General features: G+C 43.0%; 2 protein-coding genes and 1 long non-coding RNA gene across 4 annotated transcripts; 2 read left to right on the top strand and 1 right to left on the bottom strand.

Annotated features, from left to right (window-relative positions):
* Positions 1–95,471: 95,471 nt before the first annotated feature.
* On the top strand, positions 95,472–190,712 carry STAC (SH3 and cysteine rich domain). 2 transcript variants are annotated; one of them, XM_010946262.3, is made up of 11 exons: positions 95,472–95,909; positions 121,378–121,657; positions 148,838–148,938; positions 150,386–150,467; positions 151,574–151,689; positions 152,267–152,345; positions 165,187–165,251; positions 166,581–166,669; positions 182,304–182,355; positions 182,450–182,587; positions 189,000–190,712. In XM_010946262.3, the coding sequence occupies exons 1-11, from the start codon at positions 95,799–95,801 to the stop codon at positions 189,096–189,098; spliced, it is 1,212 nt and encodes a 403-aa protein (XP_010944564.1). In that variant the 5' UTR covers positions 95,472–95,798; the 3' UTR covers positions 189,099–190,712. The 2 variants fall into 2 exon arrangements, with proteins under 2 accessions (XP_010944564.1, XP_010944566.1); XM_010946264.3 differs by lacking the exon at positions 182,450–182,587 and having other exon boundaries at positions 95,475–95,909.
* On the top strand, positions 152,529–156,643 carry LOC141573799 (uncharacterized). Its single transcript, XR_012500105.1, has 2 exons — positions 152,529–153,991; positions 154,090–156,643. It is a non-coding gene; the product is annotated as an uncharacterized LOC141573799 (long non-coding RNA).
* Positions 190,713–235,604: 44,892 nt separating the features above from the next.
* DCLK3 (doublecortin like kinase 3) lies at positions 235,605–284,831 on the bottom strand. Its single transcript, XM_074345285.1, has 5 exons — positions 284,400–284,831; positions 258,927–260,788; positions 242,307–242,439; positions 238,585–238,752; positions 235,605–236,198 (listed from the first exon to the last, which is right to left on the bottom strand). The coding sequence occupies exons 1-5, from the start codon at positions 284,482–284,484 to the stop codon at positions 236,005–236,007; spliced, it is 2,442 nt and encodes an 813-aa protein (XP_074201386.1). The 5' UTR covers positions 284,485–284,831; the 3' UTR covers positions 235,605–236,004.
* Between the last annotated feature and the right edge of the window lie 3,527 nt (positions 284,832–288,358).

Below are 288,358 nucleotides of genomic sequence, written 5' to 3'. Positions count from 1 at the left end.
CTTAGTATCTTCAGTTTTTGTTCATTTTAGGTGTTCTGGTGGGTATGTAGTGGTATTCCATGGTGATTTTTTTTCCTGACTACAAATACAGTTGGGCACACTTTATTTATTTCTTGGCATTTAGACTTTGTCTTTGTTGAAATGCCTCTTGAAGACATTGACCTCTTCTGCTTTGTGGCCTGGCTTTTCCTCGTCGATCTGTAGATGTTCTTTACGTAGTCTGGACGCTGGTACTTTCTCAGTTATGCGTGGCAAACACCTCCCATCCTGTGCCTTGTCTTTTCAATGTTTTTGTTGCATCTTTAGAAAAATAGCTTTCAAGTGTTCTGTAGTTAAATTTATCATTTTTCGCTCATGATTAGAGCTTTCAGCATTTTCTTAAAAAGCCCTACTACATCTTGATGCCACAAAAACTTTTTTCTGTATTCTTTTGTGAAAGCCTTTCAGATATGTGTCTGCCATTAACCTGGAATTGATTTTCATGTATAGAGTAAAATAGGGAGTCCAAAATCTAAAGAGAATCAAGACCTTTATCATCCTGTTAAAAAATAAAAAGATGTTAAAATGTAAGCACCATTTATTCACCTCCCAACTCGTGTTTTTTTCTAATATTTTTTGTCTACTCTTATGATCCTCCCTCAACATCAGTATTACTACTCTATATATTTTATGTCATTTACATTTGCCCAGATATTTGCCACTTTTCTCTGCTTCTAATTCTTTTTGATTTTTCAGACTTTATATCTGTGTTCATTTTTCATCTACTTAAACTGCATCCTTTAGAATTTCCTTTCATGACAATATTCTAGGGACAAATTCCCTTGATCTTTGTTTATTATATGGATTTATGTTTGACTGCATTCAAACAGTATATTTTCTCTGGGTATAGAATTCTAGTTTTCACTTATTTTGTTTCAGCATTTTGGGGATACCTGTCCTGTGACTTCTGATTTTTGTAGCTAATGTTGAGACTCATTCAGCCAGTCCTTCCTCTGAAGACAGTCTGTCCAAGTTCTCTGCCTGCTATCAGTATATTCTCTTTGTTTTGTTTTGTTTTGTTTTACCATTTCAATGACATGTAACTAGGTATGGATTTCTTTTTTATTATACTTGGGTTTTGTTGTCTTTCAACAATTTGGAAAATCCCCAGCTATTCTTTCTGCAAATTTTGCCTTTTCTCTTTTCTTATTTTCATCTACATTTAGATTGCCAATAAAATGTCTGTTAGACACACTCATGGAATTTTTATTTTTCACACCCTCATTTGTATTTTTACCTTTTGCTTCTCCCATGATACAATCTGCATAACTTTTTTCTTTTTTTCCTGCCATCTCTTCCCATAGGCACAGCAAGACACTTCACTTTATTTTTTTTCACCTAAAATTTTTTGACACCTTTATTGTGGTCTGGTTCCTGTACAGTAAACTACACATATTTCAGATGTACAATTTGATGGATTTTGATAGATGCATAGATCGATGTGTATGCCAATGAAACCACTATCACAATCACAATAGCTAACATTTCCATCACTCCCCAAGAGGTGCAATTTCCGAACTCCCAGTTTATCACTTTCCACCCCCTTTACTGCTAGTAACCATAAGTTTGTTCTCTATATCTCTGAGTCTGTTTTGTAGATAAGTTCATTCATTTCCTTTTTTTCAGATTTCACATACAAGCGATATCATATGGCATTTTTCTTTCTCTTTCTGGCTTACTTCACTTAAATTGATAATCTCCAGGTCCATCCATCCTTGTTGCTGCATATGGCAGTATTTTTTATTTTTTATGGCTGAGTAGTATTTCACTGTGTGTGTGTGTGTGTGTGTGTGTGTGTGTGTGTGTGTGTGTGTGTGTGTGTACACCGACCAGATCTTATTTATCCAGTTACCTGTCAGTGAACATTGAGATATTTCCCTTTTTATTATTTCTGGTTTTGTCTACTTGGATAAGCTCTGTCATTTAGTTAACAGTATTATATAAAAGTTAATTTCCTGATTTTAATGGTTGTACTCTGATTATGAAAGATGTTAACTGTTAGGGGAAGCTGAGTGGAGATATATGGGGAGTCTCAGTTCCATTCCTGCAACTTTTCTGTAAGTCAAAAATTAGTTCAAAATAAGTTTTTTTTTAAAAGCAATATATCAGAAAGGATAGTAATTTGGCATATGTGATTTATGTTCTTCTAAAAATGATAAAAATGTACTGACCTAAAGAAGACAGCGGGTGCTCATTAGAAGTGTGAAATTCTTATTAATAATTCAATTCCATATGCAGAAACCATGCCCGCAATAGGAAATGGGGACGCAGACCAGTTACAGCATTCAAAAAATTCTATAATGAGAAAGCAAATGACTAAGACCAGAAACCTCTTTTTCACACTTTCCTAGGAAACGTAGAACCCAGGAGCTTCAGTCCCTGCAGTTTCTTCTCTTTATCATGTTTCCCCCACTTCTTGTTTTTTTTTCCTTTTATTAAACTATGAAATATCGTTAAATTGAAATTATCATGAATAACATTTTTTCCTAGTGCCAGTTAGGCCTCCTGTACAAAAATATTACCTTGCAAAATGCCAGATGAGCATAATCAAATTTCCCACTGAATCACTGCAGAGCAGAAAGGGTGTGCCCTCTCTCTTGTTACACGCAGCTGTCCGTCCCCTCTCTTGTTTCCTTTCTTGTGCTGTCATTTCTTTGGCTTGCTAATTCTGCCTAAATTCAGAGCAGAGTAGAGGACAGAAATAGTTGTTGGCACATCTCAAAGACCAGCACAGGTGAAGCATTCCTGACCTGTTTCCTGAACAACGCAGTCCGTGAACCTTAAAGTCAGGCCCTAGACTTTGTCCTCCTCCATCTACCTACTCTGTTTGGAGCTTTTAATTAGTGCCAGCCCTCACCTACCTGCGGCGTGGCTCACGCTGTCTCCAGTGGCATGTTTGCACATGCAGAAGAGGGATATGGGGAGCTTAGCAGAAGCCTGAGGTCTGAGATTAGCGTCTGATTTAAGAAAGTGAGTACATCTCACCCATTCATACACAGAGTCTGTGCACAGGGATGCACGCATGCGCACAGACACATGCTGGACCAGAGTGGCTTCCAGAGGGCTAACTTCCTTTCCAGAAGCCTCCATTTCAGGCTTCAGCTGAAAGCTGTGGCTCTGTAACACAGTGCGGATCTGGACCTCCTTTTGTCCCCTAAGGAGCATCCCACCTGCTCTGTAGACACTCAGGAGCCTGGCGCAGTCTGCCTCTCCTGCCTTATTGCCAGCGCTCTGAGCCATCTGAGAACCTGCTCATTCCTCTTAATCAGAAGCAATGACTTTCGAAAGAGTCTGATGGCACCAATTGATGAACTAAGTCAAGAGGGAGAAGCTCATCACGAAGGATGTGCCTTGTGCCTGTGTATTTATAGAAAGCTCTGCAGACAGGGAGAATACATTAACATTATTAAGCTAAATCTACCCCGGGGTTCTCAGTTCTTGTTAGCAGCAAATTCTCCCTTCACTGATCTATGTATTATTTTATAACAATCCATGCTGTATACATTTTAGTTTAAATTGTGTCCTGAAAGAGAATGTTTTCTCATGTTTCTTTCTGCTCTGAAAAATCTTGTTCTAGATTATGAGAGGAGGAAAGAAAATTACAAACAACTTAATGTGGGGATAGGGCCAGAGAAAAAGAGGAAGGTGCACCCTTTTCCTACGTAATAGGGTTTTGTAACGTTTGAAAATGCTACCTTGCAAAGGGCTGTTATAGGAACACAATTTAACAACTAGATATATGACAAGAAAGATGCAGACAAGGAAATAGAGACTAAAAACATTGTCAGTTATCTAAGACCACACAGAGAGTAACTAGTAACTGTAACAGCAGAACCCAGACCCGCCTCCCCATTCCTGCTCCTGAGTGTGATCTTCATCTTGAACAATAGCAAATTAGTTGTCTTTCAGTTCTCATTTCTCAAATATGAGACCTCTGGCACAAAAAGTTCTCAGTATAATCAAGTACTTATCCTGTGCTTACATTTCCATAATTCCTAATTAATTAATTAGAACAGTTTGCTTGCCTGAGTCACGACTGCATTGTGATTGGTTGATATGGTTCCAGTGTCTTTAATTTGCAGATTCCTCTTGCATCTTTTTTTTTATTCTTTTCAATGTATTTATTGAAAAGACCGGTTTGATACCCTATAGAATATACCACAGTCAGGATTTTGCTGATTGTACCACTGTGGTGGTCGTGTAATACTTTACTTGTCAATTTTGCTTAAATTTACAATTTTCATTAGAATTGGATTTGTCTTTTTTCCCCCTTACAGAGCTGCTTTATTGGTGATTTTATGCATTTTCATTCGGAGATTTTAGCAGTCCTTTTTCTAGGATCCCTTATGCATTATGGATTACTAAATGTTGATACTCCGTATTTCTGTCATTCTGTCTTCATTTATTAGCTGGATCACTTCTGATGCGCATCAGGACACGCTACCCAAAAATAGGGCAGCGCCTTGGCAAATTGAAATTGTCACCTTGACACACTTGAGTTGAAAAGAGACGGCAGAAGCAGGAGGGTCACTCTGACCTTCAACTACCTTTTGTCTTCTGAAACAGGTCATAAGATCCTCATGTGAAATGTGCCCTCCTTACACCCAGGAGAAATGAGCATCCTTCTGTCTGAGGACAAAGGGTTGCCCAGAAGAGTCCTAACAAACAGGACTTGCTACACTTACCTCATATTCTGTCACTTATCATATTTCTGCACAACTGTTCACGCCTCAAACCCAGCATGAAAGTACTCCAGTCTGATTCTTCAGTTCTTCATTTCATTATCAGGGCTGCATGACACATAAAAGTTATACTAAACAAACGTGGATGCTTTCCTCTTGTTAATCTGTCTTTGTCAGTTGAATTTTTCAGACTCAGCCTGGGACCCTTAGAGGGCCCAGGAAGACTTTTCCATCCTTATACTTCTAAAAGGAGAACTTGCCCTCATTAACCTAGTGACCTAGGGGTATAGTTCATAAAGAAGAGACAGAAGAAACGTTGGTTCTTTCCCTTTATTTATGAATTTTTCATATAAAGTTTCCTAGCAACTTCTAAAATTGGCCAGTGGTTTTTTATGTTTGAAATATCATTACAAACTCATGAATTTAAAAATATTGGATTGGTTTCAATTCCTTGTAGTCGTAATTCTTATTACCCATTCTTGGCCAGTCGGAGCCTGTTCATAGTGATTTTGAGACCTCTCCTCTTGAGAGTCTCTGAAAGCTTCCTTGCCTCCTAGTATGAAAAGATGTCCAGAACTTATCTTGTATGTTTCTCGCCCCAAAGCCGGAGTCAGCCAGGCTTAAACATTTTTTGGGTGTCCAGGGTGAATTTATGCCTCAGGAAGGTCAGTCACAACAGAGAGATCAAGTGTGAGGTGCACATGCAGTCACAGATTTCTGTGGGTTCTCCTCCAGTGAGAAAATGGAAATTCCTGGTGAGGGGTTAAGAGTCTCCTTAGATCCTCCTGTGGTCCTCCTGCAGCACCTTGAGAACCCAGGTCATGGTATTTGTAGGCATAAGTATCAACAGGCAGGTGGGCAGGGTAGAAACAGCTAGAAAACCCATCACTGAGGGCTCACAGCCCATGTCTGCAACTTCACCCCGTTTGCTTCCCATTCCCACTGCCCTTGCTAGAAAGCGTCTGCCCCCTGACCCAGTGCAGCCGCAATATTCCAGAAAAGTATTTCCATCCAGGAGTCTCCAACATTTCTACCTCTCCCGTAACTCTGTTTTTAATCTATTAATATACTCAGAATGGCTGTGGACCAAAATGGATGATAGCTAGAGTAGGACAGAGCTGTTGATGTTCCTGAGAAGGTGCTGGAGGCATGAACCTTGAATAAGAGAAAGCTGGTAAGATGACTTCTCCATCACACCCCTCTGCAGCTGCTGCCATAATTTCCAGCACAACAAAGTGTGAACTTTGGTATAAAATCCAACAAGTTTTGGACACATGCCAGCTCTCTGTGAAACAAATTTTGAACAGAAATAGGAGCCATCCTTCCATAAGACAGGGCAAGAGGGCTGAGTATAGAATCCCAAAGAGTCATATTAGGGCCAAATGACTCATTTGTGTTAAAGATATATGGTATTTAAATTGGTATTCTTCCCTGAAGACCAGTTTTTAAAAAATGAGTGTTTATTAGTAGACCAAAGTAGTGTATTCTTATCTAATATCTCTAAAAATAGAGAGAAAATATCAGACACCATTAACTAAGAATACATATATTTTTCCTGAAATGATTTGCATTTCAAATCTGTCTTCAAAATTGGGATTGGATAGGTGAGTAACCAGGTAACACAGAAGTACCCAGTTTTTTCCTTGATTTATGAATCTTTGCCTGGATGTCATATACTACTCCCTAGAGATACATTATGGAAAACCATGAGAGTCTCCTACTTGAAATTTAGCACTTATAAACAGTGTCTTATCTAGAAGGTCACCATCTGCAATTAAACATCATTTTAAAAGCCCAGAGGAAATGAAATGCTAAGTGTGACATTCTTTGGATCATGCTTCCAGTTTATTAAATTGCAGGAAATAGACATTCTCATTTTCCATTCATCTTTAGTTACTCTTTTTAAAGCTGCAAGAGTAATCAATTAGTGGGGCTTCATATTTTCTGGGCCAAATTTTTCCTTCCTTAATATCTATATTTGGAAATTTTGAATCAGTCTCCTTTTGGCCAAGATGTATATCATGAGTATGCAAAGGAGGGGAAAAGATGGGGAAAAGAAAGATATTGAACTTATGGTGATAATGAATTACTCATAGGGTAAAATAAGAAATTATACCCTAGATCTCACATTCATAAAAATAAATATCTAAATGGTAATAGTAAAATCTATAACATTTTAAAATAAAAATGTATTTGAGACATTAGATTAGGATTAAGTTCATTTGAAAAGGTTACCATAAAATGCAAACATCAACTTCTTATTCTGGTTGTAATCATGGTGAACTATTGAATTTACATGTCCGTTCACACTGTAAACAGTTATAAAATGTACAAAATGTATGATGCAGATGTTTGAAGGCATTGGAGAGCAAAAAGCATAGGGACTCTGATCCATGGGAAAAAGGAAACACACAGAATGAGCTTGGTGTTCACCTTAGCACTCTTCCTGGGGAAACTTGTAAAATCTCACACAGAGAAATGGATTCCAAACACAGAGCAGAAGCCTTCCTGATATAAGAAGTAGAGAGCAGACTTAGGGGCTGAAGTGGTTGCTGGAATTTCCAGGACAGGATATTGCTGCAAATGGCAACATTTCCTTCTTTTTTATGACTGAGTACTATTCCATTGTGTATATAAACCACATCTTTATCCATTCATCTCTTGATGGACATTTAGGTTGCCTCTGTATCTTGGCAATTGTAAATAATGCTGCTATGAACATTGGGGTGGGTGTATCTTTTTGAATTAGTGTTTTTGTTTTTTGAGGGTATATACCCAGGTGTGGCATTGCTGGGTCATATGGTAGTTCTATTTTTAGTTTTGGGAGAAGCCTCCATACTATTTTCCACAGTGGCTGCACCAATCCCCGTTTCCACCAACAATGTATGAGGGGTCCCTCTCCTCCGCACCCTCTCCAACCTTTGTTATCTGTGTTCTTTTTGATGATAGTCATTCTGCCAGGTGTGAGGTGGTATCTCATTGTGGTTCTGTTTTGCATTTCTTGATGATTACCAGTGTTAGCAGTATCTCCACTATACATTGAATTTGACCTGAAATGGCTTCTTAAAAATAAAACTATTCTTCTGGTTTTATCTACAACATGTAAAGGGCTTGGAAGTTGTCATTCTTGCCTTTACAACTCAAAAAAAGCTGAGCAAACTGGCTATCAATGGCTTTTTGTGGAATCATTGGAAAACTGAGGTCACAGGGCACGTGAAATCTGGAGGGACAAACAAATACAGAGAATCAAAGCCAAGATCAATCTACTGGAGATTTTTGAGCTATTGTAGTTCAATTTTAAGGGAATTAAGTTTGGCATTTCACAAGTTCCCTGTAATGGCCATTGATATTCTAAGTTGCTTTGGATCAGATCTGTCCATTTAGTTAGACATACACATAAGCAAGGACCATAGTTTCTAAACAGTAAAGTTGGCTGGAGTCCCTGTAGGCAGAGGGGGGGGTCCCTCAAAATACTTAGATAACTGGGATCCCATTTCCTAGAGGTTTTGCCTCTAGAGTAAAGAATAATTTCGAACAGCCTAAATAGCATACAGTTGCAAATAGTTCAATTTAAGCACTTTGCAAGTCAGTTCTAGTCGATCTTAGGGAGACAGTTTGATCCTAGAGGAGCCAGGCCAAAGACCTTTTTTTTTAGCCAGTCTCCAGAAGGCAGCCCTTGCAAATGAATGGGTCAAAGATTAGCCAGCTCAGGAGGAGCATGCCCTGTTCTGAAGGGACTAGGTCAAAGGCTAGCCAGTTCCAATGAAACAGTCTGATCTTATCAGACCTAAGTGCCAAGCGAGTGCTCATATATTAAGCAAGGCCTTAAGCAGAAAGACAAAACTTTTAAATAGATCCTGAATAAAGCCAAAAGAACTTCAAAGGTAAAGAGGGCATGAGCTTGCATCCAGGAGAAAGACAGACCCTTCAGACTCCAGGGTCAAGGAGAAAAGCAGTGGGTGGCAATGGTCTCAGTTGTGGGTTCTGCATCTGTTTGCTCCCCAGCCTCAGAGCCTTCAGGGGTCTTCTCTGATCCCCATATGAGCCAGCAAAATCTTGACCCAAAACAGACTATCAGGTAGTCCGCCAGCAAAGATGGGTTCATCCGGAATCAGCGAAGAATTACAATTCAGGGTCTGCAACCATGGTGTGTCATGTGCAAACCCCCACAGGGCAAAGAAAGGAGAACTCTTTTAAAGAGTGGAAAGGAAGGTGGGAGGGCTATAGTAAACGCAGAGTGCATGGCTTTCCGTTTGCTGAGTTATTGCCAAGAAAGGAGAGGAGTCTTTCTTTTTCCTGTTGGGCTCAGCTCTCTTTGCAGGGTGTGAGAGCTCCCCATTCTGGTCTCCTGACTGCCTAGTTTAGGGTTCTGTTTATGAAATTTTTACAGATGAGAATTGGAAGCATGTGTATGAACTCATGTTTAGCTTATTATAGACACAGATAGTTATAGGTGCATGCACAAGTTAGTTTAAACACATTAAGTTTTTGCTCTGCCAGCTGAGTGGGCCTAAAAAAAAAATCAACTCAGCAGCAAGTAGCATGTTAAGAACTAAGAACTTTTCCAAACATTATTCCCTGGTTAAAAGTATCAAGGATCGTTGAAAAATGGCTGATTCTAGGAGTGGGGCAAAAAATGTTCAAGGGGAGACCGGAGTGTCATATTTCTGTCTTTGCCCATGTCTTCCTTTATTTGTTCCTTTGCATGGGCCATGTATCCTATTCCTTTGTATGCTTTGTGTGTGTGTGTGTGTGTGTGTGTGTGTGTGTGTGTGTGTTTTAACTGAAAACTGGACGTTTGAATCTTATAATATGTTAACTCAAGAAATCAGCTTCTCCTCCACCTCCATGGTTTGCTGTCTTTTTGATTAGTGTCTCTGTGCTGGGGTTAGCCTGGGGTGAAGGCTTGAGATATTTTCAGGTCTTTTCTGATTCTGTGTCCTTCCAAAGGCATGCATAGTGGCTTTTAAATACTCCCTTGTTTTCGGTGTTTTTAAATAGCCGAGTCCTTAAATGTCTGACTTCCTAAAGAAGGGAGAGACAAAAGAAGAAAAACAGGTGCTGTTCCTTTAAATCCCCCAAGGGCACTTCAGCCAGTGAGGTTGGGGCAGTGGTGCTCAGCCTGTGTGCCTGAACCTGTGTGGTCAAAAGCAGCAGTCGGCACTTAGAATACAGAAGCTCGATATTTGGCCGGCAGGGTGCTTATTACCCTCCCTGGCTCCTGCAAGCCACACCAGAAATGGCATGGCTGCCTGCTTCGAGGCTGAGGTTGGAGCGTGGGTAACTGCTACCACACTGACCGTAATTAATGGCAATTTACTAGGCAAGCCTTCCCCTGGAAACTGCAGACACTCAGACAGACTCCAGATTTCCATAATAGTTACTTCAGTGTCTACCAGAACAATTGTCTTCTAGGTGTAGGGACCAATTCCTAGTACTCTTTGCTCTGTCATCTTCCCTGATGTCACCCCAGATAAGATTTTAAGCACTGTTAATAGCATGCTTTCAAGAGGAATCTCAAATATAAAATCAATAGGATTTCTTGATCCACATGCTATACAGAAGGATTAAGAAGAGATATCCCAATGTAAAAGCTCTTTTCTATCTTCTTCTACATTATTAATAAGGACCAACTAGAATTCAATACAGTGATCTTTTCTCCCATTTAATGATTTTCCTCATAATTTGCATTGGTATTAGTTAGCCTCAAGCCCCATTGCCCAGCCATTATCCCATATTGAGTTTCAATTTGAAATTAATTGTCCATCTGCCTTGGCTTGGTGTAATGGACTTCTCTTTTTACTGATACATGGAAAACAGATGTAAGGCAGACACAAGGCACCTATGTAACAGACTGAATCAAACCATTAAGAGAATTACTTCTGCTGTGTCCTTGAGCAGATGAGACAATCCATCATCTGACTGTGCAGTCAGGCTCTCACACCCCATCATCCTTAAATGGTGTACATGAATCAGAATGATAATCCAAAGATTAAATATTATATCCTCCAAGAGTCACTAACTTTATTCTCCTGCCTGGCTGGGGAGATAATGACCATACACCAGAGGCCAGGCTCATCCTGAACTCTAAATAAAGCACATCCTGAGGCTGGGCTCGATGCTAGATGTGCACCTTCACTCCGGATGAAATGTCAGAGAGGAAGGAACTGTTCATTCTGCTAAAAGCCATGGCTTAATTAGCACCTCTTCTTCACAAAAAAACCAAACCAAATATCAGAGATGATTTCTCTGAATGAACTTTTTTTTTTCTTCAAAAGACAGTAATTCAGATTGGGTTGCCTGTTAAGGTAACACTTGGCACAAACATGGGAATACAATGTTAATTGAAGTAATGAGTCACAAACCCACAGCTAACACCTAGGGAGACACAAACACAGATGTCCCCTGCCCTCTTCCTTTTCTTCCTGCCTCGTGCTTACACCCACAGCTGAGGAGGATGGTGAGCATTCTCACCAATGCAGTGTGAGTAGAAGGGGCTTAAGTTGTTTTTTGGAATCTTTTGCTTTGTTTTATTTTATGTGTGTATTTGGGTTTTCTTTAACGTACCCCAGAATTTCTCCAGAAATGACATTTGCCTCCGATCTCCTTTTGCTTATTATTCATCAGAATTATTTGAAGTGAAGAGGTCCTCATGCCTAAGTTGATACTGGCCACACTGACATAATGATTTGAGATAATAGAGAGACATAAGTGCAATAAGATAAAAAAAGACAAAAGAAAAGAGAAGTAAAAAGAAGCAAGAGAGAAGATTTATTTTTAAATTCAAGAAAAGGGCAAAACAAGAGTCAACAGAGGGTGAACTATGCTTTTGGTACTGAATCCTTTTGGTATCCTTTGGTACCTGAATTAGCATTTTCCCGGCACTGTTGGAATGAGACTTATTATTATTATTTATAAATAGTGTGCTGCCTTCTTGCTTTCTCAATCTGAATCGTGCTTAAAAATCCTGGAATTCCAGTTGCTCAATAAGCTCTTCCCATTCCCCTTTCCCCGCACATGCAGACAAGGAGGAAGTCGGTTTGCCCTTCACACTAGACTACAGTTATAAGCCGTGCTTTGAAAATCTGAAATTTAGTGACTGGTTGTTATGGGTTGAATCGTGTGCCCCTCTCCCCAGATCCAAATGCCCAAGCCCCAGCTACCTCAGAATGTGTCCTTGTTTGATCATAGTCTCTGCAAAGGAAATCAAGTTAAAGTAAGGTCATGAGGGTGGGCTCTCATCCGGTATGACGGGTGTCCCTTATAAAAGGGGAAGTCTGGAGACAGGTGGGCCCAAAGGGAGAACGTCGTGTGAAGATGAAGGCAGAGATTGGGGTGATAATTCTACAAGCCAACAAATGCCAAAGATTGCCAGCAGACCAGCCGAAGCCAGGAAAGAGGCATGGAAGGGATGCTCTCTCGCTTGGCCCCTGATAATCCGCTGCCTCACAAAGTACATTAATGAGCATTACAGAGACAAAGGTAGAGCTCAGACAGAAAGATAAATTGGCGTGTAAAATAAAGGGAGCAAATTTAAGTTATATGAGGGATTCCAAGTGTTGGAAACCCTAATATGGATAATTATTTGTAATTGTTTGCTCATGCTCCACCCTTGGTTTGCTTACTTGCCACGCTGGCTTTGGTCTCAGCTGTGTGGCTGTGAGCAGTGGAAAGCTTAAATGCATCTTATGGCTTGGCCGGGGACCTCTTGTACTTACCTTCCACCAAGAGCATCACTTGTCCAGAGAGTAGCTATTCCTTCAGCTTAGCTCCAACATGAGAAGATGTGTTTAAAATCTAGCAAGCTGGCCAAGCCTTGCCAAACTCCTCGGAATCCCAACTGACCATCAACTCTTAGGTAATGCAAGCAAGCAGGAAATTTCTGGAAGCCGCTAAGATTTGGGGAGACTTTGTTACGCAGTATAAGGGAGTCACAGAACAGTACCAGCAGTATCTCTGTTCTCATCTCTGATCTTAAGTATCATGGATCCTAAAATAAACCAAGGAAAATAGCTGTTAATACAGGTCTGTGTTCTACAAAGCACACAGATGAAAATAGGGACATCAAGACTTTTGCAGTGAAACACTCAAAGCAGAACTAGCAAGAGAAAAAAAAGTAAAGGCGAAGTCAAATAAGAATCAATATTTACTGAGGCCCTTCTTTGAAAAATCGACCATAATACCTTGTGGGAAGGAAATGGTTTTCAGTGCCTGTAATGTTTGACCTGAACCAGAACTCCTAGTAAACAGTCTACTACTCTGATTGGGTTTAGTAACAGGGAACTTGAAGATCTTTAAAATGTTTCTAGTAGTATGGACTTGGGCATCCAGATTGCTTATTATAAATAAACTTGGAATGTATAGTGTTGTGGGCCATGACTGGATGGACAATAAAAAGTAGTCACACAGATTTTTTTTTTCTCTGTGTGTGACTTAGGGAGAATGAATACTGAGAAACCAGACTCCGACTCAGGGAGATAGGTATTGTTCGTGCCGTCTGCTACGGCGAAGCCAGATCCTGACCCAGGGAAAAAGGCATCTTATAAAAGCTATGTCTGATGGTTTGAGGTCCCTCCAGAGAAGAATGTTGTTCAGGCTACTTCCTTGCTGTCTTCTTTTCATAGTTGGCAAAGTTTGTTGTTGAATAAGGTTTGTAAATCCCATGAGTCTGTCTTGCCAACTTAACCCTTGTGGTGATACCCCAATTGTAATGAGAAATTACTACATTTTACCTTGTGTCGGCCACTATGCTAAGTCTTTGATGGGCTATTTGAATAGTAGAGAGACAGGTGTTGTAAACTGGATGTTTGTGTGTCCCCAAAATGCATATGCTGAAATCCTAACCCCTAATGTGTTAGTAGGAGGAGGTAGGGCTTCTGGGATGTTCTTGGGTCAAGAGGGTGGAGACCTTGGGAGAGGGATTAGTGTCCTTGTAAAAGAGATTGCAGAGTGGTCCCTCACCGCTTCTACTAGGTGAGGACACAGTGAGAAATAGGCAGTTCGCAGCCTGGAAGAGAGCCCGCTGACTCACTGATCTGGGACTTCCATTGTCTAGAACTGTGAGAAATAAATTTCTGTCATTTTTGACTGCTTAGTCTGTTGCTCTTTGCTGTAGCAGCCACACTGAGACACCACGGCAGCAGGCAAGTTCAACCTTGTGCTCTGACAGAGGTCAGCAGAGGGTGCCAAGGAGACGGGGTGGGACAGGGAAAGGATTCACTTCATTCTGAATCTTTTTACATTTTAAAAAAATGGTTAGTCCCTCTCATACAGTCTTGTGATTAATGAAAATCTTGATTAACTTTTATTTAATTGCATTCCTTTTCTTAGTTTGTAAACTCTCAGGAGTCAAGAATTTGGGCTATTTACTTATCTTTGAATACTGCTAAATTTGCTAGTATAGCTGTCCGTTTCAGTTAGGTACTGCATGAAATATTTTATAAAGAAAGATGTAAAAGATATAGACGTTATTTAAATATTCAGCTTATAAGAATGTGAATAATTTGCTCTTCTTCAAAATTTAATGCCTTTGGCATAAAGCAGACAGAAATACACACATTATTTTACACATCTTTTATGTGTGCCACGCAGCCCTACAACATTTCTTCCAGCAGAATTCTACCTTATGTCCTTCTGCAAGGCTTGTTTAAAATATATAATTGATCCGGGGATGGGCACTCTTACTATATGACAGACTATAACTTCCAGAAAAAAAAGAAGGTACTTAAATAGGAGTAGAGATATTATTTCTTCCATTAGAGAAATGATACTCTGCATGTATCTAATATTGTGAACACACCATTGTCTAAGTCCAGCAGTGCAATTTCATATATTGAAAGAGCAGAGGTAGACACGGATATACTCAGCACTAGAAGATTAAGTGATGGAATGAAGTACATTTCTGGTAAGGACTTTCTCTAAATACGAGTAACTTTGCTGCACAGTGTTGGCCACTGAGATTTCCGTTTAGGTAGGACATTACAAGCATGATCTTTTACTTTTGGAAGAAGTCTGACTGGAACCCTGCTCCTTTTCTGTCTGTAAGTATAGCACCTGCTCATCACCTATGTGGTAAAAGCAGAGTTCTTTAAGTAGCCTGCAACTGGGGGTAATGTGGGATTATTTCCCTAGGAAGAGTGATGTGACGTTCGCCATCACTATAAATTCCCATTGGCTAGCCATTTCATTTTTTCCAAGGCTCCAGAATTCAAATATTTCTTACCAAATGCATGGTGTATCCTCTAATTAAGTTTACACGATCCAAAAATCTAAGATTTCTGCAGAGAAGAATGCATAAGATGCAAATGTTAATGCAAAATCTTAGAAATCTTAGTGGTATGTCCATAAAATAGAATACTATTCAGCAATAAAAAGGGATGAAGTGGTGATACATACTACACTCATGATCATCAAATACATTCTAAGTGAAGAAATCAGTTACAGATGACTATACTATACAGTGTATGATTCCATGTATATGAAATGGTCAGAATAGATAAATCTATAGAGACAGAAAGTAGACTAGTGGTTGCCTAGGATGTGTGTGGTAGGTGGAGGGAGAAGGAAGAGGTTGGAGAATGGTTACTAAAGTATTTCACAGGTAGTGAATTCAAGCATTATATAAAAACATGCTTCTTAGAACTAAATGAGATTTTTTATTTTCTGCCTCAGTTTCTCAACCAGTAAAATATAACCAGAGTAACTCTGTCTCAACTCAAGTTTGTGGTGCCATGAGAAAGAAAAGCTTCCTAACAAAGGAAGCTTTGTTATCATCAGTGAAGTTACAATTGATAAATTACAGACATGTTCATTCCCTTTGACCGCTCACTTCTAACCACACCTCCTCTCCCTCCCACAAAAGAAGAAAGAGAAGGAAAAAAAATGAAAATATCTTCACAAGAATAATATTCATCTTGAATAATGGCAGGTCAGATCCAGACACACATGGCTGTTTCTTTGCTTTTAATATTCCTGTTTATGGTTTAAGTTCTCTATTTTTGCTGATTACATGAATCATGTAAATTTATGTTGATTTTTCTATTCACGTTAAATGGAAATTTGCCAATTATTATCCTAACTCAGGTAAAATTCTTATTTCTCTTCTCTGTCATATTTTTAATCAGCCAATTCTGTATTAGTTACAAGTCTGCCCTCCTCTCTTCCTGTCTTCTCAGTAAACTTTCTACCAGTAGGATTAATTGAGGGCTTTTTAAAATTGAATTCAGCCCAAAAGAAACTGTAGTTTATTACCTGGACATCATGACTTCTTTAGAAATGTAGTTTCATTGGCTTCAGTAACCTGGTGAGACAAACCAAACGTTAGCAAAATATTTCCTGGAAGCTATCCTGCTCTTTTACCAAAAACAAATCTCATTTCTTTCTTTTTTTTTTTTTTTAATATCACCTATTTTGTAGTATTATGCAGCCATTAAGAGTACAACTCAAGCTTCAGGAAAAAAAACAAATGTTAGAGCTATTTTAGGGACAAATGTGCTGATACGGTGCACATAAACAGGTGATTATTTCCCACCTTTTACATGGCTACAAAATTTGAAGTGACCATATAAAGCATCACCATATGTCATTGAAAATATTAATTTTCAGGTCTTAACTATAAATATGACATGATATTAGAGGGAGAAGTATGTTAGAGTAGGCATTTTCTAAGATTTAAAGGCATTGGGATAAGTTTTTCTCTTACTTTGCAGTCTTTACTCATAATAGCAAAATAATGGAATTTCACCTTGTAAGAAGATGGAATCATAATAGAAGTAAAAATCACAAAGTCAGTTTTCAGCTGCCAATCTAGTTCAGTTATGTGATTTTTCTCTTTCAGAGAGAAATATAGTACCTTTCCATAAGTGTTTTCATTTTATTCTCTTTCAGAGATGCACAGTTTCAATCAACATACCAAACACCACTCAAATTACTGTCATTGCATCTGATTTTAAATTTTTACTTTTAACAATAGGACCTTAAACGTGTATAGAATTTTATAGATTTGAGTTCAATTTGATATCTAGTTTTTTCATTTGAACTATGCAGCATCTCTATGCTGAACTTGGTTGCAACATTGTTAATTACATTTTGAAAATGAGAGTTCTTTAAATATGGACTCTGCTGGATCCTGTAACACATGACCCAGAACTAAACTGAATGAAAGGGTCTGGGATCTGAACTTGAGATGAACAGAGATGGGACCAGTACAGCAAGCTGTGTAGGCAGAACAAGGCAACCAGAAAATGAAGTGATGGATGGCAAAGGAGCAGCCATGAACTTGGTGAACTCCATGGTGACCCAGGTGTAACACCATGTGTTCCCACAACCAACAGTCTAGCAGAGATAAGGAAACCACCTGTAAAGACGTAGGCAGGTAGCTCCCATCCAGAGATACATGAGGATAGTAACACAGCCGTGGGACCAGGATTACCCAAACTACTCCATCCTTGGAGACAACATACAAGAGGAACTGTGCTGCTACAAAAACAGATAACTCAGATGTAATGTTTGGGTTCCTGCCCCTGAGATACAAGCTCTCTCATTGGATTTGCTTCAGTAGGTTTTTATATGGTCCACCTGTCTCCAGGCATCTATCCTTCAACTCCAGTCTTCTGGTGGCAGGAAGAGGAATCATATGAAAGACCTTTAAGAGCTGGGTTCTGCCTGCTTTTCTCATTATCTGCATAGCCCTTGATATTCTAGTATCATTTCTTGTTGTAGGGTCTTCTTGTTATTCATTCCATCTGCTTGGAAAATGCTCTGCCTTCTTTTCTGCATGACAATATGTTGATCTTCTGTTCTAATATCACACTTTTTTTTATTTACCCAACAAAGATTTATTGAACATGCATGATAAGCACTATGTTAGAATCTGTGGATATAGAGATAAATAAACAGGGTCTTTGAATTCTGGAGATTCACAGCGAGACAGTGGGTATGTGCTTATAGTTACAGATAGCCACTAGAATTCAGTGTAATGTTGACATATTTGTTAAAGGATTGTTTTTAAAAGAAACTATAATCATAGCTCTCATACAAATATAAAATGAACATGCACCAAAGGTTGAAAAGATTGCATTTAACTCATTAATTCATGAGGGTACCAGTAAGATAAGATGTTATAAATGATTCAAAGGAGAATTCAAAGAATGTATGTAAATATATGTAAAAATGAATTTGCAAAAAGACGAAAATAGGTCTACCCACAGGGCAATATTCAATTCAGTTGCATTCCACCAAACACAATTAATTTGCATGTCTATGGACAAGAGTCAGTTGCATTATGATCAGTTTTCTACATTTTCTGGAGTTGTAGAATATCTCAAAGATAATGAAAAGCGGAAATGACCTCGATGGGTGAGCTGGACAAGACACACAATACTGTTTTCTTGCCCATTTCAAAGTTTTCCATAAATTTTGCTGACAGACTTGAGGCATATGAGAGGGTGATGGTCACAGAGATTATGTATGTGAATTTGCCCAGAGTTGGAGAAATTAAGAGGAAAGCTTCAGAGAATATTTGATGATTGCTACTGCAAATGGAATTTTTCCAGGTTAACGTGAGAATGAACGTGAGGTCTTGTTGTAAGACTGAGAAAGCAGTATAAACAAAGGCTTCAAGGTAGTAAAATGAACAGTTCTGAACATTGTTTCCTTGTGAGTGCTAGGGGACTAGAGTTCATGACCTCCCTCAGTCTGTTCAGGATTCTACACAGAACCCTGATAAAAGAATTCCTCTGAAATTGAGACAAGAGCAGTCAATGTCCCTTTCTTCTTAGATGGCTGGTTCTCAAAGTGCTGTCCAGAAACTTGTGCAAAGTGAAAATTCTTGGGCCTTAACCCACACCTAGTGAATGAGAAATTCTGAGAGTATGCCAGATAATTTGTGTTCTGACAAGCCTTCTGGCTGATTCTGACGTTCCTTTGAGTTTGAGAACCACTCCTAGAGAGGCAGGTAGCTACCTGAAGACCTGCTGGGAGATACTGCCTTGAGGAACTGGAAGAAAACCCTTCCACAGTTACACACCAAGAAGATACATACAAGAACAAATGTACATACAAATGCAAGTATGTATGTCTGCTTTCGGAAAACAGTTTATCTACATCTGTCCCTTTATTGCTTCCTCTGGTCTCTGAGAACAGATACTGTATCTTCTCTCAAACCCATGTAGGTCAAGCCCATGGTAGATACAGTGTGAGAAACATTTACTAAATGGCTGAGGAAATGACTTCCATGTGGCAGGACCCTGACACCAGGACACAGGATCAAGACTACAGTTGGGCCAGCAGAAAAGCTGATGTGAATAATGGATTAGAATGCCTCCAGTCCTCCAAGTCAACAGAGCAGTTCAGTTCCCAGTGGGAGAAGATGCCACTTACACGGGTGGAGGTTGGGATGCTGGATCCTGCCTCCCCCTGGAAATCAGAGCCTAATGTAAGGATTTGCCTGAACGTAATTTATGTTGGAAAGAGATTTGAAGGAAGTGCAATGGGAGACAGAGGAGAATGAAAGAGGGAAGGGAAAACCCTTGAACTGATCCTTGTCCCTTCCATGGGCACTAGAGTTGGACTGTGGCAGCACCCTGGAGGAACCCATGGGATACATTCCCAGTTGTCCACCAGCATTGTCCACATGAAAAAAGAAGTACTATCCTTTTGCTTTTATTTCCTTTGGTCAAGGTTTACCTCATGGGATGGAAGCTCACTCAAAATTGCAAGCTGTATGTGCAAAAGTGGGTGCCTTCAACGTTGCAGAGAAATCTTTGGACAGAAAGCCAGAAATACCAGATGCATCTGAGCCAAGGGGCTGTCAGGTTGCACCTTCAGGTAGCTGGCTGCAGCCGCGGTGGCTGGAATAAAAGGAGGGGCACAAGGAGTGCTCATTATATAGATATTTTATTCTTGACTGAAACCTTCCAAAGTGAGGATCATCCCACGTCCCCCCTCGGGGGAAACCAGTTGGCCCATCTCAGAAGATTCTGACGAAACAGGAGACCCCACTTTTGCCTTCAGCAGTCAGGAGAGGAGAAGGCAGGAAGGCAGTGTGGAGACTGAGTGGTCTCAGTTAACCCACATCAACTCTGGAATCCACAGCCTGAGCATTCCATCCTTGCCACTCCCTGGTTCCACATTCTTGAGAAAGTTTGATTTTCCCCAATCCTCGAGTTGTTCATGTAAAATTACAGTGATAATTTACTTATCAGTCTCATAAGCATGTTGGGAGATGGAAATAATATAATATTTATAAAAAGTATAAAAACAGTAACAACCAAACTAACATAAAAGCTGGTTATCATTAAGCATTTTTTTATGCACCAGTAACTGTGTTAAGTATCATATTCCTCAAAGCTGTACTGTGACTAGGTTATGTCAAACCCATTTTACAGATGAGGAAACTGAGACATAGGAGGCTAGGTAAGACACACACAGATACTCACATACTCACATACTTAGTAAGCAATCAAACAGATATTCAAACAAAGCTATCGGGCTTCAAGGCAAAGGTTTTTTAATAGCAGTTACTTTTTTCTTTCTTTTTCTTTTCCTTTTCTTTTCTTTCCTTTCCTTCCTTCCTTGTTTCTTTCTTTCTGTCTGTCTGTCTTTCTGTCTTTCCTTCTTTTCTTTCCTCACTCTGGGTAACAAATGGTTTACATAAAACAAGGCAGCAGAAGGAGGCAGAATGGCCATGACTCCCTGCTGCACAGGGACTCACAGCAGGTCTGTCACTTAGGCTTTCTATGGAAAACTAGCTCTGGATGACAAGGAAAAGGATGCTGCAGTAAAACTGCTCAATCTGTAGGGTCTATAGACTAGAGGGGAAGTGATGTAATTATAGTCTATCTGCCTAGTTCTTTTAAGACCACGTGTCACACAGCCAGCACCACCCAAAGCGACCTCCATACACTGTTCCTTCTCAGTTTGTCCTTTCCCTGTATCTCCCTGAGCATCCTGATTTTCCTGATTTTCTTACGTCTGATTTCATTTCTCATCTCCCCGTTTTGGGCCTTGCCTCAGCTTTCAAACCAGAGCATTGGCATAATTTGTTAACCTTCCTTCTATTATTTTCTTATGCTTCAGATTCCCCTTCCAGCCTCAGCACTTCACATAGGGTAAATGCCCCGCCAATTCTAACACAGCGTCTGGGACCATTAGACTCAGCTGAGCTACTTATTGTGCAAGAAAAATGCCTTAGTGGGTTGGATAAGCTCCAAATTTGATGGGGAAAATAGATTCTGATATCACACCTTTCTTCATGGGGTATGGTTTGGTACCTAAGAACATTCTTATTGAAGTTATAGTACTAAACTGTTAACCAGTCAATGGACAAAGCCCATCCAGATGTTCTTAAAAGTGCTTACCTGTGCATCAAAGTGTGGCGTTTTTATTTCTCATTTTCAGAACGATCGTTCAAGTGTGTACTTCCGGCCTGGAAATGTTGCTCTACAGGTGACTAAGTAGTGGTGAAGATAGTCGCATGGGCTGTCAAATTGAGAGTCACAACATTTCATTACCACCACTGATCTCTCTTTGAGAAGAGGAAATGGGCTAGGAGGGAGATCTAGCTACAGGTTTCCTCTAGGCCTTCCACATTTTGCTGGAGTGGCAGCCATGACCAAGAGATGATAAAGGTCTCATTTTTTTGCTTTTCCTGCTACTTTCTGTGGATTCAGGCTTGAGCAAATGGGTAAATTTACTTGGGATGATGAGAACCAGTTTTCCCAGTTGTTGTGAAGGGAGTTATAGTTAAGGAAAGAGGGCACATTGGAATATATTCCGTTGTGGTCTTGATCTGGGATTGACATAATCATAAAAATAAAGGTTTATAACTGATAGAGATATTTAGTAGCTCTGTTGCTTAGTAGATGAGACATAATGTTACATTATTAACTGAATATCCCTAGACCCTGGGCTCCTTGAATAAAAGGTTGATTCCTGGGATGGGGCAGAGAGAGTAAAAGATGAGTCTGAGATAGATTGTTGAGCCAGTGTATGCAAAAAAAAAAAAAAATCAAGGAAACATTAAAAAGGCATGGGGATCTAGAGTGAAGTGTTTCCCACTAGCTAAATCTGGAAAAATCTGAGCATCAAAATAAATTAAAGATAGTAATGGGTTATAACCCATTGAATAGGGTAAGAATGCATGAGTCTAAATAGATAGATAGATGGAAAGATGGATGGATGGATGGATAGATAGGTAGAGAAATGAGAAGGAACAGTTATTTTCCTAACTAATCAATATGGATGGAATGATAATGTTAGAAAATAATAAATGGTGGTAAATCTAGTCCATGAACATTTGATGACAAAGTATTTACATACTGTCAAAGTAACTACCCACAAATTAATGATGAAGGTGAAAAGAGTAATTTTGCAGTGGAGAAACTTAGCAAAAATGATTTTAGCCAAAAAATCAGTTCGTATGACCAATATCTGGCCAAACCCACATCATGTATCTTTTAATGTGATGCACTGAGAAGTGAGAATATCACTTCTAGGATATTCCAGCCTTTTTGCAAAACCTTAATCCAATGCTAAGGAAACACTAGACAAAACTCAAACTAAGTCAAAGGCATCAAAGTCAAGAAAGACAAAGGAAAGCTGAGAAACTGTTCTAGATTAAAGGAAATGAAAGACACTTCTGTCCTGAATGAAACGTGTGACCCGGAATTGGGTCCTGACCCTGAATGAGGTCCCAATCCAGGGGGAAAAAAAAAAAAGCTATAAAAGATATTATTGATACAATTGATAAAATTTGATGACAGACTGTGGATTAGATACTAGTATTGTATCAACAATAATTCTGATTTTGATCACTGTACCACATAAGAGAATATATATAAGTTATTTAAGAGAATGCCCTTGTGATTAGGGAACACACACTGAAATAACACACACAGAGGGGCTGTGTTTACCACTCCATCTCAAATGTCTCAGAAATCTGATGAGAGAGGGAAAGAGGGAGAAAGTAAACAATTTCTGAAGCTGTGTACAGGTTACATGTGATTTCCTTATACCACCTTGCAGTTTTTGTCCAAGTTTGAAATTGTATTACCAGCAAACAAACAAAGCAGAACATTTCCACCACCTGAAAGGGGACAGTTCCCTGTGAAAGAAGAAAACATGAATGGCTTTGAAATGGGAAGAACTGGGTAATGGGAAAGCAGACAAAGTAGAAAGTAACATTCTTTTATTACTAAAATAACGTAGCTCTTCTCAGCATAGCCATGACCTGAAGGGTTATTTCAAACTCCCCTAAAGGGAAAGAGTGTGTCTGGAACATCAAAACTCAGTCTTCAAATTTATATCTTCACAGGAAAACTGGAAGTCCTTTAAAAGTCCTTTTTTTCAGGCTCGTTGAGAGTTCCTAGTGCTCAGTATTTCCACTGAGATAAACACAAGATAAAACCCAAGTAGTCTGTGACAGTGATAATTGGGGAAGCCTTATCTTTACCTTGTGTTAATGGGCTGTCTTATTTAGCATGGCTGATGGGCAGGACTCAGTCCTGAAGTAGGTCAGTGAGAGAGGCAGTGTGATGGGAAGAATGGTCGGCAGGCCCCCTCCGCAAGTAAAGCTTGGTCCAGCATTCTTCTCTGCACTTCTTAGGGTCTTTACCATTTTGTGATAATTTGCCTTCTTTTCTTGCTAAGTGAAAGGGGGCTAAGATAACTGAGCACTCCTCACTATAGGCATTGCTTTATTTAATTCCCACAAGAACGCTGGGAGCTAATAGTTATCATCCTGTTTTACAGATGAAGAAACTGAGGTTCCACATGGGTCAGTGACTTTCCAATAATCACACATAAAATAAATGACAGTCTACCTAACTGCAGGATGCCCACTCTTTCCACCATATTGCCCTGCCTCTGCATAAAGATGTGCTACTTCTGGAGGGTGAAGCAGGGTCAGTCAGCCTCAGGAGCACCTTCTCTATTAGGAAGACTTCGTTGTAGGGGGATGAGAAGGTGTTGCGCATGTGTGCACTAGAAGGGCTGGAAGTGGTAGTTGGAGAGACTCAAAGGTAACACATAAAATTCTCTTCTGTTTTTGTTTCACCAGGCATCTCAGTTTTCTTGCCACCCACTTTAAATTTCTTAATAACCCAGCTGCCTATTCTTTTTGTTTTTATGTTTTGAAGAACTGTTACGGATCTGAGAGGCAGGATGAAAATCTTTGTTCCTTGTAAATATACATTTGGAAACTCCCTCGCTGGGAAGTAATCCCATGAAAGCAGTTATTGGGACACCCACGGTGCATGGGCTGGAGAGGATGTTAGTTCCACGTTCTCTGGGTCTGATACTGAATTTAAGAAATAGAGAATGTCTCTCGCCACACTCCATACCCATAATACCCCCCTCCCACACAACACACACATACACACACGCACATACACGCACAGACACATACAGACACACACACACAGTGAAAATAATATATAAAAGCTGACAGAACACAAACTCCAGAGTGTGATAGAAATAAATACAAGTCTCAGTTTCTCACTCACAATTATTGTGGCCTTGGGGAAATGACACCCACTTCAAGAATTTTCAGATAGGAGTCAAGAAGTGAGAAATTGGGATGTCACTGTTTCCTCAGAAGGATAACGCCTTGGGCTTCTCTTGTCAAATGGGAATGAAATATCATTCTTGTTATGTCAAGGGTTATGACATTCATATCAAACAATGGATATTAAAGTGCTTGGGATACTGTTAAATCACATTCAAATATAAAGAGTTGTTTACTAAGCAATATTTTCTACATCGTCAGTGAGTCACCTGATGCAGAGCAAAGGGTCAACCTCTATAAGATACAAAATAACTCACAGTACCTCTCTAGAGTGTAACAGCTCTCTCATTAGACTAATCCCCACAGGCAGGAACTCCATCCAGCATATCATAGGCATTCAACAAATAATAAATGTGTCTGGACACATAATTGGATGTGGAGGCCAAAAATTGTACCTTGCCGTGTTAGTTCTCCAAAGTCACATTCAAAACACCAGCCCCTGGCACAGTTCCTGACACAACACTACTGTCACCATTGATTTTGTGTCAATTTGGCTGCATCATGGTGCTCAGATACTTGGCCGGACATTAGTCTGGGTGTTTCTATGGAAGTTTATTTTGGGGTAAATTAACACTTAAGTCAGTAGACATTAAGTTAAGCAGGTTTCCCTCCACAACGTGGGTGGGCCTCATCCAATAAGTTGAAGGTCTTAAGAACAGAGATTGACTTCCTCAAGCAAGAAGGAATTCTGCCAGCAGACCGTCTTTGGATTCAAACTGTGACTTTTCCCTGGGCTGCCAATCTGCTGGTGTACCCTGCAGATTTTGGACTTAGCAATCACATAAGCCAATTCCTTAAAACACATCTCTCTCTATGTAAATACACATCTTGTTAATTCTGTTTCTCTGGAGAACCCTGACCAATACAACTATCAGTATTCAATAGAGATCAGTTTTTTAACCCCCCCAATTAATTACTCTTTAACTACAGAAATATTTTATTTAAAAAAAACTTTGTTTTCAAAATAGAAATTATTTCAAAAATGTTTCTGTATTTAATTATCCATTTCTTCCCAAATATTTATTGACTCTCTCTTCATTTAGTTATTTACCAATAAACGGATTGGAAGAAAAACTGCATAGAACAAATAGAGAGGCACACCCAAATTTAGCAATGGAGAGAGTCTAAAATACTGATGTATCACATATTCAAAAAATGGGCAGAGCTTCGTAGAATTATCCCTATTGTAATAAACACTGCTTGTTGAAAAGAGTGGCCATAAGGAAACATATTTCTCTGTAAAAATACTAGACTTAGAAAAATCAGTTGAGGTTGAATTCATTTAATTCTGCATCTAATGTAGAAAAATGGCAGTGAAATTCTGAAAGGAATGTGAAATTGCTCTACCTTCTAAGTATCTACGAGTAAAATAGGTGAAGACCAGGAGGAAAATTCAGTTTGACGCCGAGAGTAATTTTCACCTTTCTTTCCTTGAAAAACATACATGAAATGTTGTGTGTTGTCATGGAAACTGTAACATAAGAAACCCGTTTGTGAATGCTTGAAGTCAGGTGCAAGAATGTCTAATACAGGCTGTTTGTATTGTCTCATACAGAGTAGAAAAAGACTGATAATAATTTGGTATGTAACAATCTTTCTGTTTATTCTGCATCTTCCCTTAGTGAGAAGACTTGCACTTTTGTGCCTCTGTCAAGAGCTGATTGGAAGCTTGTGCCAGTGGGTAGGACTTGTTCCTCTTAGGCTTCAGTGTGGTGTCATCTGGTTAGGTCATTTTTGGTGGGAAATGATACAGTCACCTGGTAGATCTTCTGTGGGGCAGATTAGATTTCTAGTAGAAGGCTGTCTGGAAAGTATAAATGCTAGTGTTAGCATTCTAGAGCCAAGAGGGAAGAAAAGGCCTGAGAGTATTGAAATTTTAGTTGTGCACACATGCACGTGTTATTTGTATGCTAATTTGACTGGGTATATAGAGTTATATATTCAAAATCATTGTATCTCAGAATATTTGAAGATACTGCTTTTTTTTTCCTACTGTCTAAAATGGATACATGTCCAATGTCGATGTGATTCTTAATCTATTGATCATTTAAAAATTCTTTCTTTTCCTAACTTTCTGGAAGCTTTTGATTTCTCCGGTCTAAACTTTGACCTAAATATATACTGGAGTGTACCTTTTATTTCTGAATTCTTCATTTTGATTATCTCTCAGTTGTCCTTAATCTAGGCATCCATTCTCTTTTTTTCTTTGCCAAAGCAATTTTCTTTCATTATTTATTTGAATATTTTCACCTTCCTATATCTCTTTTACTGATTGAACTCCCACCACACAGATACAGGAACTCATAAATACGTCTACTATGTTTTGTAATTTTTTCTTTGCATATTACTTATTTCTTTTATCTTTGCTACATTTGATCATTTTTTTAGTTTGATAATCCAGATTTATAGTTCATTTCTTTAACTGTGACAGTTATTTATACTCATAACATTCTGGGGTTTTGCCCATCTCCTGAGCTCATTTTGATTTATTACAGTTGATTGATTCTGGAGCAACACAGGTTGGAACTGCGCAGATGCACACATATTCAGATTATTTTCAAGGGTTATTAATATATTACAGTACTACACAATCTGCAGCTTTTTGAACCCATGGATGTGGGGCCGTGAAATGGGGAAAACACAGATCAGGAGGAATTGCATATGTGGAGGATTGACTCTTAAGTCACACATGGATTTCCATCGCATACAACATAAATGCCCCAACCCCCATGCTGTTCAAGAGTCAACTGTAATCATATTTTTATATATATTTTTTTACATTTTTTATTGAGTTGTAGTCACTTTACAATGTGTCAACATATTTTTTATTTTTAAGATTTTAATGGGTTCTTATTGTTTATGGATGATTTGCTATATTTTAATCATTCCAAGAATACAGTTATACTTACTTTAAGTCTTCTGCTGTATTAATTCTGTTTATTGAAGACTAACATATTTTTGTACAGTTTACTGTATGCCAATTACACATCAATAAAGCTGTCATTTTGGCATTTTCAAGGGGGAGGATGAGGCTTCCTCTAGCCCGTTTCCAACTCTCACAGCCTTCCTCCTTTCTATCTTGGGTCCCTATTTCCCAGCCTTTTCTTGGATCACTCTTATTCCTGCTTCTGTCATAGTGTACCAGCAGTCACTTCCATAATGCACACTGCAGGCTTACAAATGCTGTTGTGCATAAATAATACTTGGAAATATCTTTAACAACTGCAGTAAGATGTGGAAAATCTGTCATTTCTGTTGGTGACAAGGTCAGGGATGCTGTAATACTACTATGGTTTGTTGCTTATCTTCAGAAATGGAAGAAATGGCAAATTTTAGTTAGAAGTTAGAAAATAAAAATGTTTCTTTTTCCCATCTAAATTCAAAAATCTCCTGAATTCTGTTTCATGTAGGGAGTTACTTTGCCCTATATGGTTTAGCAAAAACATTGCTATACATTCAGCTGTATATTTGGGTTTTAGTTATTCAAATGAGCATCACTGAGGGCATATGAATCACCTGAAATTAAGTTAGGGGCTCAGAGCTGCAAGGTAAGTAATGTGGTACCATCTGAAATAAACTTGTAGTCCAGTAGAGTAAGAAAAGCTCACAAATTACTGCAAGGAAACATTAGAGATACTATAGGGAAAAAAATATATCCAGTACAGAGAAGGCACAAATGGGGGGAAAGTCAAATGGGCCAAGTCCCATAAACAGAGGCGTATCACCAGGCAGATTTTTGGGTGATGGGTAGGAAAGAGCCATCCAAGCAGAGGGCATTTTATGGCCCAAAATACTGAGATATAAAAGAGCTCCAAAAGAGTTGATCCTTTAACATGGCTTGACATCTAGCATGAGGTCACTCTTGCCAAAGTTATATTGTATAGAGATGCTTAAATATGGCCAGCCTCGTTGTAGACACTCTTTATTCCAAAAGAATTCTTTGGGTATTTGTCTATTCCACACAAGTGTGTGAAATTTTTGTATATTTGTTGAATGAATGAATGAATGAATGGGGTATACTTGAACCCTGTAGCGGCTGGGGTAATGCCTAACCGTTTTCACAAGAACCACCAGGTGGCAGATATTTAGTCTAAGAATGTAGTTCACTGTGAGGAAAACTCAGATGATGAAATGTATAATAGCTTTTGTTTTCTTGATCCTAACTGTCTGAGTTCATTAAATTCAAAGGGATTTTGTGAGGAAAAGAACGGGGGGGTATTTTTAGCCCTTTTGGCCTAGAAAAAATAACTGTTTATTGCATTGGCTTATGAAATTGAATTTGAAAGAGACAGTAACAAATACTCTTCTCTCAGCAAAAAAATATAGTAATAATAAAAAGAGGATTTTTTCCAGGCTAAGTCACCCCTCTGTAGGGATTTCTCCTCGTCACTCTCCAAAATCAGTGAAAGAGGGATTCCAGCCATGAAAGTCATATTGTTATGTATTATTGGAGGAAATAATGTGCACAAGAATGGCACAGCACAATGATGCCTTTCTGTTTTCGCCACATGGAAATCAAGCCCCATTTACCGTAAGACAAGCCCCACAGTCATATACAGAAGAAAGGAGGTGTCTGAAGTCACAGTGTTCCAAACACATAGTGGACAAATCCACGAGCCCTTACATGCGTGTGTGCATTTGATTCTGGGTGTGATGCCTTAAATGGGACATTGAGAAAGAGAGAGAGAGGTCACCCGAAGGAGATTATCCAGAATAGAAACCAGGTCATACAGGGAACAGCTTCAGGAAATGAAGGAGCTCAGTTGAGACTTGTGACGTAGGAGCCGTCAAGGGCTCGCGTGGGGATGTCAGACAAACTACTTTTCTCAGAATTAGGACAGTTGAGTTACAGAGAGATGAAACTCTGCTTTAAAAAGGGAAGGATTTTATCACAACCGGGGCAAACCGACTAGGGAATCTCTGAGGTTTCCTCAACAGACTGTTCAAGTAGAGGCTCAAGTGTAATTAAGTGCATGAAAATTCAGACCATTTGCCTCCAGAGACCACACTCTCAGAAACAAGGAGAAACACGTGAGGACACAGTGCCCAGCGCCTGGGTCATATGAGGACATGTTCAGTAAATAGTACTTTTTGTCTGTCCTTTTCCTTCCAGTTATTACCTGAAGTTTATCACATAACTTCATTTTTGCTTTGAAAAAGGAATCTTAGTTTATTTATCCACCTAACTCTTTGTACCTGCCTATGATAAAGAAGATAATACTTAATATTCACGTGTTGGCGTCAGTACATGATGTGAAGTACTTGCCCATGTAAAGACCTGGGAGGTGGGAACATCCTTTAAGCACGTTCCAGAAGCAGCAAGAGGGGCGGCGTGGGGCGAGTGCAGTGAGAAGGGAGGCGGCACAAGATAGAAAATTCCCGGGGCCAGACTGTGGAGGGCCTTCTAGATCCTGGCAAGAAGTTTGGGTCAACTTCTGAGCAGGCGGTAGAGCAACTAGAGGATTCTAAGAAAAGGAGTAATATCTGATTCCTCCTAGGAAATCTTGACCCTGGTGTCATGTAGAGAAATGTCGGTGGGAGGAAAGGCAAAAAATCCAGTGAGGAGGTTGCTCTTGGAAAGATCCAGTGATCAGCAGGCAATATTACATTGAAGTCATGAGGAGTTTCTGATGTATTCAGCCTTCTGAGTGACTTACTATAATACTCATACTTTTTTGTAAATCCTAGGTATCTAAGGGTTTCTGTATTTTCAGGGTATTCTGAGAAGGTTTACTGAGGCTAATTCTGAGTCAAACATTGTTCTTGTTTTAGCTGTTGTTGTTAGGCCTTTGCCCTAATTCTCCTTCTATTGACAGACAGGTTTTCTGGTGACAGAAAACCAGGGGGCAAGCGTTTAACTTTCAGTCCAACCACCGTTTGCCGGGGGACCTTGATCATTATCTCTGAGCCACTTTGGGTCAGAGTCTCTTTATCCAAGAACGAGTGAGGTCAACATAGGTTCATCCGGCTCTGAAATTATATCATTGTTTAGATCATAGATGTAATTAGAGTGTGGCCTCCATTAACTTTGCCATTTATTATTCAGAAAGAAAAAGTAATCGACCATGAGCCCAGCGACCTAAATATTGGTTCTACGTTAGTGCTGACTTCAAATAATTTTCATTTCCTTTATCGCACTTACTCGTTGTTAACTCCTCTGTTACAACGTCTGTTCCTTGAGAGCAAGGACCTCCAGCCTCTGAAAGAGCGCTTAGAATGCAGCAGATGTTCAGCACATCTGTGTTGAATGGATGGGTGAGTGAATGATTCGCCTCCTTGGTGGGGATTTCTGTGCACTAGTAGGTGCAGCAACTCAACAGACTGATGTGCATCAGGTTTTGTTCATGAATTGTGGTAGAGAAGTCCTTTTCACAGGTTTTAAAGTCATAGGCTCCTCTGTTTATAATTTAAATCATGCATTAAAAAATATAAAAACCTGGCTCTGGTTGAAGAAGGGATGGAAAGCCCAGAGTTTTGCTCAAATGCCTTTGTTTCCTAAATCCTTCATAAGCAACCACTGAGGTAACTCTGTAAACAGTTTGAAAACTGCAGAAGACTTTGACGACCAAGATCTTTGCAATTTCATAGGAACTGGAGTTGATTAAACCTCCTTACTTGTTAGCTCAGTCCTATGCCTACAATCCCATTCAACAGCTTAGTCTTTGCGTATTATCTCCAGGGAAAGGAACTTTCACCTAATATTTGAATACGTCTATTAGAAAATACTGCCTTTATCTGACCGAAATCTATCTCCCTGGGCTGCATTCAACCCCGAGGCATCTGGACAATCAGTTGGTTCCCCTTTCCCCAGGACAACGTTTTAACAGTTGGAAGGAAACTTGTCTCATCCTGCCCCCTGTCTAGGATGAATATTCCCCAGTTCTTTTTGTTTTAATAATGATCTAGCATCCTCAGGGTCTCCCAAACTTTCACAGTCAAAAGTTTTCATCTCTTATTCAGCCACAGTTGGACAAGGTGTCATGGGAGAATTGGTGCCTAGATTAAAAAGAAGTTATCCCGGCAAGAGCTCATTGTGCGCATGTCGCAGGACCTTGCATATGGCAGCCCTCCGCTCAAGGGTACGTCTTTGGCTCTTTTCCTCTGAAACGCATCGCAGACACCATCTTCCCTGGGCAGTCTTCTCAGCCCTGGCACTTGGGGTTCTAGCTCAGCTGGTCCTTCTCTAAACTCTCATAGTCTCATCCTATTATTTGCATCAGTGCACTTGGATCATTTACTCACTGATCTGTCCAACTCACTACTCTAAGACCTACTAAGGAGCAAAGACCGTGTCTTTTGTATCATTGTCCCCTGAGCCTGAACAGCTGTGTAAGAATGAGTGAACGAGTGAACAAAGAGCATAAGAGTGGACTGGCTCTCACGTCATGCTTCTCAGCAACATTCTCAGGGGAATTTTAATTTTAATTTTAATAGGAACTGAAAAAAAGGTTAGCATTGAATTTTCTGAAGAGACAAATTACAGTAAACACTACCCTCTGTAGTAATGCAGAAACTTTCTTTTTCTAAATGATAGATAGAGAGATTTCGTACAATAGGGACTAGACTGGTGTCTAATTCCTATGGCCATTTCTGAGGGATTCAGATGTCCTGAGCTTAAGAGCACTTGAAGAATATATTACTCTTGGCGGCCCTGTGTTATTACTCTCCCAAGAAAGATTCATCCCTTCCATTTTCATCCTGCTTTTAAATCAGGTCTATGGGGTTGAAGGAAAACAATCTATATTCCTTTGTAAGTGGTTGTAGAATGCACGTTATAAACGGTTGCATTGCTTCTTTGAGGAGGATGGAGTTCATCCCTTCTCCTACTGCCTAAAGGCTCGCTCTGTTTTACAGCTTATATACTCCGGGACTAGCTCATGTGACAGACAGTCACCAAAACCTTCAAGTGAGGTTACATCTATGCAGCCCAGAGAAAGAGGACTTAACATTCTCTCCTCTTAGTAATTAAAAAGGAGAAGATTTGGAGACCAGATCCTGAGAAGAATGACTTGAGTCTACTGTCAGTCTACAAATACAGATCTGCTTCTTCTAGGATTATGATGGCTATATATTTATACATAGATACATAGGTATGATATATTTATGATATAGATTTTTTTTAAGTATTTACTCATCATCTACTTCTTAGCTAGCATTTTTTTTCTATCAGTGAACACAGTGTCCTTAGCTGAGCCTCCCCTTCAGTGTCTGCCACAGCACTTTTCACCTACTTGATTCTCAGCAAACGTGGGTTTGAAATGATCTGCAAAACCTCCTGTGACCTAGGAATCCAGGAAGTACCTGATTTTTTTTAACATTGAAGTTTTCTAAGGGATCGAGGTCCCTGTCCCCAGTTTTATCTACATTCTTCAGACACTCATTTGCAACACACTTTTGCTTCCATTTTGCTGCATGCTGGTTAGTGACAGCTGCACATAAAACAGCTCAGAGACCAGGAGGGTAGAGGGGAATGGCCGTCACCTCTCGTTCGTGTGCATTACTGACATTATCCTTCTGCATCTGAGCATGAGCTATAATCCTTGCTTGTTCAAACGTATGAAATATCCCATTTCCTTTAGTCCCACTGGTTTCTTGTGACTTGCTGTGTCATTTAACTAAGTGAGTGACATCTGTGTCTGTGCTACCATAAAATAATGTCAGTGGTGAGACTCCTTACTCTTTTGGAATGAACTAATATGTTTGTGTAATTACTTGTGAATGTTCTGTATGTATGAATGTTTGTGTGTGTGAGAGCACTTTTGTTTGTGTGCATCGGTCAGTGCATGAGAATAGCTATAAAAAGAACCCTAGAATTTGGAAATAAGTACCAAAATAAAAAAATCAACAAGCAAGGGATCAAAGCAGAAATATGCAAAGTCACCTTAAAGAGATAAAATGATTCCAGGGCCAGCAAGATTTGACATCATCCTGAGTGAGGGTATAAATAACATCTCAAAGTACAGGATCCAAGAAGAAGCAACTGGCTAGACTAAGAAACACTGGGGAGAAGAGGAAAGTTAGGGAGGCAAATATTGTAGTGTCCATTCAGCCTTCTCTAAGGCACATGGGTGTCCTGGAGACAATGATGACAGAATCCTCTGCTCGGTAAAAATACCTCGGTCATAAGGATCACAACTCTTGCTTACACACCATAGTAACCAAACCAAACAATCTTCCAGCCACAAAGCTGGTTTTCCAAGAACCTCCACACCAGGAAGAAAGACAGCCTGGACTGAGGACATAAGTAGACCCAACGCTGCACATGGATCACACACAAGCTCATACAACACCGTGCGCACACAGAGCAAGACGGCACGTTAGTTTACACACGCATATCCTGTGTATCACGTGAGCTTACTTGGTATGTGCATCGAGGTGACTCCTCCAGAAGTCAGATCAGTTCTGAGGCACTGAAAAGCCTGAGCCTAGAGAGATGTACCCAAAGGCCAGAGAGTGGAGAAAACTGAGAATATGGTCAAAAGAGTGATGGAGGCAACAGCCTCAGTGTTTCAGGATGGATAGATAGATAAGAGTATTTTACAGGAGAAGGTGTAAAACAGAAGTTAGAGAGATGGCGGTGGCAGGGTTAGATGAGGTTAAAGGGCAGAGGACATGGGAGAAACTCAGTGGGCAGGCTGAAATGACTGGAAATTGTGATTAGAAACTGAGAAATCTAAATTTATGGTTTAGAGGCAAAAGAGCAGATTCCAGTGATTGCAAGGTTCAGGATGTGGTCGTGGGAGATCACTGAGTATGAACTCAAGATGTTGTTTGAGTCATTCATTCAGATATCTGTCATCTTAGATCATAGCAGGAAGAGAGATAGACAGGAAGACTATGAATGCAATGCCAAATCCTTCAAAAATGGTAGGGGGTGGTAAACTTGGTCTGAAATAGGGATCCACCTTGGTCTCCCTCCTGCTCCCCATCCCCAGTGAATTCTGCATCAGGGCCCTTTCATCTCACGGAGTATATGCAGAAATTTACCTTCAAGTCTTTGAGGGTGGAAAGGCTGCCCAGCACAAGGACACCCGCCGGCTTTGGTTGACTGCTCCTTCTGTGTCTAGCACTGTGTCTGGCTTTGTTGAGTATAGAAGCAACTAGCCCACTCCCTGCACTCTGGCAAGGACGCCACACTAGCCTGTGGAGAAAACCAATCGAATGGTAACCACAAGTGCTGGGTGTAAGTCTAATAGCAGGTCATGAAAGGAAGCCAAACAGCTCGAGCAGTGAAGAGCAAATAGCTGGACCTTGGAGTAAAATGGGTAGGAAAAATGGGCTTGTAGTAGCCAATAAAGGAGGTGAGAGCTTTATCTGAGGGAGGAGTACGTGTCTTTCCCATACCAGGGATATTGCGAAACCTACCCAGAATGAGGCCAGTGGTCTACATTGGAGAGCATGTGATGGGGAGGAAGTTCACTCCTCCAGGGTCGGCCGCGCTCCAACACGTGGAGCCAGAGCACTGTTTTTGAGCCTGTCTTTCATAGTGCCAGTTCCCACCAAGAACTTTCAGAAAATAGAGGCAGCGCTCTTCCCACGCCTGCGCAGACCCTGTCGTGGATGCAGGCGGTGCCTGACCCAGATGCTGTCACCTGGCCTGGGCACACCCTGCCAGCTGTGCCGGTGTCAGCTGCCCCTGGCTCCCGGCTGCCCCTTCCTCAGGAGAGTCCCCCGGGGTGCCCGAGCAGGACTGCCCTCCCAGGGCTCTGTGTTTCCTTCTACCCTTTTCCTTGTGCTTCAAGCAGACAGAGGCCAATGACGAACTGGTATACGGCCGAGCCCCCTTGTCTCAGGGTGAACCTGGGCAGGTGGGCAGTTTGAGTTCCTCAAGGGATCCATCTGAAGCTGATCTCTAGCCAGGACTGCACCCTTGCTTGCTTCCTTTTCCCACCCTGTCCTGCTTTCCTCCCTGCCTCACTGGCTTCTCCTGTAAGCTCTCTCCCAAGAAATCCCTTGCAGATGACTCTCCTTATCAATCTCTCCTTGAAAGTCCAACCTAAGACATGGACAGATCCACATTTTACAACCAGGAAGAGTGCTCCTATGTAAAAACTGAGAACTCCATTCGAATATCTTGATTTTTAAATATTATTTTTGGGCAAATTGTGGTTGATGGTATCCAGATCAGCCCGCAACCGCTTCCTGGTCTCAGGCAAGATCATTTTTCTTGGCTTCAGGCTTTCTGTCTCGGTCAAGTGTCCAAATCTGTCTCTGTATTCCTTAGGTTCAGACCCATTTCTTAGCCATTCTCGCACCCTTGGCTGTGACATCTTCATGTGGGTTATCTCTTGGGTGGCTAACCCACTTTGGCCTCATGCTCTCTATTTTCATGTATCTCTTTGAATATCTAAATTGTACCCTAGACCAGAGGTCTAGATTACCTGCTTGCCCAAATAAGGGTTTCAGGATATTTTTTTCCTCATGACTTCGTTCTGTGCCTCTCACCACTCCTGTCCCCCGTCCTTTGGCTGAGCTGCAGCCTCAGTGCCCTGCCTCTGAACAAAGGACTCCCGAGCCCTGGCAGGTCAGGCTCAGAGCCCTGAGCCCCGCACTCCTCAGCATCGCTTGCCGGACATGCCCGCACCTAGAATGAGAGCCTCAGCTCTCAGTGGAGTTGATGGCCCTGTGGTCCCCTCCCCCCTCCTCACAAGGCAGTCATAGCACTCTCACTGGAATTCAAAGCCATGATAGCCACAGCCTCTCTCAAGTCCACTCTCTTGCCACCATCTTGCTCCGGGAATATCACTGGGCACCCGAAGCCAGGCCCCAGCGAGAAAAAGTTCCACTGGCTCCCGCAGTCAGCTCTTCCCATATTTTGATTCAGCCCTTTCCCTTTGAGACTGGATGATGATTCTCAGTTTGGCTTCTTGGCCTTGCCTTCATATTTCTCCACATCCCTTCCTGCCCAGCCCTCCAGTCCTCCTTGGGAGTAACAAGCCTCCATGAAAGTAGAGACAGTTTCAATTCTTTCCCCTTATCTTCACCGTTTTTTTCTTTTTCTCCTCCTCCATGCACTTGCACAACCCCCCTGCCCCTACTTTTAGAACCTGCCGGCAGAGTCTGCAGCTGGTTTTTCAGTCTCAATTGTTGACTTACACTTTCCTGATCTGAGATTCAGTGGATTCCCAAAATACTTTTCATTAATTAAAAAAAAAATTTTTTTTTCAAAAATAAAAATTCTTGAAAAATCAGGCAGAGAAACTTTGACTACAATTCTAAACAACGTAATAACATTTAAGAGTTTGAGCTCTGAAATCAAGTGGCCAGGGTTCCCACCCTATCTCTTTGATACCCTAGCTTAGGGTCTCCGCTTGCTTCTCTGTAAAATGGGGATAATAATAGAATCTTCTTCAAAAGAGTGTTGTATGGGTAAACGGATACATTACATAAACATCATTTAGAATATAAGCCAGAAATACAGTCAGCCTCAGTAATGATGTAGAAAGATTTTGATTTTCTTTTCTGTTTTTCAGAGCCATGCATGTAGTCATTACTCAAAAACTATATCTGTCTGTCTATCTGTCTATCTGTCTATCTTCCTTCCTTTCTTCCTTCCTTCCCTCCCTCCCTCCCTTATAAATTCATTCAACAATAATAAAGGGGCATCTGTTCTATTCAAAGCAACCCACTAGGATTTAGGCATAAGATAAATGCATAAAAAGGCAGATCTGACCCCTGTCCTCAAACAGCTTATAATCTTGGTGCAGAGGAAGGGAAGGCAGATGTGAAAGATATCTTTTCACACATTGAAATAAATGAATCAGCCGAGTTGCAGTTAATTCAGAGGAACCCAAGCCTAAACTCAAGAAAGGCTTCATCATAGGGAAGGGTGGAGTGAGGAAGGAAATCGTCAAGGGGGATCCCCAGGGCTCTAACTTTCCCAAAATGAAATAGAAATCTACGGTTTTTTTTAGTTTTAATGATGGTATAATAGGCAGGACCAAAGACAGCAGAGCCTATTAAAAGTTTTAGGTGTTTATTCCAACTCAGAGAACTTCAGTTGGCCCCTTGAGCTACATAACTCATCAGCTCTGGTTATTGCCATAGCCTGTGTCCCATAACTACTCCGCTTTTAATTTGTGTACAAAGCCCAGGGGGGCAGGAGGAGCAGCTGCTCCCTCAGACAGAAGCCCTCAAAGAGAAGCACAGATCAGAGAACAGCAGAGATGGGAGGGGTGGAAGTCTGCAGAAGGCTGCCTCGTAGGTGTTGAAGGCTCAGCCTCACCCTGGTGACTGCAATAACAGTCATTGTGTCCAAGGTAACTAACTCGTCCGGGATGCCTCCAGGCAGTCCAGGTGTGTGGAGAACAGACCTCTGAGGAAAAAGAAACAATGCCTCCCAAATTAGGACAGAACTCTGGAATCTGGGAGGACAAGTTGGAAAAATGTATCGAATCTTAAGAGCGTTTTGTTTTCACAGAGCAGAATTCTATTTCATACCCTCCCTCTTAAAGAAAATCATAACTTTCTGTGGACCTGGGTAAGGAATGAAAACCAAACGGGGGCATCACATTCAGGAATCAGGTTGTGTGCAGCACATACACCCGGAACCAGTCGTCCCATCCTGCCTGCCCAGGTTTGGGGTCGAACTGCTGGAGCGTCTCTGAGACACACATCTAGATAATCCACAAAAGACAAATCCTAAATCAAGAAGAAAGGAGTGGTAAAAGGTGGTTCTCTGTGAAAACAAAAATGAACTTTGATTTATGTAAGCTTCGACGAAGCATTTTTATGTTCTTTCAATACTAGCTTCCTCGTGCAATTAACATAGAAATTGATAGGCAAGGCATTGATTCTTAGCAGCGTTTCAGGGCCTTAGCTAATATGAAGAGCAAGATTTATCTGAACAAATAATGTAACCCCTGTCCTTAGTTCCACTGCAGAAAGAAACAAAAGAAAAAGGCACAAGTTGTTTACTCTGTAGGGCACAGCCAAGAGAGACTTCAGAGCAGAGATTCACAAAGGAGCCTCCCATAGGAACTAAATGTTTCCTGGGGCCACTGCTAAAATACAATACAGGGTTGTTTTGTTTTGTTGTAGTTTTCTCAAACCTACAGAAGAAATTGGTCATTATTTTTAATCTAATTTTCCTGTTAGAAATTTTCTTTAAATGTTAACATTTGATACCATAATCAGTACTATAATGAGTGTAAAATGGTATCTGCTTTTGCAGAAATTTATATATTTGGTTATGTTACATTTAATCTATTGATATTTCACATTACCTGTCAAAGAGCTCCCAGATGTTCTGTCCCCTGATGAAATTTGATTTCTCAATTTGTTAGGAATCAGAAGGGATTCCCAGATGAATCTCATTTTTTGGCAACAAATATTCCTTTATGCTAGCTCTAATTGCTAGCACCTAGTTAGCACTTAACTAGATGCCATGCTGACTGGTTGAATCCCCGTGTTAACCCCATAAAGCAAGTATATTTTTCATGTGAGAAACTGAGGGTCAACAAGTTCACTGACATGTGTAGAGTCGTTGCTGGGACGTGCCTGAGCCAATGCTGTCTGGCCCCAAAGCCTAGACTTGTAGCCACAATGTCAAAACAGAGGTGGAGTAAATGCTATGGATGGTTTGAAAGCCTGTCAGGGCTCAGCCTCTAGACTGTTGGTCTTACTCACTATTGAAACCTCATCACCTAAATCAGTGCCAGACTTACAGTGTTTGTTGAGTAAATGTATGAATCAGGAAATAGCCCATCAGTGTGGGGATTGTGTAGTAAAGCAGAGGCCAGAGTTAAAAAAACAAAAAACAAAAAAAAAACCTGGGAATCAGATTTGCTTGATTTCACATCAGACAGAGAGTTAGGCCAACAGGACACAAATAACATCCAATCCTATATCTGTGATTGCTTTGCCTCAAGTTGGCCTTCCTAACATATCTGCAGCTAGCTCTTTATTTTCCACACACACCCCTTATGAATTAAGACATAGATTCTTGGAACACCACTGACTTGGGATGGGCTCGCTAGAAGCGGAGCCTGAGACAGGGATTCAGATGCAAATGATTTATTGAGGAATAGCTCTCAAAAGAAATCTGTAAGAAAAGTAAGGAAGAAGGATAATGGAGGGGAAGGAGAGAAACTGAGCTCAGATGTGGTCTCTGGAAACTCTACGTTTGACCTCTCCCGAGGGAGGCTGTGGAGCGTAAATCACACTGCATAGGTGTCCCTGCCTAGAAGGAAAGGGCTGGCCTTCTGCACATCCATATCAGTCAGTCACTGACTACAGAAAAGAGATGCATAATCTCCTGTTACAGGTGCTCCCAGACTTGGGGGAAGAGGCAGCTTCAACCGCCAACACTAATGGGAGTTGGAGGAACGAGTTGTCACTAGGGAAGCTTGACTGGGCACCGGTAGTTTCCACTCCAACTCTTCTGGAGACTTGATTACTCCTTTCCTTTCTGTCCATAAAAGAGCAAGCATTATTGATTCAGTAAAATGCAGTGATCTCCTATCTGTGCCAGGTCTTTGTTTTATGCCAAGTTTACAAAAATGAATAAGCCATTGTCTCTTCTGTACATGGCTAATGGCAATGCCCTGTCTAAGTCAGATTGTAAGGAAGAACATATGTACACAGGAGAGTTTCAGCTGAAGAGACTGTAAGGTAAATTAGGCCGAGGTAGAAGGGTGACTTGCAGGGTGATGACAGCTTTGGAACAGAGGGTCAGGGACTTCCTTCCAGGGGAGAGACTATTTGAGCAGAGACTGAATTGAACAACAGAAGAAAATAAGCCACATGATTACTGTCCTCCACTGTACCTGGGCCCTGATAGCAAAAGAGGGAGTGAGGAGACATGAGAGTGCACAGGTTAAGTGGGGGCCGGGTGTGAGGGCACAGTCGATCACAGATGCTTTCCAGGCACAACCCACAGCAGTGTGGCATGCGTTTTATATTTTTTTTCCATGCTAACATTAATGTAGGTTAACTAATGATTTATAATTTAGTATACAGTATGACTTTTTACTTTGTTTCCATTTTCCACTGAACATCTTTATAATATACCCTGTCTCCATTCATTGTACTTAAATGTTGCTTCTCGTTTCTGCATGAAAGGGTAAATAGGTTATAAGCTAGAAGTGCATGTGCAGAATCCAAATCCCGTCAAATGTTACTTTTCCCAACTTGTTGCAGGTTTGCTTGATGTTGGTATCAACATTTTATAAATATATATAAACACATGCATGCAAATACATGCGTATACATATGCAGATACCAGAGCCTCAGTGCACTTACACTGCTCGGCTCCCTGTTCATTCTTTAATGCTTTGAAGTTTATATCAACCAGTTACCATAATTATTTCAAGGAAGCACAGTTAAGCTCAGCAGATTGTTTTTTGGTAGACCGTGCGAGTCATTTGTCAGGTTGAATTTGCTTGTTCTTTACGTGATAACATTTCTTGTTCAGGGATGTCCCGGGGTTTGGTGACTCAAAGGACCATTCTGGAAATGAAATTTGGGCTCCAAGTAACCCACAATAAAGAAGTCAAAATTGGCAATTAAAAAACAAGAAACTAAGCATTTGTGTTCCAGAACCTTAATGAGTTTTAACCTGTGGCCTCAAAGACCTGCTGTGTTCTAATGAAAATTTTAAAACCCAACTTCTATTAGTGAAAAATTAGAAAAAATTGAAGCCCTGTGTACTGGAATTTAGCTCTGAGGAACACACCAAGGTTCCAGTTATGAATAGAGTGGCATTTGCAATTTGCAATGCACTATTTCAGAAAACACAGAATTCATGGAGTAACCTATAATATTTCTGACAAAGAGCGTTTACCAAAGAACATTTTTCTTCCTTAAAACCACCCGAGAGACTTCTTTAACAATAAAGTTTAAAAAGTACATACTGAGTGATTAAATTCTTAAAACATTCCCAACGGTTCACCCAGAAGATTTTAATTTTCTTAACCACATTGTCCAGTCCCATATTTTTCTCATTGCTTATTTTATTGAGAGTTATATTTTGTTTAATTTGTGTTCTAGAGATAAGAATTTCCTAAGCAGGGGTCTTTGGATTCCTGAAGAGGATTGTGGGTCTATACTCCAGCCTCAATGATATTTTAAGTTATGTTTTGTAAACATTTGAAAGTATTAAGCATTTTATTACTGCTTTCCCTATGGTCTAACTCTCCGCACACTATTTATGTGCCTCAGTTGATGGTTGAGCACCTTTTTAATAGTGATCTGTCAAAGAAAAAAGAGAGAGACAGGCTTCATCCTTCAGAGATGCTTTCAAGCTACATGAAGGCAAACAGGGAGATTGCAAACTTGGGGAGAAATTCCACAGTACTTGTATGAGAACTGAGTCATCACTCAGCCCCCAAGAATGAAAAACCCTTGACCTGAAAAAAAAAAACAAAACAAAAACAAAAAACCAACCATACATAGCAGCGTGGCCCAAGTTCATTCTATGTGTGGCAGTGTGGTTTCTACAAAACCATGTTTCCCATCACTTTCAATTAATGTTCACTTTATGTATTTTAACTTGTAGGTTTCTTTTCACTTAATTTGGGTTTTATATGAACAAAGCTGCCATTTTAAGGAGAATTAAAACTTTAACTTCAACTTGTTTAAACTCTTGCAGGTAACATTGTAATAAACCATTTTATATCAACCTGAAGGGTCTAAAATCTAAAATACTTTGCTTTCCACCAGAGGAGTCTCTGCACTCCTTTGGGCTTAGAAGCCCTGCTCCTCCAGATGTGCCTTGTTAACTAAGCTAGATTTGAGCTTCTCAGGGACAAGCCCTTGTCCCTTGGTGTTGCTCCGGTCAAAGCTGTGCAACATGCTTGTTAAGTTACCGAGGAATGAATGAGACATATTCCTAAAACAGTGTTATTTAATATTCTTGTGTACCTAAGTGCTACTTCCTGGTGATGCGAGAAAACGGATGTCGGGTGTGAGGAGGGCGGCGTCCCAGGTCTCGGCTGAGCCCTTGCGATGTGCCCTGCCTAGTGTGGGTCCTTGGCTTTGCACAGGAAAGAATTCAAGTGCGAGCCACAGTTGAGTAAAGGTAGATTTATTTAGAGAGATACACACTGCATAGAGTGTAAGGCAAGAGAAAGGCAAGAATGGAGGTGTGGGAATTGGGTGCTTAGGTTAAAGTAAAAGTAGATACACACTCCATCAACAGAGTGCGGGCTGTCTCCAAAGAGGAGGGAGTGACAAAGGGCCACTAGGCGTGGTGTTGTCGGTTTTTACGGGCTCAGTAGCTTCACATGCCTTCAGGTGGGACCATTCCAACTGCCCTGGGGAAGGGGCTGAGATTCCCAGGAATTGGGCCACCACCCATTCTTTGGCCTTTTGCGGTTAGCCTTGGGACCATCATGGCACCTGCTGGCATGTTACTGATCACGCTGTTACAGTGAGCATATAATGAAGCTCAAGGTGGACTAGAAGTCAAACCTCTTAATCTTTAAGGCCAACTAGGAGTTGAATCTTCCACCATTTTGGTGAATCTTCCACCATTTTGGTGTTAAATTGCTGTCGTTCCTTGAGTGGCTGTGCCCTGCCCCCTTCCCTCCTGTCTTACTGGGACCTGAATTAATACCCCTGTGGGAGATGCTGCTCTCCCATCATGTTCTTCCAGTGGGGACGTATGTGCTTGTCTTAGCAAATACGGAGGTGAGAGAAAATTCAGAATAAATCATCTCGAATATATAGCCTTTTTAGATCGAATTTGTCCTCCATAGAAAACTTATTAATTAAAGACCTAACTTATTAGACATGCATTGAGTCCATGGGAGTAAAATTCCAAAAGTCAAAAGACACATTCTTACATTCTTGGGGTTTTTTTCTGGAAAATAATGTGAATTTGTATCCCACTTGGCTTCATTGTCACGGCCCCAACTCCCAAAGGAAGTGCTATATTTTGAAATTGCAAAACCTCCGATTCCAAAGTCCTGACACAAAAAGAAATTTCCATGTAGAGAACTGAAACCCACCAATTAAGTACAGGCACAGCATAAAAATAGCTTTTAAATCTCAGATATTATGCTGTAATGGAATATGCTAAAAACATTTCCAGAAAGTGAAATAAAAGCATTAGTTACTGAAATCTTTTTTTTTTTTTTTGGTTGGGGGGTGCAGTAAAGGTAGATTTATTTAGCGAGATAGATGCACACAGAGGGGTGGCAGAGGGGCGGTTACAGTAAAGGTTAAAGTAAAGGTAGATGCACTCCATAGTGGGCTGTCTCAGAAGGCGAGAGAGAGTGTGGTGTTGCTAGTTTTTATGTGCTAACAGGTGAGAGGATTATTCCAACTACTTTGGGGAAGGGGTGGGGATTTCCAGGAATTGGGCCACCGCCCCTTTCTTTGACCTTCCATGCTTAGCTCTGGGACTGTCATGGCACTTGTGGGTGTGTCGTTTACCATGCTAGTACTTTACACTGTGTATAATGTAGCTCAAGGTCAACTGGAGGTCGAATCTCCCACCATCGATGGCCTCAGGGTCTATTGGGAGTTGACTTTTCCACCATCTTGGTGCTGACTGCTGTGCCTGTCATTCTTTTAATGGCTGTGTCCTACCCCCTTCCCTCCTGACTCATTCACGCCTCAGAGATTTTACCTCCATAATCTTATGGGGGTGTAGAGGGGCAAGGGTCCATCTTCCATAGCTACTTTAGGGCTGAGTAGGGGCGTTGACCCTGCCTATCAGGGAGCAAAAATCTCTGAGTGCCTAATCTAGGGGCCCCAGGGACAGGATAGCTAGTTACTGAAATCTTAAGGAAGCTAATTGATAATATGATGGAATAGAAGTAAAACTTTAAATCATGAGATGCAGTAGTCCCATGCATCAAGCTTCATTGGGGAATTTTGAATAAATTTTTGTAATTACAAAGTTATCCCTGTTATCTTCTGAGACATCAATAAAGGCTTTGAGAGACGTACTTTAATGATTTCAGAAGCCCACTACTCCCTATATATAAACTTGCTGATACGAAATAAGCTAGCATCAGTGAGTTCTTTCTCAGTAACTAGGTTCTCGTTCTGAAATCCCTGATCTATTGATCAGAAATTTAAGTGCTGATTTTGCTTTTTGTATTTGGGTGGGGTTTTCCAGCTATTTCCATATAGTTTATTATAATAAGTGTATAATTCTTTTTATATAATGTAAAATATCACAAACATTCAAATAATGCAGAATCAGATAATGTAAAAGGTATAGTCCCTGGCTCTTAGAAAGCTGACTTATTTGGAGATAATTGTAAATATCATAGGTGAGAAGCAGGATGGGGAGATACGAAATCCCCTCGTCACACTGTTCCCAGTGGGCTTCCTGCCCCCACCCCCCGCTGCCAACTCCCTGTCCCAGGAGGCGCTGGTTAGTCTCCCTGTTCTCACCCTCATTTGTTCTGCATTCCTGAGAGTCGTCATCTCTGGCATAGATATCAAGGGGCGGCACCACTGGTCCTGGGAAGGAGTTCGGGGAAGGACCAAATGCATTTGGATGGCTCAGGGTGCTGCTTGGGGAGAGGAAGGCTGTTCAGTCAGGTGGTCCACGCAGCAGCACAGACCCTGGGTTTCTAACATAAGGCTGTACCGAGGGGGGAGGTAGAAGCCCTTCTCATTTTCTCTTGCTTTGATGGGCTGTTCATTTAGAGATGCTTAGGAACGAGTGAACTTCCTGCATTCCCCAGTTCCCTTGGGAAACTTTGACAAGAAGGTATTCCATTGCTGAACGTGATCCTTCATGACCAGTTCATTGCAAGGTTTTACTTTTGTATGCATACGTGTTCTCACCAGTATATCGATGGGAAGACTGTTGCTAAAGATTGCAGGTGAGGCATTCAGAGCTTTAGGGATTATGCGTTGCTTTCTCCTGTTCCCTCCACTGGGGCCGAAAACTATGAACTAGAGGAAGGGCAATTACTTGGGATGCCTCTATGCCGAAGACACAAACGTCCTCCATGGCCTTTCTGTTGGTTCATTGTATGTTTTCTGACAATTCTTCTGGCATTGAGTATGATTTCTCTAAAGGCTTCAAATGGAAGGTTTTCCATCTCAGACCACCTACAGCCTTTTGTAATGATAGCATCTCACTTGTACGCTTCAGGTAGGAATGTTCCTCCAGGCGTGGATGGATGAACTCCGTCATAAGGAGTTCAGGGTCCTCCTCCATCAGCATCCACCCATGATTCTGAGCAAGAGTGACCCGGCAGACCAGCCACCCCCCCTGCCACTCCAATTCCCTTTTCCCTTTCCCACTGCCTCCCCTCCCCTTCCCCCACAGCTCTGAGCAAGGATGGGCAGGAAACAGAAGGGAGGACCAGGAGAGGAGGATGCCATTGCCAACATCCAAGATGAAAGCAGGTCTCCAAAGAAGTTACTTGCTAGAATGCATTTCATTTATTATAGAAATAAAAGGCAAAACAGCAAAAGAAAATTCTTGAAACAGCAACATAGGTACAGACTGCCAGTTTTAACTTTTTCTTCTTGTTCATTTTTAGTCTTCTAAATATGCTGACACAATTTTTAGAGCACTATTAACGTTAGCTCATTCTTTCCGATCCTGCTTTAGTCACCTAAATATTACATTTTAGGTAATTTTTCATGAAGCTCTGTCATCTTTATAAGGATTAATTTAAATGTCAGGACAATAATTCATCAAGAGCCTGTTCCAAGGGTAATCTACCATTTGCCCTTGTTTGGAGATATCCAATTTTGTCTTATTTTCATGCATTATAAATAGGGCCATAAATGATATACTCATGTGTAAGTAACATTCTTACAGTTTCTCGAATTTTTTTTAGGTTCCCTGGAGCAAAACTCTTGGGTCAAAGGAATGAATATTTTTATAACTATTGGAATGGGTTGTCAAATTGCTTTCTAACACTGCTCCGGTTCTTGCACACTGTGGGGTCATTTCAGCAAACGCCAAGTACTTATTTTTCATGAGTGAGTTCTTAAAGAGTCTAAGAGATTCTTAAAATCCAGATTTGTATGTCTATGTCTTGTTTAGACGAATGTGTGCATGTCCTCCGTCACCTTATACCATGCTGTCCACCATTCCCCTACCTGCTTAGCTGCACTGGGCTGCTCTCGGCGCCTAGAACTAGCCTTATTCTGAGCCCAGGGTCTGTGCACTGGCTCCCTCCTGCGTAGAATTCTTCCCTCTCCCCACCTCCTTTCTTCCCATAATTCAGGGCTCAGGTCAAATGTCTCCTCCTTTCCAAAGCAACCTCCTCTGTCTGCCTTGGCTGAGGCCACCTGCCTCCTCTTGAATCTCTCCATCCGGTCACCCGATTTTAATGTCTTCCTGGCATTCATCACTTCCCGTGATTCCAATGTCCACAGGAACAACGCTTATCATCTGTCCTCCGCAGTGAGAACGTAACGTAGAGAAACTTTGTTCCCTGCTGATCGCCCGCAGCCTAACACAGCGCCTGGCACGCAGTAGGCACCCCACAGACATCTGCTGCTTGAGAGCCCAGTTGTAACTCATTTATTGCATCACAGGGGACGAAAATTGTTAACTATTTTTTCAACCTTTCCAAATAATTTTTTTTTAATGAATCACCGACAAATTATTTGCGGCCCTGCCTGTAATAAATGTATAGCATTCATCTAGCTTTAGCTCTTGGTGCCAAGCACTCCAGTTTTCTGCTGCAAGGTGCTCTGTCTCCACCTCGCAGATTTCCTGCTGCCAGGGAGAAGGCGGACATCTACCATGACCTCATCTGAAGGGCAAGCGGGTTCTTGCCTGATTTTTTTTCCTCACCAGTTCTGTGGGGCTTTTAAATAGCCACACCTTCCCATAATTGTTAAGGGAGGAGCCATGGAATTCATGGGGCTTCTTTCTCAGGGACCTATTTGGAGATTAATCAAAGCTCTGCTTTCGTTTCATTTGTGCTGATTCCTACCCATCTCCTTTGCTATTACAACAGCCTGCAGAAATAGCCCTGCACATAAATTATGCATCAAGTCTTTAAATAGCCTGGACTTTTCTCTTTTCCTGCCCCACCTCCACCCAAGGAGAAAGACTGCATTGCTTTTATGAAGTACCTGTTGTCCCTGCTTTTAGACTTTTTTTCCTTGCACTAGGTAATTTTCTTTTCTGAAAGAAACTGATGTTTGATGAGAATCTTTGTTCAAAACAATACACACACACACACACACACACACTAGTGAAATATGTTTTTAAAATAAAAGTAGAAAGCCACACTCAAAATTAAGACAAGACCTTTTGCTAGTGCCAGAAAGTTAGAGACAAAACCTTTCAGTTATGAGTGAAACTAAAATCGTATGGTCTGTCAGAGTAACCAAACCAGAGACAGGCCTTAGAGGCTGGGTCTTTATTTTTAAAAAATTACAGTCCTCAGGGAGGCAGTAGGGCTGTGAGAGTCAAGGCCCTGACTCCGTGAGCTTCCTGCATAAATAAACCTGGGAGCCACGCAGTGTGTTCTCATCTGTGAAAGCTCCCATGATCAACCCTAGGATAGGACTCAGAGGCTGGCAAGGTCCTTGGGACATGGGTAGAAATAGAGCAAGGAGCAAGAAAGCAAAGTTTCTAGACTGTATCCTGGGATAGTGGGGACCCCAAATCTCCAAAACCTTTGTGTGGAAACACAAAGTAAGAGAGTGATGCAAAACTTGTCCAAAACCAGTGAACCACAAAGGCCAGAAGAGAAATAACTCAGAATAGAACTCAGACATCCCAGTGGGAGTGTCTCCACAAGCTGAAACCCACGTAAGACCTGCACAGGAGAGGCTTCCTGTTGAGAATGAGCTCACACACGAAGATAAGGAAGTTCCTGAGCAGCAGTTGTCAGAGCTACCCCGATGGGAGGCAGCATACTTAGAGATTGGAAAATAGCACAATCCGAAAAGGTGCGACTCGATTCAGTAAGAAAGGCAGTGGGGCTGGCAGGTGGGGCAGTGGGAGGGCCAACGATTAGAGAGACAAAGGCAGAACAAGTGTGCACATGCACAGGTGTTGTGTTCATCTGCATGGAGTGGAAGAACCAATAGGTGAGTTTTTGGGTGCAAGATAGTTCACAAAGATAACAGCATTTGTGTCACTCAACAGTAACCAAATGTAAGTTTCTTAAAGTTCCCATTCACAATCAAGAAGCATGAGATACTTGGGGACATATCTAATAAAAGATAAGCGTGACTTAGTGGAGAAATTGCCCAATGTTACTGTAGGAGATAAAGGATAAACGGAGATACATGAGTAAATAGAAGGGCAGGCTGTGTTCATGAATGAAATGACTCAGTATGTTAAAGACATAAATTCTCCCCAAATTCATCCCTATAGTCAATATCACTGGTTCTAAAAGTCACAGGGCAGAGTTATCCAGGAGCAGCAACTGAAGGTTAAAAAATGAAGCAAAAAGCAAAAATATCAAAATTTACGCTAAAGACATAGTAACTAAAACATTATAGTGCTGACGGAGGAATAGTTGAAAGGACCTGGCTCAGTACGTCTAAGTTGCTAGCCCAGTAACAAAATCAGTCATCAGGGGAATGCGGTGTGTGTGGGGCAACTCACATATGGAATCTAAGAGGGTACAAAGAAGGCTTTATTTTATTAGTCAAGTTTTATGTCTTACTTGAAAATATGCAAAAATATAACAAAAAGTTTGATTTCTGAATGCCAAACAGTAGATTATAGGTATTTTTTATACATAGCTTTTCCTAGTAGGATTTTATAAAGAAACAGGTAATATTTTCACTCCAGTTCTCTCTTTATTAAAGCTGGCAGGTAGGAGAATCTATCGACCAACAAATTGAATGCATGAAATAAATAAATTAACATTATTACATGCAGGAGAGCGAATGTGTATTAAGAATTTCGTGTCTTCCTGGGACTAGGCCAGATGTAATGAATGCATTAGAGGAAGCCTGGATATCAGTGAGGCAGAAGAAGGACCACAGTATTTCAGCGGGTGTGGTTCTGGGTTAATAAACCCTGCTCTCGGGGTTTATGCACAAATCTCTGTTACTTCTCTAGATAAAGCCCGAAAGGGCAGTTTGTAGCAGAAAAAAATTTCATGCTTGGTTTTTCTGTTAAGATTTTTTTTGTAAGATTTTTTTAAACAACTAGATAAACCGAATTGCAGAGCCTGAATGTGATTGTTTATACTTATGGAAGAACATAGACAGGAAAACAGAAGTTCAACTTGGAATCAAGCAGGAAAAGAGGTAACTTGTGGGTGCAACCATCCGATTGAGTACATTTTAAAATACACCCTAGATGAGATTTTCAAAGTCTATGGGAACTGTTCAGATAAATACTTAATGCTTTCTTATTTTAGAACCAAATGATCTTAATGGCAGTGGTAAAGCAGAGGAATGTTACGGGTAGAAAAAAAATCACATTCTCTATATTTATATGTGTGTATATTTTACATATATATGAGTATGTGTGTAGGGGAGGTATTTAATTTAGCTGAACTGAGAAACTGTGGTTCAGAGACTTTTTACATAGTGTTTAGCATAGCAAACAGCAATGGACTGACTTGCTAGAAAGGAAAAGGCCGGGCCACGTTTTCAAATGCTTTTTCATCAGAATCAGAGATGTTTAGTGAAATTCAGTGGGTCTAAACCCAAATATCCCACATGGCTGCCTTTTCTTAGCAAGTTTATGCTGCCTATTGGGTTCTGGAAGGAATCTATTGAGAACCACAGACCCGGAAGCAGGGCGGTCAGTTGGCTGCAGGCAGAGCTTGCCTGGCTGGCCCTGGCCTCACTCATCCTGTCTGGGCAAGGCTCTGCTCAACGCCGCTCCTCTGTGAAGCTCTCTCTTCCGTGTTTGTGTGAGGTTTCAGATGGTTCCTCCCACTTGTCCTTCTGTCTCCTTCATCCCATCCTTAGCTTTGTCTCCCTCTTCCTTTCATTAGCCATCTTTGATCAGTTTGCTGCTGGTTTTCATCACCTCCTTTTAAGGGCAGATTTCTCTCCTGACCTCCCAACACCTATATCTAGTTGCCCAGAGATGGGGGTACCCCTCTGAGAAGGTCACGGTGGTCAGACATGGTGATGAACCAGTGTAGAGGGACCTGACGGGCCACTGTTTCTCCTTGCCCTCTCCCTGCTCTATGTCCAGCTCTTCTTCCCAATGGTGGTCCTACAGACCAACAGCAGCCCCAAGTCCAACACAGGGCCCTGGGCTTCAGGCCCACCGAGGAGATGCTTCCCCGGAGGCGGGCTTCCACACACTTCTCCACATGCACACGATATCTAGAAATTTCTAGCAGACTCTGATCCACATGCAGTAGTACCTCTGGGTGACTTGGTGCTCCGCCCCTCTCATCTCACCCCCTCCACTTCCAGATTGCAGCTTCGCTGCCTGACTCAGGTAAAGGCTGATTCCTATCGGAAGTGCCATCTCCCTGTGATGCATGAGACGGCACTCCTGAGCGAACCCTGAAGGATGCACAGATTCCAACCTGCTCCTCCTCCCTTCCTGGCCGGAGGAAATGGCCACACTCTCTTCCCCTTTACTTCCTCTTTACTTCCCTCACTTCCGGTCAGGCACAGACACTCTTGTAGGCTTGTTTCCTTCTTCTTCCACTCTTCTTCTGCCTCCTTAGCTGAAAAAACCTTCATCATGTCTAAATCTGATCTTCCTCCTCTGCTTAGCCCTCTCAGGGGGACATTGTTTCATATCCCTCACACCTTAAATTCACAAGACGTTCGATCCACGTCATCTGACTCTTCAATGCCAATATTATGTGAAATAGCCACTCCTCATGTTTTTAGAGACTCAGCCAATTTACCCCCCTCCCTCCTGTTCCGAATGACTTCTAGTCAGTTTCTTCATCCACTGAAGAGCTGGTCACCTGGTTTACAGCACCCAGCCTCTTCCCTGGTCCTGCCATCACCCTCACATCACCCTGGGTGACTTTTGCCAACCTAGATGACACGTGCAAGCACCTGGCTTCTCACTTCCTCCAGTGATGTCCCCTCTGCTTCCTCATCTGCTCCACATCCCCTTGGCCATAGGCTGGACCTCTTCATGACCTCAACTCAACCTTCAAATCCTGAATGATAATGCACCAGGCTTCCAGCTCTAACTCTCAGTTTAAGTCTTCAGGAGTTCCTTAAACTCATTGCACTAACCACTTTTATAATTTCTTCCATCTCTCTCAAGCCCTCTCTACCTTCACTTAATTCCCTATCAGCTTAGACTTGAGGCCCACCACTTCACCCACCATCTTACAAGTGTCATTAACTCCTTCACCCCCTGACCTTGAGTCACACCTCCCAGCGTGATCCTTGTCTCCATGGCAGTGTCTGTACACGGGCTGTGGATTGAGGCTGCAGAAAATCATGCCACCACTCAGGGGTTTCTAAATTCAAATTTCTCAGGTCACAGCTGTAAGCTGCTTTCCCCTTGATTCCCCTACTCCACTCCATTTTTCTTCTCTGCACGGCAGCTCCTCCAGCCTCCCCCACCGTCACATCTCCTACCTCAGCACCCATCTTCTCACTATCCACCTACTTCTCAGAGAAACTCAACGCGAAGCACTTTAATTCCCTGCCAACCCCCCGTGAGCCTAGGCGAGCACTGAGCTGGGCACTGGGAATAAAAGGAAGTAAAACAGCGCCTTGGGTGAGTGGACGGAGCTGGGGTCTTACAGTGGAACAGGCTTGGGTTCCGTCTGCTCCAGCTCCGTCACAGCCTTGAACTGCAGAATGGTTATGGATAATGCTGACCTCTTAGGGTCCTGGCGTGGATTAAGCTAAAGGAGACAACGTAGGAAACTGCCCATCACCGCAGGTCATTATTAGACATTTCCCTGTGTTCTTGCCCCGGAGGAACGCAGAGGCTAATGTGAGAGGCAGAGCTGCCGAAACAACCACCCGCGGTGTGAGAAGTGCGTCCTAGAGGCAGGACCACGGCCCTGGGAACCCGGGGCTGGGAGCAGCTCCCTCTGGCCAGCTCGGTTCCAGGAGGGCATCCAGGTGCGCGTCTGGTAACATAGATTTTCTTTTATCTCCCTAAACTGTGACACACACGCACTGTTGATCTCTTTGGGTTTGAGACAAAATTTCAGGAAAGGTAAGAAAAGCCTGCCGTCTGCCATTCTAAGATTTATAGGGAGTTGCTATAGGAGTCAGTTCAGTGCATGTCAGCCTCTTCTTCAAACAGCTAGGACATGATTAAAGCAACTTGTTATTAGAGGACGAGCTGCTGGTCCCGCTCACATCCTCAGAGCTGCCCTGCAGGAAGCCCGTCTCGATGGTAATTCGTGAGGAGGAAATGCACTTACAAGCGGCAGCCTTGTTTGTGAATAGGGCTCTCCGTCTGACGGAGGACTGTGCCGCTCCACTCAAGTAAACATTTTGAGAAGCGTGACTAGTGTTTTTAAAGGAACTGATGCAAATCCGATGTCTTCCTATTTGTCTGACTTCTCACAGGGCTCCATGCGCCCAGCCTTGCCCAGTTCGCTCCTGGGATGGGAACTGTGAACCTCTCCCAGGACAGGCTCTGTGGGAGGTACAGATGGTGACCTGAAGCCACTCCCGCCCTCGGGGACCACACCGCCATTGTGCAGTGTGGTAGATTTCATTTTTAGTAGATTTCAAATCTCTTATTTGGAACCTCAGTAAAACTGATTTAAATCTAGAAAACATAACAAAAAATAGTGATTCTGCTTGAAGCAAGGGAGGAAGACCTGGAGCCACCCGCTTTGGAACACAGTTTGAAGGAAACAGGTCTGATGAGTGAGGTTGAAGAAGCTGCCTGACTTTTGGAACAAAATTTGAAGCGCCATCAGCATGGTCACCCTAATTCTGCTGTTGACAGGAAATAATCAAGACAGTCTCATCTCCCGCATCCATCCCTGCAGACACTGTCCTTTCTGTTCAAGTACACCTACCTCCATAGCAGGGGGTGGGGCTGCTAGACTATATGAAAACTGTCCATTCAACTTCCTTTGACTTTTAAAGTTTGAAAGTTCACTCTTTTTTCACTTTACTTTTCTGTCTCTTTCAATCCACATGTGACCCCTGGATTTATAACTCCACTCTGTGGAGACACATCCACATCCCTTCATTCCGATGCTCCTGTCTGGGGCCCCTGAGGACTTCCCTTACTCTCTTGTTACATCATGTGCATCGCGCCTGCTGCCTTGGAATTGCCCTGACTTGTTAATGTGTGTGTGGTATAAACCCAGCTCAGTTGCAGGCTCCTTGAAGAAGTCTTGAATGTACTCTTGTTTTCTGTCTTTCCTTGCACATAAACTCACAGAGGTAGCAGCTGACCGTCCATCCAGCCACATCACCCCCTCTGGGAAGGCATCCCAGCTCCCCCTTCTCTGATCAGACCTGCCGTGGGTACTACTCTATTCCGTTGTTGCGACTTCTGCCTTCGCATGGAGTAAATCTTATTTTGTCTTCCTTTGCCTTCCAAGGGCAGAGACTTGTTAGCCATCCCTGCATCCCCTGTTCATCACACAGGACCAGCCATGGGAGCTTGGTAGATATTTGGTGGCACAAAGACATCCGAGAAGTCTCCAGTTTTCCACACTGGTTTCTCCCAAGATCCCTGCTGTCACAGACTTGAGGATGTATTCAGGTCCATCCATCCTGTCACTTCTGAGTTACACTTGGAGCAAAAGAATCTTTGGCAAGACTCCAAGCCTGGGGTCTTCCTCTTTTGTGAACAGCACAGGGTCTCCCACTGAAGGCCTTGCCTTCTTGGAGGGACTGTCACCTCATCTAGGGTGACCAACCATCTGAGTTTGCCAGAGACTTCCGTGGGTTTTAAAACTAATTCTCCCATATTCTGGGAAACTGGACCTCTAACTTATCTTTCTCCTTCGGAAAAAATGCTTTAATTATATTTAGCCATTATTACAAAGGCAACAACTCAGGAACAGCCAAGTGGGTTGGTGCTCAGGGCAGGGAACGGGGGGTGGGAAGAGTCGTGGAACATCCACACCCACTCTGGACGCGCTGACCTCCTAGCGCCTGAGTGGGTTCACCAGCTCTCCCCGTCTGTGTCAGCCTACCTTGTCTGTCATAGTTTGAGCTGGGGAAGAGGGCTGCCGTTCTCTCTTGTCTTTCTACCTGCCTGTCTCTTACCACACCGCCCAGGGGACCAAGCACAAGCCCTCCAGTCATACTCATTAGGAAGAGCCAGTGACACCGACAGCATTGCTTTTGTCCTGCCGAGACCCCTACGGCAGAGGAACACAAATGCGGGTCACCCATCCAGAGCCCACAACGGAGGGAAACTACGGGAAGGAAAAGAATCTAATGAACCTGCCACTTACGCAGTCCAGTTAGCACAAGGCCTGGCACAGGGTAACCCGTAACAATCATTATTATTCCCGTGCGCCAGATGCAGTCATGGCTAAATGACACAGGGTTCTTGCCCTTAGTGGCCTCACACTTGAGTAAGAGAGACCAGCAAGGAAAGAGATGAGTGTGTGCATTTTAAGTTAGATCTGACTTGAGGCATTAGAAAACGTACCTGGGCAGCTATGTGTGAGGAGCACAAAATTTGGGGGAGTGAAGAAAAATTAATAGAAGGTAGAAGACCTGCAGGGAGTGGCGGGAGGTCACTTGAGACCATCTGTGGAGCAGCGTGCCTCTCGGTCTGTGGATGTTCAGATTTTGTGCTTTGTCCTCAGGGACAGCTCCTGCTTAACGTCCTTACGTTGTTTCTGATGGACTTCTAAATTTTCTTTGTGGCTCAAATGAGGTTCTGCTGCCTGTCTAGAAGTGAAATAGGAGGTTATTTCTCTAGATGCTCATTTTGTTGTTTTCAGAATGTGTTTTCGAGTTTGGGGACCACTCATCATGTATAGCTAACAGGCACAAGGTTTTAAAAGTGGTTGGCACTTGTCTAATTAGGTCAGTAAACAAATATACTAAAAGAAAAATGCTGCCTGTACAAGCTTTTGCTAGCTGTGCATCTAAAGGTAGCCCTGGAGACCCCCTTGCATTAATCAGATTCATCAGGGGGTCTACACTCTCTTCATGGTCGGTAGACTTTTTCAGTGTCCAACTTCAGGCAAGAATGTAGGAACCTGTGGCTAATACATTATGTCACAATGTAGCATATCAAAATAGAGATTTCTTTTTCCATTTGGACGATATACTCACTGAAGCTCTGCTTGGTGCTGTTTTCCAAATGTTTGTTTCTCAGATTTAGGGAATTCTGTTTGTCACAGCATTGCTGAGAAGAGTGAAAATTGGCAATAGCTCAGATGGAAACCGTAGGCTGATGGTTGATCCGTAGGATACAGTGTAGCCATTCAGCCTCTAGACCTGTGCAAACACTGACCCAGGAAAAGCCGTGGGTAGGATGATACATACTTTAGGAACCTCGTTTTGAATGCATATATGATTAGCAATAAGGATGGACTGTTAACAGTGTTAACGTAGCTTGTATCCGAGTTATGGGAATATGATTTTTTTTCCTGAATACTGGTAAATTACTGGCAGATGAGTAACTAGCCTAATTAAAACTAAGTAAACTCATATGAACTTGAAGATGGAAATTATTTTCCAATATAGCAGAGATTAGCTACTGACTGTAGTGCCCAGTGGGTCAGGAGAGTGACTCAGCACGGCAGGAAGTGCTGGAATAGGGCTCATCAGCCCCAGTGGGACCCTGGGGACCCAGTTCTGCTCCCTCATTTCACGGCGGGGGAACTACAGCCCTTCGAGCCAAATGTCTCACTCTAAGCCCTGCCGTTCATTAGTGCAGTAACCAGGTTTCCTGACTCACATTTAAATAGCTTCCACATGCCTCACCGTCTTGATGAGAATTGCTCACTCAAGTCCATCAGCTCTGTGCTTCTCACACAGCTAGACACTCTGACACACACACAGTAATTTTTAAATGCAGTCACTATTCACAAATAAAAGGGTGGAAAGATTTCAGAAATTGCTGATAGCAGCCAGATTTGGCTTGCTAGGCTGACATGTCTGGGGTTGGGCTGGGACAGTGGAGTGACCGGATCTGCTCTCCACACGGTTTCTCATCCTCCAGCAGGACAGTCCAGGCTTGTTCCTGTGGCTCTATGAACAGTGACTAGACAGCCATTTAAAAAAAAAAAAAAAAAGGTGAAATCTCATCATTGGCAGCAACATGGATGGAACTTGAGGGTATTGTGCTAAGTGAAATCAGTCAGAGAAAGACAAACGTATGTGGAATATAAAAAACCAAGCACAATGAACAATCAGATCAACAACAACAAAAACCACATAGATACAGAGAAGAGAGTAGTGGTCACCATCAGGAAGGGAGTGGGGGAGGGTGAAATGAATAAAAGGGGTTAACTGTATGGTGACAGATGGAAACTAAAGTTTTGGTGGAGAGCAGGCTGTAAGATATGCAGAGGTAGAAATATAATGTTGTACATAAGAAACTTATATAATGTTATAAACCACTGTTATTAGCTCAATAACATAAATCTTTAAAAAAAAAAAAAAGGTGGGGGATGAGTTTTCTCACAATGAAAGGGAAGGCTGAACAGCTGCAGAAATTTAACAAAGCCTGCACCAAACTATGGCTGGGAAATGTGTGCATGAAATTGTCATAAGAGCATTGATTATAACTCAGAAGATTCTCAGAAGTTAAAAGAATGAGGACCAGATCTCTAAGACTCTTTCCAGCTATATAATTCTATTTTAAAAATAAAGTCTTAGCCAAACAAAGCAAACAAGACAAAACAGAAAAGAAAAAAAAAAAAAAAAAGAACAGTTAAGTGGAAATGTAAGACTTCTTGAGGACCAGGCATGAGACTGGTGCACAGCCGTTTTCACCACGTTGCTAGTCAGAGTCAATGACAAGGTCAACCCAGATTCAAGGGATAAGGAAGAGATCCTGCTTCTTGATGGGAGGAACAAAGAATCCCGGCCATGTTTATGATCTGTTACAGTTGCGTGAGGAAAGCGATCAGTTCCAACGAGAATACCTAGGGCAACCCTGTGTTCTTCAGGGTACCCAGACTCTAAAGGTGAGCCTGCGTGTGAAGATGGGCCAATTAAGCAGCAGAAATTAATTAAGGCCCAGACTTGGGCAGAACAAGGCCAGAACTGAGGCCCCACGCCATGATTCTTCACCACTCAGCTCAGAGAACAGCTCTTCCAAGTTGTTATTCATATGCCCAAACCAAATATTATCAAGTACCTTCCTTTAAGCTTCCCCAGCAACATACAAGTCATCTGCGATAGTCCTTATCTGACTTTTCTATGTAGTAAAGTCGTTTTTCTGCTTTGATCACCAGGTCTAAATTTAGGCTACTTGAGGACAGGCACTACAGGTTGTCAATCAATACGTCTCGTAAGCATCGAGCACGTTAGAATACGCTTGCTGCACTTTAAGACATTTGCATGGATATTTATAACTAAATTCAGTCTAGTTTTTCTACTGTTGTCGTATCTTTGGCAGACTTTTTAAAGAATGTATATCTGCCTGATAAAAATCATTTGGAAATGCTTTTTCTTTTTTGTAGGATGAAAAATTCAAATATCACTGGAATTATTTCTTCCTTAAAAGTATAGTATAATTCTCTTTTGAAACCACCTGTATTTTTAGAGCAAGGTAGTCTTTGACACCTTTATTTTTCTTCAATAATGAACTTGTTTAAATTTTCTGTCTTCACTGGGGTTAGTTCTAGTAATTTATATTTTTCTAGACAATCATCCTCTTCTTTTAGCCTCTCAAATGTATTGTGTAAGTAAGTCTCATAGTCTCCAGTGATTCTTTTAATTTATTTCTCCTGTTTCTATGTTGATTTACCCTTTATTATTGCAAATTCTGCATATTTGTGTATTTTCTCTCTTTTCTTTATTTTAAATTTAATTAACAGATGGTTCTCATTTTTTTTTTCCCACCAGGGGAAGTAATTAGATTTTTTGTTGTTGTTGTTCTAGATTTTATTATTTTTCCAGAAGAATCAAATCTTGTATTTACATTTTAGCCTTCCCACATTTCTACTTTTTAATGTAATTTTTCTCTTTAATAAAACATTTAATTGTAGAATGTAGTACTCATACAGAAAGGTGAAAGGGACATAAAATAGAAATGTATAACTTTATGAACTATCATGCAGTTAAAACTTACACAGTCATTAGTCAAGAAATCAGACATTTCCAGAAACCCTGAGGCCCCAGACGTGACCCTTCCCATTTCAACATCATTCCTTCCTACTGACTTCTTTAGTCATTCCTCACTTTTCTTTATAATTTTAGCACTTATGTTGGCAACTTAAATCCTATAATTTAAGTTTATTTTGGAATTTTACATAGATGGTGTCACACAGTGTGTGTACTTAGATTATTTGATATAGCTGTTAGAAGTAACAAAGACTGTTACTTCTGTTGCTAAATAATATTCCATTATGTGAATGCATTAATGCTTATTTACTTTTGTCTTTTAATGAGATTATTAATCTTTCCAAGTTTTTACTATTACAAACAATGCTGTGAAGTGTCGTCTTCTAACCGTACCACAATGCAAACCCCTGTGCAGAGTTCCTTAATCCCTGGGTCCATAGGTAGAATTCAGAGTCCATGAACTTGAATGGCAAAATATATTACATCTTTTTTTTCACTAACTTCTACCTAAAACGCAGCATTTTCTTCTATTACAAGTGTAAACAGAAGAAAAACAATACCTACAACCTGTAACTTTGTCACAAGTAGCTTTGTAATTTTGTCATTGATAAAAATAGCGTATTTTATATCCTGTTGTGGTTGCAGATATCTAGAAATATCATTTTCACTCTTCACTAGTTTGAAATTATGATAGTTATTAGACCAACTACTTGTTAATAAAGATGTTAATAAAGATGGACAATTTTTACTGTAGGACAAATGTATTGTTTTAGTATTTAACAGCTATATTCTGATGCAATTGTTTGACTTTATGAATCTCATATATTTAATTTTATATATTTTTTTAAATTTCAGTTATTATGAGAAAGGGTCCCTAAGCTTCACCAGACTGCCAAGGGTACATGGCACAAAAAAATGGGTTGCTCCATGGTACATTAGCTAGGAGGAGAATGTGTATCAGTCAGGGATGAACTAGGCTAAACTCTGGTAACAAGCAACTCCCAGATCCTCAGTGCTTTAAACAGCAGAGGTTTATTTTCTCACTCGTTCTGCCTCTCCACGTGTCTGTCTTGGGTTAATGGGGGAGCTAGAGGTAGGATGCTAGAGTTCCCAACATCTGAAGAAAGACTGGTTCTTATTCCAAGGGAAATGGAATATGGCAAATTATGCATTGGACCTTAAAGGTGTCCATGCAGAAATGAGTCACACATACTGCTTTTGCTCACGTTTAATTGCTCAAAGTAAATTACATAACCATAACTATGTTAAAGAGATGGAAACAAGAATGTCATCAGGTGTCTTAGAATATTAGAAGAATTTGGAATTTTTTTCCCCTTGTGTGGTGTTTAGATAAGACTGCAGAGTATACTTCCATGTATAACACCTTCTAAAACGTGCATATTTACTGATAAAAAGGCGTCAGCGCCAGCTAGGACATGAGATATTCCGATAAAGACAATAATGTGTGTTATAACCACAATGCTGAAAGATACAACTTCTACAGTAGAAAACCCTTCTGTAAACTTCCTTCATTAGAATTCCTGAAAGATCACCGACTCTCCCTTCATCTTTGAACTACTCTGACTTCTGACAGTCTGACTCCTTTAAGTATGTGGTCAGCAAGTCAGTCTTCCTCTGTATTGTACTTAACCTCACATGTAAGACTTAAGTTTTATTCTGTACCATAAAGACAGATAGTTGAATGAATGTGTAGATATATCAACTGGGAATGGGTCAAAGAGTTCTGCAAATGAAGACTGTGGACAAATGATTATTTTAAAAATTGGTGAGATTAATTCTGACTCTGAGAAAGACAGTGTCATAAGGACCAGATATACATAGATAAATACTGCTGCCTGGCACAATTGAAAATTAAAAATAAATGAACAGGCAAAATAACTAAAACAACAGTTCTTAAGACACTTTTCAGGTAACGTAAAACAGCAATCCTTTAAAGATGGGAAACAAATTAGTGGAGTCCAGCAACTGCCTCAGTTTCCTACCTTGAGAAAGTGTCCAGTCCATGGTGTCGGGAGAATGTAGGCAGCGAAAAGCAGTCTCTTTAAGTTGAGCAGATGGACCTGATACTCAGGGAGGGCAGGGCAGCTAGAGTTTTCAGGGTAGTCACGGAGAGACAGCTGCACAGGCTGTTGTGACGGTTCCTGTCACCTGTTCAGCAGAGATCAGCACAGGAGTGTGAGGAGATGACCAGAGACTGAGGAAGAACCATCAGAGGAAAGTGGGTTAGAAAGAAGCCCCCAGTCAAGACTAGAAAAGCTCTTGATTCTCAAAACAGTAGGCAGAAGGTTCTCTCGCCCTGGTGGTGGGGAACAGTTAGTCCTAGACTAAATGCTGCTTTGGCCCCAGATAACAAATCCTAAAAGTAAGACACAAAAGGATCAAACTGTTTCTAAGTAAGATAATTGTGTCCCGGGACAAAGTTTATGATTATTTATGGAAATACAAAAATGTCCAGTACCCAGCAAGGGAAAATTCAGAATGGTCTGCATCAGTTCTAAGGCTACCAGACGGTCAAATAAACAGGAAAATATGACTCATAATGAGGGGGAAAATCACACAGTTGCAGCTAACCTGGACCTGACAAGGATGTTAGAAACAGCAGGCAAGGAAATCAAAACAATTATTTAACTGAACCCAAGATGTTCAAAAAGGTAAGAAGATACACAGTAAGTATAAAAGGATCCAAGTCTGACTTCTAGAAATGAAAAGTACCATGGCTGAGATGAACAAATGCACTGAATAGGTTTAATGGAAGAGTTGGTATTGCAGGGAAAAAAGACTGGTAAAGTCTAAGAAACAGCAATACCAGCTATGCAAAGGAAACAGAGAGAAAACATCCAAAAGTGGAAATAACTGCAGTAAGTTCTGTAGCCACTTCGAGCAGTATAAAATATACAGAAGGAAGAGATAGAGGAAAGGAAAAATTATGAGAACTGATTTTTTTTCTGTATTTGATGAAAACTATGAAGTTAAAGGCCCAAAAAGCTCAATAAACTCCAAACAGGAAAAAATAAATGATACCAAAGCACATAGTAATTAAATTGCTGAGAACAGTGATAAAGAGAACATTTTAAAAGAAACCAGAACAAAAAGACATGTTTCTACATAGAGGAGCAAAGATGAGAATGACAGCAGATGTCTTGCTGGGAACTGACGGGGAGAATAATAGCTCCCCAGAGAAGTCCGTGCTGTCGTCCCCGGAGCCTGTGACTGTGTTCCTTTGCAGTGACAGAAGTGACTTTGCAGAAGTGATTAAGATTGGGACCCTGATACAGAGTAGCCTGGTGAATCCAGGTGGGCCCAGTCTAACAACATGAATCCTTAAAATCAGAGACACTTTCCTGACCGTAATGAGAAATGTGAAGTGACTACACACACGCGCACGCACGCACGCACGCACGCGCGCACACGCGCACACACACACACACACACACACCCCAGACTGAATAACCAATCTAAATGTGAACGTCTACTTTCGGAAAAAAGAGTCAGAAGATCTCTTCCTGACCTTGACACTGATCATAAAAGAAAAAAATAAATAAACCTATGTTAGCCATAACAGCCCCAACTGAGAGATAAAAAGACAACACACAATGGAAGACAGGAAAAGAGGAAGAAAAAGAGAAAGTTGCAACAAGTGAGTCCAAATATCCAAAATAAAGAAGGAAAAACATGGCAAGGAAAAGACAGGCTAATACAAAATCAGGCAGAGAACTTAGTTCTCAAAGGAAAATATGCAAATAGCCAAGAACCATACGAAAAGCTGCTGAATTTCATTAGTCATAAAGGAAATGCAAATTAAGATAGCAAAGAGATAACACCACACATACGCGCGCGCACGCGCGCACACACACACACACACACACACACACTACAATGGCTAAAATAGAGACTGAGAATATCAAAATGTTTTGCAATAATGTTAAACAACTGGAATTCTCAGACATTGTTAGAGATTTAATTGAGAAAATCATTTTGAAGAACACTGTCACATATATTAAAATGAAATAAATGCATATTATAACCAGCAATTCCACTCCTAGATCCATTCCTAACCAAAATGCATAGTTTGCATGTTAGAAGCCATGTGCAAAAATGTTCAGCAAGGCACTACTCTTAATAGCCCAAAGCTGGTAACTACCTAGACGCCAGTCAACTGATGATAAACGTGATATATTTACATAATGGAATGTCATACAGCAATGAAAATGAAGACTCTACAACTCGGTACAACAATACCAATAATTCTTACAAACAAAATTTATGAAAGAAAACGGACATAAAAAGTGTGCGTGGCCTGGTTCAATTTATAGAAAGTGCAAAATTAGCCAATACTGATCTGTGCGGTTGGGAATCGGGAGAGTATTATACTTGGAAGCAGTGGGATCTTGCCTGGAAGAAAGCACAAGATGGGTTTCCGGTGCTGGCAACCTTCTCTCTCTTGATCTGGGTGCCAGCTTGCATGGGTGTGTTCATTTTTTTTTGAAAATTTGATCAACTGTGCACTTACAATATGTATATATACATTTTTCAATGTATTCTTTAAAAAGTTTTTCAAAATAAGTTGAAATCCTTTTCCAATTTTAGATTTTCTCTGTTGAATTGTCACTATGTTTTCATTTTTTCCAAGTATAAGGCAACAGATTTTATATCTTTCATGCTGTACAGACAAGCAGGTCTTCAAAAAGGCAACATTTCTCCCATAGTCTCTGTAACTAGATAATCTCTCATTCCACAAGCAACCCACAGAAAACCCCATAACTTGAATAGGGATTTTTTTTTTTTTAGTTGTATGGATAGTTTATTTTCTTGCTTCAGCTCTGCAAGAGCTTGCTACCACACAGCTGTGCTAAAGCAAGGAGAACGTGCCTTATCTGCTCCGTAAACACAGACAAAACTAACACAGCCGATGTTCAAGCATCACCAGAAGTGTGGTGAGCAAGAAATTTAACTGTAAAAATATGAAGTAAAATAGGAATGTACATGAAATTCTTCTCGGGGTTGACTAAAGAAAAAGAAAAGTGATTTTGTTCAAACAGACTTTTAACTGAGGACATATTTTGTCTAAGTTATTTTGGTGAAGAGGTATTGTCGGATGTTGGTGGCTCTCAGCTGTCCCCAGGGCTTCCTCCACATTGTCCCACCTTGGCCTCCCAGGAGAACTGCTGTGGTCACATCCACTGTTTTATTTTGACATTACCATTATTTTCTTAATATTATGTAATTGAATGTTTAATCACATATTAGATAAAATATCATCTATGAGTGCATTTCCTACCTGTCCAAATTCTTAGCCCCTTTCCAACAATTCGTAGAAAATATTATGTTAATTCTTAGGATTTCCTGCATCTTTGCACACAGTAGTAAGGTCTACATTATGGTGTTCCCATGTAATTTCTGGATTTTATAATTAGTTAGGGTTTTATTTGTTCTTCAGTTCATAACCCATTTGTTTATGAATAATTGGGAAAAAATGGATTTTGTCAGTGGGCAGCAGAATTGTGTGTGTGTGGTATGTGTGTATCTACTTTGTTAAAAACATTATATAAACTTTCCTGACTTTTTTGTCTTTCTATCACAGACAGAGATTTGTGGTAATGTCCAAAATTATAATGGTAGTCTTGTTAATTTATCATTACTGATGGCTTTTCTTTTACAGATTGACATAATTTTACTTAGAAGGATTAATTCTGTTTTAGTATTATTACAGATTTGATTATTTATATATGAAGTTATAGTTTCAAAAATAAAATTCTAATTTGACTAAGATTTCAAAGGTGAAACCAAATTATTAACATATTTATAAGGAAAATAGCTAAAGATAATTTGATCTTTTTTAGGCCTCTCTTTTTTTATAGGTACATTGTGTATTTACTCATTTATTTGCAAGTTGAGGTAAACAATACCAAGATTCTGAATTGAAATATTAATACAGGGAAACCAAATAAAAGGGAGAGAAGTGAGGGAAGTCAATTGTAGGCGAGCAAACAGAAGGCTCCCAGCTGAAAGGCTAGTGTAGGGGAAGAGAGATTCAGGGACGCTCTTTTGCCTCCATCGCTCTCCCGACTTCACATGCCCAGCAGTGCCCCAAATTCTTCTAACACCCATCAAGATGGGCTCCCCCTGGTCAGAGACTTCAGCCAGCAGTCCACAGTCCCGGCCTGTGCTCCTCTCATATGCTCGGGTACCCACCTTCCTCTAGGAAGGTCGCCGGCTCTGACACAGCCATCAGTGGTACCGCACACTCATGTAGGCATCTTGGATTGAAAATGTCTGGTCGCTGCTTCACCAATCACCCTGGTTACATCTTAGCCATTTTCTCACTGTGCATCCCCTGTTCTGTATCAACCCATCTCCACCCTCATGTAGCTACATATTACAGGAACACAGACACTGTCCCTTTAGGGCAATAAAAAACCTAATGAACATCATATCACTGTGAATAGCAGGTGTCTGAAAGCTTCCATATTAACCTTCAAGTTGGGGAACAAATTGGAGAAAGAGAGTGTCACCGGCTTTTGTTATACTCCACTGCAAACTGAAAAGTGCATTTGCTGAAAGCAAGCTGCCACCACTTATGAAAAGTTATCAGGGCTCCAAGTCCAATTAGAGAGGGGGAAAAAAAATCAATAATGATTCACTTCCTTGTTAGAAGAATTGATTTTCCTGATAAAGTTCACAATATTCTTAGAGTTTGTCTTAATCATTTTCTGGCAAAATGGCACAGCTCCAAGTCTCCCAGATTGTGTAGTTAAATTGAGATCAGTGGTCTGACAATGCAGGGAGTTACAAATCCATCTCATCAAAGAGGAAAACATCCCTTGGACAGAAGGTGAGCAAAAATACCAGCCCATCATCCCACTCTTGCCAAATATTTGTATGTTTGTTTTATCTCTTTAGAAAATCTAGGTAAGGACTGTGATCTTCCAGTTTTCACTCAGACCTGAATATCAAAATGGGTATCTGGTTTCGTTTTTCTTGTTTTGATAAATAAAACTGTGCCCTTGGGTTTAGAAGCCTTCAGTCTGTGTTCTAGCTCTCTCTTGCTGGCCTCATGACCTTGAGAAAAATCATTGCACTTCCCTGAATTGTTCTTCATCTTTAAAAAGAGATTGGATTTGCCTGTGTGTGTGCTCAGTGCATATGTGGCTGTCAAACAGTTATGTGTAATTCAGCAATTGCAGATAATTTTTTGTATTGAACTACAGCTGCTTTACAGTCTTCTGTTAACTTCTGATGTACAGCATAGTGATTCAGTTTATATATATATATATATATATATATATATATATATATATATATATATATATATATATATATATATTCCTTTTCATATTCATTTTTTATAGACCATTACACGGTTTTGAATACAGTTCCCTGTGCTATACAGTAGGACCTTGTTGTTTATCTATTTTATATATAGTAGTATCTGCAACTCTTGAACTCCCAGTTTATCCCTCCACCCCCACCCTTTTTCCCCTTGGTAACCATAAATTTGTTTTCTATGTCTTTGGGTCTGTCTCTGTTTTGTAGTTGAGTTCATTTGTGTCCCATTATTTTTTCAGATTCCACATATGAGTGATATCATATGGTATTTTTCTTTCTTTCTGACTTATCTCACTTAGTATGATGATCTCTTGGTCCATCCACATTGCTGCAAATGGCATTATTTTATTCTTTTTATGGCTGAGTAGTATTCCATTGTATGTGTGCACACACACATATATATGTGTATATACATTCTGCATCTTCTTTATCCAGTCATCAGTCGATGGAGGTTGCTTCCATGTCTTGGCTGTTGTAAACAGTGCTCCTGTGAACACTGGGGTGCATATATCTTTTCAAATTAGAGTTTCCTCTAGATATATGCCCAGAAATGGGCTTTCTGGATCATAGTGTAACTCTATTTTCAGTTTTTTAAGGAATCTCCATACTATTTTTCATAGTGGCTGCACCAAACTACATTCCCACCAACAGTGTAGGAGGGTCCCCTTTTCTCCACACTCTCTCCAGCACTTATTGTTGATGGACTTTTGAATGATGGCATTCTGACTGGTGTGAGGCAATATCTCATTGTAGCTTTGATTTGCATTTCTCTCATAACTAGCGATATTGGACATTTTTTCATGTGCCTATTGGCTTTCTGGATGTCTTCATTGTAGAATTGCTTGTTTAGGTCTTCTGCCCATTTTTGAATTGGGTTGGTTGCTTTTTTTTGTTTTTGAGTAGTATGAGCTATTTGTATATTCTGGTCAGTTGCATCATTTGCAAATATTTTCTCCCATTCCATACGTTGTCTTTTCGTTTTGAACATGGTCAGTCTCAATTTCCTTCTCTATAAAATCAGGCTCATGATTTTAGCCCAGTACCTACCACAAAGCAGTCTTGTGATGTGTCAGTTTCCTCTCTTAGTGTCCCAGTGAGGACCCCAGGGGACGCATTGCAAATGCACTCCAGCGATTTGTTTTGCAGTGGAGACCACAAGACAACTGAAAAGTGAGGAGCAGACCAGTCCCCAGCCTCTTTCCTGCAGTTTATTCACAACACTTTTCAGGTCTGCATGACTGGAAAATAGTACATTTCAGAGAGATCATTTGATGTACCCTTTCCTTTTAAACAATTATCTGGCTATACATATGCTTCTCACTGGAAACTTGCTTCAGTTCTGGACCTCCAGCAGCCCCACTCAGAGGAAAGACCCTGGAGAACATTGGTGGAGCATCCCCACAAGTTGGGAAGAGGTGGCAGGTGGGGCCCAGCTGGTGAGCGGCCTCCTTACTGCTTAAACATGCCCAATGGTGAGATGGTCACCCTGGCTCTGTCCAAACCTGCTCAGTCCTGAAAACTCAAAGAACACAAGCAGACAGCTTGGTCTGATCACTGAGTTCAAGTACTCTTTTTTTTTTTTTTAATTAAAGTATAGTCAGTTTACAATGTTGTGTTAATTTCTGGTGTACAGCGTAATATTTCAGTCATATATATACATACATATATCCGTTTTCATATTCTTTTTCATTATAGGTTACTACAAGATATTGAATATAGTTCCCTGTGCGATACAGAAGAAACTTGTTATTCTATATATATTACTTAGTATCTGTAAATTTCAAACTCTCAATTTATCCCTTCCCACCGCCTTCCCCACCTAGTAACCATAAGTTTGTTCTCTATGTCCGTGAGTCTGTTTCTGTTTTGTAAATAAGTTCATTTGTGTCTTTTTTTATATTCCATATATGAGTGATATTATGTGGTGTTTTTCTTTCTCTTTCTGTGAGCTCAAGTGTTCTTATGCTTTCCCTAGTCCCGTCCTTTGTAGCTTTATCCCTGCAGCGTCAGAAAACATAAGTGAGGTGGGTGCCAAGAATTTAAGATCTTTTGGGCCTCACTGATCTGGGTGTCCATTTCTCTCCCCACATTCAGGGAGTTTTTAGCCATCATTGCTTTAAATATGCTTTCTGGCCCTTTCTCCTTCTCTTCTCCTTCTGGGATTTCCATAATGTGAATTTTCATTCTTTTCATTGTGCCCCATAATTCCCATAGTGTTTCTGTACTCTTTATTTTAATTCTTTTTCCTTTTTGCTCCTCCGGGTAATTTCCAGTGTCCTTTTCTCTAGGTCATTGATTCTATCTCCTGTGTGGTCAAGTCTACTTTTGAAAGTCTATGAAATTCTTCAGTTAAGTTATTATATTTTTCAACTCAAGGATTTGTTTCGTGGTTTTGGTTTGTTTCTTGGTGGTTGTTGGACTTCTGGCATTGTTTTCCTAATTTTGTTTAGTTGCTTGCCTGTTTTCTCGTAGTTCACTAAACTTCCCTAAGAGAATTATTCTGCTTTGACAGTTCATAGGTCTCCATTTCTTTAGAGTCAGTTTTAGAGATTTATTAGTTTCCTTTGACGGTGTTGTATTTACCTGATTTTTCATGATCCTTAATTCCTTTTGTTGCTGTCGGCACATATGGTGGGCTCCTCTTCCAGACTTTACAGGTTTGCTTTGGCAGAGACAGTTCCTCACCAGTCAGCTCAGTGTGGGCGTCTAGGTGTGTCTGATGATAACGTCTTTGGGCAGGTGGGGTCTGCTATGATAGTCTGTTTTGAGGCAAGACAGTTGTTCAAGCTCTGAATACAGGAATGAAGTGGGGATGCCACTGGCTGAGAACAGTTGGATAGGATGGTTGACTTGATTTCCTGCCCAAGTGAGGCCGTCGGATGGACTGCCTGGTTGCCCAGATTATCCGGTCAGGCTTACTAGATGTTCAGAACTGGGTACTCTGTTTTGTAGCAGATGGGGCTGTGAAGAAGCTTCCCTGCCCTGGCAGGGCAGCGGAATGGGACCTGGGGCGTGTGCAGCTCTTTGTCTGCGGACCTGAATGAGGCCAGAGTGTGCACTGACTTCCCTGGGGTGAGGCTGTCAGTCTGGCTGTGCAGCTGGGGGAGGCCACAGGCTGTGGTGTGATCTCCGCTCAGGTACCGTTGCACGTGGGGTGGGGAATGGGCTAGGCAGCTTCCCGTGCGCTCCGGTCAGCCTTCTTGGTCAGACAGGGTAAAGGCTGCATGCAGCAATGAGTGGGGCTGTGAGCCAGGCTCCCTGTCTGGGCACAGCAGGAGGAGCAGCTCTGAAGCCCGTAAGGCTCTGTGCTTGCTGTCTTAACTCAGGCCAACGCGCCCCACACTCCCCGACCAAACAGGCTCACTAGCTTTGCTCTGCCCGTCCGTCACTTAGCTCACGTGCCCCCGGGCCACACAGCGTCCAGGGGTTGTCACCAGCCCTTCCGGTCAGGTGGGCCCAGAAGACACTCTCCTCAGCAGTAGGGCTGTGACTCAGCTCCTGGCATGGGCACTAGGGGAAGGGCCACTTCAAGCTACTCTCAATTTCCCAGGTAGGCTCTCTGGTTGGGAGGGGCCAGGAGCTACCCTCAGCCTTGGCTATGAATTAATCCCCCTGCTTTTGCATACAGTGGAAATGCTGTGCCCCTGGTACTGCCTTTGCTCTGCAAGATACTGATTCTTCCTGCCCATCTCTTGACTCAAGTGCTGCTGGGCTGCATGGCTTCCAGGAGTTTTTCCAGCCCTTCTGGTCAGATGGAGCCAGATGACTCTGTCCACAGCAGATGAGTCTGTGATTCAGCTCTTTGTCTAGGCTTGGGCAAACCGGGCTCCAGGGCTGGCAGACCTCCTCATTTCCCCTTCCAGCATGACTGAGATAACTTTAATTCATGTTTAAGGTCTCAACTCAAATGTTGCTTCCACCCGGCCTCTTCTGACCTTAAACTAAATAATCCCCTGTGGTATTTAGCGTAAATCTAGGTGGTATTTAGCATAAATCTAGCTGCTATTAAAACAAATAGACTTTGACATAAAGATGGTTCAAACCAGGTAGAATTATGTATCTCGCTCATGTAGCAGTCCAAGGCAGGGTAATTCAAGTACAAGGGCTGGTGTGGTCGCTAAGTTCTTCAACACAGGGCTTCCAAGATCACTGTGATAATCACTGACAGCCTGCTGGATCAGGGGAAGAGCACAGAGAAGCCTATATGGGAAGTTTTATGAGCCAAACCCAGAGTTGGCACACGCCCCACCTTCTCGCATTGCGTTGTCAGTCACGGGGCCATGCCTCGGTGCAGGGCAGTCGGGGAGATGGAGTCCAGCTGCCTTCCCAGGAAGAGGAGAATGTGGAATTTGGCAAGAAGGTAGCAGATTGTGCCACGAGGCTCCCTTCTCCTCCCTCTCCATTACATGCCCCTATAGCATGTGACATGCTCTCCGTGACACTTGGGAAGTCCATGAAAGTGGGCACGGGGTCTGCCCTTCCCCCACTGTATCCCTGCAAGCCTGGCATATCACGGACTATCAGTAAAAATGATACTGAACTAGGTGAAGTCGCTGCTTGGTTTGTTGTAAAATGTCTAATGGCAGCAAGTTCGGGGAAAAGCCTTTGAGGCACACCTCTGACGGATGGGTGGTTCCGCAGAGCCTCTCCCGCAGGTTAGCAGAATGCTATTACACAGCCCTTGCAGGTTTTTCCAGCTTGCTTCTTCCCACTTGTCTTAGGCCTTGTTAGGTAATTTCGATGTCTTGCCAGGGGAACACTTGTAGAACAATGTGTTTTATGGGCTCTGAGGTCATGCAGCCTGTGGAAACTTGGGGGAGGAGGGGAGACACACACACAGACCTCCACTTAGGCTCAGCAGAAAGCTTGGTCATGCGCGTTAATGAATGACAGACCTTCCGTTGTCCCGGCGAGGCACACATTTGTTCAGCATCTACTGCTGTGTGCCAGGCACTGGGTCCAGAGCCAAGGACACAAAGATGATTACTTCCTTTGAGGAGCTTGTAGACTTGCAAGGGGTTCACAGTCAGCTTGTTTTGGAAATATCCCTTCGGCAGTTTTCAGAAGAATGAGCAGGACAAGAGAAGGAAAAACCATCTGGGAGACGATTTGAATAGTCCAGGCAAGAGATGACGTCCTAGGTGGTTCTCTTTCACAGCTGTCTCTTTTTTTTTAACGTTTAGGGGTACAGAGGGTGGGGGTGGTAACGGAAGAGTGAGGGATGGGATTGAAAGAAGACAGTATTGCCCTTCACCTGCGGTGCTTCAGCTCGGATGACCCCCACCCCTTTCCAATCCTTTCAAATAAAGAATTCTGCCACTGAAATTAAGAAGAATTGGGATCATGGGAGGAGAGTATAGCGCAGTGGTAGAGCGCATGCTTATCATGCACAAGGTCCTGGGTTCCATCCCCAGTACCTCTGTTAAAAAATATGTATTTATATGTGTGTGTGTGTGTGTGTGTGTGTTGTTTTTTCTTTTTTGAAAAGAATTGGGATCCCAACCATGTCAGAGACGGAAGTTGGACAATCTTCCCTGGCGTCCTCCATCCTTAGGCTCCACTTTACTTCTTCCGAGTGTGGTTCTGGAGAAAGGGGCTGGAAAGCCCACTCCAGGGTGCATGCGTTCCATCATCTGTCAAGCAGAGCCGTCCTTTTGCTGGGTCTTTGTTGCTCTCAGGCTCTGAACTAAAAATAGACTTTCCAAAGAAAGCTCCCTTTAGGTGGTCCTACCAAGGCAATTTACATTATCAGCTCCCAGCTTCGAGACTAATTTGGAACACTCCTGCATTTGATGGCTTCCATTTTTTTTTTTCAAGGCTGACTGCTTTTTCATAACAGATTCCAAGGAAGGGCTCACCCCAGAGATCTCAAATCTTAAGGCAGGAATCAGGACAGGAGGTGGAGGTGAGGTGAGCATAGTTGAGGTGTCAGGTAAACTCCAGCTGGATTCTCTGCACAGGGGTATCAAACTCTTCTGCCCATTTCTTTTTTCTAGGTTAAGGTTTAAAATATCTGCCCACATCATCACACTCCTCTAGGCTTTGTACTAAACCCAGTAACTCTGTGAGGTCACAATTCCCTTTTAGTGTACATGGGGTGACCAGTCGGTGTTGACCCCACCAGAGTGACCCCTGTCTGTGACATGGCTCTACTCTCATTGTCTGATCTCTGTTACCAAAGGGCGTGTGTATAACCTGTCTCATTGTAAAATAAGCTTTCAAAGAAAATTCGACTGTCTAGGCATTTTGACAACCTCCTGGGATGACTTTAAGCTAAAGATGAGGAAATGAAAACTCAAGAGAGTTCATTGACTTGTCCGAGTTCAAACTTGCCCACATTTCCAGCATCAGAGTACGAGAAACAAAACTGAAAATTATTTTGGTGACTCTCAACATCTATTTGGTCATGTGTCTTCCATTCAGAAACAAGACATTCCTCACCATCTATTAAAATGTCTAGTTTTGTCCTCCATTTACTGATTCAGCAGTGACAGACTAGTGTGTTTGTCAGGCATGTAGTCCCGTTTGTTGTTACTGTTTTGTTTTATTTCATTTATTGTGTATAAGTTCTGCATAATTTCATAAAGTCTGTGTCTTAATATTTTTGAAAAAGTATTCTTGCTGTTTGAATGGGGCCTTGTTTGCATTGTATTCCTCATTTATTACATGTAGAGAGGAAACTTGTTGCCAGTTCCACTTTAATTTTCTAACCAGCCATCCAGTTGAGCTGTCTAATGAGTTTTGATAGTCTTTAAGTTAGTTCCCTGTGCCTTTCAGGTAGACAGCTATGCCATCTGAAAATAACGATACTAAACTTAAATTTGTTCCTACATCTCTCTCTCCCTCTTATTACATCCTTCTCCTTTTCTCTGACCTAACTGCCTTCCTTAATTGGACCAAATAAGAAACTGTAGGATTAAATTTCATTCATTCTTCAGTCTGCAATTGAATCCATTTTTTGGAAGTACCTTTGGTCTTGTCGATGCTCCTTAAGTAGGATAATTTAAAGGGGGGGGTAGGTAATTTACAGAGAGACTATTTACAAAGCTATAAAGAGATCCGAAGGGGTCGGTCACAAGGACGGTACAGAACCTGGAAGGAGAGTCCTATAGAATAAGCCTCTTTGCAAGGAGGGGTGGGCTGCTGTCAGAGAACAAAGCCAGCCCCAGGTGATCCCACATAGAGGGAGGCAGGAAAGTAAATATTTTGAACTCCATCCCCTGCCTCCTGCCAGTCTCCTACTAGAGTGGAACTCCCCAGTGGTGGAAGTCAGCCATAAACCAGGTGGGATGAAAGGAAGGTTGCCAGATTTAGCAGATTAAAACTGCAGGACACACAGGTACATTCCCGTTTCAGATAAACAACAAATGACTTCTTAGTATAAGTATATCCCAAATACTTCATAAGACATACTAAAATTTTCTTTGTTGTTTATCTGAAGTTCAGATTTTAACTCTGCACCCTGTATTTTATCTGGCAATCCTAGATGACTCATCATCGATGGATTCCATATAGGTCAGCCTTCCTGAGCAGAGAGCAGGGTGGAACATGCCAGCGACAGGGGACAGTGGCCTTAGAGAGGCAAATGCAAGATAGACTGACACACCCATTGGCTCACCTCTTTTGCCCCAGCACACCCAGGATTTGTTCTTGTGTAGAAAAGTTGGGAACTCTAGCATGGGGAATACATGAGATCACAAAAACTACCTTATCTTCGTTAGTGAATGTCAAGTAGGTCAGCCCTCTCTGAAACCAGCCTCCAGAACTGCGAGAAATCAATTTCTGTTGTTTAAAAGCTACCCGGCTCTGTGTTTGTTACAGCAGCTCATGCAGACTAAGACATCATTTTCCTTCTCCAATAACTGGGTCTTAGGAAAAGCCCCAGGAAGCCATAGCTGTGAGCTGAGGGAGAGGCACTGAAGATATGGTGAAAGTGTTATATTTTTAAGCTGGAGCATTTCTACATGAGTGTTTGTAATTAATATTTGTATTTGTAACCGCCATCTATGTTACGTATCTTAACATTTATGCAAAAAGAAAAGAAAGGAAAGGCCTAAAAAATACACCCAAGAAAATAAAATATGACCAGTTAATTAAGCAAGTGGTGGTTTTCTGTATACTAGTTTGTAAAGAAAAACTGAATTACTCTTTGATACCAATTCTGAGAACAGTGTTTTAGTCACTCACTGAATCTCAATTTCCTAAATTTTAAAATGAAATTCATAGTAACTGGATTGTAGAATTTGGGGTGAGTTTGCAAACAAAGACTGAATGGAAAGTAACACATGTTTGAAACATAAAATAATTGCTAATTAGCAATATTAAGAGAGTTCTTGCTTAACAATGTCATTTTAATATATTCTATTGCTGTAACATAGTTATACCATATGTATCTTTTTCAAATTGATAAGCTGAAAAAGCCTGATGAATTTAATAGGCCAGTCTGTCTTGAGCTCATGGTTCTTGCAAACAGAAGATAAATTCTAAAATTTCCAGTCTCCAAGGATAGTAAAGTAGGGATTATAAGGCCAAATACTTGTCAGCATTTTCATTCCCATTTGAGAAGTTACGTCTCCTTTTTAAATTTATGCTATTTTACATATCTTCCCCTGGGCATTAGTCATTGTGTCTATAATTTTAGCAATGCTAATATTTAATGTTTGTGTTCAGTGAATGAATAACATACTTTAGACACCCACACAGAAAAAGTCAAAAGAACTTCAATAGCATTTTAATGTAGTTACATTAATAGGAAAATGGGCACACGGGATTCTCACGTGGGAATTTCTTTGTGATGATCCTTATGGAATTTTTAAAAGTTTCAACTAGACTGTTAACAAAGTAGGTAGTTATAGGTGGGTGAATACATCAGGAAACAAGAATGGTCCTAGCGCAGGAAGGATGCAAGTAGAACAGTAAAGAACATCTCACTGAAGGTCCTGATTTGACTAAAAGGAAACAGGAACCCGTGGCAGTAAATAAATTGGCTATGTATTTTCATGACACCGTGGCAATTATCTTTGGCTTCATGTTAACAGCTCTCACAACTCTTTAAGTCCCTGTCTAGAACCTTTTAAACCAGAGTGACAAGTGCTGGTTAGTGAGGTCTTAATAATGCCAGCGGGAAAGACTGCATGTGAAAGAACTCTTGCCCCGGTGGTATTTGGACCTGGTGTGCCCCAGGAAAGAGAAACGTACTTACAGAAATGAATGACACCAGTAAAAACAGCATTGCTATTTAAAGTGAAGGGTAGAAGATTCCTCTTAGATTTCCTGCTGACATGCTTGGTTTTCCTGCTTTTGGTTTAATCACTGGGGCCAGACTTGTCTGGAAGATTCGGGCAATAAATGCTGCTACCATAAGTGCCCATAGGTTACACCAACTGATGCTGCCAAGAAAAGAGGCTCTGCCCAAGACATGTGGCTGAAGCAAGCTTGAAGAGTATTCAGTGGAGAAAAGACAGTCTCTTCCACAAGTAGTGCTAGGAAAACTGGACAGCTACATGTAGAAGAAGGAAGTGAGAACATTCTCTAACACCATATACAAAAATAAACTCAGAATGAATTAAAAATCTAAATGTAAGACTGGATACTATAAAATTCCTAGAGGAAAACATAGAACACTCTTTGACATAAATCATAAAATATGTTTTTTAGATCCATCTCCTAAAGAAAAGGAAACAAAAGCAAAAATACATAAATGGGACCTAATTAAACTTAAAATCTTTTGCATAACAGAGGAAATTTTCGACAAAGCAAAAAGACAACGTACTGAATGGGAGAAAATACTTGCAAATGATGTGACCAACAAGGGATTAATATCCAACAGATATAAACAGCTCAAACAATGCACATCAAAAAAAAAAAAAAAAAAAACCAACCTGATTAAAAGATGGGCAGAAGAACTGAATAGATATTTTTCCAAAGAGGATATGCAGATGGCCAACAGGTACATGAAAAGATGCTCAGCATCGCTAATCATCAAGGAAATGCAAATCAAAATCACAGTGAGATTCTCACCTCACACCTGTCAGGATGGCTATCATCAAAAAGAACACCGATAACAAATGTTGGCAAGGATGTGGAGAAAAGGGAACCCTCATACGCTGTTGGTGGGAATGTAAACTGATACAGCCACAGTGGAAAGCAGTATGGAGGTTCCTCAGTAAACTAAAACTAGAACTACCACATGAACCAGCAATTCCACTCCTGCGTACATCCCCCCAAAAATCCCCAAAACAATAATTCGAAAAGATACACGCACCCCAATATTCATAGCAGCATTATTTACAATTGCCAAGATAGGAAACAACCTAAATGTCCATCCACAGATGAATAAAGAAGCTGTGGTATACATATACAATGGGATACTACACAGCCATAAAAAATGAAATTTTGCCATTTCCAGCAACATGGATGGACTTGGAGGGCATTATTCTAAGTGAAATAATCAGACTGAAAAATACAAATGCTGTATAATATCGCTAATGTGTGGAATCTAAAAAATACAACAAACTAGTGAATAAAACAAAAAAGAAGCAAATTCACAGATAAAGAGAACAAACTAATGGTTACCAGTGGTGGAGGGGCACAGCCCAATAGCCTACTGTTGGATCAGAAACCGTGAGACCTGGCAGGTGCCCTCGGACATGTGTTCATGAGTCCAGCAAGACAAGAAGTAGAACCGCTCAGCTAAGCCTACCTCAGTTACTTGCTCACAGTCTTCTGAGCTGAATAAATGATTGCTGTTCTAAATTTATTATAGAATGAAACCTAATTGGTATACTCAGTGGCCCTGGATAATTTACTTAATCTCTTAAAACTTGGGTCTCCTTATCTATAATATGAAAATCATAATGGTAATTATCTCCTAGGTTGCTGGGAATATTAAATACCATGATGCATGTTAAGTACTTATATAAATAGTAACTAGATAGTAACTAATAGTATGATTATGTGCTTATACACAGAATTTAATTTTTCCAGAGGTCAAAAGTAGCCTTATTTTCATTATGTTGTATGCTCTGTAACTACTAAAGCCATAGCACTTCCTGGGACACGTTTTAAAAATAAACAATGGTGATTTTTTTTTTTTTTTGCAGTACAGTTAATTACAATGTGTCAATTTCTGGTGTACAGCACAATGTCTGAATCATGCATTTGCATACATATATTCATTTTCATATTCCTTTTCATTAAAGGTCATTACAAGATATTGAACATAGTCCCCTGTGCTATACTGACGAAACTTTTTTTAAAATCTGTTTTTATATATAGTGGCTAACATTTGTATATCTCAAACTCCCAAATTTATCCCTTCCCACCCCCTTTTCCCAATAACCATAAGATTGTTTACTATCTGCGAGTCTGTTTTTATTTTGTAGATGAATTCATAGTGTCCTTTTTTTTTTTTTTAAACATTCCACATATGAGTGCCATTATATGGTATTTTTCTTTCTCTTTCTGGCTTACTTCACTTAGAATGACATTCTTCAGGTCCATCCATGTTGCTGCAAATGGCATTATTTTATTCTTTTTTATGGCTGAGTAGTACTAAACAATGGTGATTTTTTTGTTTGTTTGATTTTTCAGTGTATTGGGGTGTTTGATACATCAAGTAATAGATTTTTTAAGTCCTATTCAGTGAAGTGCTACAGTTTTGTGGGTTTCCCCCCAAAATTCAACTTTTTCTTCACTTTTTTAACAATTGCCTGTGCACAACGAAGTCTGAGCAGCTGAATTTTCTGTTTTCTATGACTTCAGCAGCACGTAACATCTTCCTGACTCATCGCCCATGGGGAAAGCATGAGGAATATAATACTTAACTGCATCACAGGAAGGAGATGTGTGTTTGCTAATGGCCTTCTGAAAAAGTTAAGTGCTAAGTGGTTCGATTCTTTCCACTTCTGTATCTTAAACATCAAGTCCAATGGAATTAATTTCCTAAAAAATTAAAATTCTGTCCTAATGGAATACAATTAGGAAAATACGTGAATGTTCCCTTTTCAATGGTGTAGATTTAATTTCTCATAAGTAACTTCAAATATCTAAGAGCCATGAGCATTTGTATTCCAATGAAAGTCAAAAATTGACAGAAATTTAAGCCAGTGGCAATCATACTGTACAATACTTAGATTTTGAAATTTTTCCGTTTTTTGAACTAGTCTTAAGTTAACCTTTCACAGCTCTGAACCAAGCTCCACCCCTATCCTCAGTGCCCCTTCAGTTGCAAAATCTTCGTTCAAGGTAACAGGTTCACCCTTTATGACAGAATTATCAAAAGCATCTTCAGTAATGCCTTTACAAATGGCTGTTTCCTGGTAGACAGCAGCATTATTGTATCTTCAGTCTGAGTTCCACCCGAACCTAAAAGATGGATGTTTGTAAGAACATGCATAAGGACTGCAAAACCCAAATTGCCAGTCCCAAAGACAATTAAATGAGGGAGCTTTTCAGTAAGAGCCTTGTTCATAGCATCAGTTCCTCCAATTTGTTTGAACTCATTTATACCATAGGCCCTAATTATATGTGCCTGTAAATGAAAAATAAGGTGCTTAAGTCGCAAGCATATATCTGAATTTCCCACTTGTGTTTTGAATCCTAGCAGGGTGCTCAATTTGGAGGCAGTAAAACATACACGAGCATGACTCTGTGATCAGAATGCCTTCACTTAATAGCTTTGTGCTCTTGGGCAAGATGTGTCACCTCTCTGAGCCACAAGGCCCTCATTTGCAAAGTGAAAATAATATTATTACCTCCCACACTTAGGTGAGATAATGCATGTAAAAGCATTAAAAGGAGAAGCATAAAATATCTGCATAAAACAGTGGCTGACCCGTAAAAGCTCTCAGTGCATGCTTGTTGCTGTTGGGTGGTGCGTTTCACCTTGGCTGAGTGTTTCCTGTGATTGAAATGGCATGGCTTAGATCACCGTTTACGGGTAGTCCACCGCCATTGGTGTAGTAGGACCCTCATCTAAGACAGAGGTTGACGGTACTGAGTGATCTCATGTCAGGTTGTCTGGGATCAAACACTATTTTATGATGCTTTCTACAGTCTGGGACTGTGTGATGTGGAATCAAGGGGAAGCAGGTCCCAGAAAGAAGGGAGGAGCTGGGTGAGATGCAGCCTGGATTTGAGTACGGTTGCCAGGGACATGTGTTAATTCAGATGACCAGACACATGTGCAGAATGTAACATGCAAGTGCCTTCTGTCTAGATCAGTGTGTAGAACTGTTTCCTTTGCATGGGTCAGCCCCACCTCTGATTACCAGGAAGTAAGAGTGACTGACTGTGGAAGGAACATTGAACATGTGAAAACTAGAGTGTGACAGTGCCTCTCACAGGAACAGTGTGAGGTTATGATTAGAGGAACCAGTGAGTCACAGACTGTCCAAACAGCTGGCTGTTTCTGTTCCTACCCAGCAGTCTAGACTGTCTTTAATGATCCTAGTCAGAATTTACTTATGAGATTCCAGAGTCACTGAAATGCAATAGAAACAAGGAAATAAGCCATTCAACCCCTGAGCAGGTAAGTGAACAGAATTTTAAATCAGAGGAGATGACGCAGTAATTTTGAAATGTGACAGGAAGTGGTGGGGAGGTTATGACAACACTTAGGATACTGGAACCAAGGAAGAGGTCAAAATACGGTGCTGCCAGAGTCAGCAATTAGGTCTGGTTAAGAGGTGGCCACCTACGGGAGAAAATATTTGGTTAGTCCATACTCTGTGGCGTTTAGGATGGGGAATGATAATACGAAATACCATTATGATTTTGCCAGAATTCTGTTGAAATGGTGAAGTAATACAGGATGTGTGCGTTTGGTGGGGGAGAACTAACATTTTTGGAGAGAAAAATAATTTAAAAGACATGTAGAAGGTGGGAGAATAATGACTGGAAACCATTCATCACAGAGATAGTTTATTGCGAAAAAAGGAAGACGCACATTAAGGAATTAACATTCTGGGAAAAAACTAGCATTTTGTCTCTGCCGCTGTTGCTAATAATCACATGGATTTTTAAACAATGGAGTCATCTCAGTGAACGAGTGGAGGTTTTACAATACTCTGTTTGTTCTAATGAGTGAGGCTTGTAAATTATCCCTCTTTTCTGAGGTGCCTGCTTCCTCTTTAGTTAGATACATGCGTGGCTGTAGTCACATAGTCTCCAGATACTGAAATTCACGTCGTATTTTCATAGTCAACATCGCTTCCACAACTGTAAGGGTTTTGTGTATGAGGTAGTACTTTTCTCTCCTTGGTTTTTTCAAAATGATCACATTTCTAAGGGTTCACTTTCTTAAAAAGAAGAGCAGCCCCATGACCCTCTCACAACACCTCCAGACAACTTTGCTGGCGCTTGGGCCGCTGAGGACGTGCAGGAGGCCTTCGTTTCCCTTCTCTTAGATGCTATGATGAAAACAACTCTGAATTTCACAGTTTGTCATTATCCATTGTCAGTCATTGCTCTATAATTAGCCTGCTTTTGAGAGTTTGGGAATTGGGAATTGGTCCACCATGTAGGGATGTGCAACAGAAATAACCTAAAATGTTTTAAAATTTCCTTTAAAAGTTTGTTTTTATAACCTGGGGGAAAAAACCCTCCATGAGCCTTGAGATTCCCCAGTGTATCTTCATCATCCAATAATTTCCACTTTTCAGCTCATAATTCCTTTGTTACATATCATAACAATTAAGAGTAATCCACCCAGTCAGTCATTTACATCTCCCCCGAAATATAATGTGAAGAGCCAAGAGCTCCCAATAGGACTTCCCATCAAGAGTGTGCATGTACAGTTTGTAAAGAAATAGCAATGCAGATGAAGAAGATATTGTGTGTGTATATATTCATGATGGAGGACTTCTCAGCCATAAAAAAGTGTGAAATAATGCCATTTGCAGCAACATGCATGGAGCTGAGATTATCATACTAAGTGAAGTAAGTCAAATATCATGATACCAGTTAAATATGGAATAAAGAAAATGACACAAATGAACTTACTTACAAAACAGAAAGAGACTCATAGACATAGAAATCAAACTTACAGTTACCAAAGGGGAAAGGGGGGAGGAATAAATTAGGAGTTTGGGATTAACAGATACACACTACTGTATATAAAACAGATTACTGTAGAGCACAGGGAACTAAATTCAATATCTTGTAATAACCTATAATGAAAAAGAATATGAAAAATGATACATGTATAACTGAATTACTATGCTGTACACCAGAAACTAACACAGCATTTAAATCAGCTATACTTCAATTAAAAATATCAATATGGCCTCAAAGGTGATATTTTATGAAGCAAGATGCATATATATAAAAAATTATTTTCTCCCCAAACCCCCCAAAACAGTCTGTGCTTATTTTATTTTATTTCTTACAGTAGAGACCAGAAGGCTGGCTATTGAGAAGAGAATGTTTTAAAAACACAGGGGCTGTCACTTAGTGAAATAACTAGGGTTAGAAGGTTGGATAACCGTGGATAGACATTATCACCTGCTCGGTTTTCTCATTTGTGAAGTACAGAGGATGGACTGGTTTGCTTTTCCAAGACCTCTTTGAGCCCCAAAAGTCTGGGGCTATGTGATGTGGAATCGGGGGAAGTAAATCCCGAAGAAGAAAAGAGAAACAGAAGGAGAGAACAGAAAAAGAATATGGAAACAGAGGAATGGCTTCTCCAGGTTCCTAAGAATTCTGAGGGCAGATACAGGAGTCTGGAAGTTTTTTTAATATTAAAAGAAAGCAAATGTAGTGGAAATTGTACATTTACTTAGAGGTAGGCTACTCAGATTATCTAAAATATCAGATTTTTTTTTTGTATGAGTAAAATCACCTGGAGTGGGAAAACTAGTTAATCTAGAAACTATAATTGCAAAATAACTAGTTTGATGGATGGATATATAAGTAAGAAGGTAGGTATGTAGGTGGGTGGGTGGGTGGGTGGATGGACGGAAGGATGGATGAATAGCCACAAGTTCCTCAAGCAAAGAAAGTGACAGTTTTGTATATCCTTATGTTCACTGATACAGGAAAACAAACCTTAACGTGTCTGCTCACTCATTCATCTTCTAAACACTTAGTGAAACCCCTGCTCTTCATCAGCCTTGACCCTGAATAAATCACACTCAAGAGTGGGAAATCCTCTCATTCTTAGCCGTTCCTTGTGTCTGGAGCACTCTGATTCCCCACTCAACAACACCCGGAACCTCCATCCTCTCCCTCATCTCTTTCCCCTACTTAAGCCACCCTTTGGACTCAGTTGAGATACCAGTTCCTCAGAAAAAACCTTCCCCAACCACCTGTTAAATTTAAATGCCTCTAATTCTGCATCTTTCGATGTAGAACCATGGTGCTACAAATGTCCGTAATCCATGTTTCACACTATTAGAGTGAATTCCAGCCTTATCTGTATCCCTGCAATACCATGTGCCCCAGGATAGCAGGCATTTCTCTTTCCATCACCTCTGCACCCCCCAAATTCTAGTACAGGGTGTAACTGATAGTGAACGCCCTGTTAGTATTCTGGAGGAAGCTTTTTGTTGGCCATTTTTATTTTGTCTGTTCTGTTTAGCATTTCTGGTTTACGAGCTCCTTCAGCTCCAAGTCTGGGGTACATGCGGCAAAACAAAAATCCCAGAAACTCACCCCTGTGTCAGTCCCTGGGTCCTGAAATCCCGAGCCAGTCTGCCTTCTTCTCTTCACCTTTCAGAGTGTTCTTGTGTTTGTTCTGCAGCCATCCTTAGTGGGAAGACTAGGGAAAAGTGTATCTTCTCCATCTTCTCACAAGTGGAAGACTAGTCACTTTATGTGGACCGTTTATCTGCCACTCATAAACTGTCTAAATTGATGTTTTGTGCGTAGTTCAGTGAGCTGGCCCCCTAGAAAGCCGCAGTCCTGCTCTGCAATTATAAACTGTCCTTCTTCCCAAAAGGTAACCATTGTCCTTGAACTTCATATAAATTACGTAATATAATAGGTACTTTTTTTTGTCTGGCTTCTTTTTCTCTCCTTCTGTGACAGAATGCAAACGTCCAATAAACACATGACAAGGTGTTTTATTCATCATCAGTGAGTTGCAAATAAAGCCACAGTGATAAAATTTAAAATAAGACAGTAGCCATGCTGGAGAAAACAGCTGGAACCATAATTCCTGCTTATGCATTGGCACCAAAAGCCACATATGGGAATGTCCAAAGCAGTACTGTTCATGATGGAAACAACCTAACCATCAACAGATGATGAATTAAATAAATTATGACAGATTCACGCAACCTAATTCTATATGACAACGAAAGAGGATACGTTCAGTAACATGGCCTTCATCCATCTTAAATGATCTTTACATATTTTACTTTTAATCTTATTTAAAAAAGTCAAACTGTTTCCTGAAATAGGTTAGAAAGAGGAAATATGCTACACACAATATGTTTTATGCAATTTAAAACACTCATACACACAGATTAACTCCACATATTTTCCAATATGCATACGTATCTGAAATATATATTTTAAAAACATGTTAGTGGGTGTCATTAAAGGAAGGGAATTTTGAGTGAGAATAGGGTTATACTGGGACAATTACCAAAACAAATTCAATGGGAAAGGAGAATGGTGACAATTCTAGGTCCCTTCAATACCCCCCAAGTAGCAATAATAAAATAAATAGCCCCGGGAAATATAAGCAGAGAAGTGTACTCATCTTAAGATGCCAAGAATGACTTTTCTTCTGCTCCTTTTGGAAAACTACCACTTTCCTTCCAATATTAATTTTTTTCCCCCTTTGGTGAACCTCCCCCTCGCTTCTCCATGGAGTTAGTTCTCTTTTCCCCCGGCTCCCCCGGCCCTCTCTTCATACACATGGTTACTCTTCGTCCCCAGCTCTGCCTTCCTTGTAGAGCTGGATTTTCCCTCTGGGTCAGGGAATATGCACTTACGTCTCTCTACTCCTGCAGCTCATGGAGTGCCTGGTGCACAGCAGGTCTTGGCATCTGTCGATAAATAAATCAGTGAATAAAATAAGGACTTCACTTATTTAGACATCTCTACCTCATTTTGTAATGATCTCAGATACCTTCAGATGCATAATAACTCCTTACCCCCATGTCCACACAAGAGGCAGAACCAACAAGACATGGTGATTAACTAGATAAGTGGTATTGAGGAAAAACAAATGGTAAAACAGAGCAGATCTTATTTAAAATCCGGGTGTGTATCTCATGGTCTACATGAGCAGCTCCCACTGCATTCTAAGGAACTCAGTGATCCCGCGCAGTACAGAGAGTCACCAGCCAGCCTGGGCTTCCTCAGTGTCCTTGGACATGGTGTGGTAGACTTGGGCATTTCAGCAGCCTGTATTTCAAGGAGGAAACGGGACTGAGATGCAGGCAACCACCCCGTCCAAAGGCCTGTTAAATAACCACTCCATCGATGCCATCTCCCACCATACCCTGCATCTGGTGAGTTATCATGATTAACTAAGGAGACAAAATCCTCATCTTTCTGGCCAACTCTGCAAGAATTAAAGACAGATCTGTTTCCTAGGTCTAGGCACTGTGGCTAAGATTGCCTTGGCTATGGAGGGAAGAAACGGGCATTTAAGGCTTAAAGCCTGAGTCATCTTTTCCAGGCCAATTGTCAAGTGCCTGACGGATGGCTTGTGGCTGCCAAATGAGTTAATGGAGGAACACAGAGGGTTCCAGAAGGCAGAAGGACCGAGCAGTAACATAATCCCTCCCTGGAAAACATTGTAAAGAGAATTTTTGAGATTCACTGGCCCCCTCAGCATGACTCTGTAAGCTTTTAGAGCATAGTTCAAAATAAGTGCTAAGCTTTACGGATAAAGAGCAGGAGCTATTATGCGTGTTTGCTGGAGTTCCCGTTCTGTGTTTTGAATGTCAGTCTTCAAGGGGTGACATTTAAGATGCATCGTGATTAACAGCACAAATGGAATATTCATAATCCTTTAGAGGTTGTCCATGTGCAAGTTACACATATATTTGAATTGTAGGGCCCCGTCTACCAAATGGGTTCCTGCTTCCGAGGGAACCAGGGCTGTGTGTCTGGTTTCATGGCAGGAGGATTCTCTCTGTGTCTCTCAGAACTCTCTGAACGCTGACGTTTCTTACCCTGCGGCCCATTTCATCTTCCAGAAATCCTTGAAATGCTTTGTTTCTTCCTTCTGTTACTAACCAGTGCTGTTCCCCCCCTGGCTAACTGAGATCCAACTTTCCCCAGGAGCCATTTGTAAAAGCACCTAAAACTATTATTGAGGGAATTTCTCCAGCCTTTCCCTTTTTTGAGCATGGTGTCCGTGATCAGTAAATGTCACTCTCAAAGAAAAGAAACTGCTTTTCTCAGACCCAAACCGGAACACCCCTACACAAACACCCTTCCATGTCTGTATTGATACTGTACATTCCAGAAAAAGTGTAGGCCACCTTTCAGATTCCACTGGAACCTTCCAGAACATCCCTTCCACTTGGTGGGTACCATCCTTCCCCTCCCTGTGCCCTCAAACCCGGCGTGCAGGCCTCTCATACAGCAGCGATCACACTGAGACCGCTGATCTACATGTCGGGAGCCTGAGGTTCAGAGTCTGAAGATGTGGCCAGAATCCCTACTGCGCACTCACCGTGTCCTGTTAGGGAGGTCATAACGCCTCTCAGGCTTCCTCTGACCTCATCTATAGAATGGGGCTAATAGAACTTAACGTTTCCAAGTTGATATGTAAGAATAAGAGAGAATGAGTTTTTAATTGCTCTCTAATAGTCCTTAGCAAAAAGCATAAATGATCCTTCATGAATAAATCATGGGGCATTATACAGTGGAATATACACTCATTAAAACAGATAATGTACACATATATTCATGGATGCAGAACGATCTCTATGGCATATTACTGAAGGGAAAGGAAGTTACAGAAACATTTCATGCCCTGAGATCATTTTTATGTAAATATATATAAATCTAGAACATACCCATATATGTAGGTGCTTCTAGAAGGAGGCTTACAAAAACTCTAATAGTGATTTCTGGAAGGTGGTGGAATTTTGGAAGGTTTTTACTTTTCTTCCATATTCTTTTTGAATAGTGCCTGAATAATGATAAAGCTCTTATTTTGGAAATGAGTCTTTAGCAATACTATGCATAATATCACGATAAGTTTGAAGACTTGGAGAAGAAATGTGTGCTGCTGGCAGGTTGGTCATAGGTTCCAAAGCTGAATAAAGCAAAGACCGTTGGGGTTGGTGGGCATGTAAGCAGACACGGGTTCATTGTACCACGTATTAGTTGACTTTGGACAAGTATTTAACGTAGGTGAGCTTCCATTTTCCCCTCTAATAAAAACAAAACAGATTTTTATTTGATCTACAAGTTCCTCTCCAGCACTGACATTTGATCTTTCATTCATTTAACACACATTCACTGAGCACCTATTGTACGCGCACCTAAATATCAGAGATACGTGATGAAGAAGAGAGACCAGGCCCTTGGCCTCATGGAGCTTACATTCTAAAGGACACCGAGCAAGAAGGGAAAGAAGCAGGATGTTTCGGCCGTTGGACGCCGAGGTCTGCTGGCCATGGGGAATAATGGGGTGGGGGGTGGATTCTCAGCTGCAGGGCACAGCGGCAAGGGTCAGAGCTGGGAGGGGGAACAGACCAGGTGTTTCTGAAGAGCAGAAAGGCCAGGGTGAGCTGAACCCTGTACCTCTTAAAACTGTGACCCTGAATGCATGGAAGAGAATACGTAAAGGGAAATGCTAATGACCAGCCAAGAAGAAACTTTAGGTATTTCCTGCCTCTGACCTCCTCAGATAGGAGATGTTAATAATTTCAGAAGTGTAGAAAAGATCCGCTTTTGATAACTGTGTGTGCATTTGGCTATAATGAACAGGAAAACACAGCTCACACAGGGCTTCTTAGCCCTTCGGGACTCGAGGAAACCAAAGCTGAGATCAAATCAATTGTGTAAGTTCTCACTGCTTTTGAGTGGAAGAGCTGGAATATTTGGAGTTTAAGTTCATGGCCCTTCCACTAAACGGAGAATCAAGATTCACGTCATCCTCCGTCTCACAGGGGCTACTACCAGCTAGAAGCAGCCCATGTCTGCTCTGTTCAGAGAGAAGAGGCAGACCTTAACCAGAAAGCAGCTGCGTGACACGTGGACCTCGTGCCCTCTTCCAGGCGTCTCCAGTGGAGACGATTCCGGTGCAGCCAACGGTGCCGTTCAGATATTACCTCAGTATTCGTGTTGCTCTTGTTCTTATTAATTGGTCCTTAGAAAAGACAAGGTGATAAGGATGTAAGCTGGATCATACTCACCCTGACAAGTCTCCAAATTTAAAGACGGGCCGTGGTGCTGAGGAGAGACCCGTCCTGAGTTGCTGTGAGGACTGCAGGTTGGCACGAACAGTTGCTCAGAGTAGGGGCTGTTGTGTTGTTGTTGTTGTTGTGTTGTTGGCTGTAAGACTTGGGGCAAAGCACTGGATTTCTCTGGGCTTGAAGGCAGTTGCATCGGGGCAGCCAGAGGGTGACAATGAATGCAGGACTCCCGGCCCTTCCTTACAGGCTGAACGCCTCGTTTGTCTTGGCCCCTCGGCTTCGCCTTCAAAGCGTAGATGTGGTTCTTACTAACTGATGGTAAAAGAATGGAGCGGGCAGGCCTTCATTCTGTGAAGACTCTCCCTGCGTTTTCCATCATGCCTCTGCCTCTCAGGCTGCATCTCTCCTTCCCTTGAAGACTGGCTACTTCTTCACCAAATCCGGGTTCTGCTGTTGTTTGGGGGCCAGCAGAGCAGAGCCAAAACTCGACCCCGGAGCGGGATACATCTGAGTTCAAATTCTGACCCCATGCTCACGGTGGAATCTAGGATAACTATCTTGATCGTGTTAAGGTTTTGTAGAGATTAAATGAAATACCATATAGAAAAATGTCTATAGCGTAGGAGAAACCCAAGACATGTTAGCCATTATTATTATCAAGGGCCCAATTGCCAAACCCTATGCCCTTCTCATATGTCTCATTATCCATGATGACTCTGATGCATCAGACAGTGAAGGAGAGCCACTCCACCACTGAGATCCCCTCTCCTTTCTCCTTGTCGGTTTTCCACCCCTGGACAGTCTGACCATCCCCCCTTTTTCCTTCCTTTGCTGTTCTCTTTTGTACCCTTCATAAGCACGGCTGTTCTAGTTAAAGTAGTCTTGATAGGCTCTTTTTACCAAGTGGCTCTACAAGAAGCCAAAGTCCACAGAATGAAGGTCCAGTCTCTTTATCCAAACTTGGGGCAGAGCAACAGGGGAAAGTTGAAAGCATTATCCACGCTTCTGCTTGGCAGTGTGACTGTTAAAGGCAGTCACATGCCATCAGGAGGAGGGCTTTGCTGTCTTTACAAATTAACAAGTAAGTAAATGAACCCAGAGTGGGAGCTTCCAGTTCAAGTATGAAGATAAATTTCTGCATGCCTCCCACTTCTGCTGGGTAGATATTTAACCAGTAACCAGAGTGAAATGGACCATGAAGGGAAGCTACAAAAGTCACAGGGTCCTGCTGCTGGCTCGAGACTTAGGATAATTCTCTGGAACTTGAATTTCCCAACCTCCAGTGGAAAAGAGGTCATCCTGACAGCTATGGCTGAAATGTCACTGCAGCTTCTAAAGCAGGACTTCCAGTCTTCTGTGAGGTCTCACCCCATTTCATCCTGAAGGGGTATCTCCCACAGGACCGTGAAAATGTACACTCCTGCTCAGGGATATCAGTGCTTTATCAGGTGTCCTCTGGGAGTTACTCTGCTGGTCTACCATCCACTAACCTCCAGTTCATGGAGCCCGTCAGTCCTCTGCAGCGTCCTCTGGGCATCCCTTTCAGTACATCAGTGTCCCCTCAGTACCAGCTCAAGGCTGGCTTTCATGACCACTTGGGAGGACTCTCATCACGCCAGGACCTGGAATTAAATAAGCATGATCATCTGGGTCCCACCGCAGCAGTGTCTGTGACTCCAGCCTCAAGGCATCCTACACAGAGACAGCGCCCCCCATTTCTGCCAGCAGCGCACAGACTCAGACAAAGCGCCTCTGTTCCCTGAGAGGATCTGTGGACCTAACGACCTTTGTGCAGACCCCTGACCCCACAAACCGTTGAACCCCACATTCTCAGACAGTATGACTCTCAGTTTAAGATCCTCTCTTAAACCAACACAGACAGAATCTTCAACATCAAGAAGCTTATTTGATTTTAAATTCCAGCATTTTCTAGAAGCATCCAGGGTCTTTCTCCATTCAGTGTGCTCAGGACAATTGGAGTAATGAGCGCCTAGGCCATCTTAGAGCTCAGGGGGCTGCAGGAGCAGTCTCCTCTCACCACAAGCTGCGGGCTGAGGAACGGGATGAACTCGGCGCGGTCCTGGCCGAGTGGAGCTCAGAGCCCCGCGGGAGGACAGAGTACTTTGTCACTGATCACTCAGGGAAGGTTGCCATTGTTTCAGAGTCCAGATTCGTTCTGCTGGCCACACGACAGGCCCAAATAAGACTTTGGCTTCATTGGTTTTCTCTCTTGTTATTCTGTTTTTAATTCAGTTGACTTCTGCTCTTTTTTTTTTTTATTGATTTATAATCATTTTACAATGTTGTGTCAAATTGTAGAGCTCAATTTTTCAGTTATACATGAACATACATATATTCATTGTCACATATTTTTCTCTGTGAGCTACCATAAGATCTTGTGTATATTTCCCTGTGCTATACAGTATAATCTTGTTTATCTGTTCTATAATTTTGAAATCCCATCTATCCCTTCCCACCCTCCACCCCCTTGGCAACCACAAGTTTGTATTCTATGTCTGAGTCTATTTCTGTTTTGTATTTATGCTTTATTTTTTTGTTTTTTAGATTCCACATATGAGCAATCTCATACGGTATTTTTCTTTCTCTTTCTGGCTTACTTCACTTAGAATGACATTCTCCAGCAACATCCATGTTGCTGCAAATGGCGTTATGTTGCCGGTTTTTATGGCTGAATAGTATTCCATTGTATAAATATACCACTTCTTCTTTATCCAGTCACCTGTTGATGGACATTTAGGCTGTTTCCATGTCTTGGCTATTGTAAATAGTGCTGCTATGAACATTGGGGTGCAGGTGTCATCCTGAAGTAGATTTCCTTCTGGATCCAAGCCCAGGAGTGGGATTCCTGGGTCATATGGTAAGTCTATTCCTAGTCTTTTGAGGAGTCTCCACACTGTTTTCCACAGTGGCTGCACCAAACTGCATTCCCACCAGCAGTGTAGGAGGGTTCCCTTTTCTCCACAGCCTCTCCAGCATTTGTCATTTGTGGATTTTTGAATGATGGCCATTCTGACTGGTGTGAGGTGATACCTCACTGTACTTTTGATTTGCATTCTCTGATAATTAATGATATTGAGCATTTTTTCATGTGCTTATTGATCATTTGTATGTCTTCCTTGGAGAATTGCTTGTTCAGGTCTTTTGCCCATCTTTGGATTGGGTTGTTTGGTTGTTTCTTATTAAGTCGTATGAGCTACTTATATATTCTGGAGATCAAGCCTTTGTCGGTTTCATTTGCAAAGATTTCCTCCCAATTAAAAGAACAAGAGAAATCCCCTGAAAGAATGATCAGTCAAATAGACATCCATAGCCTACTAGATCAAGATTTCAAAAAAGGAGTGCTCAAAGTATTGAAGGAACTAAAAGAGATAGTGTTTAGAGATATAAAATATATCAAAAATGAAATCGAAGCTATAAAGAAGAACCAAGTAGAATTGGTTAGCTCATTGGCTGAGATGAGGACAGATCTAAAGACTGTGCAAAGCAGAGGAGATGATGCAGAGGAACGAATTAGTGACCTAGAAGACAGGGCTTCTGCTCTTAACTGCAGTGTTCCCTGCCTTCCCCTTTTGCTTTTCTTTTTCTAGTTCCTTAAGGTAGAAATTTAGGTTGTTGATTTGAGGTCTTCTTATATAACTTCTACCAGATGAGAGGTTCCTGTCTTTTTTTTTTTTTTTTCCAATTGTTTTGCTGAATCAGACTCATAATTCGGTGAAATACACATGTTAAGGGGTAACTGTGTATCCCAGAAAAATAAAAGGCACCCCATAGGCAAAGGATTGATTGAAGAAGCCACCTGGGGGAAGCCCTAGCATTATTAGTCCCAGGCTAGAAGAAGTCTCAAGCCTTCCCAGTACTGCAGCCACACTATTTGGAAATGGCTTTGCAGAGATGGAAGATGCGAGTACTGCATCAGTTATTCTCCCTAGAAAACACATGGCAATAAACACTGGTCCTCCTGGAACTTGGTCCAATACACCAAAGAGAATTATAATTCCTCCTGAGACAAACATTCCTGCTACAAACATAAATTTTGCTCCAATATGTACAAGATATTTTCCAAATACCAGAGATACCAGCAAGTCAAACAAAGCATAACTTCCAAAGATCATACCAATTACTGTATTGTTTGACTCCTTTCTTTTCAGCCTCCTTGGGGAAAAAAGAGTCCAAGGTTAGAACAGCACATCATGGAACCCAAGTTAATGGAAGCTGCTGAAGTTAGGACAAAAATTGGTTCTCTTGAAAGCCGCCTGGGTGTTTCCCTTGCACTTCCTGGAGGGCCATTACCCCTTAATGTGCAAGACTAAGGCAGGTCCTGAGAGCATGTAGCATCATGCTGTGATTAAGTTTCCAAAACCCAGAAGCCACTTCCTTAGATGTGGCATTTTATCACCACGTAGGCCCCATGGTGGTGAAGAAATGGCTTAGGATCATGCCAAACCAAGGCGTACGAGTCCCACATATCCAGCTGGTAAAGTAAAATTCTCTAAAACAAAGAAGGACAGGTTAGGACCAAGGAAGCCAAAACATGAGCTGAGTGAGGTGATGGTGAAGGATATAGGGTAACCTTGGGTAAAGTGATGGGTTTCCAGAATAAGTGTTTCCCTGTTGATTAACACTTTAAAAGCAACTTCTACCAGTGGAGAAGGGTTCATTCCAAGTGTATCATCTAATTTTTTGCAATTTTCTTACATTTACCATTCTAGCATTTTCAGGGGCCTCAGGATCTGCTATAGACAGATGATAAATCCTTTCCAAAAATTTAGAGAGGTCTTCACTTAGTTTTGCTGAATTTCTTTAATTTTGTTAAACCCAGTCTGCTGGCTGTTTGCATTTAGGCCCCCCATGGGATAATGGAGCAGGGGAAATTGTCCTGTGCTGGGAGTGGTTCCTGGTCCAGACTGGGTGCCCTGTCAGGTCTTAGATGACAATACCAGACCAGGCCCCTGTGCCCCAGGAACTAACACAGGATTTTCTAATTGATCCCTATAAGGGGAGGGAGCCAGTCCGACCACTTCCTGAGCTCCAGTGTCGGGAATTGGGGCTGACTGTTCAGGAACGGAAGGCAGTGGAGGGGGTGGATACTTTGGACAGCGAGCTCAGCCGAAAGAGTTAAGGTTTGAAGCAACATATCCTGTCATTCCTTTCCTTTTCTTACTTTCCCTAATGTAATAGCACAAATGCTTGCACATAGGAGAGTTTATCATTCTTCCCTCTTTTTCAAAGAATGTCTATAATTGCAGAGTTGTATAGAGCCGTTCAAAGGCCACCATTCCTCAGCGTTTTATTGTAAAATCATAAATAGCAACTGATCCTCTCTAATCATTTTTGCCGTGGCATCAACCGGCCGGGCTGAATTCTGGGCTGGGGCTTTTGGTGATTTTAGGAACCAGGTGGAACCTTTATATTCTTCCTGGGAACGTCCCTCTCTCAGACAAGAACAGACAGGTTTTGTTTTGTTTTGTTTTGTTTTTTGTTTTTTTCTGTTCCTTTCCTCCATTTGACATCAGTAAAATTTTAAGTATCATGAAACTGACTTGGCTGTAAATGGAGAAATAGTACCAGAACAAAATGAAGCAAAAAACCCAAAGGACAAATAGAAAACTCTGAATAAATGCTCAAGTCTGGTCTTGGAGTTTTGCATATACCAGTGACACAGGAGACCACAAATGGTCTAATTAACATGGCAAGAGTGGCAGTATATGGGGATTAACCTGCATAAACCCCTTGTAGGGATCCGGGCAGGTACTATGGCCACACATTGTTCCTCTTCCTCTTAGGCATGGGTTTTTAGTTATTCTCAGACCACTTATCCAAAATGCACCACAGAGGACTTTCTTTAGAGATAGTTGAAATATTCCGCATTTTTTAAAGACAGAAATACAAGACAAACAATATACAAGCAATGCACACAAATGCTAGCATCCAAAGAAAGCAATGAACTGGTTCACAAATCAGGTAAAAGTCCAGCAACTATTTCGTCTCTCCAGCAGGGTACCCCACTCAAATACAAAATGAACTGGTTTATTCCAGAGAAAAAAGCCCCAAACATAGAGGTAAAAAGTTTCCAGCTGTACACACCAGAGCGGCTTACCCTACCTACTGTATGGAGCCTGTCAGCTCCCAGATGTCAATTTCTTGCTCCAACTTCCAAGCACTGGGGCGGCTGGTGCCGTTTTGGAGCATTTTGAAGGGAAGATCCTCAGGACAAGTGGTCCTGGCAGCTGCTTGGGCCTTACCCCAAAATTCCCAAGCCAGGGCTGCCTGGCCATGAGCAGCAGGGCCCCCGGCTGGCTTCCTCAAAATTTGTTACCGAGTCCAAACTCATTCCACTCACTGCACATCACGCCGATAAATCTGGAAATGAGGTGTTGGGGCAAGGAATTACGACTTTATTTGGAAAGCCAGTAGACCAAGAAAGTAGGGGACTCATTTCCTGGAGAACCATCTTACCCAAGTCAGAATTCAGGCTTGTTTTATACTGAGAAGGGGAGGACGGTATGGTTGGTTGGTGCAGACTTCTTGGTGTCAGAATCCTTTGTCCTTGCAGCTGTTCACGTAGGTCATGATGTTCATCTAAACTTCCAACAAGACAAACCTTATTCTCTGTTCGGCAACTACTTATCTCTATATGGAAAAGTGTTAGACCCTTAAAGATCAGAGCCTTGAGAGTGGGTTACCCTGTATATTTCAGGCTATTGGCAACATTCTTTTACAAAACGTGCAGAACCAACATGACTAAGCACAGGAGATAGAGCACAGGGTTAAAGCCAAAGGAACAGATCTAATATGGAGTCAGATTTGTTCTTCCCTGTTAACCATGAGAACACAGCATCGGTTTGGAAATCTAAATTAGACTAAAGGAGTCAGGGAAGATTTCAGGAGTAATAAGTGTTTGGGGATGTGTTTTGAAGAAGAAAAGAAGTTAGCTAAATAACAAAGAATGAAATAGAAAGGGAATTTATGTGAAAGAAACACATGACTAAAGGCTTGATTTGTTTTGGCAACCACAGGTAATTCCACAATTTCCTAGGGAAGGTAGCTATGATTTATCAGATGAAGGATTTCTGTTACTAGGATGGGAGTGGAGTGAGGAGGAAGGATATACTAGCTCGTTTAACATGTCTCTCGAGGGGACAACACTTAAACTTATGCTATTGGAGTTTATATCTGCAAATCCCAGACTCGGAATTTATCCCTCCCCCGCTGCTTCCCCCCTGGTAACCATAAGTTTGTTTTCTATGTCTGTGAATCTGTTTGTTTTGTAAATAAGTTCATTTGTGCCATGTTCCTTAGATTCCACATGTAAGTGATATCATATGATATCTGTCTTTCTCTGTGACTTAATTCTTAGTATGATAATCTCTAGGTCCATCCATGTTGCCACAAATGGCATTATTTCATTCTTTTTAATGGCTGAGTAATATCCCAATGTTTACATATATCACATCTTCTTTATCCAATCCTCTGTCTTAAACATTTAGGTTGGTTCCATGTCTCAGCTATTGTGAATAGTGCTATAAAAAAACCCAAAGGGAAAAAAAAAACTTATGCTATTGGAGAATGACTAGTGTTAATCAAAGCTAAGCATTTACTAAAATGGAAGATGACATCTTCTAGCTGCTCTTCAATTCTTAAAATCCAAAGATGAAGAGTGCCTTATTGTAAGCCCCAATATGCTTGCCCACTAAAACTGGAATTATCCATGGACCCTGGGGGCTTTCCTTTACTTCCTTAGAAAACCTCCCTGTGGCCCCACACTAGTTCAGGCTGCATTTGTACACGCTCATTATCCTGTGCTTTTCCTTATCACAGTTCATGGAAAATGTGTGTGTGTGTGTGTAGACTTGAGGCTCCACAGTCCAAAAAAGCATGGATTTTGAAGCCAAAATGAGTTCAAATCCAAGTTCCACCATTTACAGATTAGTGACTTAGAGCAAATTACTTAGCCTCCCTAAAACCCCAGTTTTCTCATCTATGAAATGGGAGAGATACTACCCAGCCCAATCGGATGGCCCTAAGAATTAAATAAAGTAAAAAACGTGAAGGGCTTAACCCTGAAATGCACAACAAAACTAGGGCACATCCCCTCTGCAGGATCTCTTTGCCTTATTCCAAAACTGAACAGAGGAAAGAGGAGCGTGCTCAAGCCGGGGAACCCCATCTCGGCTTCCTCCGTCACTGAGCCCTATAAATAACTTAGCTAAGTCACCAGCTCCCTTTGAGTCGCTGTTTCTCAGAGTGTAGAAGAAGGGAGTTCTGCAGGTGGTCCCTCCTGGCTGGATCAGCCATTCGGGGTTTGGTCTGAATTTTCCCTCTCCTTCCTAAAGCATCCCCTGTCTCCACCCTACTGTGCGCGTCCTGCCTCCCCGCAGGGCCTCCTGAGGACGCGGCCCCCTCCTGCCCAGCTGCTCCCTCGGGGGCTGCGAAGCCCCGCCCCGGAGCTGCCTCCCCCCACCCCCTTCTCCGGCGGGTGGACCATCCCGAGCCCGCGAGCCCGCTGCCGAGTGGCTGTCACAACTGTGCGGCCTTAGGAGAGGTGGCCGCGGGCGTGGCAGCGCGGGGCGGGCGCTCCCTCCCCTGGCCCGCGGGGGTTGCGGGGGAGGTGGGCAGGGCCCGGGTCGGGGCGAAGCCGGAGGAGGGCGCCTCGGCGCCTGGTCGAGGATGGGAGTCCCCGGCATCCGGAGCTGAGCCAGCCGGCGCTGCGGGGAGGGCGCGCCGAGGAAGGCGAGCCTCGCTGTTCCTCCGGGAGCCTAACACCGTTCCCGCGCCGCCACGATGATCCCTCCGAGCGGCGCCCGTGAGGATGGCGTGGACGGGCTGCCCAAGGAGGCGGCGAGCGCCGAGCAGCCGCCCTCTCCTGCATCCACCAGCAGCCAGGAATCCAAGGTACCGCGCACACTTGCCCCAAGAAAACACAAACTGTCTCCTCTCCTCTCTGTCCACCTTTGTTTCCTCCGAACTGACGCTGGCACCGGAGGCTGAGACGTGTCCCTAGTTCCACCAGGTCTTAAGGACTGTATCTACCTTGAGACTTGGTCCGGCTCCTGATGCTGGACCACATCCCTTCCTGCCCACACAGCCCCAGGGCTTTGCGTTGGGCATCTCTGAGCGAGCACCCGCAGTTCACGTCGCCTCGGGTTCAGATCGCTTTCTTGGGTGGTGATGGCGTGATTGTTCTGTGGTTTGAACCTGTGTGTGTCCAAAGCGCATGTAGATACTAGGCAGCTTCTGAAAGCCGAGGGACAAACAGCCAGGGATACTTCTCCAGAAAAGCTGGGGCCCTTGCGGACCAGCAAAGTGTTGTCTGTATCCCAAGGGCCTGAGACCCTTTGCTTAATAGCTCATCCCTAACTTCAGATAGCACTCATTACAGGGGAAAAAAAAAAAGATTAGGCAAAGGGCAAGACTGCATTTACCGGAAAGTTGATGTTCTTCTTGTGGAAGTTAATACTTGAACTTACACTTGCATTTATGAGAGTTAAAGTAACATACACAAAACCAACCCCGCAGTACTTCTGTCAGTTACGCTTCCTCTGAAACTCTCCTGGGTGCCAGGCACATGTTTGGAAATCTTGGAAAAGAATCAAGTAAAATGCAGCTGCTAGCAGTGCAATGCCAAATGGCATGTGAGCTGGGAGTGAAAACCCTAAGATGGAGTTTGCAGTTATATGGATTTTTTTTTTTACATGCAGGACTCCTGGCTCTTTATCCAGATTTCCTTTTGAGTTCCTTGGGCGTCTCTGAAATGTGGGGCAGTCCTTAAGTAGGAATGGAGGAAAGGACAGTGTCAGTTAGGAGAGCAGGTCAGAGGTGGCACAGACAGCTGCCATCCTTGTCTCCCTTCTCACACATCCCTGGGAGCCGTTGACACACCAGCAGGTTCAAAATCATAGCTTAGTTGCTCTCAGTTTAAGTGACGCTGCTCTCTGTGTGTACCCCAGCTTCCGGGAGTTAACCATCAAGGGATGGTAACCCAAGAGAGAGCTTTGCATTATGTTTATTTTATTTTATTTTTCTGATAAATGCCTTTCTTAAAATTCAGCTGGAAATGGGGCAAAAGCCCCAGCTTCCAGGATCATCATGAGGAGTAGTGAGATGAGCTAACGTCCATCCCGGTGCAGACTAAGGACGCAAACGTTGTTTTTACCTTTATCCTTCTTGATGTAAGGAGATGCGATCTGTCTCGCACGATGATTCACTCCAAAGCAGTCTCACAACCCACACATGTGTACCACTGCCCCTCCGACCGGAAGTTTCTGGGTGTCTCATCATTGCCCATCACTGACATTCAATCACCTAAGCGACAGGAGACAGTGGCCATTTCAAAGGGGATCTGGAATACTGTCAATGAATGCAGCTAAACTCCAGAGTGAAACTAGCATTCGAGTCTTTGCACTGGGCCTCTTGCTGTGTAGTAGGTCTGTTCTGGAAAGGGCTTAGCATGTGGGTAGACAGCAGCATGGTGCAAACACACTGTATGGGCTCGCTACTTATAGATCTCCATGTAAATTCTTTGGCAGAGCAAGAACCACATATGTAATGCTGTCATACCCTTCATTATCCACCAATTTACCTGGCTTATGGTGTCAGATTTGTACACGTCAGTTTTTCTCCAAGCGTATTTATACCTTCCTAAATCTGCTGTCATGGCTTAGGTGTTCTCCATCAGTGGAGGTGGGCTATGGGGGACGGGGGCATGAACCCCAAGAAATCGAAAGCAAAATCGTGTGCCTGAATATGAAACAAACTTTTGGCTTAGCATTTGTGATACTGTCCAAGGGCCCGTGCTTCTCACAAAAGGCTAAACTGCTGGTGTGGAGGATGTGTGGTGAGGGAGCAGGGTGGCATGACAAGAGGCAGAGGAAGGTTCTGTTCATTCTCCACCGGGAATGCCACATTGGAAGGCTCACTGGCGTTTACAAGGGTCTCCCGCCTTGAAGATGGCTGGCGAGGAAAATGGGGACAAGGCACTGGGAGTCAGCCCACCTCCCTCTCCTCTGAAGTGGTGTGTTTGTCAGCATACTGTGTGGGACAGGCATGGTTCCGGCCCCTCGGGGCATTAAGCTACTTTCTCACCAAAGACTTTTAAAATCAGTTTTTTTTCTTTTCATGTTATTAAATCATGATTTGATTCATGTTAGTTTCAGGTGTACAACCTAGTGACTCGACCTTTTTATAGATTATTCATTACACAGAGTTATGACAACATTACTATGTTCCCTGTGCTGTATGTTACATCTTGTGACTTACCTGTTTCGTACCTGGATGTCTGTACCTCTTAACCCCCGTCACCTCTTTCACCCCTTCCCCCCGCCTCCCTCCCCTCTGGCAGCCACTGGTTTGTTCTCTGTATCTGGGAGTCCCTTTCCCTTTTGTTGTATTTGTTCCTTTGTTTTGATTGTTAGATTTCACTCCAAGTTTTTAAAATATTTTTTTCTCTGATTATAAGAGTAACAAATACTCTCTGTAGAAATTTGAAAAGTCCAGAAAAAAAATAAAGAAAAGAAAATCACCCATCGGTCACAATCCAGAGGCAACTACCGATAATAGTTCGATCACGTCTTTGTCCATTTACGTAGTTGAGAGAACAGCGGTGAGCGTCTGCTGAGGGCTTGCTCTGTGTTGGGCACAACCTGACCCTTCACAATAATCCTTTGAGGGAAGCTGTGCTATTATTTCCCTTTTATGGGTGGGAAAGGGGAAGCTCAGATAGGTCACCCGTGACTGCAGAGTTAGTTCAGTGACGTAGCAAGGACAGGGACCTGGGTGGCATAGCTCCGGAGGACAAGTTCTCAACCCCCGTGGACCCGTCTCTCATGCCCGTGTTCCATCCTACATCCTTCTGTTGCATCTGTTATCCTAACCAAGTATTTTCTACACCACGAAAACGCATTTGCAGCTGTATTTTGTTCCTCTCATCTTAAGAAATCTTTGACGATGGATTGAGCCACACTATCACGTGAAATGATTAAAGCCCAGTTCTTGTCCAGCTTCTTTGCATTTGGTCCTCCTATTCTTTCCCCGAAAGTGTATTTATGAAAGTGATTAAGTGGAATATCACAGAACCATCAGAAAGTCGGCTCACAACAAACCGTCTAGTCTACAGGGTCCATTAGAAGAATGAACATGATTCAATGCCCTGAGCATGTAAAATGAAAGTCCATTTTCTATGCAGATTCTTTGGAATGCTAAATCATAGAATATTAGAATTAGAAATATTCTAATTCTAATAAATATTAGAAACACTAAAGTTGGTCTATTCTGGATATTTTTTAATTATGGATAATTTTTATTGTGTAGAACTTACTTTATTATGGAAAATTTCAATACACACAAAAGGAGAGAGAACAGTATAAAGCATCATCATGTGCCTAATCCCCTGGCTGCACCAGTTATCAACTCATCGACAGTCTCGTTGCATCTGATACCCCCACCACAGCCACCACCCCTCCCGGTACACACTGGATCATTTAGAAGCAAATTCCAGACATCTGAGCATTTCATTCATAAATATTTCAGGTTGAATCTCTAAAAGATAAGGGCTCTTTTTCTAGACATGACTACAAGCCCATTATTACTACTCCGCATGTTTCAAGTCAAGGGTCGGGATGTTCTTTGGAGGTCCGCAGATACATGTGAACAGCCAGAACTTTCAAAATTGCCCACGTACACGCACGTGCGCACCGTCTGGGGAAGGGACCCATAGCTTATACCAGATCGATAAAGTGTTCAGAGTATTTGAAGCTTATTTAAATACCTCCCCCTTTTTTCTCTGTTGAGTAAATCGAGGCCCTGAGAGAGGCAGTGACTTGCCTAAGATCACACAGATAGTTGCTGCCAGGCCCCTGTGTAAGAACTGTGTCCTGGATCTTGGGTACCCCACACAGTTTCCGCAGGGTAAATTCTGGTAAGCACAAGTTGTAATGTAGTTTATGTGGTTTTGTTTTTCATAAAACTAGCTGAGTTGAAAGACTTTGAAAGCCATTAACGAACCTCACCCCTGTGACTTTCCATACATTCTCCCAGGAAGGCTACAACCTAGTGCGTTTTCTAAGTGTTTGACAGAGACCATTCAGTACTAAGAAAAATGTCATGTTTCAGCATCTCTTATTGCAGTGAATGTCTATTCTCCTGTTGACTGCATGGAAATCTTACTAGGGTCTCATGTGGCCTGCAGGTTTGGTGCACAGGTGCCGCCTGCCATCACTTGTATGACATCTTGATGATATGAAGGGTTCTGAGGTCAAATAAACAAGAGCTCACATCTCTTCCCATCAGTTGCCCCCGCTGTGTCTGTGGGCAAGCTGCCTAACCTCTCGGAGCCTGGGCTTCCCAGTCTCTAGCAGGGGGATGCTAACTCCCGACTGGCATGGCTTTTTTCTAAGGCCCGAGAATATATAAAACACCCAAAATGTTGACAGCATTTGTGAGCATAAAGCGTTGTTTACTTTCTCATCCTGCTTCAGATTAGTTGACTGTGTCACTGGCCGATTGCAAATGTCATCATTGGGAGAATTTCAGTAATCAAAGCTGACGTTCCAGTAATATAACTGAGTTTTCCTCCCTGTGGACTTTCAGTTATGCTGTTGACTGCAGTGAGATTTCCTCTTAGCTATTTTGCACACCCAAGAAGATAGGCCATAGACTCACCAGCATGTGACTGATCTTGGAAGCGTGATACAGCCCTGGAGCTATGGACTAGGTGTCCCCCCAGTTCCTGGATGGTTCTCTCTGAACCTGGACCACCTTCTGAGCTAACAAGAAGTCCCTAACCATGAGGATGTGCCCCGCATTTCCCAGAAATACCAAAATGTGCTTCCTGATACATAAACATTTGAATATATTTTTCACTAATTTCATGGGAAGTAGAATTGCTCAGTCTGGAAGTAAACCCTTTGAAGGTCTTTTATTCTCATTGACACAGTGCTCTCTAGAAAGAGCCTCTCATAGCCTTTTCTCTTGTAAACTTTTTATTGAGGTATGACATCATTCCAAAAAGTGCCCATATTGTAAGATGACAGCTTAATGAAATTTCAGAAAATAAATTCTTGATCTGTAGGTAACCAATGCAAAAATCATGAAATAGAATGTTATCAGCGCCCCCAGAACCATCCTCATACCCTTTTCTGTCACTACCTTCCCAAAGGTGATTAATATTCTGACTTCTAACAACATAAACTCATCTTCCTTATTTTTGAACTTAATATAAATGGAATCATACAATGTGTATTCTTTTATGCCCTGGCTTCTTTCACTTTGAATTACGTTGTGAGACTCATCTCTGCCATTGCATGCAGCAGTAGCTTTCATTTTCATTGCTACGTAGCATACCACTGTATGAGGAGACCACTGTCTGTGCACTCTGCTCATGATGGACATTTGGATTGTTTCTTGCTTTTGGTTGCTGCTTTGACCATTCTTATACGTACCCCTCATGGCCCTTCTGTTGGGTGTATACAAAGGAGCAACACTGCTAGGTTTACGGTATACGTACGTATGTTCAGCGTGGGTAGATATTGTCAACTTTCCAAAGTAGCTTTGTCAGTTTATTCTCTCCCCAACAGTGTATAAGAGTTCCATCTGATCCTCATCCCGCCACCATTTGGTATTGTCTGTATTTCTCGTCTCAGCTTTCCTTGTAGGTGATTAGTAGTACTGCACTGCAGATTTAACTTGTATGTTTCCAACGACTAATGTGTTTAGCAGTTATGCTTTGGGGCATGAGAAGAATGTCTTCTCATGAAGTAATTATTCAAATCTTTTGCCTATTTTCCTATTATGTTGTCTGTCATTTTCTTTTTAACTTGTAGGAATTCTGTATATATTCTAGATCTATGACTACTTTAAAAGATAATTGTATTGCAAGTATCTTCTCCTATGCTGTGGCTTGCCTCTTCTTAACAGAAATTCTTGTTGAATTCAGTCAGTTTATTAATTTTCTCATTTGTGGCGGTCAGTGCTTTTGTGCTCTCCTTATGCAGTCTTTGCCTACCCCACACACGTGCAGGGACTCTCCTGTATTATTTCTTAGAAATGCTATTGCTTTGCCTTTTACACATAGGTCTATAATCCACCTGAAATTGCTTTTTGGGTACGGTGTGAGGTAGGGGTCAAATTCATTATGGTGCTGCGCTGCCACCTTTGCCTTAAATCGGATGGCTGTATTTGCCATTTACATGGAGGTTGCTATTCTGCCCCATTGGTCTACTTGGCTAACCCTGTACCAGTACCTCACTGCCTTAAATGTAATGGCTTTATTAAAAACTCTCAATATCTGGCAGTAAGCCTTCTAGTTTTGCTCTGCTTTTTCAAAATTGTTTTGGTCATTTGGGGCCCTTGACATTTCCATATGCATTTTTGAATCAGCTAATCAGTTTCCACAAAAACACTTTATAGGATTTTGATTGGGGTTGCATCGAATCTACAAATCCGTGTTGAGAGAATGGGCATCCTTATAGTATAAGTTCTTCCAATAATATATCCCATTGCAAAGACTCTGCTTCTACCAAGTGCCCCAGAGCATCATTACCTGAGAACCAAACTTTGTGTTACTTTTTTCCAGTTTGGCATTTCTCAGACCAAGTTGTGTTGTATAAATTTAAACCCCAAATCTATGTGAAGGCAGAGCTGTGGTTTTGAATTCCCAGGGAAATATTTGTTTATTGTCTACCTTATGTCTGTACTAAGGTTTCTTTCTCATCAACCTGAGTTGGTGAGAAATTTGTTTCTGTCCCATTCTTCCTTTTCAGATTTCTACTCCATGTACACATTAGAATTCAGTCTCCCTAGAGTTTTTTTTTTTAATTTATGGTAAAATATATATAACAGAAACTTTACCAACACCAGCTTTTAAATGGTTACATTTTAAATGTAATTTTTTGTGGCATTAAATACATGCATATTGTTGTGCAACCATCACCATCTTAGGAACTTTTTCATCTTCCCAAAATGAAGCTCTGTACCCATTGAACAGTTACCCCCCATCTCCTTCTCCCTCCAGCTCCTGGCGACCACTGTTCTACTTTTGATTCTATGAATTTGACTACTCTGGGTACCTCATATATGAGGAATCATATAATATTTGGCCCTTTGTAACTAGCTTATTTCACTTAACATAAATCTTAGGTCCATTCTTGTTTGGTATATGTCTGAATCTCTTTCTTTTTAAAGGCTGAATAAGATTCCATTGTATGTATATACGTTTTCTTTATCCACTCATCCATTGATGGACATGTGCCCATTGTGAGTAATGCTGCTATGAACTTTGGTGTATCTAAGTCCCTGCTTTCATTTCTTTTAAGCATATAGCCAGAAGTGAGACTGCTGGATTATATGGTAATTTTATCTTTAATTTTCTGAGGAATCACCACACTGTTTGCCACAGTGGCTGCACCATTTTAGACTCCCATCAGCAATGAACAGGGTTCCAATCTCATTACATCCTCACCAACATTTGTTATTTTCTGGGTTGGGTTTGTTTTTTTTTTTTATCCTAATAGATGTGACATACCTCTTTGTGGTTTTTATCTGCATTTCCCTGATGATTAGTGATGCTGAGCACCATTTCATGGGCTTATTTGTCATTTGTATATCCTCTTTAGAGAAATGTCCATTCAAGGTCTATGCCCATTTTTTAAGTCAGTTAACTTTTTTGTTAGCTATTTTTCTTATTTGTAGTATCATAGCCTTTTAATCAGCAAATTTGAAGGGCATAGAGATACTGAAATTTTTTATTGTCTTAATTACATCTATTCACTAGAAAGGGTTATTTCTATTTTTAAATTTTTTTCTTATTTCTTTTATAAATTATATATTCATGTCTTTATTTTAATAGAGGATTTATTTCCTATTGATTTTTAAAAATTCGTTATACATAGTAAAACCGTGATCTGTCACATATGTCGCTAACCTTTTCCCAGATTGAAACTTGTTTTCAAGTTTTATTACATTTTCAACATAGAAGTTTTTTTATGTCGTTAAATGCCTCAAATTTATTTGGCTATGGCTTCTTTTTTCCATTTATATTTAGAAAGGTCTTCCCCACTATGGGACCAAATAAATATTAATCTGTATGTTTCTCCATATCCTTATTATATACTTTTTTACTTGTATCACTTCAGTCCATCTGGAGTTTATGTTGTTATGTGGTAAGGAAGCTATTAAATTTTTTCCAAAAGATTAAGTATTTCTAAAATCGTTTATTGAATAATTCATTTTTTCACTGATTTGAAATGCTGCATTCATTATATAATAAATGGTAATGTGTACTAGGTTTGCATTTAGAGTCATCTGTTATATTCTAATGGTTTTGCAGTTATTACTATACTGTGCTTTGGCATTACTATTATAATGTTGTAATTGTTGTAGCTTTATAGAAGACTGATAATTGATAATACAAGTACCCTCCTGGAAATTTTATTTATTTATTTAGCTGCACTCACCTTTTAGATTTTCTGTCAAGTTTTAAATATAATATTTTAGGAGTAACTACATGAAATTTTTAAGATCATTTCAGCAAAATCTTTACAAATAATGGTATTCCTCATCCGAGAACATAGCATATATCTTTAGTTAGTGAAACATCTTTCATGTCACTTATAAACACTTAGGAATTTTTTTCAAATCCTTTTTGCCCAATTCTGTTAGCTGTTTTCTGGATATTTTACACTCTGAGTTACTCTTATGAACCACCTCTTTGATAAATTTTCTAACTGGTGAGAGCTGACATAGAGGAAAAATATGTTTTATATCAATTTTATAATCTAAGATCTTTTAGATTCCATTTCTTACTCATTAATGAAGAAGTGCTGTGTTGCTTACTGGTTCAGAGCATGAGCTCTGGAGTCAGAAACAGCTGTGTTCAGATTCCACCGTCCCACTTCGGGACGCCACTTAACAAACTTCCCTGTCTTTCACTTTCCTGAGCTTCACTGCTCTTTCTGTAACGAAAGCATAATAATGGCCTTCTGCAGCATTGGCATTAGGGTTAAATTAATTAGTGTATGCTAAGTGCGTAACAGGGTTCCTGGCACACAGTAAGTTAATTTAACTATTATTATTGGAGCTATCTTAATACCTACAATAATAATTTTACCTCTCTAACCATAGTTCTCTTTTTTTGGTGGGGTGGGTAGGGGTGTAGGATGGGGATAGGCAGGGACAGGATATTATTCCATTAGAAATCCCAAAATACAGTAAATATGAGTGGAAGTCTTGGGCTAGTACCTAACTAACTTTAAATGTTGCCAAAATTTTGCTGTACGTGTACATGGTCTGTAGGTGTGTATTGTACAGTGTTGGTGCTAAGGGGTGCTTTTAGATCTCGTGTATCTCAAGTTACTCTGCAAGCCACTGCAAATGTACACATTCAGCCTGAGAAACATAAGGTGGTGGTTTGCAAATTTAACTTCAAGAGAAATCCATTTCCAAGCAAATCGTTTCTTAAGACTGCATTTCCACACAAATTCCAGATTTCCCACTCATGTTTGCAATAAAACTGAGACACTCTTTCTTATGTTAAATTTGGGTACTGTTCTTAGCTTACTAAGAATTTCCATCAGGAATGGATGTGGGATTGTTTCAGATGGCTGTTTGGCAAATATTAAGGTAACCATGTGATTTTTTTTTTCTTGGTCCTTTGGCCTCTTTATGTGATGGATTATATTAATAGATAGCCTAAATTAAACTCTTCTTACATTCCTGGAAAAGGTCCCACTTTGGACATGGATTTTCTTTTAATAAACTGCTAAGGTTTGATTGCCAATACTTTATCATATTTTTCACATCTGTATACCTAAGGGAGATTGTTCTGTAACTGTCACTTTGTGCTCTTAGATTTTATTTTTAGGAATATGCCAAGTTTTCAAAGATTATTTGGGAAGATACTCATGGTTGTTTTTATTTGTTGCTTTTTTTGTTTATTTTTTCTCTGAAACAGTTTGGAAAACCCAGATCTCCATTTTGAATGTTTGAAAAAAACCTGACAATAATATCTAAACCTAGCACCTCTTTTAAAATAAATTTTGAAAACATTTTTACATTTTTGTGTTCAATTTTTTTCTAAATTGACACGAGATAGGTTTGTTAAATGGCATTTTGCCAGCAAATTATTCATTTCATTTAAATTTCATAACATCCCCAGATGAGTTATTGTAGGACAGCCATGGGGTCTTCCTTCAATCTCATCTCATCTTCACACTTTCTAGCTGGCTTCCTACCTGCCTCTATCTTGGGAAAACCTCTATTTGTAGTTTTCAGAGTTTATATAACAGTTGTCCCTTAGATCTGAGTTTGGAATCAGGAAAGGTGAATACCTGTGCTCACGTTTCCACCTTATCTAGACGGAGGTGCTCCCTTGCTCCCTCTTTAAATCTCTCCTTCTCCTTTGAGTCAGTTCCTCCTGCTGTAAGAGCTCCTCTCCAGTTCTTTTGGCTGTCACATCCTCCTCCACCCATCATTCAAGGGTTGGTCTTCCCGAGCGTTCTGCTCTCAGCCCTTCTCATTCTTCATAATCTCTGAGTCCTTCTGGCACATCTTACCTATTCTTTTTTATTTCATCCACCAGATGATAACTCCCAAATATGAGTCCAACACAGACATCCCCTCTTTTTCTTTTTTTTTTCCCTAAATAAATCTTTTTTTAAAACTTTTTTTTAATTGATTTATAGTCATTTTACAATGTTGTGTTAAATTCCAGTGAAGAGCACAATTTTTCAGGTATACACGAACTTACATAAATTCATTGTCACATTCTCTTTCGCTGTGAGCCACCACAAGATCCTGTGTATATTTCCCTGTGCTACACAGTGCAATCTTTTTTATCTATTCTACATTTTGAAATCCCAGTCTACCCTTCCCAGCCCCCATCCCCCTGGCAACCATAAGTTTGTATTCTGTGTCTATGAGTCTGTTTCTGTTTTGTATTTATGGAGTTTTTTTTTTTTTTTTTTTTTTAGATTCCGCGTATGAGTGATCTCATATGGTATTTTTCTTTCTCTTTTGGCTTACTTCACTTAGAATGACATTCTCCAGCAACATCCATGTTGCTGCAAATGGCGTTACGTTGTCAGATTTTATGGCTGAATAGTATTCCATTGTATAAATATACCACTTCTTCTTTATCCATTCCTCTGTCGATGGACATTTAGGCTGTTTCCATGTCTTGGCTATTGTAAATAGTGCTGCTATGAACATTGGGGTGCAGGTGTCATTTTGAAGTAGGGTTCCTTCTGGATCCAAGCCCAGGAGCAGGATTCCTGGGTCATATGGTTAAGTCTATTCCTAGTCTTTTGAGGAATCTCCATACTGTTTTCCACAGTGGCTGCACCAAACTGCATTCCCACCAGCAGTGTAGGAGGGTTCCCTTTTCTCCACAGCCTCTCCAGCATTTGTCATTTGTGGACTTTCGAATGATGGCCATTCTGACTGGTGTGAGGTGATACCTCATTGTACTTTTGATTTGCATTCCTCTGATAGTTAGTGATATTGAGCATTTTTTCATGTGCCTATTGATCATTTGTATGTCTTCCTTAGAGAATTGCTTGTTTAGGTCTTCTGCACATTTTTGGATTGGGTTGTTTTTTTTTTTTTTATTAAGTCATATGAGCTGCTTATATATTCTGGAGATCAAGCCTTTGTCGACTTCATTTGCAAAAATTTTCTCCCATTCCTTAGGTTGTTTTGTTTTACTTATGGTTTCCTTTGCTGTGCAGAAGCTTCTAAGTTTCATTCGGTCCCATTTGTTTATTTCTATTGCCTGGGTAGACTGCCCTAGGAGAGCATTTTTGAGATGTATGTCAGATAATGTTTTGCCTATATTTTCTTCTAGGAGGTTTATTGTATCTTGTCTTATGTTTGAGTCTTTGATCCATTTTGAGTTGATTTTTGTGTATGGTGTAAGGGAGTGTTCTAGCTTCACTGATTTACATGCTGCTGTCCAGTTTTCCCAACACCATTTGTTGAAGAGACTGTCTTTATTCCATTGTATATTCTTGCCTCCTTTGTCAAAGATTAGTTGACCAGATATCCCCTCTTCTGAGCTCCAGACCAATATATCCAGCTGCTTTTTGGACAGCTTGTCTTGATGTCGTCTGTATATCTTAAATTCAGCCTACCCTTAACCAAACCTGACCTTCTGATAAACACTTGAAAAGATAAATTCCAAAACAGAAGATTTCATTATTGTGAGTTTCTATGGAGTGAATTTTCTCTAATTGCTATTCCAGACTCTCTCTCTTCTCAGGTATTTAGCCTCAAAGTGATGTGATCGAAATAAATGTCCGGTGAGTATGTTGCGTGAGAAAAAACAGAGCAAAGGGGGAAAAATCCAGCTTACACAATTAAAGCATGCAGTTTCTGGTTCTTCCGATAAATACAAGGGAGAGCATGATGCAATCAGGAGGCCTCTTGTCAAACCACAACACAGCCCACGGAAGCATCTTGGATGTGCAGATTCTTAATCACTGTGAATGGTTTGGTTTTTTTTTTTTCTTTTTCTTTTTTGCCCCAGAAGGAATAATTTCAATCTGGTTCTGATAATTCAAGAACTCTAGAATTTCATGAACTGTACTAACTTGTCTGAGATAGCAAAGTACATGGTTTTATATGTGATTTGTTTGTTTGTTCTTGTGGTTAGAATTATTTTAGCAAAGTTTTTTTTCATAGACTGCCTGTAGGGTGACTTTGGCAGACAACAGGAAGTAAAAACCTGATACACCTCTATTTGTAATAAATCATGGGGTTGAGAATGGGAGACATTTTAAACTTACCAAGAGCCACAAGCAATATGCTAAGTCATCTGGCTTCATGGCGGGACCCTTTCTGGTGCTTAATTGGACCTTCACTTGTTAGTTTGTCCACAGCCTAGTTGGACAGCTGCACAGAGACCCTGAATCTCACTCTTAAGAGCACAGGCCCCTGGTTCCCAGGCTCTGGACAGCAACTGTGAGACAGACGGAGGCCCATGGGGAGAACAAAAGCTTTGACCGCATCCCCAGTGGTCAAACTCATCAAACCATACAGACCCAACTTTGAGAAAGCCTGCTTCCAGTGTGTAAAGTTGCTGTAACTGCAGAAGGTACTGAGTTTATTTTTTTATTTTTCCCTTATCGTTCACTTTAAGTTGGGGTCTCTACAAAAAGAGCATGAGGGTCAGAGCATGTAATTTATTGAGGTGCGCTCTCAGGAGAAACCTACAAGGAGGAGGGGAGCCGGATGGGACCGGAGACGGGCCTGATCAAGGATGTATCCTCAGAGGGGAGAGTATAGCTCAGAGTGGTAGAGCACATGCTTGGCATGCACGAGGTCCTAGGTTCAATGCCCAGTACCTCCTCCAAAGAAAAAAGTAAATAAATAAAAATAAACCTAATTACCTCCCCCTCCAAAGAATGTGTTCTGACGTGGCCCTGGCCTGAGTCACAGTGGGGCTTTGGGGGCACAGACAGCATCACAGAGTTATCCCTGCCCTGAGGTAACAGGGCAGGACTGCTTTACTCTGCAGCAACCAGTCTTTGGCTCCAGGGGTCAGAGGAGGGGAGGGAAGGCATTGCATCATCTCCGGAGACAGTTCGCTTTAACTGAGGGCAGCTCTGGAAAGAGAGTGATCTGAAAACCTTGGGAGATGGGTGTCAGGGCCCCAGTAGGGAGGATCTGGGCACCGACCACACCCAGTACCTCAGGTTTCTACCTGTGCTGCTTCAGCCCGAGCAGTCATTCCCCTTTCCCATGCGCTACAGTTAGGAATTCTGCTAAATTTTTTGGTCAAAAAAAGAGGGCTACACTTGAAAAAAGTTTGATAGACACAGTATGAAGCAGATAAGAACTGTTGGCCATGGGAACTGACTGCTTTACCCTCTGACACCCCACCGCATCACACAGTAGCAGGAAGATACAGGAGGGAGCTTGGTGGGGAGAGGAGGGCAGGCACTGATAGCATCTTCTGCCCCCAACCCCCAAAAAACAACATTTTGAGGAGAGAGCTGGCACTTGGTGAGATTTCTCTTGGCGAACTGAAAGTGTAGGCATGGCTGCAGGATGAGTGGCCTGGCCGCCTTGTTCCTCCAAGACAACCTTGATAATCTTGTCCTCTAATATGGCCATCCTGTGACCAGGGGATAAGGACCCCTGAGGAACCTGCTGCTGTGGGGTCTGGGAAGGATTTTAGTTAAGTTGATTTGCGTACCTTCACAGGCATTTAGAAAAGTTCCCGTAACTGACTTTGAGGTCATGGACAAACCAAACCCCAGACTTGGAACCAGGAATCAGTGCCTGGATCGATCGTGCCTCTAGATTTAGTGGGGTTTGATCAGCTACGGACAGTTCTGTGCCTTACACAGCCCCACACTACACGGGGGCATCCACGCTCAAATGCTTTGAGAAATACTGGGGGAAACGGATAAGGGAAAAGAGAGGGTAAACATGCTCAGAAAGAGGGTGGGGGAAATGCTCAGGTCCTGGGGGTGAAAGCAACAAGTATTACTGAGTGCCCTTTGGAAACCTTTCCTGTTCCAGACTGAGCACCAAACACTTTACTTTCATTGTTTCCTCCCATGCAAGGTAGATGGTTTCCCAGCCTCACAGTTGATAAGTAGGCGGTAAGTGTCAAGTTTAGGACATCCAAAACCTGGGCTACCATATTGTAGGTTCAAATAAACGATTGATTGATACATACATACATAGTAACACCTGCTGTCTACTTGCCAAGTTAATCCTTTGCCCATGTGTTACATAACTATTGGAGAGTATTAATGGAGCATTTTGAATCCTAGTGCATAGCAAATATGGGGAAGGAACATTTGAGATCATCACAGACAGTCATGTGATTTTAGGGTTGAGGAAGTGAGCCCCCAAGAGGTTCAGTTCTCCTCCTCGTCACACAAGAAGCACTAGAAGCCAAAGCCATGGGACAGACCATTTCGGCTGTCCAGCCATTGATGTTTGGCTGGGAAGCTTTATGAGAACCTTCAAAGGATGCCATAGAGCAGCTGGTTGCAAACTTGAGTGGGCATCATGTCAGAATCACCTCGAGGGCCTGTTCAAACACAGATGATGAAGTCCTGTGCTGAGTTTCTGATCTGGTGGGTCTGGGGGGAGGCCTGAGAGTCTGCATTTCTGACAAGGTTCAGGGGATGTCCACCCTTGGTACAGAGACCACACTCTGAGAACTACTGCCACTGAGCTAGCTACTCTGCATCCTTTTCATTGATTACCCTGGCTGTAATCCCAGACAGGCACTCTCCTGACTCAGGTCGGTCTGCGTGCATGTATGGGCTCTAACCAGGCCTCTATCCCCCAACGAATGGCCAGAGTGAACTCAGCCGGAATGTTACCAAGTCAGAGGCAAGCAAGACAGGCAGCAAAGGAGTGATCAAATTTAAGGCATTTTCTGTATATAAGGATGCGTGTACTACAGATGTAGATTTACTAGTGTGTTGTCAGTGCACAGGTGTAAAGATGAGCTCAGTGGGCTATGTGTGTCTGTACTGCATGCTTCTAGGAATGTAAGTAATAATAGCTAATATTTATTGGGTTGATTCTGTGTCCCCGACTCTGTGCTGAGGGCTTTATGGGGATTATCTCTTTGAATGATCTCTGCAGCCTATTTTCCATTCACAGAGAGGTTAACAGAGCAATTGGGAATCAAAACCAGGATTCAGACCCAGGCAGCTCGACCATTTCCGGCAGTCAGCTCCCTGGGGCCCTTTGCCACTGATTACATTACCATGCTACATAACAGCCACGCTTATCTGTGTGTTTGTGTATTTTTGTTTGTTTTGGAGACAGTCCCGAAGGGGAGCAGTCCTCTCTGTTATCTGCATTAAAATTGCATCAGTGAGTTCATTTCTCACAAACACACACGTCTTCTTGGTAACATATATTGATGGGTTCGGCAGCAAATTGAGCTTGAAAACCCGAAGTCATGGGTGCTTATTCTTGATTCCTGATTGATCTCTGTCTTTGTGTTCAAACATAGCCCATATGGCTCACTCTGGTGCCCTCCATCTGGCCTCTGGCTAGTTATAATCATTGTGGTGTTTGGGACTGGACGTTTAGTGGATTTGAACTCTCTTTATACCACATCTTTACATGGATCTCTAGTAGTCAGTCAGAATGCACCCATCAAGAACAACTGCCCAGCGTCGTTCCCTCCCCTCGTCGGACAGGCTTCTTCCCGCTGTCCATCATCTCAATAAACGGCCATTTCTCTGTTTCTACAATGGCAACTGCTCAGGACAAAATCCTTGGACCGACCTTTGGCTTTTTTCTTTTCCTCACATGCCACATCCCACTCACTAAGAACCCCTGTCAGCCCTACTTCAGAATATGCCCAGAACACACGACTTCTCACCACGTTCACTACCATAGCCCTCGCTCAAGCCATCATCCATCTGTGAAGATGCTGGTCCTTTCTCCACACATAAATCCAAAGTCCACCCCGAGGTCTCTGAGGTCCTACAGGATCAGCCTCTGTGCGTGTAACCTTATCTTTATCCTTTGCCTCCTCCTCTCCCTCTCTCTGGTGGTCCTCAACACACAGAACACATTCCCAGCTCAGGTTGGGAGGACGGCCAGGATCAAAGGGTGCTGGGGGAGGATGCTCCAAAGTGGCCCTTAAAGAAGTATCTGGAACGGGCAGGCAGTATTTGGCCAACGAAGTTGCACCCCCCTCCTAGGAACTGAGACTTGTGGCGGCTAAGCCCAGGAAGGAGTGATTATATCTCCTTTGAAATTCTTCATTTTGTATATTTAGTGGAGGCATTTTCTGCTTCTCTTAATGAGACTAAGTGAAGGGTTTTTTTTTTCTATTGTAATATTTTTAATAAAATAGTTTTTGAATTCATCTATTTTATGATTTTCTTTAACTTCTGCTTTTATCTGAGAAGATGGTAGACTAGTGTCCCAAAGAACCATCTTACCCAGGTTTGCATGTTAGATTCTTTTATGGAGGGAAAGGGGGAGGAGGGGGAAGAGGTAAAGTAAAAAAGGTGGTAAGTTGTTGCAGATATTTCCTGGCTCCAGCTAGACTCTGGAGGGGGTGTGTTAATTTCTTTCTTCCTGCAGCCATTCATAGGTGGACCTGGTCAGGATGCTTCCTGTGAACTAAACAAAGGTATTTTAGCTTAATGCTCAGGCATGGGAGGCAGGGTTCTCAGAGATGAGCCATTATGTGCACTTTAAGCTCTAGGCAACATCCCTTTAGTGATTAACTTGTAGCAAAAGCATAGAATACAAAGCTTAAAGTAAAAGAAACAGGTCCAGTAAGGAGTCAGATTTGTTCTTCTCTATGACAGTACCTTTGCAGTCCCCTTGTCACTTCTCCACGTAAAATGAGGAAATTAACACAACCTGACTTACTTCCCAACCCCCCATCCCTTCATGGCTTGTGTTTTGTTACTATAACTCGCGGTATTTTTATTACTATTAAAACTAAATTACATGTCATCTGTTGTAAATTATGTGTCATGTGTTTCATTAAGTATTTATAACAGGTGAATTATCTTCGTGAACTGTTTATACTAGTCATTTGAAGTTAACCATGTTTAAATTATTTCAAGCACAAACCCTTTTATGCCTCGTGTTTTCCATATTTTCCAATGCTTCTGTTTTCTCTGCTCCTGGAGTTGCTCTGGGTTGAGAATACTTGGGTCATAACTCCGTCTTACACTGTTTCTTACTGTAGAAGAGAAACCTGAGTGAGTGTAAGGTTTCTTTCTTCCTGGATGACCTGTTTTCCTGCCTGTGCGTTTGGATGTTCTTTTATTTTGACACCTGGCCGTTCTGACAGGACACTTGAGTCTACTGGCAGGACAAGCAAACGTCTCTTGTCACTGGCTGACCCGACACAGAGCGGTTCCCTCGTGGTCAGATTTCGGCCTTCTTCCCTCATTTAGTGCAAGAACTCTCATCTTTGAATAATGCTTCTGCTCCAGTCACTCGGAAGTCTTCAGGATCCAGTTATTTCTTTATATCCTCTTCTCATATTATCTTCTCTAAGGATTTCAACTTACTCTTTATTTACAATAAGTTTTGTACTTTGTGAGAGATTTTCAAACTACTCCCACATCACAGGGTCCCCTGGCTGCAGAGCTGGTCTTTTTTGCTTTCACCTTTCCCATTTTAAATTTTACTCCGGTATTACTCATTGCTACAAAATCTTTCCATAACCCTCCTTAACAGATCACTTCCTTTCTAACTGAGTTTGGTCATCTCAGCTTTCATATCTTATTTAGCAGAGATTTCATTTTTCCAAATGTATTGAAAGCACAAAGTAGAGCATATAAAAAAATTTACTTTTTATCCCAGTAGTAGACATTTTCATAACTATGTGCTTCCTTTACTACCTGAGTGATATCATATTTACTCATTTTATGTTTTAGAAGTTTTCACAGGCACCATGTTACTGGTTTGTGTTTTATGTTCTTTCATTTTGAAATGAAAAGTTTGTCAGGACATCGGGGACGTCTGCGTACGCGCAGTGAGAAGAGTCGCCTGTGACGCCTCGAGTATCCTGCTGGATGTTGGTAGCGTCCTTGAGTTGCATCTTGAGCTAGAAGGGAGGTCAGTGTAAGGACAGAGCATTAGCTGACTGACACGAGAACCTCGGGGACCACGTAGAATGAACAGACGGTGAGTCTTCCATAAACGCCGCCCATTATCAGTCACAGCAGCATCGTTGATCGATTTGACTCCATAAAATGTTAAATTCACCCTCCATAAACATGTTGAGTGAGTGAAGTCAAAGATGAATGACAAACTGAGAAGAACTCTTGCCACACAAATGGCAAAGTTTTTATAAATCCGTACGGCATTTACACAACAATAAAAAGATCTATAGCCTACTAGAAAAATGATTAAATCTTGAGCAGTGGGTCTCTGCTCACATGAGCCACATAAATTAGCGGATAAACATGTAAAAAAGAAGTGTATCCCTACTGATAACTAAGAAATTGAAAGTTTTAAAGTTTGTAACCATTTTTTTCCCAACTGGCAAATATTTTGAAAATTAATAATGACAATCATGGACCAAGGTGTGGAGAAAAACACACTCTCCTATACCGATCAATGGACTGTGAATCTAAAAATACATAGATGGCCAAGCAGATGTACTTCTAGCAAGATAGCTCTTAGCTGTCTTTGCACGTGTTTACAAAGATGTATGTACACAGTGTTCACTCCAGCATCGTTTGTACTAGAAGACATACTGGTGAGAGTAAGGACAGGCTGTTCTAACAAAAAACCCCGACAAATGTTTTAGTATAAGTATAGACACTGATTTTTCTCTCACGTGGGTTTCAGGGCTAGGTTAGCAGCGCAGCTTCTCTGCTTGTAGTCTTGCGAGGACTCGTCTCCCTGCAGGATGGCGCTGTGCCATCCTCGAGAGCATTGGCACGGCCTCTGCAGCTGAAGCAGGACCCACTCCATGTCCGTCTGTCCTGCCACGGATGTGCAAGGGGCTGAGGGGATGGCGCAGGCACGCGTGCAGCCCTCGCGTCTCGTTTCACAAGTGAGACATGTCGTTGTATTATGTTCAGTGAGCAAGAACAAAGTCCCCTTTCTTCATTTATTTGCCAAGAGTTTTGGGAAATGTCATCAAGCCGTACACCCAGGAAGAAAATGAAAGTGGATTTTGGTGAACAAATGCAGGTCTCTGCATTAGGAAAATAGTAGAAACAGTCAACTGTCCATTGAAAGAAGTAACTAATGAATCTAGTACCTCCATTAGACTGCAATTAAATAATGAGCTAAATTTCCCATACTTTCTTATTTCTTTTTTTCAGTCACAGGATGGAGTGTAGTGCTATAAAATGAGTATCACGGATCTGTCCACGTATCTCCCCGAGGGAGATGGAAACTTCAGGACAAGGGGCGTGTCATTGCCTCTCCTTGTCCCTAGTGAAATAGATGACAGCAAGCAGTCAATAAATACTTGCTGAAGTGAAAAGGTCCTCCCACCCGCTTAATGTAAAAAGCATTTACTAAGTGACTGCATGAGTCCTCCTAAGTAGCTTCCCCACTGCTCAGGTTTTTCCAGTGTCTCTACTTTGTCCTATATCCAGTTTCTGTCCCCTCACCTTTGGCCGTAGTTTAAAGGACATTGTCCTTATAGTCCAACCATGTCAACCAGGGAACAGTCAGACAAGTTTTAATGAATAAGGGAGTGCATCAGTATAAACTCATGGCCTTTAACAGTGATACAGAAAGGTTGATATAAAAATACAGATATGGGCGTATGAGTCCTCATTAATATATTTCCCAGTTCTGTCCACTGAGACAGCTCAAGTCAGACACCCCAGTAGCAGTGAGTACATCTGGTGCCCAGATAGCAGTCATAAGTACCATTCCCCCTGTAAAACTAACCAGGGCTCCTTGGAGAAATGCTGGTTGCAAGACTAGAACAGGGGAAATATAAGATAAGGCTGGAGAGCCTTGTAGTTGTAGAAAGTAAGGAAATGTTCAAAGATAAAAGGGGTGAATTGGAAACGACACAGATTCAAACCTAAAGGAGCTTCCAGTGACCAAACCTGGGACAATTTGAGCAACAAAGTAAATCACAGTAGTAATAAACTGTACCTCATGGATTAAAGCAAATATCCACCAATCCATACTCACAGAAATAAATAATTGATGGAATAAATAAACAATAAGGAAGAGGAAAATTCTGTAGTACAAGGCTAATTAATTAATATGGAAGGATAACGGAAATAGAGTGTCACCATTAGGGAAACGCCTGCTAATAAGCTTTGCAGGCAAGAATCATCGACGGATGTTGAAATTAGAGGACAGATACATGATGAGAGACAAGATATTGCATCATCTCAAAGTAGTTCCCTCGTGTGAAACTCGTTCATTATGAAGAGAAAAATAGTAACTTTACCTTGGAGCAGCCTGGCAAATACCACCTTAACCCAGTAGCCAAATTGAGTACCATAAGTAACGGGACATATTGGCATCAGGTACCTCCTAATATGCTCCACTGAGAAGAATGCATCACTTCTGCCCTGTTCTTAACAAAAATACATAACCTCAGTCTAATAGTGAGAAAACATCAGCCAAACCCAAACTGAAGGAAGTTCTACAAAACAGTGGTCAGTATTCCTTAAAATGGTTGACATTATGAAAGACAGAGACTGAGGACCTGATACACAGATTGAAGAGACTAAGGAAACATAACTAAGTGCAATGTGGAATCCTGGATTGGATCCTGGGCCAGGAAGAAGACATTATGAGACCACTGGCAAAATCGAACAAGGTCTGTAGATGAGCTGACAGCTTTAGTGGTAGCTTCCTGGTTACAGTCAATTTACTATACTTATGTCACATTAGGGAAAAGTGGTTGAAAGGTATATGGGGACTCCACTATTTTGCAATTTTCTGTATGACTAAAATTATTTTTAAACAAAAAGTTGAAAAAAAGAAACAGGTTATGCAATTTATCACTGGGTTGCTTTTTCATAGAGAAGTAATTCTAAGCCCTGCTGAACTGAAAATTTCAGAATAATTTTCTAAAACCTAAGGACTAATCAGTTAAAATTGTTTAAAATCAGTAGTTCTTCCCCCCTCCGCCTGATTTGGTGTAATCTAACTCTGGGATTTTTTTTCTCAATCACCTGAGAGAAGCAAATCTGTTGTTCATTTGACAAAAGAAATGGAACGTACCCCTTATCTTTAGCTAGATGGTTAAAACCAGAGAAAGCATCAAATGAGGCTTTAAACAGAGTTGAGAGTCTAGTTGCTGCTCTGATTCTCCAAGCTGCCTTTAAAGCTGCAAGCTGTTAAACTGAAAACTGTTTGCTTCGTTCCTATAAATCTAATGTGCAGCTTTAGAGGTGTTCTGTGGTGCTTTGAAAATGAAAAGTCAAGGATCAGGCCCAGGGCATGAAATACACAAAGGATTCAGCATATAAATTGACTTACTCCATTAGCCACTTTTTAAAAGACCTAAGTAAGTTTTTCTTGAGTTAATATAATACAAAATAGCTGAACCAGGGTATGGACAATGTCTCCAGAGGCGGACTCAGGAGCTTAGGTTCAAGTTCCGTTTTTCTTTCTTTTTTTTTTTTATAAGCTCCGTTTTTCTTAATTGAGGTATAGTTGATTTACAATAATATATTAGTTTCAGGTGTACAACATAGTGATTCAGTATTTTTATAGATTATACTCCATAAAGTTATTATAAAATTCTGGCTATCTACCCTGTGCTGTATGTTACATCTTTGCAACTTATTTATTTTATACCTAGTAGTTTGAACGTCTTAATCCCCTTCACTTATCTTACTCTACCCCCATCCCTGTGGTAACCACTAGTTTGTTCTCTATGAGTCTGTTTCTGTTTTGTTACATATACTAATTTATTTTTATTTTTTATACTTCACATATAAGTGAAAACATGCAGAATTTCTCTTTCTCTGTCTGACTTATTTCACTAGGCATAATATCCTCCAGGTCCACCATGTTGTCCAAAATGGCAAGATTTCATTCTTTTTGATTGCCAAGTAATATTTCATTTCATTTATGTATGTGTGTGTGTATATGTATATCTTTTATCTATTCGTCTGTTGACAGACACTTCGTTTGCTTCCAGTCTTAGCTATTGTAAATAGTGCTGCTGTGAACATTGGGGTGCACATGTCTGTTCTAAGTAGTATTCTCATTTTCTGTAGCTGTACCCCCAGGCATGGAATTGCTGGGTCATATGGTAATTCCTGTGGCTTTGGTGGGAAATCTGAAGTGAGTATAGGCTGCACCTTCTCCCAGGGTGTACTGGCAGCTGCCGCCTTGGAGGGAGGTGGGGCTGGAGTTGGAGGGACGAGAGCTGGAGCCAAGTGTGACACGGCTCTCCTCCTAGGCTCAGTGGCAGTTGCCGCCCTACTAGGAGGCAGGACCAGGACCTGAGATGCTGGAACAGGAGTCTTGAGGACGTTGGGCCTCCCCCTGGAGGAATGGCAGTCTCCACCTTGGTTGGGGGCATGGCCGCAGCCCAAGGGCCGGAGCAGCACTCCTGGGCTGGCTCCATTTTTCCCTGGTGCATGTGATGGTGGTCTCCACCCAGGCAGGGGCCAGTGCAGGCTAAGAAGGGTCGTGCTGCTGTGGCCCTGGCAGGTCCTGGGAGCAAGCAAGCCTGTGAGCACACACTTTAAGAGCAGAGTCTCAGTTTCTTACAGCCCTCTGATGAGCCCCTGTGGTTATTATCATCAGACCAGTGAAGAGGGCTCATCCTCCTGGTGCCAGACCCCAGGCCTGGAGTGCCTAATATGAGGCTTGAATCTGTGGCTCCTTAGGGAAGAGCCCCAAGCCTGCAGTATCCTCCTCTTCTGAGTCACCCACTAGGGCTGTGGGTCCCAGCTAGCTTGCTCCACCCCTTCCACCAGACTCCCTGTGGTTCTTACTTCACAGCTTTGCTGGTAGGAGAGCTGTCCTGCTAGTTCTCTGGCTGTGCTCAGTGAGAGATGCTCTACATGTAGTTGCAGTTTTGATGTGCTGTTTGGGGGAGGAGAGCGCAGGGTCTTCCTGCTTTTCCATCTCGATATACTTCCCCTGGGTTCAAGTTCTGATCTTGCCACTAATTACATAAAGTATATGCAATTAAGTCTTCAGTGGGGGATAGGCTCACCAGTTCGTTAAGTAGGCCGAACCCAGGGGGATGCCTTCAGCTGTCAGCTTTATTTTTCTCCTGTCACTCTCTTCTAACGTGGTTGGTTGGAATTCTGTTCATTGCCTCTTGACAACATTTTGGGCAGATGTTTGAGCGGATGTCAAGGCTTTTGTTGTTGCTCATAAGAGTCTCATTTTCAGTAATAAAAGTTCAGTTCACTGAAAGTGGAATGAAAGTCTGATAGTTAACGCACTGTTTTTCTGCTCACCCTCACCACCAGCCTCCCCCTTGCCTCCATCCACAAACACGCCAGTGAAGCCCTAACCCCTGGGCTGAGAACCTGCCTTGGGAAGATGAGCCGTGGTCTCTCATTTCAGCCAGCCTCCACCTTGTTTTTCTCCTCCACCTTTAACACTCCCACTCCCTCTTCTGCACCAGTGGAGAATTTTATCCACGAGACTCTAGGAGTCCTCAGTCATGTCTCGCTCTGGAGAGCTGATGAGTAGAGGTGAACCTTCCTAGTGCTCTGGGGGCTGATGCGACTGTATGGAGAAGTCTGTGCGCCTGCGAAACTCCTCAGCCTGCCCCCCCCCCACAGCGAGCGCCATCTGGAGTGACCTGCCCGCGCAACCCCGCGTGTCCCCCGCAGCCAGCAGCGCCGCGGCTCCCTGCTCTGTGCGGCGTTCGGTGCTCTGCGGCAACGTGTCCCTGGGCCAGCCTTGGAAATATGTGCCTGAGAGCCCTAAGGAGGTCTTTACAGGCCTCATCCTATCTGTTCACGGTGTCTTTAAGTTGTAATTGCTCAAGAAAATGTAGGCTAGCGAAATCTTTGTAGAATCCTCTGTAGGGTGCTGCGGTGAGGAGGTCTTCTGGCGGGGAAGTGCGCTTGAGTTTTAGTCAGTCAGTCAGTCAGTCACATATGGACTCATTCTTTCAATGTTTATTGAGCACCTGTCATGCTCCAGGCTTTGTCTGAGATTCTGAGACAGAAGTTACTAGAACAGTACTAATTTTCTGCCTTCATAGAGACTACATTCTGGTTTGGGAGTCAGATCATCAACAGGCAAACAAATAAGTATAAAATACAAAATACAAAATCATAAATCAACATCAGCTGCCTCCTGATATACTTAGAAGGTCACAGCATCACTTTTGTGGTGCTTCTTTCAAAAATGTGTAATCCGTGTCCACTTGGGAAGAAGTTCCAGGCAAGTCCAGATTGAAGACTATTCCATGAGACAATTGTTCTGTATTCTATAAAATAAAGATGTCACAAAAGACAAAAGCTGAGACACTATTCCAAATAAAATGAGACTTAAAAAAATACATGAAAACTAAAAGCAATGCCTAATCCTAAATTAAATCCCAAAGCAGATTTTTTAAATGCTATGAAATATATTATTAGTGTGATTTTCAAAATTTAAATATGAGTTGCATATCACATAATAGTACTGCTTACATTGTATTTATGTGACAAAATAATCTTTGGTGTCCAAAACCCAGCGCACTGAACTATTTTGACAGTACATGGGTTGAAGCAGGGAGGCAAGGAGGAGGGGCAGGGGACAGAACCTCTTTCTGCAGCCTGGCTTGGCAGCAGGTGGAGTGGGAGGCTCACACAGGGCCCGTGGGAGCCTCCTCGGGGGCTGAGGGTGTCGGGAACAGAGCAGAGCGTGGAGCGGGCCTCACCCGCACAGCGGGAGTCTGCGCCATTGATCATGATTGACTGATCATAAGAGAGTCTGTTCTGTCTTTGCTTTGCAGCTCCAGAAACTAAAACGATCGCTCTCCTTCAAGACCAAGAGTTTACGGAGCAAAAGTGCTGACAACTTCTTCCAGGGAACCAACAGTGACGGGAAGCTGCAGGCGGACCCGCTGGCTGAGGTCAGCCCCGGCTCCAGCCCTCTCCCGGTCCCCGGAAGCCTCACGTCCACACCCACCAGGGCCAGCCTCTACCCAGGCGGCGGCGGCAAGGCCCACGCCTTCCAGGAACACATCTTCAAGAAGCCCACTTTCTGTGACGTCTGCAACCACATGATCGTAGGTGAGCCTCCCCCCAACCCCCTTCCAGGTCCCCACATCCATGGAAAGCCAGGTAAGAGGGGTGTACTGGGGTCCAGGTCCCGGTGGACAAATCTGAGCCTCAGAGACTGACAGGCAGGAGGATTGTTTGGGAGCATTTAAGGGAACAATATTTGTCAGAGGGAAGGGAAGCAGGGCTGGGCAGAGGGAGTTGGGTTGTGGTGTATGTGGTTGTAACGAAGCCTTCAGCTGATCCCCGGAGAGCTCTAAAGCCATGTACAGTCATCTTGCATTGAGGTCAGATGTCTGGAGCTTTGTACCGCAGCATTACCTCTCACCAGATATGGGCGGCCCCTAGGGTGGGGGCAGAATCTTGAACAAAGCAGCTCTTTTTAGCCAAGGGCAGTTAGCAGAGAGATAATCCGTGGGATGCTGGGCAGTTGGGGACTATCATAGCATCAACTCCACGGTGGGTGGGAATGCCTGCCTGGGGTCACCTGGAGGGGGAGGTCTGTGGCTTGATGAGTTACAGGTGCATGACCCAGATAAGCAGGCACGGAAGGTAGGGGACCTCAGGGAGGCACTAAAGAAGGCAGGACAGTTGTGATGGGGATTATAACTGATCCTGGGAAGGATCACTCATGGTACCTCAGAGAAATGGTGGGAGCCAGAGCGTCTTAGAGGCTGTACCCAGATGGAGAGAATGGCCTCTATAATGTCCCAGCTAGAAGGACACCATGAGCTGCTGGGAGTAACACCCACAGAGATGCCATCCACAGTTTACACCCTCCTGCTTGTCCCGTGTCGCAAACCCAAGGACCAAACAGATGGAGGAAACCATAAAGGGAATTTGGGTGGAACCCAGAATGAATTTAAACCAGTTGTTTCAAGAGTAGCAGTGGCACTTTCCAATGCAGCCAGGAAGGCGGGTTCTGTGGTTCCCTTCATCCTTGGCCGAGACCATTTGAGGTCTCGGGGTGTTGAAAACGGGGAGCAACGTCAGCCCCTTTTGCAGCGTTACCCACAAGGCCTGTCTGCATCTTCAGAAAACCATTATCTGTCCACACTCGCATTTTCTAGTCACTCTCATTCATGTTCTTCCTTCCAACAAGCCACATTCAGGATCAGTGCTTTGGGTCGGTCAAGGATTTCTGGAAAATAATGCTGTAGTATCTCATATCTACTCTGAAACTCCAGCTCTTAAAGCTGCTTTCTTTCACTCTGTCCAAGCATCTTCAGAGCAGTTGGGGTTTGGCTGATCCACACCGAGCTCAGTTACTGGGTCTTCTCTCTATCCCATACCTCCTCACGCTTTCCCTGGACCGGTGGGCTAGCGGGGGCGTGCTCTTCCCATGACAAGTGGAAGCACACAAGCTTCCTGGGGCTCGGGCTGGAGGTGGGACTCTGCTGGTACTCCACCATGTCCAGGGATGGAGAAGGAGCAGGGACTGCAAAGCCACCTGGCAAAGGGCAGGGGAAGGACGTCAGTAATCCAGGCTGCCACAGGGCTTGGGACGGCCTCTGCACAACTGAGCCTCTGTGGTCTGTTAGATGCTCCTCAGTCTTGGAGCGCGACCACCTTCCCTGTGGCTTCTCCACCCGGAAGTGATACCCAGCATCTGACCATTAGCGTGGCGGGGACAGGGGCTCATCACGTCTCCCGCTCGGAGCGCTTAGGCATTTTGGCCTCCAGCTTGGTTTCTCCGTCTGCCTGAGCAGCTTCTGACTCTGATGCGTCACTTTCAACTTCCCCGTGAGTTCCCACCAGGACTTTTCAAGGCCGTGCTGTTCACAACCCTTAAATGGGTGATGATGAGTCTCTGAAATCTCATTGTGACGACTGTGAAAAGGCAAACAGCCCGTGTCGTTTTAAAAAGTAACGGAAATGAGTTCATATCCAAGGTGTGTCACAAGCATGATCTGAGAGAGGACTCCGGTGCACCCCAAGTACATACAGCAATGAGGCTGAAAGCCTCTGTTTTGAAAATCACCCCAAAAACCATGCTTTGTGTTAAAGAGAATTTCACTCTACTTTCCTCTTCTCAGAATTAAATATATATGGTAGCTGCTTTTTTCTCTTAAGAAAGAGACAGAAAAAAATAGTCAACAAGATAAGCATCTTTTCAAAGATGAAAACCAAGGAAACCAAATGGTAGACTCAGGGGAACAGGGAGAGAGAAAAGGCAGAGGGAGGCGGTGAGGGGAGGAAGAGGAGTGAGGTGGAGAGGAGACGGATGCACATTACCCTTCGTGAAACCGTGCAGGCCCTTCTGTCTGTGACAGCAGAGCGCAGCTGATCTGCCCTTTCTTTACTCCTCAGGCAACCTCCTGTCTCTACATAACCACCTGGAGATTTGCTTCCTTCAAGCCACAGGTCATCTTCACACTCTAGATTCTAGGGAAAGACCCCCCTGCTGTTATCCCCTTAGAATGACATTCCCGAGAATATATTAAAGCAGAGGTTTTTTTTCCTTTCCACAGAGAACCAAAGGTTAGATAATGATGGCTCAGAAAAATCAAATCTCGCTTGTGCAGTTTCTAGCTGATGGATCTTTGTTTAAAAGTAAACGGAGTCTGGCGCACTGTCTGGGATTTGGAAGTGGGAATGGACACTCGGAGCTGGGTTTACCAGCTCTCGCATTTGTGCCTCACCTGGCTGCCTGGGCCTCAGAGGTGGAGAGGCTGAATACTGGCTGCAAGAAAGTGGCAGTAAAAGTAGACCAGCACCCCAGCCTCATTCCGTGCCCATATCTTTCTTTTTTGTTTGTTTTCATATTTCCTTTTCATTAAAGGTTATTACATGATATTGAATATAGTTCCCTGTGCTATACAGAAGAAACTTGTTTTTTAATCTATTTTTATATATAGTGGCTAACATTTGTAAATCTCAAACTCCCAAATTTATCCCTCCCCCCATTTCCCTGGTAACCATAAGACTGTTTACTACGTCTCTGAGTCTGCTTCTGTTTTGTAGATGAGTTCATAGTGTCCTTTTTTTCTTTTTTTTTTTTAGATCCCACATATATGTAATATATGGTATTTTCCTTTCTCTTTCTGGCTTACTTCACTTAGAATGACAATCTCTAGGTCCATCCATATTGCAGCAGATGGCATTATTTTATTCTTTTTTATGGCTGAGATGTATTCCATTGCATAAATATACCACAGCTTCTTTATCCAGTCATCTCTCGATGGACGTTTAGGTTGCTTCTGTGTCTTGGCTATTGTATATAGTGCTGCTATAAACACTGGGGTGCATGTATCTTTTAGAATTAGAGATCCCTCCAGATATATGCCCAGGAGTGGGACTGCTGGATCAAATGGTAAGTCCTATTTTTAGTTTTTTGAGGAATCTCCATACTGTCTTCCACAGTGGCTGCACCAAATGACATTCCCACCAGCAGTGCAGGAGGGCTCCCTTTTCTCCACAGCCTCGCCAGCATTTATTGTTTGTGGACTTTTGAATGATGGGCATTCTGACTGGTGTGAGGTGATAACCTCATTGTAGTTTTGATTTGCATTTCTCTGATAATTAGCAATTATGATGTGCCTGTTGGCCATTTATATATCTTCATTGGAGAATTGCTTGTTTAGGTCTTCTGCCAATTTTTGGATTGGGTTTTCTTGTTGTTATTACGTTGTATGAGCTGTTTATATATTCTGGAGATTAAGCCTTTGTCAGTCACATCATTTGCAAATATTTTCTCCCAATCGATTGGCTGTATTTTGTTTTGCTTATGGTTTCCTTTGCTGTGCAAAAGCTTGTAAGTTTAATTAAGTCCTATTTGTTTATTTTTGCTTTTATTTCTATTGCCTGGGTAGGCTGCCCTAGAAAAACATTGCTAAGATTTATGTCAGAGAATGTTTTGTCTATGTTTTCTTCTAGGAGGTTTATCGTGTCTTGTCTTATATTTAAGTCTTTAAGCAGTTTTGAGTTTATTTTTGTGCATGGTGTCATGCCCATCTCTTTCTGGTTTCCTTGGTTCCTTCACTCATTCCCTAGTGCCAGCATTGCCCTTGACCTTGGACTGGACACCTGAGACTGCTCCTCCACTGCTGACCTGGCTCCCGGGCCCCTTGGGTTAAGCAGGCAGTGTGGCATGTCCTCCTGCTAATTGAGTCTTGCCTCCAGGACATTGCTAGCCATTAAGGTCACCTCCTTAGACAATCCTGTTCCAGAAAATGCAGTCACCTGTCTGTGCAAGCCAAATTTGATCAACCCAATCTTTCGTGGAGACGTGAGAGAAACAGGCAGTCAGGTGGGCCTATCAGCCCCAGTGCTGAGTCAGCAGGACTCAAGACCCAGTCTTAGATGAGGAGAATCCTCTTATGCTTGGTTAGATGAACACACTTCCTCCACCAGGCTGGTCCACTCTTGCCACCCTTAGGCCTTGGCAGTGGGAGTCAGGGTGGGGCACCCGTCTTCACTGTGCATCCACTGCATGTATTCCATCTGTGGCACCCTGTCTTTACTCTGAACTAGCTGTCTACAGACTCGTTTCAGGAGAGCACTGAAATTTCCCCCTGGTAATCTGCATCTTACTCAAACAGGTCAACATGCACTATTAGCATAACTAACTCAGTGCACGAGTCCACCCATCAATGAAGGTTTTTCCAAGAGATTCCATCCTGTTGTTTACTGCCAGATACCTGGTGTCCAAAACTATTTTTAAATTAACTAAATTTTTTTAGTTGGCATTCCCTTAGAAAACATGGTATTAAATAGGCACATATTTTCTAAACAAATATTCAGCAAAAAGGCTGGATTTCATTGCCTAAAATTTCAAGTTTCCTCATGCAGTCACCGCACATTCAAAGAATCATTTACTTTCGAACTGTCCAAGTGGCAATCACTGGGGGAAATAATAATGGCTTCTTCTTAGGTGAGAATCCCTAAAACAGGGATTGCCCAAGACAGACATTGTTGTGAAAGTGATCTGTTACGGGAAGTGCCCTCAGGAAAAGGGGAATGAGAGAAGCAGGAAGGGAAAGGGAAGGAACTGCTGGAGCTGGCATCACACTGAACCTGCCCATGGGGAACTCGGACAGAGACTGCCCTGTTTCACACAGTAGCCCCATCCTGAGATGAGGGGCTGGCCTTTGTCTGTTCCTACCACTCAGTCATTGGCCACGGCTGCCCCCAGGAGGCAGTGGGGGTGTGACATCCCAGGCAAGGAGGATCCCCTTTGACTGAGAACAGTTCTCTGAAAAAGAGCCTATGAGCCATTAGCAGCCGATGCTCACAGCATCATCACAATAAATAAGCTCTGGGCTTGCCAGCCACCAACAGCATCCCTAGCTCCAAACATACCATAATGCTACAAGATGCAGTATAAAAACATCCTCCACTAGGAGTGAATTTAAAATGCAGATGCACCTTGGCATTGTTGTACCTATAACATAGTGTTACCATTATAATGAATAACATATAGAACGTGAGGAAAACCTGCATGACACTGAGTCCTGGACCTTTCTGCCATGCGTTTGTTTGACCATTAATTTAGTTATTTCCTGACCTATTCTCACCTTATCCGATTGCTTGAAAAAGTCATAAAATATTAAAACATTAGTCAAACCTTGAATGGAAATATTCACTCACCATTGAAATTGTCTGTTGGTGGGAAACGCCAAACAGAAATCAAGAGGAATATTAAAAAGCAGATGTCAAATCTGTGTATCCTCAGGATGGCATTAAAACTCTGAGGTGCCATCAATCATGTAGCTGGACAATTGTTTTAGGAGCTGTATAGCTTATAAATAAGAAAATATAAGTGCTCTCTAGAAACTTTTTCTTAAATTTCAAATAGATACTTTCCTTTGGGCTGTGGAACTCAGTGGTTTGTCCAATGGGATTGTTAATCTCTGGTATCTTAATTACTTAAAGGTAGTAATTTAACTGCTGCTTTTCTATGAGAGGACAAAAATGCAATCTCATGCCCAGTCCAACAGAATTAATTTCTTTGTATTCTTTACTCATCCGGGCCCCTTGAGAGAGATGTGTTAATTCTGGGGACAGAATTTTAAGTAAATAAAACCAAAGTACACTCAAGGTAGGGAGATAGTGACCCTACCAGGGAAGGAATGTTTGTAGGAGGTGTCAGTGCTTCGCCTGGAGAAGACTTTGGGGAACTGAAGAGATCTCTTCTGGAAGAGGGTTAAACTCACTCGGGGTCTCCCGTGCACAGTGATGGATATTACAGGGAGGCAGAGTTCAAGATGCTAAAAAGAAGAGCTTCTAAAAGTAACCCCAGAGGTAGGCTCCATGGAACTGGGGAGGGGGGATTTTCCGACGTGTTTGGGAGGTGCTGGACACTACACCCGCTTTGGATATTCGTAGCGCACCGTCGTGTTGTGAAGTCCTGCTATCCTGAACAACTGAGTGTTTTCAGTGGAGACCAGAGACAGTAAAGCAAACGGATTATAACTAAGGCGTTCTCCCTCCTAAGACCTCCTTTTCCCTAATTCCACTTGGCTGCCTTTGAGCACTTTTTGGCACGTGTCTCTTTAATGGACACGATTCAGAAAGCCTTTCCAGTGCCTGCAAAAGCAAGTTCATTAAAGAGCCATTAAGGCTTCAATTCAGATCCTGGGTTCTCAGAGAACATTGTACACAGCACCCCTCAACCCAAGAGGTACAAAATACAGCCAGCCTCTTCTGTTAGTTTCCCGAAACTTTACTCCTGCTGCCAAGTACTATGTATTTTAAGAAATTGCTCATTGAGAATGACTTAAATGAAAAAGGAAACCACATTCCTTCCAGCAAAGATTGAGCAGAAATGGATGTTGGTAGACCCCACGGAAGAAGGTATCTTAGAGGGTAGGGAATAGCTCAGTCGTAGAGTGCGTGCTTAGCATGCATGAGGTCCTGGGTTTAATCCCCAGTACCTCCATTAAAACATAAATAAATAAGCCTGATTACCTCCCCCTCCCCCCACCACCAAAAAAAGAAGGTATCTTAGAGCCTCACACAGAAATGGAAGTGACCCCTGTCAGGGGCTTGTGTTACACTCTGGGGCATCACATGGGGCTGCAGGGCATCACTTCTGCCAAAACAGAAGACAGGACAAGGGGAGGTGAGAGGACCCCTCACCACCCCAAGGTCCTCATGTTGTTCTCTGAGCCCATTGTCAGCGCCCTAGCCTATGCTGTTCCTTCTGGAACATGTGGGATGCCTTCTTTCCTGCCCCAGTTCTCCATCTGTTCCAGCCCCAAATCTGTCAGGACTCAAGTAAAATGCCTCCTCTGGTTCTGCAGTAAGCACCTTCTCTGAACGTTTATGTCATTTCTCAAACGACCCAGACCTCCGTAAGTCCCTAGAAAACATGATCTGATCTGATGTCTTGTGCCTGTTCCCTCAGCAGCCAGCACAGCATACACCTGGCACATAGAGAGTATTTAAAAAAATCATAGTGAGTGACTAGGAGGAAAAACAGTCTATAATACCACTCAACAGAAATAGACAAAGAACAAAGAAAATGCCCTAATCCCTTTGAAAGCCATTCCCCTGGTTTGTCAAGTCTCCACCCTGCCTAAAAAGAAGCTTGACACTGAAGCCCTTTTTCCTCCTCTGTTATCTTTCTCTTCATGTCTCCTTTGTGCTGCATTTTTTTCAACTGAAGTATACAATCAGTTCAATGTGTCAATTTCCAGTATACAGCACGCTGTCCCAGTCATGCATACACATACATATATTCATTTTCATATTCTTTTTCATTGAAGATTATTACAAAATATTGAATATAGTTCCTTATCCTATACAGAAGAAATGTATGGGGTGTCTTTAATCTATTTTTATATATAGTGGCCAACATTTGCAAATCTCAAAGTCCCAAACTTACCCCTTCCGACCCCCTTTCCCCTGGTAACCATAAGATTGTTTACTATGTCTGCGAGTCTGTTTCTGCTTTGTAGATGAGTTCATAGTATCCTTTATTTTTCTTTTTTTAGATTCCACATATGACTGATATATGGTATTTTTCTTTCTCTTTCTGGCTTACTTCACTTAGAATGACATATTTTTATACAATGGAATACTCCTCGGCCATAAAAAAAGAATAACATAATGCCATTTGCAGCAACATGGATGTGCTGCATATTTCAATGTAAAGTGACTCAGCCCACAAAGGTCTGTAACAGCGATTGTTCCCTCCTGGTGAATTATATCCGCATCCAAGTACAACGGCAGCCTACACTGTTTCATACTTCTGTCATGAACGCCCGCTGTTACAGTAATTCTTCCATCTTAGTTTTTTTTTAATACTTGCTTTCTATGCCATTAGCTACCTTTAACACTAAACCTTTTTGTCTTGTCATCTCAGTGCTTCTTTTGAAAATAAACATAATTACATTTTAGATTTCTTTTCTCCCTACCTGAGTTTTTATTCTTAAATGGAAGAGATGGATGCATTTGTATTTATTGTTAGGAGTTAAATATTTGGCTTTCCTTCTGCCTGTTACCATAGGATTTCTATTTTGTGTTTCCTGTTTCCTTCCAGTTCGTGTGTGTGTGTGTTAGTCATTGTGTGATTTATATGTTACTTCTTTTTATAACCTCCTGTGTTTTGGCAGATATATATTCTTCTCCTAATGATGACCACTGAGATTTTCAAAAAGCACTGTTCCCCATTTCTCAAGTTATTAAAAAGTAAAAATATACATGGTATTTTTAGTCCTCTATTATTCCAGATAAGCCTACCAAACTTTTAATCCCAACTCCCCTCCTGCCAGCAGTAGTGTTTTCTTGTTTTCGCAAATGAAGGATGACACTCTTGTCAATCCAGATTTTTATTGTCATTCCAATGTTTTGCAGTTAAGACCTTTGAGAATAAATCTTAAGAGATGCACACCTTTTATCACAAGATTTGTGTATATATTTAAACATTTCTAGTTTTAACTGATTTTGATATTTACCACCAGTTCTATTATTACATAACATCTCCATTCTTCAGCTTTTATTTTTGTTTCTCCGTTGTTCTGCATATATTTTCAGTAGTATTTTTCTAGAAGAGGACAAGAGCACCACAAGTGTAAGGGAGGTGGCTGCCGGGGCGCCACCTGCTCAGCTAATGACGCTCCCAGGTCGGGGCGCAATGGTGAGCCGGGTCCACCTGGGGACTTTTTTTTTTTTTTTTTAACTCTCCCTATTCTATTTTGTTTTTATTCTTTATTTTTTAGTTAACATACAGTCGGTTTACAATGTTGTGTTGATTTCTGGTGTACAGCATAGTGATTCAGATATATATTCCTTTTCATATTTTTTCATTATAGGCTATTATAAGCTATTGAATATAGTTCCCTGTGCTCTATAGTAGGTCCTCGCTGTTTGTTTTATATTTTACATTACCTGAACTCCCAGTTTATCCCTCCACACTCCCCTTTCCCCCTGGCAACCATAGCTTGTTTTCTGTGTCTGTGAGTCTGTCTGTTTTGTAAGTAAGTTCATTTGTGTCTTTTTTTTTTTTTTAAGATTCCACATATAAGTGATACCCTACAGTATTTTTACTTCACTTAGTATGACGTTCTCCAGGTCCATCCATGTTGTAGCAAATGGCATTATTTTATTATATTTTATGGCCGAGTAGTATTCCATTGTATAAATATACCACAACTGCTTTATCCAGTCATCTGTTGATGGGCATTTAGGCTGTTTCCATGTCTTGTCTATTGTAAATAGTGCTGCTGTGAACATTGAGGTGCAGGTGTCTTTTTGAATTAAGGTTCCCTCTGGATATATGCCCAGGAGTGGGACTGCTGGATAATATGGTAGTCTATTTTTAGTCTTTTGAGGAGTCTCCATACAGTTTTCGATAACAGCTGCAACAAACTGCATGCCCACCAGCAGTGCAGGAGGGCTCCCTTTTCTCCACAGCCTCGCCAGCATTTATTGTTTGTGGACTGTTGAATGATGGGCATTCTGAGTGGTGTGAGGTGATGACCTCATTGTAGTTTTGATTTGCATTTCTCTGATAATTAGCAATTATGATGTGCCTGTTGGCCATTTATATATCTTCACTGGAGAATTGCTTGTTAGGTCTTCTGCCCATTTTGGGGTCGGGTTGTTTGTTTTTTTGTTACGGAATTGTATGAGCCGTCTGTATATTCTGGAAATTAAGCCCTTGTCAGTCACATCATTTGCAAATATTTTCTCCTATTCTGCAGGTTGTCGTTTTGTTTTGCTTATGGTTTCCTTTGCTGTGCAGAAGCTTCTAAGTTTAATTAGGTCCCATTGGGTTATAGTTCAGGAATTCTCACAGGTCCCACTTACCACCCCTCAGCTGTTCTGTGGCTTCGTTCCCCAGCCCGCTGTCCTCTCACTGAAGCTAGTAGCGCACTCTCCAGCCTCCCCATTTACGCTAGTCCGTGAAATCCAAAGGCCTGAGAACTGCTGCTTGAGGACAGTGATGTGATCACCTGCAGGGTCGGTTCTGGCCTTCATTCTTCTAACAAGGACTTTGTGGAATTTTATTCTTTGTTCTCCTATATTCCCCAGGTTTTTTATTCCTTCTTTTGACTTCTTTATTGGAATATCTGGTTCTCCTGTATTTTACTCTCAGCCAAAAGCAGATGCTGTCTGTCTTCTGCTTGGTCTCATACAACCCTTTAAGTTGCCTTCCCTTACAGCCCTGTGAAGGAGTGAAGGAGGCGGGGGTGTGATGCAGTCACCTACATCAGACAGATGGCAAATGCGCCAGCATGAACTCCACAGGGCGGAGGCTGCGGTGTGTCGTGTTCAGTGTGGTACCCTCAGCGCTAAGCCTGGCACTGGACCTGTAACTGGTGTTCAGTATAATCTGTTGAGTGAAAGAATAGATAAATGAGTGCTCAGCCATTGAGAAATACCATTATCAGAGTTACGGTTATGATTATTTTTATCATACACAAAGGAAAAATTCCGAGGAGTTGAGGAGGAACAGCAGATCATCTGACCCCTATCTGGCCAGTCACTTATGCAGTGAAGGTACGGTGGTTGTGTTCTGAGGAGTTAAGGAGAAACAGTACGTCATCTCAACAGCCAGGGACCCACCAAACAGTGCTGGCTCGGTGCTGATAGCTAACACCTTCATAAATTCAACTGAGGAAACTGAGGTAGCAAAGGAAAAGGGGCCAGACTTATCTAGAAACTGGAAGAAGTGAGAAGGAGCCCCGAGCCTTTCAGCTGTAGGCCTGCTGGGCCTCCGCCACACAGACACTGTGGTGTTCGGCAGGCAGGGTGGCTTTAACAGGTCTTGTGATGCCCTCACTGGCTTTCCAAGGCCACCCCACCTCCTACCTCCATCCAGAGGATCAGACTGAGATGTCCTGAAGCCACATTTGTGAGGGAGAATGTCTGAATCCCATTTGGGGGGCCAGTCTGGGGAAGTCAGGAACTCAAAGGGACCGTTCGAGTCTGGTTCATCTCAGTGATGTGAGCCATGCTTCTACGTTTGTCCCTAAAATTTATTTTCTTAAGGTTCACATAGGCTGATATTAGGAGGACATGGGCACTCACATCTTCAACCCCCTCCTTAAACATCTGGTGACTATTAAGAATAAGAAAGGGACCAGGTGGTGATGAGAGAATCTTTATATGCAGACAGCTCTGCAGAAAAATCAACATTTCCCAGGTTGCCAGACACTGCCCCTGTCTTACCAGTGGAAGAAAGAAAATGTGGAACTTCATTCCTGTGAACTGTTTATTTTACTAGTAATTAACCGAAGTCTTCAATGGTCAAACTGGGGGGGGGGGGGTTAAAGAGCCAAAAGAAAGAGACTGTCCGTCTTGAATTAGACATCATGATGTTTGCAGATGTTTTGGTGATTTCTTGAATCACAGAATAGAGATGAACTTTTAGAGGAAAAATATTTTTCATGTCCCAAGGAAAAGATTTGTATTTTAGGAGTCTTTTAAGATCATACCTCAGCGGAAAGCAATGACAATCCGGGAGAGTATTTTCACTGCGTAAGTAACTGGTCAGACAGGGGACAATGATAACTTAAGGTGGTTTTGTTACACTTTCAGCCATTCCCTGAGGTCACCAGCTAGACGCTATTTAGTAATATCATAGCAAATATATATATTTCCATGTTCTTCTGAGACTCGCTGTGCTTCATATATTTTCTCCTTGTCCCATGTACCAAGAAATTTTAAAAGATGCCCAGGGCAGAAGGAGAAATCATGCAGGCTGGAGTGGAGTAGACAGAGAGTAGACAGTACTGTGAATCTTGGATACATTTTAAGAGGTTTCTAAACTTGTAGCTATAAAGCATTTCCAACTGTGACGATGCTGATTCCTGCCTTCCTGCTTGAGGTTCAGACCGAGCTGTGACAGATAGATGCAGAGAGGACCCATGATTAATTCCACGCTGGGAAGCTAGGGATCTCCAAGAACAGGCCACTTCCGCTTACAAACACAGGAGACAGAGACCTGTTGGAAGGTGTGTACCCTGCACCTGCATTCAGCTGCCAGGGCAGGGAATGCTCCACTGACCTACTTTAGAAATGTGCCTCAGCTTGTGCAGCTGCAGGGATACCACGTAAATGACAGAACTGGGCCAGGAGCAAAAAATAGGCCAGCCCTTTGTGTGTGTCTGGGACTCAAAGCATCGGGCAGGTGTGTGTGTTTGGGGGGGGGGGGGGACACCTGTACTGTGACCCAGTGGTTAAGGACAGAGGATGAGGGGAAGAGAACTACTAAAGCATCTTCTGTGTAGCTTACCGAACACTGCCTGGCTGCTGAACCAGAAAAATGAAGAGATTATTCTTTCACAGGCTTAGTTTACCTGGAAAGAAAATCCGGAAACTTATAGCTCCCCTGCACCCCTGGCCCCAACAGCATGACGGAAGGCCAGCACAGGAGTGCATGCATGCACACCTGTGCACACGTGTGCTCACCACACACACACACTCCACCTCCAGCCAGAGAAGTGTGTTTCCACAGACACGGCAGGAACGTGGTGTCAGGAGTTTACATCTGTTTCATTCCGTCCCTCATCCTGCACAATCTAAGATCCAAGCATTTTAGTGCCGTAAAGAGAAGTGACAAGAATGTCTCCTTGAACCCACGGAGGGACAGTGAGCCAGCCTGACTCTGACCCAGAAGGACTCTGTTGCTTTGCATGAGATCAGCCTGATAGCCCCGTTGGAAAGGAGATTTCAAGGAACTTTTTTTTTTTTCAGAGGGATGAAAGGTCACTTTTAATTTTTTTTTCAAGAAACATTTTCTGAGCATCCATTTTCTCCTTTTAAAAATACTTATCTGGTAGATGTGGCGTAAAGATCCAACAAGACAGGACCCAGAAGCCGTGGTGCCCAGTCAGCAGCAGTGTTCAGGGCTCTTTGCTTGTCGTCCTGTCCTGGTGTCACAGGGGTGCGTGCTGGGGCTGGCCAGCCGTCTCGCCCCAGGTCTGGTCTCTCCCCTGGTCTGGTCTCTCCCCTCACCTGCCGGACCTCTGCTGCCGAGATGCCTTGTGGATGCCGAAATGCTTCCATCTTCACACAGGGAAGCAAAGCATCTCCTTCCTGATAAAATCTGCCGCTTTACTGCTGGTCTCTCCTGCTGGGGCAGATGGCGCACCTGCATGCTCTCAGCTCCCTGGCCAGACCCCCAAGGCCACCTTGGACTCCCCCCAGCCCCTCTCTCTAGAAATCCCATCCATGAACACACTTGGTCAGTTCCACTCCTGTGGTTTCTCCATGGCCAGTCCCTCCTCTCTTCCCACTGCTCCCGCCTCAGTCCAGGCTCCACACCACACGCAAACTGTTTCAAGAACAAAGACAAAGAATTTGTAGAAGTGAAACTTTGTCATCATCAGCAGTGCTAGTGAACATCTACAAGTGTCACTGCAAACAGATTCCAAACACAGACCTGCAAGAGAGAGCCATCAGAGCCAGAATGGAGTAGAGGGGTCGAGGGTGGGTGTCTGCGTTCTAGCTCTGCATTTAGTCAATTGAGTGACCATGGACAACTGATGTACCTTCTCTCCATCCCAGTGCCTCTCTGCTGAGAAAATAGCAATACTGCATGATAACTACGTAAGCTGATACATGGGAATGTTCTTTGTTGACTATGCAACTCAAAAACTGTTCATTATTATTAAAGGGATCTTTCTGTCGAAAGGTTAGATTAATAGTATGCCAGATTCCTGGGAGAGCACAGGGTGGGTAGAGGGAAGGCGCATAGCCTAGCTCGGCCAATCCATTCTTGGGAGACGTGAGGATAAACACAAATTCTTGAGCCCTAAGCTGGGAGAACAATTCTGAAGAAAGCAAATGAGACTGTGAAAACTGCTGACCTCAGAGAAGAGGAGAAGATAGAGCAGCAGAGATTATGAGTCCTGAGGTCAGGGGTGCTCCCAGATGGTCATGAGAAACTGATCGTTCAGAAAGACATCTCCTCTGAAAACTTCAAGCCGTACACACGTAACAGAAGGAAAGCCCGGTGGCCTCGGTATTAGGATGTGAACCGATGACCCAGAGGGCAAAGGCCATGGGTTCCAAACACAAAGCCCTGAGCCAACCCGACTCCCGTTGCTATTTCTGAAGCCCAGTGCGGGTGAGGGGCGGGGGAAGTAGGGAGAGTTTTTCCACTAGTAGTCAGGAACCGAAATAGGAAAGATCAACAGAGGCATTTATAAACAATGAATGCCATTAATTTTTTTTAAGCTAGGAAGGGGTTGGAAAAGATGTACTGTAGCAAGGAGTAGGGAAGGTAGGCAGGGAAAGATGGCCCAGGGGTCTTCACATTTTTTTAACGGTCCTTTCTGCTTGCTTAATGGCATTTCAGGTTGCTGGTGAATTACCGTATTAGTGAATTTCCAGGAAAGCTTGGAAACCATCTTGTTCAGTTGAACTCGTAGTAAGGAAGAGATAACATGGATTATTTTTAATCGAGGTCTCGTGACTACAGTTCAACTGTGATGGAAAAAATGTTCCCTTCTTTCCCCTTTATCAGAAAACTTTCTAACTCAGTGATGTCCAAACTTGGGGGACAGTTTAAGCTATACTGATCTAGTTCCAAAGCTCACGCTCTTTCTAGTGCAGCACATTCTGAAGACGGCGACAGGTAATCTAGGGTGCCTTTGGGGATGGTGAGAAAAGACTGTAAGACCTGGTTTGAGCTAGGTCTGCTTCACTTCCCAGTGTGGTGAGACAAGACCATTAGACCAGGACACCGGACACTGTATTTTTTTTTTTTTACCTTTTTTTAAATTGAAGTACAGTCAGTTTACAATGTTGTGTCAATTTCTGGTGCACAGCACAATGCTTCAGTCATACAGGAAATACATATATTCGTTTTCATATTTTTTTTCGTCATGAGTTACTGCAAGATATTGAATATAGTTCCCTGTTCTGTACAGTATAAACTTGTTGTTTATCTATTTTATATATATTAGTATCTGCAAATCTCAAACTCCCAATTTATACCTTCCTACCCCTCTTACCCTCTGGTAACCATTAGTTTGTTTTCTATGTCTGTGAATGTCTTTCTGTTTTGTAAATAAATTCATTCGTCTTTTTTTTTTTTTTTTTTTAGATTCCACATATAAGTGATATCATATGGTATTTTCCTTTCTCTTTCTGGCTTACTTCACTTAGAATGACAATCTCCAGGTCCATCCATGCTGCTGCAAATGGCATTATTTTATTATTTTTAATGGCTGAGATGTATTCCACTGTATAAATATATCACAACTTCTTTATCCAGTCATCTGTCAATGGTCATTTAGGTGGCTTCCATGTCTTAGCTATTGTAAACAGTGCTGCTATGAACGTTGGGGTGCATGTATCTTTTCAAATTAGAGTTCCCTCTGGATATATACCCAGGAGTGGGATTGCTGGATCAAATGGTAAGTCCTATTTTTAGTTTTCTGAGGAATCTCCATACTGTTTTCCGTAATGGCTACACTAAACTACATTCCCACCAGCAGTGTAGGAGGGTTCCCTTTTCTCCACATGCTCTCCAGCATTTGTCATTTGTGGACTTTTGAAAGACGGCCATTCTGACTGGTGTGAGGTGATATCTCATTGTTTTGATTTGCATTTCTCTGATAATTAGTGATATTGAGCATTTTTTCATTCGCCTGTTAGCCATTTGGATGTCTTCATTGGAGAATTGCTTGTCCAGGTCTTCTGTCCATTTTTGGATTGGGTTTTTTTTTGTTATTAAGTTGTTTGAGCTGTTTATATATTCTGGAGATTAAGCCTTTGTCAGTTACATCATTTGCAAATATTTTCTCCCATTCCGTAGGTTGTTTAGTTTTGCTTATGGTTTCCTTTGCTGTGCAAAAGCTTATATGTTTAATTAGGTCCCATTTGTTTATTTTTGCTTTTATTTCTATGCTGGGTAGACTGCCCTAGGAGAACATTGCTAAGATTTATGTCAGGGAATGTTCTGCCTATGTTTTCTTCTAGATTTATCGTGTCTTGTCTTATATTCAAGTCTTTAAGCCATTTTTTAAATTGAAGTACAGTCAGTTACAATGCTTCATTTTCTGATGTACAGCACAATACCCCAGTCATGTATATGCATACATATATTCATTTTCATATTTTTCATTAAAGGTTACAAGATACTGAATATAGTTCCCTGTGCTATACAGAAGAAATATGGGGGGGGGTGTTCATCTATTTTTATATATAGTGACTAACATTTGCAAATCTCAAACTCCCAAATTTATCCCTTCTCACCCCCTTTCCCATGAAAAACGTAAGATTGTTTACTATGTCTCTGAGTCTGTTTCTGTTTTGTAGATGAGTTTATTAGTGTCTTCTTTATCTTTTTTTAAGATTCCACATATGAGTGATAACCACATGGTGTTTTTCTTTCTCTTTCTCTTACTTCACTTAGAATGACATTCTCCGGGTCCATCCATGTTGCTGCAAATGGCATTATTTTATCATTTTTTATGGCTGAGTAGTATTCTATTACATAAATATATCACAACTTCTTTATCTAGTCATCTGTTGATGGACATTTAGGTTGTTTCCATGTCTTGACTATTGTAAATAGTGCTGCTGTGAACATTGGGGTGTATGTATCTTTTCCATTTAAAGTTCCCTCTGGATATATGCCCAGGAGTGGGATTGCTGGATCGTATGGTAAGTCTGTTCTTAGTGATATGAGGAATCTCCATACTGTTTTCCATAATGGTTGCACCAAACTGCATTCCCACCAGCAGTTTAGGAGGGTTCCCTTTTCTCTGCAGCCTCTTCAGCATTTGTCATTTGTGGACCTTTGAAGGCCATTCTAACTGGTGTGAGGTGATACTTCATTATAGTTTTGATTTGCATTTCTCTGATAATTAGCAATACTGAGCATTTTTTTAATGTGCCTGTTGGCCATCTGTATGTCTTCACTGGAGAATTGCTTGTTTAGGTCTTCTGCCCATTTGTGGATGGGTTGTTTAATTTTTTATTAAGTTGTATGAGCTGTTTATATATTCTGGAAATTAAGCCTTTGTCAGTGGCATTAGTTGCAGATATTTTCACCCATTCCTTAGGTTGTCATATTGTTTTCCTTATGGTTTCCTTTGCTATGCAAAAAGCTGGTATGTTTAATTAGGTCCCATTTGTTAATTTTTGCTTTTATTTCTGTTGCCTGGGTAGACTGGCCTAGGAGAACATGGCTAATAAGCTTTATGTCAGAGAATGTTTTGCCTATGTTTTCTTCTAGGAGGTTTATCGTGTTTTGTCTTATATTAAGTCTTTAAGAGATTTTGAGTTTATATTTGTGTATGGGGTGACGGAGTGTTGTAACTTCATTGATATACGTGCTGCTGTCCAGTTTTCCCAACACCACTTACTGAAGAGACTGTCTTTTCTCCATTGTATGTTCTTGCCTCCTTTGTCGAAGATTAATTGACTGTAGGTCTGTGGGTTTATTTCTAGGCTCTCTATTCTGTTTCATTGATCCATATGTTTGTTTTTATGCCAATACCACACTGTTGATTACTGTAGCTTTATAGTATTGTCTGGAGTCTGGAAGGGTTATTGAAAATGGTATTTTTAAAGAGTTCTGGACTAGCTCCTTTTGTATTGAAGTATAATTGATCTACAATGTGTTAATTTCTGGTGTACAGCATAGTGATTCAGTTATACATATATATTTCATTTCATATTCTTTTTACAAGGTATTGAGTATAGTTCCCTGTGCTACACAATAGGACCTTGTTGTTTATGTATTTTATGTGTAGTAGTTAGTAAATGCAAATCCAGTTCTTTTATCCCTGATTTCCAAATGTGATCAGTCAAAAATCTGCTTGATGCAAGCAGAAAATACAACTGAAAGGTTTCAGTCCAATCTAGTTGATGGAGAGGAAGAAATAATCAAAGGACACCAGCCAGAGATGCAAAGTCAATGGTGAATTAAATCAGACTTGCTATAGGGTCCCAGCTCTACATCTTACTAGCTAAATCATCTTCAGTAAACTATTTAAACTCTGTGATCCTCAATTTTCCATTAGTTAAGTGTGGAATAATAACTAACTTCAAGAAGTGTTGTGTGCAAGAGGACATATGGGATGTCCCTAACTCTTGCTGATTCTGAGCACTGTCCCCAGATGACGTGGCCCTGATCTTGGTGTCCTCTCAGTTGTCAAGCTTTCAGGAATGAAGAAGGCAGCTCTGTGTACACAAAGGAAAAGGGAATTCGTAATCATGATCCCTGGGTTCAGATTTCATCTCTGCACCCCTTCTTCGTGTGGCCTTACAGCAAAGACTTGCATCTGTGGTTGTCAACCAGGGGCCGTGTTGCCTTCAAGGTAAAGTTTTAAGATTTAGCAAATAAAAAGACTGGCCACCCAGTTAAATTTGAATTTCAGAAGTTTTTTTAGTGTATATCACAGACAGTATTTGGGATGCAGTTGTCCCATGGAATATTTGAGATACTCTTATACTAAAAAATAATTTATCTTAAAATTTAACTGGACTTTCTGTAATTTATCTAGCAAGTCTATGCCCAGGGACATTTAATAATGTCTGGAGATGCTTTTGGTTTTGACAGTTCAGGAGAAGAGGTGCTCCTGGCATCAGGTGGGTGGAGACCAGGGATGCTGCCATCCATCCCATAATGCATAGGCCAGCTGCCTGACACTCATGCAGCAAAGAATTACCAGACCCTAAATGTCAATAGTGCAGAGGCTGAGAAGCTCGGCTGGAACTGGCATTTTTTTTTTTAAAAAAGTGCTTTGAAATCAGTAAAGCATTGAAAGCTAGCCATTAAATGTTGAAAGCAAAATAAAGGGAGATGGGCGCTTTCCCCCAGACAACCAGAGGCAGTGGAAGAACAGTCCGTGAAGTCTGCCCAGTGTGCTCTGAGGAATCAGAGGAAGGAGGGACCTTGAAGGACGCTTTTCCGGGAAAGGAAAACAAAGTCTGCCGCCCAAGTCAGTCCATGCAGGGTGCGCAGCGCTGGAGTGAGCGGGGTGCCAGGCCGGGACACGCAGTGGCAGGACGTGGCATCCAGGGCGGCGCTGTCCCCCACCTCCGCCCTGTTGCTCCCATTCTTTCCCCTGAGCTGTCAGACTCCAGACCCCGCCCGCCAGTTCACAACAATGGGAACTCCAGAAACAAACCCAGCAACTCCCCTCATCTCAGCGTGACTCGATAATCCTTCAGGAAAGTAATGCTTCCTTTTGGAGACAGGTAGTATCTTACTTTTCACAAAAGGAAAATATGCTTTTTATAGAAAATGAGCAAATACAAACAAACAAAAACAAGAACAAAAAAGCACTTATGCTGCAACCTAGGTAGAAATATTATTACCATCTTGGCACATGTCCCGCCAGACTTCTTTACCTGCATGTATGTGCTCACTAAAGTCAGAGTTTTCTAAACATTTTATGTTTTACTGTGTTTTGACCCTTTAACATTATATTGTGAACATATGAACGAGACAGAGGCAGTGGTTGCACAACACTGAGAATGTACTAAATGCCACTGAACCGTTCACTTTAAAATAGTTAATTTTATGTCATGTGAATTTCACCTCAATTTTTTAAAAAAGTGGGGAGAAAAAAACAAAGCTGTGGCCCCGAACCAAATCTGGCCCACTGCCTATTTTCATATGGACAAGTTTTTACATTTTTTTTAGTTGTTGAAAGATAATCCAAAGAGGATTTCATGACACATAAGAAGTATATTCAAATTTCAGTGTCTATAAATAGAGTTTTGTGGAGACACAGCCACGCTCCTTTGGTTGCTTATTATTTATGTCTGCTTTCAGGCTACAGCAGCAGAGCTGAATAGATGCCGTAGAAACGGTGTGGCTTGCGAGGCTTAAAATATTTACCATCTTACCCTTTACTGAGAAACTGTTCTGGCCCCTAGTATAACCCCTCAGAAGGAGAAAACAAAAACAAAAACAAAAAAACCTTCTAACTTACTTAAGGGCCAAGGTTGGTGTTGTTGAATGGCTTTCTTCTGGAGAGACCCTTACATTCTACTGCCAAAATCTTCAGATTACTGGAAGATAAGTATTTTTCAAAGGAGGAATTGGGAAGCTGTCTGCCTTCCTCCTGGCAATTATGTCTTCATGTGATGAGCCTACAGACTACACTTTAAAAATACTACATCTTCATCCATTTATCTGTCAGTGGACACAGAGGTTTCTTCCAAATCTTGGCTACTGTAAAGAATGGTGCTATGAACATGGGGGTGCATATATCCTTTAGAATTAGCGTTTTTGTTTTCTTCAGATAAATACCCAAGAGTGGAATTGCTGACTTGGATAAAGAAGATGTGCTGTATACACAGATACATGTATCTATATATACCATGGAATATTACTCAGCCATAAAAATGAAATTTTGCCATTTGTGACAACATTGATGGATTTGGAGGGTATTACACTTAGTGAAATAAGTAGGAGAGAGGAAGACAAATACTGTATGTTTTCACTTATATGTGGAATCTAAAAAATAAAGTGAATGAACAAGCGTAACAAAACAGACAGACTCACAGATGCAGAGAACAGACTAATGGTTATCAGACTGGAGAGAGGAAAAACAGGTGAAGAGGAGTGAAAAAAATCAAACTACTAGGTATAAAATAAATAAGTGTACAGCACAGGGAATACAGCCAATATTTTCTAATAACTTTGTGTGGAGTATAATCTACAAAAATATCAAATTACTGTGTTGCACACTGAAACTAATACTGTAAACCAACTATCCTTCAATAAAAATACTAGAGGATAAGACAGCATTTCTGATGCTGTGGTGGGTATCATAAAAATATCGCTGGTGGCGTGCTCAGTGTGGGAGAGGTGAGTACCAAAGAGTAAGCCCAGGGGAGTGATTGCATCCTCTCTGACCCTCGGTCTCTTCTTTCTCCCCCATTTCCCTAAAAATCATAGCCAACAAGGGCAAGGGAGAGACTCACTGACCTCAGTACGGCTTCTCCACAGTCCTTGCCAGAGGTTCCAAATGCTAGTCTGAGCAGAAATGAGAAGTCTGACATCTCAGCTGCCCGTCTTTCAGTAGTGTGAATGAGAGTGCATACCCATCCCGTCTGTCTTGCTTTGCTGTTGCGCTTGTCTTTTTTAATACTCTAGCCTCACTCTCACACCTTTCCCAGTGTAGCCCCCTTTGTTCTGGTCCCTGGAGGATCTCTCCAGAAAGCGGCCCAGTTTGCATTGTAGACGTGTGCCTAGAAAGCTGAGGGGAAATTCCGTGTACCCTGGCAGTTCTCACAGGATTTAACCAGCAGTTATATCTCTTCTTTTGGCCATGGATCTCAAAACTTTTACCAGTTTGGTCTGGGTCAGGCAGTTAGAGGTTCTGTTAACTTACCACCATAAATAAAAGAAAATTATTATGCATTACTGTGATTATAACTTTAAATATTATTTACATAAAATATTAATATAGTTGATAAGTATGAATGCTACTTAGAGCTATGCAGTGAATTCATTTGTAAATGAAACATTTCTTTAATATTTTATATCATATTCATGTTCAAAAGGTATTTGAGGTAAACTCTGACAAAGCAAGGATCAGCTTACTTGTTTGTAAATGGAGGTGTAAGGGAGGGACTGGGGTGTAGTCCACACGGGAGAGGAGGGTGTTGCCTGATCCAATCCTGAGGCTGGAATGTCCAGGTCAGCCTTAAGTCTGGAAACCGTGACCTCCAGGAAAGTCATTCTACAGAGTTGAGATGCTGCACTTGAGCCATGTCACCACTTCCTTTCCTGCGTAATTCTGTCTCATTCCTTGGGCTAGCAAAGATTCAAAGGTAAAAGGCCCACGAATAATGCTAGCTGCATGGTGATGCCAGTATGTATCATCCAGCGGAGGTTTTGTTATAGTGTTTAGTCTAGAAAGACGGATTCTGTCAGCTCTGCGCATAGTCCCTAGCCCGGAAGTGCCTCTGGTCTGCCCGGCCGCTGCAGACTCACCCACTGCGTCAGCTTCCGTCTCTCTGGCTCTGAGGTCCTTCTGTGGGTCGGGCTTCCGGCCCCCGTGGGCTCTGCGCTCCTGGTGCAGGCCGTCTCCTCATCCCCTGCCGACTCCTCTCCCAGCCGTGGCCTGTACTGGTGGGGCTGAGGGGAGCCCAGTGGCCCAACCTATGAGAATAGGAGCCTGGAACATCCTGGAACCATCTCGTCTGTATTTACCTTTGAATCATTTATATATCTCTTATGTAATTCAAGGAATATGTATGGGTCTACTTCTAGATATACACACACATATATATTATATATTTCTAGATTTAAGAAATTTTTTTCCCAAACCATAGTGAAGGATCAGTCTTACAGTCTCATTTACATTCATTCCAATCAAATAAATTGTAGGGGTGATTCTACGGTTGTACAATCTGGAAGCAAACTAATTATCAGTAACAATTATAATGACTGTTTATTGGTGATTTAAGTACCGTCTGATTACAAGTTTATTTTTACTCATTCTCTGTATTTCTCTAGGTGAGTGATCTCAAGTGCAAACCATTGTTTGAGCCTGTTCTGTCTTTAACTCTGATCCTACATGCAGTTCAACTAAGGGTTAAGCAATGCCTTGATGGCAAAATGTTATCAGAATGAGTCTGACCGATTGTTTTAGAAATATCTATAATCAGTATCATTTTTTAAAGAGCCTGTCATCCAGTGTAGTTGATTCAGCCCTTTGCATTGAGAAAAACCCCTTCAATATGTTCTCCCAATGCCTATATATGAAGTTTTTATTCACTGGAGTTTCAGCACTTGGCTTTCTACAGACAGCTCACTCATTCCTAGTGGTAAATGATACCAGGCTCGCAAAACAGCTCGGTGCCTGACAGTTAGTGTTGTCCTGGTTTGCACTGATCCATTCCCAACTCCACCTCAATATCATAACTCACATTCTGAGCAATTTTCAGCCGTAACTCACAGAATTCCCTTAGCTCTATCCCACAAGTTCATATCCCAAGGAAGAACTGATGGTGTCTGATCAGCTGGCCCCCATACCTCCCTGTCTCCAGACACCAAGGACCACATCATGTGAAGGGGTTAACCTGACCCGGTTTCCAGCAACTTCATTTTTTTTATTTGCTTGTTTTCACAGTAGGACGTGAGAAGAGTTTAAAGACGGTCCTGATGGTACTGAAAAAAACTACCAGGGAAACTGCGTCATCCTAAAACCCAGACTCACTTCTGAAAGACGACCACGTTCATCCTCTTTAATGGTTTCTTCTGGCATCTATTTCAGTATTTCTAATCTCTTCTACTACTATTTATTGACCAAGCAAACATGGGTTGGCGTCCTGCTATCAAGGAGAAGGGTTCAGCTCTCACCCCGTGCCTGTTCCCCTCTTCCTCCATCTCACCTTCCCGCAGGAGTTCTGTCACAATCTTGGCTGCTCCCTTGCTCTCTCATCTTCCCAGGTCTTTTTATCACAGTTCTGTGTTAACTAAATGGTCAGTGTATACACTATCATGACTACTGCTATCTTCCAAATCAAGAAGTGTACGATGATTACGTTTCTTTCCTTCCACAAGTTTTCTATTTTCATTTCCTGGACTTTTCGTGCACCTATGATTGGGATTTTTTTCCCCCATATGCTCCCATGTATCTGTCAAATGCCATGTCTATTATAATATCCAAATCTAAAAAAGTACCAGTAAACTTTCAAGTTCCGTGTTTTTCCCCACGTCTACTCCCTTAATTCATCTATGGCTCTTGTCTAGGGCTGTTACAGTGTGGTCATATGGGCATATCATTCACCTCTCCTCTGGGTAGGTCTTCTGTTGTGCACTGAAGCTGATATTTTTCTCTTTCTTGATTTACTTATTCATCTTTCTGAGGCACATCCTTCAGTAACTTTCTAAGAGAGAGTACATGGGAAGTAAATATTTTTAATTCTTGGAGCTCTGAATAGCTGTTTATTCTGCCTTCATACTTGTTGATAATTTGGCTGGATATAAAATTCTAGGTTGGGAATCATTTTCTCAGAATTTTGAAATCCTGCAGTTTTGTAAGCCCTGTGGCCTTCTATATTCCAAGTTCTTCTTGGGAAATTCAACCATCCTCTCTTCTGCTGAATTGCTTACCATACCTCCGGTGGCTGTCTTCCAAGTGCGTGCTCTTCTACTCTCACCACTCCTCCCAGTAACCTTGTTATTTGGAATTTGTATCATCTTTTTACTCTTACTAATTTTAGTGGGGTTTGGGTATGAGCAAGTGGGCAGTTCTTACTGAGTGGCTGGCCAGTCCACCGTGTTTACTCCAAGTCCAGAGATCTCTTTGTTTCCAAGTATTTAACCCCCTGCAATCCCCTTTGCATATATTATGATGCTGCTACTATTAGCAACCTTTAGAGTAGCTGCTGACGTTCCCATTTGATAATGAGACAGCTGAGGCTCCAAGAATGGTAGTAGTTTCCTTAAGTTTCAAGAGCCAGCCTGAGAGATACTCAAATTTAAAACCATGTTTTTCCTGCCCTACTGAGGCACGAGGGTCACATTCAGTGCTGCCTCTGTGACAGAGGGCAGTAGTAATACAACAGGTTGGTCCACGGCTGCTCCGCATCTTGCTACAGTAACCTAATGCCACTGCTGGGATGTGAATTTTTCCTTTGAACTATTCTCTGAGCCACAGAATACAAGCTTTCCTCTTCAGCCACTCTTGTATTCCAGAGTAGGAATTGGAACACCTAAAACCGAGTAATTGCTGGTGGTCTGACTCATACAGTGGAGTATATTAGAACAAACAAGGAGAACTGAAATTATGGTGTTCAGGTCTGAGGGAAAATACACCGTAATATATAATGGCTCTATTTCAGAGTCTAGCACACAAAGAAATAACTTTCCTCTTTGAAGCTTTCACTTAGATTTTCACATAAGACACAAATAGCATTCTCTATTTGAAAACAAAAATTAAGTTACTGCTTCCAAAGTCCAGCCTTTTGAAGGCATTGCAATTGTTCAGCTAAGTGGTTATTCTTAAAAAGAAAAAGACTTTCCAGCTAGTATTTATGAACAAGCACACCTACCTGATAATTCATGGTGTTTATATGTCACTTCGCCTTTCTGTGGTTATAACAGCAGACGTGGTTTGTGTTCAGTGATGCCTTTGTGGAGGGTGTTTTCAGGCAGGACCTCCTCTGACCTGAGGCAAGTCATTTTGCTGCTTGGACCCTCAGGCTTCTCATCTGTGAAATAAAATCATAGAGATGATCTGCAAGTCCTCTTTTCGCTCTTGAATGCCATTTCTACATCATCGATGAAATCAACTTCAATTAATTATCTAAATCAGTCACCACTGACTTCAGTGCATGTGTGCCTACAGAAGAATTGGTTCGTTAATTTCTTTAATACTTACTTATTTATTCATACCCAGAGCCGGGTCTACTGTGGACAGATTCCATCCTTAGCTTCATTGAGTTCATAATCCAGAGGAAAAGGCAGACAAAAACAAACTCTCAAATAGTCATTGTGATAAATACCATGAAAGATAACAACAGAGTGCTAGGAAAAGACACGTTAGACGGGGGAAGTGGAATGTCTCCAAGAAGGCTTCATTGGCGAAATGACGGGCAACCTCAAAGCACGAGGAGCAGTGAAACAAGGGAAGAGTGACGGACACAGCATTCCAGGCACACAGGCACCGCGCGTAAAGACCCTGAGGGTTTAAAGAGCTTGTGCATTTAAAGAACTTGATGAAGGTCACGTGGTTAGACCCTGGTGAACAAGACAGGCTGGCCTGAGATAGTTAGAAACCTACAAAGTCTTGCCCCCATGGTGAGCATTTTGTGCAACATCAGGAAGGCAGGCAGAGCCACTGAGAGAAGCTAAGCAAGAGGAGGAGGGGATTCAAGCACATCTGTAGATAACTCTGGTCCTGCTACACACGCTGGAGGGAGGGGAAAACAGATGAAGGCAGTTCAATCCAGATTCAGTCTAGACAAGGGATGGGGGTGGTTTTGATGAGGAGGCAGTGGTGGTGAAGAGGGTGGATGTTCCCCACTTGGGGTATCGTCATTGTGTGTCTGTAGTCAGCTGTGGTACATACAGTGGGAGATCTGTGGCCTCACGTGTCATGGTACTTGGACGTATTAATTCCTCAACTCCACTGACGTATAGGGGTTCCCACTGCCTTTCAAGGTGGTCTTCTCGGGCAGCATTCCACATAGCCACATGTGATCCACAGGAAATATTCCCACATCCTTTTCCTGACAAGCTTTTGGAGTGCAGGCCTTGCCTATGTGACTCTCTGTCCTCAGTCACTCCCATCTCTCCGCCACTGAAGAGCATCCTCAGCCCCACTTCCATGCAGACCACACGGTTCCCTCTTTGTTGGTCATCCTCCAGATAGTCTGCCCAACAGTTCAAACCCTGTGATGGGAATTCCAGCAAAAGGGAGCAGAATTTCAGGAGTTGGACTACTCAGCAACACTTCCAGGAGAGCAGAAATGTGACCTCTATGAACAGAAATGTGACCTCTATGAAGAGCAAAGAAAGTAGGATTTGCAGGCTTGAATTGAGAAAACAGTGGAAGCAGAGGGGGCTGCGATTTCCTAGAGGAATGAACAGGGAAGGACTGGAGGGAAACCAGAGGCGAGACTTTCGGTAGAAAAACGTGGAAGAATGGGAGTGGCATCTCCCATGACATTTTGTCCATTCTGAAAGCTTCATACAAAAGTCAGAAGAACTGCCTGGGTTCTGGGACCAATCACTTTTTCAGTGAGTTCAGACCAGTTACCAGGAAAAAGAGTAGGTTGTAGCCTAACCAGAGCTCACCGTCTCTCCAACAGGAACTACTGCTAAACACGGGCTGCGCTGCAAGGCCTGTAAGATGAGCATCCACCACAAGTGCGTGGACGGCCTGGAGCCCCAGCGGTGCATGGGCAAGCTGGTAAGGGCCTGGGCTGGGAGTGTGCCCTGGAACCCCCTGTGCAGGGCTCCACCCTGCCCAGTCAGATCACTCCATTCAGACCCCTTCCTGGCAGCACCCGGGACACCAAGAAGGTAGCCCCGAATCTTGTGTTGGCGAACTTGGCTTCCTGGTTGGCGTAATGATAGAGCAGGGGGAGAGCTTTGTCAGCCTCAGATGTGCATGTTTCACTTGTGAAAAGGATCCAGGGTCCTTAATAGGGTGGACAGCAGCCTGACTTGGGTTGGGAGTTTCTCAGTTTTTACACCAGAAGTTCTACCTCTGGGACTGTCTGGATTTTAAAAGTAAAATTCAGGCATCCTAGTAACCCCCTCAGCCCCAGGATGATGAGGGTGGTTGGCTGCCCTCACCTCACACTTAATTGGCTGACAGCTCAGTGGGTGTCAAGAATGGGCTAGAGATTACTTGCTCCATGTCTGTGGGGCAGTTAGTGGAAATCTACACTGCTTCACAGATCATGGTGGCCAAACCAAGGGAGGTGGGCTCGGCCTGGCCCGTTCTGCACTCACCATCCCATCTCAGGGGCGTGGGCTTCAGGACTGGTGCCACACATTGATAAAAAGCAACCCAGGGCACTTCTCAGGATATCTGAAAGTAGGATGGCCAAGGAACTCTAGAAGGGACCCAGAATGTCTACCCTAGAGATACTGAGGGCATGAGAACTGTCTTCAAAAAAATTCAAGAACTGTCACCCAGAGGAAGAATTCCATTGTTCTCTGTGGCTCCAGGGAAAAGACCTAGGGTCAGTAGGTACCAAGCCTTAATCAGAGATAATGTCACCAAAGTCCTGCCTCCAGGGTGAGTGAGAGCTCCTCCTACCCAGCCCCCAGCACTGGCAGTGTTCACAGGAAGATACAACTTGCAAGGAACACTGGAGAGGATTCTGGGATTCTAGTAGAGGCGGGGCCCCTAAGTTCCCTTCTAACACTGGGAGACAGTAAGCAAGACTCTTAAAGAGCTCACCTCCTTACCCTCATTGGCAATGTCCTCTTCTCGAAACCCCCCGCCTCACTTGCTCCCCTCCTCCTCCTCCAATGGTGATGCCCACAAGCCAAGGCAAAGACCGTGATGAGAAGTCAGGAAAACAGAAAGGAACCTGGAACACACAGCGCCCAATTCTGAGCAGAGCTCATGAGACATACCAGGGACCTGAGGTCTACCTGTGAGGTCTGCTTGCCCATGCCCGACAGGGAGGGGCAGGGCTGGGGGGGCTTGCTTTCTGGATGGAGTTTTGCTCCATTGGCACCTGTACCTCCCCCAGGGATAAATTATAGGACATGTCAGCTTCTTAACGGGAGATAGGGAGGTGCCCCTGGAGAAACCAACTAGTTTCGTTTTGAGAGTTCTTGTGTGGTTGTCTCCTTTCATCAGTGACATTAGGCCCTTCTCTTTCTCATTCTCTCTCCAGCCAAAGGGGTTTCGGCGTTACTACAGCTCCCCCTTGCTCATTCATGAACAGTTTGGATGCATTAAAGAAGTTATGCCCATTGGTGAGTTGGGACATGGATGGGTTGAGTTGGGTTGGGGGCAGCAACATCAACACTGGTGGCTGCTCCTCTCCCAGGTCCCAGGGCCACAATACCAGCGAGGGCTGTGTGTGTGCATTGGTTTGGTGGCGAACTGAGTTATGGTCGTGTGTTTTTGCTGGAGGGAAAGCATAAAGTGGACCAGATTCTCCAGGAACTTTTGTCCTCCCCCTGGTGAAGCCTGAAAGGCACTCAAGCCCCAAAGGCTGCGGATAGACTCTGCCAGCCGTCAGCAGCCTGGTGGGGAGAAAAGAGCTTTGAGGACGGCAGCCCAGACCTGGGTCAAAGCCCAGCCTCCCCATCGGCCAACTCTGTGTCTGAACAAGTTACTCAACCCATTGGGCCCTATGAAATGAAAACAGCCATGGTTGCTTTTCATAATTTTTGTAAAATATATATACGCATTATAAACCAATGCTTGGAAGGGACTCAGTGAGTATCAGTTATTCTTTAGTGAGGACAAAAAAATGTCTTATATTTTATAGATCTTTCTGGCTTAATGTATTTTTTAACAATAACTTGCAGTTTACTTCTATTGTTTCTCTCTTTCTGAAAATCTCCGCGTTTATGTTTGCTTTGGGTGGGGGCAGGGGAAGCAAGTTTTAAACTAGAAATATATAAACCAGATGGTTTTTCATTAGAAATTCAGGAAGGCTGGTAACATCAGATTCTTTCCAAACACTTACCTCCTACTGCAGACTTTATGTCACAAGACTTCCTACCTTGGTAAGCAGAGCCTTTCGCTAGAGGAAATAAAGCTGGTCTCTGGGAAGAATCTTGACCTTGGCATCCTGGGGATGGATAACAAAAGAAAAAACCAATCAGTTAGGAAGCGTTTGAGAGCAGACAGTGCAGGGGAGGGGCCTGGAAAATGGGCACACGTCATGGGGGGGCACATCTGCGAGGAAAGTTTGACCAAAAAAGCCCCGTTTTCCCAGGGGTTAGTGTGTCTGTCGTGCAGAACCTACTTCCCGGTGCTGTTAACCCAGGATGTGTGACAGGTGGTTGGCGGTGTCCCTGACAGTGACTTGAGGAAACCCTTCTCAGATGAGCCTTCTTTTCCGTTGCAGCCTGTGGCAATAAGGTGGACCCCGTGTACGAGACCCTCCGCTTCGGCACCTCCCTGGCCCAGAGGACAAAGAAGGGCAGCTCCGGCAGTGGCTCTGATTCGCCTCACAGAACCTCTGTAATTGTCTTCTTCCTCCCTCGGTTCACCTGCTGTGGCCCCGGGCTGGGCAGACTGTGGGTTCTACCTAAATGAATCCTGGCGGGAGTCTGTAGGGAGCCAGGCAGCCTCCAAAGGGACCTCCAAGTGCCTTGGACCATTAAAGGTTAACTGCCTGTTGCCAACATCCAAACATCCTTTTACTTTCCTCCTCAGAGACCAGGCTCTTGGTCTCCTGCTCCTCGACTCCGTGTACTCTGCCCCTCCCTTCCCACCAGCATTGGGTAGCAGAGCTGCCAACGCAGAGAAAGGTTTGAGCCCAACAATGGGCAGAAGCAGGGAAGTCCCAGCTGTGTCCCGTTCTCCTGGCTGCACCCCAGCTCAAGAATACAGCCATTGCTCACATTTTCTCAGCCCTTTCTAAGACAAGGTACACTCTAGTTTCACACAAAAACTGCCCTCCAGAGAGCAGTGATGCAATTCTTAAGACAGTGTCATGCAAATTTCATCTTAGTTCTTCTACTGATATCAAAATCTCTGCTTAGTTGGCCACTGAAATAATTTTGCCCATTCCATGCTGTTCCCTCTTTTCCCCAAGACTTCAGATCTCGTGGAGGTTCCTGAAGAAGCTGACAGGCCAGGAGGCGGGTACGACCTACGGAAACGCAGCAACAGCGGTAAGTTGGGGCGTGGAGATCAGGCACCGCCCCGGCGCGAACAGGAATCACATCCTCCATCGTCCGGGTCAGCAGGCAGTGGCAGCTGACTTCCAGGCCCCTCTCCTTCTCTGCCAGCTCTGGGGTTCAATCTGGGCACGTTTTGATATTCTGGACAGAAACTGGGCTTAATTACAGGTGGGTTTCAGGAATTTGACTATAATACTCCCTGAGTTCCATCTCCTGAGTTCTCATGCCCTAAGGACATAGCTGTACTGGGGTTTAGGAGTCACTTCCAGACCTTTCTGTTCACATGTCATTTCCCCCACTGACCTATGCTGGATGAGCAAACCATCCCAGAGAGAAGTCAGTCACTCCACGCTACACCGGAAGTACTCAGGTAAAGTGCCTGCTCAGGTCGGGGGTGATGCGGGGGCGTGGGGGCCTCACCCTGGCTCCTCCCCAGCAGAGGTAACTAAGACTCACTCAGAACCTGATCTGCACATCTAGGCAGACGTTCTTTATTAATAGCACTTGGTTTTCTAATAGCTTAAGCCCTTCTTACAGTAATTTCTAAAGTATGTATTAAATGCTAACTACATGCTATTGTTTGCTAAGATTGATGGAAAAAGAAAAAAAAACCACACCTGTTAAAGCAGAACTTACACATAACCAGCCCCTTACGCTTGAATCTTGATGCTGAGCCTCTATGACGTCAACAACTACTTCATTTCCCCTCATTTTTCAAAAAAATATTTATGAAGTATTTACTACCACCAGCAAAACTGCGTAGGTCACCAAGCTGTCCTCGGGTCACTCATAACACAGCAAGGCTGCAGGTCCTACCTTGCGTTGTTGCCTTGGGCTGAATGCATTCTCCCAGCAGAAGTTACCCTCCCAATTCTAATCCCCACAGGTGAAGCCCAGGGGTGTGCTACCTTGGACAGATTGTCCTCCTGACTATTTGTCCCTGCCTTTTCCAGATAGGAAGCTCAAGACCTGCATCGAACACCCCATAGCTGCTTTGCCAGCAGCGGTTTTATGAGGTACCACTTCCTTAGCTCTAGGAATTCATCATGGCTCTTTGCTGGTTGGGACAGTGCCTCTGTGATCCCACCCCCCGACCCTGCTTCATCTATCAGGGCCCCCTTTGCCAACCCGCACACACCTGCTGAAACACACCGCTAGGCAGGTGTCACATGGGGAAACCTGTGCATTCAGACTGATGCAGGTGTTAGTTGAGGACTTAGCAGTGACAATAGAGAGATGAATCAGAGAGCCAGCCACCAGGGGAACCTCCCAGCCAGGCAGTAACACTGCAGGACCACCCAGCCCAAGTCTGGCCAGCTGTGCACATCCAGCAACCGAATCCAGCCAGCATCCCCGAAGTTCATCAGTATCTTAGTAACAAACTCCCCAGAGGTTTGTACAGAAACCAGGTCTGCATTTCATGGATTCAAGTCCCCTCAGCCACTGTCCCCTCAGTCTGATTTCTGCCCGCCTTCTTCCCCTGACACTTTCACCCAATCGCCGACAGCTTCATCGCTAATTGTACCAGACATTGTCCTTGGCCCCTCCTTACTGCTGGACTTCACTCAGGGATTGTGAGGCCTTCCAGCAGCGGCCTAGGCTCTCTCTGCCTCAGTCACCTGACCTCTAAAGTGAAGGTAATAATAACACTAAATCCACAAGGTTGGGATCTTTAAGTGAGATAACAAATGTAAATACTATCCATATGTCAGTGACCCTGAAACTTCACTTCTAGCATTAGGCCCCTTGCTGCCTCCGGGTGCCTGCAGCCTGCTGGACATGGCCACCTGAATGGAGGACAGGCATCTTCAAGTTAACACACCCAAGCTGAAAACTTCCCCAACTTGGGAAAGGAAACAGCCACCCAAGTCCAGGAAGCTCAGAGAGTTCCACACAGGATCAACCCAGAGAGGAACACACCAAGGCACATAGCCATCAAACTGACAACAATTAAGGATAAGGAGAAAATATATTGAAAGTGATGTAAAGGGGAAAACTTAACCAAGAATACTTTACCCAGCAAGGCTCTATGCAGATTTCGTGGAGAAATCAAAAGCTTCACAGATAAACAAAAGCTAATAAAATTCAGCACCACCAAACCAGCTTTACAACAAATGTTAAAGGAGCTTCTCTAGTCATCAAACCACAAGAAAAGAGAACAAAAAAGAAAAAAAAAAAGACCTACAAAACAAACCCAAAACAGTTAACAAAATGGCAATAAGAACATGTATCAATAATTAGCTTAAATGTCAGTGGATTAAACACTCCAACCAAAAGACATAGACTGGCTGAATGGATACAAAAACAAGACCCATATATATGCTGTCTCTAAGAGACTCACGTCAGAGCTAGAGACACTTGCAGGCTGAAAGTGAGAGGACGGAAAAAGATATTCCATGCAAACAGACACCTAAATGAAGCTGGAATAGCAAAACTTCTATCAGACAAAATAGATCTTAAACTACTGTTACAAGAGACAAGGACACTACATAATGCTCAAGGGACCAATCCAAGAAGAGGATATAAAAATTGTAAATATATATATGCAGCCAACATAGGAGCACCTCAATATATAAGGCAGTTAAAGGAGAAATCAACAATAACACAGTAATAGTGGGACCTTAACACCCCGCTTCCATCAAATGGACAGATCATCCAGACAGAAAATCAGTAAGAAATGCAGGCCCTAAATGGCACATTAGACCAGACGATCTATCTGTTGAGCACTCCCTCTGAAAGCAACAGAACACACATTCTTCTCAAGTGCACATGGAACATTCTCCAGGATCAATCACATGTTGGCCTACAAAGCAAGCCTAAGTAAATTTAATTGAAATTGTACAAAGACTATACTACCAAGGTACAGTAATCAAAACAGTATGGTACTGGCACAAAAACACACACACAGATCAATGGAACAGGATGCAAAGTCCAGAAATAAACCCACTCACTTACGCTCAGTTAATCTGTGACAAAGGAGACAAGAATAGACAATAGAGAAATGACTCTCTTCAACAAGTGGTGCTGGGAAAACTGGACAGCTACCTGTAAAAGACACACTAGAACACTGTCTAACACCATATACAGAAAAAAAAAAAAAAAAGGATTAAAGACCTAAATGAAGAGCAGATACTATAAAACTCCTAGAGGAAAACAGGTAGAACACTCTTGGACATAAATCACAGCAATATTGTTTTCAAACCAGCTCCTGGAGTAATGGAAATAAAAGCAAAAATAAGCAAATGGGACCTAATTAAACTTAAAAGCTTTTTTGCACAGCTAAGCATACCATCAACAAAACCTACAGAATGGGAGAAAGTATTTGCAAATGATGTGACCAACAAGGGACTAATTTCCAAAATATACAAACAGCTCACACAATGGAAAAAAAAACAAGCAACCCAATCAAAAAATGGGCAGAAGATCTAAATAGACACCTCGCCAAAGAAGACATCCAGATGGGCAACAAGCAAATGAAAAGATGCTCAACATCACTGATTGTTAAGAGAAATGCAAATCAAAACTACAATGAGGTATCACCTCACACTAGTCTTCAGAGTGGCCAGCATTCAAAAGTCTGGAGAGGGTGTGGAGAAAAAGGAACCCTCCTACACTGTTAGTGGGAATGTAAACTGGTGCAGCCATTATGGAGGACAGTATGGAGATTCTTCAAAAAAGTAAATACAGACTTACCATGTGATCCAGCAATCCCACTCCTGGGCATGTATCAGGAGAAAAATATAATTCAAAAAGACACATGCACCCCCGGGTTCACAGCAGCACTATATACGATAGCTAAGACACGGAAACAACCCAAATGTCCATTGACAGATAAACGGATAAAGAAGCTGTGGTATGTTTATACAATGGACTACTACTCAGCCATAAAAAATTATAAAACAGTGTCATTGCAACACCCTGGATGGACCTGGAGATTGTCACTCTAAGTAATTCAGAAAGATAAAGAAAAATACCATATTATATCACCTATATGTGGCATCTTAAAAAAAGGGACACAAATAAACTTATCTGCAAAACAGAAACAGACTCACAGACATAGAGAACAAACTTATGGTTACCAGAGGGTAAAGAGGGTGGGAAGGGATAAATTAGGAGTTCGAAATTTTCATCTCTTGGGGAGTGATAGAAAAGTTAGCTATCTTGATCGTGGTGGTAGTTTCATTGGCGTATACATCTATCAAAATTCATCAAATTGTATATCTGAAATATGTGTAGTTTACTGTACAGGAATCATACCACAATAAAGGTGTTAAAAAAAAAAAAAAGAACTAGGAAAAAAAATGTTAACACACCCAAATGGACTGTTGATTCCCTCACTCACTTCTCCACCAACCCAAACTGGTTCTTCCCCAGTTGCTCCTGCTGTCGTAGGAGCGGCATTCTACTAGATGAACTGGCAGAATTTCAGCATCAGCCTTGGCACCCTTGTTCTCACACCTCGTATCCAGTCTGTTGACAAATTTTATCTCCTGTTCTTTAACATCACGCCCAGCACGTACGCATCACTTCCTTCCCCACATCATGCCTCCTGGTCCAGGTATATTGATGTTGTCACCCATTCCTCAGGAGTTAAGGTCTCTATTTTCCCTGGGGATTTCTTTATTCAAAAAGTGGTCTTGTTACAATTTTATAATATGAAGAGCTGTATTTAAGAATCACTAATATGAAGCATGATTGCTATTCATGAAGTCATCATAAGGTCCCAAAGTGTCAGAGATGGAACTTAGAGACACTCACTACCTCATCTGTGGCCCATAGACCAGCCGTCTGGGCATCACTCGCGAGCCTGTTGGAAAGGCAGAATCTCAGGCTGCCCCAGACCCTAGCATCAGAATTTCCATATGAATTTGTAATTCCTATGCTTGTTAACATTTGAGAAGCAGGGATTAGAGACCATTTAGTCCTAAAACACAGAGATACACAGACACAGAGACATACACACAACAGATACTGTGTAGATAAGGAAACTGAGACATGGAGTAATACACTCAAGAGACATAAAATTGATTTTTTGTTGTCTCTTAAAAAAGAGCATAAGCTAAGGAGCACTCTCACAGTCCTGTTCAAAGAAATCTTTTGAAAGACCCTAGCAAGCAATAAGTCTCTAAAAGCTTTGGATATTTATTAACTATTCCTTTGATCAGCAGTAGCTTTCTTGACATGCCCTCTTTGAAGCGAGGGGGATTAATTATGCAGCAGTTTGCTTCAAAACATGTTCCTTTGATTTGGAGTTAATGCTCTGTCCATGCAGTTTGGGAAACAACACAGAGAAACCAGCCTGCTTCTATGGTCCAGGTTCCCACCAGGCTTCGCATAGTCTCGGCAAGGAAAGCTTCAGTTCTGCACTACCTGTCTCATGTATGCTCTAAAAAAACATACGGTGCACACAGCTATCATTTCTGCCAGCCAGGTGTTATGTCAGAGTCCTTGAGGAATATTTCCAAAGTCAGCTCAGAAGCAAGGACAATTCATACATCTTTACTGCTAAGAGTGCAGCCTCTGCTTTCTCTCTTTCATGATAAAAGCTCTTGGGGCAGGCAGGTCTGAGTATTTCCCATTTTTTTTAAACACTATTGTTGGATGCATCAGAAATAGACGTGGGGAGAGTTGTTGGTCTTCACCTTTGGCTTAACTGCCAGAAACTCTGCTGGAAGCAAGGTGATGAGCAGAGGGAGACGTAAAATCTAGGCTCTCTGTTTTAGCTGGAAATGCCAAATAATGACATGACTGGCTGCCTTCAATAATTGCACTTCAGTGTGACTGTACATGGTCATAACTGTCTTAGAAGGGAAGCCAGACAAATCCATAAAAATAGTCTTTGAAAAGGACTGGGCTAATCACATCCACTTGAGGATATTACTAAGGCCAATATTACCTTATTTTGCACTAAAGCAAAAAAAAAAAAAAAAAAAATTGCCCAGAAAGAAAAAAGGCAAGCTCCGATTTGGAAAATTTATCCTTGCTTTAGCATAAGCTGGTTCACTATCTCAAATTTTGAGTTGTCTCACACACCAAAAAAAGCAGCAAATATATTTTAATGGCTTTTTAGGCAGATGCCCTGATTCTGGTCCCCCTTCAATGGAAAATTCCAAAATTACAGACGCAAATATTTATGGTGTGTTTTTTGCAACAAACACTTAGTTTCTAGACCAGGTAAAGGTCTCTTGAAAAACATAGAATATTCTCATTCCAGCTCTGTGGATGGCTGAATGTTCAGAGAAAATTTTCCCAGTTTAGCACTCCTAAAACTACTAAGAGAACAAATTTTTAAATAATTTATAGTTACTGTATGAGCTGGCAGCAAAGGAAGGCAATTCCTTAGTCTAGAAGTGACAATAAAGCACAAATCCAGAGAGAGAAGCAGGCGAGGACCAATGTTTACTGTGCACAACCCTGGGGCCTCAGATTGGGGAATAGCAGGTCCCATGCAGGGGCAATAAAGGGCCAAAGCTGGGATACATCAGTTTGTGTGTGTGTGTGTGCGTGCACACACACGCACGCATGTGTACACACACATATATACACATACATATATATACACACATATAACAATCATTCTGCTTTACAACTGAAACTAACAATATTATAAATCAACTATACTTCAATAAAAAGTAAGTTTCTAAGAACACACGGAACTATTATAAAAATTGATCACCAGCTGGGCCATAAAGCAAGCTTCATAAATTTCACTAATAATATCACTTGTTAGCAAATTAGTATGATATAGAATGCATCTTTCTGACTACAGTGCAAATAAGATAGAAATCAATAGTCAAAAGATAGCAGGGAAAATCCATAATTTAGGAAATTAAAAACATACTTTTAAAAAGCTCGTGTGTCAAAGAAGAATTCATAATGAAAATTGAAATATACATACAACTAAATAATGTAAGCACTACATACAAAAATGAAGAATGCAGCTAAAATTGTGCCTTAAGTATCTACTATTCTATCTAATTCTAGCTATTATTCTATTAAAAAATAAGAAAGGCTGAAAAGTAATAATCTTTTCTTTAATGGAAACTGTCATTTTTTAATTTGTTTTAAACATTCTTTTATTGAGTTATAGTCATTTTACAATGTTGTGTCAAATTCCAGTGTAGAGCACAATTTTTCAGTTATACATGAATATGCATATATTCATTGTCACTTTTTTGTTTTCACTGTGAGCTATCACAAGATCTTATATATATTTCCCTGTACTATACAGTATAATCTTGTTTATCTATTCTATATGCCTGTCAGTATGTACAAATTTTGAAATCCCATTCTGTCCCTTCCCACCCCTGCCCCTTGGCAACCACAAGTTGTGTTCTATGTCTATGAGTCTGTTTCTGTTTTGTATTTATGTTCTTTTTTTTTTTAGATTCCACATATAAGTGATATCATATGGTATTTTTCTTTCTCTTTCTGGCTTACTTCACTTAGAATGACATTCTCCAGGAGCATCCATGTTGCTGCAAATGGCGTTATGCTGTCGGTTTTTATGGCTGAATAGTATTCCATTGTATAAATATACCACATATTCTTTATCCAGTCATATGTTGATGGACATTTAGGGTGTTTCCATGTCTTGGCTATTGTAAACAGTGCTGCTATGGACACTGGGTGCAGGTGTCTTTTTGAAGTAGGGTTCTTTCTGGATATATGTGAAAAGTAACAATCTTAAGCATCATATTCAGAAAAAGAAACAGAACAAACCCAAAGAAAGCAGAAGGATGGCAATAATAAAGATAAGAACAGAATTCAGGGAGGGTGTAGCTCAGCAATAGAGTGCATGCTGAGCATGCACAAGGTCCTGGTTACAATCCCTAGTAGCTTTGTTAAAAATAATAAAAACAAACAAATGGGACCGTAATTAAACATACAAGCTTTTGCACAGCAAAGGAGACCATAAGCAAAACAACAACCTATGGAACAGGAGAAAATATTTGCAAAAACTGACAAAGGCTTAATTTCCAGAATATATAAACAGCTCGTACAACTTAAGAAAAAAAACAAACAACCCAATCCAAAACTGGGCAGAAGACCTAAACAAGCAATTCTCCAAAGAAGACATACAAATAGTCAATTAGGTACATGAAAAAGTGCCCAATACCGCTAATTATCAGAGAAATGCAAATCAAAATTACAATGAGGTATCACCTCACACCAGCAAGAATGGCCATCATTCAAAAATCCACAAACAACAAATGCTACAGAGGCTGTCAAGAAAAGGGAGCCTTCCTACACTGCTGGTGGAAACGTCCTTTGGTGCAGCCATTATGGAAAACAGTATGGAGATTCCTCAAAAAACTAAAAATACACTTACCATATATACAGCAATCCCACTCCTGGGTATATATCTGGGAGGAACTCTAATTCGAAAAGATACATGCACCCCAATGTTCACAGCAGCACTATATACAATAACCAAGACATGGAAACAAGCTAAATGTCCATCGACAGATGACTGGATAAAGAAGCTGTGGTACATTTATACAATTGAATACTACTCAGCCATAAAAAATAATAAAATAATGCCATTTGCAGCAACATGGATAGACCGAGAGATTGTTATTCTAAGTGAAGTAAGCCAAGAAGGGAAAGAAAAATAACATAACATTCATATATGGAATCTAAAAAAAAGAAAAGGACACTATGAACTCATCTACAAAACATAAACACTCTTGCAGACATAGTAAACAATCTTATGGTTACTGGGGGAGAGAGGGTGGGAAGGGATAAATTTGGGAGTTTGAGATTTGCATATGTTAGCCACTATATATAAACATAGATTTAAAAAAAAATTAAGTTTCTCTTTATAGCACAGGGAACTATATTCAATCTCTTACGATAACCTTTAATGAAAATGAATATATGCATGTATGTTCAGGACATTGTGCTGTACAGCAGAAATTGACACACTGTAACTGACTGTACTTCAATTAAAAATAATAACAATAAAATAAAAAAATAAACCTAATTACCTCCCCTCCACAAAAAAAAAAAAGGTAAAAGCAGAAATTATTAAATTACACAGGTAGGTCAATAAATTCTAAGAATGGTTCTTTAAGGAAAATAAAATTTGCAGTTGCTAACAACTTTTTAAGAATAGGGGAGAGACGAAACAAAAAGTAATCATTTTAAAAGGAAGAATATAGCATAGGCTGAGAGGAAAGAATCTTATGATCACCTTCACACCAATACTTTTAAAGCTGTTTTCCTTTGGACAGCTGCCAAGGAAGTTATCCATGACCAAAGTCTGACTCAACTTGACTCTGCTTCCAATTATGATAGAAACGGAATCAATATTTTAAATTTTTGTACAATGAAAATACCAGTTCCAGGCAACTTTATAAGTAAATTCCACCAAACATTTGAGGAAGATAAAATTTCCAGATTACATAAGCTCTTCCAGGACATCAAAAAGTACCCAAGAGGATGGGCAGCATCATTGTCTAACTTAGTTAATGGGGCTGGTATGACACTGACCTCAAAATCAAACGAGGACGGTGTCAGGAAAAAATCACTGGCTAGCCTCCCTCTCAAATATAAATGCAGAAAGCTGAAACAAAACCATCTTAGTACACTGAATCCAGTAATGCACTGGAGAAAGGCACTGCACAGTTACCAAGCCGAACTTACGCCAGGGATGCAAATTTGAGTCAATGTCAGATAAGCTGGAAAACGTAACTTGTACGTGACCAGGTGAAAGAGGAAAAACTAAATCATCATCTCAGGGTGGACATGGGCCTCCCAGGACTACACAGTGAAAAAAGACAGAATATGGAAAAGGAAAAGAGGAGAGTCCTTTGGGGACCAGCAAAAACTAAAGATTCATTTTGCATATGTAACCTTAGAAAATATGCCTGCATGATGGACATAGCCTTTGAATGTTTTCCTGGGTGAAATCAACAAATAATTTCTCATAAAATGAATTTAAAGCACCAAACATAAAAGGTGTCTGATATATTTTTTGATGAAATAGTTCTTTTTTTTTTTAATGCCGGTCCCTTCAAATCAAAGTCTTTGAAATAGCCAGAAGGATTAGGTTATAAAAATCATTTTTTGCAGTGTTCTAGTTTTGCTTCCAAGCGTATAGCTGAAAACACATTTGTAGTCACTTCAAATAATTTTCAGCATAGCTCACAAAAATGGTGCACACTTTGAACCAGATGGCTGATGGGTAGTCAATAAAAACCTAAAATGATATGAAATTACAAAATTGTAAAATCTGTCAAACTAAATATTGCATACACACCTCATGTAGTTCCCCTTTTAGTGCCAATCAAGAATTTTCCAGGAAGATTTTCTTTGCATATTTCCATTCAAGGATTCAGTATTCTTTAAATGCATCCAGTTTTATACTTAAAGAATCAGTCTTATGCCAGGATTTCAGGTAATCACATAAAACCAGAGAAAAGTATTGCTAGTCTCTACTCTGTTTAATCCAGGAAGGCACACGGCCAAACACTGAGACACACAAGGTCTGCAGGATCAGGCCTTCGTTGTCCCTTTCCTACAGTCCAGGGCTCCTTCAGTGACTGCATGCTGGCTTCCTAGGGATGATGGAATTGCACCCCAGGTTCTGGAACTGTAAACCGTGGAGAACAGGTGTTTACTAAGCATCGGGACACTGACAGGGGCTCTTGATGTGAAGCGGGTTTTCTACAGCACGGCTACTGAGTCCACTGTAAGGACAGTGGAGACTGTCAGCGCACTCACTGCAGTAGGGACAGAGCCTTCCGGGGTGTGTTGTTCTTCCTCTGCTGATTCCCTGGATACTCTCAAGGGACACCAGAGGGAAGACTAAAGCAGCATGTGTTATTTTTGAATGGCAAGTCATGTAAAAGGTAGATCAACACCACAACCCTGTTGTATCAACTTGGAGACACTGGCCACATTTTATTTTTGTTTAAGGAAGATATGGGATGCTGGTCTCCGAGGCAGATATGGCTGATTGAACTGGCGACGGCAGAGGCCCCCACACCCAGCAGGGACCTCCCACTGCTGTGTGTGTGGACAGTGAAAACCCCTGCCCATTTTAAGCAGGCGTTTTCTTTACCAAAGGCCACAGAGTGGCTGTTTAAATGCCAAAGGTAGAGAATTTATATGCCAAGAACAAACTAAATGAGAAACCACTATTTAATTTTTTTCCCCGAATAATAGCCCCAGTACATTGACAATAAGAGATCAAGGAAATAGTTTGAAGTTTAAGACTAAAGCTTAAATCTGCAAGATAGAATATAGATACCATTAAGAAACTAGAAAACAAGGACCTACTGTAGAGCACAGGGAACTATCATCAATATCTTGTAATAACCTGTAATGGAAAAGAATCTGAATCTGAAAAAGAAAAAGAAAAAAAAAATATATATATATATATATGCAGCCATTATGGAAAACCGTATGGAGATTACTCAAAAAACAAAAAATAGAGTTACCATATGATCCAGCAATCTCACTCCTGGGCATATATCCAGAGGGAAGTCTTAATTCAAAAAGACACATGCACCCCAGTTCACAGCAGCACTATATACAATAGCAAAGACATGCAAGCAACCTTAATGTCCACTGACAGATGACTGGATAAAGAAGTTGTGGTATATTTATACAATGCAATACTACTCAGCCATGAAAATAAGAATAAAATAATGCCATTTTCAGCAACATGGATGGAGCTGGAGATCATCATTCTACGTGAGGTAAGCCAAGAAGAGAAACAAAAATACTGTATGATTTCATTTATATGTGGAATCTAAGAAAAAGAGGACACTATGAACTCATCTACAAAACAGAAACAGACTGACAGACACAGTAAACAATCTTATGGTTACCGGGGGAAAGGGAGTGGGAAGGAATAAATTTGGAAGTTTGAGATTTGCAGATGTTAACCACTATAAATAGATTTTTAAAAAATAGGTTTCTTCTGTATAGCACAGGGAACTATATTCAATATCTTCTAATAACCTTTAATGAAAAAGGAGATGAAAATGAATCTAAGTATGTATATGCATGACTGGGACATTGTGCTGTACACCAGAAATTGACACATTGTAACTGACTGTATTTCAATTAAAAAAAAAAGACATAATCAATCCAGCTGGGGAAAAGTCCCTTTAAAAAAAAAAATATATATATATATATACACACACACACACAATATATATAGCTGAATCACTTTGCTGTACACCTGAAACTATCACAACATTGTAAATCAACTGTACTTCAATTTTTAAAAAGTGGTGGAAGAATATTAAATGTATGAGACTACAGCTCGGAGAGATACCAGAATAAGTGTTGCAGGTCTTAACGAAATCATTTTATTTATATACGTGTGTATATAAATAAATAAAACTGCTCTGCAAATAATAAGGAAAAGGAATTAGAATCAAGATAGTAAATAGAGATAAAAGAATGTGTTGTTTAGGAAAGGAAATTCAAATACAATTAAACTAGGCATACCTTACCCACCATCCCATTAACAAATGATTCAATACATTTAGCAAGGATGAATGATGTGGTTTCTGCTCCTGAGAATAACTCTGCCAAAAGAGACCAAGGGATGCAAGAGGGGGCACGCCGGCCTGGAGGTGTGCACAGCGGTGTGGGTCTGCAGAGAGGGTGCTGCAGACTGCTGCCAGGGGAGGCGGGGAAGCATCACATGGAAGATGACACAAGAGCTGGGTCACTGGGGATGAGGAAAAGGCAGTGAGAGGTCAAGTTGAAGCTATGGTGCAGAGAATAAATAAAACCACATCTTTCAAGCATGTGTCCAAAACATGCAGAACATATTCATAAAGCTCCTGCTTTTTCCTGTCTCCTGCAGTGTTCACGTACCCAGAAAATGGCACTGACGATTTCAGAGACCAAGCAAAGAACATAAACCACCAGGTATTTACGGACATTACGGAATACAGACCAGAACGAGGTCCTTAGGTCACACTGTAGGTCACCACCCAAGTGGGTCATGAAATCAGTTTAGTGGATCCCAGACTAGCATTTTCAGAGATGAGAGTAATGAAGCGTAACATACCATAGCAAAGGTAGCTTGGAGTCAAACAGAAATATCACAGTGCATCCAAGGTAAAAAGGATAAATATTATACTGTGCACTTTTGTTTGTTACGTATGTTACATCCAAGTTGATATACGCTCTATAGTGTGTAAATTATATAATTATATATTATGACTTTTATTTACATAGTACTTACATACTATAGCATATAAGTACATACTACTATATTTTATGTAAATATACATATATAAATAGAATAGAATATTGAGCCTTGGATAGCCAAGCAAATCATAGATAAAAAGAAAATAGCTGTCTGCAAGTTTGGTTTATGTCTTCTATACATGGCATACATTTATTATATTATTATGTATTTCAATATACTATACAATTGTATTTACATATGTAATATATACATATACAATGATACAGTATATAATACATTATATATTGTAGAATCTTAAATTTATGTATATTGTAAAGCCTAAACACTTAAATAACATTAACATTTATGTAGTTAATAATTAACAACTAATATTTGTATAACATTTATAAGGCTATTGTATAGTCTACAAACTGGGGACACAATCTACCTCCCAGGTGCTGTTGTCAGGTTGGAGTATGCTAATGCAGGTACTGTAAGGCCTGGCACACAGTCAGCTATTGAAAATGGCAGCTTTTATCTTTATTACTGCAAGATTTCATAGCTAGTAGATGGTGGTACCATGATATATACTAAATCAGTCTGATGCCAAAATCTATGCTCTTTCCTGGAATGAACTCGTTCCCAGATGAAAATATCTGGGTCCCTTTGATACACTAGACACCAAACTTTAAGGTAACTGATAAAAAGTCCATTTTAGGAATTGGAAGCTGTTGGCTACTATTCACATGGCTCCTGTCTATAGAGGGAATGTTCTCTTGCCTGGGCCCAAGCCTGTTATCACCTTTCATGAACAACTGTATCAAAAAATGGCTTTGATGAAAATATTTAGGATTTCTGACAAAGAGTTCTACAGCAGTATTTTCATATGGTTTGTAATGAGATCAAACTCAGCTAGGAAATGAAAAATAAAGTCTTTGACAACGGTTAGATATTTTAACACAAGATCCACTCCCTAGAATTACATCTAGCTTCTCCATTTCCTATTTTCTTTCTTCTCTCCATGTCTTCTTCCTTCCTTCTCTTACTTTTATCTTCTCTTTCAGGGACCTCTTTGCAAAGACCCATTACAGATGAACACCTATGTTGCCTTGTACAAATTTATCCCACAAGAGAATGAAGATTTGGAGATGAGGTAAAAATATTTTTTTAAAGAACAAAGAGAATGAAAAAAAAAATGCTGTAGTCAATGTTGTTCCAGGTGAAAAAATAATAATTCCATTTGTGCTACCTCCAAATTCCTTAGAGGAGTGACTCAGATGTTACTGTGCAGAGCTGGTTAACACAGACCGCTGGGTCTCATCCCAGGGGTTTCTGATTCAGCAGGGCCGAAGTGGGGCTTGAACATTTGCATTTCCTACTGGTCTGCAGGTGATGGTGCTGCTGCTGCTGGTCCAGGGACCACACTTTGAGAAGCATGGTTAGTACATTAGCAGTAAAACTGCTACTGGGAATTTTCATGAAAGTTGAGCATCCTGTAGGGTCTAATAGGGAACCAAAAATGTATTTACCGCCCGAATTAACACTGATTGAAGAATACAACTAAAACTCTGCTTATCCTGCCAGAGACAGGCAGCGCCCCCTGTCTCGCTATTTTGGGAACTGTTCCATATTATGGTAACTGACACACAGGGAGGGCAGGTGAGCCAGCGTGAGATCTCACACTTCCTCTGGACCACAGTTTACCACTTCCTTGTGCTTCAGGGGTAGTTAAGCTGGAGTCAATCCTGTGTTCACATTCTACTTACTGTGTGACCGTAAGCAATTTTTAAACACCTCCTTACTCTGATTTCCTTACAAAAGAATAATAATGACCTCTCGCCTTAAGGCATTTTTGAGGATGAAGTGAGTATGTTTTGTTGTAGAAAAATGTGTTACAGCTCAGTTGTAACAGCAACCTGGATCCGGGGGAGAGACCAAGCAGCACTTGGAGAGTTGGAGAACTCAGGTTTATTACGCCGCGGGCCCAGAGGAGTTAACACTCCAAGCTCTGGACCCCGTCTGCAGATTTACACAGGCTTTTATAGGCTGCCAGTTTTACACTTTGCAACATCATATGCAAATAAGGTATAACAAAAGTTGACTAATTAGGAACAAGCTTTGTAGAAATGGACCAATCAGGAGTGAGCTCAGGGAACCAACAGCATTTTAGGAGTAAGTTCCACTTGTTCAGAAGTAAGCCCTTTCAGAGGCAAAAAGTGAGATAGAGCCTCTGGGCCAGGGAACTGGATAGTGCTGACAGGAGAGTAGTGGCCCTGCCGGTCTTTTTTATGGGGCTTCCCACCTCAGTTTCATAAAGCACACAGCACAATCATTGTAAACACTCAGGAACTGGTAGTCATCACAGTTTTTGTAATGTGGTGTTCACCGGCCTGTTTCAGAGAAAAGACCTCACCCCTTCCCAGTAATCGTGACCCAGAACACAAGGATCTCAGCAGAAGGCTTTGGCGTTTTCCAGTCTTAGAGCAGGATACAAGGGGCTGCTTTTCTAGCCAAATGGGCCCTTAGAGTGGGTTCTTTCCTCTTCAGAAGAGAGTGGACAGAGAAATTAGCACGAAAAACCATGTAAATGTCAGAGCATTAGGGAAACAGCCTTCATTCTGGGGTGGGCTCCACTTGTCTGAATGCCCTGCAGGCTGGGTTCTCAGTCCCTGGCCGGCCCCTGCAGACGGCTTCTGGAACGCCTTGTCTCCACCCTGCAGCTCTCTGGCTCTTCCACATCCACAGGTCTGTGCCACTTCCCTGCATGGTCCCTCTGGCTTTGCCAGAATATGGTTCCTCCTCTGTGGAATCAGCCTTCTCCTCTTCCAGTTTCCCCCAAGCTCCTTAAGAGGAGAGAGCTACCAGACACCTCAACTTAGCATGTGTTTCCAGGGTCCCATATGCCACGGGGCCACCCTCAGCAGCTCAGCTGCCCCTCAGGGTGCAACACCCAGCGAGACTCCGTAGCAGATGGAGGTATCCTGCAGGAGTCTGGCAGCTCTCCCCACCTCTGCCCTCACACCCAGGGTCACCTTGGTTTCATTATTCATCTGTACTCAGATTCTTAGGCCTTTCCAGAACAGAGTTCAGGCCTGGATCCAAGCTCCTTAGATTCATTCAGACAATTAGGCTCTCCATCTGCATTTTCTCCATCCTTGAGGGAGAATCACCATGCTGAACTCACTGGCTGGAGTTGGAAACATTATCCAAACAGCATGGCTTAGATGCGGCAGGAGATGGCATTGATCAGGGGAAGCCCTATTCTATCAAAGATGTAGCAAACCCTGCCCGGCAGAGCCTGCCTGGGCTTCATCGCTGGGGTGGTGCCTTGCCCTCAACTCAGAGTCTACAGTTAACCATCTGCTGATGAAACAAGGATGACCTGTATTTACTTTGCAATAAGTAGTATACTGGATCCTTCTTGAGGTTACCATTTGGGTGTCTACAATTTAAAATATAACAACTCCCCATTGTGCAGGTCCCACAGTTTCATGTTAGAAGATTTTTCTGAAGTCAACAGATGGGAAAAACAACCCCAGAGAAATCTAGAAAGGTTCTGGGGTACTGAGGAATAAAGTCTAACTGCCTGGTGGTAGTCGTAAGTTTGGGGGCTTATTTTAGTCAGTTGCAGGCCATTAAAAGTCAAGTCATCTGGTCACGAATCAAACGTTTACAGTCTGCTTCGAGGCAAACAGGACTATTCATTCCCAGGAGTGAAATGTCTGTGTAACATAGACTGTAAGATTGGAGTGATAAATCATACTTACTTTTTTTTTTTTTGCAAAGGGACTAGGTTCCCATTTTAAAAGCCAAGCTCTTGATTTAGAATGTGTAAGGCAATGCTTTGGAGATTTAGTATAATTCCTTGAATGAAAATGAACTGGGGCTTTGTGAAATATCTTTTTCTCCTTAAACCATAAGGTAGAAAAAGAAAATCCCTGATCCCGCCTGTGTTCGGATTCAGGGCATCGTGCCGGGTATTATCCTCAGGAAAGGGAACAAAGGATGTGAGAGCACAGGGGATGCTAGGAGTGAACGATGTCACCACCTGCCCATCTCCTCTGCTCTGTAACAACAGGGCACCTCACAGTCTCTGAACCTCTGTTTTCTCATCTGGAAAATAAGGATGCAAGGCCTGCCCTTATAGGATGTCTGTTGACTAAAGATAACACCTGGTACACAGTAGGAGTTTAATAATGTTAGCTCCCATCAATTCTGTTTAGACTCCAGAAGTAGATGCTTCCTTTTCAGACTTACGAAGTAAGAGACAGCGAACACATCAACATGGACTCACTGAATATTTAAGAGTAAAAAGTATGGGCATCACCTGACCTGGGTTTAAGCCCTCACCGAGCCACTCACTGGCGGTGTGACCCCCATGAAGTCTGGGGGCGTTCCCCAAGCCGTCCGAGCCTCTGCTTCTATGCTGCTTCTATGCATCATGGTGCCTGTCTTACGTCTGCTCATGACATTGCTTTGAACTCCAGTGTCCTCACGTTTCCCTTAGGTCAAGACCAGAATATCTCCAGGGACCTCTAGGACCCACAGTCTCATCCCTGGTGACTTTCCTGCTGTGTCTTGCACCACTGTTCCCCTCACCTCCCTGCTCCATCCACACTGGCCTTTAGTCCCCGAGAAGGACTACACCATCACCTGCCGAGGAACCTTTCTTCCTGCTTCCTGCTCTGCCCCATCCCCCATCTTCCTACCCGTCCACCACCACCACCGTCACACACAGACACACACACACTCATTTGACTGTTACGTACGCACTAGATCTCAGCTCTGATCTCACTTCCTGGTACCCTCTGCTGTGTACTTTCCTAACACCATATTTTTTTTTCCTTCAAAGCACTAATTTCATCTTGTACTTATGTATTTCTGGGATTCTTTGGTTAACTTCTATCCCCCTTGTAAACCCCATGAGGAAAAAAATCTGTGTTGGCTAATAACCCTTAGGTCCCTGGAGGTTAGTACAGTTCTTGAAACACAGTGGATGCTTAATAAATATTTCATGAATGAATGAATGAGTATTGTGGAGATGAATGAATGAACTAATGCTGTGCCTGGCGTAGACAGTGAGCAGGCAGCTAAAGTCCATGATCACGTCATAGAAACTATAAAGGAGGAGCAAGCCAAGCTCAGAGGGGTAAACAGGACCTGTTTCCTAGAGGAGACAAGCGCTGGGCCCAGGGTGAATAATAATGATTTGTCAAGAAGAAATTGTAGAAAAAGAGACCAGAAGTAGCCAGTAGTCATAGTCACAAAGAACAAAGGGTTTCAGACAATTTGGAAGAAGCCCTGCCAAGCCTTCACTGGAACACTCACAGTTTGGGGATGGAGGGGTGGGATCAGAGGAGACAGGGAAGCTGCCTCCTTACTCTTCACGCAGTGAGTCCCCCTCTTAGAGGTGCTGTGGTCCCAAGATTAGTCTCCAAATGCTGTCCAAAGGCAGACGCTTCAAAGCACCATCTGCTTTGTTACAGTTTCGGTGTAAAATAAACTTGTTCATAAATTCATCTGCTGTTACCTACTCAAATGTCTGGAGCCCACAGACCAGGATGAGGCTCTGCTCTCCCACCATCGCGGGCAGAGGAGGAGAGAACAAGGTGGCAGGGCACAAATGAGCAGGATCTCACATCAGACAGACCTGGGTCTGCCTTCCAGCTCTGACCCATGCTGGCTGCATCGATTTGAGCAAAGTGTTTACTCTCTTGCAGCCTCCATTTTCTCCTTCCCAGGGACACAGTATTTAATGAGATAATGTAAGTAAAATACGAGAGTTCATGCCCAGTACAAAGTGAGGTGCTCAATATATTGACTTTCGATTTTCACATTTTATTCCCTGGGCTTCTGATCAACTTCATTAACACCACCGTAAAGATACATAGTGGAGAAAACACAGTTAGAGCCTCTCTCTAGACTCCAAGCACATCCAAGGAGACTTTCTCTCATTGATCTGGCGTTAAGGAGGCTGTGACCCCGTGGCCCTCATCTTCTGAGCAGGTTCTGTGGTTGCTGACCTGACAGCTACAGTTGTGGGATTTTCGCACTGAAGCCTAAGCGGTGATTCCACCACGCAAGGGCTCTCCAGACCACTGCTGACCATCTGAGGTCTGGTAATGTCAAACGGCCACCAGGTTTCTGAGTGTAATGAACTTGTATAGTAGACAACCTTCTATAATTAAGGATCTTAGACAATTTCAACCCATAACCCTTATTAGCAACTTTTTGAAGAGCCCTGAAAATTACTTTATGGAATGCCAGCTTAATCCATGAGCACAGCTGTTTATAATGGTCCTGAGATACAGACTAGAGAACCCCAGAATCCTGAGCACTGCCACCACTGTTTTCCTACACCGCCTCGTGAACTCACAACGGCAGTGTGTCGACTCATCCCCCTGGCCAAGGACGTGAATAGGTGTGTGTGATACACTCACATGTGCACAGATACACTCCCACACACTCATAGGCGATGCACAAACTCACACATTCACACACTCACACTCAAATACATGTGCATATTTTACACACATATACACACTCACACTAGCAAAAGCTTGATAAACACATGCCTTTCGATGAAAGTAAACCCTACCCTCCACATTGAAGATGGAACCAGCCCCATTATCCTCTGCAAAACATACTTACAGATTTCACTCACTATTCACACCAACGCACCTTCTTTTAAAATCAGTAAGAATAACTTCAGTGGCTTTGCTGAGTTGATACCGCTCAAATAATCAGCAGATGTAAACAACTCTGAGTAAGCACAAATCCTTAACACATCAGAGGGACTTTGAAATAAAAGATCAAGAATAAGCAAAAGACTCAGAGATCCAAATGCATATTGTAGTGACCATATATGCCTATTCCAAAGAGTCCATTTTGCCTTTCCACATCTAAGTCATTTTCATTTTTATTAGTTCTCCCCCAGACAGAGTTATATGATAATGGCCATATTTCATAAGGGGAGAGAGAGAGAGAGAGAAATTTACAAGCCAAGAGGGGGATGAGAGGGACTGCTTTTCCCATATTATTAAATTCTAAGATACAAATTAATTGCTACTCAATGTGTGTGTCAGAACACCTAAGTTTGGAGGGCTTCAAAGAAAAACATATCTTATTTTGTAACCCCAAATTTTGATTTAGAGTCTTGAGTCTCTGGACTCTTTTTTGGAAGCAGTTAGTCTCGGATTTTTCCACGGGTGAGTCTGAGCAAAACCAGGCAAGCATTTGTCTCATTAGTTAATATTCACAAGAACCTCTGGAGACGGGATGGATGGCCTGAATTCACCTCTTCCTGATTGACTCAAAGCATCACTTGAAAACAAGTTAAAAAGGGGGTTTTAACCCTTGCGTGGCTGTTGCCAGGATTTGTTCCATCTCCCCACCACTCATCACACGTGAATGAGCATGTACTTCCTGCTGGGTGAAGAGATCACAGGCCCTGTTCTCAAAGAGCTCCAGTGGTCATGAGGCTGGGGGCCCAGACTAGAAGAGTGAACAAGAAAGCACCTCCAGCGTGAGGTCTTGTGGGTGGGGAGGTGGTCCCGGATGCTGCTACCGTACCTTAAGGAGGCATCAGAGCAGCCTTGGGAGGTCAGGAAAAGCTTTACAAGGAGGTGGCTTCGCAGCCAAGCCAAAGCTGCCAGAAAGAGGGACATGGGTGCCTGTGCAGCTTGGTTAGTGAGCAGCGAGGAAACGACAGTGGGAGAATAGGTTAAACTACAGAACAAAAGAATTATCTTATGACACACCAAATGCAGGGCAATTGCAAACCCCCCTTACAAAAGGAGTGGCAGAAATTCATGGCAGAAGCATATTTAGATTACTGTATTCACTCCAGTCTTCATTCTAAATAAAGAATGTCTTAAAATTAATTAAAGCTTAGCAAATGGACACCTCACTGTTAAGTTCATATTCCAATGAGACAATTCATGGTCCTTTCACCTTTTGAGGGGAGAGAGGGAGAATCAAGTCCAGGAACTCAGGTTAGAAAGTGGTAACTGAGGGCTAGAACCCAGGAAGGCAGACTCTTCTTGGTCCACGTGTCTTTCTCCTACCCCAAACTTTCCCTCCTATGTTCATGGTGGTAGGTTTCCTCTCTGAGAAGGCTGACCATTTGTAGTCATCAGCAGATTCAGACAGTGTATACACTTCTCCCATTTTGGCCACTCACATCACTCATTAATCTTTTAGGATCATTAAGTCTAGTTTGAAAGAACAGGAAACTTGTGATTTATAGAGTGTGTTCATGAAAAGTCATTCCTGGTCAAGAATCATTTTTAAAAATTAAGATAAAATCCTACTTATGCAAATATACAGTAAACACATGTCAGAATTTTAATTTGAATCATTAATGAATGAGAGAACCAGTACGATGTCATATCTGGGTCAAATGAGGAGTCACACATCACAGGTACGTAGGCAATTAGGAGTGCTGATGTGAATTTACAAATAGGTGCAAAACCGGTCGGTGCTCTCGGGGTAATAACTGACTACATTCTCCCAGACACAGTGCACTTGCCTTTCTATGGATAAGAATCATTTGCATTATTATCAATTTTCTGTAACTTGCAGAGATGTAAAAGAGCTCAAATTTACACTGAAAGGGGGAGATAACCCAGAAGACAGAACCCCCATATCAGTCATCCTTCTTGCCCATTTCAAAGTCTTCCAAACCATCTCCGACAGCCCTTTGCATTCTTTTAACAAATCTAGGACGTTACTCATAGCAAGTAGTATTTTTACAAAGGAGAAAATTATGGCTAGGATGATTAAGCCACTTGTTACAACCTATAAGAATCTCCTGGAGAACATTATTAAAACAGAGACTCCTGGACCACCCCCAGGCCTAAAGAGTCAGGTCCCACTTGGAGATCTGTGTAGTTAAATGTTCCCCGGGATTCTGATTATCTGCCAGACTTGAGAACAACTGTGACTCATCTGACTGCTCCAAAGATGCACAGTGGGCCAGCGGCCAACCCCAAACCAGAATATAGGTTTTCTGGTCCTCCAACAATGCTCAGTGTGGTGATCTGCGTTGGGCTTCTGGCTTGTGACTTATTAGGTAATGTCCTTCACTCTGTACAGTCGTATAAGCCCTCCATGAAGTAAGAAAAGGAGAGCCCTTGAGACAGAGTAAGACAAAGTAGGACTCTCTTGGTGTCTCGTTTCCATTCTCTAAGTACATCACTGCTTGGCGAATCCATCAGCTTAATTAAAACTAAATGTAATTCTGATGCACAAATTTGATTTAAAAATAAGCTTCACAGTCACCAGGACATCAAAATGCAATTAAGGCTATTTGAGGAACGTCTCTGATGCATATTATGCTCCGATGCTGCACTGTGTCAAGAAACCCATGTCTTCCCAAATGTCGCTAATGTGTTTAGCAGCCTCCCTCTCACTCAAATGCCTTTTTCAGTTAGGTTCTGGAGAGCGTGATCCCTGACAGTTCAGGAACATTTACCAAATCCCATCCAAGTGGCCCTTTCGCTGAAAGCTTGTTCCCCGAGCTGGCCTGGACTTGAGAAGGTGCAGGCGTCTTACAGATGCCAGACTTAAGACAAAATCAGACTGCAGAGTTCAGGAGTTCCTTGTTACCTGCCCATGTGCTCAGGCTATAAAAGGCTTTGGACCAGGATGATGGAAACTGAGAAATGGGCCTGGCGAAAAACTAAGCAGTAGCCCTCAAACTAACGGAGCAGTGAGATGGGCTCCTGGCCTTGCTCCCTCAGCATGGGTTTCTCCAGGAGATCTGTTTTGGCTGAGTGACGGCGGCTGATTTGGGGTTCTTTTTGCCTAGTGAATCGTAAAGTGTAAGAAATATAAAAATATCCTCAAATAGTTGCAGAGTAAATTGGACAATTCTAATGAGTTTTCACAAAGTTTGAGTGAGACCAGAGGAAGCAAGATCTAGTGGAGTGAGAGACGGAATTAAACCCCACCTGTAAGTGGTGAAGTCTCTTCCTGACTGACTGACTTGTGCGAAAATGCACCTGGTCATGCCACTTCCTTCAGTGAACGTTGCCACCCTCTCCAGGATCTGTGACAGCTCCTCAACCCCCCCAGCATCTCCCCTGCCTTCAGCCACCTCCCAACATCTCCCCTGCCATCAGCCACCTGGGTTATAGAGTACTCATTCCACCCGGGGCCTTGCCACACCTCTCTGGTCACTACCTGGAGTCAAGGGGCAAGAGAGATGAGGGGATGAGGGTGTTAAAAGAAACACTTCCAAAACTCTGAATTACGTCAAAGGTCAACATCTGAAGCCACTTAAGAGGTCAAAGATTAATACATTAATCAACTGTCCCTGCCAAAACCTACGTGGACACCCAACCTAGAAGGTACTGATTACTAAATCTCCCCATTTCCCAGTGAAAAACTACATTTTTTAAGAGGAAATTAGAATTTTAAAGCCCTATTGTGTATCAGTTACAGGGCTAAAGACTTCCACATATGTGTTCTCATTTAATTCACTTAGCAACTTTGTAAAGTAAATATAGATCATATATATATATATATATATATATATGTCATGCACAGTATGTAATTATATAAATATAATTGAAGTAGCTGAATTTTAAAGAGCCATATACGTTTGGGATTTTTGTTCGTGGCCAAGTCTGCACATTTGTGCTCTTTTAGCATACTTCTCATTTAGCAATGACACTGACTGTAAATTCCTTTTACGTCTTTCCCCTTTGAGATTACCAACATCTTGAGGGCAGTAACTATTTCTTAACAACTATAATAGCAACCATCCCCTGTGGGCTGGTTATCTAAATGTGCTTCACAAGTATTAACTCATTTCATCCACAAAAAAAAAAATGAGGTATTTTATTATTAGGTATAATAATAAATATTATAATAATATGAGGTATGTTATTATCTTCACCTGACAGATAAGAAAATGGATGCTTAGAATAATCTTTTCATCTCTGTACCCTCAGGCCACACCCAAGACCGAATGTGTCATAAGCATTCAAAAATACTTGAATGGCACCTAATTTCCTTCCCCTCAGGAGGCAGAGATGAAGGGATTAGAAAGTCAAATTTCCTTTGTAGTCCAGTATATTCACTATCAGCCGAAACATGACGAAAGCAAGGAAAGCCCAGAGCATGCCACCTCGTCCGTGTGCTTCCCCTGGGAGGGCCGGGCTGAGGTCTCGGGTTGCCTCAGACAGTGGAGAAGGTACTTCTCGGAAGCAGTGACCTCACTGGGAGGGTGTCAGTGTCTCCACCCCCGGGAATCTGCTCTGGATGGGGAACTGAGAGGGGCTGGGCAGGGGGCCTCAGGGCAACGCACAGTCCACTCTCCAGGAGCTCCCATCCACGGAAGACTAAACTGCCTTCATCACACCTTGCAGAAGAGTTCCCTGTAGATGCCAGCGCTCACTTGCCACATTCACGTGCTCTGTGTACACTGTGCCCTCCGAGTCCCTGAAACCAGTTTACCCAGTCAAAGGCAAGATGAGTTGCTATGGGCAAGATGAGCTGCTATGTGCAAGTGGAAAACTGACAAATGAGGGAGGCAGAGGACTGCTGAAAATGACCCCAGATAGCAACCATACAGCTCACACACACATACGCATAAACACGTACACACACGAATCACGCCGCCCTCCTCACCAGTAAGCCGATTCTGTAGTTGGCTTTTGTTATTTCATTCCTACTCCTATTGATGGCCTACAGTTTCCTCATTTCGAGATTTTCCATAGATCATGATATTACCAATGTGAAAATCTTCCTCTGGGTTTAAGACACATTTGCCTGAACAAACTTTAAAAAGCAAAGGCCAGCTGCACTGTTCTGATCTGTCTGCTCCAAACAGGACACTCATGTTGGTATTGTTTACTGAGTGCATTATACTTTTTATCACGGTATCTGATTCTGGGTTACAACACAGCAGAATTTCCACCTAAATGTAGGATGCTCTGATCGAATTAGAAAAGTTTGGCTTTTTTGGTTTTTTTTTTTTTTCCAAGTATTTGGAGGTCCTGACAAGTTTGTCTCCAAGAATTTGGAAATAAAGATAGAATTCAATTATAAAATCTATACATAATGAAAGGATTAGGAACATAAAGTCACATAAAAGAAAGAATATTCCTGTTAGACCAGAACAGGGCTTCCTTTGAACATGCCTGGAATATGATACCTCGAAATAAGAAAGAGTTGTTTTATGCAGGGGCCCAGGCAGCCACGGAGGCAGGAAACGACCGGAGGTGGAGTCACACACAGCAGTGACCATCCCAGGACCTAGCAAGGGAAGGCGTATTTTAGGCATTAAGCCGCCATTCCCCTGGGGTCAGTGGCAAGGTTCTCCCTGTGTAGAACAGGTGGGCAGAATGTTGAATTGAGTTCTTTGATGGCAGGACGGAGCACATCGACCCCACATGTAGGAGAGGGCAACTCAGGTGAGAACAGTTTGAGAAGAGAACTCACAGTTGGGAGTGAAAGGCTGTCACACAGGGTCACACGGGGCCAACCTGGGAGTCAGGGGAACAGCGGCTGGAGCCATAGGGGCAGCTTATGTACAGCCAGCAGCTGGGGTTAGTGAGGGTCCCCAAGCTCCCTGGGGACTCGCTGATTTGAATAATTTCACAGACTCCAGGGTGTAGAGGCTGTCCTTGGTTGTCTGGTACCTGGCCCCGGGGCAGTCGGGGCCGGGGCTGGTACTCAGTGCCCTGATACAGTCCAGCCCGAAAAGGGAAGCGGTGCAGGGTGTTGACTTAATCAGCTGTTTAAGGGAAACTCACCAATCTCTAGCCAAAGTTTCAAAACTGGGTCGACTTTTTTTTTAATAAATTTAAAATATTGAACATGAAAAGGAATATGTATGTATAACTGAATCACTGTGCTGTACATCAGAAAGTAACACAACACTGTAAATTGACTATACTCCAATTTTTAAAAATTGTATATTACACAGAGGGGTTTTGACGTGCACGCCCACTCAGACCGATCACCTGGAGCCCAGTATGGAAAGGATTCTAAGGCTTAGCGCAGGCTCTGGGGGAGGCTTGCTGAGATCGCTGGGTGATGCCCGGCAGGGGCACGAGGGCGGTAAAAATCCCAGTCACCGTGCTGGCTGACCCGGATGTAGGAGAGCTGCTGTCATGGATTCAAGTGCTGCCCTAGGAGAGGAAGAGCCTCCCTAAAGTGAAAAAAAAAAAAAAAAAAAAAAAAGACATGCGCTGTCTCTTCCTGCTGATTCGAATATTTAACGAATATCACAGGAGTCCACTCTTCCTTATGACTGCATCCTGCTTATTTCTTTCATAGCCCTTGACAATTTGCAATCATATGTTTATTAGTTACACATTCTATATTTATTATTTATTAAATGTTTAATTATGCATTTGCTTATTTATTATCAATCCCTCTCACTGGAAGATTAGCTCCAGTCAGGCCTTCACTCAACAAAGTGTCCCCAGTGCCTAGGAAGATAGCTCTTTCAGAGTCAGCCTTCTGGAATATTTGTTGAATGAGTGGGTCCACAAAACAAAGAATCGAGGGGTGAATGTAATTTCTCCTCACTCAGCAAGCAGTTTTCAGATCCCGGCGGAGCTGTTTTATGGGAAAAGATAGACTCCCCATCACACTGTCAGGAGTATGTCTGGTCTTTCTCATAAAATTATCGCATGTATTCCAGCGAGTGCCTGATTCTAATGTGTGATTTAGTTACCATGGATCATGGGCTCAGGGACTGTGAAGACTGAGTCTCTACCCAGACCATAAAACTAGAGATTGGATTCAGGCGGTATTGTTTTACACCCTTAGGAAAACCTGCCTCTCCCAACCTCCAGCTTGATTCTCTACCTATAATATCTACCAAACCATCAGCAAAGTCATTGTGGTTGATACTGACATATGGTTTCTTAGGTTATTAGGTTAAATAAAATCTGCTGGAGCTAGAAAGATTTTTCTAAATCCACTTTCATCCTCGCTGCTTAATTAAATCCCTCACCTGGGAAAAGAGTGATTTTCAGCCTTCTCGCTTTCTGTGGCATCAGCATGACACTGTGACTGCTGAAATACCAAAATGCCAGTTGTGTTTAATGCTTCAGGTGCAATAAGCCTGTTATATTTGGAATCTCCTATGAAGATAGATATTAACTGAGAATTGAACATGACAGCAGAGGAGATTGAACCAGAATAGCAAAAATGAGCACACAAATCTACTTCCCTTTTTGCTCCGATCCCTTAAAATGTCAGAAAGAATACATCCATAATAGTACTCAAAAACTAGAAATAATACTATCAGGGACCCAAAAATCTTGGGAGTTTCCTGACAGACCACAGCAAATAGAGAACAATGAAGATGACCAGAGACCAAAGAATCTCAGGAAAAAATAACTTTAAATGTAAGAGCACATTCAAAGAGACACTGAACTCACAGAAAGTTCATTAAAGAGCATGAGGGTGTCTCGGTGGCTTCATTGCATTAATGGCCCCATTCCTTCACTGTCCCTGTATCCATGCCCTTTGCCATGAGACTTTAATGTTCCTCTCACCACAGAGGTGGAGTCTGTTACCCCGCCCCCTGAGTCTGGACTGGCCTTGGGCCTTGCTTTGCCTAATTAAATGAGGCAGAAATGACAATGCGTCAGTTCTGAGCCTAAGACTTAGAGGCCCTGTGTGTTTTGCATGTTTCTGTTTGCTGCCCTGGCAAGGCCATGAATGTCCAAATTGGCCTTCAAGAGTATGAGAAACATGGAATAAGGCAAAGTCACCCCAGTCATCACCCAAAAATGAGAGTGAGTCATTGAGGTGTGGGGGCTGTTTGTTACACAGCATTGTCACAGCAGTGTATAACTGATACAGAGTTCCAACTGTGTCCATAACACCATATTACTACTTAGAATGAGCAATAGGCAGCAATAGTGTGTGACTCTTGAATTAAACCATTACATTGTAGTGTAAAGAAAGGGAAACTTTCTGAGAAAGAAAAAGAATCGTGAAGAGCTAACACTGGACCTCCAGACCTTCTAGAGAGCAGGAGGAAAAGGAAAAGGCAGCTCTACTTAGAGAAAGGTAAACTGACCTTCTCCTCCCAGGGTTAAGAAATCCATTCTTGTTTTTGCCACCTGGGTAGTGGCAGGAGGACCCAGATTGCTTGACCACTATACTCTCAAGCATCCAAAAGTGAGATGCATCAGGTGGCACACCCTGCTCACTTAAACAGAGCCTGAACTTCTCCCTCACACATTGCAGATGCAGAATGTGGCAGCAGAGAAGTTCACCCAGCTATTCACACTCTGTTTTCAGTCATGAATATAAAGAAACAACTAAGAAACACAGGTGTTGGAGAAAATCCCCTGACGTGAAGGAGAAGTAATAAGATAAAAGAACAGGCTAATGAACCCTCGAGGAAACAAATCATTCAATAAGGGAGGAAGCATTGTTTCAAATACATAACAATATCCTGAGAGAGATCTATCACAATATTCCATCCATAACATGAAGTGGCAGGTGTGAAAAGGGAACGTTCAGAAAATAACAAAGAAACCTTGAAAATTAAAATTTTTCCTAATATTCTCAGTATTGTAATAAATAATAGAAGAGACAAGCCCAAACACAAAATATGCAATCAGCAAGATTAAACTGAATACTTGAATAGACAAATATTAACAATTATTACATCTAGGTGATGGCTATATTGGTGTTCTTGATACTATTTTTCCAACTCATATATTTGTTTGAAAAGTTTTCATTATAAAAATTTGAGGGGAGAGAAAAAAATTTTTAAAAAGGGATATTAAATTGAGAGAAATTTTGGAACAGATTTTTTTTAAAAAAGAAAAAAATAGAAACTGTGTAAGCATGACAAAGATATGGATGATTGACCCAGAAGGTCAAACATGTGTTGACTAGAAATTCCAGGGAGAAAGAAGAAAATGAGTGGGAGAAAACAGTGGGGGGAAAAAAAACACACAAGATTTTCCTAAGTCGAAAAATAATGAGTCCTCAGAGTGTAAAAGCGCCAGTAAGTGTCAAGTGGAAAGAATTAAAAGACATGAACACACACACATGCACACACATGGATGTGAAAATCAGACAAGAAGTGGCAAATAACCACCATGTCTACAATACCACCAGCACAAACATGGAGGTCCCCAGGTAGAACCAAGTCATTCTTGATGAAGAAGGTAACAGACACACGCACGCAACAAGTCTAAAATAAAACTGCAAATTATACCAACATAAAAGATGGCAGACAAGTTAAAGTGGTTTCCAGGAGGTACTGAGAAGATACAGCTAGTAAAAAAGAGAATGACTCATTCTAGATGTCAGTAGTAAGCAAGAGAAAAATCAAGACACATATCTATATGCAAATGTAAGTGCCCCGAAAAGCGTCTAGAAGAAGACACAGGAAACCACTAACAGTGGCCATCTCTGGGCAGTGGGAGGAGGATTATGGGGCAGAATATAAAAAAGCTCCAGTTTATTGACTTGAAATGTACTGACTTCCAAGTTTGGTTTGTTTTTTTGTTTTTTTTTTTTTTGTTTTTTACAATGCGAAGATGATCGTCTATATACAAAACTAAAGCTAAAGAGTTTTTTAATACAGCACAGAAAGTACACTTGATTTCACTGCCTAACAAAGCTGTTCTCATGGGTGGGACGGGATGCACAGGTAAAAGTCATGACCATTTTCGTTCTGTTTATTTTAAGATTATTTGTGTAAGAGAAAAACGATCACTTCTGACTGTCTAGTACCATCGTTTTCCTCTTTCCGCCTCTACTTCCTCACCCAACTCATTCGTTCTTCTTTTTAGGCCAGGAGACATTATTACTCTTCTCGAGGACTCCAATGAAGACTGGTGGAAAGTAAGTGTTCCTTTTTCTTTAAGAAAAATCATTCGGTAACTACAATTACAACGGATGCTACAACTGTGGATGCATGCCTCCTTTTTCCTTTCAGGGGAAAATTCAAGACAGGATTGGCTTCTTTCCAGCCAACTTTGTTCAGAGAGTACAACAAAATGAGAAGATTTTTAGATGTGTTAGAACCTTCACTGGGTGTAAGGAACAGGGGCAGATAACACTGAAAGAGAATCAGGTGAGTGAAGCACACTGACACACCCCGAGTACGCCCGAGACGGAGGGACAGTCATTCTGACAGACAGCAATCCATGTCAGTCAGAATGAGCGGAGTCCCGTTCAGAGTACTCACTCTGAGAAAAGATACACTTAGTCCAATGACAGTACCGTAGTAGGATCTCAACACGCAAAACCTCAGTGTTAATCACTTGGTGATGTCTGTCACAAGAGCAAACTGCCCAAAGTTGCTCATTCTCCCTGGAGCTGGTGTTTCCACCTGCTCCCAAGGGACAGCAGAAGCCATCATCTGCCTGGAAAGAGCAGTGGCATCTGAGGGACACCCCCCCCATAACAACAGCACCCCTGGGGAGCCCCGCTGCCGTGCATATATAGTATATGACATTTGTAAATCTTATATGCCTGCATTTTATTTGAAGTCCTACACATGCCCTGTAAACGAGGAAACAAAGGCTGATAGAGGTTACGTGCCTTGCTCACGGGGCCAAAACTTGGTGCGTGGCCAGACAGGAACTGAAAGACAGGTCTACAAGCTCCCGGACCATGTGGAACAAACTCTGGGTGTAAAGTGCTGTGTGCATAGCTTGGTTCCCCGGGAAGGCAAGTGTCATAAAGGCACACGTCCCAGGACCAGAAAATTTGGAAACAAATTCCTGCTCCGATAGAAGCCCTACTGAGTCATTCTTGATTCCAGGCAATGGGGTCACCCTCATCAGACTGAGACCCCACCTTTAATGCCGTACACACCCCACAGAGCACACAGGCACATTTCCCAGCTGGATTCCCCGCCCATGCTTCAGATGTCTCCAAGTGTACTCAGCTGTACCCTCCCTGTCCCAAAAATTTGGAGTCTTTTGAATGAAGTACATTCAGGAAGAATGTTCATCTGTATTAGCAACGTGCTACTACATAAATTTTGCTAGCTTGTTTGATTTTTTTTTCCCTCAGAATAATCTTGTGCTTCTCTGTTTGAGATTAAACATTGTTTTTTGTCATTAAAGTACAAATCAGTGAAACCAGAAGGCAAGTTAAAATTTGCTCAAGTTGATCAGTTTCTAGAAGCAGAACGTTGGCTTGGTGACTTCTACCAGTTCCTTGGCTACATTCCCCCAAAAAAGTATTTTCTGGGAATGGGTTCACACCTGCGTTCTCCTCTCTCCCGGTTGAACTGACAATGTACAGGGGTCCAGGTGAGACAACCAACCTGGTCTCTTCACTTAGACACGTCCAAGACACAACACAGCATTTCAGCCTGAACCTGGAACCACAGGGATCCGCCCACAATTCTTTAGGAAAATGCTGTAACCCCTGGTATTTGACTAGCCTGGTATTTCTAAAACATGGTCATTGGGCCACCTGAATCAGAAGTTACCTGTTGAAAATGCAGATTTCTGTCTCCACCCCAGATCTGCTGAAACGGAAACTTTCAGGATAAAGGCAGGGAATCAGTCTTTTTTACAAACTTCCCAGGTTTTCCAATCATAGCTAAAATTTGAAAATAACCTGCATTTCCATTTCTCATTTTATAGTCCTTTAGTAGTTCTGTGACAACTGAAGGCATCTGTATTTCCATGGCATGTAGGTCAACAGAAGGCACTGAGGTCTCTTTACTCCTACACAAATTCTCTATTTTCAGGCTTTATCATCAATATGGCATCCAATTTTGGGAAAATATCAGCCCCCGAAAGGAAGTACTTTTATTTTTTAACTTTTATGAGAGGGAGGTAATTAGGTTTATTTATTTATTTATATTTGGAGGAGGTACTAGGAATTGAACCCAGGACCTCATGCATGCTGAGCATGTGCTCTACCACTTGAGCTATACCCACCCCCCACCAAACTACATTTTAAAAATTTATTATTGTAGGAGGGAGGGTATAGCTCATTGGTAGAGTGCATGCCTAGCATGCATGAGGTCCTGGGTGCTGCCTTCGATCCCCAGTACCTCCACTAAATAAATAAATAAACCTAATTACCTATCCCCCAAAAAACAAACAAACAACAACAGATTTTAAAAATCTATTATTGAGGGAAAAAAAATTAGTCTCCACTTCAATGTCTTAAATTATTTTAGGTGTAAAATTTCCAAACACGCTTGTTGATTGACAGGAGTATAACAGTAGTCGCAAAAAAACACAGATTCTAGTGTCATGCAGACATGGATCTGTATCCTGTGTGAGTTTTGGCAGTCACCTCTGAATGTCAACGTTCTCATCTGTAAAATCAGCATAGTAGCATCTTCCTCTTCACTTGGAGGTGAGGGTTAACTGCAGCACCTGTGTCCAGCGCCAGCACCATGCCTGGCCACCATGGGTCTCAGCAAGGTCATGACCCTTGCCACCATCATCATTCAGAGACAAGCCTAAACGGGGACTACATCCACAGTGGCCAGTGCCACTGAAAATAAACAGAGTAGACATCAGAAAATAGCCAGTGTGATATTTATAACCCTAAAAATATAGAGACAAATGGTCATTAGCAAATTAGAAGAAATTTGATTCTGGAAACAAATGCAACACATCTCTCTGATTAAATCACATTTCTGCCTCAGGGGTTGATCTGTCTCACCATTATTACATTATGTTTTCACAGAACTCTTGCTGCAACAGAATTAGGTTATTCTTCCGTTGTGAACACACCTAGAGTTTGTACTGACACAGGAGTATGTTTTCTTCACTTCTGAAATTTAAAAGCTATCCTTATTCAATCAATTTGAACATTGTTGTTTTTTAAATTTATCCCTAGTTCTGTCATCTCTATAGAACTATTTTAATTGATCCTTGTGTTCTATAAAAGCTTTAAAGAAAAACGGATAAATTATTTTTAGGCTGTAAACCTAAAATGCATTTATTATGGAGAAAATTTGAAAATACCCCCAAAAAATTATAAAGAAAATAAAGATCACGGGTAATTCAACCATTGAGCTATTAAGAACAAATACTTCTGGGTTATTTCCCATGAAACTTTTCTTCAAATTTGTATTTTGATACCATAATCTATTTGGTTTCCCAACTTTTTTTTTTAAAACATAGTCACTAAATGTTTATCAAAAGACAGTTTTTAGCAGTTATATAATATCATGTAGATCAGAGGCTGCGAAACCATAATCGACGGATCAACCTGGCCCTGGTTTTTAAAGTTTATTTAGACCACTGCTGCGCTCAGTCACGTATGTGTTACCTGCTGCTCTCACACAGTAGTTGGGTAGAATCATCCCTGTAGAGACCATACAGCCCGCAAAGCCTACGATACTTACTACTGAGTCCTTTACGGACAAAGTCTGCCAACCCCTCGTCTAGATATACAAGAATGTCCTCTATTATTGGATGTTCAAAGCTTTTTAAAAAAATATTCCTAATTGCAGGGAACATCTCTAAACCTAAATCTTTTTCTATAACTCTGATTATTTCTTTAGGATCTACTTCAGAATTCATAGGAAAACAGATACAAAATTTCTTCAGTTCTCGATGCCTACTGCCCGCTTGCCTCTGTGAAGGCTGCGCCAATTCATGCCCACATCAGCGATTTCTGAGAACATTCAGGTTACCACACCCTTGCCACAACTGAACATTACTATTTTTGATATCTGTCATTTTGATAAAGGAATAATGTTTCATGTTAATAGCAATTTCCTGGATGGTTAGGGGTTAGGGAGGTTGAAATTTTATCATGTAGTATCAGGCATTTGTCATTCTTTTATGAATGATCTGTTTATGCACTTTATTTTCTTACACTATGAAAAAGTTTTCTGTATTTTAAAAATCTTTACACCTGGTCTGCCATAGGTGGCCTCTGTCATTTGCCTTTTGATCTTAATACTTCTTCCTTCAGGAATTTAGTAACTCTTTGGTTGAGTCATCACTGTTTTACCGTATTTCTCTTAAAGTTTTCATCTCTTTATTGTTTTCCACTTCATCACTCCACTTCTTCCTCAGAGAATGTTTAAAGGTAGTCCCCAACTTCACTTTAGTTTTCTGAAGTTGTAGTTCAGTCTTTCATCACCTCTAATATTGATCTTAACTGAGTGTCTGTTTCCTTGGAGTGCTGTCTTCTCAGTCAGCCCCCTTTCCTTTGTAGCATGGTCGGTTGGTTTGTTTTGCATCTCATTACATCATCTCTTCACCCCAAGAGATTCTCTCTTAAAATATCAAGACCAAGTCTTTCTTCAACCTACCATATCCAGTGTGTCTAAAAGAACTTTCAGATATATACATATTTCCTGCAGTATTTTTTGATGTTTTATAGCAACATATCCTTTCATCTGTGGTAGGACAGAGGCAACGATGCCCATGTCCTAATCCCTCACATGGCAGGAGGGACTCAGCAAATGTGGCTAAGAATCTTGAGATGTAGGTTATCCAGGAAAACCTAAAGTAATCACAGGGGTCCTTATAAGAGGCAAGACAGGAGGGTCAGAGTCAGAGAAGGAGCTGTGACAATGGAAGCAGAGAGAGAGATTTGAAGATGCTGTGCTGCTGGCCTTGAAGATGAAGGAAGGGACCATGAGCCGAGGAAGGCAGGGGCCTGAAGACGCTGCCAGCTGGGAAGCAGATTCTCTCCTGGAGCCTCCAGAAGGAGGGCAGCCCTGCTTGCACCCTGACTTTAGGACTCTAATCTCCAGAACTGCAACACAAGAATCAAATCCAGATTTGTTTCCTCTGCAAAAGCAACTTTGTAGATGTGACCGAGTCCTAGACTGTAGACCCTGTGATGGGGAGATAGCCTGGATTGTTTAAATTGGCCAAATCTAATCACTTGAATCCTTAAAAGCAATGAAATGTATCTGGCTGGAGATGGTGAGATGCAGCAGAAGGGAGATGAGGCAGAAGGATAGGTCAGCAAGAGATTATGTGTGAGAGGGGCTCAACCCACCCTTACTGGATCTGAAGATGTAGCGAGGGGCCACAAGTTAGGGAAGGCAGGCAGCCCCTAGGAGCTGAGAATGACCCCTGGCTGACAGCCAGCAAGGAAACAAGGACTTCAGTCTCACAGCTGCAAGGAACTGAATTCAGCACCAACCTAACTGAGCCTGGAATTAGACTGTCTCCCAGAGAAAGAGAAGAGAAAGAAAGGAATCAGACCCTCCTGACTCCTGGATATTGTTCTGGTGAAACCCAGGGCAGAGAAAACGAGCCAAGCCCACCAGACATAGGACTTACAGATAGAATCATTAGATAATATTCTATACTAAGTTGCATTGTTGAAAGCCACTAAGTTTGTGGTAATTTGCTATGACGGCAATAATTGAACTAATACATATCTCAGGTCACAAAACTCCAAGTGAGTCAACCTCAAAAAGTACAGTGTACTTATATGTGAAATATACAAATATATAAAAGAGCTGGACACAGGGCAGTTTTGCATTTGTAAATCAGGAATCTAGATTTCTCCATGTCTGTTCTGCTATCCTGGAAATGTCAGCCACCTCCCCTCGTGGTCACAAATGGCTGCAGCCACTCCAAGAATCCTTGCTACACAGAGAGATTTTCCTCCTAGTACATCTCTTCTAAGAGGAAAACAAGCCATCCCATAAGTTCCCTAGAAGATACTCCATCCTGTTTTATTGGCTGGAACTGAGTCCTAGGGGAACCACTAAGAGAATCACCAGCAAGGAGGACAGAAACAGACTGGGACCAGTTAGGATTTACCTCCCACAGCGAGTTACCTGCACAAGGATTCCTGTCTCAGGCTCTGCCTCTAGGGAATCCAGCCTGAGACATAACCCATCGCCCTTGGAAGCAGGTGGAGCAGGAAAAACTGGCAACATGCTAACAGCTCTTCAAAACCTCTTTTCATTTACAGCCAGCCACATCCACCCTTCTGTGCCCGTCAGTGGCCTATAAGTGGTGAATGACAAGGCACCCAAATGGATTTTGTCCACTGCCTTTTTAAGTCTAGCATAGGTGTTCTTATTCCAGAATATGCAGGGTGTTAGCATCTATTTGCTTGGTACCAGGAATGAAATAGCTGCCTTTGACTTCCCAATATTACAGGGAAGTGCCTAAACTTCCAGGCTTGTGACAGGAGCCCGCTGAATGGTAGCTATTATTTTGGATTTTAAAATAATGTATTGAGGACCCACTGCCTGCCTCAGGCTAGCTCTGTGGAAAGCATTCTCTCATTCTGTCGTTACAGGGACTCTTCTGGGGGGACACAGAATTATCAGTCCCACTTTACTGATCCTCATTCATGAAGCTCAATCTCAGAAAACATTCAAAGCCTGGACCTAGTTCCAAACCCAGGGTTCTGTCCAATTTATTTTCAAACCTTTCTTTCATCAAGCCACAGCTTCCCTAAACCACTCTCCCTTTTCCAACTTGCTGCTCCGCTGACCTCTGCCAGCCGTGATTGAGGACAGGGGTTCTAGCTTCTCTCCCATTGACACGTTTCTTGTTTTCTTCCTTGGCATTCAGATCTGTGTGACTTCGGAAGAAGAACAGGACGGCTTCATCAGAGTCCTCAGTGGAAAGAAGAGAGGCCTCGTCCCCCTCGACGTTCTAGAAAACATCTGACTGCCGGCCCCTCCTCCTCTGGCCGGCGGCGAGCCCCGCTGTGACGCCTCATCTCACGCTGTGTTAACCCAGAGGAGCTGCCACGCTGACCGGCCACCCAGGAAACAGTGAGACCAGACTCAAGGCTCTGAGACTGCGGGGTAACAGCCACATGGCAGAGGGCCCATCGCAAGCACGTCCAAGGCTGCCCAAGGTGGGGCTGAGGCTGAGAGAGTCGGCCCAAGTGCTGTCCTAGGGGGCAGTAACCACTGCCGCCCATAGGACTCAGCTCCATCCCTGGCCATGTGGTGTGACAGCCAGCCCGCCCGAGTGTGCTCCAGTCTGCGGGGTGGCCCCAGTGTGAGGCTCAGACCCACGCAGCCAACTGGGATTCTGGTTCCAGATCTCTGTCCCCAATACTGGCCAATCAGCATCCTCACATCTGAAACCCCAAGCAGTCTTTCTGCAGAACATCAGGAAGCCCTACTCCCTAGCCCCCAACATTCCAGGGCTCCCCACAGGCCCCCCTCACATTGCCATCGTGCCATCTCTTCTGTCCCTGAGTACGTCCTGGCGGTGAGCGTTCCGTGTGAGGGCTAGGCTGACATGGTGCCGGCTGCACAGACCTGATCTGCCCCCAGGTTGCCATAGGCGGCCCCTCCTGTCACTCTGGTTACGGACAGGGCTGGCAGAGCAGGATGCAGTGGGCAGAGAAGGGGCACGGAGGGGCAGAAAGCCCTTACTGATGATCAGAAGCCCTTTCAGTCATGAAGTCCTTTCCCCAAGGAGATGGGGTTGGGGAAGACAGTGTGGCAAAACATCTCCATGGTGAGCGTGAGCCTCCTGTTACGTCCTCTGAATCAGGGGCAGCAGTTTTCCCTTCTGCCATCCTGTAGGGCCTCCCTCTTTAGACACTGAGCCCACCTTGCGGGGAGCCAGAAAGAGCATCTTAGAAAAGCAGCCAAATGGGAAACTGTTCTCATGAAGAGCAGAATATTATGCCCCAGCAGATGCAAAATGGGAAAGAGTCCTTAACGCTTCATCCCTCTGAAGGCAAGAGACTTGGTGCCTGTTTAGCATCGAGGGGAACCTCTGTGGCTGTGTCTGTATTGATGTTTACAAGAATGCAATCTACTGTGATGCCTTCCTCCCCAGGCCTCCTCCCAGCATTCCAACTTGCATCCTATTAGTCATTAATACGGTTAAACTTCGATTCACAAAGACCTGCAGTGTCCCTTTGGTTTATTTTGTTACAGAGCAATAAAATCATTGGAACCGTTGGTTTTTAAAAGACTTAAGTGGATACATCCCAGGCAGTAAGCATTATCTCCCAAACCAAAGCATAGTTAAGTCTCCACTGATTTCTTTTGTTACTGCTCAGCGTGAAGCCCAGACAGGATGGCTGCTGGTTTCTAGCAGTTGGGATGCCTTACTCTCAGTTTAAAAGCCAGCATCCAGAATTTCCTCGCTCTCTGATACATGAAAAACAGAGTCAAGATGGACTCTTTGAGAGCCAGGGTGGATAATATGACTGCCATTCCATAACATGGTACGCCGCAATACAGACGTGCTTTGCCTCTAAGTCAGTATTCCATTTAATAAAGACAACACCATGGCTGGAAGGAGCATAGAAAACATGTGTCCTGATCTCTTCTTTCTGGTAGAACATCCACAGAAACTTTTGCATACAGTTGTGTTGCATCCTATCCAAATTTAATTTGCATTAAAAAAAAATAAGCAGTTTGCCTTTTTAAGTTGAACAGAAGGAGGCTACGGTAGCTAGCCTCCAAGGTGGTCCCCCAGTGAGCCCTGCCGCCTGATATTCCTGCCTTTGTGCAGCCCTTCCCACGTTGAGTCAGGGCTGGTCTTATGTCACCAACAGGATACAGCAGAGTGATAGTGCATGACATCCGTGCTGGGTCACAAAGCCCCTGAAGCCTCTGCCTTGATCCCTTGGAACACTCACCCTTAGGAGCCCTGAGCCACCATGTAAGTTTACCCACTGTGAGCCCACAGTGCTGGAGAGACCCAGCAAGACCACACGTTACTGCAGCTGAGCGCAACCCAGACATCACAGAGCAGCAGTCATCCTGCTGAGCCCTGCCCCAAGGGAAAGATTTATGAGCACGATAAATATGGGTTTTTTAAGTCATTAAGTTTGGGAGTGATCTGTTACACAAAAATAGGTAACTGTAACAGGAACTCTGTAATTTGAGCCAATGTTAGAAAGGAGAAAAAATACTTTCTGCACAAGGTGAACCATAAGGTTTTGCACATATCAAGTACTGGCAGGCGGTTAACCCTCCAAATGCAAGATGTCTAGTGTTCCTTAAAGATCTGGAGTCGTCCAGATATCAGAGAGAAAGTAAGAGATTCCTCATAACCCAGATTGCCATGGATGCTTACACACACACACACTCTCCCATCAAGAGGAAGAGGCCAGCATCTGGTTATGTATTCAAAGCAGCCAGCTGGGTAGCACATAGTAGGAGCTTATTACAGGTTTGCTATTAAAAGGAGAAAAATAAAATCAGTGGGAAGATCACAACACATATAAATACCCCGGTGCCAAGAATTGCTAAAAGGCAAAAAAAAAAAAAAAAAAAAACCACCAGAAATCCGAATGCTGGTCCAGATCATTGGCTGCTCCAAGGACAAGGGAGCCAGGGAGGAAACTTACTGTCAGCCCCAGCCCAGAGCCAGGCCCGTGCAGCTGTGAAAAAGCGTGATGTGCATAAACAGAAACTTGAGATATAAGTAAGTTGATTTAGAACCTGCAGAACATTTATTAGCATCAGCTAGTACATTCCAAGGAACACAGTTGGGAAAATTAGGTAGAGAATTCTTATATAATATCGGGTCCACCTAACAGCCCCAGTGCTCCCTAATAGTCCCTTTCTTCCTACAACTCACTGACATACTTGTGAAGTACTGAAAAGGACACACAAGCATCGTAAAAACTAAAGGCTGAAAGTCAGCCTACTCTGGAATCTGAGTCCGCATAAGTAGGAGATAGAGGGATCTGTGTCCTCCAGGGGTGGAGAAACTCAGGAGAAAGAGTAGCTTTTTCATGCTCTGACAACTTTAGCAAATACTGACCAGCAGGGCGTAGGCTGCTATAAATCTGAGAATAAAAGAAAGTTCAGCATCGCCCAAAATAGCAACCCCAGGAACCTGAGTGAGCAGGTGTGCTCCACAGACTTGTCACAAAACAAAAATCCTCACAAACAATTCGGACAAAAAAAAATGAAACTAGCTTAATGACATCCTGTAGCGATCCCTTACAGTCTGTTCTGTTACTGTTCTGTTGTGTTTTGTACACCACCTGGTGTTTTTGACTCTTAGAACATGTTTTGTTTTGTTTTGTTCTTAGCTTCCAATAAGGAGTTTTAAATAGTCCTCAATCTTTCTGTGGGTAATAGAAACTTTTAACTGAACTTTGAAATTTTAACAAGATAATGGCAATTTTATAGTTCCTTTTTAAAAATAAAGAAGTGGCAGATTTTTTTTTTTAAATCATCTCAAGTTTAAACAGCTATTGAACGACTTCCATGTCTTCATGGAAGTCAGGATATACTGAAGTACTGAAAATACACCCTGGGAAAGGACAGTATCTATTTCCAAGGAAAATGACGGAGCACCTTTAGATTTCCCCCCTCGCCTCATTGGCTCAAGTTCTTGGGTTATTTCTCTGACCCCATTTTATTCAATGCATCACAATATTTTTCTCTGTCTGCCACTCCTTTTAAACCAGCTCCTTGAAATTGTGCTTAGTTCATTTATTTTCAGTCTTTACTAAGGTAAAAAGAATAATCATCCAAGATTATAACTTTTCCTCTGAGTTCAGATTTGACCATATTTTCATTTACTTAAAAATACTCTGTAATTATAGTTATGATTTTTCTCTCAGATTTTTTTATTTCTTGTGTGTGTGTGTGTGTGTGTGTGTGTGTGTGTGTGTGATTAAAACTATTGTACATTGTGGTCAGAAAATATGGTCCATATAGTTTCTGCTTTGAGGAATTAATTGGTATTTTATTTTTTGCTCTAATATGTGAATAATATTTACAGAAATTTGATAGATGCTGGCAAAAAAGAAAAGCCATGTCTGTGGTATATAAAGTTCAATATATGTCTACTCAATAAATGCTGAAAGTATTCAGGTCATCTGTATTCTCATTTATTTTTGCTAATGTGCCCTCTCAAAGACAAGGAAGTCAAGAGCCAGCAGCTATGGGACCGAAATGAGAGACACCTCGTGAGGACCTCCAATCACTCCTTTAGTGCCAGCCCCTGGAGGAAGGAATGCCACCCAGGGCTCTCTACCACAGCTTCCTCTTCCACATTTTGGATGAATCACTAACGTCATTTCCTAAGTAAACATTCTAACTCCCTGGAGAAACCTGTAAAGGAACCACTTTTAAGTGAAGAGGTCTTAAAAATATTCTTGGAAAACTTCAGTGTTAGCTCAGGGAATTTTGACAGAGAAAAACTACAGCAATCATTGTCGGGCGACAATCACATCACAGCTCCATCCTCCAAGACCGGTGAGGGCGAAAATCACATGAAAATCACAGAACGTCTTCATACCCAAGAGTCTACGTCTGGATATGGTCAATCACCAGCCGCTGATTCTGAGATGTGGATTTTCCTCTGGTCATTACAATGGTGGCTCTTTTGGCAATGAAATCAACAAATATTTATTAGAGTCAACTGGGAAAGACTGTAATCAAACAAGTAATACTGGAAATGTATGGTCAGTGCTACAACAGAGGAAGGAGAGCGAACCACAAGGATGTGCTGGAACCATGGTGATTCCATTAGGAACGGGGTCCACAGAAGTTTCAACTTCTCGTTCCAAAAATGTTCTCACTTTCCAAGAAGGTGATTTTAGACTGGAAGGGCTAAGGCTGCCTTTCAGCTCCTTTAAAATTTCCCAACACGTGAAGCACTTTAGTTCCACGAAAATTTGGGGAGATCATGTGTATTTGGGAGGGTATTTTGTGGAGCCAAGGTGGAGTTAAGACTTTGGGAGGCGAGGCGATTCTTTTCAACTTTTTAGTATAAATGTTTCCAGCGGTGTGCTCCCTTCAGGCTTGAGTATTTGTTGAGTTTGTGTTGAGTCTCTGAGCAATATTAGGAGTATAGTTATCCCTCAGTGTCAGTGTGGGATTGGTTCCAGGACACCTCCTCACCCCAGTAGGATACCAAAAATCTTTTTACTTTATGTATTTCTTAACTAATGAAATTTAGTTCGTTTTATTACTTTCGTCTTTAATCCTTCATCTTGCCTTATAAGTGATTAATCCAAAACCGTTGTTCTATATTTACCTTCTCCAGTGAAATGTTTACTTTGTGTATTTGCTTATTATTAAGTAGTGCCATTTATTTCAGCTTAGAAACATTCTTTTAACTTTTCTTGTAGGGCAGTGTGTACTATTATTTCTTTGGGAGTGATAATGAACTTCTTTAGCTTTTGCTCATCTGGGAAACTCAATTTCTCCTTACATTCTGAATGATAACCTTGCTGGGTAGAGAATACTTGGTTGCGCTTTTTTTTTTTTTCCCAGCACTTTGAATATGTTATGCTACTCCTTTCTGGAAAGTGCCTGCTGAAAAAATCTGCTGATAGCCTTACGGGGTTTCCCTTGTATGTAACAAGGTGGTTTTTCTCTTGCTACTTTCAGGCTCCTCTCTTCATCATTAACTTTTATCATTTAATTATAATGTGTCTTGGTGTGTATCTCTTTGAGTTCATCTTATTTGGAACTTCCAGGGCTTCCTGGACCCTAAAGTCTGCTTCCTACCCCAGATTAAGGAAAATTTCAGCCATTATTTTCTCAAATAATTTCTGATTCTGTGTGTTAGGTTTATCAGCTCTCTCCCCAGTCTTGGAGGCATGGCCTTACTTAGCAGATGTCCGATGGCAATCAAATACAGCCCTGCCTGGCCACCAGGGCTACACACTCAGTGGGTACCTGTCCCACTCCGTGGGCTGTGTGCACCGTCCTGTTGCAGTAGGGCCACAGCTGTGCTGTGATGCACTGGTGGACAGGGCTGGCCCCAGACCTGAACCTTTCTCTTCTTATCTCTCTCTTTAACCCCTTCCTCTTCTACTGTCCCCATCACCACTACCACTCCCAAGATTGCAATTCAGTCCCTACAGAAATAATCTAGTTCCTTAAGGAAATAACACTTCTCTTGCATTTTGTAAACATGGCCTCAGTACATGAATGTTCAAGATTTTTTTCCTTCTCCAAATTTCTATTTCTCCCAGAGGGAAAGGGTGGATATTGGTCTCAGTGGCCTCTGGTTTTGTACAGTAAGGGGATAACAGAAGCAGTCAAAGGTAAACTCTGGTGCAAGAGGAGATGGTTACATTGTGAGCACTTCCACCCCTGATTGCCATTTGGTTTTCAAATACACCTTATATTTAGATTTCAAGACAAATCAGTCGTTATGGTAATAAGCTGTAAAAACATGGGGCAAGATGTATAATCAAGAGAAGACTGTGGGAGAAGGAGAATACACACATGTGGGGTGATTCAGGTAGATGAAAAAAACAAGAAAAGGTTTACGGGGCACCACTGCGATGTGGGTGAAATCAATATTCTGCAGGGGCTGGTACTGGGAAAGCTGAGACAAAAGGAAGATACCGTTAGGGACAAGAGAGGGAGCAGGCTGGAAAAGAGGGAGGCCTGTGCTCCAGCAGGAGAGTCTGTAGCCGTGTGAGGCGACAAGGGACCCATGGCAGCACAGAAAGGTCAGTCAGCCTGCCCGGAAGCATCTTCCTGGCACCACATGTCCACAGCTCCTCCACCACTGCAAAGCCTTTTTAGATGGTGGTTTTTTCCCAGAGTCAGCCTCAAAGCCAGAATCACCTTCCTAAAGCATCGCTTTGATGCAGAAAACCCTCCTTTGGCTCCCCCAGCCCTACAGAAGCAAGCCCAGCAAGTCTAGTGGTGCCAGACCACGATCACACCTCTGAAACTGCACAGCCCTGGCCAGAACCACTCAGTTGGCCTCTGTCACTTCATGTTTGACAGGGTGTCCATTTTTTCACATTTACTTCAGTGAATAGACTAAATTCCTTGAGGGTAGAATGCTAGGCTAGATTGCCCTGGAGAAGACAATTACTATCTTTGTGATGAGTTCATAAGACCACAAGTATTGTCATCATCAGCAGCAGAGTTCCCAGCCCCTCCCATCGCGACCGGCACACTCTCCCTTCTCTTAGCAGATCAAGGTCGTGGCACTCAATGAATGTGACTTCTGCCGGTAGCAAATCAGTCAGCAAAGCCCACCAAGATAGAGAGATCAAATTCAAGACCTGGACTAGAGATTTGGTTTTGTCCTGTCCTTGATGGAGAATGCAGCTCCAGTCCCTGTCACAAGGCAAGGCAGCTCCCTCACCACCTCCAGAATAACAGCTTAAAGAGCACTTGCTAACAGGGCTGCCTCCACAAGGCCCCTCTGTTCATCACCCCTTTCCATCCCTGTTGCTTTTAGAGACAGCTCAGGTTGGGTCGGGGGATGAAGCATAGGAAATGTTTACATTTTATAATTCAAAAAAAAATTTTTTTAGTGATGGTACTGGGGACTGAACCCAGGACTTCATGCATGCTAAGCACGCTCTCTACTACTGAGCTATACCCTCCACCCTGCATTTTATGATTTTAAATCTCAAGTTACGAGCGATGTTAAAAGTAGTATGTATTGAGTAAGTCTGTGTCTTGGATTAGCTGTAAGGCTTGCGTTGGCACCCAGAAGAAGGAACTGAGAACTTTTCTCCCAGATGTTCCCACAAACTCTCCGGTCCCCAGGCGGCACACTGATGGGTGGGAGCTCTGCACTCAGGCGAGCAGGGTTCCTGTCTGACTCGGTACTCACCAGCTGTGAAACTTACAGCACATTTCCTCAGCCACAAAATAAATACCACATAATGCCCATCTCTTGGGGTTGTTTGGAGAATTCAATAGAAAGATACCAGCATAGGTTTCGGGACATAGTAGGTACTCAATAAAACATATCTGTAAATATACATCATGCATGTGGCAAGAATAACCCTCTCTGAACCTACAACCCATCATAATTAATGTCTCTCTGGCTTTCTATGCCTTGCCAGGACTTCCAAGCTCATTCTGCTTTGTAAACCAGGTGATTGTTTGTTCTTACTAGATTACAAGCAATCTAGGGGAAGAGACGAATCTTTCTCATAATTTCAGCAGCACACTTTTCTGGACTGTTTAGCTGAATCTGTTTCCCTTGTACCCCGTCCAGTACTCTACGTGTAGTGAATATTTAATAACTGCTTTTTCAGATTTAACTAAATTTGTCTCCAAAACAGAGACACCATCTGGGGTCTTTTCAACCCTTGAAATCTAGGGAGAATAACTTGGGAGCCTTAAATCCACAGTCTGGAAAAGTCTAACGCCTTCATCACACAGATCATAAACTTGTGCAGCCACTATGGAAAGCAGTATCGAAGTTCCCCCAAAAAACGAAAAATAGAACTACTGTATCATCCAGCAATCCTACTTCTGGATATATACCAAAAGGAGATGAAAACAGGATACAGAAGAAAGATCTGCATTCCCATGTTCACTGAAGCATATTCGCAACAGTCAAGATTTGGCACCAACCCAAGCATACGTCAATGGCCGAATATATAAAAGAAGATATGGTACCTCTGCACACACACGACGGACTATTGTTCAGCATGTGAAATGAAATATCTTGCCATTTGTGACAACATGGATGGAACCTGAAGGCATGATGCTAAGTGAAATAAGACAGAGAAAGACAAATACTTTCACTTATAGGGGGTGGAATCTTAAAGAAGTCAAACTCATAGAAACAGAGGTCACCAGGGGCTGGGGTGGGGGCACTAGGGAGAGGTCAGTAAAAGGGTGCAAACTTACAGCTCTAAGATGAATAAATCTAAGGATCAATGTATAACACGGTGACTAGAGTGGGTAACACTGTATTATATAATTGAAATGTACTAAGAGAACTTAAATGTTCTCACGCACACAAAAAAAGATGAAAAGATATATATGTGAGGTAATGGATGTAATAACTAACTAGATAGGGAGAATCATTTCACCATGTACACCCATATCAAATCATCATGATGGACATTTTAAATATCTTACAATTTTGTAAATTATATCTCAATAAAGCTGGAAACAAAATTTAAGAATTTTTAAAAAGAGAATCATGTAGCCAGTCCTGGTTACTATGTTTTATTCATCTTATCCCATCTCACATTAATTAACTCTACCACACTACACTCTAGAAATTCCTTAAGACTTCTGATCTCCTGGACCCCCTTGGACTCCCTGTTTCTATCCTCTTTCAAGACACAGAAAGACAAAGAAAGGCTGTTTCTGTCTCTGCAAAACCTCACACTGGATGCAAAACTCAGTCTTTCCACCACTGTTTACAAGAATCCACTCCCATAAAACTTGTATTGAGTTTAGACCTCACCTGATGATGTCAGCAGGAGATCCAAGGAGGAGTCCCCGCACATAACTTTTCATCAGCTCCCTGTGCCCACCCCCGCCCCCTCCTTCTTCCCTGCTCCTCTCTGCTTTCTTCTGCCCCAGGAGCTCCAAATTCACCTCATTCCTCTAACTATTTCTCTCCAGCTCCTTTCCTCACTTTGCACAGCCAAATGCATCCCAATGCTCAACAGGGCAACGGGTCTTCCTTTTGACGAGACCTACTCTCTGTAGAAGGACTTAGATGACAGTTAAAATTGTAAACAATACAAATACCATCTTTAGTTACCAGGAAAGCCTCCATTTACAACACTATATTAGAGCAGCTGCATGCGTTTGTCCCCTCCAGGCCCCAGTACCTGACCTAGAGGACCAGGTCCACCCTCAGTATCTCAGATGGACACTTCAGACCCTCTCAGTCTGTGCAGTGGGGCCGAGCCAACCGGCCTCTCTCTCCACTGTATGTGGCTTCATGTCACCTTCCTAACACCTACCTCTCAAAGTCTCACTATTTCAGCTCCTCTGCTGACTGTCGACGTGAGTAAAACGCGTGCTTATTTGTTTATCAATGTCTTCCCTTCATGCTGAACACAAAATGATTTTTCTTGGGTTTCTGATTTGAAATTTGGATAATTACAGCACGTAGACTACTTTCGGAAAGTCACCTTTCCAAACATACTGCAGACGAGAAACAATGAGGGATTCTCGGTGATGGTTTACTCTTGGAGAAACAGACATTACACCCCTGACCTAACAGCACAAGTGGGATGGCCTGAAATATCACTGCACAACAGTTCCTCCCCGGAACTGGATGTACTTGGCCTTCCCATCACAAGAATGCAGCTGGTACTAGTTCTCTACTTACACAATCTTTTTTCAAGGAGTATAATCTGTGTCACAAATGCACAGGAATAGTGACATGATTTGCCTTTGTATAAGTCTAAATGTACTAATAATCTAATTATATATTATACTGTTATTATTGATACTAGCATTAGACTAATAACTAATAATAATTGCATACTCTAAATTATAGTGGTAGTCCTTAAAAGATTGTTTTATCTTTACTTACAGTACCACCTCATCATGAAGAGAACAGAAACAGTAAATGCTTATCATTAATAGAGCTGCTGACCTAGAAGACAACTGTCAGTGTTTGATCAGATAGTAAGAAGAGCATGGATTTTTTTTTTTAAATATAGCCTAGATTGGAACCCTGATTTAGTTCCTTAGTAGCTTGTGGCCTTGGACAAATTAATTTTCTGAGCCTCAGAGATAATACTACTCACCTGGAAAACTATTGAGAGAATTAAAGGAAATATTTCTATGAACATGAATAGTGTAGTGACAAGCTCACAGAAGGCTCAAAAATATCGACTATTGTCCCCCAAGAGTGGTATCATCCTATTAAGAGGCTGCTGCCCAATTATAACCTGGTGACTAAAAAATAATACTCTATTCCATGGTAAATACTTTCCGAGTATCTTTGTTCCGTACATGAATGGTTAATAGTTAATAAACCAGCCAAGTATATACTGAGCCCCGATTCTCCACTTGTCCTGACACAGCATAAACAGAGCATACGGAGGACTGGCCCAGCCCCTGCTGATCGACCGCAGCCTCCTTCAAGAGCTATGGACAAAATTCTTTATGCTTATATGGTCCCTATGACTGATACACTCAGAGCATTTTTCTGGAGATTAAATCAGGGCTTTCATATGACCCTGGTTAATAAATGTCAGGTCTCCAGGGTGAAACCTCAGAATGCCCTTTTGAGGAAGGTGGCTGACAACCTTATCTTCCACACAAATAAACTGAGGGATGGAGAGGATAAATCAGAGGGCTTTTTACAGATTCTCCACCCTTGCTCACTTTTAGTTTACACATGAAGACCAGTGCTTCACAGAGAGGCGCTGAGTGTCAGCAGGGATCCAGAGAGCACGGTTTTGGTTTCTCGGAGGAAGACGGCCCCCATTCTCCTAGCATGGCTGGGAGGTCATGGGACCTGATGGGGCAGGGTGCTGCTGGGACAGGGGACTCTCTGACTGGGTAGAGAGTCTGAGTCAGTGACATCACACAAGCAGACCAGCCAGAACTCCAAAGGTGGCCAGTTGTGGCATCTGTTGTCCTAAAAACAAAGTTCCCACTTTGCACTGAGTTCCTGTGGCTACAGTCAGCCTCTTCTCAGGAGGAAAGAAGAGCTCAAGGGGAGCTAGGAAGGAGGAATTTTGTGCGTCTGGAGGGGGCAGAGTGCTCTGGGCAGCTGGAGAGGACGGAAGTCCCACCCGCCAGGTTGGGACAATGTCAGTAACTAAGAAGAAGAAAGCTATACTTCAATTTAAAAATAAAAATAATAATAGACCTCAAAAAGTGTATGAGACTCGGCACCTGATACAAAAACTCTGCTTCCCTTGCATCCCTGCAGAAGACAACAGTGTGGGCCCAGAGGAGAAATGTACACTCAGCAGAACATGGACGAAGGAAGACAAGGAAGACCAGACTGAACGTCCAGAGAGAATATGCCTTTGAGAAAATCTAACTGGCCAAGGATTCAAACCAAAGTTTAAGTGGAAAAGCAACCAGAAATTAGTATATGAGCCTCATTACCAAGTACCCATAGTTGTTGCACTACTTAACTAATTCTTCCCAAAAGTCTATATGGTTTTTACTCTGTATGTGGCTTCAGTTGTTCTCCAAGGCTTTTTAATCTCTCCTAAAATCCATTAAATAACCCCTTCAGAGACCATTAAGGACGGATGTTAGCAGTACTATTACAATAGTCAAGACATGGAAACAACCTAAATGTCCACTGACAGATGACTGGATAAAGAAGCTGTGGTATATTTATACAGTGGAGTACTACTCAGCCATAAAAAAAGAATAAAATAATGCCATTTGCAGCAGCATGGATGGACCTGGAGATTGTCATTCTAAGTAAGCCAGAAAGAGAAAGAAAAATACTATATGATATCACTTATATGTGGAATCTATAAAAAAAAAAAAAGACACAATTTAACTTATTTCCAAAACAGTGACAAACTCACAGACACAGAAAACAAACTTATGGTTACCAAAGAAGGAGGGAGGAGGGATAAACTGGGAGTCAGATTAACAGATACAAACTACTACATACAGAATAGATGAACAACAAGGTCCTACTGTATAGCACAGGGAACTGTATTCAATACCTTGTAGTGACTTATGGTGAAAAAGAATATGAAAACGAGTATATGCATGCTCACATATAACGGAAGCACTGTGCTGTACACCAGAAACTGACAGAGCATCGTAAACTGACTATAAAATTTATGTATTTTTTTAAAGGATGGCTATTACAATAGGAAGGACCTTGCCAGCTATCGCATTCAAGATTCTGTGCCCAGAGTGGACCAAATGGGTGAGCAGTCTGTCTTACGTCAACGTCCCTAGAGGCAGAGTCTGAGACAAGAATCTGGATACACAAGGTTTCCTGGGAAAGCACCCTCAGAATTAATCTGTGAAGGGAGGAGGGTAGCTGGGTGGGGCAAGTGGAAGAAGATGAGCAAGGATGTGGTCTCAGGCATAGTCTGGCCCTGTCCTGAACTACAGAGCAGCTATGAAGCAGAATCCATACCCCAGAGGTGTCGCTGCTTAAAGTAAAGGAGCTTGTACTCCCATATTCGTCACACCCGCAGCCCTTCAGGCCAGGGATCTTCCTTCATCCCAAGACAGTTTTCCAGCTGGGAAACACTAGCAGCCGACACAAAGCTCCGAGGATAGTACACCAGCTCAATATAGGAGATCCTGGAGAGATACCACAGCCCCTTTGCAGAGTATTGTTTTGCTTGACCTCATTTTTGTCCAACAAAACTCCATAAACAGCAATGCTGGCAAACCTTATTCCAGCACCTTCAGGCTTCTGTAAGGCCTTTGGGGAATAGTCCTTCTACGCGGAATGAGTCTCCAAAGCCCCAGTTCTGAAGTGCATGCCAACATAGAAACAAAACCTGTGATAGAGCAGTTTAGATTGCTGCTATCAGATCAGTCTTGATAAACTAGAGATTCACACTAGGACTTGTCCCTGGGCCCTGGGGATTAGGGAGAGGGAAGCCAAGGGATAGCAGGACAGGAGCACAGACCCTGGCAATTCCAAAATCAGAAAAATCGTATCTTCTGGAGTCTGACATATCCAGTTAGATTCCAAGGCCCGGAGAGTTTCTGATACTCTCAGACCCATAGTCTCCCCATCAGTTAAAATGCAGTAATAATTTGCACCGTGCATATTTGCTGGAGGAGGAGATGTTCCAGAAGGCCCCTAATGGAGTGCTCATTGGGTGCATAGCTCAATAAACAGAAATTTACTGCAATGACACGTATCTATGCTTTCCATTCCCACCCACTGAACTTCATTTCCCAACTCCAAACAGCCAGATTATATTTACCCACTGCAGAATCCAAATGAAAACCACAAACACTCAAATACTAACCAAAAAAGCCATGGGGCAGAGCACTGAGTTGTGTTCTTATAGAGCCATTTTCTCGGTCTGAAAGATAATATTAAAAGACACCAGGCACTGGAAAAAGTGGGGAGGAAAACAGCCCTGGTGGAATAGAGAGGGAGAAATGGGAGAGTTTGCAAAGCACAGCCTGAGTGTGAATCAGCTCAACACTGTAACACCAGTAATGAGTTTTGATTAAGCCAAGAAGGCACTAAGTTGTGGTCCTTTCCATTGCCTTTTGAGAAGGATCATGAACTGCCTGCAGCCAACCCATTACTCTTTGTCATCACCTATGGAAATAATCCTGGAGATTCTGTCCAGCCCCCATCCAAACAACCCCACAAGGGCAACCACCATCTGATGACTGGGTCCCACCTAAGTCTTGCTCACATGGACAGTGAGGATGGGCACTGGGCACTATGAAGGCATGAAGAGAAAATATAAACCACCCTCCCCCCCACAGGCTCTTCTGTTTTGCCTATGGTTGGTCCTTTTGACTTTCACAGTTACTCAACGAGACTCCAAGAAGCATCAGATGCTGTCTAAGGTTGCACAAGTCCACCACCCAGGGGGAACTCAGCCAAGGTGCCAATTCTATTCTGCCCACAGAGTTGTTTGGGAGAAAAGCCGTGGGCTGTGATAATTTACACTTTGATTTTTATTTGTTTAGAATTTGGTGTCCCCTTCCATGTCTCCTCCCTCTCTTTTCATCCCAGCTCCAATTAGAAAATTCCATTGTACAGAATTCTAGTCCACAGGAACCTATATCAAATTTAGGAAGCCATTGGTGTACACAAAAACCTTCATTTCAAGAGGGTAGGACAGAGTGTGCCATGTAATCAAAGGCAATTAAAGACATTCATGCAGTTGTGAGTATACATCCTTTGCATACACAATTATGAAGAATTGTTCAGAAAGCTTACACACTGTGGTGCTGGATGGTTTTCAAGGGCACTTAAGGCATAAGAAGCACTTATTTGGAGCTTGCAAACATGAGTTTTGTTTGTGCTCTTATGCATGTTTGGCAAACACAATGCAGGCTCTGCTTTCAGAACATTTGGCCCTAAATAAAAAGAAATGTGTCAGCAAATCCACCAAGAAGTACACTAAACCCAAAATGTCTTCTGTTGGATCCAGAAAGAGGCTGAGGTAGACCCTGTGCCCTAGCTAAAGGCAACATCTGGATGCAATTGCCAAGAGTTCTGGCTGCTTGGGCCACGTCTAGCAGAGATGCAGAAAGCCTTACCAAAGGCCCAGTGTGTTTTTCATGAAGCTACCCAAAGCTTTAGCACACCTGGAGCCAATCAGGAGGGCAAAATGTCCATGTAAGCAGGATGAGCTCACCCCGTGCCTCGCAATGATCTCCAATGTTTGCCATCTACTCCGGGACACGTGAAGTACCACCTACATGTGTATTAGATTTCTTGGATGGGGTGGGAGATGGGGAAGAGAATATGTTTCTACCATCTTTATTTAGTAAATAAGAAACAAGTCAAGACTTTACAGTCCATCTACCAGGCTGAAATGCCAGCTCAGCTTGTTCTGTGACTAAGCATGGTACATAATATCGGCCTCACTCTTCTCCTTGGTAAAAGAAAAATAATAGTACCTGCCTCATGAAACTGTTGAGGACTAAGATGGTGGTCAGTGTCAAGTGACCACACCGAGTAATCCTGCAAAGAATGCAGGCTAAAAGTGTTCAATTTCTCTACTGCAGTCCCCCTGGGTCTTCTCTGACTTCTATGCAGAAAAGTCTCCTCCATTCAAAATGTTAAAACGTCATCTACGATTCCCCCTCACAATTCACCACATCTCCATTTCCTTAAATGCCAAGTCTCTTAAAAGAGGAGTCTGCGTGCGTGGTCCTGCCTCTTCCCTCCCCTCGGCGCTCACCACCTGCTCCCTCCCACACAATAAACGATGGAGATCACTTATCAACAGCCTGTACCACCTGACTCTGAGTGCTTCCCGGCTCCCCCACCGACACGCTGGACACGTGACTGGAGTGAGGGAGAAGAATGCGGACAAACACGATATTTGCCACCTGTGAGCAGAAACTTTGAATGTGTTCATTCCTTTCTCTCTGGCCTCTAGCATTCTCGCCTTCTTCCACGAGAACAGCATGGAAAAGAAAGGCTATTGCTTTAGCCTGAGTCCTGGAACGAGAAGATGCCTTGAGCCCAGGAAAGCCGTCCAAGAATCACAGCCAACTCGCAGGCTTCATTTAGTTTCAGAACGCAATGAGTGTTTTATTCTGCCGAGAACTGGGTAGTCTGTTACTGCAGCTAAAGCTGACCAATATCTATTCTCTGCTCCTCTGCCTACCTAAGCATCCCCACGATAATGATCAATAAGGGATGATCTGCCAAGGACCTCCCCCCTTCTTCATCCAACTCCCCCACTTCCTCCACCCACCACTCTGATGCATGAGTCCCCAGGGTCTGCCATGTTTGTAACTGCCGGCTCCTCAGACTACCAATCGTTGGCTCCTAGGTGGTATCTGATCCAGTCTGCAGTGGAAAAAAAGCATGAAGCGACCACACACACAGAAGCAGAATGAGAGGCAACTTCCGACGGGGCTTGAGTCAACGGCTAAAGTTGTTGTTTCTGCTGCTAAATGCTTACACCTGGGAAAAAGACGTGCTGGCTGGCTGACGGGGGCATGGCCAGGGGGAACACACACAGGCAGGAGAGCGGTCCTCTGTTCGGACAGGAGGGGACTTACCGAAAGCCATCTGGTGGCTGGTGAACAGCAGCGTGAAGAGTCAGGTCCAGAGGGAACAGTCTGGTGTTGAAGTCGTTTCGAGCCACGTCTCCCCGTTCAGACACGGTCTTGACCGCCGCCGGGGGGAGCCGAGCAGATTCCTCCGCGTGGTGACGGGAGCCCTGAAGGGCGAACGCAAGGGCCTGAGCGAGGCTGACAGAACCTCGGGGCCGGGTAGACCGGGGCCACCAGACGGGCGGCGAGAGCTCGGGTCTGACAGGCCACCCCAGGAGGGTGACTGGAGGCTTCCACCCCCGCCAGCAGCCTCTCCCAGCCAGCCTGCAGCCCAGCTTGCGACTCATTTCCGGCGCAGCCTCACGTGCTGGGACCTCCCACGCTCAGAGGTCACAGGAGGAAGCTTCCAGAACAAGCAGACGTGTTTTCTGGGTTCAAGGGTAAGACACTCCTGCACTCCACACCTCAGCTGTGTTCTAAGTGAGGCGAGAAAGAGGAGTCTGCGCCAACGAAGGAAAGGACTCCGCAAACACCACCTTTGTCCTTTCACAGAGACAAGCGGAAGCGGGCAGAGCAGCCCCCACCAGGCGGACCCTTCGCAGGGGGTCCCGGCAGAAAGCGCCGGGCGCCGGGCCGTTCTCGCGTTGGCTCGGTCCCTGCTGCCTGACTCCGGGCCGCGGTGCACCCAGGGCACTTCCCAACCCACAGCCCCTCCCAGGGCTCCGGGACACCCGGGCTCAGCGCGGAGCCGGCTGCGCGCCTACGGAAGCCGGCTTGCTGGGGGAGCAAGGAGCCCTGCCCAGCATTTACGGAGTAAAGGCAATAGTGACTACAGCTGAGTGGGTTACAGGTCCTAAAGCAGCCCAGAAAATAGTAATAGCCAACAGCGGCTGGGTGCTGCGTGCTAACCGATGATCTAAACACGCATACAGATGGCTTATTTTAAGCCTCATAACATCCCCACCAGGCAGATGCTCTTAAAAGTCCCATTTTACAGATGAGAAAACTGAAGCATGAGACAGTTTAATTAACTTCTCTAAGATTAAGGGAGATTTGTTGCGGGAGCTTCAAATTAAGGGAGAGTTGTAAAGGGAGAATGTAAACATTTAGACACAGGGATGTTCTTACAGCACGGTTTTTAATAACGGTAAGTTTTGCATAGTGACACTGTAGACAAACTTAAATGTCCAGCAATAAGGAATAGGTGAAATAAATTATAGTACACCCATACAACATTACAAATTATCCTCTAGCTGTGTGTGGATTGGAAATGAAAATTGGTTGATTAGGTGTTATTCAGCAAAAAAAATCAGGGCACAAAATAAATTAAGGCATAATACCATATGTTAGTAATTATACACATATACGCTTTTTTAAGCGCTGAAAGAATATGCATCCAGGTGTTAATAATCTGCAAATGATAAGGTTGTGGATGCTTTTGGTCACTCATCCATTTTTGTAAATCTTCTAATAAAAATTGTTTTTGCATAAAAGAAAAGTTAGATTACTTTTTAAAATAATGAAGCAGAACGGAGGATTATCTGAGCATCCTGATCAGGTGTGCGGAGGGTGTTCAGTTCCATGGACACTGACTACAAGGCCCCGGGGGCAAGGGGAATTAGTGTAATCAAGCATTTCCCAAAAGTATGTTGCTTTAAAAAAAAAAAAAAAAGGTGCTTCTTGGTCAAATAAATTGGAAAATTCTGTCACTCCTCTCGAAGATTCACAATGCATACGTTCTGTTAAAAAGAAAAGAAACAGGAAAAGCCTGTTTTGCTTAGCGTCCGCCAGCTTCTCCCAGTCTTACTCCCAGAGCTCCTTCACATGTGATGCTTGTTTGTAGTTCAAGAAGCGCTCACACGTTTTGGAGGCGGTGGTATTCTGTATCCCTCTGCCCACTGCTAATGCCCTCCCCTCTTCAGCAGGTGTTGTTCCCAAGAGAATCTCCCAGAAAACCTTCTACTTTCAAATCACCACCTCAGAGTCTGTTCCAAACAATGACGTTTGAAAGGATTAAATAAAAAGAAGAAAAGACAGATAACGGCAAGTTAGAAAAAATAAGAATCATGCTCGCTTATTCTCATGTGCTTTAAAATTTTTTAAGTAATGTTTTAGCAAGAGCGCTAACTTGTGAAATGCTATGGGGAGAAATGGCACAGACTGATTACAGAACTGGGTCGGGGCTATTTTCTTTAAGTCTCTTAAACACAGATCTCAGCCGCGCGACCCTTCAGTCTAATATCACCACGCTTCCCACAGCACGAATGAGGGATGCTACAGAGTCGGCAGCTTATCTTTTGTTTCTGATCTTCCAAATGTTAACTAGATGGTCGTTCACTTTATTCCATCCAGTATATGTTCAATGTATATTTGGCTGGGTGACTTTTACTTACACTAGCTAATCTAGATTGTCCAAATGGCCCATTTCATGCTCCACCTAAACCAATGAGTGGCCCTGAACACCTCGCTTTCTTGGACTCTGTGACATATCATCTCTTAGGTTTCCCCCTACATAATAGGTTCCTTCTCTGCTTCTTCTTTTTCAGGTGAAAGCTTTTTTTTTTCTTTAATTGAAATATAGTTGATTTACAATATTGGGAAATGAGAAATGCTGGAGAGGGTGTAGAGGAAAGGGCACACTCCTACGCTGCTGGTGGGGATGCAGTGTGGTGCAGCTACTACGGAGGACAGTACAGAGGTTCCTTTTCTGCTTTTTTGTGACTCTTCCCCCTCTACCCAAAATCTAAATGTTGGCATTCTTCAGGATGGGGTCTTTACTTCGCTCTTTTTATCCTCGTTGGATAAACTCAACAGTCCTATAGTTTTAAATAAGACCCACATATAGGTGACAACCACCTTTACATCTCCAGTGGGTATTAAACTGGACGTGCCACCGAGGATTATCTGGGAGGTATCGCAGACTTCATACATCTGAAATGGAAGACTCAAATGACACGGCAGCCACCTAGCTGCTCATAGCGGACACCTGGGAGCCACCTTCCATCCACCTTTCCCCACTGCTCCCTATGTGACTCTGAGAAACAACAGTGAAAGAAGCTGCTGTGTGATGCAAAAGAAATTTTTATAATGAATGTAACTTACATTCTCATTAAAATACAAGAATATATCAGCTCTGTTTTTTAAATGTAAAATAATTAGAAAAGTGAAAGGCTAAAGGACAGACTCAGAACGAAAACTCACTGGGAAAAAAAATGAAGTCACTGAGAAACTGTGCCAGGAACTAAAAAACACAAAAATCAGAATTGAATTCTGTTTTGATGTGCATGAAAAACAGAATCAAAACTACAGATATGCAACAGAAGGAAAACTACCCAACAGTAATAATAGTCTAGATTTATAATCCCAAACGAGAGATCAAAGAACAGGAAACAGCATAGTGAGGGGGGAAAAGGTATCAATCCTAACCCCAAGAATGACTTAAGAAGGACCGTTAGTCATTAAATTGATCATAAATTTAAAAATTGGAGAAACAGAGATTAATGTTTCAGAAAAGTGGAACAATAAGAGCAAAACGGAAAGTGTGACGTACTTAGCAAGTGACTGGGGAAATAAAAAGGGAAATGTGAGGACAAGTAAGCAGTAAAGAAAGCAGTCCAAAGGCTAAATATTCCTATTAGAACACAAATGAGGTGAATTCCTCTGTGGAAAGGGGAGAATTCTCTGACTGGGTTAAAAAGTAAAGCCAACTAACTGTATCCTGCATAGAAGGACTTCTAAAAGAAAATGGTACAGAGAGGTGAAAAGTTAAAGTAAAGAATATGAAAACAAATGCATGTATATAGATGCTTGATGGGACATTATGCTGTGCACCAGAAACTGCCACATTCTAACTGACTTAAAAAAAAAAAAGCTAAACTACGGACAAGAAAAAGATATTTAATCAAGAAAAAACCCATGGTGATAATATAAATATCAAATTAAACAGAATTAAAGGCATGAAAAAAATTTTTAATTGTGAAACATTATTTGTTACTAACTTCGAGGTTTATAAGACAGAATTTCTGTTGCTGGTGGTGTGGCAATCAGGCGGCTGTACCAGCCACCCACGTAATTCCCACCTCCCTCGGGATCTTTCTTTCTACATCTAATTGCATCCTGCAACCCCAAGACAACAACCCTGGAAGAAGAGAGGGGGTACCAACAGTCTGCTGAGGCAAGGTCTCCAAAAAGGAAACCCCTGAAGGCTCTAATAGCAGTAAATAATGGACACTAGAGATTGTCACGAACTCCATTTGTTTAAGAAAGAAAAAGACAGTGCAGATTGAAAAAAAATTCCATTTTCCCCTGCCAAGGGACCCAGGATGAACTGGGCTAGGAATTATTCACATCCACCTCCAAAGGGAATTCAGGCAGAAACTGCACGGACTTAGAGCGGGCCCAAGGGCACAAGTCCCAGCCTCGACTCGCAGTAAAGACCAAACCAGAGACCTCCTGATTCCAGCAGCCAGAAGGAAAAAAGTGGGCAGCATCTTAGAAATACTGCAGACCTAGATCTACGAGAAAGGCATAAGTGAAAGCTTACCAAAGACAAAAACAAAATCCCATGATGTCTCCTGAAAAGGAAAAAGAAAGAAAAGCGTGTGTCTCTGTGTATGTGTGTGTGTTTATTTATCTTGAAACAAACAAAGTCCCAACCTCACTCTGCCAACACTGAAGGATAATCATCTTGGTAGTCTTTCGACTCTGCGGATGGAACTAAATTAAAAAGGCAGCCCTGGGGGCTGAAACTCAGCTCTCCAGCTCACGAGCACAAGGCAATGGGTCAGACGATTTGAGGACCGTGATGCAGATCCCGCCAATTCTCCCGTGGAGTGGGTGCCTGCTGGGAGCAGGGCGCAGGATTGGGAACGGGAGATGAAAGAGACAGTAGGTGAGTTAATAAAAGAGAGGCTGTGCGGGGAGTAGGGATAATCAGGTGCTATACACACTGAGGAGTAGGTATGATCAGTCCAATTCTCCATATGGTGGAGGAAGAAAAAATGCTTCATGGGAAGCCAGGATGATGTCTCTTTTCCTCCTCACAATACCCCGAAGGACACACACATTACCCTCATTTTACAAGGAAGCAGGACAGGCACTCAGTAGTGCCCAAGCTCACTCTGCTGACAAGAGGGATGGCCTTTAATAAAAAAGAATATGAAAATGAATATATGCATGACTGGGACATTGCACTGTACACCAGAAATGGACACATGGTAACTGACAGTACTTCAATTAAAAAAAAAAAAAAAAAAAGAGGGATTGAAACCCACCGTTGCTTAATTCCTCAGCCTGTGTGTCTCAAATCACAATACACTTCCTATCTCTGACGTTTATGCTGGATGCGCTGACGTACTGATACATCCTTTGTTTAGATGTCCAAGACCACAGTTATGCTATTGTAAAGGGCTTTCCTCACAGGCTGTATACATTCCTGTATCTAGTTAAATTCCCTTCGTTCTAGAAGCAGACTGCACATAGGAGTCTTCAGGAGCTAGAGGAGTCTTCTTGGTTGAGGTGTTTTTGGTGGAGTCCATGTAAACATACAGAAATACATATATATATATATATATAAAACTAAGGGTCACATCCCTCAAAAAGAATATCTAGATAATTTAAGTGACTGTATTAACTCCCCCATTCCACTTCGCCTTGGTGTGCACCAACAGCTGCAGACACCCAACATACAAAGTCTTTGTCAAAAATCGTTACTGTGTCTTCTTTCAACTCACCATGGCTCTCCCGAGACATCTGAAAAGTCTCTGGGAGAGCCACAACGAGCAAACCCCGCTCCGTCTCATAAATCATGCTATTGTTCACCGATACACCATCAACATGGCCCCATTTATCTCCCCAAAGCAAGCCCAGCAAGAGTACGTTCAGAAAATATTGGTCATGTTATCTTCCCAAAAGGTTAAGAGAAGGATTTGCTTATCTATAATGATTTATGGAACTGACAAGCGGGTGCACACACGTAGCCAGGAAATGCAAAAGAACAGACAGGATGGCTCAGAACAAAATGATGGTGTCAGGGCGGCCATTCTATAATGGGACAAAAGAACCGGGATTCATAAATCACATTTGTCAGGAATAAACAAAAAGAGAACCAGACGAGGCCAGTGCCCCTGGCTGTTTCTATCTCTGTCATAACTTGTTGGCCTGCCCTGCCCTGCCTCTGTCAGAGATAAGGGCTTCTATTGCTTTCTCGCTAATCTCCAGATTAGGTCTAAACACCAATAAATAAGACACACTGGCTTCTGATAGTGTGTCCTGTTCATATCTGACTTGCCCAGTGACTGTTCAATGATTTTCCGTGACTCGGTGATTTAAGCAGTGAACAGGAGCATCTGAGCAAGACCCCATGTCAGTGCCATCCAGGGAACCAGCCCGCCTGGACTTACCTGAGTGACTCTGGACAAGTTGTCTGTTTTCTCTTCATTCATTTACAAGACTATTTTAAAAAGCACATTGTCTATCTCAAACATAGAAACCAAACTTGTGGTTACCAAAGGGGAGGGGGGGGAGGAATTAATTAGGACTTTGAGATTAACAGCAGATGCACACGACTATATATAAAATAGATAAACAGCAAGGACCTACTGGGTAGCAGAGGGAATGCTATTCAATGTCTTGTAATAACCTATAATGGAAAAGCATCTGAAAAACAACAGCTATAGATGGATAACTGAATCACTTTGCTGTTCCCCTGAAACATTGTAAATCAACTACACTTCAAAAAAACAAAACTACTTTATCCATCAGTTTGAAAAGCTGACGTAAGAATCCAGTTGAACCAAAAGAAACAAAGAAACCACAAGAAGTCATTCCAGTGGCCCAGCTCCCACGGCTATTTCATTGGCAAGCATTTAGGGGGGTGGGGGCAGCAGGTAACTATTTATAAAATTGTCTTAAAAGACGTGCCTCATGTCTCCGAGTGAAGAAATGGAATGGATGGATACAAGATTTGTCGGTAGTCTTAATTCTGAAATTGTATCACTGAACTTGTGAAAAAGAATAGCTAACCATCTGCTGATTTCTTTGACATTTTAGGACCAACTAAACTATACTCTGGAATAAAAAATACTTTTTAACTTCCCGGTTTTTGCAAAATACTCCCTCCTTGTGTTTTATTGTGACCCTAACTAGAATTCAAAGACAAACAAACTTCAGTAGATACCCCACTCCTGCCCCCAGCAGTTCCTGCACTATTTTAAGCTCCGACTGCACAGTGGGTAGCAGTTGGTATGAGCACCTTGCCAGAAAACCTTTATTTTCATTCCCTAGAGAAGACAGCTCACCTCCAGGTGTTCTATTCAGTGGATAATGGGCATGCTGTGATTCATATGCCTTTGTTTTCATCCATTTTGAAGCCTGAGCTTGGAACAAATCTCATTCTAAGACTGCAGGATTAAAATAGGGAAGGTATTACTAGACCAGGTTCTTCTCCTGGTCCCTCTCGCCCACTCTTCTCCTTCGTTAATGGGCCGCACCCCCACAGGGAGGCAGCCCCGGGTGCCCCACTCCTCACCCTCAAGCTTCACTTGGGTCTGTGTCGGCAGCTCCAGCCCTGCTTGACCTACCCTGGCTCCTGACTTGCTGGCTCCATGTCCAGCCTAGGGCCCACCTCCTAGGCTTGATTCAACCTCTCCCACTTGCGCTTACTTGCTTTTCCTGGGACAAAGCCTTGCACTTGCTCTCTGGGTCCATTTTATTTTCAATGAGGTCACCTGACCAAGGCCCAGCTCTCCACTTAGGTTACGGTGATCCTCCCAGACCTCCCAGGAGAAGAGATGTGGCAGGAGATTTATATGTGACCGTAACATCCATGCTCAGCTACATCAGAGTATGAACACAGACCCTCCCCTTCCTCAGTCCCTCAAATCACCCAATGAATAGTTCAAGGTAATGATCATAAAGATGCTCAATGTACTCTGAAGAAGAATGAACAAACACAGTGAGAATCTGAATAATAGGTTAGAAAACAGAGCTGGAGTACAGTGACTGAAATAAAAAATACACTAAAAGGATTCAACAGTAGATCAACATGTCATTAAATTAAAACACCTGTTGTGGTCAAGCCATCAATCCTTCCCAGATTAATACATAAACTGAATACAATCAAATCAAAATTGCAGCAAAATATTTTGGAAAATTTAACCAAATGATGCCATATGGATCTGGAGGATACTCAAGAACGAGTTTTCAAAGCAGAATAATGAGGGATGTTAACATATCTATAAAACAAGGGTAGACAGACATAATCACAACTCACATGTGAACATAACACAACAGTTTACCAGATGCATTTACAGTTACTATCTCATTTGATCCATGTAATAAACTTTATAAACCAGACAGGAATTATGTACAGGAAGAAACTGAAGCTCAGAAAGATTAACGCATGCAGTTACTCAGCTCAGACTCACTCCTGGTTGTGTGCTCTGGTCCATCTCATCTTGGAGGATGGCTACAATCATTGATCAGCTATATTTTTGGAATCAGTTCCCAATTTTACATATAAAAGAGCAGGTAAAATGGAGGTTCGAATGTGAGAAATGTCCTTGCTCTATTAAACAACTGCTTTCCTTTGAGCATAGACATAGCAAGGTGTTGACATCATGACAAAACAAACCACAATCTCACAGAGTTGAGACACCAAACACCTTTGGGTTTCTAAAATCTGATATTAATCAACTACTTAGCACAGGCTTAGCTTTAAGAGTTGGTTTTCCCCCAGACAGCACCATCATGCTATAATCTCTGCTACCTGCCTTAGAACCCCCAGGATTTTTTGCGTACTTTGCACCAGCCAAATTCTGCTTGGAGTACTTACAGATCTGCCTGACTTTTACCTTCCCAATAAGGATGGCAACTGCTTAAAACTGACTCTGAGGCTGTCCAATATCTAACACAGTACTACATCAATATATAAATATGTGAGTAAACAAATTTCCTGAGTCTTTAAAATTATGATGATGGTGGTGGTGGTGATGGTGATGATGGTGGTGGTGGTGGTGGTGGTGATGGTGGTGGTTGTGATGATGATGATGGTGATGATGCTGGTGTTGATGATGGTGATGGTGGTGGTGATGGTGATGATGGTGTGGTGGTGGTGATGATGGTGGTGATGATGGTGGTGGTGATGATGGTGGTGGTGGTGATGATGGTGGTGGTGGTGATGGTGGTGGTGGTGGTTGTGGTGATGATGGTGGTGATGGTGGTGGTGATGATGGTGGTGGTGGTGGTGATGATGGTGGTGGTGGTGGTGGTTGTGGTGATGATGATGGTGGTGATGATGGTGGTGGTGATAGTGATGATTATATTGGTGGTGGTGGTGATGAAGCCCCCATCTGCATCAGAGAGTAGCAATTTATTCTACCAGCTTCCTACAGAGTGCAAACATGGGTAACTCTACAATGTGGACTTTCCTGAACATCTTCAGGAAGTATGCTTCCTGCTCTCCAAACTTCATCCAGCCCTGAAAGAGCTGAGATTGGGTGTCTGTATAGCCAGCAGACATCTCTTACAGAGGACAGAGTGCTAACCCTGCTTCAAGACCATCAGATATTTTGGCTCAATAGGTCCCTGAAAGGTTACAGTGTCCATCTTGGAATTAACTGTTAGATTTACAATGACTGGAAATGAGAATGAAGAAGATAATTATTCACTTAGACATTCTCAGTGAGCATCAAGAAACCTAGCTACATACAAATATTTTTCTCATGCTTGTCACAAAGAGATCCCATTTTTAATTAAATGAATCCTTTAAAAGATGGCAAGATGAGGGATATAGTCATTTTCACACAGTATTATACATAGTTCTTGAATATTTTGTTTTATACTAAAAAAAAAACTTACTTGTATAGTCAGTTTCATTATGTAAAGTTGATAGATGCGACTTCAAAGGAGTTTCATAAAGTCATAAATTCCTCAGCCTCTGCCTGCCTCTCATTTATCCCATTTTAGTTGTCTAACCATGTTTCATTTTTAAAATAATGACAATGAGAAGGGAACCAGGCTCCTGTACAAAAACAAATCCATATTTCTCTTCTCATAAAAAAAATAAGGAATTATCTATCTCCTCGGGAGACCAAGCCATTCTAATGAATTATGAAGCTCAGAAAAATCCTGGACCTCTTTTCAACCTCCAGCTGATCATCAGTGCGTGACTCATTCACCGTAAATCTAGGCCTGAACATTTTTAGTCTTAGCCAAATGTTGCCTCATTATCCCCAAGCTGAAACTACACTGAAAGAAAGCTCAGCCGACCTCTCGCTTTCCCTTGACAACACATGCTGCCAGGAACACAGTCAATTCTGAGTAATCCTCTGTTACTCCTTGGCTAGTGATGACTTTCAACCCTCTGCTTTGAGACTGGCTTCTTCTTTAAATATTTGTTCTCCCCTCCTCTTGCTCCCCTTTCTGCTTGCTCTCACTGGCCCTTGCACCCAGCAGCGGTCCACGGTCTCGGTCCCAGTGTCATCCTTGATGCCTCCTCTGAAAACCAGACGAGTCCAGGGGCTCCCAATGGAGTTGGGAGGCCATCTTTTCCAGCTCTTGATTGTAAAGAAGGAAGCCCCTGATTTTAGGCAAAGGCTGAATGGAATCCCCTCTCCCACCAAAGGCCAGCCTACTCACCTGTCCCCCTTTGCAAACGTATCTAGGTGCCTGAGTTGTTTTGTCTTATCTAGACGTCAGAAACTGAGAGGGAAGTTCTGTTCTGGCCCCAAGAGCCTGACATACTGAGCCCTGCTTTCCCACCTCCTCCAACACAGCCCAGTATCTAGACTAGGTCCTACATCTCCTTGTTTCTGCTGTGACTACAGCCAGAACACCTGACTGATCCTCACACATCGTCGGTGCTACCCCTTCCTCAGTCCCTGGAATCAGACCCTCTTCCTGGGTCCATGCCTGGCTGCAGGGAGAGTGGCCACGTTTTTCCTGAGACAAAGCTGTGTTGGCTGATCCCCTCCTGGACCAAGGTCACTTCCATGTCCAGGTTGTCTCCATGTGTCTCCTAAGGGCACCCCCACCATCTACCCTCTTCATCTGCTCTCTGGGGCTCCGCTTTGCTCCCGATACACTTTGTAGCTGGTGTTACTATGTCACTAAGAATTACAACTGCCTCCGGGACCATCGGAGCAGGCATTTCTAAGATAGCATGTCCGAGAATATGTCTAATAAAGGAGAAATTACACCCAACTTCAGGCTGTAAACTGGGGTCCCTGACCCTTGGCAGAAGGTCATGGGTTCTCAAAGCCCAGGATAAACAGCTTCGGGCACCAATGTTACTTAATAGCAATAACATCAAACTTCTTAAATGTTAATATAAATACTGTAGAGTAAAATACAGAATGTTATTACATGTTAACTATATGTTAATGTATGCTAATTTTTAAAGATAAAACCCAGGAAACATCAGCATGGTTCCTGACCACCCCCCAACACCTCCCACCCCATCATCCTCCAGGTGTGGCCGTTCACTCTTCTTACTTATTACTGAGAACACTGGGGAGACGGGGCTCTATGATTGGTTCCCACTGTTTAAGGCGGTTCCTGTTGACTGGAGTACATTTCGCGTCTTATAGAAATGGTCCTTTCCCCTCTGGCCCTGCCCCGACCATTTCCCTGAGGCCGTTCTAGATGTTGTGCTGGAGAAAGTTTGCAGGACTGAGGTGGCTTCAGAGGGTTTTCTCCTGGACTGACATTTGAAGAGGAATCACCTTTTGTGAAGGCTACAAACAAACGGATGACTCAGTAATTACCATGGATAACTACAATTTTTCTTCTGATTATACACAGAGCTGCAATGAACATCCTTATTGACATATCTATCGACATCCTTAATTACTTCTCTGAGGATAATGGGAGAGGTGACTCTTTCAAAAAATACAAATTGGTCTAATATTTCTATATTTCCATTTATATAAACCCCAGGACTAGGGTGTGAAGACGAGACAATTCTCTTACGCCAAAAAGAGATGTGTCTGAACAGGTGAGTTTCCGCCCTGGGGGAGTTTGTGTTCTCATGAAGAAGACTGATACTAATTAAGCTATCACAGAAATAAATAGAAAACGAGAGAAAAAGAGAGAGAGAGCTATGTATCTGTGAACACCAAGGTTGTATTGAGATTTGTAAAGTGTTATCTTCAGGTCACCTGGCCACATCCAACTACAGCCTAAATCACTCAAAACATACCAAATAAATGAGAGAAAAAAAAAAGTAGGGGGGAGACAGTTGTAGTGGAAAGCCAGAACCAGATTCCAGTGCCAAGTCACTCCCCCTATGAATTCTGGCTACTCACAGAAAGCATTTTTAGCACATACATCTCAGCTCTAATGCTGAAATCCAGTAGGATTGTGTAGATAAAATGTTACTGCAGAGAGCAGTGTACTTGAGGGCCGTAAGAGCAGCTGAAATTTAACAGGCAAAATTATACCTTTCTTCTTCAAAATGTGGGTTTTAAAGAATGTGGAATGGGGGACAGGAAAACATTAAGAGTTTGGGATTAACAGATGCACACTACTCTATGTAAAATAGACAAGCAACCAGGACCTTCTGTATAGCACAGGGAACTGTACTCAATTTCTTGTAATAAGCTATAATGGAAAAGAATCTGAAAAAAATATATATGTATGTATATGTATAACAGAATCGCTTTGCTGTACACCTGAAACTAACATTATAAATCAACTACACTTCAATAAAAAATAAAATTAAAAAAAATAAAGAGTGGGAAATAGGAAAAAAAAATTACTTATCTGATTCTTTTGATGTTCAATCTGCAAGCTTACATTCTTGGTCTGATTAGCTCTAGGCATCACCCTATCCCCACTGAAGCCAAGAGATCATGTAGTTACAGTCCAGCACCGTTTCCTTCCCTGCCCTGGGAGAACCTGTTGAATATACAGTGCTGGGGGGAGCAAGGCACTCAAACGGACATTGCTTCATGCCTGCTGATCACTTCATCCCCATCACCTCCATGAAAATTAACATTATTATCATCACCTTTCAGATGGAGACACCAAAGGTCATATGAGGCCTGGATTTGCTGAATGTATATTAAATTTGACCTGCAGTCCCAAACACAACACAGGTATGGGACTGTGGAGGCTGACATGTGGGGCCTTTCTATGTTGGTCATAAAGGAATAAATAGTGCTGAGCACAGTTAATGACCCATTGAAATAGAGATCAGTGCGGCCAGGGTTCAGAGAGGGGTCGCACTGCATTATGGGAAATGATGAGAAACCCGAGTCCATGGGCATCTCACAGATGCTCTGTCTGCAGCCTTGTTGAGGACCAAATTGTGGCTCTCAATTTCTCTGAAGAATGGTAACTCAAGTAATTTTTCAAGGTCAGTACAAGCAGCACACTGTTGTTGCCCCTGAAATGCAATAGGAAACAATTGCACCAAATCTATAGCATCTTTAGAAAATTTTTAAAATTTATGATCAGCAAAACTGAAGAGAATGTTACCCCCTCTGCTTCCCAAATCCCTCAGAAAATGCTATGGATCAGAGGAACACAACATTGCACAGAACAGGGAAATAACTCAAAACATGACTTTTTCATATTCAGGTTGATTAAAGACGTCACCTTGCCTCAACAAGCTTCAAGAACTGCCCAGATGCATCCTTTTCACTCACGACTCATAAATTACACAGTTTGCTGAATCTGTAATTCCCAGAAACATATCACGGTGTCGGCCTTGCAAATGCCAATGCCAAGCCGCCAGTCCCTTTCATTATATGCCACGGTTATGGATGGAGTGATTTCATCAACATATTGGTTGTTTCACATTTGGCATGAGGCCGTCTTAGATCTCCTACAGTCTGTCGTCGCTGTTAATGAGATATCGACCTCCTTGTAACCCAAGCAAAAAAAGTTCCCCTTTGAATGTCAGCCAAGAAGAAAACCCACTAGAACCTCTGCAAACTCTGAAAACACCTCGCAAACACTGTATCTGGAATGGCCGCGGAGGGGTCAGGCCAGCAGCAAGACCAGAAGACGAAGGGCATGTGGGTACAACGTACAATGTAGACATTAATGATGCTTGGGGTCCATTCTCTCCCCAGGGGTACAAGGACCACCTTAAACAGGTGAAGCCCTTGGAGCAGTTTTCTCAAGCGGTCACTGAACACTCCCTAAAAGCAGAAAACAGTGAACTCAACACCCAGTGGTCCTGGAGGCGTGGCTGCGGGCTCCTACCAAAATCCCAAAATTACCTAGAAGACTCGTGTGACAGCTTTAAATTTTTATTGCATATCTTGCATCCTATTCCACAGTAGGTCCGGGCTGCATTTAGCACTTAAGTGAAATTGATGTTTCAGGATGTGGAACCATGTCTGTCCCAGATGTTGAGCAGGCTGTGACCTTCACCCTACAAAAGCCTCACTTAAAGATCCTCAGTCTTAGGGAGCTTTCTAAACGGAGCTGGTCTCATTTACTATTGAAAACGCAAAAATTGATAAGATGGAACATAGTTTGCATTTACAGAATAGTCTAAATGTCTCCTCTCTTCTGATTGAATTACCATTGTAATTAGTACTGAAAACAAATATCAAAACAACAAAAACATATTGCTATTTTTGAAAAATAATTATTAAACACAAAAAAAATTTTATGGGAAACATCTCTTATTAATATTAATTTTTCATTAGATCCTATATCTATGGATAAATACTTATAAAAATAAAGCAGGATTCAGTATTAATTTCTTAATTTTTATTTTTACAGATAAAAGCATTGAGAAACTTTGTTCATATAAATATGTAGAAATAGATTTTTATAGTTATGTACTCAACTCTCTGAACTCTTTGTTATACGCCAAAAATCACATGATTCACTATTAAAAACGAATTTTAATCACCCGTATGCTGACAGCTTGATTCAGTCTACCTTCAGTTTTGCTGAAAGCAAAGAATAGGAAACATGTGTTCTTCAAAAGGTCATATTACATAGTCATTCTGTTTATTCACTTTTTTCAATTTCTAGGATGTACATGTAAGAGACTCTACGAAGACCTATTGAGTAACTATTAATTATACTTGGTTATATCTGATTCTCTCATTCATGGCCACCTTATTTAACACAACATACTCCAAAAGGGATGGGAAGAGATTTCTAATATTTAGAAAGGGCTAAACTTTTCTAAATATTTCTGACTCATGTCCCCTGACCAGTAAGCCAGTTTCTCTGCCTTGCACCAAATCTGTTAGGCTTCCAAAGAAAGCCAAGCAAATGACTGTCTCAGCCAAAAGGGGGACGTGACAGAGGGGACCCACGCCCAGCAGGACAGGGAGGAAGCAAGCCCACCCGGTCAGCTCAAGGAGACCAGGCACCACTCAGTTCCTCGCAGGTGCGGAGGCTTCAGAAGGTTGGATCTGTCATAAGAGAAATAAGTTAACTTCTCTTTCCACATCGGAATATGGTGTGAGTAAATTCGGAAGCTTCTCATACAAAGGTTCCACAGTAGTTTGAAAAGAGGAAAGTGGGGGACGAATTGGGACATCCAGTGGCCCATGGCGGTAGACTCCTAATGAACTCAGAAGCCTGCATCTTAGGGTTAGGGCTAGTGCCTAGTTTGCACTGCGAGTCACCACGTTGTGTGATCCAGCTGGACCAGCTTCTCCTGGTTTGCCTGTGAATTTCTTGATTGTAGTCCTGGAAGTCCCACGTCCCAGGAAACCCCTGGGTCCTGCGTGAATCCTGTCTCTGTGCACAGCAGCTTGTAACCCATGCATTACAAGTAAGTATGGCAGTAAATTTAAGACAGAGAAATTTAACTGGATGAGATACCCATTTAAAGCAGACTTTTAAAATGTGGTATCACTAACCTTATCTTCAAGGGAACATAGAAAGAAGCTTAATATTTCCTAACAGACACCCATTAAAATGGCTTTTTGAGAAAAAACTGGTAGAGTTTTTTGGCATAAGCTCTGATTTTGTAAAGTAGCAAAACAAAACAAAACAAAACAAAACAAAAACCTCTTCAGTTGCCCTGGAATGTCCTGGACAAGTCCTTAGGAGAATAGCCATTCTATCTGTATTAGAATTGCATCAAGGTAGCATGCACATATGCTGGCCTGTGTTTGCTTTAGCTGCTGCAGGACCCCTGCACATCCAGAACGGTGGGGACCGGGAAGCCGGAACACCACAATGGCAGTGGCTACAAATGCATCACTGACATAAACTGTGTTGGGCAGAAGGGGAGTGTGGGGTGACTGGATCAGCCCAGCCACCTCTGTCAGTGTCCTGTCTCCTTGCAGGCAGGAAGAGCAGACGCGGGGTGAGCATGGAAAGCCTGAGGTCCTCCCTCCTCCCCCTCATCACTCTGGACAGAAAAGGAGTCACGTGTCCAATGCCTTCAGCTACTAATTTTAGCTGCTGGAATGGATCAATAATACGCCTTTGCTCTCATCATTCAAAATCAATAAGGAACTTACCGATGACATCACTGCAAATTATGACTACTTTTAGGGAAATGTGTCCTGTTTAAATGAGTCACATTAATGCAAACACCATGTAAAAGGGGTCAACGTATAATAATAACTCTTACTAACCGAGCTCATTTGAATTTTAGGCCCATTGGAGTTTAAGCGTCTCTCTTTTCACCTCCCAGTCCCCTGAAGGATGTGATAATTAAAAGTTAAAGGGTATCAAACTGCATGGATAATCAAAAAAACTAAATCCTCACCTTCAGTAAAAGCATATTTTTTGTAAATATACTTTGTATCTATTTCCAGTAAATGAATATATACTGAAACAAAAACCATGCTCATCTGCTACAGTCTTGGGCTGGGGCACAGTGACAGGCAGCCTTATGACTTTGTAAATCAAGGAAGCAGTGGACTGATGGCCTCTCTCCTGAGGAACTGGACATTTACTATATAAAATAAATGTCTTTTTTATATCAGGTATGGGGAGGAGAGGGGCACAACCTCAGATCAGGAGTGAGAGATGAAAATGGGATAGAAAGGACTGTGACAGTGTTCATCTCTGCTCTAGGTGCCTCCAACCACCATGCACTCTCAACACAGAAGACCCTAAAGGAACATCGCTGTCAGTGCTCCACCCAGACCCCGAGCCTCTCACTGGTGAGTGTGCCCCTCCTCCATCCTCTGCACACCTCACTCCCAACAGCTCACATCTGCAGATCTCTTCGGAGAACTACTCTTGGGCTCCTGGAGTTGCCTTGCCACCTGCAAGTAGACCATCAGAGGCCCCAAGGGGTTTACATCCCCCGATGTGGCTCATAGTATAAAAGCCTAGTCCCCTGCCTTGAGGCTGGACACACTCTGCTGTGTGGCTCACACTCCAGAGCCCCACTCAGAATTAGGCCTGGGCAGGGAGTCGCCCTGAACTCATACCTTTGCTTGGCCTCCCACACTCCCTCTCTGACTTCTCCTCGGAGAAGTTCCTTCACAAATCACTTGCACGTGAATCCTTGTCTTGAAGTGTCTGTTGCTGGACATCCAAGACTCTATTCTAAAGTTTTCTGGAAAAAGGCCTCTGAGGTTAAGTGTTAACAAGCCCCTGTAAACCTCAGTGGCATTTCTAATGAAAAGCAGAACTGATTGAATTTTGTGTGCAAAATTTGGGGCCCGAGAAGAAAACTTAGACATAGCCAACCAGCCGGCTGCTACCTTCCATGATGAGCTAAAGTTCTGTGTCATTCATAAATATTAAGGGGAAAAGTATCTCTCCAAGTCCAGATCATAAGGTGTTAAAAGAACCAACACTCCAATAGCCACAAGCATACCTCGTGCCCAGATCTCGGTTTCTAAAACCATTCTCCACTGAAAGGAACCAGGACTTCCTGGAGAAACGACTGATTCTAGGACTGCGGTGGGAAATACACAAGACGAGCCTGGAGCATCTTATAGTGCCAATACTTCAAACAAACACACTCACAGTGATGGAGCGTCTGAAAGGCACACAGGAGCCAACTGAGAGAGTTCCCAGTAGCCAAAGCTGGAACAATTTGAGCAACGAAATTTAGTGGTGCTGGATTACAATCCAAGTATAAAATGTCCTTTGAAAACAATTTCTCTATCTTTTGAAAATGAAGGAGTAATAAAGACTTTCCCAGAAAAATAAAAGACAAGTGACGTCGTTACCACTAGATCTGCCTTAAAAGAAACGGTAAAGGATTCCTGCAAGTTGAAATGAAAGGACAGTATATAGCAACATAAAAGTATGTGAAGATTAAAGCTCACTGGTGAGGTAAATACACAGACAAAAACAGAATGCTGTAATACTGTCATGGTGGGGCATAATTACTTTTAATTCTGGCATAGAATTTAAAAGACAAAGCATTAAAAATAACAATAATTATAGAGGGAGGGTGTAGCTCAGCAGTAGAGTGTATGCTTAGCATACACAAGGTCCTGGGTTCCATCCCCAGTACCTCCACTAAAAATATAAAATAAGATAAAAAATTAATTAAAAATACATAAAGAAACCTAATTACCTTCTGCCCCCCCAAAACAAAAACAACTATAATTATAAAACTATGTTAAATGGATACACAGTATATAAAGATGTAACCTGTAATAAATATATAATATATATAATAATAATATAATATAATAATATATAATAATAATAATAATAATTAATAATAATAATAATATAAGGTAGGAGTGAGGAGATATAAAACAGAGTTTTTGTATGTGATTGGAGTCGTTATCGGATTAAAATAGATCATTATAACTGTAAAATGTTTTATGTAAGCCCCATAGTAACCACAAAGAAAATACTTGTAGAAGATACACACACACACACACACACACACACACACACACACACCCCTTCCACACCTAAAGATTTCCAAGGCTTCACAGTATGCAGGAAGGAAAAACATGTTTTCGCCATATAAAGAAAATTTCTTTTGTAACAAACTGATCTTCTTCAACATGTGAAAACTCAGGTTCCTAAAGCCACAGCCAGCAGTGTGTCCTGGGCGCATTTAGCACAATTCAATTCTCCAGTTTTAACATCCTGGCTGACTCTAACGATTCTAAGAGTAAAATGGTATAGAGCTCACAACTGTCAGCAACTGTGTTATTAGGGGCAGAATGTACAATGTGAGCATTCCAGTCTGAGACCTTATCTCCTCTTCATGACAGCTGGTTCCCAGCAAGATTGGGCCAAGCAGCTCCAAGCATTTATTGCTTCTCTAAGCCAGGAATTAGGGCCATTAGCTGCTGAGAAAGAGAGTTAGCTGTCCCCAGGACTGCCATTCAAATCCTAACAAACTTTCTCGTGCACAGACAGAGATTTGGGCAGAAATGAACCGAGACGGCTTTCCACCCTCAAGTGTGGTCACAGCCCCCGAGCTGGCCCCAGCCCCACCCACGGTCTGTCAGAGACTCCATCCCAGCAGGTGCTGTTCACATTGAGTCCTGGTTTATCCTGGGAGAGATGTTCCTTGTAACTGAAGCCGCCCATCAAGTGAATCAGGACATCTCAAAGCAGCCATCTGCTTTAGGACATTTGTATCCAGTCTTTGACGGCACGCGTTGCAAAGTGCGAGCATAAGCCCCTCCCCCAGCCTCGCCGGGTCCTTCGGTACCATCTGAGCCTTTTCCCATTAACAAGCCTGTCCTCTGACCCCTCAATAGCCTCAGCCCATCCCTCTCCCCAGCCCTGGTCCAAGCGCCAGCACATCCCTGGGACTGGTCCATCCATGCTCTCTCACCCTGACCTCCGGGACAGGGCGGAGCTGAGCCAGAGAAACTAGACAAGGATCGGGGGCAGGACTGCTCACTTTAGAGCTTATCCGTGAAGCTTTTTATTGCCATGAGCAAGAACATCTTGTTACAGTGACACAGTCCTTATCTTGTCTGACAGAAATATCCCATTTTGAGAGACTAAACCTAGCAGGGCAGAAAATTGAGAAAGATACCAAGCCCAGATTGTGGAGGAAAGCATTTATCAGAAGCCAATACAACTCTAATCCCTCAGGTACAGGGTCAGGAAGCGGGAGGCAGGCCCAGGCACTGCTGCATCTTGTGAAAGATCAGGTCACTCAGGAATCCGAGCCAAACTAGCTCCCTGCGGTGCCCTGCAGACAAGGAGGGATCTCCTGATAATCCCTGCCTGAAGGTGAGGTTGCTGACAGCGCCACCTGGTGGCTCCTTGATGATGTGCCAGCCCGTGGAGCCTCCAGACATCCGCAAAATCTCCTCCAAACTGTTCCAAAAAGGTCAAAGCTTCGCTCTGCCTTTAATTTTTCCTCCCACCGGCTCACTCTGGTTTAATTGTCAAGATTTTTCTGACCCAGGAAATGAGCATGATAAGGAAGAACTCTACCGGACCCCAGTTCAAAGTGAAATAAAGCAATTCACTCGTATTCTTTGCTGCAGTGCATTAGACATCAAACAGCCAGAACCCGTGTTGGAATGTGCCAGCCCATCATGGAAGGCAATACTGTGTGTGGTCGCCCCCATCTTTCCTCCTCTCAGTGACTTTGCAAAGGCAGGAAATGAGGAGACGGGCAATGAGAGCCTCACCTGGATGCCCGCGCCCCACCCACCTGGACCCCCATGAGAGGGTCGCCTCACCTGTGAATGTGATCTCTGAGGACTGTTCTCAGCCCAGGAAGAATATCTACAACTGCCAAATTATTCCATGGGCAGTGGCACAACTCGGAGGCTTCTGATTGCCTTTTCCAATTCTCTTTCCAATATATCAGAGCGAACCTTGCCTTATAATTAGTGCTCAACTCAGTGTTTAAACGCCGTGAGGAGATGTTTCCATATTCCAGCTCTCCCCCCAAATCTTCCTGCAAACACCAGAATAGGGGTGGGTAACTAAGTGAGAACACCTCTGAAGACAGATGCCTCCGACACGATAAATGGTGCTGTGAGAATGTGTTCTTTTCAGCTTCACCCAGAACAGGAAGTGACTGTTTCAAGGTAAAATTACTCACTAAGTGCCTGCCATGGTAATCTGGATTATGCCAGAGAAATCACAGTAGACAAAAGGGACACAGAGTGTTCTGGAAAGTGAGCAAGAGAGAGAACTCTCAAGTCATCATAAGCAAAATAGGCCACTAGGGTATTGTAGACACTGGGCAGAATACTTTTTTCTTTTGAGATATTAACCTTTGTTTTGCTAGGCACTGTTTTGATTATCTTGGGTTTCATGCAAGTAGTCTTTGTAATTCTTTGCCTCGGGGTATTTTTTTGCAGAGCAAGATGCAGAAGCAACTTGAGGTCGGAAGGTTGGCCTTGTTCTGTCCTCTGGGGAAAATACTAGATGTACCAGCGGCAGCGTGGAAAGAGGACCCCGTGCTGACAAGGACACAGTGCAGAACAGAGCCAGGAATATCCACCAGGTCCACATCTATGACGTTGGGAATGTCTGAGTCTATGAGTCATGGGGACAGCTCTCCAATGGGTCATAAAACCTCAAAGGGACCCTAGAGTCAGGGGGCTAGACCGATGACCCCAAGCTCCTGGCCTCACCAAAGATTCTGGTGCTTGAATAGACCCGATGAGCTGGGACAATGGGTGGTCTCAGCATTAACCATGTGGACCCAGGACTCAAGACTGGAGAGGCCTCCTCTTTGCTTTATCTCTATAAATGACCCCAGGACCTTGGCACAACCCCAGGGTGGAACAATGCCCACAGTAACAACTGACAAAATTTCCTGTCAGCCCAATAGAGTGGGGCTCTAGCATCAGAAAATAAAGAAAAGCTACCCTCCCTGCACACCTAGACTGCAGACTCAGATTCACACCACTCCAAACATATTAGTAGGAACAGACTTTGCAGAAACCTGCCACTTGAATTAGCAGGACCCAGGAGGAAACACAAAATGGAGACTGAGGACAAAGACCCAGAAGTAAGGAATTAAAATCCAAGCATTTAAAACCAGGAGCTACACACAGTCCCCACAGTGGACACAGATCTGGTGTTTGACCACGTTAGTGAAGGGTGACTCCCAGATCCATAGGAAGGGCCCTGGAAGTACAAATCAGAGCCTGTGACTCACAGTTACAGCTTTTGTGTGTGGTCATCTTGTCTTTTGAGATCTCAGTAAAACTAACCACGAGCTGGGGGAGGTCCAGGAAAGCTCCCGGGGAGGCACAGCCGTGGCTTCTGCCTCTAAAAAACCCAGGAGAACTGACAGAGTCTCTGGGAGGTCAAGGTTTCTCCCTTTCCAGACACGCCTGAAGAGAGCAATTTTCTTTCCCTCAGATACAGATTGTGTTACTCCATCCCCCTTAAGACTTCAGTTTCATTCTCAAAGAGCAATTACTCGATTGTCAAGACTCATCAAACTGAACACTTAAGATCAGTGTATTTTATTGTATGTTAAGTAGACCTCGACATTAAAAAAAAAAAGCAATTCTTGCTATGGGTGTCCCTAAAATCTGGACGCATAGATAAATACATATGTCATCAAAGACATCTTCAAATTGTAAACTGTGGTAGACCATTGGCTTTACTTCCATAAGGACACCCTAGATTTGGGTTAGGCTACCGAAGGCTGACTATATATAATATTCTCATTCTAGAGTGGGGGCTTCAGCATTCTTGATACTAGGAATCACCCGGACAGACAGACCCAGGTGAGCAGCCCCGACACAGTGCTGGTGTGTCAGTGTGAGCAGGGTTGGAGCTACGATGGAAAAACATATCCATTGCAGGGTTTTTTTTTTTTAAAAAACTGGAATGAGAGAGAAAAGATTTCAGCTCTATACCCACCCGCTGTGCAACCTTGAGCAAGTTCTCTCTGGGCATTAAGCGTTCAGCTAAAAAAGGAGTAAGCTGGACAAGGTGATTGCTACATCTTAAATTTTATGATTGATTTTGTGTTTCATCCATCCTGCAGAATTCAGGGTGACTCTTCTTATAAAGCCTTATAGGTGAGGCATCCTGTGAGGGACTATTCTTGAAGAAGATGCTGTTATTCCAAGTTTCCGAATGGAAAACCAAGGCTTAGAGTGGTGGAGGCCATCTGGCAAGTTGAAAGGAAAGTATCTTATGATCTCCCCCCACTGACAGGAATGCATTCTGGATTTCCATGCTGCTAGAGGTCCCAGGAGCAGAGCGGGAAGGACTCACCCCTCTGCCTTGGCACCCTGCAGGTGTGGGGCTCTGGAGTAGACCAGCTTGGAGAGGCCACCTGCCTGTGCCTTGGGAGGGTAGGAAAGTCTCCCAACAGCAAGCTAAGGCTGCTAGGCTGGGTCCAGCACCGCTCTCACAACTGAGAAAAAAACCAGAACGTAGCCCAAGGACCAAACAGCAGCCCAGTCACCAGCCTGTGCTGCACTAGGCTGAACTTGGCTGAATGAGCCCAGATGAGGTTGTGCAGGGGAAGATTAAAAAACAACAAACCCACTGCAAGGCAACACCTGCAAACTGTATCCCAAGCCGATGAACGCACCCAGTACTGCAGGCCCCCGTGTGATTCTAAATGTCGTGAGCGCCACCTGCTGCCCAGACTATGAAAAGTCCGCTTTGTCTCCCCAGCAGCGCGAACAGAAAGTGCTTTAACGCTATGGGTCTCAAGCTGCAGGGGTGCGCTCAGCATCCGAAGTTCTCTCCAAGATTTGTGAGCTGTGTGTCTGTGTTTTCCTTTCTGTGATGGCCTGACAGAGTTAAAGACTGCCAGATCATCAGGCTGATCAAGGAAAGGAAAACCATCAAACCAGATCCCAGGCCTTTATTTCACATGTGCTAGGATATTGCTAGCAGGTTGCATCTGGGGCTATTTTAATTGTTGCCTCTTAGTGAAACAGCACAGAGCTGGACTGACTTCCTAAGGGAGCATTTATACTGAGAAGTAAAAACCAACGGACTCAGTTGCTGCGAGCTCCGTAGCGATGGGAGAAGTGTGGGAATTGCGTCATCAGCGGGCTCACAAAGCTATCAGCACACCTGACCCAAAGAGTCTGAGCCAGAGCAGCGAGGAGCGCGTGTGAGGTGCAAAGACAACTCGGTGGAAGCATCGCCCACCCCAGGGAGCTGATGTTGGTAATTGTAGCTTTATTTGACGTTAACTTGTCATTTTGTTTTGCTTTTACAGTTCATTACGGTTCTTGGTATGAATTAGGATAAAAAGTACGTACTTAGTATTGTTTGAAATATTCAAGTCACGTGATACAAAATGATTTACTTCTAATTTCTTCTAACTGGTCTCCCTGCTTCTAACCCTTTCCCCCCAATACACACACACCCATACAGTGTTATTTGTTGAATGAATGAATAGGTTATGTCAACAAAGGGTTTGCTAGAATTTTTTTTCTCTAAAAGGGATCCAAATATGACTCAGTATTAGACAGGTTTTGGCTGCAATAGTTTTGTTCTGTGAAACAAACAACTCCCAAATTCCACTGGCTTACAAAAACCATTTGTTTTTCTTGTCCACCAGTCTTTGGGTCAGTTAGGGCCAGTCTGCTTTGGTCTGCAGGTTTCTCAGGAAAACTTTTTTGAGACCCTGCCCCACTCCACCATAACCTGGCAATACAGTCCCTTTCCACCTGCTCATCTTCTTTGTGATAAAAGATATTTTCACATATTGAGGTATAGGGAAGTCATTCTGGCTTATATGTGAGTTAACTTGAATTTGATGTCAACTAAAACAGCCCGTTTGTGGCCTATCAAACATACATTGCACATCTGCTTTAATTATTAAGAAAAGGGCACACTGACTGGAAGTAAAGAATGTCCATGTTAAAAAATAAAGATTAAATGCCCCCCTCTCTAGGATATCAATGCTGGTCCTCCTTCGAGGATAAAACTCCCTTCCCAGGTGCCAAGGCCATATGGACTCGCCATGTCTGTGCTGGTCTGTTTTGTTTTGTTGAAAGCTTGAAGGAATGTATGCCTGACTCATTTGATGTCCTCTGTTCTGACAACATATAACACTGTGCTGAAAACCCTGCTTCTCTGGAGCAGTCCCTCAGAGTTATCACAGAGGCCGTCTTCCTGGCTATAGTCCTCAGCTGGGCTCAAATAACACTCTGTGACGGTGACGGAGCAAGGAAAACACAACCTGGGAAACAAGACGGGGGAAAGCAGCGCCCAGTCACTCAGAGCCCACAGGAGGGAAACAGAAAACACTCAGAGTGGCGACTGTGGGACAGAAGTTCTTTTCAAAGCAGCTCACCAAACGGAGGAAATGATGTTCTACCCTCGAACTTTTTATGAAGGCTGAGAGCTCCAAGCCAGGCAGCTTGAAAACGGCAGCCTCCTGGGGACAAAGGCTGGGCGCCTCTGATTCCAAGCAGGGGAACATCTCTGCAGACTTTCCACGACCTCACAATGTTTCCCCGGTACTGATTGTGACCCCTGAGGGCAAGTTTGAAGGAAGAAACATGACAAAAGGAACCACCCTTGGACTTAAAGACTCAGCTCCCTGCCTTAATAAGAGGGTTGTGCTGGAGCCCTCAGGCCAAAGTCAGGCCTTTTACAAAAATCGAATCAAACTTCAATCGAATGGAGACTCTTCCAGAAAGGAGTTGTTCTGGTTTTGGTTTTTTAATGAGTGCAGAAGTGCAGAGCAGCCCAGGGCCACAGCCAGCAAGTCAGCAGTGGAGCCTCCAAGAAACGGGAAAAGGAAGCTAAGAGACAGGTCGGAGACCACGGTCATCGCAGCAGTGATGTTTCTAGCCAGCGAGGCTGTCAGCTGGTCCAGAATCAGAGCCAAAAAGCACTTTTAATTGCTGCTGATGACAGGCGGGTGAGGGAGTGGGTGTCTTCTTTTTGGTACATCTACTCATGAACCATCGCCCCTGGGAGTGACGTTAGCACAGGCAGATAGCTAGATCTGAGCAGAGAAAGGGGGACACGGCCAAATGGCAGGAAACCACACACGTAAACAACAGGAGTCCTTGAGCAGACAAGAAAAGCAGGGACCTCAGGACTGATAAGAGATCACACATTTGGGGGTGACAAGTGTCCTGGAGGCTGGCAAAGGCAAAGAAAGGTGGGAAAAGACAGGAATCTACAGTATCCAAATGTAACCTGCTCATCAGTTGACCAAGGATATAAGACTATGGACAGCTGTACAAAGGACTCCTAGGACCTAGAGTGACAAAGGGGCCCCAGAGAAGTGGGCTGGGACGGTAGATGTGTCAGCAGTGCCCCCATGAGAACTGATCAGTAAAGGATGCTTCCCAGGACTTCATTTCACAAGACCCCAGAACAGTAGTCCAGGGTGGAGCAGATGTCTGAGATCCCTGCCCACCCACCAGCCAGCAGGATGGGGGTGCACACCCCAAACTTAATTCAATGGACCGAGAATAAAAGTATGCAGTAATTGTTGCACACCTCTGGTTTCAGACTAATATTACTAATACCTGCCAGACCCAGATGGGGAAACCAAAGTCAAAGGTTAATTACACAATTTGCATCAAGATTGGATTAGAAAAAAAAAAGAGTAGATCTACATTCGATAGAGAAACATATCCATTTCAATGTGTCAAATTTTTTTGGTGGGGGGAGGGGTAACTAGGTTTACTTATCTATGTACTTATTTTTTGGAGGAGGTACTGGGGATTGAACCCAGGACTTTGTGCATACTAAGCATGTGCTCTACCACTTGAGCTATACCCTGCCCCCGCAATGTGTCAGTTTAAAATGACATCCTGAGTTTTACGAAGAATGCTTATTAAAATCACATTTTCTGTTTCCAGAGTTACCTCCACGAAGCGCCTGCATAACTCCCTCTCTGACAAATATCTGGCAGCCTTTGTTGATGGCTGATGAGAAGTCAGCCATCTGAGAGCCATCTGTCTTCACCGCCCCCTCCCCCTCCCACCAAAGTTCTTTTGGGAAGTTGGAGCCGAGAATTTATACCACATGCTTCCTTCTATCAGATCCGGAGCAGCGAGCCGGAGATCTCGCAAGTGAAATTTACTTCCTGATCATGTTGAAGTTATTGGCTTTCTGTTGACATAAATTACATGGGTACCACAGCAGATGAAGCATCATTTTCTCTGTGCTGCACAGTTTTTATAATAACAGCTGGATTTCTCAATGTAATTTTTCTTAGGGTCAAATTTTCTTCTCCAAGTATACTCGGTGATATGAAACGTGTCAGAACAAATCTAGCTATATCTTTATGTTCTTGCATTATTCAATTCCCAGATTCCATCAGGAAGATGGACAAGGAGAAAAACAATATACCATTAACGACAAAATAGGTATCTGATGCTACCCTGTATAGCATCAGTGCAAAACCGAAAGAATTCAACCCAAGGGAAAGGGGGAAGTTTCCACGATTTACTCCGAGCACCACTGCTCTCTGGGAAACAATACAGAGTTTCTACTGCTATTTATTTCTGGATTCTAGGACACCAGCGCCGCAAGAAACACCCTTGGTTTAACAAGAGCTTTCAAGGGGAAAAGGAAACTATATTAAATACTCATCAACTGTAAAATGCAGTCCAATTAAGGAAATGCTAAAATGTGGGAAAGTATCCATCTCAGAATGAAGGGAAAGCAGCCAAGGAGATTCTGTCTCCTAGCAACTCTTGTCATTAGCACCTGCCTTAGACCGTGGCCATGGTGATCCCACACAGGAACCAAACGCAAGGTCGTAAACCTTGGGATCAAGATACAGAACAGGAGGGAGGAGCCACGCCTTGGGTGATTATGGGGTCGATCCCAGCTCTGCCATTCACTCCCTATGTGACCTGGGTCCTCAGCTTCCTTATCCGTAAGTCAGGGATTTCTTCATTCATGCAAAAGATACTTATTATGAGTCTAAAATTTTCCATGCACTGTTCTAGACACTGATGCTACCTAAGGGAACAAGACAGAGAAGGTCCCTGCCTTCCTGGAGCTTAGATTCTGGCAATGGGAATGGAGAGGGTGGGGCACACAAAGAAGTAGACAAACAGAATAAGCAAGATCACCCCACACAGAGAGAAGTGCATAGAAGGAGACTGAACAGGGGCATGGAACAGCGTCTCAGGGAGGCAGCGTCACAGCTGAGACCACAAAGGGCTGGAGGCAAATCATTCAACAGAAAGGTGCCAGCCAGTAAAAGGCCTTCAAAGATGCTCAACATTGCTAATTAGTAAAGAAATACAAATCACACAGTGAAGTAATAAAAACCACAATGAAGTATCACCTCACACCAGTCAGGATGGCCATCATCGAAAAGTCTACAAATAATAAGTGCTGGAGAGGGTGTGCAGAAAAGGGAGCCCTCCTGCACTGTTAGTGCAGCTGCTATGGAGAACACTGTGGACGTTCCTTAAAAAACTAAAAATACTGTTACCATATCATTCAGCAGTCCCACTCTTGGGCAAATATCCAGAAAAGACAAAAACCCTTATTTGAAAAGATATATGTACCCCAGTGTTCACAGCAGCATTGTTTACAACAGCCAAGACATGGAAACAACCTAAATGTCCATTGACAGATGACTGGATAAAGAAAATGTGGTGTGTGTATATGTATGTATGTATGTATGTATACACACACACACATACACACGCTGGAATATTACTCAGCCATAAATAAACCAAAATAATGCCTTTTGCAGCATGTGGATGGACCTAGAGATTATCATACTAAGTCAGCCAAAGACAAATGTCATATGATATCACTGATATGTGGAATCTAAAAATAACACAAATGAACTTACTTACAAAACAGGAACAGACTCACAGACTCATAAAACAAACTTATGGTTACCAAAGGGAAGACAGAGGGGGGATAAATTAGGAGTTTGCACTAATAGGTACACACAACTATATATAAAATAAACAGCAAGGTCCTACTGTATAGCACAGGGAACCATATTCAATATCTTATAGTAACCAATAATGGAAAAGAATCTGCAAACATATATATGTATAACTGAATCACTTTGCTGTATACCTGAAACCAACACAATACTGTAAATCAGCTATACTTCTATTTAAAAAAAAAAAAAAAGTCCCCCAAAGAAGCAGATATCCGTGCTTGGGAAGCCATGGAAATGTGTGTGGTGACAGCAGAGCTGGCTGTAGGGAGGGGCGGGTGATGAGCCAGTAAGGTGGGAGGGCCACAGCACCGTGAGTTCGCTGGGTTCTACGTGGGACGGGAAGTCATTTTAAACTAAGGTGACATGATCACATTTTTGTTCTAAAAATTCTCTCTGGCCGTGGTCATTCATGCAAGAGATGCTGGGGTGGGATAATGATATCTATATGGTGAGGCTGTCTGGGGACCAGCACTGTGCCTGGCCACGCACGTGTGCTCCTAAAAGGCCACTCATCATTATAATACATACGAAACTTTGTGCCCATTTCCTCTTTCCATTTAATACATGGCATTACCTGATCAGCTCCAGGGCCTGTCTCCTCCACTAGACTCTGAGAGGGAGCTCTGTGAGCAGGAAGTCTGCTGGGGACTGTTCTTGGTATCGACACCTGTTGGAGAAGGGAGTGTAAATTATGCAGGACTGGGTAGCAGGAGGAGTTCACCATGATATCACTGAAGCAAAGACCTCACGTGGTCCTCCTGGGAGACGTGGGATGCACCTGCAGATCTGCCCCAAGCTGAAGCAAGGGGGCTAGAGCTTTGTAACCCACAGAATCAGTCACGCGATGTGAGCTGCCCAGGAGGATGTGAGTGAGGAGAAGCAATTCAGGCAAGGCCAAGTCCAGGAGAGCTGGGGCTTCGGTCCCAGAGCAGGGCCCTCCAAGGCCACCACAGCATCCATCACATTGACGTAAAGGAACCCTGCCAGTTATTTAAGTGTCCATCAGCACCTTTATAGGTCGTCCTGGTGGTTTCAGGAGGCACGTCTGAATTATAACCCCCTGGCTCTCAACACCAGCATTAAGAAGTGATCAGACTACAGCCCACCTCAGTCATCCAGAGCACATTTTATTAACACAGATGGACCACGAATCAGTTTATTAATTTCACAGGGGGACTTTAGGCCCTGGTAAGCACCACTCATGTAGTATACCGTGAACTCAATTACAAGGAAGAAGCAAAACGTGTGATTATGATCAAAAATTCCTCACTGAGAACAGTCTCCCCCCGCCCAAAAAAATGTATTAAAGGCTTCAGATATACAAATCTAAAAATATGTTACAACATTTAACATGAAGACCCAAGTTCATTTTTTTAAAATATGCTTTAAAATATACTGAGTGTCTCTCCTTCCCTGATTCTCCAATTATGAGAGGAAGGCTTTTTCAGTGTTTTTCTCTTCGAAGGCTATCCTCTTCTCTTGTCCTCAGGCAGAACCAGGGCCGGGACTATGATGTCTGCTCAGCAGCCCGCGCCTGCTGGCTCCGCAAGTGGCCCTCGCTGCTGGGGGCCACCTCCTTTGCGGGGTTCACCCTGCTGGTCTTCCCAGCAGTTTCAATCCAGGGGTGCTGGAGGACCTGGTGGGCCGTGTAGCGCTTTTTGGGGTCGACCACCAGCAACCGGCTCACCAGATCTTTGGCAGCTGTTGGAATGAGAGAAGGACGCGAAAATGAGATGAACACAGGCGGTTCCGAGTTTCTCTTCCCTGCACAGGAAGTAAGAGTACAGACATCCAGACTTGCACACGTGCTGTACCAGAGCCACACTGTCCCACAGGACTTCCTGCCACGATGGAAACCTTCCATATCTGCAGTACCCACTGGGGACTACTGAGCATTTGAAATAGGGCTGGTGCACCTGAGGAACTGAATTCTTCTTGTATTCACTTTTTTTTTTTAGCAACATTATGTACAATAGCCAAGACATGGAAGCAATGTAAATAGCCATTGACAGATGATAGATAAAGAAGATGTGGTATATTTATACCATGGAATATTACTCAGCCATAGAAAGAATGAAACAGTGCCATTTGAAGCAACATGGATGGACCTGGAAATCATCATACTAAGTGAAGTAAGTGAGACAGAGAAAGACAGATACCATATGTATTTACTTTTAATTCGTTTACACTTACATTTAAATAGCCACTTGCAGCTAGGGGCTACCATACTGGGCTGGAGTCAAGGGATCAGGCCCACCACTAACACCCATGGCGCCACCCAGCCCAGGAGAACACGTGGAGGCCACATACCATATGTCTACATATTTTAAATTTGTAATTCAAACTATCAGGTTGTTAAATGAAATATGTCCAATCTTCCTCCCAAATTTGGTACATGTACCCTCAGATGGACAAAACTGAAAAACATGGGCAAAGAGACCAAAGTGGTGAACAGTGCAAATTCAGAATTGATTTCATTTTCTGCCCAAGACCATGACTGATTCTAGAGAGACATGGTAAGAGTTGGTGGGCCAGGCGGCGGACGCGGAGGAGAGACTGCTCCCCGGCTTGCTGGCTCTCCCAGGCCGGCTCCCTGGGCCTCTTCCCATCACTCAAGAATGCACAGGGGGAAAACACCCACTTTTCTTTATTTTACCGGGGGATGCCTCTTACTCAAGGTCCGTGGCTCACCCACCAGTCACCCCTCCTCCACACCCACTGTCCAGGCACCTCTTGAGCATGGAGACCACAGGATTTCTTCTCCCCTACCCCATTCAAGTGAGCAAATTCTGCCCACAAAGTACCCCGTTCCCACTCGCCCCCAACTCCTTCAGGGTCCTCAGAGGACTCAGGAGGTTGAGGGCCAGGTTTAAATGGAATTCCCAGACCCACATGTATGTGTGTGTGGACACCTGGAGCCCCCTGCCAACATGTCCACGCTCTCCCTCTGCCCCCTAAACAGCCACTCCCTGGCACCCTTGCCACAGAGGGGAAAGGCAGGGGAAAGAGGTCTCAGAAACCTTGGAAGCGGGCTGAAGCCATCTGGGCAGGAAATCCTGGGGTCCCCAGTAAGTGGTCTAGAAGGGGGAGCCTGGGCTCTCGGAGCCACACCCTCTGGTCCCCCAGTCTCCTCACTTATGGGGAGGTTTGTAGCCAGAACAGGGTCCTCTAAGGCATGGGCCCAGGGCAAGGGCCACTGTAAGGAAATCAAGGCACAGTGCTGCATAGAACTTTCTAAAACGATTTTTAGTCCTTCGATTCCCAACCTGCCGCTGCCTTGGTCAGCTCAAGACCCTCACTCCACGTGCAGCAAGCCACCCTCTCCCCACCTTATTTACATGGAAAACAAGAAGCTCTTCCCTTCCCTCAACCCCTAACCCCAGGTGACGGCCCCAGGGCTGAGGACAAGGGCAGTTCAATATCTTAGATGACATGTTTAGGGGTAATTGAGGGGGAAAAAAGTTATCACTCCTATTCTATTTTTTAAGCTAAAGAGATTCAAAGACTCAAAAACTCCAATTTTCTAGCTTTCAATTTCACAAGGGCAGTGAGTAGTACAGACAAATCACTAGGGACAAGGGGAGAGATTCCACTTAACCGGGCCAAAACCAAGGAGGACCACATGTGCTCCTGCTCCACTAAAATCTGAGACCTTCACCCCGTGCCTTCCGGAGTCCCTGTGCTCCAAGTATGCCCTGCAGAACCCTGACTATTCCCATGTGAAGTAAGCAACTCCAGTCTGTCTGAGTCACAAACACTTCTATATATGAGATGGCTTTGGTCTTCCCAAGTGAGGACTACACATTTCTGATCTTGTTCAGTTCTTTGGTTCTTTAATTGGCTTCAGAAAAAGTATTTGGCGATGAGAACTGATGGTTAGCCTCTTTCATTTCATCTCAAAGCAAGTCATGTTTTCAGGATGCTACGGAAAGCTACACAAACCTAGCAAGAAATACAGGATGAAGCACAGCCCGGGTACCACATGGGATCCCTGTGTGCCGTTTGATACACCTGACCTGAAAACCCAGGCGGAGGGGCCCCAGCTCTCCATGCCCTTCCCTCCTGCTCAGGAGGTCCCGAGCCTCACCGTCAGAGATGTTGTCCCAGTACGGGGCCAGGAACTCGAAGCGGCCCAGCTGGATGATGTTGAAGAGCTCATCCTGGTCCCTCTCAGGGCTGCGGAACGGGGGGAAGCCACACAGCAGAATGTAGAGGATCACGCCGGCTGCCCACATGTCCACCTCCAGCCCGTACCCTGTGCAACAAAGGAAGAGGCACAAGCGAACCTGAGACCAGGCTGGGTCAAACGTGAGGAGGTCAACAGCGGAGAACCGGAGCTCAAGGTCACAGAGGACGACCTCAGCTCTTGGTAAGCAAGAGCCACTTGCAAAGACACAGGTGTGCCCCACCGCCCAACCACACCTTCCCTTGATGCCGAAGCCTACAAGCACAGGGTCTACACCAGGGTTACTCAAGGTTTGGGCCAGGACTGGCTGCCCTTTATGATCCTTTATTATTAGTCTGGGATAAAATGAGCACAGAAATGGAAAGTAAGCAACTGGAAACTCAGAGCAATTTGACATGACCAGGACACTCCACAGCATGGTCAATGGATGCCTCTGGTTCAACACTGTACAGGTCAGTCCAGGGCTTGTCCCCCACACAAGGTAACTCAAACATGGTGTGAGCTGTGTTCTGGCACCCTGTGGCAGGACCACCTGCAGGTCCATCCACACGGCTCTGGAGATTTTCCCTGGTCCTTCACCGAAGATGTCCGAGATGCCCTGGTCGACACCAGCCATGTCTACTCCCTATCCGTTCATTTCCTGCCCTCATTCAAAACACAATCATTTACTGGGTTTTTTTTTTTAAGGACTAGAAAAAGACTGATGCTATTAGCTGTATCCTCCGTGCATGTGTACATATACACATTTATACTGTCTTCAACAGATTTGGGGGAGAGGGTATAGCTCAGTGGTAGAGCACGCACCTAGTAGGTATGAGGTCCTGGGTTCAATCTCCAGTGCCTTCATTTAAAAATAAATAAACAAATAAACCTAATCACCCCCCCTCAAAAAAATTTAGAATCATGTTGTGCATATTCTGTAGCCTATGTTGTTCATTTAATATTACACCATGGCGTTTCCTATACAGGAATTTTCTATGAAGAACAGGAAAAGTATTCTTCAAAAACATGACTTTTTAAAACTGTTAGTGTTTCCTTTATATAATGAAACCCCTGTGTTATTTACAACTATAAGTAATTCTGTGATGGATTAAACATTAAACATGAATATGTAATATTAGTATATATTAATACAGATTAAATATTTGTGCTCTTCTCTGATTATATTCTATTTTTTTTTCCAAGCACAAATTGCCTTTATTGGCTCACAGATCCAAACGATGGGACAGGCTGGTGTGGACATGACCTCAGGGCTGTCTTTCTGCCTCTTCCTCAGCAGGTCAGCCTCATCCCTCTGATTATAGTCTTAAAGTAACTTTCTAACAGTTAAATGTGCAAAACAATATTTTGATACCTATTGCCCAATTATCCTCCCAAAAGTTTATTAACAGAGGTATATACATTTCCAAACACTTTCTAATATTTTCCCTTTGGGAAAGGAAAATACTTGGCAATTTTAATTTGGAAGTTAGATATTCAGTATTAAGCCCTTGAGTAACGTTGTCAAGGCACAAATAAGCAGAAAAATATTAAGGGAATAACTCACTAACGACTGCTTTCGGGACAACTTTAACAGTCTTTTCTTAGTTCTGACCATCTTTCACTCACTCTTGGGAATGTCTCGCTCAGCTAGACTCCCCATCCTCTTGAAATTCACCCCTCAGCCTCATCACACTTTCCTGGTCCTCTTCCTGCCTCCGGGCTGCCCAGACCTTGGCCAACCCTCCTTCTCTCTCTCATGTCCTCACTCCTGGCCCCCCCTCAAGAATCTGTCTTTGCTTTCCCTATGATCCAGCAATCCCACTCCTGGGCATGTAGCTGGAGGAAACTCTAATTTGACAAGATACATGCACCCCAATGTTCACAGCAACACTATTTACAATAGCCAAGACTTGGAACCAACCTAAATGTCCACCTACAGATGACTGGATAAAGAAGTTGTGTTATATATACACAATGGAATACTACTCAGCCATAAAAAAGAATGAAATACTGCTATTTGCAGCAACATGGATGGACCTAGAGATTATCATACTAAGTGAAGTCAGTCAGACAGAGAAAGACAAATACCATATATCACTTATATATGGAATCTTAAAAAATGACACAAATGATTTATTTACAAAACAGAAGCAGACTCACAGACATAGAAATAAAACTTATGGTTACCAGAGGGGAAAGGGATGGGAGGGAGAAATTGTGACTTTGTGATTTACAGATAAAAACCAACATATATAAAATAGATAAATGACAAGTTTATATTGTATAGCACATGGAACTATATTCATAACTTGTAATAACCTATAACAAAAAAGATGCATATATATACATATATGCATATGTATGTGTGTATAACTGAATCACTGTGCTGTACACCAGAAACTAACACAACATCGTAAATCGACTATACTTTAATTGAAAAAAAAAAAAAAAAGAATCTGTCTCTGGCTGCTCTTGCTGGCTCATTCTCCCACCAGTCTGGTTGCCATCCCTGTGTTGGACAGCTCCGTGTATCCATCCTGGTATCTCTACAAAGTCAATGTGTCCAAAACTTCATTCACTCACCCCCATATCCCAAAGGAGTTTTCCTTTCCAATCCCCTGTGTTAGCTGGTGCTAGCACTCACGTTCTGGCTTCCCAGAGTCCACAAAGACGACCTGCTTCCATTCCTCTCTTACCCAGCTCAGTAATGCTTCCATTAAAATGTCTACAGTCACTCAGGATTCTCCTGTCCCACTGTCACCACATTAGCATGACTACTATGCTGGCCGCACTGGGTCCAAACTCATTTGTGGGGAATCCAGGCTCAACCTAATCATCCAACTGAATACCCCTCTGCTCCATTGAGCTTAATCTTCTCAACGTCTCCACCAGCCCAGCTCCGTGCATGTTCTAGTCTCTGCATCTTACCTTCCCTGATGCTCCTGCTACTGGGATAAAATCACTCCCTTCTCCCTACCACCAATCTGACAACACATCCAGACCTTTCCCACCTGTAGCCATCACAGGTGATTAACATGACTTCTCTAGGAGGGCCATGACAGCTAAACAGTTACTCACATACTGGAGCCATATAATAGTAACAATGATTTCCTTTTATATACTTTACAGAGTGGGTCACTGAAACAGTCCATTTGGCCCCTGATACAATAGATGAGCAAGTAATAAATATTATTCATGGGGTCTGAAATGGGACGCCCTTTTCCTTTAAATGCAAGATTGGTGAAGGAATTTTTAAGCCAATTACGTAAGAACTGCTTCAACTCTCTCCCATGAGAGCTAGCCCTGGGTCGGTGGCACAAATGGCCTTGTTTGCTTGAGTTCCCCACCCAATTCTCCACCATTTTTCATCTCGTTGTCCTGCCAATACACACACACACACATACACCCCCCACACAACTCCTTTTCTATAATAAGTGCAGCCCTGATGAGGAAAAGGTTCTCACGCTGTGGTCAAGGTGACCTACTTCAAATATTTCCACTAAAGTCCACATACAAGTTCAGTGCCAAATCTCTCAGATTTTTGACTGCTCCATATTGAAAAATATAAAATTTAAATATTAAAAATTAAACATCTGTCAGTAAGTGAACTAGAGTTGCACAGAGCAATGTGTAACGCTTACCTTTCTCGGAAAGAATTTCGGGAGCTACGTAAGTCGGAGTCCCACACACAGTGAATATAGGTCTCACCACATGCTTTGCAAGACCAAAATCGGCCAGTTTCAAGGTGGTAGATTTGTCTTCATTTCGCTGAACCTGTAAGAAACCAAAACCCCCAAAACTGTGATGAGAACAAAGAAGGAAAACTGAGACAGCATACACGGTCAGGATAAGCAAACAATAAACCACACAAGCTTATGGATTAGCCCGACATTGACAAACCCAACCTAATCTCAGTGACAAGTGTTCACTAAGGAACCAACAAGTTAGACTTACTCTGCTGTCCAATATGGTAACACCATGTTGTCACAGATGGCTATTGATTTTAAATTAATTAAAATCAAATCAAATTAAAAAGTCAGTTGCCCAGATGCACTCACCACATTTCAAGTACTCAAGAGCCATCCATGGCTAATGGCTACCATATTGCACAGTGCAAATCTAACATTTCCATCATCACAGAAAGCTGCATTGAGCAGCACTGAGTCAGAACAAGGATCAATGATATTTTGAGCACAGGCTAGCTTTAACAAGAACTAGAAAATGCCTATGAGGGATGCAAAGTCTGGGCAGAGGAAAAACAGGAAGGAAAAGGAAGAAGGAATTAGAATGAAGAAGTAGACAAACAAGCAGTGGAAGGATGTTCATCATATACCCTAATTTGGGGAACTCAGGAAGTAAGACTCCAGCAGACCAGGAGTCTTTAAGTCTAATTCGAAGACTTGCAGCTAGATGGCCTTGAATAAATTTCTTTACTCATTTGAGCCTCCATTTTCTCATTTGTTAAATTAAAAAGAGGGAAGTGATAATTTCCAGCTAACAGACTTATGTCAGGTGTTCCATTCAACGACTGTAATCTAGCCTGTAAAGTCAGCCCCAAAGTGACCAACAGTTCCAGACTGCCTGGAACTGAGGGGTTCCCAGGATGTGGGACTTTCATTATTAAAACCAGAACAGTGTGAGGCAAACCAAGATGAGGTGGTTATCCAGTTTGCACGTAATACAAAAACAATCAATGCTATTGAACTGAGATATATTCCTATGTATTGGAATTGACAAAGTGGGTTCTGTTAACATTTTCATGAAGGTGAAAGAAATCATCTCTGATTCTTCCTTTAGACTCCTGCAGGTTTTAGAGCAGAGAAGAATTAGTCATTTTTTTAAAACAGAGAAAAGATACAACTACCCTCCTTCTAAAATTAACACAGAGCATCAACTGTTCCCCTTTGTCCTCTTCAAAACATATCCCATCCGGGTCTCATTTCCTCAAACAAGCCCAAGCGATTGGCTTTCAGATCTCTGGTCAACAGGTTCCCACTGCCAAGTTCCTGTGTCCTGCCCTCCCCGACCCTCAAGGTACGTATCTGCATGTCAGGTGATGATTGTTAGGAAAAGTTGGGTCTTAAAGAAATGAATCTCAAGAGGTGAGCTTAGCAAGAAATAATAAAACTAAAGATATGTTATATCTCACATCAAAAAAAAAAAAAAAACAATGAGGGGGACAAACTTAGCAGGTCTTGCAGCAAGTAAAAGACGCATGGTACCCTCGTGTTCTGGAGGCAGGTCTCCACTTTGGGAAAAGGTTAAATAGTTGTGCACAAATCAACCTCCTTCAACCTGAACAAGTAAGGAGAAAGGCAACCCAAGAGGAGGTCTGGCCTCCAAACATCAGAGAATGTTAGAGCAGCTGCGTCCCCCACCCAACCCCATCGATGAGTGTCACCTTGACGGACATTTTAGAACAAGAAATAAAGGCACAAGCCAAAGGGTTCTCACCCTCCCTTGATTTCCAGGATGGAGGAAGCTAAACACACCTGGGCGATACCTGACTGATTCCAACTCAGCTGCAGCAGCCCTGGGCCCTGGGCTGGCCATGCTCTGCAGGCACCCCAGCCAGCCCCACCTCGCAGCTGGTCTGTGCACACCTGGAGGATGCTGGCTCCATTTCCGGCAAGTGTTCTGAGCCCTTTGAGCAGCCCTGCCACCCAATCATCACTCTGACCTCATCTGGGACCCAGAGTAAATTTCTCTTGGTGCTCCAACCGAACCACAGAAAGCAGCCAGCACCATCTCTAAACAGAGAGCTTTGAATGAAAGATTCTGCAAGGGGGCATTTTTTCCTCCCTTAGTGTCATCTGCTTCCTGGGAAAGATGCAGCCCGCCCAAGACCTGTCGTTACAGCCTGCCTCGCACCTTCCTCCTAATGTAAAGGACAAAGCTTGGGGCTGCCAAGGGTCTCAGGCCCAGAGGGGAACTGATCCATAACATAACAGAGATAATAGTGGAATCTTAAAAAAAAAAAATTGCACTCATAGAAACAGAGAGCAGAAAAGTGTTTGCAGGTCTGGGAAAGTGGGGAGGTGCTGGTCATGGGGTACCAGCTCTCGGTTACGAGATGAGTAAGTTCTGGGGATCTGATGTCCAGCATGGTGACTGTAGTTAGTAATTTTGTATTTTTTATACTTGAAATTTGCTAAGAGCAGATTTTAAGTGTTATCATAAAAAAAAAGTAACTAAGAGGACACTTTAAATATATTAAATATGTATTTAAATATCTATTTTGCCAATTATACCTCAGTAAAGCTCAGGGCAGCGGGTGGAAGGAATTCATGCAGTTTTATTTAAAACATACTGTTAAATCTAAGAGTAAATAATGGTTGTTTTTTTTTTCAGGCAAGTTGTCAAATCTTTATTTTCTCCTTAAAACAAATAAACAAAAACCAAAGAAACAAAGCCAGTTCCAGCCCTTACTGCTGTCTATCTTGAAGCCTGTCAGCCAACAGGTGTTCTTGGGGACTCGGCCACACAGCAGTGCACCCAGCGACACAGCCACCCTCCACCAGGAGGGACCACTCCCCGGCCCTGCTCAGCCTGAGGGATTTACAGCAAAAGCCCTTTTTGTAACAACAACCTCTGGTCCACCTGCTTCTGGACCTTATTGGGGGGCTCTGGATGAGGCCTCCTCACCTACAACAGAAAGAACCCTTTGCTGGATGATTCAGCGTCATACACCAGCTACAAGCATGGACTCTAAAGCCCACATGTCAGGACTCAGACTCCGGCTCGCCATTCACTACATACCATTCACTACGTAACCGTGTCTCCATCACCTCACTTGTCAAGTGGGGATGTGAGAGGCCTTACAGGACGGCGATGAGGATTAAATGAATTAATATTTGTAAGGTGTTATAAATAGTGCCTGGCACCGAAGAAGCACGACAGAAGTGTTTGTTAAGTAAACCGTATTATTTTAGCCTCCAAAACAGCTCACTTGAGAAGAGCAGGACTGACTTCAGGCAAAAACCAGTCCAGAAAGTCAGACTTGATCCCCCCCTTCTCCCCTTTCAGGATCGCCTCGTCCAAACCAGGCCTGGCCCTCATCCATCTCTGCCGTCAAGGCTCCACCCCTCCGCCACTCTTACTTGCCCCACATCTCATGGTAGAAGCTGATTACTCAGGTGCAAGTGAGCTGGGTGGCAAATTTGAGTGCTACCTGGGTGATCTCATCCAAGTGAGACTCACTGGAGCCACCAGGGCTGACGGAGAAATTTTCAACTTGTCTGCAGGTGCACACACTCACATTTCTACTGGAACCCCCATCAAGGTTCCCAAAGCTCCTCCCAGCACTGGGAGGGCAGGAGGGCCACGGGGAGGGCTCTGGTGCTCCCTGTGTCCCATCAGACCCACCGGCACAGCGACACCCAGAAACGCAGGGCGGGCAGCCACTCCCTGGGCTCCCCAGACATGGGTAAGTGCGCCCAACCTGCTCTGGTTGGGCGCACTCTCTGGTTTCTGCCAGAGAGCGTACATCTCTGTAAGCAGACAGCGTCTTTATTACTGAGCCCCAGTCACCACTGGGCAGTCTAATCCACGTCTCCATAATGAACCTAACCAAATGGAAAACCCTAGATGCAGAACGAAAATGCACTTCTGCTCCAGTCTGTGCATCGAGACAGACACAGCCTGAGAGGAGACAAGGGAGGTAATTATTAGAATAATTCACACTAGAAAATTTAGTTTGGAAGGGAAAGAAAAAAAAATTGCATGCTGCCTTAAGTTTCCAGATGGACCGTCTACATGAATCACATTTGCTGGGTGACTGCTGAAAAAAATATGCCCCTCGCAAATATTTGTAAATAGGCTCAACCAAATGATCAGCATGAAAAGCATGTGGCTGACTGAATACACCAAAATAAAGTCTGTACTCCCATGCGAGGGAACAAACATCCCCTTCCTCACAGAAGCCCCCAACTCTAAAACCTGACTCCACTGGGATGGAAGACGATTAAACAAGGTGGACGTTTGGTCTTTAGAAATTTTTCTGAAATAAATTAAGGCTAAAATTTTTAAAAATAATAAAATTTAAAAATGAGTAAATTCTGAAAATGTATTATGTTTAATGTTCAGATGCTGATGGAGACACTTTCAAATGCCAAATCTGTTTTGTTTTAATTCTCTGATTCCCTTTCTAAAATAACTGCATGCTGTTTCTCACCTCCATAGCGTTTTCCTTTGAGTCTCAGCTTCATCCCTGTATGTTGCAGAGCCCGACGGGCGGTTAGGATCTGCAGAGTTGTGTGTCCCTTCCAGAAAGTGAGAATGCTCAATGTTTTTAATTCTTCCATCCCTAGCCTCTGACATTTTCCCGAGATGTCAGTGTGACTTGAGACTTCCCATTAATTTCACCCACAGGAGCAGCTTAATGAATTACATCTAATTCTCTGTCAGTGTGAGTTTTGCTTTTGTTTTTGTTTTGTTTTGTTTTCCAACAGGCACCTCATATTCTTGGCCTCAGGACAGTTCTTATCTGAATCCTTGAATTTGAATGAGTGACATCCTCAATGGAATAACTCTTCCTCCTAAAATCTGGGGAACTTCTGAAACCATCAAATTCTCCACCCAAACGGAAAACTTGTCTAAAACATCCTCCCCCAAGACTACTGTTCACCTCCGACTGAAATCTCAAGATGGAAAAGGTCCTATGCTGTCATGTGGACATCACGCGGCACTCCAGCCCACGTACAGTCAGCTTAACTTGTGAGGAGGTTCGCCCCATGTCCATTCAAAATTCCGCCCCCTCCTCTGTTTTCAAAATCTGCCTTCTGGGAAGGACACACTCCTTCCAAAGAAGGGAAACCAGTACCAGGACCCCCCAGGTTGCCTCTGGCTTCTCTAACAGACTCCCAAGTGGTACTGATGCTGCGTTTCTAAGCTCACATCCGAGCATCCTCAACCTGACCCCTATAGGACCTGGTCTCCTGACCTGCCACCCCTCTCTCACTCCTCCCTATGCTAAGTGCAGCTCCTGAATCAGCAGCATTGGCATCAGCTGGGAGCTTGTTAGAGCTCTCAGGCTGCCCCAGGTCTGCTGAACCAGAATCTGCATTTCTATGAGACCCCGGGTGATTCTTCTACACAGTAAAGTTCTAGATAATCCCTACTTCATTAATGCCTCTTTAAATAAAGGATGCCCAGAAATGAACACCACACACCAGGTATGATTTGAACAGAGCCATGAACCTCAGAACTCAGCTGACCAGGCACCGGGTGCCCATCAAGGCAAAGATCCCACTATAAATCTCCTACTTGGACATCCCTGCCTCAGAAATCTTTTGGAAGAGATCACAACATGCGTCCACAGTTTATGCCACTTTGACATAATTATTATTTTGAGCTGAAGACACTTGAGAAACAGCAGACAGGAAGCATTTTCTGACCCTTTCTACCTAAAAGCAGGACATAAAATCGCCCATAATAAGGGCCCCTCTTTGTACCAGGAAAGGTGGAACGCTCTAAATCCCCAGGGACTGGCCAACCCAGAGACACACTGAGAGGAATTTACATGATAAGCCTACAGAAGCAACTCACTCTCCACTAGGTTCCACCAGCATTTACCCTCCACAGTCCGCAGCCCCTAGAAGCCTAAATAAACCCTTTTCCTTTGTCACTTCTCTAAAACTACTGTTTTTGTTAAGATGCTATATAAGCCCTTTCCGTCACTCATCCGAGCTTCTCCCACGTGTATGCACACTACACACGTAAATGATTTCTGTTTTCCTCTTGTTCATGTCTTTCGTCAGGTTAATTTCCAGGGCCCAGTGACAGAATCTAAGAGGACAGAGGAAAAAGATTTCCTTCCTCCCTTCACCTTCCTGAGCCATGAGCCCTGATAGGTGAAGGGCCCACCCACAGCCCCAGTGCCCATATCTGACCTTGCCCTCAGCCCACATCTCCATCTCTCTGTCCGCAGGTCTATCTAAACTCACTGTTCTGGGGCTCATTTTCAATTGCCCTCTAGTCAAGAGGGTGTTAGAGATTAATTTCCAAGGCACTGTAATGACTCTTGATCCATCTGCATCCATCATTCTTTCTTCCTGCCACACCAAAGCACCCTGCCCTGAATCCAGGCAATCCCTATTATTTACATCAGCATCCAGATCACATCTGGACGGTTTCAAAGCTTCAAGAGGACTCTTCCTGAGCCATTAGCAACCTCCTCTCCCTCAAGAGCACAGCCATTTAAATGTGACCTTGCAATTAGCATCTTTGAACAGAAGAGGACAGCAGTGAACAAACCAAACGGCAAGTGGCTACTCTAAGACTAATCAATGCAGGTAAGGCTTGTTTTTGACGACTTCTTACTTGATTTCTCACTTGGTCCTGCAAGGTTCCTCTGGCCTTTTCCCTCCAAGGTTTCCTTTCCAATTGGCTGTGAGGCCTGAAATGATCTTAGAAACCAATTTACAACGAAACGCCAATGCCTAAAATCAATCTACATTTCAACAGCAAAAGATACTGTAAAACAAAAATGACAGAAAAAAATCACTGGGGACGGTTTTCCCTGGGACCCGTCACAGGACAGGTCACTGACATGCCTTTGGTGTTTACAAAGCATGCCAGGTTGGTTTTTTCTACTTAACATCTCACATTTATTCAACAAATATTAATTAGATGCCCACATGTGCCAGGCACTGTTCTAGGTACCTGGAATACAGCAGAGGATGAAATGGATAAAGTCTATGCTCTTGTGAAGCCTTCTTTCTATTAATAAATAATATTCAGGTGAATGTGTCCCTGGGATGTGTGTTAAGTGTTATAAAAAGTCAGGGAGTGATAAGTGATATAAAAAATAAAACATGGGATAAAGGCTGTGTTGTCTAGTACAGTATCCACAGCCACATGTGACTATTTATTTTTAAACACAATTTAAAGTTCAGTTCTGCAGACCTCCAAGGTACATTTCGAGTGCTCACACAGCTGGTGGCTACCTACTGGGCAGTACAGATATGGGACCTTTTCAGCATCACAGAAAGTTCTGTTGGATAGTGCCAATGTAGGAATTTTATGTGCATGATTATACGCCCACAAATGGAATTTGGCAAAATTCCAAAGGTCAAGGCCCTACCCAGTAAAGCCAAAGTTATAACAAACAGAATGACTATTGCTGTGGTCAGCATTAACTATTCATGGGCCTCCAGTGGTCCCTGAGACCTAAGAAGTTCAAAATATCAGAGGTGTTTCCTAGAGGGGAAATTTACCGCCTCAAGCAGGCATCGTGGGCCCAGCGGAGCAGCCCGTGGAAGATCTCAGACAAATCGTCCTTTCCTCCGATTCTGTGTATCCCACCCAGCTGACTGAAAGGGATTTTAAGAATCTGCCTAAATATGGAAAAGTGGAGTATTACTGCCCAAAATAGTGCACTAGAAATTAGTTTAAGGAGGGATTTATACTATCTTTTCCCCTCTCTCTCTCTCTATACACACACACACACACACACACACACACACACACTCCCTCTATATATATTCTCTGTGTATATATATATATACACACATATATATACTCTCTATATTCTCTCTATATATATTATACACTCTCCTCTCTCTATATTCATTCTCTCTATATATATATACTGTCTACATACACATACACACTCTTATATTCTCTCTATATATACTCTATATATTTATACTCTCTATGTATGTACACACTCTCTCTACATATATATACTCTCTCTATATATGTATTGTCTATATATATGTACATATTCTCTATATATATACTTTATAAAGTACACACTGTATATATATACTGTATAATGTACACCTCTGTATATATACTGTCTATATACTCTCTATATATACTATCTATATATGTGTACACACTATATATATATTCTTTCTATATATATCTATATAGATATGTCTATATTCGCCTCTATAGCAATCCGTCCCTCCCTCTCCGCTCTTCCTTTTTTCCGTCCACCCTTCCTCTCCACACCCCGACAGAGCCCCTAACAGGCAGGACGTCTGAAGGAACTAGAACCAGGGGGTCTCATGTTACAGCATTTAGACAGCTAGACCTTAGACCTCAGACACTTGTTCAAGAGATTTACCGAGTTGCTTTCTCAGATTCAGGGCATTTTGAAAATAAAGGATTTCCAGAAACATCATCTTAGACCCTGACGTGGCTCAGAGAATCATTCTCTTAGAAAGGTGACAACACACTTGAACACCAGAGTTAGGAGGACAGGGGAGACTGCTGTTATTCACCAAGTGACCTGAACCTCAGGACTCTTTGGGGACAATGAAGTCACAACTGTAGAAGGTACTCAACAAATTCGATAAGTATGAATCATACTCTTAGGTAGCCCTTGTTGCAGACAGTAACTTATCAGACATCCACTGTCTTAGGTGACTATTTCGAAAGAAACTAAGAGAAGGAAGAAAACCCCAATTATCAAGATGACGCAGGATCTAGAATTTTGAAGACTTTAAGAAATTTCCTGAAACTGCTAACTATGCAGTCAAACCTGGACATATACAGGTTCACTGACTCTACGAACACTCTTTATTTTCCTGGAAACTGCTAAAATGGGTGCTGAGAGCCACTCCCACTGATAGAAAGCTAAAGTCAAAACTGATGCTTCCTGGTGGAATGCATCCCAAGGTTCTCCAGATGAGTTCTGTCTCTTATTGAGCTGTCTTCCTGTCAACATGATCGACATCGGCCAATGACCTAACGACTGGCATCACTGTATTTTTTCTGTAGGGATTTCATGTGGATTTGCTGAAATCCACATTTCTTGATTTTATTAAGCGTATCTTAACAAGATACGCTTCATGGTTGTTATTAACTTGTTAACTAATGTGACTGATGTATAAATGCATTCATGAATACTTGGACCGTCCATGAAGGGGCGTGGACCCCTCTGTCGGGAAAGCTAAGGGGAAAGGAGATGGACATTGGAACTGGTGGAAGAGAAGTCACGCTGATTCGGGAGAATTATGCATCACAGAACCACTAGCTAATAGAGCAAGGATCACTGAGTTGCTCTTGTACGTCAAAATAGATGGGAGGGAAACAGCTCAGTGGCAGAGCACGTGCTTAGCATGCATGGGCCCTGGTTGATTCCCCAGTACCTCCATTAAAAAAAAAAAGTAGAAGTAGAAAAGGAACCTGGAATTAAGATGAATAAAATGAAAAAAGGCACAAATGAACTTATTTACAAAATAGAAACAGACTCACAGACAGAAAACAAACATGGTTACAGGGGGGAAGGGGGTAGGAAGAGATAAATTGGGAGTTTGAGATTTGCAGATACTACTATATAAAAAATAGATTAAACAACAGTTTCTTCTGTACAGCGCAGAGAACTATATCCAATATCTTATAGTAACCTATAATCAAAAAGAATATGAAGAGGAATATATGTATGTACATGTATGACTGAAATATTATGCTGTACACCAGCATAATTGTCACACATTATAAACTGACTACACTGCAGTAATAATGATTGGACAGGTTTACTTTAAAGGGAGAATGGTCATGGAGTGTGTTTGGCTATTTTTTAACCTTCCAGACTGTCCTTGCCATCCTTTGGGACAGCAGCCACGGTCCTGTCGTAGTCACATGCAGCAGTTAAATATCAAGAAAAGTCTGTTTCTTCTTAGAACCAACGAGAGGCCAGAAAGAGGGCACTGCCTTTGTCCTTGATCAAACTGTGACCCGTCCCCACAACACCCCACCACCATCTCTCCCGGATGCCACGGGCCTCAAGCTCTCCAGAGCTACAGTGCCAACCTACCCATCTCATTCCTTTCACCCTTGTTTCCAGAGCAGGAACCTGTCCCTTCTCTTCCTTATTCCAGGACAAATGTTCTCAAAGGACCTCACTCGTTTCTGCCTTCCCTTCAGTCTCTTCCCCTGCCCCACTCACACTAAGCTTTCTTTGCCAGATGTAGTATCTCGGCTGTCACCTGGCCTGTCCGCTTCTCGTTCTGTGTGGGCTGTGCCGGTCATCATCACCTCCCCGGCTCCTATTTGCTTACTCCCCTCCTCCCAGGGCCCAGTCAACACCACACCGCACCTTCCAATCAGCCAAGGGAGCACACGCTGGCAGAAGAAGCAATTAACACTCATACTTCTGCAAGCTGGAGATTCTCATAATTAAAATTTCTTCTGCAAGATCTCAGGAGCCTAAATAACCCTAAGGGAAGAGAAGTATCTTATCAGGAAGTGTGATCAGAAGAAACAGCTCAGCTATATGGGCCTAAAATTTTACTCTTGGGCCCAATTATCAGATATAAATATTTCTGTTGATTAAAACCACATGATAAGCTTGCTAGATCCATTAAGTGCTCTGAGCACATTCTGAAAGTCTCTAGCAGCCTCAGTTACAATCAGCCATGTCACCAAAAGTTAGTTTTAACATAATTACTCCCCTAAGTTTAGCAAAGACAGGTCATAATACAGACAGTCGCCATCCATTAAGGGAAGACACAGCTACTTTTATAATACAAAGCTCACACCAAGTGTGGAACACTAAATTAAAGGCACCTGAAGAACATTAATTGATGGACAGTAGTCACCATGGTGATACTTACTAACATTAACTCTCAGAGGACCAGCCAAGTCTGCAATGTAATTACCGTGTCATCAAGTGTAGAGATGACAAAAAGATTATACATCATGACCAAGTGGGGTTCATCCCAGGGACACAAGGGTGGTTCAACATACGCAAATCAATCAATGTAATACATCACATCAACAAGAGAAAGGACAAAAACCACATGATCATCTCAATCGATGCAGAAAAAGCATTTGATAAAATTCAATGCCCATTTATGATAAAAACTCTCACCAAAGTGGGTACAGAGGGGACATATTGCAACATAATAAAAGCTATATATGACAAACCTACAGCCAGCATAGTACTCAATGGTGAAAAACTCAAAAGCTTCCCACTAAAATCTGGGACAAGACAAGGATGCCCACTATCACCACTCCTATTCAACATAGTGTTGGAAGTCCTAGCCACAGCAATCAGACAAGAGAGAGAAATAAAAGGGATCCAAATTGGAAAAGAAGAGGTGAAAGTGTCACTATATGCTGATGACATGTTACTATATATAGAAAACCCTAAAAAGTCCACACAAAAACTTCTAGAGCTGATCGAAGAATTCAGCAAGGTAGCAGGTTACAAAATTAACGTTCAAAAATCAGTTGCATTTCTTTACACTAACAACGAATCAACAGAAAAAGAAAATAAAGAAACAATCCCCTTTAAAATAGCACCCAAAGTAATAAAATACCTAGGAATAAACCTAACCAAAGAGGTGAAAGAATTATACACAGAAAACTATAAACCGTTGATGAGGGAAATTAAAGAAGACTTTAAAAAGTGAAAAGACATCCCATGCTCTTGGATTGGAAGAATCAATATTGTTAAAATGGTCACACTGCCCAAGGCAATCTACAGATTTAATGCAATTCCTATCAAATTACCCAGGACATATTTCACAGAACTAGAACAAATCATAATAAAAATTAATATGGAACCATCAAAGACCTAGAATTGCCAAAGCATTACTGAAGAGAAAGAAAGAGGCTGGAGGAATAACTCTCCCAGACTTCAGACAATACTATCAAGCTACAGTCATCAAGACAGCATGGTATTGGTACAAAAACAGACATATAGACCAATGGAACAGAATAGAGAGCCCAGAAATGAACCCACAAACTTTTGGTCAACTAATCTTCGACAAAGGAGGCAAGAATATACAATGGAATAAAGACAGTCTCTTCAGCAAATGGTTTTGGGAAAACTGGACAGCAGCATGTAAAACAATGAAGCTAGAACACTCCCTTACACCATATACAAAAATCAACTCAAGATAGATCAAAGACTTAAACATAAAACAAGATACAATAAACCTCCTAGAGGAAAATAAAGGCAAAACATTATCTGACACACATCTCAAAAATTTTCTCATAGAAGAAATAAAAGCAAGAATAAACAAATGGGACCTAATGAAACTTACAAGCTTCTGCACAGCAAAGGAAACCATAAGTGAAGCAAAAAGACAACCTACAGAATGGGAGAAAATCTTTGCAAATGAAACCAACAAAGGCTTAATCTCCAGAATATATAAGCAGCTCATACGACTTAATAAGAAACCACCAGAGACAACCCAATCCAAAGATGGGCAAAAGATCTGAACAAGTAATTCTCCAAGGAAGACATACAAATGATCAATAAGCACATGAAAAAATGCTCAATATCACTAATTATCAGAGAATGCAAATCAAAACTACAATGAGGTATCACCTCACACCAGTCAGAATGGCCATCATTCAAAAATCCACAAATGACAAATGCTGGAGAGGCTGTGGAGAAAGGGGAACCCTCCTACACTGCTGGTGGGAATGCAGTTTCGTGCAGCCACTATGGAAAACAGTATGGAGATTCCTCAAAAGACTAGGAATAGATTAACCGTATGACCCAGGAATCCCACTCCTGGGCTTATATCCAGAAGGAATCCTACTTCAGGATGACACCTGCACCCCAATGTCCATAGTAGCAATATTTACAATAGCCAAGACAAGGAAACAGCCTAAATGTCCATCAACGGATGACTGGATAAAGAAGATGTGGTATATTTATACAATGGAATACTATTCAGCCATAAAACCCGACAACATAATGCCATTTGCAGCAACATGGATGCTCCTGGAGAATGTCATTCTAAGTGAAGTAAGCCAGAAAGAGAAAGAAAAATACCATATGAGATCGCTCATATGTGGAATCTAAAAAACAAAAACAAAAACAAACAAACAAAGCGTAAATACAGGACAGAAATAGACTCACAGACAAAGAATACAGACTTGTGGTTACCAGGGGGGTGGAGGGTGGGAAGGGATAGACTGAGATTTCAAAATTGTAGAATAGATAAACAAGATTACACTGTATAGCACAGGGAAATATACACAAAATGTTATGATAACTCACAGAGAAAAAAATGTGACAATGAGTGTGTATATGTCCATGAATGACTGAAAAATTGTGCTGAACACTGGAATTTGACACAACATTGTAAAATGATGATAAATCAATAAAAAATGTTAAATAAATAAATAAATAAAAAATAAAAACACTAAAAAAAAAAAAGGAGCCAGACCACCACGAAAAAAAAGGTTTTTTTTTTATTTTAAGAAAACAAAAAGTGAGGTTTCTTTGAAATCAGAAAAAGAGGTGCTAAATGTCCATTACAGTTAACGCCAATAAACAAGTTATGTATTTAGACTGAAAAATTATAGCTACTCTGCAGTTTTTCCTCTCTCTCAGTGCACACACACACACGCACACATACTTCACTGCCTTTAAGGACAATAAAACACACATGATGACATTTAAATCCATGCAGAGGTGCTAAATGACTTCCCAGAGGCAGTTAACTTGTCCACACTAATTGTATTCCTTGCAGTTTTTCTACGTCCTGAAGCAAACCTCTCCATGCAATCTGAAAGTGCTGACTGTCTCCATCCCAAGAATTGCTGACAAGTAAGTCCCTTAACACAAGTGACAGACTCTATTGCTCAAGAGATGGGCCAGCTCTACAGATTGGTTCCAGGACCTTGTTGAGAAAATGCAACCTCAGACGACCGTCCCCAAAAAAAAATGATCCTAAGGGATAAATGATCTCATTCCACATCCTTGAGAACTGGTATGACCGTCCTGATGCTTTATGAGGCACGTGCTCAACGTGTTCAGCATATGGGACCCACCTGGGCCTCAAGTCAATCTCTCTCCTGCTTAGACAACTCAGTGAAAAACATCAGAGATCAATAAAGAACACTGCTCTGTTGCAGTTCCAAAGTGCCCAACATTGACAGTGCCCAGCACGTTGCACATGGGGAAAACTTGGGCTCAGGTCCAAAAGACAGAAACAAAAAGCAAGTGAGGAAAGGATGAGGACACTCAGCTAACACAAAAAATGAAATGCTTCAAAGGGAGAGTCATCCAATGGTTCATTCAGAACACTCAGGCAACCAGCCAACGTTCTCAAATTCTGAGTTTGGGCAAAAAACAAAGTTGCTTGACTTAGCGGTCAATGTAAGACCTCATTTCACCAGATAATTAGCTTGATGCACTCGGAGCTTCATTCTGCTTGTGGGAGTAGTTCACAGGCAGATGAATGTACTGGGATGATGCTTACAGGCTGGGTCAACAGCCATGAAATTAAAGGAAACAGGCTAAATCCCCACAGGAAAAAATTAAAAAACAACTGTGGCTCATGGAGATCACTGTCTCCACTAATGGCTTTCTCTGTAGCAATCTGGCTTTGGATGCTTATCCATGATGGCCACCTTAATATCAGACTTGTTTGTAACGTGGTGATAATGCTAGTGGCTGCCATGGATTTCCCAGGCAGCAAAAGCTGGGGTCTGCATTCATTCATTCCTCCAACTGGTATTTCTTGAGTATCCACCAAGTGACAGAACTGTTCTAGGCTTCCAGGTATGGTCTACATAAAACAATGTTCCTGCCGTCATAGAACTTCCCAGCAGGAGGAAAAAGAAAACAGAAGAATGGAACATACCAGGTGGTGATGGGGGCTATGAAAAAGAAAGCAGGTTAAAGGGGGCCAGAGGGTGAGCATGTGAAGTGTGAGGTCCCAACAAAGACCACCAGGAACACGTCTAGAGTTCAAGAACACGTTGGGTTGATGGATTCATGGCAACAAGGGAGAAGGCACACCTTTGGGATCCAGGCATCTAAGTAAGAGGGTGTTTAATGAACCTGTTGTAAGATCTGGGTGGTGCTAGGTGATTGGAGGAAGAGTTCAAGACACTATTGGGAATAACGGGAAGTCTCTGATTAGGCATCTTGGTCATTCTTATCTAGGAGGCGGAGGGAATGAAGTGGGGGCTGTGAATCACAGGAGCCAGAAAGGAATTACGTAGCCACACCTGTGATTTGGACCATCTTTGCTCTTGTCTGGTTTTGGACATGATTATAAGGAGGTCTTACTTTGGTCTTGACCCATCAGGCTCATGGTGTGGCCTCATCTGATGCTGATGTTCTGTGACGTTCTGTATGTTCATGACAGAACAGCACAGCTGAGCTCTGAGTGCCAGGCCAGGTCCTGGTGGTCAGGGGCTGCTTTTCTCTTTCTCTTCCAAGATAAGTACTAGGACTATTTCTCTCTTATAAACGAGGAAACAGAGGCTCAGAGAGGTGAAGGACTTCTGCTCGAGCAAGCAACCAAGAATGCCAGGATTCAGACTCAGGTTATCTGACTCCAGAGCCAGCCTCTTACCCACACCACACACGGGTCTCTTCAGTGCTGAACCTTTTGAACTCCTGTGGCAAGATGGCAACTTGGAGAGGGCCAGGGCAGGGGGCCGTCAGTAGGAGGGTGGACTCAAAGCCTGCAGGGGAAGCTACTAGCAGCAGACACCCCTAGCACCTAGGCCAGAGGTGCACATGCCCAAGAAATTAGGTCCACCTGGTCACTGTCAAGGTGAAAATATTTTTCTCTCAGGGATGAGGAAGTGTTTTCCTTTTTATTTCAATTCAGAACATTTCTTTTTCAATAATTTAATCAAAACCCATTTATATCAGCAACTTATGAACTATAACCAAAATTTTAAATCTTGGAATATGTTATTTTAAAAAAGACCACAAAGGTAATGTTCTAGCACATAAGGCTAACAGAATAAGAGGCAATTAATATTTCCTGTATCCTGCATGGAATACTACTCAGCCATAAAAAAGAATAATGTCAACTGCAGCAACATGGTTGGACCTGGAGATCATCATACTAAGTGAAGTAAGCCAGAAAGAGAAAGAAAAATACCGTATGCTATCACTCATATGTGGAATCTAAAAAAAAAAAAAAACAACACACTTATTTACAAAACAGAAACAGACTTAACAGACATACAAAACAAACCTAAGGGTACCAGGGAAGGAAGAGAGTGGGGAGGAATAAATTTGGAGTTCAGGATTTGCATATACTACTGTATATAAAATAGATAAACAACAAGGTCCCCCTGTATAGTACAGGGAACTATAGTCAATACCTTGTAATAGCCTATAATGAAAAAGTATGAAAAGGAATATATATATAACTGAATCACTATGCTGTACACCAGAAATTAACACATTGTAAATCGATATAGATATAGATATATAGATATAGATATATAGATATATAGATATATTTTTTTTTCTTTTCCTCCCTGGATCCCGGACTTTATAACGCCCTCTCCCACGGCAGAAGGGCCGGCCTTACCAGCAGGTTTTCCGGCTTGAGATCGCGGTGGACGATGCGCCTGTCGTGCATGTGGACCAGCGCCTTGCACAAGTCCATGAGCATGAGGGCGGCGTCGCGCTCCGGGAACTTCACACTTTCTATGATGGCGTCGAAAAGGTCCCCTCCCTGCACGTACTCCATGATCAGGAAGATCTCCGTGTCGGTTTCGTACACTTCGTGCAGTTTCACGATGTTGGGGTGAGAGAGGCTCTGGATGATCAGGATCTCGCTGTCCACCATGTCCTCCTTCCCCTTGAGCTTGGACTTGTCGATAATCTTCATGGCGTAGGCCTGCCGGGTCCCGCGGTGCCTGCACTCCTTCACCACCGCGAAGTTCCCGTCCCCGATCACGCGGCCCGTCTCGTACTGCTTCCGCACGTCGGCCGCCAGGATGCCCGCGGGCCGCCGCCTCCTGCTGCCCGGCCGCTCGGCCTTGCTCTCCTCCGGCCTCGTCTTGGACTCCTTTTCTAGCCTGGCCGGCGGCTCGTCTCGGAGTACCATCTTTCTCCCTCTGGACATCCCTAGCTTCCTCTCCTTCTCCACCTCCTGCTCATCCCTCTGCGTCCTGGGGAGCTTCTCCAGGTCAAGGTCAGCCTGATGCTCCCTCAGAAGCCAACCTCCCTGCCTGCTCCTGCCTGCGCTCCTGCTGTCTTTCTTCCCATCTCTTGGCCCCTCCTCTCGGCCAGGCTGAACTTCCCCCAGGTCCTTCTTGGCCTTGGCTGATGCTGGGGGATGGCCCTCCTGGCCTCTGGGGTCTCTGTCTTCTTTCTTGTCTGTGTTTTTGCTGGGTCTCCCCAGCTCCTGAGGGGGGTGCCCGGGACTGCCCCTGTGGCCCTCCTTCCAGCCTTCCTCTGCACCCTGGGGCTTCTCCTCGGGGGACCTCCTGCAGCTCCTGGTCCTCACCAGCTTGTCCACATCATAGCGTGGACACCTGCCCAGGTCCAGCTCACTGGTGCCCAGGGAGAGCCGCTCCCTCTGCAGGCCCTGCTGGAGCTCTCTCTCCCTCTTGCACTTCTCACACCTGATAATTTCACCCGACGTCTTTTCAATCTCTACCCCCAGGTGCTTCTCTCCGCTGGCCTCCCTCTCCAGAGTGGCTTCCCTGGGCACCTTGCTATCAGGCTCAGGCTCCCACTTGCCTCTGACCCACATCTTCCGGGCCCTCAGCCTGTCCTCCCCGGGGGTCTTCCCCAGAGGTCTGACGGTGGCCTGGGATCTGGCAGCCTCACCACAGCTCTTGGTCTCCGTTTCCCCACCATGGTGACCCCCTTTCAGAGCCTTGCTATAAAGCCGGCTTCTCAGCCTTGGCGAGGGGGCCCGACCGTGCTGGGTCAAGGTCAGGGCCCGGGTTTTGCTGGGGTACAGTTCCTCGACAGCCACCTGAATGCTCTTCAGCGTGAGTGGTTCCTTGCCCATGGCGATGAAAGCATCCCCCTCCCTGAAGAACTCAGACACACTCCTGATTTCCCTGCCCTTGAGGGTGAACAGCTTCCTCACGCGGTCACTCTTCCATCGAGGAAAGCCCAGGGCCTCTGAGACGTCGGCCAAGAGCTGCTCGAAGGTCTGCACCGAGCGCCGGTTGAGAAGCAGCGTGATCTTGCGGAGGGGGTGCCCGCCCAGCTTGATCACGGTCACAACCCGGGGCTTCAGCGGGCTGCTCTCAGCGTGGACGGGGTGAAGGCCACACTGGGGGCTGAACACAGGCACCACGGAGCTGCGTGGCCCCAGTAATGGTTTCTCCAGGCTCCCTCGGCCAGCTGGCAGCCACGTGCCCTGCAGCTTCCGCTCCGTGATCCTCGAGCTTAAGTACTTTAGAGAATGGTCACATAGGCCTCGATGTCCTGTGGGAGGAAGGGACAACACAGTGTCGGTCAAATAGGTTCAAAGAGCCCTCTGACCTGCACCAAACCGTTACCAAAGATGGCTGATTTTGTTACAGGTTAGAAGTGCGCTCTTTAGGGGATCTGCTTGAAACGATGGTGCCTTTACACGTTAGGTCTAATCCCCAGTCTTCATGAGAGACCAGACGTGCAGAACAGTGTCCACTTCAGGCCTGATGTGGATAGCCTTCGGGCCTGGCTCCCCCAGGTCTCCCAGGGACCCCCCAGGATGGGCTATCTCCCAGTAGCCCCTTCTCAGCAAGGTCTGACCATGAACACAACTCCCACGACCCTGAAGTGAGCGGACCTTCGAGGATCTACAACCAAGATAAAAGGTCCAAGGTTTGCTGCCCAGGAAACACCAATGAAAGATCAGAACTTTCTGGACCTTTAAAGACCTCAAATCTTACCCACCTCTTTGCCAAGAACAGTTTTCTCAGCTTCATTTTTCAACCCACCCAAGGCGAGGCAATATGTGAAGAGGTTCTGATCAGAGTTTGACACAGGTCTGGATTTGAATCCTGGGGGGGCATTGACTCTTTGGGTGAACTTGGGCAAATCACATGAGTTCTGTTCTTTCATCTATGAATGATAACACCTGCCACCCAGGATTTTTGTGAAGAGTAAATGAGAAAATGATTACAGTTCACTGAAAGGAGTGCTTGACACACAGTAAGGGCATGGTGATTGCCAGGCATTAATACTATCCTGACACTCTTAATATCTCTCTTGGATGCTCCTTTCACTTTGGTAGCAATGTAATCTGTCAATAAAGCAGAGGTCTACCGTGCACAGCTTCACCTGCTATCACAGGAACTCATGGGCCAACATGACATGGTGATCTTCTCCAAATGGTTTTTCCTCTCGTTTTTAAAAAAAGGAAAGAAAGAAACCAAGGTCATATTCATATTTGAGGGGAAGGTTATAGCTCAGTGGTAGAGTGCATGCTTACCATCCATGAGGTTCTGCTTCAATCCCCAGTACCTCCGTTAAACATATATATTCATGTTTAGAGCTTTAATAATGAGGTGTTCACTCTCATGGTGTTTCCTGATAAACAGAATAAATGAAGGAAAAAGGACTCTGTACTTCCTGATCAAATGTACCATGCCACAACTCATTTTCTTGTGCTTCACTTTCTTATGCTTTGAAGATAACACATTTTTTATAAATTGAAGATCTGTGCCATCAAGCAAGTCTATCGGCACCATTTTTCCAAAAGCATGTGCTCACTTCTTGTCTCTGTGTCACATTTTGGTAACTCTGACGATATTTCAAACTTTGTTATTATTATATTTTTTATGGTCATCTGTGATCTGTGATATTAGGTGTCACCACTCTGACTCCCTGAAGGCTCAGATGATGGCTAGCATTTTTTAGCAACAAAATATTTTTAAATTAAGGTATATATATTGTTATTCTTAAACATAATGCTATTGCACACCTAACAGACCACAGCAGAGTGTAAACATAACCTTTACATGCACTGCAAAGCCAAAAAATTTGTGTAACTGGCTTTTTTGGGATATTGGCTTCACTGCAGTTCTCTAGAACCAAACCCACAATAGCTCTGAGGTATGTCTGTAGTGGAGACAAAAGTGGTTCAATTTCCATTTCTGTCCAGGTCAGGAAAGGACAACAGAAAAACGACAGAATGTGTAACTCAGGTAAGCCCTGCGGGTGGGCTGCAAACTATTAAAATTACCCCCACAGGATCCCTAGGTCTTATCCTACATGCATGAATCTGCCGATTATGCTTCCTTTAAAAAGAAGTTAAAAATAATTATTTTTTTAGTGCATTTGAATTGTGGCAGGAACTCCGGTGGCGCCAGGATGGGCAACTTGGCCCAGCATATTTACACAAAATGTTTTTTTGTGTTTTTAATTATAACATACAATCTGTTCCAGGATGAATTTCCATCTAGACACAGGTGTCTGATTAGATGACAAGTAGTGACTGGGACAGCTCTTCCCACATGCCATAAATTTATGAGCTTAACAACCACATTTACAGTTAAACTATTTATGGACATCTGCTATTCTCTCTGATCTGCCTCCATTTTTGGCTGAGACATTGATGCTAATAGAGAAGGAGAGAGGTCCCCAGCAGAAATACTAGTTTGTGTTTCCCTAAGAAACAGGAAAGGTGCCAAGGAAGGAGACTTTCAAATGCATGTGTACAAAGGGGCTAAGGGTTCTCACTTGTTTTCCTTACGGTGCTTCTCACACAGTGGGACCTTCGATACATATTCGTCAGGCTAAGTAAAGGGAAAAGACTTCTCTACTCCAAGGAAGTTTCGGGGGACAACCAGGAGGGCAAAGGGGTATTCTGTGACATTAGGGATGCAGGAGAATTTCATGTGGAAGGGGATTCTGAGGAGGTCCAGGATGGGATGTCAGGAGACACAACAGTACTCCAGGAACGGGACAGACACTGTGGGTCACATGTTGAGTGGTGACACAGGATGACAGAGAGGCAAGTCATGATGAGACAGACCTCAAGGTCCCAAACAGTGAAATTGTGGAGTTTGGGCGTAGTGACAGATGACTTGGCTTGCAGTCCCCAGAGCTGGGGTGGGGAGAGGGTGCACACTCTGTGCCCAGCTGGTTGCAGCAGACCCTAGCTCAGAATCTGTCCCGTCTCCAGGGGTTAGGAGAGCACTCCGGGCACGCTCCAGCCCTGAATCCAGGAGAGGCTCCACAGGAGTGGCCCCATCCCAGGGCGCGGACACAAAGGATATGAAGACAGTGCAGCTCAGCCTCCGTCCTACCACCATCAGGCATGCGCAGCCCACAGCCCAGGCATTCTCAAATTCACCTAAAGCCTCTGCAATCTGGGGCCAGAGTGAGAACTCAGTCCCCCTCCTCCCCGCCTCCCCAGCATAACTGGGAGCTACAGAAATGGCACGTCTGGTTCTGTCTGCATCATGCTACTGGGGAGTACTAGGAAAACACAGCCTTGAGATGCAATTATTTTTAACCTCTCTTCCACAAGCCTTCCTTCCTCCTTTAAAATTCTTGGTCCAGAGCAGATTTTTCTTCTTTAAAGAAAAGAAGAAAAATCAGGAGCCTCTAAATATCTGGCCCATTGGCAGGGAGAGCAAACGTTAGGGAGAGGAAGAGCCTGGCACATCCCTTGGGCTCTGTCTCCAGGAACAGTCCCATTTCCCAAGGAAAACAACGCCCCAAGTACTTTCAGGCTGACTGTAAGTGGCATGATCCCAGGAGCCACCGCAGATAACCCAACCAGAAAGCCAAAGGCCAGGCTACGTCCGCCCGTCTCCAACAACTTACAAAATCAATTACGCGGAACCATATGAAATCGCCAGTAGTTCTTCCAATTACCAAAAAATGGAAACTTCACATGGCTCAGCCTAATGTGATCCAGGACAATAACCCCTGCTCTGTCCCCATATCAACAATAAATAGTTAACGAAGGTATAGACTGTAAAAATTAAGCATCCTAATTCCAGTCTTCAGCCACCCAGCCAGCACCACCCGGGAGGTGATGCCGGGAAAGGATGCTCTCGTAACTTTGGTTTTTCTGTTCACTTCCTACAGCAACACAAACTGACCTCCACTTGGCAATACTGCTGTTTTGGCCTGAAGCACCCCGAATACAAATATGGATGGGATTTCTCCCCGGCACCCATCAAGCCCATGCACGCATGTTCTGCTACAAGCCCTGCTTTCCCTGAGCCACTCTTCTGCTCAAGGACTTACGGTGCTCCTTATTACCATCCTTGTGGGTTAAACCCAAAGTCCTCAGCTTGGCATGTAAGGCGCTCCCTCGTCCAGGAGTGCCCCCTCGTCCTCATCCACTCACCCCCAACCCCACTCTCCCCTCACTCCTCCCACCCATCCAAGCCTCACCATCACCCAAGACGGAAGACCGGTATCCACCGCCAAACCTACCCGACCCTCCCTGTCACAGTCAGAGCTCCCTCCTCTGAACCCCCGGTCACTCATTAAACCAGCCTTTGGCATGAATGCCTGAGACCCTTCGTTCTACACACCCCAGCTGATCGGTACTCCATCTTCAGAGGTGTAAATATTCTCCCTCTCAACTCCACTTAGGCTCTCCAAAGGCAGAGAGCGTGGATTACGCCAACTCCCCTACTCTGTCTACCACATAGAGTAAGCACTCGAGATTTGGGAAACCCATTCCCAACCCTAACATCAAACATGTATATCAAGCCTCAGTCCAGTTTTCCTTGTAAATGATTGAGTGTTACTGCTTTCCACACCGGGACACACCCCATAACAGACCTGAACTAGATGAAACAAGTGACGTGAAAGAAAACACGATCACAGACATTGACTCCAAAGAAATGTGCCAGTGCAGCATTTATGAAGAACAGCTGACACAGGTACCTGCCTCCAGAGTTCTGTGAAAGCATCATTTTAGAGCTGTGCAAAGAACGTGAACATGGAGTCAGAAACCCTCATTCAAATTTGGGTTCATTAAAACCTGGTTCTACCAAGCTCTGAATAGCTGTGTGACCTTGGGATGCTGTATAACCTCTCTGAACCTCAGTTTCCACATTGGCCAAACCTAGTCTCTCACTCCTGCTGGGGGCACCCAGCACGCTGCTTAGCACAGAGCAGGGCACTCAAACTGTGTTTGTTTTCTTCCCTCTCCAACAGAACGGGTCCTGTAACCTTGAATGTCCCCCAAATCCATGTACATGTCAAGGGCAAAGAGGTCACAATGCTAAATACGACACAGCGGGCTGAATTTGTCATTCATGTAGCGATTGAAATAAGAAACCAGTAGGGACAGGATATTAAGAGAAACACTCAGGCAAATCTCAGCAAATGGCTCTTGCGGGGAGATAAACTTCCTGCTCACTGATCCCAGGATTCTCTGACTGCTGTGAGCCAATAAACACAGTATCTGCACCAGGCATTTTGCTGCTATTACCTCTAAATGGCTTTGGCTCCCAGCAACTGTGCCTTCTATCTGCCACCACAATTCAGATGGATTAACATAACCCAATTCCACAATGGTCCCCGCTCCACCTTATTACACTGAAAGGGCTGCCAGAAGGGCTAACCCACCCGCCTTCCTAATCATTTATTATCACTCTGTTCAGGCGGTGATGCATCAAGGTTAAGATCAAGAAAAACAATTAAAAACATACTGCTAACATTAATCTTTTACTCATCTTCTGTAAGCAGAACAAAGGGAGTGTACCTTTTCCTAGTCATTTCTAAACCATAATCCATCTGTCTAATTACAGCACAAGGAAAGACTATGTCTAAGTCAGCATTAACCTTGGAATTCTCGCCTTGGCCCCTAGAATAACACACTAGAAAAAGAAATGGGAGAATTAAACTTAAGGTTACCAGTAGGGAAGGCGGTGGGAAGGAATAAATTGGAAGTTCGAGATTTGTAGATACTAACTAGTATACGTAACATAGATAAACAACAAGTTAATACTGTATAGCACAGGGAACTATATTCAGTATCTTGTAGCGACTTAGGGTGAAAAAGAATATGAAAATGAATATATGTATGTTCACATATGACTGAAGCATTGTGCTGTACACCAGAAATTGACACAGTATTGTAAACTGATTCTACCTCAATAAAAATATATATATACAAGAAATGGGAGAATCACACCCAAATTGCTACAGGACATAAGTCATACATAATCACTCTTTAAGCATTTACAGATTATGAGTTTAATGAAACAGGAGATTGGTGTTTTAAAACATCTGGAAATAGGCAATGAAACAACACGAAAACCCCTGGAAAATAAAAGTCAATGCTTCTAGTGGCATGTAATCCCCCTTCCTCGCAGGGACGCTTCACTTGAAATACTTTTCCTTTTATCAGCCTCCTATTTCTGGGTGTTGTCACCAGACTGATCACTTGTGGCCTCAGTAGGCAGTGCTAAGAGAATTCACTTCCATTCTTCTGTGGCAGATAGAACAGGACTGGCTGAAATCACTTTCCTTTTCACTGAGTAATCATTTATCCTGGGCTTTTTCCAAGGGCTGTTTGAGAACAAACTCATTTTACTCAGATGCAAATAGGAGGCAGGAGAAACATTTGCGAACTTACATTTGCGAACTTACATTTGATTATGCAAACATCCCAAGGAGGGTTTCCTAAACGAATAAAAAATTGGAATGCAGCCTTTCACTAAGCTTTAAAACTGATAGTTATGTAGTTAGGAAGACTGGCCAACATCTATACTGATCAAAACTGGGGCAATTAATAAAGGTAAGGTAATAAAGTGAAATATCGAGCTATTTATTGCCTGCCATTGCTAATGACATTTCAGTCTGTAATTAACACCATCACTACCTCATCTTCTTGATTATCAGCAGGACAACAACCGAGACATCAGAAGCAGTAATTAAAAAGATTTCTTCCCGCTGTCACCTCAGAAGTGCCCCTGCTCTGGCTTGTCTTTTATCTGCTGACCAACTCATGCCAATTTCCCAAGTGCCTCCCAGCATATTGGCACAAGAGCCCCATACGGTCTCAGTAAGGGATGTTTGCTAGTCCTTGTTACAACACATGCCCGACAGACTTTTCCTAAGCTACTCGCTGATTTAAAGATGAAATTTACTGTCCCAGCTGCCTTGAAATTGTGATGCATTTATGTATGGCCTCTGTTGTTTACAAGGATATTCTAAAGTGAACAAGCTTGCATGTCTTTCCTCATTTTTAAAGCTCATCTCTGACCCCCTCAATAATTCTCATCCTCCCTGCCTCAGTTTCCTGCTCACCCTGATCTGGGCCCGCATATATGACCCATCTCACCGTCACATCACAGCTCCCACTTCCTCCTCCACTGGTTTTATTTTGTCTGAAGAACTTTCATGCTCCACGCAAGCCAGAAGGTATTCTCCTTTCTCCCCAGACATCCCAGGTCACCCCAGGACAGAGGACCAATGACCAAAATATGAACTTTTCCTGTTGTCTCTGATTTTGAGCATCCCGCTCAAATGGCAAAACCAGAGGCCCCAATTTCCAGTGTTCTGATGTTCTTATGTTCTATAGGGCAAGGCTTCTCAAATGCTAATCTGCACACACACCACCTGGGACTGTGTTAAAGTGCCAGTCCGAATTCAGTCAGTCCAGATCTAGGGTGGAGCCGAGACTCTGCAGCTCTAATAGGGTCCCAGGTAATGCCAATGCTGCTGGCCCATGGACCACATTTTGAGAAGCAAAGTTAGAGAGAAATTCCCGAGTGTCTTTCTGGGAGTGCTGGTCAACCATATGCAATTTAAAAGTGACCCATACACTGCTTCCTTAAAGCAGTGTTATAACAAATTTTAAAAGTATCTTTATTCCTATAATGAGAATAAGTGATATGTGCTAGGTAATCAAAACATGACATGAACAGTGCAATGAAACACCAAGTCCAGTCATGATTTCCTTGCCAAAGGGTTTTGTTTAAGTACAGCCAACAGAAATGGGGGTGAGCGGTGTGATCTAGAATTTGACCACCCAAAGTGAACCAGTAGCATCAGTATCCACTGGGAGCTTGTTAGAGATGCAGAATTTCAGACCCTGCTCCAGATCTGCAGAGTCAGATTCTACACTGTAACAAGATCCCCAGATGATCTGATGCCCATTCAAGTTTGAGAAGTTTTAGACTGTCTCTTACTTCATCAAACTGGTTAGTAGAACCAAAATAAGCAGACCACGGCGAGAGAGAACAGAAGGTCCTTGAACTAGTATATATATATTTGATTAACCCTGTAAGCGTGACAGCGTGACCCAACCGAATCCAAACTGGGATCCAGGGTTGGCCAGTGGCCTGGTGCTGGGGTTATTTCTCCAGTGCTGGGACCTATTTGCACCTGTTGCCAGATGGGCAGGAAGGGAATGGGCCAAGGAGGAGAAAGGAGGTGTTTTGCATCCAGGCATCATGGGCATCTGGGAGATCAGGCAGAGGGGCAAGGACAAATGAGGGGACAGCCTGGCACATGTGCCCTGCCCTCCAATCCCTGGAGCACAGGGTTAGGGATGGACGCTGAAGGAGCCGTGTATCAAGGACTGTGTGAGGCCCTGGGACCCAGGTGACAAGGGACAACAGAGTAAGCAGAGAAGCAGCCACCTGCCTTCCCCAGCACAGCAGAAGGGGGCAATGTGGGACCCTGGGGACATATTGGCAGCCGGAAGACAGCAAGGGAGGGGGATGTGAGGAGTGACATCACCACTAGAGGAAGAACAAGAGCCCAGATGTACCTGAGCACAGGTGACATCCTCCCCTGGGGACTCCAAGGATGCTGGCTGAGGTCCTGTGAGAGCAGGCAGGGCTGCTGGGACTCCACACTGGGCATTAATATTAACACAGCCTGGTTGGCTCCCAGGGCTGGTGAGGCCTCAGACATTCCAGTGACCACAGTAATAACCTCCTCTCGACCAATGTTCTTCCAGATGAACCCTTCTCCCCTCTCCCAGTGGCTCCTTCGCAGGAAGCCCGGATGCTCCTTTATTTGCCTAAGGCTCCGGGTGTCACTGTTTGCAAAGCCTCCCCTCATGCCACCCTGTCCCTTACGGTGTCCTTCTTTGTGACATGTGATACCGCTTTGCTTTGACTGAGGCTCCCCCTGGGGATGGCTTATCTTTCAGTCTCACTCCCGGGTTTAATGTTTCCTCCCAACACTCCCCAACTCACCCGTGATCTCATCCCTGGGGTATCCTGTCACTCAGTAAAATTCCAAGACGGCACAGCTCCCAGGCCGGGCTGTTGTTTCCCATGACCTGAATTTTTAATCCGAATAGCCTGCTGCAGCTCACAAATTCACAAAAACCTTGGTTTGGGCTGAGTTTTGCTTTTCTCAGTACTGTTCAGGGAGGCTCTGTAGGTGGGTTTATTTGGAAGGGGAGCAAGAAAGTACACCCCACCTTGGGACCAGTCTCCAGCTGACTTGATGCCTACAAGACGTCACATTTTCCTTTTTCTGTCTGGTTATCACACCCCAAGGCCCTCACCGGCCCCCTGGTCTCCACCAGCCTGTGTCATAATTCAAACCTGGGCTGGACAGAGCTTCACCTTGCTCCAGTTCCCTACAGGTGAGGCTGCAGAAATCATTCGAAAAGCAAACTCCTCCATCTTCTTTTTTCTAGAGAGACTGAGCACATCTATCTCATTTTTCTGTGTCTCCGTGCTTTGGTTGGATGGACCACAGATTGATGTAAAGACACTTCGAATATTTGACCCATCCATCAGTGCCTCCCTGCAGACTCTCACCTCTCATTGTCAGATGCTTATCTGTGGTGCAGGCACATAACTCTGCTGTCCATCATCGTAAGGACAGAGGAGGTAAAGAGCCTGTAGGTTCTTTAGAAAGCAGTGTTTAAATGATTTTAACTTCTTGGTAAGACAACCTCCATGTACAATATATAATTAGTACAGCAAGTGAGTAAAACAATTTAAGAGGAAATATTCTCCCCAAATATATAGTTTTCATTCATATTCAGGAGAAATGACACATTTGAAGAACACCGGGGCTGCTTATGGAAAATAATAACAAAGGAACATCACGAATAATTTTGTGCCAATAAATAAGACAACTTAATGAAATGGATGGATTCTACAGAAGATACATATTGCCACAGTTCACGCAAGAAGAAGTAAATAACCTAAGTAGTTCCACTGTGCTATTTATGTGAGGTTTAGATATACCAGACTGAGGATGAACTTTACATAAATATTCAAGACATGGTCATTACATGATCGATTGAATTTACTGGCTAAAAAATTCTCAGAAATTGCTTATGTTGAAATATGCATCCTTTGTAAACAAAAGCAATGCTATGAATACAAACTGAGAAAGATGCAAAGGAGGATTTTAAGGAGACACATGTTAGACGGAAAAGCTGTGTGGCTGAAAATCTTTGCACATTAGAACTGAAAGGGCCAGTAGCCCAACATGCTCAATTTTTAGACATAACTGTACACCAGAGAGGGTAAACAAGTAGCCCAAGGCCACACAGCTATTTTGTAAGAACTGAAGTAATTCTTCCACAGATCCTGAATCCTTTTGAACAATGGCTCAGACATGTTTTGGGGATATCATTTGTAATCATGGAGTAAAAGCAAAGCTCACAGAATCATCCAGAGGAAATGGAGGAGGACTCAGACTCATCAATGGGTGTCAATACCTAAGCAAAGTGGCCTCAGTTTAGCTCTGCCCTAGTTGTTAAGCCAGCCAGCATCCCAACAGGGCAGAAGGAAGTCACCCAGTGTTCCTGCAGCTGGCAGTAAACAACTGAGCTTATCCCTGATATCCCCGTAGACAGGATGATCTAAAAAAAAAAAAAACAACTCACTGAAGTGAATTAAGATTCCAAACAAAGAGTGATTGATGTTGAGGTAAAGCAGATTAAAGTATAAACTTTTCTTCCTTTAGGGAATTAAAACAGGGTTTGCTTTTCCTCTCATTTCAAGGTAGGGAAGTCACAGTGCCAAGACCCTGACTGCACCCAACAGGTACCATAAAGCTCCAGCAGTGGCCCCAGGACCCACCAGGAGTGCCAGAGCCAAGAGGGGCCTCACCTACACCTCTGATGGCAGAGGATCCAGCGGTCCTCACTGCTGGCGGTGCCTACATGGCCATCACCAGTCCCACCTCCCAGGATGGTGGAAAAGACAGTAACAAGATGACAGGCATAAGGGTGCCTGCATATGGCAAGGACGCAGTACCTTGTGGTTAAATCAGATTGACAACAGCAGCACCAAGGCAAGCCAGCTCCTCTATTAAGGAGCCAGTCTCATTTACAGGAAACGGATATAATTGGAGATTGTCATACTAAGTGAAGTAAGCCAGAAAGAGAAAGACAAATATCATAGGATATCACTCATATATGGAATCTAAAAAATAAGACACAAATGAACTTATTTACAAAACAGAAACAGATTCATAGACATAAAAAACAAACTTGCGGTTACCCGGGGAGAAAGGTGGGGTGGAGGTATAAATTGGGAGTTCATGATTTGCAGATACAAACTAGTATGTATAGAACAGATAAACAAGGTCCTACTGTAGAGCACAGGGAACTATATTCAATACCTTGTAATAGCCTATAATGAAAAAGAATATGAAAAGGAATAATATATGTATATACACTGAATCACTATGCTGTACACCAAAAATTGACGCAATATTGCAAACTGGTTATACTTCAATTAAAGAGAAAAAAAGAAGCCAACCTCAGTGTATAGAAACTTAGACGGTTCCCTTAAACAGCCCAAGTGCTTCATTGAGATCTTTTGAGAGCACCATTTACAAATGTTTTAAAGACTGCTGCCTTCAGAGCCTTGACAGAGGTAAACCTTGGCAGCTTCTGGCTTTTCTAGGAGCTGCGGTTAAGCTTCTTCAGGGTTCTTTGCAATGCTATCTCTTGGAATCTTCCAAAATACGTCATTTCAGGGATGGGGATGGAGTCTACTAAATAGATGGGCCTTGCTTGGCAAGATTCCAAACCCCCAGACCTAATGCCAGGCATGTGGTAGACCAGCCATAAACAGTATTGCAGGAAAGAACCCAATGAATCCACAGTCACGTTCATGAAAACAGCCTATGAGTTGAGTTCACAATCATCAGAATGTGCTGGGTGATGAAAACAATCCTGTACTCAGGGTTTTTCATCTGTTTCTGCCCCCAAATCTACCTAAAGCTACTCAGTCATCACAATGCGATAGGGCCAGCACAGTCATGGACATGCAGGGGCCCACCCAGATCCCCTTACCCACCAGCTCTAAGGAATGCTGGCTGTGAAAGGGCCACCACTGCTCAATTCAACCAGGAATGACCTTCTGTTGACTGAAGCCACTCCACCCAGAAGGTTACGTACCCAACTCTACCTTCACAGGGGCAGCCCCTAATCAATGACGGACTGATGGAGAGAGGGAGGGGTACAAAAGACCCCTTACCCCAAGGTGGGACAAGCTCCAGAACTCCCAGCTGGGACCACATCTTTGCTTAGCTGCATCCCCTGCTTACCTTGCTCCACTACCTCCCTTCTCCTGACCGCTCTTCCCCCAAAATCACAGGCACGAGAATCCCTATCTCAGGTTCTGCTTCTAGGGAACATAGATCCACACTGCTGCCCCCAAATTATGAAAGGCCTTTAAAATTTAAAAGAACAAGCATTAAGCATTTTGCACTTTGTGGCATTTTTCCGAATTTGAAGGCATCCCTTCTCTCGTATTTCATTAAAAAACAAAAGGAAATTAATGACCCAGAGATGCCTGGAGCATCTTCAGACTATTTCTTTCACACATATCCTTTTGACCTTTGTTCAGGTCTGCGATGGATCTAATGTCCGAGAGGCCGTCAGTCAATCCATTCTCAATATATATGAACATGCATGTGTCATTGTATGAAGACTCCACCCACTCCGTCTCCCTCACTCACCTGTCTTGCTCCTTCATAGAAACTTACTACTATTGCTGGTACAACATCTATTTGATGCTTTAACCTCTGTCTCCCCAACTCTCTGGCTCTGCAGTGTCTAATACAGTAGCCACCAGCTACACGTGGCTATTTTAAATTTAAATTTAAATTGATTGGGGGGAGGGTATAGCTCAGTGATAGAGTGTGTGCTTAGCATGCACAAGGTCCTGGGTTCAATCCCCAGTACCGCTATTAAAAACTAGTAATAAGTAACTGAACAAATAAATAAGTAAACCTAATTACCTCCTTCCACTCCAAAAAAAAAATAGAAATTAAAAAAAATTTAAATTGACTAAAAATTGCTGTGCCTACCACAGTGGCATATAGTAGACAATAAATATACATTTGGGTGAATGAAAGAATGGTTCTTGGTGATTACCAGTGATTTCCTAATATCTAATTTTGTAACTTTTACACTAAAAGCTGATATTCTCAAGGGTAGGAAAAGAACTGTGAGAACTGTTAAGAAAAAGTTCCCTAAAAAGCTATGAAAGCATATGACTATTACTGTTTGAATTCTTAGCGAATAGTAGTTAATTGTAGGTTAAAAAAACACAATGCCAGCCTCCAGATGGGGACAGCAAGCTAGCCAGAAACTGCTGAGAATTTTGACAGTTACTCAAGGCAGCATGGAAAATACGAAACTTTCCTTTTTTCCCCCTTGAGATGGGCAGATATTCAAACCCCACTCTCGCCTCCCCATAGAATCAAAACCCCTCAAGTACGTTTTTTCCTTTTGTTAACATCCTCAGTAAAGAGCACTTAAAAGCCCACACGTTGTGTTTATGGCCGTGCTAACAAGCTGGGGCAAGATAAAGAGATACCAGGCTGCCTCCTGAACCACCCCTCTCCACCACAACACAACACTCCATTTTCCTTTCTAAGAAAACCCCTTAACAAAGCTTTCTGCTCTGATAAAGAAAGCACAACTAAACACACAGAACCAGGCAGCCACTGCTGTCTTTGCTTTGTAATGTAGACAAAGCAACTGAAAAAACAAACAAATAAGTAACAAACATTCCTGAGAACATGGAAACCTCAGGGGTCTTTCAACTGGGTCTCAGTTTTGTTTCGTTTTGTTTTGTTTTAGTTATTCCCCATTTCTGCTTAATGTGAGTGTGGAGTTGTTTTCCTTTCAGGCCAAAGAACATCTTTGGAAAATACCATCTTCAAAACCAGTAAACCTCTTCAGTTTTACCGTTCTTGTAGAAAATGATCAATTCCTTGAAATTCTAAATTTAATGTTAGTGGCATTAAAGAAAAAGCACTAAAAGTTCCAGCAGCCAGTGCACAAAGAAAAAGGAGCTTCAATCTAGTGTCCTTGGGTTCCTCCTGTTCCTTTTTTCTTTTTAATCTGTCCAGTGATTTTGGTTTTCTTACCTCATTGAGACCCTGACCAGGGCTGTGATGTCCTTTTATTTTGCTTTACATTAACTGTCAGACCTGTCTTTAGTGCCACTGTTGGCATCTTCTGATGTCATCTTTTATTATCCAGATTCGAAATATAAACATGTTATTACTAACAAGTGTCAACTGTTGAAGAGAAGACTATGACATTCAGACTAGTGATGTTTAGGACCAGTCAGAGACACCTACAAGCAAGTTTTAAATTCATGAGAGCTTTATGTCTCAAAGAGAAAACACACAATGAACCCAAGCAGCTCATTTCATGGCATCTGGAAATCTGCGCTTGGACTGTGGGTGGGGGCCAATGACTGTTACCACATGCCCAACTCCTTTGCACACCTTTTCTCTCTATCCCACCTTCTCTCCATCCCTGAATTTATTTCAATTCTAGGATGTATCTATTTGCTTACTCTGACCCCCCTTCCTAGAAAACAGCAATAATCAGTTGGAATATATAATTTTAAAAGTAAGAACATATATAATGTCAACGTGCATAGAATTCCTAGGAATAAGGTTAGCAAAAAATGTCTAAGATCAACGTAAGGAAAACTGCAAAACTGAGACAGGAAATCGAAGATCCATTTAAACACCTCTCCACTCCAGAACGTAAAGTCCTAGTAAGTTAAACGTATCAGTTCTTCCCAACTGGAATCTGTAGGTTTGATGCAGTGTAAGCACTCATGCAATTTTTGAAGACAGACAGGAGGGAAATGAGTAATGAAGGTTGTAAAATACATAAGAGAGCTATAATTACAACATCTTGGTACTTACACAAAAATAGCTGAATTTAAGGAAAAAGAAAACTGCAGCCCCAAAAGAGATACTACTTCACATGGGGATTTAATGTACCATAATAGATCGTTACAAAGTAACTGGGAAGGGAAGAGTAATTTTTACCCAATATTGGAACTACTAGATAATAATTTGGAAATAAGATGCACTTGGATTTTTATTTGACAAGTATATACCAAAATAAAGTCCAGATGAATTAGGTAAAAAGCCAGAGAAAAACATAAATAAATTTTACTTTAATATTAATCAAGCCCCTGAAGAGAGAATAAGTTTGGAAATTAGAGACACTAAAGGAGATCTCAGGTAAAAACAATCTCAAGAGTTCTCATGTATCAGAACAGAATGGAGAAACATAGGATGGATGGACTTAAGTACCGGCATCCGAAGGGGACAGAGCTGATGTTGTGTGTCAGATAGGTAGGTGCCTCAACCAGTGAAGGCCAAGAAACTCAGTGGCTACTGTAATAAAAGTTCTTGCGCATATGAATTTCCATGTGGACCGAGCAGCCTTCCTACATCTCAGGTCCTCCAACATCGCTGCAGTGGTGGGGGACACAATGGCAGTGCCCTGGCTCCCACCTGCTTTCAGGAGAAAGCACTTCCACCCACAGTCCAGTGGCCCCAAGACCCTTTTGGGTTGGACTCTCCCCCAAAGCAGATCCTGGGGCAAGATTTGGGTTTATTGAGGAGGTGATCCTGGGACGTACTAGAGGAGACTGAAGAAATGAGGCAGTACAGCTGTGTGAGTGAGCGGGTTACTGCTGTGGGCAGCCTGGGCAGCGTTCTGCTGGGAAGCTCAGGGCAGAATGGGTAGAGTGTGCCCAGGGGTGGTCCCACCAGGGGGGAGGAACCTGTGATATGTATCCACCCATTCCCCTTCACCAGTGGTTCAGGGCGGCTCGCAGGAGCATTAACTGCCCAGCACTTCTGGCTTTCCCCAAGAATAGGCCAACCATGCCCCTGCAGCCAGAGAAAGCCCCCAAATAGGCTGCAGAGGACTTCAGGGAAAGCGTCAGAACGGGGACTGTGGACAGGGATGGAAAGCATCTGCTAAAGAACAGAAGCACGTGGCTATCTAGAGAGCACCCACTGTCTCGCCACCGATGTAAAGACCCAAGCTCCAGAGGACTCTGGCTGTAGCCAGCCTGAAATCAACACATCTGAACTAAACTGAACAACCAGCTTCATCCAAACCCTTCCTGGAAAGATACTCCGTAAACCGGGGATATTATGGCTGGGAGATCTGCTCTTCCAACCTGCCCTGAGGTCCAAAGATGCTCCTTGAAGGGTGCCCTGGACTAGCTCGTGGGTGTGGAGATGGCTGGTAGGAAACATGCTCCACTATTTAGGGGAATCCCAAAGTGAAAAGACAGGGTGTCTGTCCTGAAGTCATGTGTGTGTGGTCCCTGGAGCTGACTGGTAAGCACTCACTTACAAACCATTTATCAAAAGTTACAAAGAGGTACAGCAGGGAAGGCTACAGGTGTCCCTGGAGGGCCTCGGAGGTGCTTCCATGAAGGTGATGACTATGCAGGGGCCAAGAGACAAGTGGAAGTTTGTCATGCGTGAGGACCAGCAGGGAGAAAGCCACTCTGGGCAGCTTGCTCTCATTACTTCCTCCAGATGGTGTGTTAGGTTAATAATTCACACATACAAATCACACACCCCTATGTTCATAACAGCACCATTCACAATAGCCAAGACATGGAAACAACCTAAATGTCCATTGACAGAGGACTGGATTAAGAAGATGTGGTAAATTTATACAATGGAATACTACTCAGCCATTAAAGAATAAAATAATGCCATTTGCAGCAACATGGATGGATCTGGAGATTATTATACTAAATGAAATAAGCCAGAAAGAGAAATAAAAATACCATATAATATCACTTAAATGTGGAATCTATAAAAGAAGACACAAATGAACTTAGGTACAAAAGAGAAACAGACACACAGACATATAAAACAAACTTATGACTACTAGTGGGTAAAGGGGGTGGGAAGGGATAAATTAGGAGTTTGAGACTGGCAAATACGAACTACTATATATAAAACAGATAAACCAGTTTATGCTATATAGCACAGGAAACTATATTCAATATCTTGTAATAACCTCTAATGAAAAAGAATATGAAAAGGAATATGTGTATGTATATGTATGACTGAAACATTATGCTGTACACCAGAAATTGACACATTGTAAACTAACTATACTTCAGTAAAAAAGAATCCAAAAAAAAATTCATAGACAGAGGAAATAATATATTACATTTTTAATTACTTAAGGGCAAAAACTTTAATGAACACAAGATTTCACTCTAACCACCACAGATGTGTTTTTGGAACATTTTTGTCTGTGTGTCTGTGAGGCCTTGTGCCCTCTGCCCTCCGCTTCCCCAAACTGCAGTTTCCATACTCCTCACATAATTACCTAGAGACCATTTAACTGGCACCGAGTCCGATCTCTCCTCGTAGAATTTTGAAACTCTCTCTACAAAAAACAGAGTGGAAAGTTGATTGCTGGTGCTCTTAAAAACTGAAGGCAGGTAACTAATCTCACAGCCTCTGGGATGATGGCTTCAACTTCAGAACCATTCGCCATCTTCTCTAGTATTTTTCACAATATATAGGAGACAAAGGTACGCTCAATCGGGCAAAACGTTGCCAGAACCCTGACAACAGGACAGAAGGAGCAGGCAAAGCAGAAAGGCTAACAAAGCCACTCAGAATAGTCTAATGAACACTAAGTAAATGTCCTGGAGAGAAAAAAAAAAACACCACAAGATGCAACATTTCCTCAGAAACTGGTTCTAGAGGGCTCAAGCCAGTTAGAAGAGGTGGGGTGGTGAATATGGCTGAACACAGCTTTGGCCTAAAGCTCTTCTGTTCCTCCCGTGGACCCGTGTGGTCCTCCCGCTGGTCGGTGGCTCCATCAACTGCCCGATCCCCGCAACCAAGAGCCAGCCTTGACTCCTCCCCTCCATCTCCAAGTCCTGGGGATCCCACTTCCTAAATGTCTCTCAAAGTGGGCACCTCCTCTCCATTCCCTGAACTACTTCCTGCTTGAACGTCCACCCTCAGCATATTGGACCTGAACCATCTCTGGCCTTCCCACACACCTGGACAAAGTGATGGCTCTAAAGCATCAAGTTGGTCAACTCTCTCCCCCCACACCAGCTAAACTCACCAGTGGGTTTCCACCTGTTTCTCAGATTCTGGGGGAATCCTCAGACATATTCTACAGGGTTCACAAGTTCTCCAAAAATATTTTTTGTTTAACTTTGTGCTTTCACTTTAATGATTATCTCTTTTAAGATTATTAATAGAAAATCAGGAAGGAGGGTATAGCTCAGCGGTACAGCGTGTGCTTAGCATGCATGAGGTCCTGGGTTCAATCCCCAGTAGCTCCATTAATTACAAAAAAAAAAAAAAAAAGAAAGAAAATAAATAGAAACATATTCTGGACCATCCAAACCAACATATTGTGACCAAGTGAGGCCACATAATTCCACTGTCTGTATTCTTGCACTGGTGATGTCATTGGCAAAAAGAAATATTACTATTATTTTAATTATCACAGGTTAAAGAGAAAGCAACAAATCAGACTTAATAAACCCAAAGGAAACTGAGGGGGGAATTAAGCCATCATCCAACTTATGTGTTGTGGCACACAGCATCCCAAACATTATTTTTTAGACCCAGAAACAATGATCTAGTTTTAGCAAAAATGACTTCATCCATCATGTTAAATTCATGCAGTTAATCTGAATTTACTCGATTTGTAGCTGTGTTGACATTTTATTTGTATATTTGTTTTGGTTTTACGGTCATAGGAGAGCTCTAAATATAGAGTTTAGACATATTTAGGGCTATTCCATATTTGAATTGCACCATAATAAAAATAATTCAGGCCACCACTAGACTCTATAAGACTTTTCTTCCTTGAAAGAAATTCACGTTACTTCCATTTGAAAAGCTCTGGCCTTCAGAATGAGGCTTAAGCTACATAACAAGGTATATGTGGGAGAGACAGTGATGTTCTCTAAACTTCCCATCCACACACCCTGCATCGCTTCCCCAGCCCCCTCACTACTGGTTCTGGCCAATGGTCTGTGGCATAACAATGCATCCGTCCCAGACTGAAGCACGGAAAAGCCAGAGATCAGCTCTCCCACAATCTCCTACTGCACTGGTGACTCCATAAACCAATTTTTCCAAATGGTGTGTCTGTAAGATGAGAAAGCTCTGTCAACATGATCCTCCAATGACCTATGAAGGACACACAGTATGAGTGAGAAGTGGCCGTGGTTGGGTTAAGCTACTGAATGATGAAGTTGATTTGTTACTGCAGCAGAGCTTAGCCTATCCTGACTAATACATCTTCACGAACGGAGATCTACTTCCCTGAACCAAGCTCTTCCCATCATATTCTGTGCTCCAAACAATTCTTAAGTTCAGTGACCTGAACACACCAGCCTGTTGCATGACACCTTATCTTTGCGCATGCTGTTCCTTAATCCTAGAAGGCTGTTCTTTATACTCTTCTGCCCTGCTCTCCAGCCTATCACTGTGATTCATCCTTCAAAACCCAGTTCAGATATAATTACCACCAGGACATTCTCCTCCCTTTTCCAACCCTCTTACCCCCATAGCCATTACCCATGAACTCTACAGAGTGCTTATCTTAACACGTAATAATTACAGGTATGCATGCCTGTCCCCACCCCATCCCCATCTACACCGTGGCAGGGTCAGTGGCTTATTCATCTCCACACTGTCAAGACCAGCATGCAGGAGAAGTAGGCAGCATTGGGCTATTTGGCCAGGAAGAGCTTCCTCCAGGGGACTGGTCCTAAGGCACTTGAAGGAAGCTGAGTTAAATCCACTACCTCCCCTTCTTCCAGAGTAAACATCTTATCCAACAGCAGCAAGCCCAGCAAGCTTCAGCTCTCTCTGCCCCAGTCCCAGGCCAGACCTGCCTAGGAAGCCTGAGCCATCCCTATCCTCTCCCCAAACAGTGCTCTTCAGCCCCCATGAAGGACTCAGACTTTACCTGGAGAGGCAGCGGTCCACACTTAAGAACTGAAAAGTTAGTGAGAAAAGCAGAATCTCAGGCTCCACCCAGACTTCTGATTCAGAATCCGCATTTTAGAAAGGTGCCCCAGGTGATTCATATGCGCAATAATCTTTGAGAAGCACTGGCCCAAGACGCCCAAACAGAATCTCTTCATCCTGAAAGGTAACTTTAATAACAACACTTTGTATTTGTAATCATGTCTGCAAAGAGCTTTCCATCACTCAGTCCTCAGAACAATTCCATCATGTCCACTTTATCAATGAGGAGACTGAGGCTCAGGCTGGTTGGTCACCTTGACCACCATCATAGGGCTTTGAAGAGTCAGAGCCAGGATTTGAAGGCAGTTCCGCTGGACTCAAGAGTTCTAACCCACATCACCACACACTACACAGCACCCTGCCATATGCTAAGTTCTGTGGACCCTTAGCCTTCAAGACCAGCTCTGGAGACCTCCATGCCCCATCACACAGCCACCGAACCAGTATTTTCTCTCTGTTCCATCACTTACTTCTGACACCACCATCCCTCCACATACGCCACTGTCCCCAAGACGCTGCCAGATCTCCCTGGGAAGGATTTTATGGACTTGCTCAATAATCATTTCATGAGTCAATGAAAATATTTCCCTCTTGATCATCAAACAACTCTCTGAGGATGGCTGAATACTTATGATTAAGTAAAGAAAGGGGAAAACACTGAGGTTCCCAGAGAAGTTCAATAACTTGCCCCAGGTCACCAGGGAGCCTCAGACGTCTGGGCGTGGAACAGAACTCTGACTCCCAGGACAGATGTCCTCTGCTCCACCCTTCCATTCTCCCTCTTTTGACCTACATTACCAGACAGTTAAAAATATCCTTTCCAAAGAACTCTCCCGCATACTCATCTTCAAAAGGGGCTCTGTTTTACCACCAGATGGGCCAAATTTAGATAGAAACATGAGGTCACCAAATGAAACGGTGAGGAACTCTGGGTATCAGATACAATGGCCCCCTGGATGCAAGAAAAGGAAACATCATCAGGCAAGAGCCTCCGACTAACGCAGCCCATCCAAGCCCCTCACAATGACCTCCCTGTCAGGGCAGAGGCCCCCTGGGAGGTCAGGCTGGCAGAGACGGCCCCCACCCTCCCTGGCCCAGTAGTACCTGTGGTATTGTGGTTCCACTGGCCAAGAAAGCCCTTTCCTTCTCTTTACTGGCTTTAGAGAGAGGCTAAGACATTTAACCAACTCCACATGTAACCAGAGAAAAGCAACACATCTGCCTGCAATATTCGAATACTTCAGAAGACATGGGAGGGAAATTTCCCTTGAACTGGTTAAAAGAGGGATGAGAGAAGCCAAGAGTGAGATCTTGGGACAATGCAGCAACTCTTCATTTTGTTTTGTTTTTCTGAGTACTACGCCCATGCACCGTGCCACCCATTCAGCACAAGTGTGCACTGCCGGAGGCACCCAGATGGGACTGATGGACACTGAACCCCTGCTTGCTAAGCCTGTGCCTGGGCACGGGACTCCATCTGCCAGGAGGCACCGTGTGCGAATTCACACCAAGGCTCTCTGCAGGCTCGCACAGGCAGCCGGGTACCAATGGCACAGCCCTTCTTGGATATCATGGGAGGAAAGAAATGTTAAGTGTGAGAAAGGGTTGGTGTGTTTGTTGGGTCCCCAAGAATCAGACCCTAAGAAAGGAATTCCTAGGAAACTGTTTTATTAGGAAGTATTCCCAGGAAAAAACTGCCTGCTGAGTGAAGTCGTCAGGCCAAAAAGAGAAGCAAGCCCAGCAAAGACCCATGGAAGCCAGTGTGACACCACTCCACAGTGGATTTCTGGAGACAAAATGTGTCCCAGTCAAGGACAAGGGAGCGGGACGATTTACATGCTGGCATCAATCAACCACTGGTTAGGGGCTGCCCCCAGGGAGATGGCAACTTCCAGACACTCCCTGTTCTCAGCTCCTACAGACCAAGCCGACTCCAGCAGGCCCAGGGTCCTCCTCCAACAGACAGGAGGGGCTGGCAGTCGGGAGTGAAAGCACCCAGGGCACCAGTGTGCACGAAGAGGGCAAAGACCTCCGAGGGGACACGGTGTAGCACTGAAGCACCTGTGACAGTCCAGAGTCCAGTAGTCCTTTCTCCCAAAAGCCTGGTCATGATAACGCTGACTCTGCCTCCCACATTCTGAGACCTCACGGGGTTTGCATGCAGGGACTCTTTCCCTTCTCACATTTTTTTAGCTCATCATAAAAGTACACAGTTCAAAGCCCTTTCAAACCTTGATGGAATGAGTTACAGAGCATCTTTCAGAAACCATGTTTAGCCTCTGTTCTTTCTCCAGTGAAGCATTTGTTGGCACCACCCAAAGCAATCTCATGTTAGATTGTTTTGTTTTGTTTTTTGGGGGGAAAGGTAATTAGGTTTATTCATCTGTTTATTTATTTGGTATTTTTTCAGTGGAGGTGCTGGGGATTGAACCCACAACCTTGTGCATGCTAAGTATGCACTCTACCACTGAGCTATACCTCCCCACCTAATATTAAATTGAAATGCTTTTCTGAAGTTGGGCTGCCAGGCAAACACAACATTCTTTTCCTCTTTTTTTTTTTTTTTTTTTGCCTCCTGGGGTCCTAGCTTCTTGTTACCTTGTCCCTTAGGGATGAGTACAATGCTTGGCCACTATTCCAGATGCCCCATTCATTGTGCTGGTGATTGGTAGCTCAATACTAGCCCAGTTGACCACCTCTGTAAGCAGTGACTAACTTGACAGCTCCTAACACAATCATCAAGGCACCTAATGCCAAGACAATCAGAAAGGTAGGACCCAGCTTCAACCTGACAGTTGTTATCTTGGACAATACATCAAGGGGAGGAGAGGAAAGGGGAGGAGAGGGGAGGGGAGGAGAAGGGAAAGGAGGAGAGGGAAAGGAGAGGAGGAAAGGAAAGGGAATGAAGAGGGAGAGGGGTAAGATGGAGGGATGATTAACTGTTGGGGATAAATCACAACTGAGTTCTCTCCTCAACTTCTCATCCTCCCCTCCCAGCAGGTGGCTACTCAGAAAAGGTGTCCCCAGATGCCTCCACCCAGCACTGGGACAGTCTCCTCCCCACCTCACAGCACCTCGCCCCCAGAGCCAGAAACGGAAAGCACTTAAGTGCAGTCCTAGTTGATGGGATAGTTTACAAACTCTTTTTTTTTTTTCTATTAATTCCCAAATGTTTTAGCCTTTTTCCCGATAGTCTTTAGTTCTTTTATATGTTTCTTTATCTAGTTCTAGGGACAGCTTCCTTTCCTTTAGCTGGGTCAGAGAGCTGTGGACACCTGGGTTCAAATCCCAGCTTCACCGGTATCAAGCCATGGGACCTCGGGCAAGCCATGAGTTCTGGGACCTCTGTTTTCTCATCTGATAAATGGGGATAACTCAACCTTCCTGACAGGTCTGTAGACAGGACGAAATGAGGTCAACTCTAGGCAAAGCACCTGAAACGTTGACATCCTCAATAAACGCCGGCTGCCTCGCGGGCGCCTTCCCTCTCCCGAAGCCCCACTGCATTTGGCAGGACGCCCACGTGTTTCCCAGGCAGGCCCGGGGGGGTCAGTGAGGGAGAGGAACCCAGCTTCGGACAGCGTTAACCCCGCGTTTCAGCTGGTGTGAACGCACACGCGAGCGCGAGCGCGCGTACACACACACCCGCGCACACACAACGCGCTCCGGGCACCACCGCGGGGCTGGCACTGCGCATCCCACCGCGCACCCAGCGGGGTCTCGAGGCCGGGCGACAGAACGGCTTCCCACCCCATCCCGCCCCCAGACCCCCGACCCCGGCGGCAGCCGGGACCTGGTGGACGCCGGAGAGCAGGGCACTTACCCGGGGTTGGCCGAGCCGGACAGCCAGGGGCGGGCCGGGCTGGGGGGGGCGGCGGCGGGCTCGGGGCAGGCGCGGCGGCGGGCATGGCGCGGAGGCCGGGGCGCGGGACGCCGGGCGCCAGGCGGGAGCGCGGGGCCGCAGCTCGACGGCGGGGCGGGCGCGGCGCGAACGGCGACGATTCCGCGCCGCCCTCTCTCCTTGTCCCCTCCCGCCGCCCGCCCTGTGCCGCGCCCAGCGACAGCCACCGGCAACGTCTCCGGGGGCGCCCGGCTTAGCAACCGCGCGCCCGCCGCCTCGCTCCCCACGCCCGCCCCGCCGTGCGCTCAGCGCTGGGCCCTGCGGGCGGGGCGGGCTTTGAACTTGAGCCCACACCCTCTTCTTCGACACTGAGCGCCCGAGGTGGCCCTCGGGAACCCCTCTGCAGCCTCGCCTCTCCCCGACCCACCGGGTCCAGCCTTTCCGCGCTGCTTCCCCGCCTGGCGCGCCGTGGAGCCAGGCACGGTAGGGCTTTGAACCTGAGCCTCGCCCACGTTCTCTGTGGGTGGCTGACCAAAGGCGTCCCAGGGACCTCAGCAATCCTCGCAGTTCCGGGCAGTTCAGAAATAAGACATCCCGCACCGCTCTATTCCTCCTACCCGATTCCCACTACTCTCACGCACTGACTCAGGGTCTCGCAGATGCCCTGTATCCTATTTGCTGTCCCCCTCAGCCCAGATTCAGAGACCTGCTCACACTCTGTCCACACCTATGACCTCAAAGACAAACGTCCCTCCAGCCTCGTGTCTTCCTGGTGATACCTAAACGCTGCTCCATGCCCTTTGCATTGTTACACACTTCCCAAGCACACCACACGCCTAATCCTTGTACTTGCAGACCTCCCCCACTCCATGTCTGCAGTCACAATCCCATATTCTCAAATAGTGGCCCCCCAAACCGTGTCTCTTTGGAATATTATTTTTAGCTGGTTATTTTCTAAGAAGCTGCAGACATGGAAAAAACTCTGAAAGCAAGTAGGAGTTACCCTTTCGTAAGAATCATTTACATTTGTAAAAGAAATCTCCGTTTATTAGGTATCTCCCTGACAGTACCTGGAAGAGAAGGACCAAATCGCTAGAAATTCTTATCAACGGAGAAGGCAACCACAAGTCTGCATCACAAACCTACCCTTGTTTACTGTGCTTTTCCTGGTAACCTCAACACCCTCTTTGTCTTTAGCTGAGGATGACATTTAAGATGAGGGCTTCAGCCATTTGGAACGTTACTGTTTCTCTGGGTCTCTCTCATGTAATCATGTTATTAAACTTGTTTTCTTTACTCCTGTTAATCTCCTCGTGTCAATTTAATTCTCAGACCAGCCAGAGGAACATGAAGAACTGAGGAAAGTTTCTTCCTCCCAGTCACCCACCTCTCCACGTGGCCACTGACAAGTTTACAGGAGGGGTCTTTATTTTGCCTTGATCCATCAGGTCACAAGGTGGCCCTGTCTGATGGTGGTGTTCTGTGAAATTTTTCATGTCCAGCAGAACACCAAAGCTGAGCTTGTAGCACCAGGCCTGTTCCCAGATGTCAGGGTCTGTCTTTCTCTTTCTCATACATAACGAGAAGTTTAGAAGAAAGCTGTCTGGCTTCTCGGGGGTGGCCTTAGGACCAGATCTTTTTCCAGCCTTCCACATGGCCACCTTTAACATATTGCCTTTTCTCCTCAAACTCAGAGACTGTTGCCTCAGGGTCACAAAATGGCTACAACAGCCTCATGAAGCCATTGTGTAAAAAGGATCTTCTGCTTCCAGCTGGTTTAATGGTCAGACAACCCAAAGACCACCAAGGACCGTTTTCAGCAATCCAGTTCACCAATAGTGAACAAAATCACAAACCACCTGCCTCCAAGTCACTCCCCTTGTATAAGCAAGCAAGCAAGCATGGTGATAAATGGTGCAGAGAAAATGAAGCAAGCAGAGGGGTGTGGGGAGGGGGGACTGCTGTTATTTTAAGTCGGGTAGTCAGGAAAGGCCTTGCTGACAAGGTGACATTTGAGCAAAAGCCTGAGGGAAGAAACTACCTGGAAATTTCTCTTGGAGGTTAGGTACCCCTCAGCTACTTAAATATTTCCTTTTTAGAAGCCTTTGTAGCCATTCTTCCTGGGCGTATCCTGTAGAAGCAGACAACAGTTTTTTAAACTGATTATTAGAAAAGGGTTTAATTTTTGTGGAAGAGAATTCAAATGACTTGTATTTTCTTTCTTGTAAAAGCAGCAGTCCAGTAGTGTCTAATTACTGGCTAGATAATCATGTATATGTTAATTAGATATACACATTAAACAAATACAATGAACACCTTAACTCAAGTTATCAGAGTACCTCCCAACAGTGAGGGAAAAACATGATGTACTCTGTTGAACCTGGTGGAAGACATGGCTAATTGCCTCCTAAATACCTGTTCTCTCTTTCTGACCTAGTAACAGACCCCAGTTTCTAGCTGAGCACACTGCAACCTGGAATAAATAGATTTCCTAGCCTCCCTTTGTTACCGAACCAAACTGGCGTCCGCTAGCCCCCACCATGCAGTGAAGTCAATCTACTGACACTGACTTGTGGTGAAGGGAAGTCATGTGTATTGCAGGACACCAAGCAAGGAGAATGGGCAGCTCGTGATCAAAAGACCTCAACTCCCTGAGGATTTTCAGGGAAGAGTTTTTAAAGGCAACTGTTAGGGTGAGAGTTGTAGCTCATGGACTCTTTTCTGATTGGTTGGTGGTGAGGTAACAAGGGTGATGTTTCAGGAATCTTAATCGTCAACTCTCTGGTTCCAACCGGTCTGGGGTCTATGTGCTTGTGGTCAGCATGAAGTGACCATCCTCCATCTGGATAAGGGACTTAGTGTCTGCAAAATTACTCAAAGATATGCATCAGATTGTTGTCTATACCCCTTGAGGAGGAACTAGGGCTGTTTGATCACCCAACCATTGTTTAAGCTATCATTACTTTTCTTGCTTGACTGCTTTTCCTTTGTTTCTGCATTCCCTCATATCCTTAATTAATAATTGCTTGAGTCTCCTCTTTGGAACTCAGGGAAAGCCTAGGGGACTAAAGCCTTTTTTCTACAAACTATAGACAGGGAACACAGAGGGGCTTTTGTATTCGGAAAATCACTACAGGGTCCTGCTCAGTTTTAAGCCCTCCTTTTCTCTGATTGTCCTCAATCCTGAGGGGAACGGGGGTGGGACAAGAAAGGGAATAAAGCTTTGGACAGAGAGGTTAATCCTGAACTCGGCAGGGGAACTCCATTTCAGGGGGGCTCGTTTTCACTGTTTGCCTCTCAACCCTTATCTCCTGCCATCCCTGCTGTGGAACACCGGACTTCAGCTCGTGCAAATTCCTTGCTTTGTCTTGGCCACCATCTCTTTCCATTCATTGCTCCATCTGCCCTGTGCAGCCCTGACTCAAGCATCACCTCCTCACAGTAAGTAAACTGCCAACTCAGGATTCAAGTCCTAACTGTTCTGCCCTCCCCACCAGCAGGAAGGTAGGAAAGAAAGGTGTTTGAAATCTCAGCATCACTCTCAATCCGATCTCCTTCCAGTACTAACAGCTGACCCAGCCAGTGGCATTTGCCCTTCAGCCAGTGATTACTGTCTACCTTGAGGTCAGTCAAAATGCCTCAGTCTGCTTCAGCTAACTCATCACGTTAGACCCAAGTCCACTCTAGTAGACTTTGTATATCAGAAAAGAAGAAGTCAAAACTAGTGCCTAAGACAAAATGCAGGATTTCCTGTGGAGGACATTGATGCATATAATCTCTCTTCTCACTCTGGTTCAGATAACTGTGTGTCAGCTGTGTGTAGACATGATTTCAGGAATATATCTAAAACATGATACCACTTTTCCTAGATGCAATCTCCTGCTTTTAAATGAGCCAGTTTATTTCCAATGTCTGCTAAAGTTGCCATCTGGGCCCTCCTG

This window comes from Camelus bactrianus, chromosome 17, assembly GCF_048773025.1.
Source record: "Camelus bactrianus isolate YW-2024 breed Bactrian camel chromosome 17, ASM4877302v1, whole genome shotgun sequence".
Classification (NCBI taxonomy): Eukaryota; Metazoa; Chordata; class Mammalia; order Artiodactyla; family Camelidae; genus Camelus; species Camelus bactrianus.
Note: the sequence above shows the minus strand (reverse complement) of the source record. Positions and strands in the feature narration are given on the sequence as shown.

Bases quoted from the DNA above. Each gene is read 5' to 3' on its own strand.
- DCLK3 (XM_074345285.1), bottom strand. From the start codon at position 284,484: ATGCCCGCCGCCGCGCCTGCCCCGAGCCCGCCGCCGCCCCCCCCAGCC. The intron at 242,440-258,926 runs GTAAGGCCGGCC...GGTTTCTTACAG, and splicing joins TCAAGCCGGAAAACCTGCTG to GTTCAGCGAAATGAAGACAA. The intron at 238,753-242,306 runs GTAAGCGTTACA...TTTGTTGCACAG, and splicing joins CGAAATTCTTTCCGAGAAAG to GGTACGGGCTGGAGGTGGAC.
- STAC (XM_010946262.3), top strand. From the start codon at position 95,799: ATGATCCCTCCGAGCGGCGCCCGTGAGGATGGCGTGGACGGGCTGCCC. The intron at 148,939-150,385 runs GTAAGGGCCTGG...TTCTCTCTCCAG, and splicing joins AGCGGTGCATGGGCAAGCTG to CCAAAGGGGTTTCGGCGTTA. The intron at 150,468-151,573 runs GTGAGTTGGGAC...TTTCCGTTGCAG, and splicing joins TAAAGAAGTTATGCCCATTG to CCTGTGGCAATAAGGTGGAC.